Source organism: Cyprinus carpio, chromosome B21 (genome assembly GCF_018340385.1).
Source record: "Cyprinus carpio isolate SPL01 chromosome B21, ASM1834038v1, whole genome shotgun sequence".
Lineage (NCBI taxonomy): Eukaryota > Metazoa > Chordata > Actinopteri > Cypriniformes > Cyprinidae > Cyprinus > Cyprinus carpio.
The window spans coordinates 10,193,544-10,481,901 of NC_056617.1; the positions used below are offsets into that span (position 1 = coordinate 10,193,544).

Below are 288,358 nucleotides of genomic sequence, written 5' to 3' on the forward strand. Positions count from 1 at the left end.
ACCTGCAGAAAAAAATTATGGACCACTACAATAATATCTGGAATGCCAGATTTTTATATCATAATAGAATTTTAAAGCAAAAAAAAAAAAAAAAAAAAAAAAAAAAAAAAAAAAACAGTTTTCACAAATCATGTTTTTTCATTGTGCATTCCAATTAATCTCAATCAACTACAGTTGGGTTATTTTGGTTAGGTAAAAAATAACTTGAAAATGCAGCTAAGACTAAAAACATGATAACATAATAAAAACATTTAAAAAAAAAATATATATATAGATAAATATGTTTTTGCAAATTAACTAATTTGTTGGTTGGGATTAAATTGAGAGAATAAAGAACTAGAATATTTGGACTTGTCAGTGCATTTATGCAATAAAATTCACTTTAAGTGCAGTTTAAGTGTTCAAACAATTCTTTAGGCCACTGCTTGTTGGAAGAACAAGAGACATCCATATGAAGGAACTGCATTGTTAAACATAACGCACGGGAAAAACTAACCAGCAAAAAAACAACAATGATAAAAGCCATTTTCAATCTTCTCGGTGCTGCCAGAGATGGCTGCAGTACTGGTTCAATTTAATAGTGAAATGGAGCAACATTTGGTGTGTAGACTCTTTCGTCTCCTATATACTTTGCTTCTATCAGCTGCTTTACTATGGTCTGTCACGCTGTTACTAGAAGTCGAACAGTGAGAAGCTCCTTTTTGAACAGCAGATAAAAGTAGGCCAGAGACGACGGAAAAACATCCAAAATATATGGAGCATGCGCTGCAGTGCCTGTTCTCATAAAAAAACGATGTTCATGTCATGGACACTTATCTGGGCAAAAATGAAAGGCGCAACAACGTCCAGAGTCCCAAGATGATTGACAGTTCATAAACTGGCATTGATGGACATTTATGATGAGTCTCGAAAGGTTTATTGTAAAGTTATAGACCTGAGCCAAAAAGTTAGTGGGAAATGAAGTCTATGTCGTGTATTTTACATTACCATGTTCATATTTAGAACGCCTATAAATTTGTTTGCACGTCGGAGGTTTGGCCATCCGTCTTCATCTGTTGTGAGAGCAGTGCTGGCATTATACTGACAACTCTGTTGACATTTACAGCAACGCCAACATTGTTTACTAGTAGAAGGCAAGATTACAGCAAGATGCTCTTCTGAAAACTCAGCTAATGGGAGGTTGAAAGGTTTTGTTTTTTCCTCACCCTTTGTTTTATAAAATCTAAAGAGCTCGAGAAAGGAAAGAAAGAAGCATTTCATGCAGATAATAACCAGCCTGCGACATTAGCCGTATTAATAAACACTCCTGACAGACACCAGCTAATGTCATGATTTAATTTAGAGAGTTCTCGCGTAATTCCTCCGAGACGCGAGAACAGAGACCCAAATACCAAAATATCAGCTGAGATAAAAGGAAAAAAACAGACCCAATTCCAGAAGCATCCCTCTGAGGGTTAAGTGTGCAGGCTCTCAATTTGGATCTTAAAAAGATTTGTCCCGCCGGGAACGATATTACGCGTGCGTATATGATTTCCACTAATGAACTTGTATTGTTTCGGTCGCCACCTTGGATAAAGTTGTGCGCCTTTGGAAAATCATTCACAGCTCTTTGTTGTGTTGACATGTTCATCCTTTAATTTGTTTGCGTTCTAGTTATCATAATGAAAGATAAATTAACAGGACTTGTCGGGAAATATCAATAAGCTATGAAACATTCACTGGAAATACACGTCAAAAATGTACCCAAGTGGCAGGTCAAATGTTTGTGGAGATGAACGAGGCGGAGTCACGCTTCTTTGTCACATGTGATGAAGGTGGTGTTAATTGTCAGATCACTGTAGTTAAATGAATACAATCATTTAGCACGAAGGGTTGCATGGTAATGTCAAATTAACATGGAGTAAAGCCTCATCGCGCTGATCATTAATTAGTCTGGCCTGTCTCAGAGGGGAGGGAGCAGCACCATCCAGCACTGGGATCCTGCCTGTATAGTTTAGCACTAATGAGCCTTTAATGTGCAGGACTGAAGAAATGGACCATATCTCACATCCAGGGCTATCGTGTCTGCAATAACCTTTGAATTACATGGTGCTCAGACGGCGCAACAACACACTTCTCGTTAAAGCCTGTTGTTTACTGCAGTTCAGTGGGGTAAAATTACAGTCTGCTCTGAGAACATTTACTGTATTATATGCAGCAATGTTGAGTCGCAACATTGTACTTGCGCATTTACAGTATAGTTCAGCAGTTTTAAACACGTAACCTTTATTTGTAGACTTGGGTCATGTGCCTGTCAAGGAGAATGACCATCAAAATCTGCACGTTCCCTTTGAGGCAACTGGTGTTAGAATTCAGTGCCATCAACTGGTAAAAAGTGGAAAAGCAGGATGTGATGCTTTATTTAATATGCACATAGAAAACCCAGTGATGCAATGCATAAATTAAAAAATGGTTTTCACATTGTTTATGGTAATAGGCAGTGCTTTTCAGCTCACAAAACAGACTACAATTGAATAAAAAATTAAACTGAATGAATTACTGATGAAAAAAATTACTTAAAATGCAACATAAACAATGAATCATCGCATATAGGCAAAATATTTTTTGAGAGTATTGACTTGATAGTACCACGGACCGGCACTATGTATTCAAGTGAACACCAGACAGTCTTGAACACTGGATGAACCTCCTCATGTACAAGTATTCTTCTGTGGTCTTCAAAAGTATGTTTCCGTTTCATAAAATACAAGACAAGCAGGGAAGAGTGGAGAGAATTAATTAATACAATTTATACTATTAATTAGATTTTATTCTAATTAATACAGTCTTAAATAAGACATTTGAATGATCCAGTTGGACTGATTTTTTTTTTTGTTTTGTTTTTTTTTATGCACATCGGTGCCGACACACCTGACTAAGGAATTAGTTGCCACACATTATCTAAGTGAGAATGGTTTAGGAAATAAATTGTGTTAAGGGTAATTGAGTATTGATTAAATTCTGTATGATGGTTAGAAATAGTAAACTTATATAGATAGAGTGTTTGACTAATCAGTTTATTCACATAAAAACTGTCCTGTGGTGTTCACATTACCTGAGGACTGCACCCTCAAATTCATCCAATCCAATTAACTTTAACCTAATCATTACACTAATCAGAAGGACAGTCATTTGGGTAGGTTAGATATCTCTTGTTCTAGACGGTAGTCACTGTAAGGAGAAAAAGTAAGCATAGTGAACAAAAAAAGCAAAGCAAATCAAAGAAATGAAAAAAGAAAACAAAACCTTATAGCACACATACATAAGCAATTGGAGTGCATACCATCTATCATTCTAATACTGTAAACAACATATTATACAATATTGATAACACTACCTACAACAATACAATTTGCTCAACAGCTCAACAGAAGAGACATGGAGAGTCATTTATCTGCCTGTTTTCCCAGAAGTCTTCCACAGTATATACATGTTCATTCAAATTGTTGGTGGAAAAAGTTCCAAAATAGACATTTTTTTTGTCCATACTTTGAATTCACATGCTTTTACATATGGGAGTCAGTCTTTGGAAAAATACAGTAGACGCACTAACACGGACAGGAACAGAGATTTATAAAAATATGTAAAACCTTACAAAATGTATTCTCACTCATCATCATAGCCAGTCAATGTTCAATTTGTGGAAATGCTTGGGTTTCCAGCACGCAACTGATATGTTTAAATGTCAGCTCTTTGAGATATTCACTCACAAAAAGGTACCACCACCAACCAGGCTTCAGTGTGATAAAATAAGAAAGGAAAAACAAAAGACAAATATATATTTTTTTAATATAGAAATGGAAAATCCTCTTCTTTGAAAAAAGAAAATATAGACATCTCAATTGAAATATTTGTCATAATCCAATGTTCTCACATCTTCAGCGGTTTCACAACCATCTTTGTTTTCCTTCGTTCCTGATGATGAACCCTCATGACAGTTGCCATGGAAACAAGACCAGATGAATGGCTTGTCTTTTCATGGTGAGATGAGAGTTTATCTGAGTGCAGAAGAGTCAGGCCAACCCATCCACCCCCCCACTCCACCACCTCCTTACCTAGAAGGCATATGGGTGAGCTACGCTTTTGTCTGAAAAATACATAAATAACTACAAGCCCACTATGCAATGTTCTTAGTAGCATTTTCATTTAACCTTTCCATGTAATTTCGGAGCTCTTCGGAGTCCCCAAGCTCGATGTCTGGGCACACCCATTTGATGTCGTTCTGACCAATGAGAAGTGGGCTTATGGATGGGCAGCCATTGCTGGGCTTGCTATGGCTGAAAGTGGTGAACTTGACCCGTTTCCTTTTGGTAGTGGGTGAGTTTATGGACTCGGTCTTGTGATCTCTCCCAGCGCACCCTGAGTCAGAGGCCGACCTGTGGACTTGGCCTTGAACGCTCTTCTGAGACGAAAGGCCATTGAGGAGCTGGCTACCTTCCTCCAGGCCCAGCCCAGAGTCCATGGTGCCGCCCAGCTCCTCTTGATCCAGACACAAACCCGCCTGGCTTTCCAACAGCTCGGCGTCATGGCCTAACCAAACCCAGTCATGGGAGTGAGCCATGGTCTCCTGGCCCTCCAATGGTAGCTGCTTGTTGTGATATTTGAGGGCGTAGGAGACGCAATTGATTAGGAATACCAGGATGGCCAGGCAGAAGACACCTAGCAGGGCATACATGCCTATTTCCAGGTCTGTAAGCCCATGGCGAGATTGCAGCAGGTCGTCCTCTGCGTTACGGCCAGGTGGAAGGTCTGCTTGAACTGGGAATTCAGAGAAATCCACCGGAATATCACCAGCTGAAAGCCTGTTGCCGCTTGCTTTTCCTGGAATGGAGGTTTTGATGGTGGTAGCGCCTCGGTTCATGATTCCAGCCTCCATGTCTGAGATCGAACCACCGTAGTATGGGGCATTGGGCCTGTATCTCCTGTCGCTCGCGCTGTTTCCGGTATCTTCATCACGGCCAAACTTCACATGGACATTTGCGTTGCCTGCGGCCAGAACTGTGTGCCGTTTGGTTTTTTGGCATGATTCAGGTCCATACATCTCCAAATGGACCAACATGCCTTGACCTTCACCCTTAGCCACCACCACTGGCCACCTCCAGTTGGTGCTTTTCTTCACCGACACCACCTGGTCGTCCAGCGAGGTGGCCGTAAGGATGAAATGAGCAGGGTTATAGAGGTCAAGAGGGGTCATGGAGCCATCGCTGAACTGAAGCCATGCACTGACAAGGGACTCCTGGAAGAGAAACACAACATGAACAGATGCTTTCAGGTAATGCAAATTTTCTTGCATCAACTATGCATGATTCTAAAGCCCATTGTAGGACCGTTCAAAAGCTTTAAAAGTCCCCAAAACCACATTTTAAAGAGAACAGACGCACCAATCAGCGGGAGATTTAACCAATCTGCCCGTTTTATGTCTATCAACGTGGAGAAGAGAGAAAACCCCTGCCGATGCAAAGGATTAGTGAAATCAGACTAATCAGAAAGGGTTTTAAGTGTGAGATGACTCAGAATAAGTGGGCAGCCCTGAGCAGCAGGATCCTCTAACAAACTGCAACTCCTCATCAACATGCGGCCCATGTCAAATGACTTTGTCCATAATGACAGTGATTACATTGATTGCACCTGCTCATGGATACAAAAACCCTACATTTCGGAGAAATGGACACGGAAGTACTGTATGCAAAACTGTGACCTGGGAACCAAAACACAATTCGCAATTTAACGGCATGTGGCTAAAATTTGCAATGAGATTTCACAGTAGCTAACCTGTACGCCACTCTACAAAAAAAATACGGAGATGAAAAAATATGATTAATAATATTAATTAAACAATAATAGAATACTAATGAAATTAATAATAGTAATAAACAAATAACAATTCTGAAAAATATATTATTTTAAATAATAATTATAATAAATAACTGAAAATAATAATAATAATTAAAAACAACAACAAACATTATTAATATAACATATATATTTTTATTCACTGTAAAGTGTTTAATTAGTAGAGCTGTAGTCAAGTCCAGTTTTGTCGAGTCCAAGACAAGTCCAAGACCAGGACTAGTCGAGACCGAGTCAAGACCAAGTCCAAAGAGGTTAGAGTCGAAGTCAAGTCCAAGTCCAAAGAGGTTAGAGTCGAAGTCAAGTCCAAGTCCAAAAGTTTCGAGTCCAAGTCAAGACCGAGTCCAAATGAGAGAAAAAAAAGGATCATCTTCAAAGCCACATACTTAACTATTGATAATGTATGTGATGCGAGAGACAGCATATCTCCTATTTTAAGAAAATCATTTTCCATTATTATGTGTAATGATCAAAAAGCATGTGCAAAGTAAAAACTTTGTAGGACAGGGGTCTTCAAACTAGATCCTGGAGGGCCAATGCCCTGCAGAGTTTAGCTCCAACTGGCCTTAACTGGAAGTTTCTAGTGTGTCTATTAAGAGCTTGATTAGCTGGTTCAAGTGTGTTTAATTAGGGTTGGAGCTAAACTCTGCAGGACACCTTGGAACTGAAGGATCAAATTGTTTTTTTTTTATGTACTTTATTTACATTTTATTTACTTTATAATGCTGCTTTTTGCTGACATCATGTCTGTGGTCAAAAATTTAAATGATTGAAATGATTGTGTGCGCAGCGCACACACGCAAAGGGATAGAAGGGATACATTTGGCGCTACTGGGCATGCACACATAAATACAGCATAATTTTTGTCACACTGTACAACATTATTAGTATTTCATTATTGTAAAGGGTAAGTTTAAGGCTGGGGTAGGTGTAGACATTAATAAAACAGAATCTAACAGGTGGAAAATTTAATTAGAAACATCTAAACTTTTCAGAACGCAGCAAGTGCACCGCTGGTCATGTGACAAGAATCAGCGAATCAGCTTCATCCTTTCCCGTAAGAAAAAAAGAAAGCTAAGCCAGGATGGAGAAACAGCTGATCATAGCTGTACAAGGATAGCCATTTTTTAAATGAATTTAGTAGCTGAGCTACTGCAAGGGATTTTTAGTGCTGGAAATCCATTTATCCTTTGCTGAAACTTCTGCATCTTCATGGAGAGCAGGTCATGGTTGCTTAGCAACGGCAGACGCCACGGGAGTGCAAGCATAGAGCGCAGGCTACAGAGTGCTTTGGAAGAAAGCGGCGCACCATGCGTTTTCATGCACGTCATGCAAATGTGGTTTTGTTTTAAAGGAGAAAAAAACATATTGCTGGACTTGGTCGAGACCGATTAAAACATTTGGCGAGTCCAATGACCAAGTCCGAGACAAGTCAGAGTGCAAACACCAACGAGTCCGAGAAAAGTCCGAGACGATAGAAAAATGTCTCAAGTCCGGACTCGAGTACTACAGCCCTATTAAATACCTGATTAACACTGTGCATGGTCTCCTGTGTGGTAGCCGTGGCCACAATGGCCCTGTTGCTTCCTGGGCTGAGTTGAAGGTTCAAGGAAAGGCCAGAAACCAGCTGCACGCCCAGCTCCGTAATACTGACTTTATCATCCAGAACTCGGATCATCCTCTCAGCCAGAACAGAGTCTGACAATGGGGACATCACCTGGATAAAAAACGCAGACAGATATGCTTCTGTTACATAACACTGTAAAACAACTGAAAATTCTCTCCTAGTTTCTCACACAAACTTAGTGACAAGAAAAAATGAGTAGGCTACAAGCAATTTCAAGAATCTAAATGACAGCTGTCCGCCCTCAGCCATATGGCGATATCTGACACACAGGCAAGGAAATGACTTCGATACGAAATGTGATGAGAAGACTTCCTATCTGGATCAATTAATATCCTCTGTATTTCAACATTCATTATGTTATAATGAAATGTCAGAAGCCATTTACTTCCTATCTGTAAGTGGAACTTCGGCCCGCACTTGCTTCTAACCATCATTTGCACACTGTCTGTAAGTCCACAGGCAACAGTTTTCCACTCTAAAATGCAGCCATGTTAAGGTAAAGAAACAATTTGTGTTCTGTTTTTATATTCCACTCTTATTCCGAGAGCATCCTAATTTGCCATTTGAATTGAGAGATTTATTAATTAGACATAAAATAAGAATAAGCAAGGGGAGCCTCGGGCATTACCCAATATTGCGTAAGATGCTGCCCCAGTGCTCCACTTTTTATAAATAGATCTATAAAATAGAAGTTAGTGCTTGTTACACTACTTCAACAAATCTTTTCTTCCAAAAAGTCTACTTTGAAACCAATTCTTGCTCTGATTTTAAAGCAACACAAATTTTCCCTCTTCTAATTGCAAGTAATTAGTCATTCAATTTAGTTTTAATGAACTGCAAAAACAGGTGGGCCCCTTTTGAAATTTAATTGTGAGTTTGGTCTAATAGCAATGTGGACGATTGGTAATTTGGTCGTGGTTAAGTGGTGGGTTTTTGATTTCAGAGATCTCGATCTATAAAGCAGCACTGGTTTGCAGATTCCACATATTCCATCCCACCATTACTGGGCTTTTTATCTGATTTTAATTTTCAGCAAATGGATCAAATCAAAGCGCTGTCCACCTGTGGCTCTGGCTTATACTTTTGCTGTCAGATAGTACTCTAATGGCACTTTAGCTTGTCGAGCAGGTGTATTATGTGTGAATGTATAGGTGACATCTATAAGAAAAAATGTGATTTTCACAGACTGACCCTTCATTAGTAGGTCTTAATAAAGGAGATTATCATTTGTTATAAGAGCTGTGAGATGTGCAGACTGACAGCACACAAGCTGTGACAGAGCGGAGTGAGAGATGGTGTGCTGTCTAGCTTTCGTCTGACAGTGTACACGTGTCACATCACAACTCGGACTGATTCACCTCTCATCCGCACAGAGAAATAGACAAATGACAGCCAGGATTTTCCAAAGAAAACAAGGATGTCCTCACATTTTATTCATGCAGTATGAACACAAGGGAACTGCGGCTTAGTCAGCTGTAACTGTCAGTTTTGTTCCTGACAAAATGGGCAGCTCTGGTTTGGTGTGTTGAGGAAATTGCATAATATGCTAGAACAAATGAATCATGGAAAAAGTTTTAACAATGCCGAAAATCCATAGATTTAGTAGATTATTGTAGTAATGCAGCCGTGGTCTGCATTTTCTGTAAAGATATTAATTTTTTTAATAGTACATTATGTCACTTTTAAACATAATCACACATACAGTACATTCTTCCTGTTTCTCACCTGAACCTTGGTGATGCCTGTGTTCAGACCGATGAGGACCTGTTCTTCTGACAGCTTGGCTACGCGTTCATCCACCACCCTTAAAGAGTCTCTCACCAACTCTGTCACGTCCACTTGCCAGTCACTGCCCAAGAGGAATTCTGGCTGGCCCTGCCATTCCTCTGGCTCTGCCTCAAAGTGTGTGAGAACACGGACGGTGGTGCTCTGGTACTGTGGACCACAGCTCCGATCCTTCTTGACTCCTTCATCCCCGTCATCCTCTCTAGACCTGCAGTAAAAAGAGCAATCAATAGCACGTTACATCCCATCCTGCTGTGCCCGGTTAAGCATTCTTTTCCAATCAGGACTATTCTATTGTATTCTAAAATCAAAAAATTAAATAGTTAAAATATATAGTTAAATAGTTAAAAATATATAATAAAAATAAACAGAAAAAAATTAGTTCTAAAAAATATTTTTAGATAAAATCTAATTTATTTTCACACTTTATTTTCAAAGATTGAATTTTTAGAATCTTAATTTTATATTTTATATATGTGTGTGTGTGTGTGTGTGTGTGTGTGTGTACATATTCAACAAAATCAATGTGAAATTAGATGGCTGATACTTTTTATAGTTATAATATACTTTAATCCACATTAAAATTATTATCTGATGAATATTCTGGTTGACGCTCAAATCAAGTAGAAAAGACAAGAAGCGAGACAAATTAAATGGTTGAAAAACATTTTCTGTTCTATTCTATTCTATTTTAGGACAATAAAACATTAAAAAATTTAAAAATGTTTATACATAAAAGATAAAGAATAAACAGAACAAAATTAGTGTGAATAAATAATATTTTTAGGTAAAATCTAATTTTATTTTCAAATTTTTATTTTTGAAGATTAAAATTTTTATTTTTGAAGATTCAAATTAATATTTTGAATCTTTATTTTTCATTTAAAAATCATATATGTATGTATGCATACTCGACAAAATCAACGTGAAATTAGATGGATATTCTGATGAATATTCTGGTTGACAAGTAGAAAAAACAAAAGAACTTTGAAAAATTAAATGGCTGAAAACATTTTCTATTATATTTTATTCTATTCTATTTAAAGTGTCTAAGTGCTTGCTGGGCGTCTGAATTTTTTTTTTTTTTTTTGATTAAGCAATTATTAATAGATAAAATACATTCAGCAACTATGAAATGATTTTCTGAGGAAGAATTTGGTTGACAAATTCAAGTAGAAATTACAGAATTATGAAAAAATGTAATGGTTGAAAAAAATATATATTCTGTTCTCAACCTACTATATTCTAAAATTGCTGCCTTGCTGCCTTGCTTTACGTAACTTAAAAGTGTAAAAACAAAAACTTTCATTTACTTTCTAAGAAAAAAAGCATTAATGAAAAAACAGACATGACAAAAATATAGAGCAGCGGCAGTTTTCAGCCTCTTATAATGGGCGAGTCGCTTCAACAGGCTGCGACTCAACTGAACCCTTTTCAACTGAACCCTTTTCACATTACAGTGATGCATTTCCTCTCCTCACAACAAACAGCCCAGCACCAGGTGAAAGGGGAAGGGGGGGCAGCTCTGACGGTTCCATTATTTTTAATGAGTCGAAGTCATCCGAAATAAAAAAACAACAGCAGTGGCAGATTAACATGGTGGCTTTGACCAGAGGGGAGGCCACGCTCCTCTAGACTTTTACGCAACGACGCCTGTCCGACGGTAGAAACAGCATGACATTTACATTACACAGGTGTATAAACAGGGCAGGCGGCACTCAGCTGAGGAATGTCAGGTCACAGGAGGTCTCAGGAATAATGAGACACAGTCTTACAACACAACCGCATGTTTCCCGCTTTCAAAACGCTACTCGAGACAGATACAACCTCAGGACCAAGGGCACATATGATACAACAAGGGTGCAAATTTAAGACTCGTCAAGTGCCAAATGTGAGTAAACATGGGTTTTTTATGAACGCAACTCACCAGCTGGCCACTATCTTAAAGGAACAGCTCACGCATAAAAAACAATTCAGTCAAAATGTATTCCCTCATGTTGTTCGAAACCTGTATGATGCACTTTCTTTTGTGGAAAACTGAAGATATTCTGAAGAAGTCCAAAATAACATTGGACCACGCTGATATTTTTCAAAATACCTTTGATGCTCAGAAGAACTTTCACATTGATACCATAGAAGAACAATGATGTCCCTTTTAATTTTTTTTTTACTGAAGGTCTTTCTTAGTATGAAGAACCTCTTAATAGTCAAAATAACTTTTCCACTACAAAAAGCCTTTGTCTAGACTCTAGAGTTTATTTCCTGCAGAACTCTAAGTGGCAACACATAATATGGAATATTCATCACCAAAAACCATCAAATTATTATTTCAGGAACAAAATAATAACATAATAGATAATAGAGACTCAAACAAGATGCTATGAGCCACAAAATGACTTGTTTGTCACTCAAACAAGATGCTATGAGCCACAAAATGACTTGTTTGTCACTAGTGTTTGTGCACCAGAATCTGGTTGTTTGTAATCTTCCTGATTAGAGTTGATTGGTGTTGTGATTGTGTGTTTATTGTGTGTATTGTTTGTGAAATTAGTTGAATGGGGGTGTTATGAAGCTGGCCGCCACATGAACCTGCATATATATATATATATATATATATTTAATTCGAAATAATGTAAAATACCATTTCATGGTAAGTAAGAAATATTTATGACTGCTGAAATTTTTCTCAGGTTTTTTTTTTTTTTTATTTAATTCGCTCAGAGATCCTTAAATTCACAAGTGGACTAGTGCAAGAGAAGGTCTGGTCATAGAATCTTCATACTGAGATAATGGGCGAGCGATCATTGTGCAATCCACACATTTGCTTGCTGACAACCACACAACTTATAGTATAACAACAATTATTCCTCAGACTCATTAATGCCTCGCAATTTCTCCACCGCTCATTCCATCTGTCATCCGTCATCCTGTTCTCACTTATCATGCATGAGTCAATCCGGCAGGATTGTTTCTGGTGGAAGAGTAATTAAAAATTATCTTGTGGATATCTGCAGCATACAGCAGCATTAACCTGCGTGTTGTCTGGTGCTGGCACGTCAGAGGCAGGTGTGCCTGAAGACCACCCAGCGGTAATTAAAAAGTCACCCACCGCATCCTCCCCTCACCTCCATCATGCTTTCCAGAGAGAGCTCCGCTACACGTCTGCTGTTACCCAAGAATGACAGAGCATGAAAATGGCTGAGGAGAGGCTGGATAAAGACAGGGCAGACTGACACCGGCGAGCTGGAGCGTCATTGGTGCTGTGCAGTACTGAGAGACTTATTACAGTAATGTATGAAATCTTTGCGCTTACAAATTACCAGCAGAAACATATTGCATAACATGTGTGGGCTGTGCAGGATATTTTCTGCTCAGCTAAAGATTATAAAACTTGACAGAACATAGTTTCCAGGCTCTTTTATCTCAATTATAATTTATAGAAGTTATATAATTATAACTCTCAAAAATAAAGATTGTTTTTTGGCCTGTATACTTCTATGAGTAACCTTTAGCAACCATAAAACCCATCAAATAAGAAAAAGGTCATTTGCAGTGGTAAAGGCTTTTATTTAGACTATACACTTAAAGTGTATTTAGGTAACAATAATAATAACAATTTGCAGCACCATAATTTGGTTATTTTTTATTTTTAAAAATGTAAAGCGGTCATATAATATTCTACACAACTTCCATTTCTTTTTTCTCTTTTAAGAATTTTTTTTTGTCATTTTTGCCTTTGTGATATAGGACAGATCAGACATGACAGTAAGTGAAGTGGGAAAGAGAGAAGGGGATTGGTTTGGGAAAGGTCCTTAAGTCAGGATTCTAACACGGAACGCCCAAAGCGCAGCGGCGCTGTATGTCGGCATGCTGCCCACAAGGCTATTGGCGCCAACCAACTTCCCAATGTGATTCCTTGAAACAAAAACATCGCTAACCTCTGATTGGCAGCATCTACAGGAACTCTCCAGCTCCTGATCTGGCTAAGCTCTGGATCAGACATCTCGATCTGCAGGGGGAGTTGTGGCATCCATACGCTCATCTCCAGCTGAGCGCTGAGGTAACTGTAGGTGAAGTTCACCATCATCCTCACCCTCCCACGCGTCTCCTTGCCGTTGACGTACACATAATCGCACCTTTCGGACACCTGAGAGGCAGGAATACAAATCAGACAGCAGACAAAGCGTTCAAGCAACACTGTATTCAAAGCAGCACTAAATTAAAGGAAATTGCAGCCCTGGCCAAGGTATCAGCCTACTTTTCGCTCCAATTTCCTGGCGACAATTTCAAATTTTGAAAGCGCAAAAAAATGAGGCCTCTTTTTGTGCTAATCAGCGCAATATGTGAAAAACAGCCTGGCCTTTGTGGGTTTTTTGTGCCGCTGTTATTCGCTTTTATTCTGAGCTTTAATGAGGAAGATGAGAAATTGGATGGGCTTTGACTGGTCTGTCCAAGTATTTATTTCTGACTACAGTCGGTGGGGGAGTAGTTCCTGTTGATAATGAGTGTGTTTGGATGTCTATATTTCTCAGGCTTTGGGGTTGAAAGAAGCCAAGCAGATGGAGGGATAGAAGAAGACAGAAAAAAGCTAAGTGGTCAAGTTCTTCTGTTGCAGCAAAGTAATTCATGTGCAGAGCATCTATACTGCTCTTAGCTAACTCTTATAATACCTGGCGGAGAAAACCACATCTCATCCAATCAACTTGAGGGCTTCTTTAAAAACAACAGATGTGGATATGGACCAATGGCATGGCTTGATTTTTGAGCAGCTGCCCATCAGCTTAAAATCTAAGATGATAAGAGTGTCGGTTGTTTGTGAGATTTCCCTAATGCTGTGCCATTTTCCAGAGCATCATGCTTGTTACATCTCAATACCAGATTGCTATTTAGTAGCTGCAGTCAGTAGCCAAGCTTTCACCAAGTTCTCATTTGCTGATTGCTCAGAGTATACCAGGAATCAATTCCAGCTTTTTTCACATTAACGGTTTTAAAAGACAAACAGAAACCACTGAATTCCAAAGAAATGTCACAAAGGGTTTTACACTGCTTTTCTATTTGTGACATTGGGGGAAGTCAATGGTGGATTTATATGAGCTGTGATTAACTTTAAGTTTTCCGTATCCATTATACAGTGCACACTGAACCCTGTGAAAGGAGCAATAAGTTGAATTGTGATAATGGCTACAACATAATTATACATGTACAAAATCAAATAAAATCTAACAAATTACATCACAACATACATTGAAACAGAAAACAGTTGTTTAAAATTGTAATATTTCACAATGTTAACATTTTTACTGATTTTTTTTTTTTAAATAATTGTAGCCTTTGTAAGAGCATAAGAGACTTCTTTCAAAAACAAAAGTGGTAGTGTATATTACAGATAATTAGGTTGTGCACACATGATTTAAAATGATCTTTTATTGTTTTAAAAAATAAAGTCTGTGTAATACATTGCATCTGCAGTAAAGAATCATATTTAAAGTAAATGTACATAGTGATTTGAATAGGCAACTGTTCTTGCTGAACAACTGAAGTGCTCAAATGCATTATTTAATTTGTAAACTTAATTCTTATATCTGCCACACATTTGGAGTTTTGGAGGTCAGTGGAAAAACACATGGATCGGCAATTAAAAACTGATATATGAATTGTTGGTCCAGTTAACAACACCTATCATCTTTAAATATATATCCCTGCTGTGAGCTATATCATAAAAATGTGGGGACAAAATCGGCACTGGAAAAAGTGACTGAAAGTAAATGACGCCTAGGCTTGTAATAATGAACAACTGCAGTGAACTTAAATAGTATTATAATTCCCCACAGCAATTATATCTGTTAAACACCTGTAAAAACTGTTAAATTGTCTGGATCTGCCCATATAAATGACATAATAGACCAATTTGCAGTTTCACATCGACAATTGTATTCTTTACTTCCTCGTTTACAGATTGTAAATCTCCCACAAGAGCCAGAGATACTCAGAGGTGCTCTGGCAACCCATGAAGGGTATTGGTTTGGTTGTACAGGCTGTGTGGAGAACATTGGTCAATCTAACTTTACTGCAACATGCCCTTCCCATGAGCATCTATATACACCATAACCAGCCTGGCAGAGCATTAATCAGAAACATTAAGACTGCTGAAGAGAGGGACACTTACAGAGGACATCAAGACCCCCGCGGGGAACTGGGTTGGGTACTTAATGACCCATTCAACAGGCACACGGAGAGACTTTGCTGCCTGACGCAAATGCTGTCCCTCTCTGCCTGTCCATCTCTGACTGAGGTAATTAGCAGAGTGCATCTTGAGCATCACTACGCGCTCACCTCAAGGTGAACCCGATGTTGGGAGAAACTAGCAAAGAGCAGAGATGCTACAAACTAAAAACTGCAAGTTTAATGGCACGAAACAGAGTAGCTTTTCCAGTTGCAAGAAAATGTTACATGGCTGTATACTGCTCACAGGATTGCTTTTCAGAGTATATGAGATTCAGCAAACTGAGATAATAATCAAATGCATTCAAATAAAATGATACACATATGTATATGTGTGTGTGTGTGTGTGTGTGTATGTGTGTGTGTGTGTGTGTGTGTGTGTGTGTGACCCTGGACCACAAAGCCAGTCAAAAGTACCATGGATATATTTGTAGCAATAGCCAACAATACACTGTAAGGGTCAAAATGATTGATTTTTCTTTATGCCAAAAATCATTAGGATATTAAGCAAAGATCATGTTCCATGAAGATATTTTGTAAATTTACCACCGTAAATATATAAAAACTTTTATCAGATTTTTTAAATTAGTAATATGCATGGCTAAGAACTTTATTGGGACAATTTTAAAGGCGATTTTCTCAATATTTTTATTTTTTTGCACCCTCAGATTCCAGATTTTTAAACAGTTGTATCTCAGCCAAATATTGTCATATCCTAAAACCATATATCAGTGGAAAGCTTATTTATTTAGCTTTCAGATGATGTATAAATCTCAAAAATGTACTATTATGACTTGTTTTGTGGTCCAGGGTCATATCATATAAAATACTATAAAAATAAAACTATAACATTTATTGAAAAAATTGTAAAAATATTTTTACATTTTAAATGGTGCTGTGTATCACTATTTTTAGCTTAAAAAAAAAAAAAGTGACGTGACATACAGCCAAGTATGGTGACCCATACTCAGAATTCGTTCTCTGCATTTAACCCATCCAAAGTGCACACACACAGCAGTGAACACACACACACACCGTGAACATACACCCGAAGCAGTGGGGAGCCATTTATGCTGCGGTGCCCGGGGAGCAGTTGAGAGTTCGGTGCCTTGCTCAAGGGCACCTCAGTCATGGTATTGCCGGCCCGAGACTCGAACCCACAACCTTAAGGTTAGGATTCAAACTCTCTATTAGGCCATGACTTCCCCCTAAACGGCAAGCAAAGATAATTTAGTGCATTAAAATGAACTCTGATTCAATTTATTTTTAATTTGAGGAAATAATATTTAATGGTTTCAAATATTTAAACTATTTTTACATATAAATTCACAAAACATATTCAAATGCTGCCATGTATCACCATCATCAAGTGTAGTTTGCTCATTTCTCAAAAGGATTGCCTGACTATTCTGTACTTCTCTATGATGGCAAACTTCAATTTTGATGAAAAGTGTAGTTAATGTATATCGCCTTTGTAGTGCAGTTAAACTACTGTAACTTTAATTTTTTTTAATGGATAGTCTATTTATTGGTTGTGAACACAAACAATCCTCCTGCAGTGTGGTGATACTGTGTCATCTAAAAGACACAGTACAATTGCTCCAGCTCTACAACTCACTGTATGTACCATTTCCATACCTCTCCTGACTTCTGTCTCTATCCTTTCCTGTTTTTCCCTCTCTCATTACTCTCTCAGTCTGTCCATCTCCTGTATCTGCCTGTGCAGAAGATCTTCTCATTTGCCGGATGGTCTAGACAGCTTGAAATCCAAACACATCACAAAGAAATACTGCACATCCAACACAATAACAGCTACGTGTCTTTCCACTGGGTTTCATAATCTCATCTGACACACATAATATCAACAGCTGCTAATTGAAATGCCCTTAAGAAATTTTTTTTTTTACATTAAATTTGGCTGGGAACTGTAGCAGGAAAATAGTCAAAGATAAAGCTTTTCACACTTGAAATTGCTAACCAGATCCTAAACATAACTCTTGGATATCTTGTTCGTATTTAACACTATAGTTAGTAATCACTATGTTTAGTTTATGATTAGCTATTTGTTGCTAAACAACTCACTGTAATATACTGGCACTGCATTGTTTCACACTGTATACCTTTGGTGTTTGGATCAGTGCTAAGTGATCCTACCCTTGCTATGGTGCAGGTTTTTAAAAGCTAAAGCTCTTTCAAAGCCACCATTTTACCCAGGGTTAGACAATAACTCAGGTTCAATGGCAGTGTGTAGAGAATTATATTAAGAAATATGACGGTAACATCAATTGGTACATGCACTGCCACGGATTATTAATATAGAAAATACAAAGGGAAGCCATGCAATGCATTATATTTGAATTAAATATACAAAATCTGCAGTGCTCAAAAGTCAATGTAGACAAAAATAATGGTATAGTGTATTCAGATGCTCTGAAACCAGGTCACAGTGCCTGTGTGTGTGTGTGCGTGTGTGTGTGTCAGCTTTGGTGGGGAGGAAAGGGGGATTCCTCTCCAGAGGTCAGTGTTTCAGTGTGTGGTGTTCATCAGATAATTAAACCCTAAGGGAGTTAATACACACACATTGTCATTTTCTCCCTCATAAAATGCTCTCATATTTTGTTCCCAAATGGCAGATGGAAGTGGAAGGCACAAGCTTGTTCTGAAAAGACTGCATTTAACATCCCTTTGATTTTTCGCCTCTGGCTTGACATCTGAAAATAGACATTACTTCAGAGCGGTTGAATGTATAGCGCTTTAAATCAAATCTAATATAGCAACCTTAATACACTCTATGTTCCCTCAACAGTTCTTTTGTTATCTTGGTTACAAAATTATTCTGAGCTTATGTGTTTCTGCAGGTTCTTTTAGCTTTTGTTTCCTTGCTTAGTTTTACAGTAAATCACACCACATCACAGTATCTCACAAATTACTAATAAAATTATTTTTTAAAATCATTTAGAATAATTTGGTCGGCATCTGTGCACATTTAGGGTATATAAAAATTCCATCAGCATACTAAATAAATACAGTACATATATGTCAATTTCCATCACCGTCATTTCCACCACAGAATGTTATTAAACATAATTAGAAATTTGTTGGAAATTTCACTGTGATAGAAATGGCAAAACTGGCTGTTATTTGGCTAATTAAACTAAACTACTGAGAGTGTGAATAGTTAATTTTTTTATTTTTTAAAGTCCGTAAGGTCAAAAGTACCCCAAAAAACAAATGTGTGGTTTGTTCATTTTAGTGACCCGTGCATGATTTGCCCACCTTAACCACTTCCTCATCCGTTGAGCGACATTCCACCGACTCTGTCACATCGGTCACAGTACCTTCGGTTCCAACAGTGACCACTTTCACTGGCATGGCAACAGTTTTCCCGGTGAGCACTGCGGCGTTAAGGATCTCTGTCTCCTGCACACAGAGGGCAGATCAATCAGACTGCGTTAACTCAGTATAATTCACTTGCAATTATTCACAATAATTCGTCATTCTGTCAGCTCCATCTCTTCAGCCCCAACATTGAGTCGCGCTATTAACCCAGTGAGTCATATCATTCAATTAGAGTCATCAGCTCTGGAGAGTCTCAGAGTGAGATGGAGAGGTCTGTTTAGAGCCAAACAACACATTCTGTTTTTATGAAACTGATTCACTCTCAGATAATCTATATTGACATGAAAAACACACACAGGAATAAGGTTCACTATCAAGTCACTACAAAAAGAAAAAAGATTTTCACACATCTTTGGAAGAAAATATGAACGCTTGCCCATTCAGAACTCTTCAGCATGACTCTAGGGTATTGTGGGTAATTTGCCAAGCCAATGCTATGTGTTTGCTAAGGTGTTCAGAGTAGTTTTAACATGTTGTTTGTAGTTGCTAGGATGTTTTGAGTGGTTGCTTACTGCCCTAGATCAAAGGAGCTTCAAGATGAGTTATCAGATGTGGAATCTTCAGAATTCGTTTGGGCTGTTTTATCATAAAACAGGCAAAAATAGCACTTCTGATTATTTTTTTTTTAAAATACCATATTATATTTAGATATTAACTAAAATAAAAATAGCCATTTTAAATTTAAATATAATAAATATATTTTTAAATCTAAAATTAAAAGATTAGAAAATGATATTAAATCATTTTTTATTTTACTTTTTAGATAAATAACAGATAAAAACATAAAACACCTAATATATCAAAAAATTCAAGAAAACTTAATCATATAATAAAACTTAAAATATGAATTATACACACACACACACACACACACACACACACACACACAAACATAATACTTATCCAGATTTCTAACCCTAAATATGGGCAAGACATAGTGATGCTTGACTGAGGAAGCAACAGTAATAAAGATAAAAATAATGTTTACAGCAAACATCAATACCACTGTGGGAATTTCCAGAAATATGCTTTACAAAGAGAACAATGTCTGGGAAAAACACTGTAGGCACATCTTATTTTCACAGAAATATCCTGTAATTATGGAGAAATGACAGCTAAGGTAACTGTTTCTGTGAATCCATTCTCTCTTTGCGTATAAACTTATCTGAAACATGTCCGTGTGTTCAGTTTACAGTTCAAACACACCAAAGGCTGGATAATTAGATCATTTAAGTCTGAAATGAGTTTTTCTTGCCGGCTGGGGCTATGGGTGAGGAGACGACACAAGACTGCCCTCATCATAAACCACGCAGCACTTTGAGATGGATAAACCTAAATAAAGAAGCCCTCTGCGATGGTTTTGTTCTTCATCATAGGGTCTTTTCTTCTCTTTATGTCACAGCTCTCGCCAATCTCCTTTAGAGAAAACAGATAACATTATTTAATCCTGAACTGTGGATAATGAAATTTCAAGCTTGTTAATAAGACTGAGGTCTTCTGTTCTTTTTTTTTCTCCAGGCTGATCCCACTTTAGGCTTCACTTGGCAGCTGATTCTTATTTCAATCATTTTCACTTTAATGCACCACAATCGTAAGGATAAACGAGCCTCTTCCTTTCTCTCCCTTTATGCGTTTAAGCCGATCATTATTTTCTATCTAACACAGGCTGTGCTGTCTACTTCTGAGGTAGAATTTGAATATGCCATTTCCCTTGATTTCAAAATTATGTAAATGTGCAATAGGAACGTAGTCTGAGCAGCGAGAGCTTGGTATTCAAACCTTCCGCTCAGACATTTTGACAGGGAGTTATCGCTTGTGTTTGATTTGCTGTCAAAACATTAATTTATCAAGACCAGGAAAATGACTCTGATAAATATTCCACAGGATGGGATGGGTGAAGTGTTTACAATTCGCTCTCCTCCTTTCACTCACTTCCCGCTCAGATGAATTCAAAGAACCCAGCGACACTGTTCGGCTTTCAAATGTCTTTCAATGTGTCCATTCACCAGCTGTTAAAACCGAACAATGTAATTTTCAGTCAAGCCTGAAGATTACGCAGTGAATTAAAAACAGAATTCAAGAGTAAAACAGGCAAAGTGGTGGAAAGCCTCTCATTGTGATGCCACAGACTCTAATGGGTGGCTTTACTTCATTGTAAAAAATAAATAAATAAATAAAGCTGAGGTAAGTTCAGTTCAGCGAGGGAGGACAGTTTTAAACCACACAGGTTAAATCCATTGACCCTTGAGAAAGGCATACGTGCCTCCACCCTCTGACTCATGGCAAAAGCACAAAAAAATGTAGTGGAACTTTCCTGCTCAGGATATATCAACAAAAATGTTTAATATTGGAAAATTATATCCAAAGATTCTAATGCATTTAGCAGACACTTATTCCCCTGGGAATCAAACCCACAACCTTTGCACTGCTAATGCAATGCTCTACCACTGAGCCACAGGAACGGGAGTAAAAGAGAAAAATAACTATTTATTCACCTTAAAAATTACAGGTATATGAATGTTTGCACAGTTATGAAAGGACTCCAAAGTAATATAAGACCAGGCTTTTCAAATTCAGAAATACACAGAGTAAGAAGCCAATCTTAATCCAGTTCAGTCACATAAAATCCCATAAATCTGTACCACATTTTTCTCAGTTTTGAGGCAGAAAATGTAATGTGTTAAAGGGATAGTACACCCAAAAATGAACATTCTGTCATTAATTAATGGAGGGGGGGGGGGGGGTCCGATAATCATTTGTGAGATTTTAATAATCTGTTAATAATACTGTATGTGTGTGTATTAAATATACACAGTACACACATATATTATGAAAACAAAAACTTATTTTGACTAATATATATATATATATATATATATATATATATATATATATATATATATATATATATATATATATATATATATATCATAATAAAATTATAGTTAAAGTATTAATATAACATACAAAAATCTAATTCCTTGAGACTGCAAGTCTACATTAACATGCAGCACAATACAGAGTACAGTCTCTTCACGCATCTGGCTTGGCTTGACTTGAAAATTAAGGAAGATTTACTCTGACAGCAGGACTGATGTGGGTGGCATGAGAACCAGCAGAACTAATATGCAACTAGTTTATGTCCACCTACACTCCTGCCCCCCCTCCCCCACCACCTCAATCATGATGCTCCGTTTGTTGAAACCCACCATTCTTCTCCTTCCCCCAACCCCATCTCTGGAGCTCCTATGAGCTGCGGTTCCAGAGGGAGGGTGTTGAATCCGAGCACAATGTGTTATTCATGCAGCCTCGTCATCCGCTTCTGCCCAGTGGTCGGTAAACATCGTCCCCTGGACTGCTGACTGATTAGTGTTAGCTATGCGTGGATGCTGGGTTTGAAGAACAGGCTGTACAGCCTCCCAGAGACCATCTCTGCGGGAGGGCAGTGCTTCTACAACACGCACTTACCTTTAAATGGTTCCACACTATCTTGAGAAAGAGTGAGAGAAAAGAGAAGGAGGTAAATCGATAAAAAGCCATTACACTTTTGGCTGTGTTGGAGGGATTAAAGGTGTATCGGAGGTCAGGGAATGTAGGGTTAATATCAGCACAAGTGATTGGTTCAGTTCGTGGTGAACCTACACCAGCTCACATGGGGTCTAATGCTCAAGGACAGGAAGCACTGAATGCATCGGCACCCCGTGTGGATCCTCGCTGCCGATGCCGCAGCCATGCTATTACAGAGCCATCGATCGTGGGCTGTATTTCTTTTCAAGTCCGCAGGTTCTCCCATGTCTTTAGCAGAGATGGCTGAAGCCTTTTTGCCTCTCAGAGTCTTGCTGACAGATCCTCTGATAAAATGGCACAACAGTGCAGATAAACAGGGAGCAAAGAAGAAGATGGCTATTGATTTCAGTAATAGCGCGGAGAGATGAAGCGAATGCTTAGCTGTCGTTGAACACAATACAGCCACTGGGTCAGCCAAGCGCCTCTCAGTGGCCGCTAGAATGAGGATAATCACAGTTTTGTGTTACTGTTTTCGCATCATCCCATAATCCAAGGCCTCTCCACCTCACTGCTTGGATAAATGAGCACTCTTTCCAGGAATTATGAGCCCTGTTATGAACAGTGGATGAACCGGACATGAGCATAAACCTGGATTTCTCTGCTACCGTTCCTTAAGTATTAAACTTTGATGCATTATTCATAACATTGCATTGACATGCTCATTTAGACAGTGTGATTTAGCAAAGTGGATACTGTACCTAGATCAAGATCTTTTGTTAGTCCTGGAACAACATTCTTATCAAGCAGTCATAGTTCAAACACAAGCTTAGATACCACTGAAACCTAGTAGAAATGATTCATAAGAATGCTGTTCAAGTCCTAACCCCAGCCCTAAGATCAGGATGACAGGAAGGTTGTTCGAGGAACATGTCCTCCTTGAATCACACCAAGCACATAGGGAGCAGTGGTGAACATACTGCAACTCAATTACAATACCTTTCCACTGTACCTACAAGACAATCTCTACTGCTTGGTATCTAGAGACCAACAGATTTTGTTTTTATGACCAGTAACTATTATTTTTATGTGTATGTTTAAATGTATGCAGAACTGATTCTTAATTGTTGTTTAATTTTTGTTTCTAAGTTACATGGCATAATAAAAATGTGTCTAAAACAATAACCTGAAGGATTACTTTATAAAAAATATAATAATTATTATTATTATTATTATAAATCACACAACTATGTTTTATTATTTATTATTAATATTAATATTATTATTAATATTATGTTTGTTTAAATGTATGCATAACTGTTTCTTAATTATTGTAAAAAAATGATTGTATTGTAAAATATTCTCTAGAACAATAACCTAGAGGGTTATAAATAAATAAATAAATAATAATCATCATCATCTAATTTTAATCATTTATAATATAAGAATACTTTTAATTATAGTTTTTTATAATTCATACTACTATTTTTATTTATTATTATTAATATTATATTGACGGATTCTTTATTATTTTTGTTTACCTTTAAGTATAAAGAGAACTGATTTTTAATTTTTAATTTTAGTTACATAATAATGGAATAATAATAACAATATTAATAGTATTATATTTTTATAATTCATACTACTACTACTAATTTATTATTATTATTATTAAAGTAAATAATAATAATAATAATAATAATTATAATGGCATTACATATGAAAATGTATTTTGCAATCTAGTCATGTCTAAGTGTAAAGGTTTAGTAATTTAGCAAAATAATACTAAATAATAAGTTAGTGACTTTATTATTGAAGGGAGGCCATTCAGTATTGCCAGACTTGATACAAAAGAACCAAAAAACAACCTGTTCAATCCAATTATCTGTCTATTGCAACCTGCAGCCATCAAGGGTTTTGGGGTTAATGTCAAACAGCACAGCCTTAGATGAACTCTTTCACCACTTTTTCAAATTAACACTTGCTAGAAATCTCCACCACCTTTTAATAACTGTAAAAAAAACAACACGGCTTAGATGCAATCGCCATCTAACATTGCCTCCCTCATTTCCTCCATCTCTGGGGCAGTGAAATGTGGAAGTACAGATTCCATATGCCCTGTGTAGTGTGCAGGCCTCCAGGTGAGGGATAATGAATACATAGGCTGTTTCAGATGATTGTGATAAGGCGGCAGCAGTCGTGCACACAGCCGCGGTGGAGAGAGAGAGAGATGCTGGTAGTAATGAGGGAGCGTGCGGTGAGGACCATCGATCCCCACGGCTCCGTGGCAGGGCACAGGTTTACCGAGGCCAGCCGCCGCACACAATAACACGCTTCTGTCTGCATCTTAATCTCTCAGCAGTCACAAATCAACTTGAATTTCTTTCAGACAACTGCACTCATTTTTCTCTCTCTCTCTCCCCTTTTCTTTTTCTCTTTCTATTCTTGCAAGTGTGCCACACGGTCTTGTGCTGCAAGGGGTTCTAAAGAAACATTTGCATCAAGAATTAATAAAGCAGTAAAACAAAAACAGCTCAAATACTGGAGTACAGTGAGCACTCTGTCAAACTGTGCAGCTTAAATGACTTCTCTCAAAGACATTCTCATAATAAACTGTCTAGATCACAGTGTAAAAGGATAAATTCCTTGTTTTTTTCTCAGAAATGTCAAAATACATTCTAAAGATCAGGCACGTGCACACATAGACATCAAAGGGGGCATTACGACATTATTTATTTTTTCACGAATGAATATATTTATATATGTGTGTGTGTGTTTCTGTTTGCGCACAGCTTTCCCTGTCAAACAAATAAAAATAAAAATAAAAATTCTCCCCTCCGTGTCTTTGCGCAGGCACACAGCACAGCAGTGTAGCACAATCGGCACATGCACATCACAGACAGGCAGAGTGTATAAAAAAAAGTGTATAAATATCATCTAATCATCATTATTGATAAAATCTCAGAAAATATTGAGATATTTTTTGCCAGTATCGCACATCCCTAATATATTTAATGTTTTGTTTAGAAAAAATAAATAAATAAATATGAGAAGTGTCCTTTTTTTCCACTTGAGCCACTATATCCTGAATCCAAGGAGTCTGACAACAACTAGTGCTCCACACAGAGATCTGATGTCATCATCATCCAGTCTGTATGTATCTATGTATGTATATATATATATATACACACACACACACATACATACATATATACTATATATATGTATGTAATATATATATATATATATATATATATATATATATATATATATAGATGTATATATATATATATATATATATATATATATATATATATATATATATATATTATATATATATATATATATATATGTATATTAAAATTTTCTCATTACAGTATATTATTACCAATTTTTTTTTTTATCAAAAGTTTTGTATATCTTTTTGGAATGAACTGATTGTAGGTCTCATTAATCTCAGCTTGTGTACCTTAGTTTTTGAGTGAAAAATTTCCAAAACAACCCACAAATAATGTTTTTGTAATGTGCATAAACTGACAAAAAGATGGAATCCATGATTTGCTAATAATACAGTATAAAAAGGAATTTACATGCAATTTTTAAAATGAGGCAAAGGGTTTTCAGGACAGCACAAGAGTTAAATTATTGGTGTTTTAAAGATTAACTTTCAGTGAGCATTAGATGACAGCAAATGTAATGTAAAAATACTGTAGAGGAAATGAGCATGCACAATTAAATGTTCAATATGGTACTGATATATCAAGGAAAGAATCACTAGCAGCTAGTTCCCCAATGTAAATTTGATGAGTAGTTAAAAAATGTTGCCCGATTTATGGCCTACGGCCTGTGGAAAACACAAAGGAAAAGGTATTACCTTGTCCTGTAGGCGGTTTACAGAGGACACTGTTCAAACAGACTTGAAGGAAGACAAACAGCAGGCCAGCATTCGCTCAGAGAACAGAGAAACCCATGAGCTCTGAAGCAAAGCCTGACACACACCGAAACTCAAGACTAAGGCCAAAAGGCTACAGAGAACCAAACAAAACAAATCCTGGAAGAAAAAAAAAATCAGAAGAGGGGTTTGAAGGGAGATGCCTCTGACTTGGCAATTTGTTTGATTTTGCTTTTCTCTGAACAAACTCTCTTAGCGCCACGAGAAGACAGGGTGGCAAACAAGAATGAGAGTGCTTTCAATAGTCAACAGAAAACAAGCTCAGCAGGGACTGAAATTTGCCTTCGAGAGGGCTGAACGGCCAATTACAAGGAGCTTAAGTAAACTTGATTCAAAAGTTGTGAGGTATAGAAACAGAGCGAGGAAGAAAGACAAACACACACATTATAGAGAGAGAGAGAGAGAGAGAGCGAACGCGCATGCTGGTGCATCCTAATGAGCCAGAACAGATTTCCTGCATTTTGAGGGGATCATGCACTGCCAAATCCTATTAGGGCATCTCCTCATTCAAAAAGTTGAAAGTGATGTGATTACATTGATCCCCTCCTGCTGTGTAACACAACAATCTGCTCTCCCAGCATTCCGAGAGCTCAAGACAAATGCGCTCAGTCAGAGGCCCAGACAACACAAGTGATTGGTGGCTGTTGTCTCTCTGTCTGCGGCCGTGATTGTTGTGCAAAATGCATCGGCAGGCCGGCCAGGCTCGAGCCGGGGGTGTCGAACTTAGGCTGTAAGGGCATCCGGGCTTATTTTCACACTGTTATTAAATCATTCTCCGTCCTCGTCGCTACTGTACAACTGGCTGTGTTTACCGTAATGGGCCGAGAAAGCACAGCTCTCAAACGTGATGGCTGAAGGTTCTTGTTTGGCCACTGAGTGGGGAATGGGGCCGAGGCGGCTGTCCTCTCTAATGAGGCCAAAGAGACAGCTGGCAGGCCGGAATTAGCCGTTGTCTGCGAGAGGGGAAAAAGCTAATTCTAATGGAGCAGAAGCCTCCGATGGGACAGATTGGAGTCTCTTGCCTTTGTTATCGTATGTCATACCAATCTGCGTAGTTCCTCTACATTAGACAGGTAGATAGAAAGCGGAGCGGATGGCTGCACTCAGGGTGATTAAAGCTGCCCGCTGATTCTGCTGCCGGCTTAACGAAGTCATGATTACGTTTAACAAGGTGTGGTGATGGCAATGTCATCGTTATGGACAAGGGGAAAAGCCGCCATAGGGTGTGTGAGAAAACGCTGCACTGTAAAACGCAATTAAGACAGGCTGCAAAAGAGAACCAAATCTACTGAGTGTGTGTGTGTGTGTTTGCACATGAAGGTTGTGAGAGGAAGGTGAAACGCTTTAGCTAACGAGAGGGAGCATTCAGATTTCAGTGGTTTGTGTGCTTACAGAAAATACACAAACCTTTTCACATCAAAATGAAATCATGTTCATCTTACCGCCCTATTGACAAAAAGCCAATGAAGAGCAGACGTGTAGCCCACCTCTAATCAAACACCATATTTCTCCTTGCCTCAGCCTCTCATTTTATTTAAAAGATGAAACCTGCACTCAAAACAAATTTTTCTCATTTTGTTGTATAGAGACTGCACTGGAATCACAGGCCCCCCTTATTTATTTATTTTTAAATACAGCAATGTGTAAATGATCTATACACTGTTGGTTCATTTCAGTAGTTTAGTGAAGGAAAGTGTACATAATACCACACAGCAGTATTATGCTGTTTGTGATCTACATGAATATGAATACTTTTAATCTACATGAATATGTGCATAGGATTTAAAGGATACAGTAGATGGGTATAAAAGTTCCACTGAAGTACAGCTATGTTTATATAAAAGACACCTGTGGCACTGGTTTTAATGGACTAAAGGCCAATATTCTTTGGATAAGAGACTAATTTTGTGTCCTGATCCGGTGCCGGGAGACTACAAACATCATGGATATTTTTCAATTAAAAACAAACAGTTAATTGAACTTTGCTGTAATGCTTTAATTCTTGAAATGTAGAGTGTTGTATATGGTATTTTGTAAATATTCAAATTTTGGGTGTTGGGAAGATTGGGGGTTGCTTTTGAAAGATCAAAAGTACAATAAAAACAGTAATATTGTGAAATATTATTATATTTTTTACTTTAGTATATTTTTAAAAATGTAATTTTAATTCTGGCCAAGCTGAATTTTTAGCAGTCATTACTCCAGTCTTCAGTATAACATGATCCTTCAGAAATTATTCTAATATGCTGATTTGATGCTCAAGAAACAATTATTATTATAAATGTAAAAAACAGTAGTGCTGCTTAATATTTTTTTGTGGAAAAAACCATGATACATTTTTCAGGATTCTTAGACAAATAGAAAGTTTAAAAAAAAGCTTTTATTTGAAACACTTCAGTAACATTATATAAACATCCATTGTCACTGTCGCTTTTTATGTAGTTATACAGTATACAGTACATAAAGGGCCAGATTTAATAACAGCTAACTAAACCCTTTTTTAGACGTTAAAATAGTACTTTAAGGATTTACAAAAAAAAGCGGAATGAAGTATAAGTGCTTAAAAAGCATGGTTATTTTTGCACCTGACCTTACTGAATATGCATTTGGAGGAGTTTTCCTTTCAGATGCAAAATTTAGAAGAGGACAGTATTAAAATGAATCACGCAACTTGCGCTCATCCAATTACTGGAACTCTTTTTTGTATCTAACACAAAAAAAGTGTGTCTTAAAGCAGGCAGTAATTTGCGCTGCTCTTGGTAGACTGTGCTTGTCATTATGGAAAGGATCTAGCTGCGTCTGTCTTCTTTAATGTGCGCACTATTAGTAAATCACCCGCAGAATTTTTCCCTTCCAGCAACGCTTTTATGGAATTGTGCTTTAACGCTAATTTGCCCTGTTTAGTAAATCTGTCCCAAGATCTTGTGTATATACTGTATATATATATATATATATATATATATATATATATATATATATATATATATATATATACACACACATACATCTAGGTGCATACTTTGCCACTGTTCAATAGCACTGTGCTTCCCCATTCAAGAATAGCACCAGCTGTGACTGCCCAGCCACCATTTAGATTAAAACAACCTTTATTATCTTCTGTTTACCTTATTTATTTGAGGCTCCTCACAGTCTCCACTCATTTTAAATTAATTACTTTTGGTCTTGACCCAATTGCCAGTTTTAAATCAAACTGAACGCTCAATTAACCAAATTACAGCTAATTAGTGTTAGTCATACTGTTGCTTCAAATGACACATCAGCATTTCCTGTGTGATACATCTTATATTATGCCTGAAAGCAGCCATAATTGATATTATATGCAAACAGTAACAATAAAAAGAAGACAAAAGAACAGCATTGCATGTTTGGACTTGTTGAGAACGAGTTGACGAGGAACTAAACTCACCATAGCCAATGGCACGATTCCCCCGAGGTCATGTGGTGCCAGACGGATGATCGTCTGGATCTCATCCGAAAGGGATCGGGAGATGGGGTACTCTATCTGCCATGTCGCTGAGCGACTTCCCAGAGGATCCAACAATCCGTTGACTTCCAGATCCACCTGAAGAACTTTCTGGAAACCGGCCTCCACCTACATAGGAAGAAGAGAAAGTCAAAGTAATATTTAAAATGTTTGAATGCAAACTAAAAGCATATGCATGTAAAACTCATGGGTGTCTTGTGTTTTTTTTGTTGTTATGTGGCTACTGGCCAGTGCGTGCTGCCAACGGATGAAGGGGCAGTCAAGCGGCCATTTATCGAGCCTTTTGTTTTTGTACACCTGGTGTGTGTATGTAGACTGCGATGTATGTGGGTGTGAGTGTGTAGCGGTTTACTCTCATTATTTCAGTTCAACAAAAACACATCCTAGCAGCAACCACAAAAAAAAGACAGCAAAAAAGCAATTTACTTTTGGTCCAGCGCCACAGCATTTTCAGAAAAGATTTCCAAAGCAGAGCATAACATTGTCTCCACTGATTGCGATGCAAACAATGCAGAAAAACAATGAATAAAACCAAAGCCATTTGATTTGCCCAGGACTGGGTTTGATCAGCCTGGCTGCTCCGGCCTCACAGTACTTAGTTAAAACAAAACAGCATATGAAAAATTCTTAATATCAAAGTACAAATCTGGAATATGGAACTGCAATTGAATTCGCACCTGGAACACAAAAGAAGACTATATTCTTTTCCCCCTCAGTTTCACTACAGTATGGTACAAGGTCCCTCTTAGAAGAACTCACACATCCATGACAAAAGTAAGGTCACCGCATTATTCTCATTTGTTCTTTGGTTGACATGTTTCTAACAAACACTTTGCTCAGGGATAACAAGATTCAGTTTTCCCCATGTGGAAATGTTTCCATGAGTTTTTTTGTCCTGCAGTTTGATGGTTAAAAATATCACACAAATTAGATTTAGATCCAAGGATTTCTGTCCAAACGAACAGCTAATCCTCTGTAACTCAAAACAGGTAAGATGGATACTATTTTTTATGGTTGACAGGCCAACTGTTATGATTAAAATATAGTAAATTTACTGTACGTCAGGTAACTGTGTATAATAGGCCTACATATGAAGTAACAGAAGAATGTTACTATACTACAATGTTATTAAACTTCAAAAGTTTATGACTGGAAGACTTCTATTCAGCAAGGTAGCGTTAAATGCGGTGTCCACGTAAATATTGAGCAGCATAACTGTTTTCAACATAATAAGAAGAAACGTTTCTTGAGCACTAAATCAGCATTTTAGAATGATTTCATGTGACACTGAAGACTGGAGTTATAGCTGCTGAATATTTAGCTTTGCCATCACAGGAATAAATTACATTTTAAAATACATCAAAATAGAACCTATTTTTTATATATATATATATTATAATAACAGTTCACAATATTACTGTTCTATTGTATTTTGATCAAATAAATACAGGCTTGGAAAGCATAAGAGACTTCTTTCAAATAAATAAAATATGTATAAAAATATATATACAGACCCTAAAATACTGACAGCAAGTATATGAATTTATATTCTCCAAGCAAACTTTTAAACATTAGTCGAAATCTATTGCTTTTTATTACTTTGTATATAATACAATATAAATTTCAATGTTTGTTTTGTTTACTTTGCAGTGGTTAATGCTTATTATATTACATAGTAGGCCTAGAACTTACAAATAACCTACAATTTCTAAAAAATACAATTTTGGGTTTTGATATTGGGCCGGTTTTATTACTCACTGTGCTGGTTCTGGGTTAGTTTGGATTGGTCTTTACAACTCTACAGTCTGAGAATATCTCAGGAGCAGAGAGATACTGTCATACTTTCTCTGTTAACAAAATAATTCCAGTAATACATTCTCCTTCAAATGAATCTCCAAGAAAAAAACAAAACATATTCCACCTGTCTGTGTCCTCTGATCACCAGCCGTTCTAATAATTTTCATTCCAAAAAGCCCTGGATTCTCTGATTTCAATGTCATGGAAACAGAGACGCCAGGGTATCTTTAATAAGCAAATCTGGGATGATCATATCAGTTTTCACACGTTCTAATCTGTGACTTTACATAATAAAAGCGACCACACACTGCCAGTCCCTGCCAGATTGCACATGTTGTAAGTTAATTTGATTTGTAGATTCCTTAAAGAGACATTATCTGTAAGGAGCAGAAAAGTGAATTCAAGGCAAGAAAAAGCTTGTTAAAAAATCCTTAAAAGAATCAATTTGCTCCAAACCTGTATGACTTTCTTCTTTCCGTAGACCACATAAGAAGCAGTTAGGCAGGATTTTTATGTTCTTTTGCACAATGACAGTGCAAATGACAAAAATGCATCACAAAAGTAGTTTAACAGTGGTTCACTCAACGTGTGCACTATATTCAAAGTCACCTGAAGTCAGGCATTAACTTTGTGTGAAGAATAGATCAAAGTGCACAAGCCATATAAACTACTTTTTTTTTTTGAGCATTAAAAAGTTGGTCACCATTCACTTGCATTATATGGAAAAGAGCAGCGTGAACATCCTGCTAAACTTCTGCTTTCATGTTCCATGAAGTGAGGAAGTACAAATTATTCCCATTTTTATTTTTGGGTGAACTATTCATTTAACAAACTAGATATATGTTCTATGATGTATGGATCCATAGGTATGACTTACCCTAGGAAATGCCATTTCAGCAACTACTGCAATAACAAAAGGTCTTGTAATGCCATGAATTCTCTTCACCAACAGACATTTTGTTGGGCCAAAGGCAAATGCGGGCCAAAAAAGCCTATTTAAAGTAAGTGCCATTTTGTAGTGCTAATGTGGTGCTGGTGAATGGAGATGGGCAGCTAAAAGGCTCTGGTGTTAGAGAGGTATTCTGGGAGAAACACAGCTGACAGCTTTGTTGCACTTAAAAATAAATGCATCCGCCTTGTAAACACTGGTTTTCCACGACCTCACTGAATGCTCTTAAGAGCCCTGTTAGCTCAAACACTCTAATGGCTCATTGTCAGAATTCTCATTCACAGCTAAGAAAACCAAACCAGCACAGAATTAACACTGCGTTATGGCTCAACTGTAGGGTTAAGATGTGTCCAGTAGAGGGCGAAGTGCAGTATCTCTTCACCAAGGTGGAGCCTTTCTGACTGAAAATCAACAGCTAATGCTGATTGATTAAAATCCTTTTGCTTGCAGATTTGGGAATCTCTCTGCATTTTTGCCTCTGATTTTGTGGGATTATCTGCAGAATGGATTTAAAAATGGTTAAACGTGTTAAATCAAGCATTCTGGGAGCAGATGTAGCCAAAATGTTCAAGAAACAAACATAAGGGAAGGGGAATTTAATGAATGATGGGCGTTCCAGGGGAAACTGCGAAACTTTTCAGTGTGCATTCTACCTGTTTATAGCCTATATTAAATTAATTTTCTGCTCTTCACAGCCTACTTTCTTATGCTGTGCAGCAGAGGTTATAAGGGCACCAAATACGAAAATCATCTCAGACAGAGAGCGAAAAAGTGAAGTCTGAATACACATTTTCAAACCACAAAAAGAGTTCTTTGTGAAAACAGGAATGTAAAGTGGAACGTGTCAGCGAGGATTTCTCTGTGAAGTCTTTGAGAGTCTCGACAGGTGCTCAAGTACTCATCGCTAGGATGAATGGATTGTTATGTCAAAACATATAAAAATGCAGAGAAAGCCAGAGAAGAGCAATTTGATGAGATATATCCTGCTTGAAAGATCACAATTAATCGTCAGAGGGAGTGAAATCCTGCCAAAATGTATAGGTCTGACGACAAAGGGTTCGACTGCAGGAGGTGGAGAATTAATATTTAAAGTGGAGTAGGTGAAATTTCAATCTTTCAAAAAGGTTCTTCGACTGAATTTCCCAAAACAGAGGCTCTTCAAAGAGACGGCACGCCTCCCTCATTTTACACAACCGTGTAAAAATGGCGTGAGAGAAAAGGAAAAAAAGGCAGAAAATGGAAATGGCTTTCATTGTGGAGACTCTAGGGTGGATATATTCATGCACAGTGGTGATCTGCTTAACACTGACAACAATGATACATCAAACGAATGGAATCAATTTGACTACAAAGCCGCTGTGGTTGGCAACTCACGGCTCGGGGAAATAAAAGTCAAAGCTGGGGAAGTAATGGCAGTTGGCGCATCAGCTTTGAGTAAAGCTGTGGTGGAATTTCATTTCACAGGTTGCAGAAGACGCTGAGTGAAAGAGCTGCACTGAAGGCAAGCCCTCGCCCTCCTGCTGGAGGATTTGCCAGCCGCCCCTTCCACTCGTTTTTTTCTCAAAGGCAGCACTGGGCACTCAAGACCCCCAACAGGCTAAGCATGAAACTCAATCACAGTGCTGGCATGGGGGCCCTGACCTGCATCATGCTCACTAAAGAAGTTTATGGTCTAAAGACGGAGTTCAGATGGTCAGAACAAAGGAGAGGAGGATGAGAGAGAAAGGAGAAAATCAGCAATGACTACAGATGAAAGGTAATATAGATATATAAACAGTGGTGCTTTTATAAAAGTATCAGGCTGCTACAATAAACAATTGTGATAAAGAACCAGTTGCCAAGGATTACAAGCTTTGTGGTATCAAGTCTTAAAGATATTCAAAAGTTTTATATATAATTGCTAGTAAACCAAGGAACCATTGACACCAGTGATTAACCTAGGATTGTACAGTATTTCAGCACTTTCTTAAAATCCATAGTTTATTAAGGTTGTAAATTATATTTCACCCCAGAAATAGCCAGTATTGCATGTGGTTGTCTACCGCTTGACTAAAGACCGCAGTCTGGATATTTCTGACACTGTTCAGAGTAACAGCCTTAGTCTATAGTACTTGAATGAGAGAGAGAAAATGACCCATAGCTCAATGTTTTTGTATAGGTGTATTGATGTGAAGGAATGTGTGCACATGGGTTTGTAAATAATAGATGACAAGTAGCAAAGCATTGTCTTTAGGACTTTAAGATGTCATACTTATATACTTCTGCTGTAATCCATCAAAGCAATTCTCAACAAACATCAGAGCAACGGAAAACTCTGCCAAGCAGATAAGCGCATAGTGCAGACAGTTCACAGACCTTTACTTTTTAAGTGTTATTCTGTAGGAAAGTTATCAGGAGGATTCACATAAAAACTATACTTTCACCTCAAAAAGTCTAAAAAAGTAGATGTGATTGGAACTTAAGTGTGTAAATTTCTAGAGACAGAAATCAAACACGAATATCATTTTGGTAAGTTAAATGTGCAGTGTCGACAAGACTTAGGAAAATCACCAGTCAGCAACCACTGAGGAGGCTGTTAAAATGTCTAACTGTGGCATGAACCTGAAACCTTACACAATAAAACACAAAGTGACTAATGGTGTGTGTGCACCAAAAGCGAAGATAATATTCATATTGCGTCAGATCTGGCTCGCGAGATCAATTTTCCTGCAGAGTTTAGCTCCAACCCTGATCAAACTCACCTACGTTTGATTTCCTAATGATCCTGAAGACATTGATTAGCATGCTCTGGTGTGTTTAATTAGGGTTAGAGCTAAACTCTGCAGTAAAGTAGATCTCGTGAGCCAGATTTGAGGATCCCTGCTCTAGATTACTCGCAGGTTGTTTTTCGTGTCAAACCGCACATATAAATCGTAATGCTCTCCACCATTGTCTGATATAACCGGACTTGTCAAACTGGATGTGTCAATAAGCTCTTCACTGATTGGCTTGAATAATTAAAGTCACTTTTGGTGTGTGAATTTAATTATATATGCAAGTAGATTACAAGTCATAATTTTTTTAATTTATTTGGATAAAATAGTAAATTAAGTTAATAAATAAAAAAATATATAAAACACTAAGTAAATCATCACAACAGTAAAAAAAGGATATTCAGGATTAGGTTTTCAAATTACTAATGTTTTAAAGATGAATTTAAGTGAGCATTAGACAGCGAAGATAATCTACAGAAAATGTAAAAATCACAGAAATGAGCATGCACAATTAAATACATATCAACCAATGAACTCTCCATAAACCACCAATAACTTTAGGATGTGTACGATCCTTGAAATTATGGACGACCAGCATCTAATGCAAAATACCACTGAAAAGTGACAGAAAAAAAACAGCCCACCTTGACTGTCTGCAACCTGCGATCTCATGAACCTTGAGGCATTGATGTAATATTCATTGCACTCTGTAAGTTGATTTGCTTGCTGTTGCTTCCACAGGAGCGCAAGAGGTTTAAGAAGAATGTGAAGCAGTTGGACCGGATGGAAGCTGAGGAAAATGGCTGCCCTTGGGTGAGACATCCAGCTGGGAACATCATTTAAATCCATTAGCTAGATATCATCAGACTTTCCCACTCACTTAGTAGCTATGTTATCACTGCTGCAGACGTGAAGCGGAATGGGGAGCGCAGAGTGAAATGGATGCTCAAGACGTCGGTTCTTCACACCGAATTATCTGAACCAAACATTGGTAGATGGGCGGATCACAAAGCCTTCTCACCAAGCAGTATCACATGTGTCCCAGGCTCAACTTTTAAGTACAAATAATCGTATGTGCAAGAGCTGGGTAAGAGAGTTCTGCTTATTAATAAAAACCTCACAGTAAAAAGGCAAGCAAGTGGTAAGGCACACAAAGGAACAATGTTGAAAATACCCAAGATTAATGAATGGTTGCTGAACCTCCTTAAAAAAAAAATAATAATAATTCTGGAGAACGGCGTCTGCTAGTGTTTATGTGCAGGTACATTTCCTTCCTGAAAGCCGTATTGATGAATACAAAACCTGAAGCCATTCAGCACACATCTGCTGCCTCATGGGCATAGTAGCCTATATGGCTGCAGAAAACACAATAACCGAAAACACGGCCATATGAGGAATAATTTTCATTATGCTACAGTAATGGATCAGAACAGTCATTATTGCCACTAATTCATGCGCTGCATAAACTGATATAATTAAGTATGCGAATATGCGATCACATGGGATCCTTGTAAGTGTTAAGCATACATGCACTAGGCATGCTAATGTCGGCATACTGGCGAGAGTCACACGCTAACACTTTCGTTCCTCTGCAGCACTTTTGTTTGATTTAACTTGATTAACTTCCTTGCCATATGTTTCCTATTATTTTTTCGCCATAAAGCTCCATCGCTCTCCTTCCAGTCATGAAACGTGATATCATTCGCTTCCTTCAGAATGTGGGATGAATCCAAATGATTTAAGTTCTGTTTTCTGACTGATGAACTTCCCATCCCTCATACGCAGCGAGAACAAGACGTCAATCCATAATTGGAAGATCTCAACCGTAACATACTCAGACTAATTAAAAGAACCCGAGCTAATGGCAAATCACGCCATATTGCGCTCTCCCCAAACAGGTTGTCCCTGATACAAGTCATTACAAGGGCTACACACACATACAGACACCCAGACCCCAAGGATCCTTTGCTCCATATGCAGACATTGATTTTATTACTTATGCTGGGTGTTTATGAACCTCTGGTCCTTGGGCGTGGCCAGGCCATTTTTAGGGTAGCTATAGCCCCCCTAAAATGACCACTCAGCCCCCCTAAAATTTTGAAATTACATAAACTGTACACAAATTTGTGATCACCCCGGTCCCCTTAAAATTTCATATGAAAACGGCGGCAGACTTTAATCAACTCCTCCCCGTCTTTCAGCGCGTTCTTCAATCCAGACCTCAACGACACAGAGCGAGAAACAGAGGACAAGGTGTGTGTTTATCGATAGATTGTTATAATATCATATGTGCAGTTCTTTGTCATAAATACAGTTTACAAAATATCATGGGGGAGCTATCGGTTCCACATGTATTTCACTGCGTTCACCCCTCATCACACCACAGCTGTTTCTCCCTGAGAAAATTAAGCACATATAAAACAATGTATAAAACGATGCTGCTATTTTCATTTGAATATATATATATACCCTCATTGGGGGCTGAGCCCCCCTAAAATGAAAAACCTGGAATCGCCCCTGCTCTTGTCTGATCACTGTTTGCAGTGTGTGTGTACACACACATATATTATCTACGATATACACACAAACCTGTTTTCAACAATGACAATAAATATTGTTACGTAAGCAGGAAATTAGCATATTAGAATGATTTCTGAAGGATCATGTGACCCTGAAGACTGGAGCAATGGATGCTGAAAATTCAGCTTAAATTACACTAGAATAAATGACCTTTTAAAATGCATTTAAATTGTAACAATGTTAAGCTATTATTGTTTCAACTGACTGTATTTTTGAAACATTTGAACAGTAATGTAAAATCGCATATATAAAAATTAGCAGAGGAAAAAAACTACTGTTTATGCAATACACTGAATATATAGTTGTTCAAACAGGACACGTTCTTACATTCTGCCTGTGTTATTTCAATGGTGTCTATGCATCAGAAAAATGTCTGTGGCTGTTCTGTCACGTCTTGCTGCGTTGCAGTATCTCACGGCATGAGTGCCACATTTTGAAGAGGCTGTGTCAAGTTAAAACTTATTAAACACGAGACTCTTGCATTCTGTTGCGTTCAGTTGTCCAGCTGTTTTTGAATACAAGAACGTGTCCTGTGTGAATACCTTCCTCACTCATTCTACACTACCTGCTCTTGGTAAATGTGGTTGGCATGTTGCCTGTCAGAAGGTGGTACTTCATGCTTGAATTACTCAGATGGAAAATAACTCATTATAGATTTTACGTACAGGTCAAGACGCATGTCTAATTGCATTAATCACCAAAAAAGTAAATGCACTATGTTAATGCATTAAAATGTAAGCCCAACAATATCTGCTGATTGGCTATGACTGTTACATTACATAGAACTTGCTAATTAGATTGCTACATTTTCTTATACATTTTTAATTTTGGAAAATTCATTTTTATTTTATTTATTTTTAATGTAATTTTATTTAATTTTTTTTCCCTACATGACAATTTGCCTTGCATTCTGAACACCTTGCATTCAAATGCCATATGAGACACTTCCACCATCACTTTGTCTCGTGAGGTGTGACCTTCGTGGAATCATCAGCTGTTGGGGAAGAAAATTGTGCATTCTGACCCACTACACCGAGCAGACCCGTGCACACCCTCTCACATTCAGAGCGGGACTATTTTCTATTCCCTGATTAATGTGCTCATGCAAAGTCAAATGTAATTTGAGAATGTGTCTTTTTACATATGCAGATTTCTGCAGCACAGCCACACTGCAACACCGTATTCATAGGATCATTAGGAATGTGTACGTAGAAGCAGCATGGTTTGTACAATTTAACCCAAATTGATGAATTGTTCTCCGGGTATGCTAATAGTGGCCAGAGGCATTGTTATGGAATGCAACACCCGTGCTTACGGGGCTGGAGGGTGTGTTCCTTTTTCCTCCCCTGAGAGGAAACAGACAGTCAACAGAGGATCCAGGGTGAGCAACAGCACCCCCAGCATAGAGAAAAAGACATTTTAATATATTACAGTGTGCATGTTTTATTACAGGAAATGAGCTCAGGCTGGCGATGAGGAGCACACAAGGCCATGTTTATTTTAAGAGCTGCGCAGAACATCGAAAAACCTTCCCATATTTCAGTGCAAACATCATTATTATAATAGCATACAACATCTTTTTCAAGCCACGCTTAAATCAGAATATTGCATGCGTGAAGATATTTGCATAAACGCGCACACCCACGACTTTGCCTTTGAGGCTTCGTGTCCTCCCCGTTTTAAGGGAAGAGCCTTTTAGAGCCTCATTTACACAAATCCACCAGCACTGACATTCAATCAATGACAGGGTTTATGGTACAAGGCCACAGGACAGTAAATTAGGCTTAAACCAAACAGCCCAAAGTGCAATTCAGGCCAAGCCACAACTTCATCCTGCAAATGAAGGAATTTTAATGACGATTTGGAGGAAACGTCAGTAAAAAATTTAACTGTCAGAGCAATATACTGAGAAGACATGTTTGATTGGAAAGCAGCCATAATCTGAGCAACCAAAAAAAAATAAAAAATAAAAAAAACATTTTCCATATGTGTGTGAGGAGGATAGTGACAAAATACAGCAGAAAAGTCACATGAGAAGAGGTGTTGCTGTGATTGGCTGATGCCTGCATTGGAAATCAATCTATAAATCTGCATTAAACAAGGGGGCCTATAATATGGAATGAACAGTGAACTAATTCAGACTTAACAACTCTGCAAATTGAGAATAATTGAGAATTTCAATTAAATTTAAATCCAATTCCTCAATTCCAAAATTTAAATTGAGAAAACTGAAGTTTAAAAACAATTTAGCAAAGAACTTAAAAAAAAAAAACTGTTTCTCATCTTTATCCCATATCCCATAGATTCCATATGGGGTTCAGGTCAAGTCTTGTTGGCTGGCCAATCAAGCACAGTAATATCATGGTCAGCAAACCTTTTGGAAGTGGTTTTGGCACTGTGGGCAGGTGCTAAAGTCCTGCTGGAAAAGGAAATCAGCATCTCCATAAAGCTTGTCAGCAGATGGAAGCATGAAGTGCTCCAAAATCTCCTGGTAGACGGCTGCATTGACTTTGGACTTGATAAGATACAAGGACCAACGCCAGCAGACGTCACAGCACCCCAAATCATCACTGACTTCGGAAACTTCACACTGGATTTCAAGCAGCTTGGATTCTGTGCCCCTCCAGTCTTCCTCCAGACTCCAGACCTTGATTTCCAAAAAAATGCTAAATTTACTTTTATCTGAAAAGAGGACTTTAGACCACTGAGCAACAGTCCAGTTCTTTTTCTCTTTAGCCCAGGTAAGATGCTTCTGACGTTGTTTCTGTTTCAGAAGTGGTAGCCTTTTTCCTAAAGATATCTGAGCGTGGTGACACCTGATGTACTGACTCCAGCTTCAGTCCACTCCTTGTGAAGTTCTCTCAAGTGTTAGAATCGGCTTTGTTTGACAGTATCCTCAAGCTTGCTGTCATCCCTGTTGCTTGTGCACCTTTTCCTTCCCAATTTCTTCCTTCCAGTCAACTTTGAATTTAATATGCTTTGATACAGCACTCTGTGAACAGCCACCCCTTTCAGTAATGACCTTCTGTGACTTACCCTCTTTGTGGAGGGTGTCAACAATCATCTTCTGGACTATTGCCAAGTAAGCAGTATTCCCCATTATTGTGGTTTCGAAGATCAAGAGATACTCGGAATTTATATTGTAGGGACTGTCATTTAATGAAACTCAAATGTAAATATTCTAATATTTTGAGATACTGGCTTTTTGACTCTTATGAGCTATAAGTTCTAATCATCAAAATTAAAACAAAAAAAAACTTTTGAAATGTTTTACTTTACATTTAATGAATATAGAATATTTTAAAAAGTTTCACTTTTTGAAATAAGTTACAAAAAATAACTTTTTCATGATATCCTAATTTTTGAGATGCACCTGTATTTATATTTTTGAAATAAGTTAAATATATATATATATATATATATATATATATATATATATATATATATATATATATACATATATATATATATATATTCACATACACACAAGTATATAAGTATATAAGTATAATAACTAGAAAAGCAAAGTTTGTCAAGAAATTTTTATGTTGGCTTAACAAAACCTTTGTTAAAAACATTGTGTGAAAGTTTAGATAAACATTTTATAAACAAAATATTACAGATATAAAACAGTAGATAGAATGATAGGTAGAGTGACAGATAGAATGTCAGACAGACATCGATAGAACAATACATAGAACAATAGAATAACAGGATGATAAAACAATAGATAGATAGACAGACAGACAGATAATGTTTAAAAACATTTTGACGTAACCAGGTTTTAATAAATTGCATGTATATATAACTTCTAATATAAATATTGTAGTATTTGCTGGTTGTTCATAGTCCCAAGTGTGAAAGAAATTTCATTTAATATGCCTTTAACTCTGAGAAACTCTGTGAAAGTATGTAAACACCAAATTAGAAGAACCTAAACCCAGAGAGAGAACATTGCCTAGTCATTTCAGAAGTTCAACACAAGTCACTGGGAAAGACCGCTCTTCTGAACATTCGTACATGCACACAACAAACTAATTACCAATATGTATTTACATATTAATTCTCTGTAATCTGGCTTCTGCCCTTGCCTTCTGCAACCATCCTTGTGTTATTTATATCCATACCTACACACACTAATGCTGAGATGACAAGCACTCATCCTCACTTAAAAAGGGGATTTGTAAAGCATGGCAACATGCACGCAATCATTGGATGGATTTAAAGCATCGATCATGCGTTATTTAATTTGAGTGAGTGGCATATGAATCTTAAATGCCTTGCATGGCCTTGAGCAGTTATGTAATCATAAACGAGCCGTAACGGTTGCCGGGCACGCGGCCTTGGAATAAATTAAAAACAGGGGAAAATGTATTTACAGGCTCTGTCATCATTAATGAAAAACAGAAAATGGCCCTCCCACCCCTTAACATAATGGAACGGTCTAAATCGCTTACCATGATTTATATTGGCTCCTCAACCAAGCCCCCACAAACCTTAATCGATATGGAGGATAACGGCTAATTTCTTCGCAATCCTCTCCCTCTTTCCACAGGGATGTTGGCCGAATCTGAAATCTCCTTCCCATCCTTATTTCTAAACCAGCTCTCTCACTCCAAAGCGTCTGCCCCTCTCTAGCTTTATCGGGCAAAGAAACACCGGGGTTGGTTGCTGCTCTGCCAGCGGAGAGCCTGGAGACAGTAAAGAGGGTTGTCAGTGAGGCCAGGCTGGCCTCATGTGATAAGACGTAGTGTACAAATCCAGGGTGGCAATTTAATCCGAACCATCCTGCAGCACTTCATATCACTAACACCAACTACTGTAGAAGTGCCTCGGTCTCTGTATTCTATCATAAACATAGATACACACAGAGGCCCCATTGGGAGAGAGAAATAAGACCCGTCTGTTCTTAAAGGGCATTCGACTTCAGACGCGCTTGGGGCACTTCGGGTTGCAGGAATTCAATGTCAACGGTGATGATCCTTCTTCTAATAAAGAACTTTTATATCAGAGTGAAACAATAACAACACACACTGGCAATTTGGAAAATAAAGAAGAAATGTACCTAAAGCATGTGTGTTTACCAATAAGCCATGGCTCCATTTAGGTTGACATGTTCATATGGAAGATGAATGTTTGAATCTTACCAGTGCCTTGCCAGTGCATTTTTCAGAAAGGACGCATTAAAGAGTTCAAAAGTGACAGTAAAGACTTTTATAATGTTATTAAAAAAATCTGTTTCAAATAAATGCTGTTTATTGAACTTTCTATTAAATATAAGAATTCTGAGAAAAAAAATTATTACAGTTTCTACAAAAATATTAAGAAAAAGTGATAATACTTATAAACATTTTTGAGCACAAATCAACATGTTAGATTGATTTCTTAAGGATTATGTGACATTGAAGACTGGAGTAATGGTTGCTATATTCAGCTTTACCATCATAGGAATAAATTAGATTTTAAAATATATAAAAATGTTATATTTAAAAATTGAAATTTTAAATTGTAATAAAGTATATAATATAATATAATATAATATAATATAATATAATATAATATAATATAATATAATATAATATAATATAATATAATATAATATAATATAATATAGAAATGGTGTAGCTGGAAAAGGGAGTTTTAAGTTCCAAAAATTACAGTGTTTTCATAGTAGCTCCATGACCTATTTAACTCATAGATCAATAAAACTATGATTCAATATGATATGACCTCTTTAGAACGCCTCGTATATTAGGTAACATGGATAAAATATGTACTGGGAAATGTTCCAAGTGCTAGAAGTTTCCCTGAAGACTAAAACTGTCAAGAATCCAGAAAAATATGTCTGTGTCACCAGGGATGCACAACAGAGACATGTTATAAACTAACAAAAATGCACTAAACATTTTTTATACTGTATCAAAGACAAGCATGACATTGTATGGGTGTCAGACCATAGTAGTGGAGATTTCGATTCATTCCGGTGTCTCAAATAATTTGATTCTGTCCACTGAGTCAGTAACATTACATCTAAACTAAACAGTCTTCTGACTAAATCCTTTAAATTGTTTTGCTCAAATAGCTTTCTGCAGGTGTTATAAACCTACTTGACTTCAAAAGTATGTGCACAAGAATGATTTGCTGACCTAAAAGATTCATTCTAAAGCACAGATACGTTTCCGACCAAAACGCAGCTATATCAGAAACAATTTATACTTGTCCTTGTTGCCCTTTATGTGACTGGGGTTTCTGACATCGCAATGAGAGAGTTTGTTACAAGCAGATACTAACAGAGCTCAATAGTGCACTGACCTGTGGAGTGATGCTTCTGACAAAGAGCCAGCAACATAAGAGACTGTGTGTGTGCACGCATGAGGAGAGAGGAACTTCACTAGTGTCCTTGGCACATTAATGAGGTAGAAAGACAGAGGGTGAGAGGCGAGGTCACATCAGGGTCAACTCTGGATCAGCACCGCATTAATGAAATCAGCCAGAGAAGAGGCCAGCAGCAACCAGAGGAGCTGCTTTTGAAATCACCGCACAGCCTTATATTTATTCAGAAACTGTTTAGTGTGATTGGCTTTGTATGAAGAAGCCTGATTCTTTCATTAAAATACCCTTGCCTTGTGAATGGCTGATGGGTACGTGTTTGTTCCTGCATACATCTTTCTTTCACTGTCCCTCATCACGAATTCAGCGAGTTCGAGATTTCTTATCTAAACAGAGGCAGGCGTCTGACAGATGGATGCTGACAAGCATGTTTCGAATTTAAATCCAACACCTCGGGGGAAAGGGTGTAGTTTGCATTCAAGCCAAACTATGTCTGATGTCTTTAAGGTGTTGAACATCTTCCCTGTGAGTGAAGTGCACAGGCAATCAATTGCATTTGGCGGCAGCATGGAGGGGAAGCAAGTTGTATAAACCTTAAAGAAGAAGAAAAAGGAGGAGAAGAAAAACAACAACATAACAATAACAAGGAGAAGAAGAAGAAAGGGACAGCAACTTTACTCAGAGAGTCAAGGTTTGGGTAGTTAGCATGGTTTAACTATAGCTTTTGCTGGCTGAAAAAAAAGCATCTTTTTCCACTGATGGCCACTAAATCTGATGGAATAAATCAATCAATCAAATATATCAATCATATACAGGTGCATCTCAATAAATTAGAATGTCGTGGAAAAGTTCATTTATTTCAGTAATTCAACTCAAATTGTGAAACTCGTTTATTAAATAAATTCAATGCACACAGACTGAAGTAGTTTAAATCTTTGGTTATTTTAATTGTGATGATTTTGGCTCACATTTAACAAAAACCCACCAATTCTCAACAAATAAGAATATGGTGACATGCCAATCAGCTAATCAACTCAAAACACGTGCAAAGGTTTCCTGAGCTTACAAAATGGCCCCTAGTTTGGTTCACTAGGCTACACAATCATGGGGAAGACGGCTGATCTGACAGTTGTCCAGAAGACAATCACTGACACCCTTCACAAGGATGGTAAGCCAGAACATTCATTGCCAAAGAAGCTGGCTGTTCACAGAGTGCTGTATCCAAGCATGTTAACAGAAAGTTGAGTGGAAGGAAAAAGTGTGGAAGAAAAAGATGCACAACCAACAGAGAGAAGAGCCTTATGAGGATTGTCAAGCAAAATCGATTCAAGAATTTGAGTGAACTTCACAAGGAATGGACTTAGGCTGGGGTCAAGGCATCAAGAGCCACCACACACAGACGTGTCAAGGAATTTGGCTACAGTTGTCGTATTTCTCTTGTTAAGCCACTCCTGAACCACAGAGAACATCAGAGGCATCTTACCTGGGCTAAGGAGAAGAACTGGACTGTTGCCTAGTGGTCCAAAGTCCTCTTTTCAGATGAGAGCAAGTTTTGTATTTCATTTGGAAACCAAGGTCATAGAGTCTGGAGGAAGGGTGGAGAAGCTCATAGCCCAAGTTTCTTGAAGTCCAGTGTTAAGTTTCCAGATTCTCTGTGATGATTTGGGGTGCAATGTCATCTGCTGGTGTTGGTCCATTGTGTTTTTTGAAAACCAAAGTCACTGCACCTGTTTACCAAGACATTTTGGAGCACTTCATGCTTCCTTCTGCTGACCAGCTTTTTCAAGATGCTGATTTCATTTTCCAGCAGGATTTGGACCCGCCCACACTGCCAAAAGCACCAAAAGTTGGTTAAATGGCCATGGTGTTGGTGTGCTTGACTGGCCAGCAAACTCACCAGACCTGAACCCCATAGAGAATCTATGGGGTATTGTCAAAAGGAAAATAAGAAACAAGAGACCAAAAAATGCAGATGATATCCATACCACCTCAGCAGTGCCACAAACTGATCACCTCACTGCCACGCTGAATTGAGACAGTAATTAATGCAAAAGGAGCCCCTACCAAGTATTGAGTACATGTACAGTAAATGAACATACTTTCCAGAAGGCCAACAACGTTTTTATTTTGTTTTGTTTTTTTATTGGTCTTATGAAGTATTCTAATTTTGGTTTTTGTTAAATTTGAGCCAAAATCATCACAAATAAAAGAACCAAAGACTTAAACTACTTCAGTCTGTGTGCATTGAATTTGAGTTGAATTACTGAAATAAATGAACTTTTCCACAACATTGTAATTTATTGAGATGCACCTGTATAATTATAGATGTTTTAATCATAGTTTTTGTTTTTTAATGAAAAAATTAATTTTTAAATTAGTTAAATATTGTCATATCAATTAATCTTAGTCAATTTTACTTTTACATTTAATGTAATTAATTAATTTAATGTAATTTTAGACAAAGAAATTAAATTTTAAATCATTAGAAAGTTTATATTTTGTCATTTTGCAGATGTTTTTATCCAAAGTGACTTACAATTGGGGAATAGAGAAAGCAATTCTTCTTAAAGAGGCAAACAGACACAGGAAGTGTTCATAATACCAAGTTTCAAGCATTGTTCAAATAAGTACAAGCTAGAAAGGGAAGGAATAAATAAAGAGAAAGACAGTTTTTTTTTTTTTAAATTTAGGATGAAGTCAGTTAGCGTCGAAAGAGATGAGTTTTCAGCTGTCACTTGAAAATTGTCAGGGATTCAGCATAGGGTGGGATGGGGTGGGAAGATCATTCCAACAGCCAGGAATGGAGAACAAGAATATTCTGGAAAGTGATTTTGAGCCTCTCTGTGATGGTACCACGAGGCGTCGCTCACTAGCGGATCTCAGACTTCTGGAGGGGTTGTAGATTCGTAATAGTGAGTGGAAGTAGGCGGGTGCTGAGCCTGAGGCTGTTCTATATGCAAGCATCAATGTCTTCAACTTGATCCAAGTCGCAACCGTTAGCCAGTGCAGAGAGATATAGAGAGGTGTAACATGGACTCTTTTGGGCTTGTTGAAGACCAGTCATGCCCCTGCATTCTGAATCATTTGTAAAGGTTTGACTGTGCATGATGGAAGTCCAGCCAGAAGAGCATTGCAGTAGTCCAGCCTAGAAATTACAAGGGCCTGGACAAGAAGTTGTGCAGCATGCTCCATTAGAAAGGGCCTGATCTTTCTAAAGTTCTGCAATGCAAACCCACAAGATCGAGCAATCTTTTCAATGTGGTCTTTGAAGGTCAGGTTGTCATCAAAGTTTACACCAAAAGATTTCTGACTGAAGTTGATGGGGTAATTGTAGAAGAACCTAGCTGGATGGTGAAATCATGCTGTAGAACTGGAGTGGCAGGAAAGACAAGAAATTTTTTTGTCAGGTTGAGCTGTAGGTGATGTTCTTTCATTCATGCCGAGATGTCTGCAAGGTAGCCTGGGATCTGTGCAGCTACTGTTGGTTCATCTGGTTGAAATAAGAGATAAAGCTGTGTGTCATCAGCATAGCAATGGTAGTAGAAGCCATGTGCCTATATGATGGGACCCATTGATGTAGTGTATATGGAGAAGAGGAGGGGTCCAAGAACTGATCCCTGAGGAACCCCAGTGACCAGTTGATGTGCTTTGGATACCTCCCCTCCTCAGGCCACCCTGAAAGACCTTACAGTGATATAGGATTCAAACCATCGAAGTGGAATCCTTGTTTTGCCCAGTGATGAGAGGATCTGATGATTGACAGTGTCAAAAGCAGCAGATGGATCCAGCAGAATAAGAACTGATGATTCGGAATCAGCTTTTGCAATCCGCATGGCTTCCATGAGGATTGCAAAAGAAAGTGCTAAATTATTAACTGTTATAAACTATAAACTGTTTTAAATATTAATTTAAAAGTAAACATTTAACATGAAATTCTTTATGCTTAAATTGTTCATTATCTGTGTTTTAATGTGCTGCCATGGAAAGATTATGACTTACACATTAATATATGGATACACATTTAATATATTGATCATACACACCTCCATAAGTATTTTTTAGATTAATTATTTTATTCATCAAGGATGTCTTAAATTGATCAAAAGTGACAATACAGATATTTGTAAATTTGCTAAATATTTCTATTTCAAATAAATGCTGTTCTCCTGAGCTTTCTATTCAAAGATTCCTGAAAAAAATAGCATGACAGTTTCCACAAAAATATTAAGCAGAACAGCTGATAATAATAAGAAAGCTTTGCCATCACAGAAATAAATTATGTTTTAAAATATATTCAAATAAAGAAGTTGTAAACTGTAATAACAATTCCAAATATTACTGTTTACCATTTATTATCAAATAAATGTAGCTTTGGTAAGAATAAGAGAGAAACATTTCATGAACATAAAAAAACTTACCGACCCCAAACCTCTGAACAATAGCACATATATGAATAATCTCATATTTATCTCAGCAGCAGCTGAACAACTGTCACTGAGATTAATGGGACTGCTAACGTATAGCTTTCTTCCACAGCCTTTATAAAAAAACAAAGGAGAAATCATTAAAAGTTGTGCAGGAACAGACATTAAAACAGGCCTGTCCTGTCAACCATGCTTTGATGAGCGCGTAGTGCATCCGACAAGGAAAGAAAGAGAAAGTTGAGAGCAGCGAGCTTCAGTCTGTTCACCTGAGACTCCACCTCTTCATCGATCCAGCGGCAGGCTGAGAGAAGAAAGGACAAACTCAAAACAAAAGACAAGATGGCTCAATCTAATCCCCGCTGTGCTGCTCCAATGAAAAGAATAAATAAGTTGATGAAAGAGTATCGTGTTCGTTTTTATGCTGGGAATCATCCCTGGCTCTCCGTGCCACTGATGGTATGGGGGATTATAGCCTGCCCCATTGAGCAGAGTCCCAACCCCAGGATTAGACGGCTTGCTGTGCCGCTTCAAGCACCTCAGTAAGTGGCGTTCCCACTGCTAAATCAATACCGGCACAAAACAGCGAGCAACGTGGCCAGACACGGCACTCAAGGCCCAATTACAGCCTTTTTACCCATGGAAACATGAGCCAGCAAACTGAAATTCTGCACCAAAACAGAGTACTTTGGCTTAAAAAATTTGACATGTTCTTCACTGGCAAAGAGAGCCTTTTATAAAGACATTTGGTTAAGTTTTGCCATATCGTTCTAGTAGGGTGAGTAGAGCTTGTTACTTTCTGAATAGGGCAGGGCTGCGGATTCTGCATGAGGAATTCATTGGAAGCACATCTGTTCCTTCCAGGAGTAACTGATCCTCTCATTTCACACACCGTTTGAGAGGAATATGAAAAGAAAAAAAATCATCCTCAGTCAAGCTGAGTGGAGAGACAGAAGATGGGCAAATAGAAAGAAACAGAACAAAAAAATATATATAAACTGGTTAAACGAGCTGCTTTACTGGACCTAGATGGTTAAACGAGCTGGTTTACTGGACCTAGCCTGGTCAAGATGATGTTAAACTAACCTAACTAAAATTCCTCTAAAACCTGCAAATCAGAGGTCAAGAGACCAGGAAACCGATTGAGGCTAGCTTATGCTTATTATTTATTTATTTATTTATTTTGTTTCAGTAATTTTAATAGGGGTTTCAGATCTATCTTATCTATAGGTTGCTTTCAAAATTACTGATACACACTGGGGTCTCTGGCACCCCAATCATAAAAAAGCATGCAAATCATCAGCAGAACATGAAGGTTAAAGAAAGCAAGAAGACAGCAAGTGCAGCCATAACAGCTCAGATCTGTAGGTTCTCTACTTTGATTTGACAATGTACACATTCAAACATTGCAGTGCTGCTTTGCCTGACAGAGACATCTTGAGGACTTGTAATATTCCCTGAAGAAACTGACATCATTTCTTTCTTCTTTCTTCTTAATCATTTTCAGCTTCAGACGACTATCAACTTCACATCTTTATCTGAGACATGCTCCAGTATAATTGCTCTCAACTGAGTCATCAGAGGCTTTGGTAGTTTGTCATGCCCGGCACTGCAAGCGTTCAATTGCAAAATGGCTAATTCTACCATTTGTCCTGTAGTGCTTTAATTAAGCAGCCCAAAATACTGGTTTACCACTGCTTCAATTATCACCTACACAGTGACTGATTGCAAATTCTTACAAATGGACTAAATCATAACAAGAACTTTATATTCTAATTAAATTGTAGAACAGTGGAGTCATTTTAAACTCCAGTACTAAAATAACTTATTTGGTGTCAAACCAAAACTAATATTGATGTTTCTCATTTGTAAATCGCTTTGAATAAAAGCGCCTACTAAACGAATAAATGTAAAACACTTTTAATATATTTAAAATTTGAATACATTTACATACTCTGTTCCAAACCATAGCAGTGAGCTGCCAAGACCACATTTTGCAGTCCCTACAAAATGACAGTGTCCTGTCCTTTGTTTATATATTTCAAACATATTAAACATCTCTTGAAATCATCCAAATTTGACTCAAATGGATTATAGTAGCCAATGTATAATAATAAGCAGGTTGCTGCTTTTAGCTGGTCTTCTAGCCTGGTCATAGCTGGTTTAGCAGGCTGGTTTTAAAGGGGTGTTGACCACAAAATTAGCTGAAGAGACTGACTGGCCTAAACCAGCTATGTCCAGCTTAAACTAGTTCAGACCAGCCAACCAGCAAAGGCTGGATTTAGCTGTTTTTTTCCAGCAGTTGTGCTATTAGTTTTCACAGTACTGTATAAGCTTAGCAAAATGCTAACATAAACCGTAATCATTTGAGAGTCATGTTTCTTGTGTGCTTCATGCGAACATTGACTGTGTTTTACTGAGTTCCTGGCTATGGAGAACATTTTAAATTAGTCACATATTAGGTTACATTTCATTTAAAAAGCTGACTTAAAAGGTAGCTGCCTATGTAGGTATAGACAACAAGGCAGCTAACTTGGTTTTGGAATGGAGCTACTTTCTAACTTTGCAAAGGAAACATTAGTTCAGGCACACATTATGTAGAAAAATTATAAAATCAACCTTTGTCAGAGTGAAAAAGTATAATGCATAAGGACTTATTAGTGATGTAGTGCAGAGCATGAGAAATCAAAGAGGTTGTATAATAACTCATTACCAATCTGCCCCTTGTGGACTGGAGCTAGCACCTTTCTCATTATCATCTCCTGACCTCTAAAGTAAAAGAACTGATGACAAACATAGGGAAAGCAACCTTACCTCTGTAGCAAATTTTAGCTGAAAGTGAGATGAACATAATTAATCATAATTGCTTATTATTAATTATATTAATCTTCAGGAATTACTTGTATTATAGCATTAATAGTACAATAAAATGATTTGTTCGTCCGCAGGATGGACAGTGTTAATCGTTTACTGACTCTAAGTAAAATTATTTCTCTGGCCACGAAAAAAATTATTTTACTATTAATACATTGCTCCCAGAGCATGTAACAAAACTGGAACGTTAAAGTGACCTCGTCCTGTGAGCAGCAAACACAGACAACCAAGTGTGAATACATATGGATGTTTATTAAACTACACTACAGGGGAACATGCAACATCTGACTAGACACAAACATACACACAATAAACATAGATGCCAACACAAGGAAGGCATGGATAGAAAGAGAGAGAGAGAGAGAGAGTGCACTGTAGAGAGAGAGAGCACGAGAGAGAGCACACTGTAGAGAGAGAGAGAGAGAGAGAGAGAAAGAGGGCGCACACTGTAGAGCGAGGTAGCACGCGCAAGAGAGTAATATTAGTATTTACTCATCAACTAATCACAACCTGTTAAGAACCATCAAAGAATCACATCACCTTAATTAAAAGGGGTCAGCCTAGAAGCACAACTAAGTAGTTAACAAGCGGTTACTTGCATTGGTTCTGTAGGTGCTGACTAAATTGTCCTGGTGCATGTATAATGCGTAGATTCCTGTTGAAATCCTGTTAGGAGTAAAAATGTTGTCGTTTCATCCATGGGTTGACTGCTCCGAAGTGAAGCAACAAAGTTGCTGAAACTGCCAGAAGATCGGACTCCCCCGGAAGGGGAGTCGCGGGGTTTCCCAAGGGTTTCCAAGGAACTGCACGTGAAGAGAAAGCCCACTTTTTGGGTGTGGGAGAGGTTTTATCTGGTTTCTCTCTAACTCCCATTTTGGTTAGATTGACCAGTAACAAGGCGTATAGTTTCAGCAGGAAAGTGTTTCTTTGTCCCAGTGACACCTCATTTGCATGCTTTGTGGAGGTTTTGTGTGGTTCGTGTAGTTTTACCCAAAATATGGTACAAATAGTATGATGCATTTCACGATCACATAGAGTACATCAAGGTTTGAGGAATAGAGAACAGATCATTTTGAAACATCTACAATATATTAAACCAGAGATACATTCATACACCTGAATATTAGCATTTAGAGCTTAACTAATCCAATAAACAGTGGTAACTAGAATAATGTAATAGGGAAACATACAGACAACACGTGCATATACCAGATGCATTTGTAATTGATTGATTATAGTCTAAAATAAAGAAAATGTATTTATGTGTGTGTGATGTGTTTTGAAATTGTTGAGACAGACCACTGGTCTAGTCAGGCCATTGGTGCCTGGCACAGGGGTCATTGGCTCCTCCTGGAATGTGTTTGAAGTTCGATGGAGAGTCCAGAGAGTTGATCTGTTCAGCATCTTCTGGATAATGGGGGTAAACATTGGCCATTTATAGCGCCCATATAACTGTAAACTATGGGGCCAGATTCTGTAATTTAGATGCAAATGTCAAAAGGCTAAAAATTAATTTCTAAGACATAAAGTCCAAACGATCGTACATGATCCTAAGCAGATGCTACACCTCCCATACTCTCAGTAAGCCAGTAAATTTTGTAAGGGTTTGAAACCCAGAAGCTCTTAAGTAAAGGTGCCAGTTTAAAGGAATATTTTGACTGTTTTTCTGTCGAGAAGTAAGTTTTATTTCAATTTTGGTGGATATATTTTAAGATTTCCAGAGGTCAAAGAGATTTTGGTAAGTGCTTTTGAAGCTGTTGTAAACTACAGCTCCCTTGTGCACGAATCATAAAACTTTAAAAGCCCCTGTAAACCCAAAATGTAATTTTTTCAGTTGCCCAGGATAAAAATTACAATTAGGTAAAGCATGTCAGAGTAACAAGAATATCTTCTTGAAAAACCCACACATTAGGTGGAATAGGAATTTCAATGAGCGACCATAATCAAATAACTGTACGTTATTGGAATATGATTTATATAAAACTCTACAGGCGAGGAAAGAAAATTCTGTTAATGTTCATCATTTTTCTCTTTAGGCTGAAAATGAGTGCATGAAAGCTCAGTACTCTGTCGATACCGCTTACCACCCCACATTGTGTGGCCATTATATGAACTGACACATCTGAAAGTAATGTATTTGCAGTCTGATAGGAAAAAAGTAAAGCGAGATGATTCAGACTTAAATAACATAGATGTTTTTTGTTTTTGTTTTTTTATCCCTGTCACATTTGGGCACTGAAAACGGAGTTTCTCTTTTTTTTTGATCAGGGGTTGGAATGGGGCGTGTTTGTGAGATTCATTTACATATGCAGATGGCACCAAAGAGAGGTGCTGAGAGAGCTGAGGGACCTATAAAGGCTGAGAGCACAGCTGTCAGTCAATGCCTTTCTAATCTCTTTGTGTGAGTGGAGGAATGCAGAGTGATTATAATATAATAATTTCCAGCCAGAAAATGTAATCTAACACCATTTTTGAAATGAGAGAAAAAAAAACAGGTTGAAACTCTGAACCAAGAATATGAATATAAACCATAGACTTTGCATAACAGAAAAAGCTAAAACAACCAAACAAACTAAATGATCTGGGTTTAATATCAGCACTTGGAAAGAATAAATATAAAACTATTCCATTATATATTATTTATTTTTGCATCTCTTTTTTCTATCTCAGTTAAACAGACAGCAAGGAACTAAACCTAAAGGGTCAGTTCACACAAAAATCACTGTCATTCATATATTTAATGAAACCTGAGACATTTGTGTCCATTACACTAAAACTTGCATAAAGTAAAACAAATCCATATGAATTGATGGGTTTAATTCAAATCTTGTGAAGAGATGTGATCACTTTATATGATGAACAGATTTAATTTAGGCTTTTATTCACAACATTAATAAACACTGATCAACATGCGTGCATGCAGTACATTAAATATGGTCAACGGAAGTGGAATTGTATTTGCTTGACGCACAAAAAAAACACCCCGTTGGTTTTTGTGCATCAAAGATGCACTTTTGAGCTTCAGTTTATAGTCTATTTGATGTGCTCTATGTGTGTTAATCAATATTAATCTGTTCATCACAATGCGTTGCTTACAAAGGTGAACAAAAATCCTGTGGGTTTGGAACAACATGAGGGTGAGTAATTGATGACAGAATTTTCAATTGTGGGTGAGCTATCTCTTTAAGCAGATACATTTACACTAAATACAACTGACGAAACACCCTAATTTACATAATAAAGTCAAAGGTGTAGTACGAACAGCATTTCAGTACCAATAAATGACTCAAATGAATCACATGAATACAAATGACAAAAAAAATAGCTTAAAGTATCTATAAAGTTAAGGTAGCTTGTTACAGGAAAAGTTGGATGTTTGAAACAATTTGAAGTACTGCAGTGCTTCTGAGAAATGTAGTGAAGTAACTTCCTAGCACTTCATAATATAATGCTGCACTCTGAAAAAAACATGCTGTCAGTACCAGAGGGCCTGTATATGAAACAAGCAGAAGAGTTTAGAAGAATAGTCATTAGGCAGAGATGCTTATATTTGAGGGCTAAAGGCCAAAGGGCTGTATGGTGCAGGTCACTGTATATGTGCATGCATTTGGATCTTCGTTAGTCGAAACTTTACAAAGAGAACAGAATTGTGAGCAAGTGAGGAAAAAACTTTTTGGTTTGCAGTGTTTTTGCCTTAAGCTTCAATCTTAAACTTTGAACTTCTTCGTCATTCAAGTAACCAGCAGCCTTCTGATGATAACGCCTTTGATACCAGTAGTCTCTAGATTCAGAATTCCCCTTTGTTAATAAATGTGTTAATAGAACGGACAGATTGAACAGTTACTGACCTTTTTCCGAAGTTGGCTTCCTTTCTGCGACAGTGCAGAGTGACCACTCTGTGTCCCTCGCTCCTGACGTCTTGACTAACTGTCCACTGAACAGGGTTGGTGGCCCTCGCTCCCAAAAACGCCACACCATCCTTCAACTTGACCCTGTTGGAAACAAATGACCATGCATTATGTAGTGTATTTTTTGTGCATTACATAGTTTAATTAAAGAAACATTAATGATCATCATAATACTTTTATTTAAAAAATAAACAACAGGTTTGCGTTGTCATTTTCCAAGACACTCCTCATGGATACTGAATGATTCACAAAAAGTGTTTCTTGTTCTTGAACAGATTGCAGTTGTTTGCCTCATGCATTATACATACAACGAGAGACTAACAGCTCATGTAATACATTGTAGGGTATGGACGTTCTTGTATAACCTCTAAATCAGTTTAAGAATTATTTTGAGGTCATTGTGTTCTGCTTTCTTCACATATAATCATAACTGTGCATGTTAGATCTCTGTTTGGAATATTTTTTAAAGTTTATTAAATTGATTAACACTGACACAATAACTAAACACAATAACACACACACACACACAAAAACTTATTCACTCTCATGGAACACAAAAGGTGAAATTTTGAGTAATTTACTTGTCGCCCGCAATTACAATGAATGGGGACTACAGATTTCACCATTCTAAAAGGACACAAAAGTATCATACATAAGTATTATAATGACAGTCCATACAAATTGGGAGCTATATTCAAAATCTTCTAAAGTAATTTGAAAGCTTTGTTTGACTACAGATTAAAATTTAATGTGATATTCACATATCAGCGATAACCAAGTCAACTCTTTGTGACTTGGACCACAGAAAAAAATCATGAACGAATCACTGTGAACCAAATCAACCGAATTACTGAAACTTACACACACTTACACACACTTACATGGTGCTGGTTTGTCATTTTGAAGCAACCCCGGTTATCATTTATTATGTTAAAGGTCAGGATATTTTTTAAATATCTTCTTTTTTGTTACATGAAAGAAAAAAGGGTCATACAGGATTGAAATGACATGAGAGTGAGTAAAAAACATATTTAGGTGAATACCCCTATTGTTTACAGTGGTAATAAAATGGCACAATGCATTCTTCCCTGTGCAGGTCCCACATTGTTCTAAACATCCAGTACCTGCATTCAGCCAATCAAAGACAGGATGCTGAAGATAGGCTGCAGTGCAATTCAAATGCAGAATATAATGGAATTGATGTTATCGCTAAGACCCAGACCAAATGCAATTAGAAACAGTCCTGACGATTGCTTTTTATTTTTATTTTTTCACATATTGTTTTGCTTTGGGTTTTTTTCCTGTGTAGCCAAACACAATTCAGGACCACATATCATGTGCTATAAAAGCTCCACTGGTGGCAACAAAATTGCCTGCATAGAAAAATGCTAAGAATGCACTTGGAGGATAGTTTGAATAAACAACATGAGGAAAAAAATAAATTTAAAAAGAAAAAAATAAACCACTGACTTTCTTGCTTTTCTCATTCCTTTTTAAGCACACTTTAAAGTAAGCTTGCAGTCATGTTGTTCTTTTTTATAAATGTTTTTTATCTACCAATCAAGGATATCACACATATTTTAAAATAATTAAAAAGAAAAAAACAAAAATCTGATGCCTTTAGCTTGATATTTAAAGGTCACTATGTGTCTCAACTGACAGCGACTACTTTTAGAAATACACCACTTCTGAAACATTTAGTTTGTAGTCTGCTTGTAGTGTTGAATACTGCACAGAATTGAATGCTACCTTGAGTACATTATGTACTAGTGCGAAAGTCTGAAGCACATGTACCTTCAATATTCTCAGTAGCTTTTCCACATATTGCAGCTACTAACATATTATTTGTAACAGAACATTTATAAATTCCCTGGTGACCCTGGATCATTCAGGTTGCTTATACCATGAAGCGGTTTTATCACTGTGGGTTTATTCTGAACATTATGTGGTGTTTGGGTCATATCTACTTGCTTACAGCTGCTACACACTCTTAAATACAGAAACACACATATGCATTTATAAAAGCAATGTTATTAATGGACTTTTTTTCAAATTCAAAAGAGATGTCTTGGGTCGAAGAATAAAAGGCTGCTTCTATGAACAGACTTGCTTCACTTTGGATGAATGCATTAAAATTCACAATGAATTACACATTACTGTTAAAACAGCTAATCAGATTTTTGATAGAAGAACTGATAGTAGTCCAGCCTTACAAATAAGAGAGCCAATAGACATTTAAATTGATGCTTCAGCAGATTTTCTACTGCCGAATGCACATTAACTGAACTAGTTTAAAAATACCTTTTATGCATGATTTGAGCAAAAGCAGCATATTTTATGATGCCTCTGTTGTGAGATTTTTTCCATTTCAAATAAATGCTGTTCTTTTGACATTTCACATTCAGTCCCATAAAAAAATTTAACAGCTGTTTTTAATATTCATAACAAGAAATGTTTCTTTAACACCAAATCAGCATTTTAAAACACATTAAAATAGAAAACAGATATTTTAAATTGTAATAATATTTCACAATATTATTGTTTTTACCATACTTTTAATCAAATAAATACAGGGTTGTTGAGCCTTTCTCCATTTAAATAGTTCTGTTCAAGTAGCTGTTCTATCATAACCGGAAGTGGACAAATTTGGCCAGCGAATGGCCCTTTTAAAAATATCCCCTTCCCTTCAAGAGTACAAAAATACCAATTGGAATTCATCCAATGACGTAATTCATATACATAAGCAGCAGTAAACCAAAGCAGACTGTGTCTGGTTAAACTGCATTGCGGGTGGTAAATAAATAAGATGCAGGTGTTTGCTCTGAAATTTTATGCAGAAGAGGCTGTTTAGACAATTCGCCAATTTGTGTCCTATCTGATCTGTTCATGTAATTCTTGGCATTTACATAATGAAGATGATTTTGTTCTCAGTTTAACTGTTTTCTGATTGATCAAAATAAAAATCCAATATACTCTACACAGAGACACAAATATCTAACAGTTCATCTAAAAATGTACAAAAAGTGCAGTTGCGAGCAGCATGAGAAGGCGTTGAGGGTTAATTAGGGAATGGAAGATTTAAATGAGATTGGTTTGGCTAATATGATTTCTGGAGAGCAATAAAGGCTGCAAAGCAATTTAAGGAGAGATGTTCTTTTCTCTCACATCAGCACATGGGTGCCAGCTCATTAATTCTAAAACAACCTGAGTATCAATTAAAGTAGTATTTACCAGTGTGATAGGAGTGTCAGCGCTCCCGAGATGGCTGAAGAGGCAGGAAATGGAGGACGGAGGGAGATGGATTGTAATATCAGATGGAGGAGATCTGTCGAAATCCTGACAGTCTGTCAACCCTGTGGCAGTTCTCCAAAATAACATGAGTAAATTCTCCCGATTCTCTGACATTATAAAAGTGAGGGATGCACACGCTCGGATGATTCCGGTATTCGTCACAAATCACATTCCGTGACAGTTGTTGGAGCGAACGCTGTGTACTGGCTGAAACAACTGGTCTGAACTCCCCCTGCAGATGCCCGTTATCTATATTGACCCGGCTGAATTAAATCAAAGAATTGTTAAAGCCTAATTGTTTTATCCTCCTTGTTGCCCACTGAGAATGGTGAAGGAACATCTGATGGAGAGAGAGGGGCAAGTACTATACAATCAGTGCATTAGTGCTTGCCATTTTTCAGTGACTCTTACTACAAGTTGCATTATTATGCCAGTAGGTGGCAACAAGTGACTATCATTATGAGTGAGTCATTGAACTTATTCAACTGATTCAAAATTCTGTAAGTGACCAACATTGAGTGAGTCATTGAAATCATTTATCAGTTTGTTCACAAATGCTGATGCATTTGGTAATCAATTACTGTAAGTGACCAACTGCATGACTAAGTCACTGAATCGTTCATTCAACTGATATTTGTAAAAAAATAAATAACGCAGATTCATTCAGGACATTCAAGTTCTGTCTTCATAAATAAGTCACTGAATAATTCACTCAAACAATCTGTTCAAAAACAATGAATCATTCAGCACGAGTGTGGCTCAAAGATGCACAACGGCCCTGATGTACAGTAGCTAAACATAACCATTTCCATTATAAGAGTAAAACCAAACAAAGGAACAGGATAGTGTTTAAAATGCAAATAACTTTTTATTGAACTATTGTGTAAACGCAATATAAAACAATCATTCTGCCTCCTTACTTAAATAACTACAAAGTAGGGCTGAACGATATATCATTATCGTATCTATATCTAGAAATGAACTTTTAAGATATTACTATCGAAAAAAGCAACGATATAGACGATATAGATTTCCCCTCTCCGCGCTCGCCCTGCATACAACTCTGGCAGTCACAACAAACATCAGTTTTACGAGTGCCCTTAAATGCACCGCTAAAGCCAGCGCGCGCACACTACCAGGGACGTGGGAACTATATTGTGAGAGGGGGGGCGGCGTTTCCATGGTGACGCGTCATTGCTTGTCACGTGACACACCGCAGCAGCAACAGCGCTGAATGAATGATGATCTGCTTTTATGTCATTTTTCCTTTTTTATTCAGAATATTCACAAATGTGTTAGCTATGGCATGAAATATCAGATATTCCGATTGTCAAATACATGCAAGTGGAAGTATATTGTTGTTTAAACACCTTTATAACGATCGCGTTGGTTGAGCTGTATGTGCGATGGGCGCCGCCGTGTTAGTTTGTGCCGCAGACGCAGTTCAGAGAATCGGATCTGTTGGATTTACAACCTCTATGTTTACAACACGTGAATTCATCCACTTCTCCCGAAATACTTAAAAGTAAGTGGCTGGTGAACTGGGAATAGAATAGAGTAAACATTGAAGTTACTTACACAATGTGTATCTGATATGAATAAAACGTGTCGAATTATAATGGAAAGGATTATTATTACCTCTTCCATAGACAGTGTGTATTTTACAAACTCTAAATGTATTGTTTTTTTAGTACTTTTGTGAATTTATATGTTTGAAACCTAAAATAAACAGTATGTGGTTGAAAACACTGAAAAGTTGTGATATATGACAGCTCTGAGCGCTCCTGTCTCTGGCTAAATTCAACATTTGAATTTAGCAGTTGATCATGTGATGCACTTGATCGTACGCTCCAGGGACCAGCCTAGACTGATTACACCTGTGTGATCGTATTGTATCGATATCGAGATATCTGGCATGAAAATCGAGATATGAAATTTTGTCCATATCGTACAGCCCTACTACAAAGTAGGGCTGCCCCCTAATAGTCGACTAACCATTGGTGGCTCGATGCGATCATTTGCATCTAACTTAAAATACTGTGTAATTTTTACTCGTACAGATAATAGTAATAAACCTTTTAAATCTTAGAAAGGTCTACTTTTATTTTTGTGCACTCACAATAACAACAAAATGTTGTGCTTTTGTAAAATAATGAAAGCAAAGAGGGTGCGCTTTCTGCCATCTAGGTCTCTATGAACTTGAGCATGTTAAAAAACAAAAATTAACCGTAACTCTGTGCTTGCCTCACAGACATGAAAAATATATCTATCAAAAAAGTCTACTTTTAAATTAACCAATTCAAATGGAAAACAAATATTTTTAGATTATGTAATCCGTATGAAATGTGCACGTTCACTGTGGAGATGACGAGACGGTGGCATAGACTTCGTAATTGCAGACAAAAAAACAGAAAACACTAGTTTATCAATTAATTATTATAATGTTAAGGCAGATTTCTTGCTGTTTTTTCCCTGAAGCATTCATGATCATTACTTCAGCCGGTGCGCTTTATAGGCAATTAAAGGCTCATTATTCTGAATTATATGGTTTATTAACATAAACATGCGATTAGTCGACTAATCACTTAAAATGAATGACTGCTAGTCGACCAGAAAAATCTTTAGTCGAGTTCAGCCCTACTACAAAGTAAACACCAAAGTCTTTTGGAACACCCTTTTTTACATATACATATTTTACATATACATACATATTTGTCAAATTAAGTGATGGTATATATATATGATTCTGATTGACCCATTATGGCATTATGTGGGCAGACATTAAATAAATATCACATTACACAGAATACCATGAATGGCCAATCAATAAGCAACCAGAAATGCAATATAATAATATGTGACGTGACATACAGCCAAGTATGGTGACCCATAGAATTCGTGCCCTGCATTTAACCCATCCAAAGTGCACACACACAGCAGTGAACACACACACACACCGTGAACACACACCCAGAGCAGTGGGCAGCCATTTATGCTGCGGCACCCGGGGAGCAGTTGAGGGTTCGGTGCCTTGCTCAAGGGCACCCCAGTCGTGGTATTGCCAGCCTGAGACACGAACCGACAATCTTAGGGTTAGGAGTCAAACTCTCTAACCACTAAGCCACAACTTCCCCCTTTTTTTTTTTTTTTAAAGAGTATAAAAAGAGTAATACGTATCTCAGTATACATTCTCAGTATATCAGGATTGATTCAGTCCTGCAGTAGGGGTTTCGCTGGACTGAGTCAATACAGAGCTTTTTGGCAAAATGCTCATCCCTAAAGCTGCACTATGAAAACTACACATGTATTACAGTAGGAAGACGGATGAAGAGAGATAGCATTGACTCAGATTCAACACCTGCATGAGTCTTTTCACCCCCTGAGCTGCACATAAACCCCCTGTGTGTGAGAGGAATCATTTATGATACATTATGCACACACAAACATACACACACACACATTTGTTCCAGGCCAGCACAGATAGCCTGGGGTGACAATTACTCCACCACCACCAAATCGGCATTTAATTGCTATAAAAGGCCATATTAGCAAACAGTGTGTTAAGTAGTTCACAAAAGACCTGGAGAGAGAGAGGGAAATAAATGGAGGTGAAGGGAGAGGAAGATGGGATAATTGATCAAATTAAACTCATAGAAATGCTTTAGTGTTATTTGGCAGAAAATTGTATATACTGTAATGGTGTACTGCTTTTTACTATTAAAAGACAGGCAATTGACCCTTTGCAAAAACCCACCATCCTTAGTTACTGTTGCTAGAGTACCATGCCACTCTCACGCCACACATCATGTTCTCACAGTGAAAAATACATCACTGAACAAAGAGGAAACTGACAATACGCTGACAGACATTTTTTTTTAAAGAAATTCGAACAATAAATACCATTTTGTGGCTCTTTAATGTGTCATGACAGATCACTCTATTGCCTCAGTTCAAGTGGCACATGAACCGATCATTATTTCATATTTACTTATAGCACGAAATAAACATGAATGAATATATAATATACATAAATATTATATATATATATATATATATATATATATATATATATATATATATATATATATATATATATATATATATATATATATATAAATGTTATTAAATTGTTTAATAGAAATTGTCAAAAAAAGTGTGTAAATAAGCAAATAGACAGTTACTTATAGTTACTTACATAGAGTAACTTACACTTACATAGTTACTTACATAGAGTAACTTTGTTGAAATTATTTGGATTGCAATTCACTAAGTTCGATGCCATTCCAATTCAAATTCCAACGTGTGAACTGAAAGCAAGTAAATTCTCAATTTTACCCAATCCTTGAATAGTTATCTGGTAGAAAGCTGACAAATTCTTCTAAAATCTAATCTTTAATGGGCGTGTTTTGCTACGATGTTAATGACAGGATGTTGAGGGCTGACATCACGCAAGAGCATATTAACATAACCTGCAACAGGGAAGGAAATTAAAAAGAAGCCTATATAAAGATCTCCAGCCTGATGGCAGACAGGGGGTAAATGGTCTGACTGAACAGAAAGGAGGGGAACGAGTGCTAATCTCAAGCTCCCATCTAAGACTGACAGACAGGCACTTGAGCGTTTGCCAATACCAATGGGGACTGGCTAGTCTCCCAGTGTGCCAGACCGGGCACAATGTACCAGGCTCTTCCCTGCAGCTGCATATGTGACATCTGTTTGATTTCAGAGATTCCTGCCATTCAAGCTATGAGCCATTACCTGCCAGTGAGCCGGGCATACTTTACAAGAAAGGCCAATACTCATTCCCAACAGGTGCTGGAGCCTTAGATCTTCCCGAGCTATGATGAGACATCCGCGCACGTCAAAGGAAGAATGATATCAGAAGAGTAAATGTCAAGCCTTGCATTTGAAAGTGGTTCAGAGTGGGTTTTCCACTTAAACTGGCTTTTTCCCTACACTGTGTCTGCTCACATGGTTGATATCAGTGTTTACAATCCAATAAACAGACAACAAGCTAAAGACAGTAAGCTTGCCCTAAAATGAGGCAGGAAATGTCAATATTTGGACAGGAAGTTACTTGTCATTCGCTGAAAGCACAAATGCAGATCAGTTTGTAACATTTTTCATATCTTTTGACAGGAACATTTGCTCTCACAATATCAAAGGGGGAGAAGAAATGTGAAAGAAAATATTTTTGGTGTGATTCAAGCTTTTTTTGTTCAACACCAGATTTTTTATTTTACATAGAAAAATAGCTGCTCAGGAGAATTACCAGTTAAACAGACATAAAAATGTACATTCATCCATTTGAAGCGACTTCTTTTAATCCTTTCTTTCTAAACAAAGACAACATTGGTGTTGCTAGCGCAAAAGAAACACTTTAGATTCATCAGCCTTTTATAAGACACCTAGATAAAGTGGTACAACTAATTTACAATGACAAAACCATGATATACTGTATGCATTACAGTAACATACAGAAGCAGTGAATAATTGAAATAACATTAATTGGGAGAGGGAAAATAGAGAGCGAAAAATGAAGTGAGAGACAGCAAAGGTAAAAAAAAAAAAACAGAATAAGCAATTTTTTAAAACCCTCACAGCTATCTGATTAAACGAGGGGTATCAGATCAGCTCCTGGACAAAGCTGACCTTTAAAAGAGGTATTTGAAAGAGAGACCATCTCACCAGCCTCACTATGACGGAAGCAAGATGCTCACAGAGTGCTGAACAATCCAGAAGACGAATCAAATTAGTTGCGCACATTACAGATCAACATAGATAAAATGGTTGATCTGTGTTGATTAGCAAATATGGTGTACGGTAAAGACTCGTGACTGCTGCATGCAAGCATGCATTCAGCAGTTGAAAAAAAATTATATCTTTTTTTTTATTATTTTAATTTTAATAATTGACTGATTAGCAGGTTAAAAATAATCAATAATTAACATATTTACATACAGTATATTTGAATTTCTAGAATTACTTTACATTTTACCACCAGCAGAAAGTATATATAGGCTATATACTGTATACAGTGCTGTGAAAACATTTTTGCCCCTTCCTGTTGTTTTTTTTTTTTTTGCATATTTTTCACACATGAATGATTCAGAGCAAACAAATTTTATTACACAAAGATAACGCGAGTAAATACAAAATGCAGTTTTGAAATAAAGATTTCATTTATTAAGGAAAAAAAAACTGTCAAAACCTGCCTGGCACTACATGAAAAAGTAATTGCCCCCTAAATCTAATAAGTGGTTGTACCACCCTTCGCAGCAACAATTGCAATCAAGCATTTGCAATAACTGGCAATAAGTCTTTCACATCGTTGTAGAGGAATTTTGACCCACTTTTCTTTGCAGAATTGTTTTAATTCAGCAATATTGGAGAGTTTTCGAGCATGATTGGACTGTTTAAGGTCATGCCACAGCATCTCAATGGGATTTAAGTCCAGGCATTGACTTGGCCACTACAAAACCTTAATTTTGTTTTTCTTGAGCCATTCAGAGATGGACTTGCTGGTGTGTTTGGGACCATTGTCCTGCTGCATAACCCAAGTGCGCATGAGCTTGAGGTCACAAACTGTCATGGTTCCATCAATTATGGCAAGTCATCCAGGTCCTGAAGCTGCACAGCAGCCCCAGACCATCACACTACAACCACCATGTTTGACTGTTGGTATGATGTTCTTTTTATGAAATGCTGTGTTGGTTTTACGCCAGATGTAACGGGACACACACCTTCCAAAAAGTTCAACTTATGTCTCATCAGATCACAGAATCTTTGCCCTATTGCCCTAAAGTCTTATTTTTTAGCAAATCTGAGACAAGCCTTTGTGTTCTTTTTGGTCAGCAAAGGCTTTTGCCTTGGAACTCTCCCATGGATACTGTTTTTGCCCAGTCTCTTTCTTATATTTGAATCATGAACACTGACCTTAATTGAGGCAAGTGAGGCCTGCAGTTCTTTCGATGTTGTTCTGGGTTATTTTATGACCTTCAAGATGAGTCATCTTTGCGTTCTTGAAGTAATTTTGGTCGGCCAGCCACTCCTGGGAAGGTTCACCACTGTTCCAAGTTTTGTCCATTTGTGGATAATGGCTCTGATCATGGTTCGCTGGAGTCACAGAGCCTTTAGAAATGGCTTTATAACCCTTTCCAGACTGATACATGTCAACTATTTTGTTTCTCATCTGTTCTTGAATCTCGCAGCATGATGTGCTGCTCTTTAAGCATGCTTCACTTTGTCAGACAGGTTCTATTTAAGTGATTTCTAGATTCAACAAGTCTGGCAGTAATCAGCTAGTGAAATTTAACTCCACTTTCTAAAATAATGTGGTTAATCACAGTTCATTCTTAATTAAACAGGAGGGGGCAATTAGTTTTTCACATAGGCCAGGTAGGTTTGGACAGCTTTTTTCCCTTAATCAATGAAATCATAATTTAAAAGCTGCATTTTGTATTTACTTGCATTATCTTTGCGTAATATTAAAATATGTTTGATGATCTGAATCTTTTAAGTGTGACAAATATGCAAAAACAGTAAAAAAAAAAAAAAAAAAAAACATGAAGGGGGCAAAATCCTTTTCATGGCACTGTATATAAATTACACACTATAATACACAATATAATTTTTTTCACAAATTTATATACACACACACACACACACACATGTAAAAACAAATATTTTGTAAAAATCCTTGCATTCATTCATGAACGAACAATATGAATGTCAGTAAAGTCTACAGGCCCAGGATGTGTGCATGAATATTACCAAAGTACAAACTACTCCTCCTGCACAGCTTTTCTACAACAGCAAGAAAAAGATCGGCTAGAATATGTACTGTGCATTTTAAAACACTGTATATGTTGAAAAAATACTTTAAAGGTTGCATTTAAACAGGTGAAAGGATTTGGGGGAATTACCCAAAAAAAAAAAGCTTCAAAAGGGTAAAATTTGCATCCATTCGTTTCTAATTTCCCTCCGGCTCAGGCTGCGAGGTCCATGTAAACTAAACATTCTGCTCCTGACTTAGTCCCGCCTGCCTGCAGGTGAACATTTTCCAGGCTGTTCCAAGCCTAAATGACCTCCCTGCACCCTATAGCAAAATAGAATTACACAATAAAGGAACTGAGCAAGGACAGGCAAATTGAAACAAAATGAACAATATCTGGCATTTGCTTGACTGAGATCCAGAAAGTTGGAGGCAATCAGAGCTGTGATAAGTGGACTTGGAGAGATGCACGGATTAGGAAGCTAATTTAATTAATGAGTCTAGTTCCCCTCTTTTCATTACCACCCTCGTTAAACGTATTGGGGCATGACAACATAGCAAATGGGAAATGAGATTAACGCTGTCAGATTCATAGCCCTCACCAGACTAAGCTAATCTCTATGTGGGCGTTTAGCGTTTCCTTGTCTTACACATGAACACAATCTTGAAAGAACACACACACACATGTAGTCTCTCACCCTTTTTTCTTGCTCTGTGCTAAAATAATGAGACGGTGATTAGCTGGGGTCTCTGCTGGGATGGAGGTGAGGCTAATATCTGGACCTGGAGCTCTGCTCCAACACCCCTGTAAAGCTCTGATAGGGAAACATGCTGGGCTCAAGCCAAGCACATCCACGTTATCAGCACACAGGCCTTCCCTGAAATACAACTAGAAATAATAATTAAAGCAGACTGACATTCCACATTAATAAAAGGGTCTAAAATAGGATAAAATGAAGAAACACAATGGGTTTCATTCACTAATAATTGCATACAAAAGTGCCTACATACACTACATCAGAGAGCACTGAGAATATATTGATTTCAATAGAGATGCTGAGTCAGAAGAACATAGACCTGCTGCATTCACACATTTATTCAAAAGGTTTAGACGCAAATTTCTGCAGACGTTCAAAACAGGTGTGTACACACATAAATTAGATCTAGCTGTCATTCAAATGTTGAATTCAAATTATCTGAAATGGCGGATATCATAGCTGCAGATAGTAATTAGCCCAAATCAAGGTGGGAAATTAATTTTGGCCCACTAACCACAGAGAATATGTTGTGTTTGGCTTCCTGTCCTACTTAATTTGAAAACACAAAAAAAGGTAATTCTGCAGTTTGTGAAAGAGTGAAGAGCTCTGTGAAAAGCTTGGAGAAATGTAGCAGAATATGAGAAGGAAGGCCTTAAAGTCCTGTGGAATCAAATTAAGTGTCAGTTGGCTTCACTTGGGCAGAGTGCATTAGAAAGCAGAGGAAAATGAAAGAGAGCCAGTGTTCAAGATTCCTAAAAGACCCTTTCAAGGTTGCAAGAGATTTGCTCAAAGATAAGAAGAGTAGTCCATTGGCAATGGAAAAAGAAGACCTTGAGGAGCATATAAAAAACAATTTACCAGCACAAGTAGTCAGCATCTCCTTGGGTCTCCCTGTCATGTCCCACAACCAGCTTTTCCAACCACTCCTTTTGAGGTAGTCCTACCCAGACTGAGCGAGGTAGTTGAGATAGTTAGAAATGCAAGATTGAGCTACGCCCCTGGGCCAAATGGCATCCTGTATAAGCTTTAAAAAAGGTGCCTTCAAGTCCTGAAACATCTATGGAAGCTTATGAGGGTAATCTGGAAGCAACAGCGGGTTCAGTCAGTTTAGGTACATTTTACTCTTGAACGTGGAAGGAAAGCTTTTTTTCTTCTCAGTGACTGCCAAGCATCCGACCAAGTTCCTCCCCTGTAACAATTACATTGATACAAGTTGTCAGAAGGCAGATGTCCCAGGTTTCTCAGGGTGTTCAGAGCATGCAACATTAATCTGGGACCAGATCCAGTCCAGAAAAAAGGACAAGAAAGATCTTCATGTTGTCTGGCTGGATTTGGAGAACTACGGCTCTGTCCCACATCAGTTGATTGATTTTGTCCTGGACTTCTTCTATGTGCCTACAGGTGTTATAAACATTATCCAAAGCTATTTTGCAAATTTGAAGATCTGCCATTCATTATGTGAGTCCACAACCAGCTGGCAAAAACTTGGCAGGTGAATAGCTATGGTGTGTTCAATATCCCCCATTCTATTCACGGCAGCCTTTGAGGTAATCTTGATCGGAGCAAGGTCCATGTCGAGGGGAGCACAAAATAGTGCTGGACTTTGGTTGCCTCCCCTTCGATGCTTCATGGAAGACATCACAATCCTGCTCCAGACAGCGGCTTGCACAGCGTGGCTCATCAAGAGGCTGGAGGAGCTGCTGAGCTGGGCTGGAATGAGAATCAAGACAGCCAAGTCTCAGTCTCTCAATCTGCAAGGGCAGGCGAGTGGATATAATTTCTTTCCCAGTGGTAGGGGAGAGGATTCCAGTGCTGTCTGAGCCACCAATAAGAAGTTTGGCCAGAGAGTACTCAGCTGAGCTCACAGACAAGCATATGGCAACTACAGTAATAACTCAGCTGAAAGATGGCCTTAAGAGAATTGATCAGAGATATCTTCCTGGCAAATACAAACTTTGGTGCTATCAGTTTACTCTTTACCAACGTGTGATGTGGCCGCTGAAGATGTGTGAAATAGCAGCAACAACAGTGGCAAAGCTGGATGCTATTTCCAATAGCTATATCCGTAAGTGGCTTGGTCTGCCACAATGTTTTACAGATTCAGCACTGTTCAGAAGAAATGCTCTTCAGCTTCCAATGAAGAGCATTTCACTTGGGTACAGGCTGGAGAAGACCAGGCTTGTACTTGAGCTTAGACAATCAAGTGACTATTTTGTAATGTTCAGACCGGTAGGAAGTGGAAGGCAGAGGAATGTGTCTACAATGCCATTAAGAGCTGTGACGGTTGCCGTGACAACCGCATCACTGAGTTGGTCGGTTGCCACCGCAGACAAACCTGGTTGGTCAGGTTTGGTGAGGCTTTCTCCAAACTGGCCAAATACAAACAAGACAGCGATAAATGAAAGATTTCAACAATAAATGTGGCAACAATTCCTATTTCAAAGAGAGTGCATGCAGATGAGGAGTCAATGCGCCTACTTAAAGCGGGATTTATAATTTCGCCTGGCTCCACTTTGTGAGCCTCCGCTGACTGCGCGCGCACCTTCACAAATGGACGAGGCTTTTTTTTTTTCAGTGAACCATGTCTACACCGGACATGACACTGCGTTGCAACGGGTTTGTCTAGTGTCTACACAGGGCATTTGAACTCTGTGTCAGTACCTCATAAACAGGACAAGGCAGTTTACTGTCAGGGATTTGTGATGTCGTGCCGCATCTAGTGTAACATCACTGATTGATTATAATGAGTTGTATGGTATTGTGTTGTGTCTCGCCTGCCGCGTCACTCGCATCCTGTAGACTGGGTGTATTTGACTCTCTTATTTAGGCTACTTTCTTGTTTAACTGTATTATTTCTTTGATATTTATTTTAGTGTTTTGCAGGCTGAGATTCGCTGACAAAAGTGCTAAAATAATCACGCACTTTTGTAAATAGATGATTTAGCAGCAGTTGGCAAGAACAGAGGTAAGATGTTTTTTGTAGTTGGTCACCATATTTGCACACACCTCAAAAGAGATTTTGGTCCACTCCTACAGATTCTCTCTAAATCCTTAACGTTTCTTTACTGTCCACAGATTTTCTATAGGATTAAGGTCTGAAGACTGGCTAGGCCACTCCATGATCTTATTGTGCTTCTTCTTGAGCCACTCCTTTGTTGCCTTGGCAGTATGGTTTGGGTCATTGTCATGCTGGGAGACCCATCCATGACCCATCTTCAGTATTCTGGCTGAGGGAAGGAGGTTCTTGTGCAAGATTTTACAGTAGATGGCCCCGTCCATTTGCCCCTCAATGCGGTGAAGTCGTCCTGCACCCTTAGAAGAAAAACAGCCCCAAAGCATAATGTTTCTACCTCAGTGCTTTGCTGTAGGGATGGTGGTCTTGGGGTCATAGTCAGCATTTCTCTCCCTCCAAACACGGCGAGTCAAATGAATGCAAAAGAGCTCAATTTTGGTCTAATCTGACCACACCACTTTCTCCCAAGCCTTCTCTGAATCATTTAGATGTTCTTTGGCAAACTTTAAACGGCCTGTACATGTGCCTTCTTGAGCAGGGTGACCTTGCGGGCACTTCAGGATTTCCCTTGCGGTGTAGTGTAGTGCAATGGTTTTCTTGGTGACTGTGGTCCCAAATGCCTTAAGATCATTAACAAGCTCCTCCCGTGTAGTTCTGGGCTGATCCCTCACCTTTCTCATGATCATCCTTACCCCATGAGGCAAGATCTTGCACAGAGCTCCAGACCGAGGACGATTGATGGTTGTTTTGTATTTCTTCCATTTCTGAATAAAAGCACCAACAGTTTTCTCCTTCTCACCGAGCTTCTTGCTAATGGTCTTGTAGCCCATTCAAGCCTTGTGCAGATCTACAATCTTGTCTCTGTCTTCCTTTGACAGCTCTTTGGTTTTTCCCATGGTGGTGAGAGAGGTTGGAATGGAAGATACAGATTGTGTGGAAAGATGTCTTATACACCTAACGAGCTGACATTAGGAGGAACTTCTTAAAGTAGTAGGACTAATCTGTGTTCCTCATGGGCACATAACCAGTCTGTGGGAGCCAGAATTCTTGCTGGTTGATAGGGAAACAAATACTTATTTCACACAATAAAAATGCAAATCTATTTCTAACCTTTATATAATGTGTTTTTTCTGGATTTTTTGGTTGGTATTCTGTTTCTATCCGCTAAAATAAACCTACCATAAAAATTACAGACCCTTCATTTCTTTGTAAGTGGGCAAACTTAGCAAAATCAGCAGGGAATCAAATAAATATTTTCCCCACTGTATGTGTGTGTGGGTGGGTAGGTGTGTGGGTGTTTAAAGGATACAGGTTGATACTGATTCTGATACAAAAAAATCTCACTGCAAATTTATTTATTTATATATTTTAGACAAACATATTTTTTAAATATTAAATGTTAAAAATATAGATATTATTTACTTTATTATACTATAAATAGTTACATATGTGTGGTTTCAACTGATTCTACTTTTTTATTTTTTATTTAAATTTAAAATGTTTAAATTTTAAAGTTAAATTATGGTTTAGCAGCAAAAACATTTGCACACGTTTTACACCCAAACGCACCTGTATGCATGGTTAGTGAATGAGACCGAACATGAGCCTCAGCATTAATCCTTAAGAATGAGGAACACAGTCCTGTTGAGTATTCAAAGGAGGCTCTTAATTACCAGGCTTAAGCATATCACTGGTATGGCGCCTTTGAAGCAGTAAGACGGACGAGCATACACCTGATCGTACTCGTGAAATTCAGTCCTTATCAGGCATCATCCCCTGCTATTTGCCCTGATGCTGTAATGAATGCGGTGTGATACAGCACCCTAATACACAGGAAATAAGATTTGACCTCATATCGAATCTGTCTCGGGTACTGGGCTACAAGAATATCAGTTTGATAGCACACATCGCTGGGATTGCCATATTACCCCGTTCACGTCGATACAGATCTCGGGAATTGTAGCAGCGGTTCATTTTTGCTGCGTCCTCTGGTCATCATTTGCTGGAAAAGTGGAGATGTCTATAGAACAGAGTGATTGAGCGATTCCCTGGTGTGACTGCTATTAGCAACTTCCCTGAGAGAGAAGCGCTGTCACCCGCCTCACCAAGCGCATCTGTGTTTACCATCAGACTAACGCCATGCCTGGGGAACCAAGCTAATGGAGCCCATTAATGAGCCTGATGCAGCAAAGTACGGCACTTCTTCTAATCAATGAGAGGAAAGTGCACTAGTTTCTCTCAGATTTGTCACAGAGACAGGGAGGATGAGAGGCTCTCTGAGCACCGCTGAAGACAGATGGCAGAGTGGGAGTCTCACAAGTGGATGTACTAGACTGGCATGAGTCGAGAATAAAGGCGAAGGTGCATAAAGTGCAAGACGCCACAAAAAAAACAGTAGTCTTATCTGCACAGGCTTACACTGGCAACAAGATAATTGTAATGTTGAGTGTTGACTTCTGTAGATATTTTTAAGGGGCAACTAATCATTAACATTCAAATTGATAATGGATATTTATACTGATAATTACAATTCATTATTTATATTTATTGATAATTAACATTTCTATGATTCAAAATGTAAATATTCAAATGAAATATTTGCTGTTAGTTTGAAAGGTTCTTAGGTTAAGAAGCCATATTTTAATATAATCATATATGCACACGTTTTAAAAACAATATGATTACTAACAGGGTTTTTAATTAACTAAACCTACAAACAAACAAACAAAAAAATACTTTAATGAACTTACACTTTAAATGAAATGTACACACACACACACACACACACACACACACATATATATATTTATATATATATATATATTTGGCCAGTTGCCAAGACCATTTTAGTTTAATTTGATGTACTAAAATAAATTTATCTAAAACTGAAATAGTAATAAAAAACAATATAGACATTTCAATAAAAAAACTAATTAAAATAGCAAAATCAACAACAACAAATTACCAAAAAAAATTACTAAAATTAAAATGAAAACAGAACCTATCCAAATTAATTCAAAACTACAACAGGACCACAACAATAATAAAATAACACTATACAGTAACAGTAACTGAATTCCAATAAATAGTGCCTTAAATTTCCAAGACAAATTTAGAGTAGAAATGTAGAAATAATATTTTCTTGTAAAATGTACTTCAATAATCTTTGCTTTATTTCCTACCTCAATTTTACAGTATGGTTTGATTTTATTTTATTATTATTAATAATTAAGTAATTTAACCCATCCTGCTGCTTTTAAACTGTTTTTATTTCAAAAGTTCCAGCACACATTCATGCATTTCTTTTTCATTTTCTAGTATTCATTCATGGTCAAGACTTTACCCAGATAATCAAAGAATAATTGACAGACATTTGCAGCCCTCGACATCTGAAGGGTTATGAAACATGTCAACTTGAAGAGACCTCCAAACATTCTCGTTCTGAGAAGAAGAAAAAAAATACATCATTGAAGGACAGCAAGCTGGAGCTTCCTTCCACACTAATTACAAATATCAAACGGAATAATAGAATTTTCACTTTAACCTCATATGAATTATTTCCCAACCACGTCTAATTTCCTCTTTAAGCGCTTATGTATTATTCCTCAGAATCCCTGCTCGGTGACTGTCCGATTGCTTCACACGGCAAAGCAAACGTGGCTGCAAGGACATGAGCATAACTTTGAACTTTGTGCTGATTAAAATCTTCTCTGACAATGACAGTTCAAGTGTGTTCGGCTCAGGCAGCTTAATGATTCTTCTCTGATCATAACCTTACCCGCACAGCCCTTATGGAGCAGAATCAGATTAACATAACTATATATAAAACCGCACTAGTCACCACTACTGGCTCTCCACAGCTGATAATAAGATACTATAAAATGCCCTGTAAATCCAGCACCTTGCGTTAAAGCCAGTTACTTAGAAGCATCCAAGATCCATCTTAGCCTGGATTTTGTGCCCTCTTGCTTATCAGAGATGGAATGAGTCAATTATATGAGCTGTCTTTACATGTCTGGTACAAGCTGAATTAAATTTGACCATCTTCATGCCAGTATTTAATGGGATAGTTGATGCAAAAATAAAACATTTTCTCATTTATTTCAAACCTATATGCTATATATGCTGTTTTCCTGAATTTTATGGGGGTTTTATATATATATATATATATATATATATATATATATATATATATATATATATATATATATTAGTTAACAAGCTTTTCAGTTATGTGATAAGACAATCTTTCTCTTTTCTTTTACTCCTCCCTTTTGAAGGAAGGATATTAAGAAGGTCTAGCAAACTCTCTGACAGTCTCAGCATTGACAAACAGAGCTCCAAGTTCAGGGGACAAGATTTCAAATGACATCCATCTAAATACTGAGATCACGGTGCGCTTGAAACCGACTGCCACTGACTGCAAGACCAGAGAGAAGTAGAGGCGATGCAGGTGGCCTTCACAGCTGACTCATTTCCCTCATCCTCTCTTTACAGTTCATTCTAAACCCAGCCAACGGTTTTACAGAGAGTGGCCTCGGAGATGAGTTTCGATTAACCTTTCAATACAAAAGTAATCTCAGCTACCTATTCAGCCTTTTCAATTGCAATTTTTGTGTCTGTAAAATAATCAACAGTTGAAAGGGGGGAGGGTGGCTGCAAGTACACAAAATCGTGCCTGGCAATATGATGCTGTTGTAGAGACGCTCGGGCTGAATGTAGAGTGGATGGATCAGGGAGCAGCCCGCGCTTAAGATGAGAACTACAATACGCTGTGTTGTCCGTCACTTATGGGTGCTTAGAGTTGTAAAACAAGACAGGGCTTTCTGCTGCTGGCATGAGGCATGATACACCACTAAATGTAAAAGTGTTTTCACTGTCTCTCAGAGGTACTAACAAAGCGGTAAAAAGCAGCCCTGCTGTAGGGGCTAAATGCACAGTTATCAACATGATAATTAATAGATGGCTGACTTTTCCTTTTGTTGACATGGCATGGTTTGATTCAGATGGTAAATATAATATATTTTGTTGGGTGTCCATATTAGAGATAATTACCATGTTTAGAATGAAAACATCATATTTAAAAACATGATATTAATCATATATAATAAAATATAATTTGTTGTTTCTACTGTAAGTCTATATTACATTATTAAGGGATCTCCTTCAATGCTTTCAGAATCTTTACTTTTTAAAATTATTTTGTTTCTGTATTTTAAAATATATTTTTTATATTAGCATTTTAATGAACAAAAATTTATTATTTATTTTTTCCAAATAAGCAGAAAATAGTACAAACTATTGCTAACATGATTGTTTTGAACAAGTATTAATCTAGACATTATTAAACAAAACATTATTTTAGCTGAAGTCTTTGTATCAATACTGTTTGTCTTTTATACCATGCTGGTGAGCTTATTAACCCGTGTGCGGGGTAAAAGGCCCACCTTGCCACCTCATGCATTTATAAGATTTTTAAACAAAATAAATGACTTGTATTATTTATTTTCACACAAAATCTTTTGCTCCATTAATGTTCAATACAAACGTATATATTTTTCTGCAATTATACATTTCAGGTGCAGTGAAAAGCACATTTTTTCTTAAGGTGTGCCTTTAGCCCCGTTGTACCCTATATAGATACACACACACACACATATATACACAGATTTCTGTTTCAAATAAATGCTGTTCTTTTGAGCTTTCTATATTTCTCAAAGAGAAAATTATCAGAGTTTCTACAAAAATATAAAAAAATAAATATTTCTTGAGAACCAAGTTAGCATATTAGAATGATTTCTAAAGTATCAGCTTTGCAGTCCCATAAATAAATTACATTTTAAAGTTCTTAAAATAGAAAATAATTATTTTAAATTGAAATAAAATTTTACAATATTCAGGCATGATCAGCTAGAGCCAAAAAAGCAGGAAAATCTGACCACGCCCCAAGTCACGCCTACAAACCACGTCCCATCACTTATTATTAAAAATATATATTTCAGCACATTAAAAGATATATCTTACATTGTAATAATACATACTATTGTCATGTAAAAAATAAAAAGTAGCATTTAATAATCATGATAACAATATAATATAGTATAATAAAGTACTAACAGAATTGTTATTATTATTAAAAGTACCTGCCAAAATTATTACAATTATTAATGATTTTGAAATAAATATCTTCTGCTCATCAAGGGAGGATTTATTTGATCAAAATAAAGTAAACAAAAATAAAATATTTATAATTATAAATATTTATATTTATAAATATAATTCCTGTGATGCAAAGCAGAATTTTCTTTATCATTACTCCAGTTTTCAGTGTCACATGATCTTTTAGAAATCATTACAATTTATTTGACTCTCAAGAAACATTTCTCATTATTATTATTATTAATGCTGAAAAAAAAATTTGCTACTTCATATTTTGTGTGGAAATGGCAATACACTTTATTTTTCAGGATTTTTTGATAAATAGAATGTTTAATGAACAGCATTTATTTGCATTTATCAAATATATTAATAACATTTCTTAATGCATTTATTAAATAGAAATCATTTAAAATTCTTCACTCTCTTCTTTTATCATTTTCATGCATGATGAATAAAATTATTAATTTCTATGTTTGAGTGGTATCATTGTTCCCACAAAAATATTAAGCAGCAAAACGTCTCGGTTACGTATGGTAACCCTCGTTTCCTGAAGGAGGGAACAGAGACGTCATGTCGGATGACTGACGAATTGGGATATCGCTTCGATACACAAATCTACTTTGAGTGTAACTAAACGAGCCAATGCACATTGGCATGCAATTATTGCATCCAGCTGAAGCTGATCACAGCGTAAGCATAAAAAGGCAGCAGGTGCAATGCATAGCAGGTTTTCACTGAGAAGCTGAGCCAGTGACCCGGCCGCTCAGCGGTGGTACAGCATCCGTGGCGATGGGATGTGACGTCTCTGTTCCCTCCTTCAGGGAACGAGGGTTACCATACGTAACCGAGACGTTCCCTTTCAGTCGGTCACTCTCAACATCACGTTAGATGACCGACAAACTGGGATTCCTACCAAAGCGCCATGGATGCTGCCCCTTCCAGTGTCCTGTGCGAGCCACCTGCGCCCCTTTTTGGTGTAGGTCGGGACATGCAACAAAAAGTTCCATTCACCACTGTTGAAGCACTACCAACTCAGTGAAATTGGATAACACTGGGAAAACGTACCCATTCCACTTGGAACAGGGACGCTGCAGAATCTCCATCCTTCCTGAAGGAGGTCTCGGGAGCAAATACACATATGAACATCCGTTTAGGTGCATATGGAAAATTGGAGGTGATTGTAACCTTCTTGGAAATGGCAGAAGTCTGCTGGGGAAACTCGGGCTCTGAGGCTATACCGTGGACTTTACACATATGGGATCCACTTACGTCTTACATATGGAACCCAGCCTTCAAGGGCTCAAATGGGCCCTGCTGTAGTGTTTTAAGCACTAGAGACAGGTCCCAAGAGGGTATGGAGGGGGGCCAGGAAGGATTTAACCGGATCCTGGATCCTGATGACCAGGTCATGCTTACCCACCGACTTCCCTTCTATGGGGTCCTGGTACGCAGCAATCGCAGCAACCTGGACTTTGAGGGTGGAGGGAGACAGCCTTCGCTCCAGACCTTGCTGCAAAAAGGAAAGCAAGGAAAGCTCCTGGGTCTTCTCGACGAGAAGAACACCACTTGACCAACAGGTTCCACTTCAAGGCGTAAGTATGTCTCCTAGACGGTGCTCCTGCCGAAGTGATGCTGTCCACTACCTCTTGGGGTAGGTCACCAAGAACCTCCGCGTCCCATCCAGGGACCAGACATGAAGTTTCCAGAGGTCTGGACATGGGTTCCATAGGGCCCCGTCTCTGAGTCAGAAGATCCTTCCTCAGAGGAATCCGTCAGGGAGGGGCTGTCGTGAGGAGCACTAGTTCAGGGAACTAGGTCCGAGTGGGCCATTACAGCGCCACAAGCAAGACCTGCTCCTCGTCCTCCCTGAACTTGCACAGCGTCTTTGCGAGAAGGCACACTGGGGGAAATGCCTACTTGCGCAGGCCCCGCAGATGGCTGTGTGCCAGTGCGTCCGTGCTGAGTAGAATAACTGGCAGAGAGAGGTTTCTGGTGAGGCAAACAGGTCTTCCTGAGCGGCTCCGAAACATCTCCAAATCAGCTCGCCGTACAGGGATGAAGTCGTCACTCTCCCGGGAGCATACCTTGAGACAGCTCGTTGGCAGTACGGTTAAGCAGGCCCAGAATGTGAATGGCATGAAGTGACCTCAGAACCTTCCGACTCCAAAGGAGGAGGTGGTGGGCGATTTGCGATATGCAATGGGAGCGCAGACCACCTTGTCGGTTGATGTACGCAACGGTCGCTGTGTTGTCTGTTCCGACCAGCACATGATTGCCTCGTAAGCGCCCTTTCAGACAGTTCAAGGCAATGCGCACTTCTAACAACTCTAGGCAATTGATATGCCAGTGCAAATGGGGGCCCGTCCATACCCCAGACACTGTGTGCCCATTGTACGTGGCCCCCCCAACTGGTGGTGGAGGCATCTGTGTAAACCACAGCATGCCTGGAGACCTGTTCCAGGGCCACTCCTGCCCGTATAAACGTAACATCTGACCACGGGGTGAAGGTTTGGCGACAGGCCAGTGTAACTTTGACCTGGTGAGTGCCGCGCTTCCACGCCCACCTCGGGACAAAGCCATGAAACCAGTGCTGAAGCGGTTTCATATGCAATAGCCCTAGTGGTGTAAGTGCACTGGCAATGCGTACTGCTAACAACTCTAGGCAATTGATATGCCAGTGCAGATGGGGGCCCGTCCATACCCCCGACACTGCGGCTGCAGCTGCTATAAGCCCCAAGACCCCTCTGAAATAGTTTCAGTAGGACTGCTGTCCTGCCCTTGAACGAATTCAAGCAGGTCAGCACTGACCGTGCACATTCCTCTGTGAGGTGTGCTGTCTGTTTGACCGAATCCAACTCCATACCAAGCAAAAGAGATCCTCTGCATCGGGGAGAGTTTGCTCTTTTCCCAGTTGACCCAAAGACCCAACAGGCTGAGGTGCCAGAGCACCAGGTTACTGTGCTCGCACAACTGATCCCGAGGCTGTGCTAGTATAAGCCAATTGTCGAGATAGTTGAGGATGCGAACACCCTGCTCTCTGAGGGGAACAAGAGCTGCCTCCGCGACTTTCGTGAAGAGACGAGGGGAGGGGGGCAGAGACAGCCTGAAGGGCAGGACCTTGAACTGATATGCCCATCCCTCGTACTCAAACCGCAGAAAAGGTCTGTGACGCAGAAGGATCGACACATTAAAGTACGCATCCTTCAGGTCAATCGCTGCAAACCAATCTTGGGGACGTACGCACCCGAAGATGCATTTCTGCATCAACATCTTGAACGATAACCAATGAAGGGCCTGGTTCAAGACTCGCAGGTCCAAGATTGGCCATAACCCACCACCTTTCTTGGGTACAATGAAGTAAGGGCTGTAAAACTCCGCCCTCATATCGGCTGTAGGGACCAGCATTCTTCATCAGTAGGACTGCCATCTCTGTAGTGAAGTGGATGCTGCTGAACTTGGGGGGATGACGGGTGAACTGAATCGCATAGCCGAGGCTGATGGTCCGCAGAAGCCAGCGAGATGGGCTGGGTAGCGCTAGCCAGGCACCCAGAAACCGTGCAAGTGGGACCAATGGAACCACCACCGTACCCTCAGTGGGGAAGCGAGGTGGAACGCGGGGACCCGACTCAGGCGGCTTGTGACCAGACCGGAGGGGTTTGACAGGTTTCACAGGTTTGCAAAGGGTGTGTGAGGAGGGCCACTCTCGACCAACTGAAAGGGAACTTTTTTTAACATTGATAATAATGAGAAATGTTTCTTGAGCAGCAAATCGGCATATTAGAATGATTTCTGAAAGATTATGTGACACTGAAAATTCTCTTTGTAAGAAACAATAGATTTATAAATGTTTCTAATGATGAAAGTTGTGTTCCTAAATGCAATTTAAAGCGGCTCAAATCAACCGAAACTAAAAACAGTACTGTAACAAATTCTCACAGCCATTCATATATAGTCTCCAGGTCGAGTAACACGTTTCAGTGCTGATTCTACTCGCATTTGGCTTTTGAATTATTTGAGCGTTCTCAGGACCATTCCGGCCAGTGTTGCCAAGTCCACAGTTTTCCGCGAATTGGGCTATTTTATCACTGTTTCTGCAGGTTGTTTTTCATGTCCACGTGTTAAAGCGACCGCGATAATGTGTTATTTTGCCCGTGGAGTGTGAATTTTACATGTGATTGTGAATGTGATTTTTAACGGGGAGCCCCCCTCGAAATGCGATTGGGTTATAGTTTTGGGCTAGTTTTGAGTAGCAATTGGGCAGGTTTTGTTGTGAAAACCTTGCAACCTGATTCCGTCCATGGTGTTTTGAAAAACAATCTTTTCACAGTTTAGTTACTTGCTTAAGGCGACTTGCGCGATTTCAATCACCATGCAGATACCCGAGGCGTGTCCTGAGAGTCACATAGAATATAGACTAACATGGCTGTCTTTTTGAACCAAAGAAATAAAAGCAAACTATCTGATTCTGTACCATATTGAATTGTATAGCATCATATTTTTTTCCATTGTATCATAATGCATTGAATCGCATTGTGTTGAATCGAATCAAAATCAGACACACTGCATCGTAATGGAAGTGAATCGCATTGCAACACACTGGTATATATATTTTGGTATATATATTGATAGTACATATAAAAAGTATAGTACACATAAAATTTATAGGGCTATATATATTTTAGACTATGTTGTTGCCTGTGTCGAGTGTTTTACAGTCATTAAGTATGCTGTCTTTGTATGTTGCCTATGTATGCAGTAGACAGCACAACTTCACTAGGTTTTGAAACGGAGCATGTACTATCACAAAAACATAAACCCAACAGCAGATACACAACGTAGGCGTCTGACATTTCAAAACCGTCTCTCTAAGTCTTGTATTGACCCATCTCAAGCTTTGCTGACAGATGCCAGCTGCTGTTCTGACAGTGTGTGGATAAGGGATTGAAAAATGAATTCCTACTGGCAAACACATGCACTGATGTTGTTTTTTATAGAGAAACTTTAGCTAAAATGATTACCAATTCCTTGTGATTTGAACAGTCTAGTGGTCTTTTTAACGGTGCATTAGAGCAGCCAGTGGAAAGGCAGAACTATCATCACACAGACGTTGACTGAGCAATGCTTTCTAAAGAGGTCAGAGATATTGTCATGACAACGTCTGTTCGGTCCAGGTCAAGCAACCTCCATTATAGTAACAGATGTGGACGGGCATCACATGTTGGCGCAGATTTCTGTGTGAAAGTTGCAATTAAGTATGACAAAACAAAGATTTGGAAGAGATATAACCCTGAAGTCATCGGCAAAATAGAAGCCAAAAAGAGCACGAACAAAGGCCAGGGCAGCATCTGCTCGGGTAAATATGAAATCATGCCATTACCAAAATGGCATGAGATGCGTGGAAAGGTAATAAAATGTCACCGTGGAAGGGAAAAAATATTATAATTTCAGTGCTTTTTATTTTTTTTATCAATAGATTTTTCCATTACCGTGCAAAATGAATCTATTACCGTGCAAAATGTAATTCTTGCTAAGAATTACATTTAGGACCTAGAAATGGCACTATGCCAACCTGCCTCATCTTTGTGTCATTTTTTAACCTTTTCCTCCTCTCCGAGGAATGAAATGACAGGAAATGTAAACAGTTTTAAAATAGAAGTTTTTTTCATGGTCATCCTGTAATTAAACTAGACCAGTGCAAAGAAAGTGGGAAGAAAGAGGAAAGGGGCCAAATTATGCATTGATAAAAGAAATAAACTAAAACAACAATGAAAATGAAGAAATAACTATTCAAAACCTTTCATGACACAAACTACTGAACCAGAGCACAGAGGACTCAATGCCAAAATAGTGTCAAAAGCCTGTCTAACCTACCTGTGAAACCCCAATGATGCAATAATTCAGATTCCCTGCAACTTACATACTGGAGAACATCAGATGGGAATAAAAACTCAAGGACGATAGAAAACATCAGCCTGTAGAGCAGCAGAAAAGTCCTCATTCAACCATTATTTTGTACAATATTAAGTATCACTGGATTCTAAAATGATGGAGAAAGCACATACTCAGCTCTAAAGTCTAAAGTCCTCACACCAAGAACGCTAACAATAACTCCTGTTTATTATAAGTGCACAATGCTGTTATGTGGTCTGCTGCTTTAAATGCTCAGGCTCTTTAAAGTGAGATAGATTTCGAATGACTGTCAATATTCTTTATCATTCATCAGCTGAAAAAAATCATTGTGAAAGTAGCTGTGTTTCCATTACCCTTCAAATTGCATAGACTGAAATAGCGAATTGAAAATACGCCCAATGGAAACCTGTCAATTATGCAAAATATTCCCATATATCACAAAAAAAGTTTTTGCTCTCTCACAAGGTGGTTTTTCAGGCAATTCGAAGAAGGAATATTTTACAAAGCTGCAATGGAAATGGCTTTTTCGCATTTACAAGTCACCTGGTGTGCATAAAAGTCACATGATCATTCTTTACTGTACTATAACCCTTAAAAAATGTGGCTGCTTACACAAACATTGACTACACAACGTTTGTAATGGGGGGCTTTCCTTGTCATTAAAGCTTGAAAACCCCTTATTTACACTGCACATGTCTGTGGCACATTATGGCTCCAAAACGACCTCCAGAGCTGATCACAGCCACTCCCAGAACCGGCTCTCCACACTGCTTTGCTAAAGATACATGTCTATGTCTTCTTTGATTAAAATGAATGGCTAGTGCGGTGGCTGCGATATATGGAAATCTACCAACATCCATCACCATGACTTATTTTTAGAGGAAATAATTATGTTTTATTCACATAACATTGGTTAATGGAAACGCTGCCATTTCGCAACTATTTGTATTGATATATATTGCAAAAGGTTTGCGCACATCTGTAATGGAAACCCAGCTAGTGATTCCAATGATATTGTTTCTTTATGCAATTAAGGTTGTACAAAGAAAGAACATCCATCGCCATGACTTGTTGAGAAAGAAAATAATTACGTTTTAGTTGCATAACATTGGTTAATGGAATGGCCATCATTTCGCAACTGTTTTTTGTCTACATATATTGCAAAAGGTTTGCGCAAATCTGTAATGGAATCACTAGCTGGGCAATGATATTGTTTCTTTGTGCAGTTAAGGTTGTGTAGGAGTCTGCTATTCTTTTAAATTTAGAACTATTTTTAAAACTGTATCTTTATCATTATAGTTATCATTCTTTGTGTGTTGTTAAAGTTCTAATATATGCTGATGGTCAAGGAAGACCATTTAAAATGTGCTAAATAGGCAGAAAAAAATACAAATAAATGAAATGTGTATTAGTTGGTCTTCTTTGTAGGACAAGCAAACTAATGTTTCCCTGCCAGGAGAAGAGCAAACATACAGCTTTGTCAGTCTCTTACAGGAGTTGTGGGACGGATGCCCAGTAAATCATTTCAGAATTGAGGTCACAAGCAGGCAGGAAGTGGTTTCAGTTCTACTCTAATCAGTGCCACTTCAGGCCAATCCTTCATATATCGGCCACCTTTGCAAATCTAAGTCTCTCCTGACCTGGGTTTGATGCCAAGCTGATCAAAAATTACAATTCATGTACGAGATGCTGGGTTAAGGTGGATCATCCTATAAAGATCCAATATTTAGATGGGTTTTGGAGAATTGAAAGAGATAATCACCAACAACTACAGGACAGATTACAGATTGACCAATGAGATGAACAAACCAGTTAAATAGCCTACAGAGGCTCTGTTTGTGTGCCAACGGATTACTCATTTTATGAAGAAAAGGTTATGACTGTTCCTAAGACGTAATTTTGTGACAGAGGATTAAACATGGTTTAGTTGTGGAGTGTTTCAGCTTTTCATAGTGCAAACATCAATGCATTGCAGGAGATTATGACAAATCTGATTACCATTATTTTACTTGTTCCGCTCATGCAAATTTTCATTTGGAAAAAGACTTTAACCTTGACTTCTCTCAGTACTTCAGAGAGGAAAGAAACGTAAAAGAAAAAAGAGAGCATTTCAAAGCGGAGACCAATTTACAGAGCATCAATGCTATGAAGATGCAAATGACAAATCAACAGACAGAGATATGCAAATGACGTTGATCTAAAGTCATTACCACCACAATTAGTCTCCGCAATCATTTAAAATATTTCAATAAGGATGGTTACAACTCATTGACTATTCATTATGTTCTCTAATTAGATCATAAATTTTAAAGATATACCAGCACAAGCATTTGACAGATAACTTCTGGTGAGAAGACAGTACAGAAGAATTCTTTGAGCATGTATTAATAAAAGTCAAAGAGCAAAAACTTTGGAAATAAATGTTGTTTGTTTGCACATGCGCTCAGAAACTTAATGCTCCTTAATCATTAATATACAGAAATCACATACAACCAAAGTAAACTATGAACCCGGTGACACCATGGCACACAACACAAAGCTAACCATAAGTGTGCCTTGAGAGAAAATATAGCAGCAATAACAACCATAATTCCATTGAAAATTCATAAAATGACATTAAAAAGTGTTTTCAGACAACCCAATTTAAGGCATTGCTGGTTTCTAATGATAAATTGCTTAGAACTCTAGGATCATTTTTTAACCACCTACGCAATCTGTCATTGGGTGTAGAGAGACACTGACAGACAGTTGTTTCAGTGTTAGGTGATTTTGTTACATATCCTGACAATAGAGTGATGCCAAAAACACTTTAGTATGCCCTCAAAATAAATGCCCCCTAAACTTAACTAAACTGCCTAGAGTGTATTTATTTTTTCTTACCTTTTACTTATGTGTTTAAATTACAAGTTTAATTTCCTTCTGCTGGTGGCTACAACTTTTTTCCTATCTTGGCATACCTGTGAAGCTTAATAAAACCCAAAGCAGACTCCATCTTTTAAGGCATGATTTGCTAATAATGTTCCTCAAGCTGTATAAAATAAGCATCATTTCATACTCGGAAAACAACAGCGAACAACTGGGTAAATGTTGCTAAATGGTACGGGGCCAAAATGTCTCTTCCCCTCGATGAAATAAACATAATGGTTGGTTGTGTATCCTGCTTATGGCAATGGGGAATGCTTTTTTGTAAATCCCCAGATACATATATTTGTTATATTCCATTTTATTATTTGTTAATGGCTCAGTGGTGCTGGGACTAAATCAATTTGAGCTGATCTTTAAAAGCCAGCGCATCAGTGAGCACATTAGCCTGATTTGCACTTCATTATGTGCACTGATGGGCAGTGCTGAACAATCACATCAGCAGGTGCAGAGTAGAGTGGAGGCAACCCAGGCAGGTACAGCAGCAAGAGTGTGTGCCTGTGTGAGCTGCAAGAGTAATTGCCTTTCTAGAAGAAGATGCAAAAGGTCCGCAGAGAGATTTCGTGGATGTTCCACTGTTCTTTTCACCAGTAAAAGAGTAAACTAGGACTGCTTGAAAACAGAAAAAAAGCATTTTAAATTTTTTTTACTTTTCTGAAATGTGTCATCCTCTCTGCGTGCTTGCAGTTCTTCGACTATTGCTTTGGGATTTGCTATCTGGAGTTGTTGTGCTGCTTTTAGGTTTCTTGATGATTTTCCAGGCAAACATTTACACAAGATAAAATTGCATCAAGTTTTATATTTTTACACCTCCATTGCTATAGAATTTCCTTGTTCCCTTTCTGAATGTGTCGTTGCATGATTTTGTTTATTATGTGTACAGCACCTTACAGGAATGAGGTTATCATTGAAAAAAAAGAAACCTATATTGGGAAAAAAATGAACATTTTGGTTTTAGGTATTTGGTATTAAGTGAATATAAAAATTAAAGCAATCAAATTTGTTCCATGAACCACAAATTATGACAAGGCAGAGCAAAAAAGATTAAATTGGGTTGATCTTAGATTCATTAGCAGCAGATAATTAGCATTGATAACTGGAAAGCATATCTTTGAGCTAAAAATGCAATTAATAAATAATGATACGAGTGTTTATCCGATTTATGTTTTTCATTTGGTTCAAATTCAAGTCATCTGACAAATCTTATCATTTGAATCTTGTGGGAAAGATTACATAAATGCACATTAAAAATTCATGCAAATCAGGGAGGTTATGTAAAATTTCTTAAATAATCTCTTAAATGAGCTGTTCACTTTGTAAAACCCTAAAAAGCATTAGCATTTTCATGCTAATGGATTTAAATACAGGTTTTCTATTTATGAGTATAAATGAGGACTTGAAGAGCATTTCTATTTTCTTCTACAAAATAGAAATAAATTACTTTCAATAAAAATAAAATATATTAAAAAATACTTTTAAAAACTGAGGGCCCTATTTTAATGCCCGGGTGCATGGTCTAAATGGGTTGTCCCTATTCTTTTAATGAGTAATGGGTGATTTTTGGGTGTAACGTGTAATAAACCAATCAGAGTCTATTATCCCATCCATGTAAAATCCAGTTTAGTTTGCGGCATGTTGGGTTCACTATTTACATGGTGGAATGTAATTTTTCATTTTAAAAATGTTTGTGTGCTTCTGCATGTCCCTGTGTGTGTAATAAGCAAAGTGTACGCACATATTACTAACGCACTCTTTAAATAACAAAGAAAAAATATTGTGCCAGACTTTAGACCAGGTTTAAGTTGGTCTATGGCGCAGTCTATTTTCAATTCCTCAAAATAGTGACAAGCCAACAATGGGCCTGAACACACCTCTTTTTTAGACCAGCGCGCATAAATGGGCGCAAATGCATTTGCTATTTAAACAATGCGGCCAGGGATGGGAAAATGAGAACTGCATCGTGCTGAAACTAGCAAAATCACTTGCGCTGCGCCTTGTGCCGCACTGCGCCAGGTGTATGATAGGGCCCTTAGTTTTTAAAGTACACAATGATTTAAAAACTCACATTTGGGGTATAAACGCAATAATTTTATATCGTAGAACAACATAAAAGTCTCTTTAAGTGATGTTAACCACAGACCTTATTTTACTCATAAATCGAAATTAGCCTTCCGGTTTGGCCTACAAACTGATGCCATTACTGAACATCTCTATACTGTAAACTGCTCTATTGTACAGAAACTGGTCCATTTACGTCAAACACACTAGCTACATTCAGGTGACTAATTCACATTTGGAGGCCACCATAGAAGCAAGCATAAATATTAGCACTGCTGCAATCTAAACAACCTCATTCCCACAGTGACCACCTATAAAGTCCTATTATCACATTAGACAAGTGCGAATGGGATGAGTCTGGGAGCAACTTTGCGAATGGTGTCTTTGTGGATCTACTTATGAGTGCCGGAGGACAACACATCACCTCTCTGGTGGGTCACAGTTGGCTGATCTCTCTCCCCAGGGGCCGACCTCTCCAATGAGAAAGGCATTAGATGAAGGGCAGTGGGCAGCTGTGGGTTTTAACAAGGTAGCTGGCTACATTTGAGCATGTGTTGCTTATTCGCAGCTGAAATGCTCTCAGCGCCAGCTTATGTTTGACATATTTCCCCCTCTACTGCATATTTACAGAGGCCATTGAAAACTCCTCAAGGGCATGACAGGCAATGTGGGAGAGCATATTTGTAGCCTTCAGCTTTTCTGTAATACTGAGGTCTCTGCCCAACTTCTCGCCCTTGGTTTCAAAAAACACATGGGTAAAACAGCTACTCCAATATATCAAAAAAATACTTCTGTATCACTTATAACAACCACACAGCATTAACGTTGTCCATGGATGTACGGCTTCTTTTAATATTTCTTTGGACTCGTTCTGAAGCGCCTTAATATTAAAGTGCTTTTTCATGAAACATCAAACCAGAACTCCTCTTAGTTTTTCATATGCTACTGATCGCTGTTGTCTGTGGGAATATTTCAGGGAAACCGCATCTGATGGTCCAAATCAGTTAGGAGTATGATGTATAGCTCATAGGTATGAGTTATATTGTAATCTGATCTCACTACAAACAAAAGCTACACAAACAAAGATGTTTAACGGGACCTGTGATTCAAACTTCAGAAGCAAATGGCATGAAAAGGCTGGAAAATATATGCAGTATATATACATATAGACACACACACGTGTATATCACCCAGACCACCTTGACAAATTTAATATATTTTGGAGGTTATGAAGGAAGCAAGCTTCACTATACCTGCATATGTGTAAAAAAGCTCTTCAAATAAATCATGAACACTTCTGTATTACTATTAAAATTGCCCATGGATGTATTACGGCTTCTTTTAATATTTTCGGGACTCACTCTGAAGTGCCTTAATATTAAAGTGCTTTTTCATGAAACATCAAACCAGAGCTCCTCTTATTTCTTCATACGCTACTGCTCGCTTTTGTCTGTGGGACTATTTTAGTGGAGTCCAATTGGACCACATCTAATGGTCCAAAACAGTCGAGTCTGATGTGTAGCCCGTAGGTAAAAAGGCATGATGAATCGCACCACACACGCAGGATTAATCTTTCTCATTAACTCCGAGCTGTGAACTGGAGCTTCACATGACCGCACAGGAGGTGTAGAGGCTCTTTAAACATGGACGGCACTTGTTAAGGATTACATCGGCCGCATCTCATTTTACGGCCAAGAAACCACCACCATACATCTAACACTCTATATCTAACATATTAATGAGGAAAATGGTGTACAAGTCAGTTCAAGGCTATTGGGATATGAGTATTTTTTTAGAACTTATTAAGAGTTCTAATTGGAAAAAGTTTGGCAAGGAGCCATTTTTTGCACCACTGTTCTAGCTGATATAGTTTCTCCTTTATTAAAATATTTGAAATATTATGATAAAGAAAACACTTAGGGTAAACAAAATGTACAATCAGAGCAGTGCAAACGATTAACAAAGGGCTGAAATCACTAAATGGCTGCACCACTTTATCATTTTACATGCAAAAAAGACGTTTGGGAATATTTTGAATAGATTTATTTGTCAAATCATGATGGAATGAGGGAGAAGATGGGCCAATATGTTTTTTGGCCACACTTTATTTTAAGGTCCAATTCTCGCTATTAACAAAACTAGTATGACTTTTGCCTCAAACTCCTAATTTGCTGCTTATTAATAGTTAGTAAAGTAGTTGTTAAGTTTAGGTATTGGGTAGGGTTAGGGATGTAGAATATGCTCATGCAGAATATGTGTTTTAAGTACTAATAAACAGCCTATATGTTATTAATAGGCATGCTAATAATCAATGACTTAAAAGTGAGAATTGGTCCCTATACTAAATTGTTACCATATTATATTTTATTTTATATTAAAAGTGATAAATTTTAACATTGTTACAAAAATGAACATGGTTCACACAAAAATATTATGCACCACAACTGTTTTCAACACTGATAATAATAAATGTTGCTTGTGCAACAAATCATCATATAAAAAATCTGCATATTACAATAATTTCTGAAGGATCATGTGACAGGTAAATAACAAAACAGAAAACTTATTTAAATGAGCAATATCACACAAGTAATCACAGCCATGCTGATGTTCAGCCATATTGCATTGCTATGTGATACTGTCTTTTTACAACAGTTCAACGGCACAAGTGTGGAAATACTTAAGAAACAACAACGGAGCCTCTTTTGTGCGGAACTAATTACTTCTGCCAAGGATTTAAATCTTAAGTTGACAGTTTAACAGTTGAGCCCAAACATCCGTTACTAATTCGATAACGTCACTTTAGAACTAGTAACGAAGGAACGTTTAGTTGCTTCATTAAAAGCTTATTGTATTACTGTATTAAAAATGCTCAATGTATTATGTAGAGTCAAATAGTATGAGAGAGAGATGGACTGAGCGAAAGTGATTACCTGCATCTGATACAGCATTCATTCTTCAGCTCAATCCCATATTCACAACAAAACATTAGTTTGAATATTCGCTGAGGAAAGTGATCCTTAATTTCCTAACTTTTCACATCTTCGAAAACACTGAAGCAATTTTCAAATAGATGTAATCTTTACTAACAAATCACATATTTAAAGTCTAAACAACTACATTCTCAACTAAAAAAAAAAAAAATATATATTAAAACTACATTCCATGACACAAAAACAGTATTATTCCTAAAATTATAGTGGATTTGGGTGTTCGCCATGACACTTGCTGTGAGAAATACCACAAGCGAAGTGATACAAACGGTGGAACAGTTGGAGTTATGTAAGAATATCACACACCTCAAAAGGGTCTCAGACAATCAGATTTGAGGACAGAAAGAACTGTTGTATAAAAATAACAATTTTTTAATCAAATACATGCAGCCTTGGTTAGAATAAGAGACCTCCTTCAATTCATTTTATCTTCATTTTTTATTCATGCATTTTAAAGAGTTAATTTAGATGTCTGGGTTGCATTGGTAGAGCAATGCTGTATAGTCTCAGAAAAACTTTGGAACTGTGTCATGCAAATCATATTCAGCACAAAGTTTCTGGCCATGTTTGTGCCGCTATCAGATTTGCATGATTCCTTGCAAACTGGGTGCTAAAACAATCCAAACAGCATGTCCAAATAAACAATGCTATCAGTGAATTCCCTTAAGAGAGTCTGTCCCAGGTTTATCAATGATCATTTTTCATTCTTAATCTGAAAACCGTAAAATCCTGACAGGTTCCTGTTAGCAGATAGAGCTGGCAGGGCAAAAATCCCATGAGACATTCGCAAAAAAAAAATAAAAAAAAAACCTGGGACACAGTGAGAAGCAAAAATATATGTTTTTGTGCATGAAACACCAGCTTGTTTTGTTCTTGGCTGTTCTTCAAAGAGAATTATAGTTCTGGTGGAGGTTGCAGAGATCAGCGGTCACAGACAATGTTGGGTTTCTTATTCTTCTATAAAAGTCTACAGATATTTTTTTAGTAGGTCTCACTGTATGCTGCTCTGGCTGTGTATGTAGACTTTATTAATAGTCCTTTTTAACACTCTTGCAACCACAGAGATAACACCATCATACAATCATCAATGTGTGTCCTGTTATCTGATGATTCTGGGATTACTGGACCTGACAAGAGATCCCCCACGAGCTGATGAAGGCTTAGCCACCCACTACATACTCTTCCAGAAGCTTCTGAGGGCTTTGCTCCAAATCACATGCTTAAAGCGAGAGATAAAGGCCAAACCTCCTAACCAGGCTCAGTAGTGCTGATGGCCAGAATGAGGTCATTCCCAAGCCTTGAAGCATACTTCACCAATCCCCATCTAGGGAAACATCTTTCACTATTAAAAACTACCAATTGTTCTCCCCATCCAGCAGTGATCAAAAAGATAAGTACAGGAGGCAGACAGGTGTTGTAACTAACTTTGTTTCAATGTCTGTAACTGAGTTGTTGCTCTTTTCACTTTGCACCCACATTTGAAACTTTGACATGATATTCCCAGATTTATCTGCTACAAATTAAAGTAGTTTAGAAATTGATAACTACACACACACACACACACACAAACCCCAACTGTAAATCAATGTGAAATGAGAATACAAAGAGTGTAAGAATACAAAGAAACAGTTGAAGCAAGTTAACAGCTATGCTATGCTTTTTTTCAATTTTACAAATATAACAAAGATTATTGGAGTGTTTTATAAGAAAATACTACTTCAGGCTATGTCAAAATTTCCCATTTAATTCAATGTGTAACTTCAAAATTATCATTATTTCTACATAATTATTATGTGAAATTTACTAGCAATTTCTGAGTGAAAGTTGTTTTATCAAATTATTTTTAGTCGAAATCTGAAACTGCAAAATTAATTAATGGAACTGGCTGAAAGGTGTTTAATTTAACATCCAACACAAGCCAATACATATTCAATATCAAACCATTCTAACTAATAAATGGCTATTATTACAAACATACCATTTAAATTTAAGGTCAATATTTTTTGTTGAGTATTTACTTTTGTTGAGTAATATTTGATCCATCAGGGTTTTATATATATATATATATATATATATATATATAAAGTACATATATACACATACTCGCACGTACACATACACTACTTTTATTCAGCAAAGACACTTAAAAAAATAGAATATATTTAAAATAGAAAAGTCTAAAAGTTAGAAAATAGTTACTGCTTTCATTGTGTTTTTATCAAATCGCTGCAGTCTTGATGAGCATAAGAAACAATTTTTAAATCTTACCAACCCCAAACTTTTAAACAGTGGTGTTAAAAAACATTCAAAACAAAGCAAAGTTCAAGTTTAAGCTAGCAAACTTCATATAACAGTATCATGGACAACAGTTTCTCTCTGGGAATAAGTCTGGTTCTTCAAGACCGAAAACAATTGGCTTTACTTGACAGTGGCGGCCTGCTGTGAACTGCAGGGAGGAAAAGTGAGAAACGTCTGAGTGCAGCACTGACCATCCACAACACTCAATGTTACTTATTCTGATCATGGTTTAGACTAACAAACTACCACACTTCAGAGAGAGGCGAAAGCACCCATTCCTCCCAGGTCCCCCTGGGCCTGTGCAAAACAGGAAGAGTGAATAATAATTTAGGAAAAAGAATCATCCGGTGCCTTCAGTCAAATAATGACAGCCACTGTGCTGAAAGGTTGAGAAATTCATGGGTGGGGATGCATTAAAAATCATTACCAAGAAATGTGCACACTAAGATTATTCGCTGCGGGCAGCCGCTGATTGCTTTGTGGAGGGAGTCTGTGCGGCAAGCAAATCAAACTAGAGGTTGAGAGTGAATAAGTTTCCCCTGTGCACAAATCACTAATTACTTATTAATGGCCAGATGAAGAGAGTCTGTGCCTTCAAAGTAAACACGTGCCAGCGACCCTGGAGGGGCTGAAGGAATCGCTCTGTAAACTGTGATGGCAACTAATCAAGTTCCATGGCTCTTGCAGCCTCCAATACATCGGTGAAAAGGCCAATTCATAGTCCTTTCTCTAAGGGGACACACAAAAAAAATGCACAGAACCATCTGTGTGTTAGAGAGAGGCAAACAGTGGATGAGAGAAACACCATTTCAGGAACATCAGGAAGAAACACGTTTTTCATCTGTACAGTGAAGGCGAATGGAGACCTAGGAGAGCCGCGGCCACCACTGACGTTCATTGCGCAGAAAAGAGCAGCTTGTAATAGCGATGCACAATAGATCGGGACCATATCAGTTAATGTATTGTTCAATATTAGACTTTTTTACAGTTAAATATCTAACACCCTTAGAGATAATTGCCTTTTAAAACAATGTTAAATCTAATCTTTGTGAAGGATTTCTCAAAATATAAATCCATTTTTCACTAAATGCATATTACTCGATTTTAAATTATGTTGTGCTTTATGCATTTGCCCACTGCCATATTCATGTCATTTCCACTGTGTGCTGTATGTACAGTAAAATAAGTGTTACCTTGGCTTTATTTGGAAAAAAAATATGATTCCCAAAGCATACAAACTACCAGAATACTGAGTGCCCTGTTGGTTAGTGTTTATTTCCTTTTTAATTATATTTTTTATTAAATATTTATTTATTTGTGAAAAATACTTTGTCATATAAAGTATAAGTATGTTTACTTTACACATTTTTTTTAATCCATTTTCAAATTATTTTAAATTTCTTTAATATTCATTAAAATAAATACAATTATATCGGCTTTATTTCGGCCACCCTGCTTTCCAAAATATCGGCATCTGCTGTCAAAAAACCAATATCGGTCAACCACTAGTCCTAGCATGGACAATTTATGTGGAAGAGCTTTTGGTGTCCACACAAAAAAAAGAAAGCCATACAAACAAATGATGACATTATATTCATATTTGGATAACTGTCTCTTTAAGAACGAATGTATTAAATCAGAACATGATTAATATATGCATAAATGTGTTCAACACCCACAGTAATCCATATTAAAGTGACTGAATTATTAACCAGAGGACAATGGATCTACAAAATTGCTGTACTTGAGTACAAGTGTGAAAAATGCATTATGGGTGGCCTTTAAATAAGCTATTTAAACATAAATCTTTTGCTTATTCAAAAAGGAATTCAATAAACAATGTGACCACAAGGCTATTAAAGTGAAATGCAATACTTATATTCACCATCATTCATTTAATTGACACACCTTCAAATTCAAGACAAGCAGATTCATGTTTATGGACCAGTCAAATGACAGAGCTAATCAACTTTTGGTCATTTGTACTCATCAGAATAGTGTATATGCAATTGGACTAAAATTGGATAAGGAAAAATATCTCTGCTATAGCAAAATAAGAAATGGTCCATAAGGAACGATTATTCATTTGCATGTATTAGCATATATTCCACTGGGACAAGCAGAAACGTGTAAGATTGTTTAGTCAAAATTACAATACAGCAGGGGCTATTTATCTTTTGAGAGGTTGTTAATTTGTTCGTAAGGGAAGCGTGTTTCCATTTGCATTATGAATCAGGTGTAAATCCCATCTCAACATGTTACTGCTCTCCAAACCACTAATGAGGCAAAAAGCAAGGAAGTGCAAGCACCAAATACACGACACTGGCCATGTGAATTAAAATTACAAATTTAAGAGCGTGTTCATCACAAATAAACATTATAATCTTACAGTCATGAGTTCTATTCTCAGAGAAAGATTAAAAATATTGGTCGGTGGGACTGGTTAAGAAAGGCTGTAAAATTTAATCTAAAAATATTGTTTAAAACTCTCATTTTTTTGCCAGAGCATCTGCGTGAATTCTCTCACAAGAGAATAGAAAGTGGAAAATGGAAAACACAAATGAAAAGCTTTACATGCATGGGTGAACAACTGCTGCAAAATATTTAATTTCTATTATAATAAATATAATTTGGAAAATTGGAACATTTATTTGAGTAATAATAATAATAATAATAATAATATAAAAAAAATAACTTTTATATTATCTTACATATTACTTAATCTATAAATAAATAAAAAGTAGATATATTTATCTTAATATAAAATTATATATATTTCAACATATTTATTAATTTATTTTTAGATTTTCATACAAAAAAAAAAATGCACTTTAAATCTCAGTCCTACAGTGTATGGTGTATTCATTGAACATTGTGCTGGAGGAAGTCTGGCAGTCAGATGCGATTCTAAGGAGCTATTCTGTTTTACCCTGATTGTGTTAGGCAGGGAAAAGCTGATCACCGAGCATTTTTATCCCTAGGCTGATGATAAGATGAGGAGATCTGGCTCCAAGAGCACCAGCGACACAAGCGGGTTGAACCATGTGCTGCCGCCCAACGTAACCTCCTTCCCTCCCCCTCAAGCACCTACACAACTACACAACACATCAACAGCCAGGGACCCTAGAGAAACAGCCCTATCAGCAGCGCTCAGCTGGTCACTATTAAAAAAACTGTTTGGTTGGAACTCGGAGCGCAGCCCAAGCCGAGAACAGAGCTGTGCCTATCTCCAGGGGTTGAGGGGACTTGGAGCCATCACAAAGACATTAAGGCATCAAGTAGAGGAAAGGCAAAAAAACTTATCACCAGTCTTTATGAACACAGTAGGAACTACAGAGATATCAACATCACTTAACAGTTTCCCACAGCACCACGTCACCAAAGACATCACAAATTTACTTGCTATTGAGAACTAAACTTTTTCTTTCCGCATTAATTAAAACTGGTCTGATAACTCTATTAGAAACTGCTGTTTCTAATGTTAGAGCACCCTTGGAGAACATTTCCGAAAACAACGCATCTGCCAGGAGCTTCTTTATTTCTGTCTACATCAAAGGCAATTAATTTCTGAGCTTTTTATTTCTGCATGCTAAGCTTCATTCATTGTTCTAGTAAACACCCACTATTCGCAAACAAATTGGAGAGGAGCAGAACTGGATCATATCGAGACCGGAACATTTAAAGTCCGTTAATCATGCATGTGATAGTGGCCGAGCTGTAATTCAGTGGTAACCAAGGTTGACAAATTTGCCAAGGCTGTTAGCGTATAACTCAAAACATGATTTAGATATCAGGCGTGAGAGAATACAAACAGGAATGAACATTAATTTCTCTCACGGTCATTTACTCACTTGCACAGAATATCTTTAGTCGCTTCATCAAATCCGCTTGTTCTAATTAGAGCTCAACACTCAATGAATCAATAAAAAAAATTCTCACTTTTGCACACTGGGTTGTTAGGAAAATTAATTTCAAACAGGTCATCTTGTGCAGTCTGCACATCACTTAATAATTCATTTGTATTTAGTTGCATTCTACTAATTAAGAGTTAAATCTACTAATTGAGAGTTAATTAGTAATTGTTTTGAAAGGGTAATCTCACAAATTGCCTTTGGGCTATGTAGATTTCACATAATGAGTTTCAAGATAAACCTGAACTAGAAATATGTTCCCCTAGAAGGTGCAGTGTCCAGTGGTTTTAAACAGGTGAGATTCAGGTCTGTTCTGTTAAAGGAATAGTTCACCCAAAAATGAAAATTCTGTTATTAATGACCCTCATGTCATTCCAAACCTGTTAAGACCTTTGTTAAACCATAATTTTATGAAACTATGAGAATATTGTTTGTGTGCAAAGAAAACAAACATAATGTAACTTCATAACATTATGATTGAAGCACTGATGTCACATGGACTATTTTAACGATGTCCCTACCTTTCTGGACCTTGACCGTGTTAGGACCCTTGCTGTCTATGGAGGGTCAGAATGTTCTAGGATTTGAATGAATGACTAGAATAAATGTAAGTGGTATAGAAATTCCTTGAATTTTCCATGACCTTTTCAGATTCTATTAATTTGTGAGACTTTTCGAGGCCTGGATATAACACTTTTGAAATTGCCAGATACCTCAGGACTGTGGGAATCACGCGGGATCACTTGCACCGATGATAAACGTGGTTTGCGCTGACAACAGTGAATTTGGAGAGCATGAAATCATCCAAATTCAAGGGCCATGCAGAAACTAAAATTGTCAATTTATCTATTCAGCCTACCTTAGAAACAGCATGCCTACTCAAACTGAGTGGGCATGTTCTTGAGCCAAGTGAATTTTGAATACAACTTCCAAAAACTAAAAAACTTCATTATTTAATTTTCATGGTATTTGCAGCTAAAGTATTAGCAGTGCTGCAAATATTTTTTGTGGGTTGGGAGGCAAATATGTCATCACAAATATGTCAATAAAAAATGGTTAAACTCTTTTTTCAAATTTACTTTTGATTAATTATCAAAATGTCAGATCTGCTCTTTTCCATAAAATTAATAAAATAAAGTATCCCTAAAAAGTACTACAAGAGTTGAAGTCACTCACCTTAAAGTGAAGATCTCTACTGATGAAAGGGTGGAGACTGCTAGGAAGGCTGACACCGTCTCCCTCTGCCTGATGGGTCTGGAGGGAACCATCACCACAAAGTTACTGTCCAAACGCAGCTCTGAGAGTGGCTGGAATAGGCGTACGCTGCCGATCCTGCGCATGGGTGTGGGCCCTGAGAAGTACCCGGCAGGGCCCAGCTGTCCAGTGCGGATGGAATTGGTCTTGCGGGAGTCTTCCGAGCTGCATTCCCCAGTGTCAGTGGATTGTAGCATGTAATACAGCTCCACAGGAGTGCCTTCAACCAGCTCGGGAGATCTCTGTCGACCAGGTATGACACTAGGGGGACTGAACCAGCTAGGCAGAGGCTCCAGTTCAGCCACACACAGTCCGAGTTCCCCTTTTAGACGACAGGTGCCTCGTACTTCTTGGGTTTCGTGGAAGGCAAACATCCTGACACACGGCAACTTGTCCACAGCACTGTAGTCATCCCAGTCCCGGCCCACAACGTAGAAGAGAACCTGAACCTTCGGCCAACTTGGATGGATTCGCTCACTGATAATAAAAGTCTGCACTTTCCAGTTAAAACTAAAGAGGGGAGAGGAAGTGGACGATGGCGACGTGGATGAGGGGTCATTGAAGAGTCCCGGGCCCAGAAGCTCCACAGGCACAGGTTGTTCTACATACAGTGGCCCGTAACTGGCATTGACTGACGGCGTCTTTCTGGCTTGTTGGATGAAGAAAAGTTCTGTACGAACCTGCAGGCTGGAGTTCCTCATAATGTCCTGGTTGGCCTCTTTCAGGAAGAAGGCAGACTCTGCGTTCAGCACCTGGTATCGGACCGGAAGATAAGTCGGGATGGCACCGAATCTCTGCAGTCCTTCCATCAGCATCCGACTGTCAATGACTGACAAATAACAGAGAAGACAAAAAAAGACATCACTCATCCATCTATCAGACATCTAAGCCTGACCTAGCTACTTGCATGCTCTTACATGCTGTAAAGTAAGAGTCATTTGTCTCCCGCCCCATTCTGCAATCCCATCTCCAGGCAACTGGACTCTTTTATTGAATGCCATCAACCAGCAGTTCACTGCAGATATTTGGGGTGATGGAAGGACCCAAGAGGCTCCATTGATTTTGCGTCACAGCGCTGGTCTGAGAGAAAGAGATGCTGGAGATTTGTGACAGCTGGTGGCAGACAAATGTTATTGGTGCTTAAGGCAGACACTACAGCACAGCAAGAGGATGCTTATATACCATTGTGTAACATGAAGTATTTTATGGTTTGTTTAAAGGTTTTGCCGGTGCAATATAGATTGAGTCTGGGGATATGTTCTACAGCATTTGTAAACAGTGAGTTAATTTTGTTTTATTATTCTTTTAATGTAAATCACCCATAATAAATCAAATCATCTCATGAATATTGAGTTAATATAGTGGAATCAGTTTGTTTTGTTTCAGGGGAGCCAGATATTGAAAAGAGTAATACAAAGTGTCAGTGAAGAATGGTGGGAGAAAAAGTTTACTCAAAGACTATTTTCCTGTGGGACTAAAACATTATTCTTTTTGGCAGCAATAAAAAAGGAGAGAGAAAAAAGTGAGAAAGATAAAGAGTAAAGAAATCAGAGAAATAAAGCACAAAGGATGCACTGAATGTGGTGCTACACCAAACTGATTAAGTTAAATTTTGATTTCTTTAAAAAAAAAACATTTCAATCATTGAATCGCAGACAATGTGTCTTTCGTTTGGAAACAAGAATAATATAACATGTCTAGTCATTTGGAAGAATCAGATGGGCATTTTTGCAGGAATATGGCAGTAAACTCTGTTCAGCCAAAATATAATGTGGACCATGTGTATCAAGAAAGAAGTGTAATCAAAAAAAGAAAGAAAGGAGACATAACAATGCTAAAATTTAGGCCAATTACGATGAGCAAGTTATGGCTGATAATCGATAAATAATATTATATATAGATAAATTTGACAAATTTACATGATACTTAAATATTTTGGCAACAGATAAAAACAAATCCTGATCATTAGGATACAGACTAATAAATATAGTATGATATCCTGACATAAAATTCAAGCATTTACAGCATATTAGCACATCAAATATTCAATATATTACAATATAACAATTATCTATAAATATAAGTTATAAAAATGTAATTATTTATATATATATATATATATATATATATATATATATATATATATATATATATATATATATATATATATATATATATATATGTATACATACACACACGCAAACACACATTTATATTTATTATATACAGTACATAATTAATATGAATATAAAAATTATATCTCTATTGGTTGACATTACTGATGACAGACATACATGTCCTTCTCAAAAAATTAGCATATTGTGAAAAAGTTCATTATTTTCCATAATGTAATGATAAAAATTAAACTTTCATATATTTAAGATTCATTGCACACCAACTGAAATATTTCAGGTCTTTTATTGTTTTAATACTGATGATTTTGGCATACAGCTCAAGAAAACCCAAAATTCTCAAAAAATTAGCATATCATGAAAAGGTTCTCTAAACGAGCTATAAACCTAATTATCTGAATCAACTAATTAACTCTAAACACCTGCAAAATATTCCTGAGGCTTTTAAAAACTCCCAGCCTGGTTCATTACTCAAAACCGCAATCATGGGTAAGACTGCCGACCTGACTGCTGTCCAGAAGGCCATCATTGACACCCTCAAGCGAAAGGGTAAGACACAGAAAGAAATTTCTGAACGAATAGGCTGTTCCCAGAGTGCTGTATCAAGGCACCTCAGTGGGAAGTCTGTGGGAAGGAAAAAGTGTGGCAAAAAACACTGCACAACGAGAAGAGGTGACCGGACCCTGAGGAAGATTGTGGAGAAGGACCGATTCCAGACCTTGGGGGACCTGCAGAAGCAGTGGACTGAGTCTGGAGTAGAAACATCCAGAGCAACCGTGCACAGGCGTGTGCTTTTGAACCAGAAACAGCGGCAGAAGCGCCTGACCTGGGCTACAGAGAAGCAGCACTGGACTGTTGCTCAGTGGTCCAAAGTACTTTTTTCGGATGAAAGCAAATTTTGCATGTCATTCGGAAATCAAGGTGCCAGAGTCTGGAGGAAGACTGGGGAGAAGGAAATGCCAAAATGCCTGAAGTCCAGTGTCAAGTACCCACAGTCAGTGATGGTCTGGGGTGCCATGTCAGCTGCTGGTGTTGGTCCACTGTGTTTTATCAAGGGCAGGGTCAATGCAGCTAGCTATCAGGAGATTTTGGAGCACTTCATGCTTCCATCTGCTGAAAAGCTTTATGGAGATGAAGATTTCGTTTTTCAGCACGACCTGGCACCTGCTCACAGTGCCAAAACCACTGGTAAATGGTTTACTGACCATGGTATTACTGTGCTCAATTGGCCTGCCAACTCTCCTGACCTGAACCCCATAGAGAATCTGTGGGATATTGTGAAGAGAAAGTTGAGAGACGCAAGACCCAACACTCTGGATGAGCTTAAGGCCGCTATCGAAGCATCCTGGGCCTCCATAACACCTCAGCAGTGCCACAGGCTGATTGCCTCCATGCCACGCCGCATTGAAGCAGTCATTTCTGCAAAAGGATTCCCGACCAAGTATTGAGTGCATAACTGAACATAATTATTTGAAGGTTGACTTTTTTTTGTATTAAAAAACACTTTTCTTTTTTTGGTCGGATGAAATATGCAAATTTTCTTGAGATAGGAATTTTGGGTTTTCATGAGCTGTATGCCAAAATCATCAGTATTAAAACAATAAAAGAACTGAAATATTTCAGTTGGTGTGCAATGAATCTAAAATATATGAAAGTTAATTTTTTATCATTACATTATGGAAAATAATGAACTTTTTCACAATATGCTAATTTTTTGAGAAGGACCTGTACATCATGGAAAGAAAGAAAGAAAGAAAGAAAGAAAGAAAGAAAGAAAGAAAGAAAGAAAGAAAGAAAGAAAGCTTCACAGGGCAGAAACTGAGAGCAAACAAGAAAGAAACACACAAGCGTTTCATAAGCAGTCAGTACCTGAACATACATGCTACTCTTGTCCTCAGAGCCAATTACAAGTGAGATGGCAAGCTTGTAGTTACTTATCTAATCACTGCACAGCAATGTTGCTCAAATCCACCTCAGCATACAAGAGCCAACCACACACACATTATGCAAGCACAGATTTTGTGTGAAGAAATTAAAATCTCTGTGCTCTAAGCAGAAAAAAAGAAAATAATTCGAAAATCCTTTCATGACTGAGTGATAAAAGAGGAAACGTGTTACACCGTTTCATCTCTGCTGGATCAGTTGAAGCTCTCCTCTTTTTCTCTAAAATTAGCATATGTTCATCCTAAACTGTATTCAAGGCTTAATTAGCAGGTGAGCCAAGATAATTTGCAGGGGTTAAAATGATATTGTGTGTGTACAATTTTGATACAGCTCAGAATATTTTAGTTAAAATCATCAGAGGAATGTCAAGACTGTTGCCTCAATGAAATACATCTATCTAACGGCCGCTATGACAATTGGTTGAGCAATCAGGTTCACAACAAAGTACCAGACTGTGATAGTTTGGCGATTTGTAGTGAATTCATGCATTAGAAAAAGGTGTTAAAAAACATTCAAGCTTGTGTTCTCATTCTTTAGTGAACAGTCAGCCTTACAAATGCTTAATTCCTACTCAAAGAACATTCTGAGTGATTGCATGACAGCTAATTTTATACTATAATAAAAAAAAACATGGTGTTTCGTTTAGTAATTCATTAGGATACAGACCAGAAAATAATATTCTAGCATGAAAAAGGTTTATAACTTCCTCTCTTTTTAATGATTAATGTGTGGGAAGAGATCATTCTTCATTTGAGTTGGTATCTAATTTTCTAAAAGGCCTAGGGTTTTCTTTTATGGTTACATTATTCTTCATAAGCAGACTCTGGTTAGCAGCAGATACAAGAATTAAAGACTGAACTCTTTCAAATACACAATGAATTTTTTTTTTTAGGTTGTTTGACGGCTATTTTTGAAAGTGACTCTACACCACTTCCTTGATTTTTCTGCATCAATTTAGTAAGAGTTTGATGGCTTAGACGAGAGTAACTGAAATACATGCTGACATGACATAAGTGCATGGTAAGTGGCGATTTGGGAGCTGTTAACTAATTTAAGATATGATCTACCATAGAAAACTGTCCCAACTTCAGATTCTGGCCTTCAGGGAAAGTTAACATAGTATGGTTTTGGTGCATCATAATTGGATTGCCCTTGGGCCATTATCTCAACTGCTATTATAAAAACGTGTATAATCTTACTGTAAGTGAAGTAGAAGTTGCATGGGATAGTGGCAACTGCTGAGCTGATAGATAACATTAATAATGGTAATAGTTCAGAGTGCCCAAGCTGCATACATTAAATGAGTAGGTAACGTTCAGTGTCTGAGGTTAACACCAGCACTTGAAGGCAAGTAGGACACATCTTGCAATAGTAGCCACTTAATAGAAAGACAATCAATAAGACAAAACATAACTCAGTTCTCTTGAAAAATTAGAGAAATTTAATTGTTTAGACTACGCAGACATGGATGTCCCAGACACATTACAGTCCACCACTGAGAAGAAGAAAAAATTAATACTTAATGTAATGAACTTTCAAGTTTTTTACAGATAAAGGCCCCCTAGAGTTAAAAAGGTTTGAAAACACAGAATGGTCTCATTCCTCATTTATGCAGAAACAACTTACAAACTTACAAAAAACAGGGGAAAATACGTGATTTAAAAATTATATAATATTTCATCAAAATTAATACAAAATTAAACCAAAAACACTAACATCTGCTGAAAATGATAGTAAATTACATATCGTATTGCCAGTTTCTTGCCAATACACAGCCGTAATCATTATCATTTATAAATGAATAATCCAAAACCAGCAGTGGCCGGTTGCATAAACTGTTTAGACTACTCTTAAAAAGTTAGTCAACTAAATTATTTTTTTCTTTAAGACTGGTCATAACTTTTTAAATTCAGTTATGAAAAGGTAGATTGGTCTAATTTGTATTGGAAAAGACTGATTACCCCTTGGCAACTGCTAGTTGGTCAAACTAGTTCTTAACTTAACATGGTGGCTAAGTTTATGCAACTGGCCCCACAGCTCTAGACTCATTATTCCCACTGGTCGCTCTTTTGCTACTAACTTTCTCAGTTGGTCGCGCAAGAACATAATTTGGTCCCAATATTGTTTTTTTTTGCTACAACATGGGATTAATCAATGCATGCTGATGAACTTTTATCAAAGTTTATAGTTATAATGAAAGTATTCAACATTCAAACCATTCTTTTACATCTGTATTATTTGTGATTTAAATTTTGTTAATGGGAGTTCCTCTTTTCCTGTGTTATAAGCCGAGTTTTGTGCACTTTCAATTTCACTTTTGAATTTGTGAATTTGCTTATATCTATACACCTTTCACTTTTTAAAGGGGTCATATGATGCGATTAAAATTTTTCCTGTCTCTTTGAAGTGTTACAAGCTCTTGGTGCATTAAGAAGATCTGTAAAGTTGCAAAGACTAAAGTCTCAAATCCAAAGAGATATTCTTTATAAATGTTAAACCACTAGTCAACCACTCCTACCTAAAACGGCTCATTCTAACACGCCCCCACATGTTTATGTCACAATGTCGGAAGATCTGCATAACACCGCCCAAATGTTCACGCAAAGAAAGGTGCAACTTTGATTCTCGCTGTAGAATTGTTGCTGCCACCGCCGTTGTGAAGATACTGTGTGTTTCATTGTGAAAGCGAAACTACTTTGTTTGGCCTTCCAAAAGAGAACGATATCGGCTTCATCATGCCTAGAGCTGATCCGTACTGGTCGCTGAAGAAATACATCAACCTCGCACTGTGAATCGCTGGATCGGCTTTCATTGTGGGCAAAGCGGAGTCCAGCCCAGGGTCGTCACATGTGGTTGCCCGCCGGCCGCTCCTTCGACGAATCCACCGGATTTGTTTTTTATATTTAAAGAATTTGTCACTGATGATTCAAACGAGAGTTTTGAGCAATGTAGAGTAGCGCTTGTTGTTTCTCCAGACATGGTTTTATGTTTTTACGCAGCGCGATACTTAACGCATCGCATAAAAAGACAGTATAAGTCATTATAATCAGTAATTATGTCCCCACTGGATGCAACAATTGCTTTTTTTAAAAGGGGTATTATTGTTATTGTCTTGTCGCACCCAGGACACAGGGCATCAAAGTATGTTAAGGGGTGTAACATTTCCGTCACATGCTTGAGGTATTCAGCCAATCACAATGCACTGGATAGTTGGCCAATCAGCGTACACCTCGCTTTTCAGACCGATGAGCTTTGTAAAAATCGACGCGTTTTAAGAAAGGCAGGGCATAGGGGAGCAACAATGATGTACATTGTGGAAAATAATGTGTTTTTAAACCTTAAACAGCATAAACACATTGCATTACACCAAATACACAACATAATGTTCTTTTTAGCAACGTCATATGACAGGATGGATTCATTGTTATTCTTAATTAAAAAGCACAACAACAATAAAACAGTAGGCTATAATAAACTAGATTACATAATGTTTATTAACAAAAACAAATAAGACGAGGCATGGCATACACCACATGCTGTATTATATACCAACTAATAAATTACAGAATGTTAAACAAACACTGAGGAATCAAATAAATAAAATGTAAAAAATTAAAGAAAGCCTCCATAGCATAGCATCAAAAGAAAAGTAAAACTAAACAGGCTGTCGGTGACAGGACTTGCATTATTATTTTCCACAAGAATACCAACATGTTCACCTTCTCTGGTTTGTGAAGCGGCCTTTTATTTTACTTTAGTGTGAAAACCAAATCCTCTGTCTGCCATAATTTTCTGCCAATATTCACACCATTTTTGCCGTGCGCTGCGCACACCTTCATGCTCGTGCTGACACGGCGAGTATAAACCAGGCTCTACACCTGTAGCTCTCTTCACGTGATCAGTGAAATCTGACTCCTGCAACAATGTGCCGCGGCTCTGCAACGTTCACTGTATGGAGCAGACGCTTTGAAGCAGCGCGGAGCATGCACTCACACAAATGCGATCACATAAAATTTTAACTCCCACATTCTCAAAAAACTGTCGCAGTCTAGAGCCTTGAGAACATTTCATTCTTATTATATGAAAAACCCTTACCCATTGTAAATCCACAGTAATGCATTGCCACTTGTGGATTATAGCCTTAATCTTAAAATTTAGCTTTAGATTGTGTTGGTGATCACAATTTTAGCCATGCAATTTGTAGTCCGTACCGGATTACATTTCAAAAGTAACTACACACTACAACTCCTCACATAATTACATGCTGAGAACAAGACAGAGACAGGGAGGAAGACAGAAAAGGCACCAGCTATCTGGGCATCGAGCACACGCACTGATTGCATCAGTATTGTGGAGCAGGAATCTCAGCATGTAAGCCTCGTCGGAGAGAAGTCTGTCGAGCGAAGGGAGAAAATAAAGCTGATTTTAAATGTTAGAAGATGTGAAGCAAGCAGGGGGGGAAATGAAAGATTCTGAGCCTATGGTACAGGATGCCACTGACAGACATATTGAAAAAACATAGTTTCTGTCACGTTTAAATAGGGAGTCTTTCCTCGCCATCATTTAGGCTAAAAAAAAAGAAATTTTGTTGATTTTAGAACTAGGCCAAATTGCACCAACCACTTCAGAGCTACTTGACATGGCTTGTAGATACAGAGTAAATTAACCTCAATTGCTAGTGTTGACATCAGCACGGTTGCTAGTTGCGATCAGGCTGCGATCGGCCTCGATTGAGCTCCAAAAATAATAGCTGTTTAGTCATGATGTCGGTTTGTAGGCCAACCCAGAGGGCTGATTCACCGTGGGTCCAACTGGGAATTTCAATTAGGTTTTTAGAATAGCGGATTTCAATTTAAGAATAAAATAAGGTCTAACATTACTTGAAGAGACTTTCACTTTGTACAAAATAAATTACAGAGTCATACCTCAACTATTACTATTGTAACCATTTTGTAGTTTTTAACAAGTTTGCCACATAAGGTTTTCTTGTTAAGCACACATGGTTTCAGAATTCACAGCTGAGAGGACTCTTTAATTCATACCACCATTTAAAAGCATTCTTATATGCTTATTTGGTGCTTAAGAAACATTTTATATTTTTAGTTTTGCTGCTTAATATTTTTGTGAAAACCGTAATACTTTTTTTCCAGGGTTCTTTGATTAAAATAGATCTTTTGTAACAATGTACGTCTTTACTGTCACTTTTGTTCAATTTTATGCATCTTTCCTGAATTAAGAGTATTAATAAAAAAATTTTAAAAACTACTATTTAAAGATCTCAGAACATAGCATATGTGGTAGAAGAAAAGGTTTAAACCTCCTAAAGATCTTATTTTACTAAATCAAAATACTTAGACTCTAAAAATGTATTCAGAATCCCAAGTTTTCGATCTAAAAACTGAACAGCCTTATTGCTTTCTGGGAGATTCTATAAATCCATCTTCCCTCTTTTCCCCATTCAAAAATGATGCATGAAACATTACCATTTTCCATAATGATAATGAAGAAATTTTCAGAGACCCACTAATAGCAGGAAACTCTTGATCTGCATTCGTCATGCCTGGCTGCAGAAATATCTTCCACAATCTGCCCAAAGTCACTTCATCAAAACATAAGCAATTGTGCACTAAGGCTTGCAGGAAACTTCTGCCCCCAAATGAGACATCTAAACAAACCTAAGAGGTCAAAAACATAAGCACAGATGATTTTTGAGTCCAGAGTTGGCTTTTTATGATTACATTATTGCTATCTATTGCTCATTGAGCTTGAGTGTACTGCTGTGAGGGCTGGAAAAAGTAAATTGACTCTGGAAGTCTGATGGCTCACTAGATTTGCCGAGGCATGAGGGAAGGAGGAAAATCCACTGATTTGAGCACCTCAGAGTACCTGTTATACTAACCACATCTCCTGCTGTTGCACTCTGGGAGAGCTGGACTTTTTTATTTCAAGGTAACAGGCTTTGAGGATTGGCTTGTCTGGTGAGATTTTTAGCCATTCCAACTCTCGCCCAATCACCAGCGTTTGCAATCTCAACTCGATTCTGTAGCCCTTGACTAACAAATTCAGTCTGATGCTGAGCCCAGCATCGATGAATTATGGGAGAGTGTGCTTAAAAGGGAAGCAGGCACCCTGTCATACAGGACGACTTGGAGAATGATGTAATGATATGCAGGTACGTTCTCATTTAGAGTCATACCTCCGGGGATCACATCTCCTCGACAAATGAAAAATAAGCGAGAACAGAGGCTGGTGGGACGAAGTCAAATGAAAATATGAGTGATGGCTCGGATTATTAAAATCAAAAAATGACAACCACAAACCAGCATGAAAATATATAAGCTTCTTTTAAATTTGCATATTTGTTTATCTTTCCCCCATGGTGCTTTTGTTTTTGCTTTTTAGGCAAATAGTTGTCAGGGAAACAATCCATTGACTATGACCAATTTGGCCAGTGGCAGCTGATGGTGTTTCAGGGCTTTATTTTGTTTGGCTATTGGCGGTGAGTCTGGGCAGGCTTGAGTTAAGAGCAAACATAATGAACACAGAGGAGAGCTGCTAAATATGATTATTTGACTTAAATAGAATGGATAAACAGAGTGTGGATGTGCTAAAAACTCATATATAAATATAGCTCCCAACAACATACAATTTAGCCTTAGTTTTAAAGCAGCATCTTTACTAGAGAAAATATTAATATTTGTACCAATTGGGAACTGCTCGGCAGACCCTTGAAACGGTTTGACGACTGCAATTTTATTTCCTGACAAATTTCTTATTGAAACAGAGGGCGGAATGTATTACAGAGTCTGTTCTTTCTGTAAATAGTCAATTGTCTTTAGTTTACATCTGTGTAAAACTGTGATTTGCAACTTGCTATTGCTAGTCAGTATAGCAGGTAGAAAGGAGATCTAAAATACCTGGAGAAAGCACTCTTTTAGTATTCCCATTCATCTCAAAGACAGCTGTCATGCAGGATTCAGTCCCCCGCAGATTTCTGTCACCTATGGACTTCTTATAGAGTTATTCTTATAGAGTGCGACAGTCAGTTTCTTTAAGTAAAAATCACATTCATTTTAACTTAACTAAAAAACTTATGGGGACAAAACCTTATGGTTACAAGGCTGCTAATCCATGGTATATGCTTTTGTTGTACTGAAGCTGTCAATCTGCATAATTTCTTATTTTTTTTCAATAATTGTGTTACACCATGGAATCCAAAAATTACCCAAATCTCCACCAATCAGAGAATCGAAACCGCAAATTGTGCCAGAAGAACTCTTTAGCACACACTTGCTCCTATTAAGCACTTTGAATTACGTAATATAATCAATTTCCCTATGCTCTGAAAATAATATCCTATCTCGTTCGCAATGCTTCATGGGATTCTAGTTATTTTCCTTATTAAACCTGCTAAGTACACAATTTTGTACCTATGTCTTTTTGTTCAATTTTCAAATAAGCTTTTTTTTTTTTGCTTCAAATCAAAGTTTGTGATGCTGAGATTGAAATTATAGCTGGTTGGTTTAGTTCATGGTTTATAACTCTTGAACAAAATCTCCTAAAACATGGGAAAATTAATGGAACTAAATATGTCCGGAACCATGGCTGGTGAAAAAGTGTGCAGCACTGTTGGACTCTATAGGCTGAAAGAACTTTAAAAAGGTACTTTATTCAGTACTTTATGACAAAACCACATGTTTCGTTAACTTTGTAAATATGCCAATTGATGTATTTTTAATTGTCAAATATATTATAACGAAAGATAACAATGATGGTGAAATTATGCTACCTTTGCAAAATATCCAGTGTTTGCAAAATATCCAGTGTAGTTAAATCTTAAACTTAGACACTGTTTTTGTTAACTAAAATAAATCTGAAATAAAGCTTAAAAATTAAGTACTAAAAGTAGTGACTTTAAAAAAAAGAATAATTATAATAAAATATTAAAATAACAAGTATTAAAAATAATACATAATTAAATAATAGCCTACTAAAATAACAGTGTTAATACTGCTAACTGATTACACAGCTATATTACCACTGCTACAAAAAATGATAACCGGAAATGCTCCCAGCAGGCACACAACGTCATAAGATGTTGATATTTGGTTAAATTTCAGTTGCGACATCGGGTGACCAAAATTCAATATCAACTGTATTGATATTGATACTGTATTCTAATGTCAATGTTAATTTGATGTCCAATACAGACGTCCGCTGACGCTGATATTTGTTGTTTTTAGGTTGTGTAACCACAATCCAACATCAAGTCAACGTCAAATTGGCGTCAAATACTGACGTCAACCCAATTTTCATTCTCAACCAAAATGAATAACATCTGTCCGACGTCACATCCAACGTCGACATTGCGTTATATTGGACGTGCTGTGCCTGCTGGGCTATGTTACCAAGAAAATTGTTTCGATAATGTGATATACTTTTTTGAACATGTATTCTGTAAGGAGGAAGAAAGATAATTTTATTTGACAAAAAAAAAAAATCTACATGTTAATGCGTACAGTACATTAACATATAGATGGCCTCAAAGCTAACACATACTGACTAATAGCTACAGAACCCCAATTTAGATTTCATAAGGTTCTAAAGTTAAAAGCCATTACACATAAATATGGCTACTAATTAATCAGACATGGTGTTCCATTCAAAATATATAAATAAATAAAAACACTTGTATAATGAAATCTCGCCACTGTGTTGGCCAGACTCCAGTTCGTGGGCATGAGCATGTGGCAGAGAGACTGTATCTCTGAAATGACACTGTTGCTGTTTTAACTGATGACAGGGCTTTGAATGCATTCAGAATGCACTGTGGATGTTTAGTGCCAATAAAACCACAACTCTGATTTATGCATGGAAAGATGGCATTTAATTGCACTGAACATTTTTTGATCTTGATGAAGAAACCACATGGGTTTTAGAGTGTTCAACTGAAAATGCTTTAATCATGATCAGCATGACAGCCAAGTTCAATCCAAATTCTATCCATATGAAATTAATCCAGGGCTGGCAGTAACTAGTACATGTAGCGATGACACAAACTTAACTACACTTCTCAGTAGTGTGACAAAAGCACAGCTGGTTTCATAACAGTGCCGCTTTTCCAATATCCAACATGTACCAGTATAATGTGACAAAATAAGACAATCATCAAATGTGCTGTTCTAAATTGTTGTAGAACTGAGCTCCAGGCTTTAGGGCTTCTGGTATATAAAAGTGTTTGCCACTGCTCAAAGTTCACAAACCCGAGTCACCCAAGAAGCAACCAAACAATACTGCAAATTGTTTGTATACAAAAGCATGACACATCCTCTTTAACTTGAAGCAAACTTGTTAATCCAGATGTCAAATATATAAAAAAGGATGGAGAGGAACTTGTTCGCTAAGGAGGGGTCGGATTGCAGTGAATTGCATGGCTGTTCAATTGGAAATGTGTATGAATACTGTATGCAGTGCTGTAGTTGGCTACTTCTCCAGCTCTAATGCCCACAAGTGGAGCACTGCAGTGTTTAGTCAGACAAATGACAGACAAAGACTGTAAAAAATGAGTTTGACTAGAGCAAACAGAGTTTATTGATGACTCTGAGAGTCTCAGGGCAATAACCAACACAAATATTCTCAACAGTAGTCAATAATTATGGGTTTTTAATGATGATTCTTTAACATTCACATTTATACCCATGTAAGAGGGTATGTTTGCACTGAAAAGAATGACAATGACTTTGTTTGAATATGGTTATTATAGCAGAGTGCCTGGTTAAAGTGAATTACATGACATGCCAGAACTATATATATTAAACTATAACTATTTATATGTAGAACCAATTAATAAAATGAAGCAACAAATTATATTTTGTGGCCACAATAAAAAAATTTTTATCTGCATATGATGTGAGGGGCTCTGTGAATTACATAAATACTGCAAAATTTAAAGAGACAGTTCACCTAAAAAGTGTGTTATAATTTACTCACCCTCATGTCATTTCAAGCCTGAATGACCACCTTCTGTTGATCAAAAAATATATTTTGAACAATGTTTCAACTAGTCTTGTCCAAAATAACACTGGACCCCACTGACTTTCATTGTATGGACAAAAGTAGACGTTTAAAAAAAATAATCTTACAGTTACTTGTCAGACTGCTTGATGCAATTTGTATTTTTATATAAAATCTAAAAAATACAAATGATTTGAAATAAAACAAAATATACAAATTATATTTAAAAATATTATGCATATATCTAGTGCTGCATAATATATTGTAATTTAATCATGACCACAATTGCTACTTCTCTCAATTTAAGTATAATCATCTACACTAACTACCCAGTTATTTATCCTGAAATTGTTACATTTTAATTTGCCATGTGTGTCAACATCTATTTTTAATAAGCTTCCACAAATGTTCATAGTTGCGGTTGCCAGATGTCAAGAGGTTAAATTGCCCAATCAGTACTTTTCCCTTAAATCAATAAATTTTCTGCCCATATGTTTATTTAATCTTCCTAACCTGGCAACCAATGTTAAGAGCTCATGTTCTGTACATTACAGAAAAAACTCTGATGAGCTGAAAACACCGGCAAGCATGTAATTTGGAGTTTAGTGACCTCTATTGAGATATTCTGCTCAAATAAAAGTGTAATACAGCAAGTCTCTTGATTCGTGCTTTTGTAAAAGTACAATAATTCTGATAATTATGAAATGTAATAAATTAAAATGACAGCTATTGTGATCATTAACCATTTTTGAGCAAAATAATTGATTACCCATCCAGTTTAAACATTATCATGCAGCCCTACATATATGCATGTTTCAAAAGAAAAAGCTGTATAAACTAAAGGCTAAGTGCATCTGCTCAAATCTTGTCAAGAACATCTGAAAACACCACCACCAACCACAAAAACAACAACAACACAGCATTCCTCTTTAACAGGCGTGAGATAAAATGCCTCCCATGCTAAATCACATCAAGAGCACTGTGACTACTGTGATTTACAACTTCCCCCCAACATTAAAGAGCTGATCATCAGAAACACATATATGAGATTTATGCATCTGACTGAGAAGAGACGAACAGATCCGAACAATCAGCCAGAGCACCAGTACATCCTCAGGAGCCCAGCAAACACTCTAAGAAGAAAAAGGACAGGGAGAGAGGAGAACACGTGGCCGAAATGAGATGAACTCCACGTCTCCAGTGTGCATTGCTCCAAGTTCAGACAAATGCTATCTTTTCAGGCACTGCCACAGTGAAATGAGGCTCCCTTTGTTCCAGAGTAAAATGTCCCCCACCATTTTGATTCAACACGGAGTATAGCGATATCTATCAGCTCTCCCGGCCCCCTAAGACATTGTAAGTAACAGCAAAAAAGTTCAGCCAGATAATTACCTCCCTCTGCCTCCGGTTTTTACTGAGAAAAAGCTTTTCGTCGAGTTTCTCTTTTCTTTATTGCCAGTCATAAAGTACGGGGCAGCCTCATAAAATGTCTCTATATCACTGTGGCATTTTTCAAAAACCTGTTTTTCATGGAACATCAGTCCTTGAAATACCGGGGTACTGTACCGAAGGTCAATGGGCTGATCAGTGGCTGATAAATTTGCCCTAGAGATTAACCAAGATGGCTCCCCTCCAGGTATGTGTCGTCCATGAATGGCTCATGGAATTGAGAAAAAAAAAACACATTTTAACTGACCAAAACACAGCCTATAGTGGGGTCCAAATGGATGAGGAGTGTTTGTGGTCACTGGTGTATAGAATTGTCAGAATGTGTTGATGCGCACTGCAATTGCAACGGATTATGAGAGGATTTATCTGTTTGGTACAAGGAAGTTTACCTCAGGGAAAGATTAGAAAAACATCACGGCGCACTAACAGTGAGTTTTATTTGTCATACCCAGAGCCTGATGGGCTATTGGAACCTACAAGAATTTAAAAACGCTTTTTCTATTTTAATAAGATGCTTTCATAAAACGTATAGAGTCAAATAAATATCTGTTTAATGAAAGCGGCGGCTTATGAAAGCATCAAATCCAACCCTTAAAATCCACACAAAAAAGCTTAGGGGTAAAATTTGTTTATTTGACTTAAACCCTTAAATGTTCATTAAAAAAAATCTCTTGGCAAATACAGTTGTTTATCATTAACTCAAAGAGATCCAACAAAGAAGAGTCATATGTCAGCAACCCTGCAGGATATTTCAGCAAAAAAAAAGCTCCACCGCTGTTTTATGCATAAGAAATCTCATTTCACCAAAGCTTTAGCTGCAGGAGTTGCCAACACCCCACACACTCAAATAAAAGTCAGCCAGGAACCTGGGGGATGTGTTTGAAAACAACTTCATTGTCCACATCTCTACAATACCCGGTCATGCAGAGTTGTGTTCAACAACATCAGAAAACCAGACTCTACATCTTTGAATGGGCTGCCCAGTTTTTGTCATCTTTAGACTGGGCTTCTGCAATGCTCATTTCGCCAGCCATAAAACTAGCACCTACAAGCCTTGCTTCACTCGGGACCTGTATCTGTCTTTGACTAGAGATTTCAAACAATTCTTGTACTTAAATGAAAAAAAAAATACCCACGCTTTTGAAGGCTCTGTGAATTTAATGTACGCAACCTTAAAAGACACTGAATCGAATCAGACCATGTGCATATTAAATAGAAAACCTTAAGAATTATTCTATTAGTGTAATAAAATGTGTAGTTATATAACTTACTTACATAATATAATTTTAATGCCTTAACTAATAATAGTGGATTAATTGCTTGTGAAATAGGTGTTTAAAAATGTTCAAATATTTATTGCCTAAGTAAATACTTCTTCATGTGTTTTTTTATTTTATTATTGAAGTAAACAGTAATTTTTAATCCTTAAATGCTTTAGAAATTGTAAAATATTTGAATGGCTGAGAACAGCTATTCCACAAGCAATTAACATACACTGTATAGTCTCTCCTCTTACTTGCACTTCTTCTATTCTAGCTTTTGTACTACACTGGTTTTATCTTGAAATACATTACTGCAGTATTACTAATGTTGTTGGCTTTCGTATGATAAACAGTTTTTGCTTGTCCTTATTTGTAAGTCGCTTTGGACTGTTCGATGATTAAATGTAAAAGTTCATGCGCTTGTTCAATCAAAATTTCCAATCTCTAAACCTAATTTCTTAGTTCCGAGATAATAGCGATTCTTCAGAGTCAGCTTTTCAGCTCTAATCGACGGTGATGGAATACTTTTCTTAATCAGTTATATAAGGAGTTGTCTTCTAGCAGGAGAGCAGGAAAGGATAGCATGCGACAGGAAAACCGAGGGAGGGCTGAGTGGGTACGCAAGTGGTACTACAATGGCACTACAAAGAGCGGCAAATGACTTCAAAATGGTTTTAAAATGACAGCCTGTTATCAGGTAATAGCTCAACCCACAATAGGCTGCCTTTATTCCATTTCTGTCAAGAGCAGAGAGAAGGAAGGCTACATACGAACTAAAACCCTCCACCTCCTACACAGAACTCAAGAGGAGAGCCGTGAACATAAATATAGGAGGAGAGGAGCACAGTTAAGACAACCAGTCAAGAGTCAAACACACAACTGTCAATTATGGTCAAATGGGCTTAATGTTACAAAGTGTTCTACCTTGCATGTGTTTTTCCTGGAAAATATTATCCTACCAGTGTGACTCAAACTACACAGCAGCCGGCCTTGGGTTTGTTATTAGATCATAGTATGAGGTTAACTGGGTCAATGACATTGTGCTTTAACTATGAATTTATTTAAAAACACAATTGATGCAAAAATGCAATTCATATATACAATGTTTAAATACACCTCTTCTATAATGAGTATGCTTTCAATTTCTGAAAATAAATTTAATTTAGGAGGCATTGAGGTAAATAATTCATGATATTTGTTCATACATGAACATCATGATAATTGTTATATAGTTCATCATGATTTTTATATATATATATATATATATATATATGGTAAATAATTCATGATATTTTTATATATATATATATATATATATATAATTTAGAGACATCAGTAGTATTGGTATCAGTGATACTGGCCTTCAGTCATAAAGATGTCATTAAACAAATATAAAAAAATATACTATCTTTATGTTGTTTTTACATTCACTTCAATATTGAATGTGAAATTATTGCAATATAAAACTATATATAAAAACTTTAAATGTTAGGTAGGATTAATTGTGATTAATCTTGGAAAAAAAATGTGATTAATTTGTTAATTTTATTAAATCGATTGACAGCATATTTCGATAAATACACAGGCCATAAAAACATGAAAGCAACATACAGAGAGTATGTTTTAAATAAGATTTTTCAAAGATTTTTCTTTATTGTGAACACTCTTTTTATCGACTCACCTAGATCAATGAATCCTGGATTCTCAAATGAATCAGCCAGCAGTATTTTAAATGTGCTTGACAGATTTTACAGCTCATGCTTGCAGACCAGGAAGGAAGTTACTGCCATAATATAAGATGGTTGGAGTAGGGGGTCAAAGAATATCGGAATATGTTCTAGAGAATGAAGTAGTGACAACAATGTGACTGCTGAAAATTATCTGGGACAACTCCTAATCTTTTTACAGAGAGGAAGGTAACGGCTGTTTGACCTTCACGTGAAATGGAGAGAGATTAACTGTGGAGGTCTTGGAAAGGGGGAAGGAGGAATTCAGTCTTGTCGAGGTTGAGGTGATGAGTAGCTATCAAGTTGAAATGTCAAGTGACAAGTTGAGACCATTGCAGTGAGAACAAAGCAGGAGACAGAAAGTGGATACGAGATATAGACCGGAGGGTTGATGGCATGACAGTAATGAGATTGACATGGAAAGTTGCAGAAAACATTTTAATCAGCCTCCAAAAGATTTTAAGACCAAAAAAAAAAGAAAATGAAAATCAGAGCAAAAACATCAGACGTGTGTCAAAAATCAAATCTAATTAGACATTCTGTATATTAATCAAATAATAATATTAATATTTTTAATTAATAATAGGGCTATCACTAACAATTTGGTAATCGAGTAATAGGTCGATTATTCTGAGGATTAATCGAGCAATCGAATTAGTACAATTAATTTTTTGTAGTAATAAAAATAGACCTAAGCATGTTTCGTTCCCAGATAAACGTTATAATAAACCTGCAGAGATAGAGTTTGAGATGCTCCACACATGTAAATGACAACAGTTCATTTAAATAATTATATTACATATATTATTATATTACATTATTCATATATTAAGTCCTCATCGCACCTTGGAAACCAGTCTAATAATGCATTTCATGAATTATTTTCGTGGAATGCACGACACCGGCAAAATGCAATCGAGGATTTTTTTAAATCGAGCATTAGAAGTGAATCGAGGAATCGTGACAGCCGTAATTTAATAATATCAATAACATTTAGGGATGTCAACGATTGATCGATGATCGATTAATTGTCAATAAGAGATACAATCGATTACAGCTATCGATGGTCGATTAAGCAGTTTTATTTTGGGGTGCTTTGTACATCACTTGTGTCATAATACTCACATAAAAATGTTTCATGTGAGCAGCAGTGTTTTGTTGCAGCACCGCCGGTGGAAGTGGTTCCCTGAACGCGCGGCATAGAAACACGCAGAGTTACATTTGAGATCATTTTATTTTAGATGACAATAATGTCAATTGCAAACATTGCGATTGTGTTTTAAAATACAACAACGAGCACCATGAAACCCTTTAAAGAGGGGCGTTCAGCGGTCTCTGTGACGGGATATGAAACAGTCAACAAAGTAAAATGATCCTAAACGTAACTGTGGCGCGCTCTTTTCATTTTATCAAATGGTCATAATCACATCCATTCATTTTACAGTCCTGCTACTAGCCTTTTATTTAGACTAAAACCCTTTAAGTGAGGAAGCCTGCGTTTTGAGTGGCTTTTGCACATCCTGTCATAATTTAAAATTTAAATCCCTAATAACATTATAAACAAAATATTAAATATAAAGAAAACTCTCCCTTATTTATCTATTTATTTTTTCAGTGAATTATTTAATTAATAGTTGAAAAAGCAATGTTGAAGTGAAAAATATTTGAAAGGCTGCAAAAATCTGGGTTGGACTATAAGATAGCAGTTTAAACTCAGCAAAGGAGGATCCACTGAACACTAAGTTGGCTACAGCATAAGTTTATATAAGTGCAGGTTGCTTTGGATAAAACCGTATGTTGAATGACAGCAGTGGTACGTCACTAAACAGCAAAAACAATAAAGTATCAGGCCATTTTGATTTGTTGTCTCCCTCTTTTTAGTGGCTATCAACGGACAGTCTGCGTTTCTCCCCTGGCTCCAAATCATGGGACTTGGGCTCAACTCATCCTTTAGAGGTCTGAAGAATTGGATCAATACCTAAGCCTCTTATCATCTCAAACCAAACACAACACGCAATTAATCTCTCTACTCAGATGTAATGAGCGGTTCTAAATAACACCTTGCAAAAAGCTCTTTGTGTTTATGCTAACATTGATTTGACAAAAAGAGGTTTGGCTGCAACAAATCCATTTGAAAGTGTCAAGTACTTTATAAACTAGATAATCGTTTTTATAGCTTCCTGAACTCCAGAGACATCATTTGATTAGGTTTTTAAAAGGGTAGGTTAACAAACTTTGACATTTAGCTCATTTTGCTTTGTCAATACACTATCTACATGCCAAAACTTTCTGGTACTTTCATGGTGGTTACATCCCAAACCCAGCAAGACTCCACCAAAGCCAGTAACACTACCTTGCTTCTAGTTTCGCTTTCTCCTTTGTTCTCTGCTTGGTGGCCACTCGTGCCATTCCAGAATAGGCTCCATCAACACATCTCAGCCAGCTGCTGGGTCCTCTCTTTCCATCTTCCAACAACCGGCTCTGCTCTTTCCAGCCACCCAACAGCTCCAGGAGGGATGTAATGGGTTTGAAGGACAGTGCTGAAGTGGGGGTTTGTTGTCACAAACGCAGTGTGAACAGCATGTAAATCTGCATGTGAATCCTCCTCTACTAGTATGAGCTGCAGGGCCTGTACAACAGAGGATTCGGAGGCGATGCCTCTGCATCAGCCTCCCCGGGAAAAGGATGACAGCTCTGACTGATCCCAGGACAAATGCTAAGGACATGTTGGGGATGCTCTCCCTCAATATAACACAACCACAGACACGTGTATGCAGTCAGACTACAGTGTTGGGAAGTTACTAACAATGCAACTAACATTTTTCAATATTTTTCCTCGTCTCCTCAAAACATTGCAGCTTTTTCAGTTACAAGCTAATTTTTCAAAGAACAAAATGGTGCATTGTTGTATTATATCATATTTTGTTGCAAATGCAGCTTTGAGCTAAGGAGTGAGCCAAGGTAATCTGCAGTGTTAGGAAGCCTAATTCTTTAACTGATTACCAAAGTGATTCATATTTTTTTAAAGCTAAATTTGTAGTTAAATGCTGCTTTTCATTACTCCTTTTTAAACTAAATTATCTAGGAATTAATGTTTTTAGGCTTGCAAGATTTTTTTAAGTTTAGATCATGTAATTGATTGTTTAATTTAAAGGGATAGTTCACCCAAAAATGAAAATTACCCTATGACTTTCTTCTTTCAGACGAATACAGTCTGAGTTATATTAAAAGATGTTCTGGCTATTCCAAACTTTATGATGACAGTGAATGGGGTTTAAGATAAAGTTGGATGGATGAAGTCCAATAAAGTGCATAAATCCATCATAAAAAGCACTCCACACGAGGGGTTAATAAAGGCCTTCTGAAGTGAATTGATGCATGTTTGTTAGAAAAATATCCATATTTAAAACTTTATATACAATCTCATATAAACAAAGTCACTCTCTTCTGAAGTGAATTGATGCATGTTTGTTAGAAAAATATCCATATTTAAAACTTTATATACAATGGAATCTTTCTTAGAAGAATGCTTCAATTTGTTTCAGAAGACCTTTATTAACCCCCCAGAGCCATGTAGAGTACTTTTAATGCTTTCTATATTTCTATAATGGATGGATGCACTTTTTTGAGCTTCAAAATCTCAATATAGAGCTTGGAAAAGCCAGGATTAAACAAAGTCACTCTAACTCTGACTGTATTCATCTAAAAGAAGAAAGTCATATACACCTAGGATGGCTTGAGTGTGAGTAAATCATGGGCTAATTTTCATATTTGGGTGACCTATACCTTTAAATTAAGTGTAGCTTTACAGTTTAAAAGTAACTTCTTCAACACTACAATAAAATCTACTGGGGTGAGTAAGATTTTTTTTAAAGAAATTAATATTTTATTAAATAAGGATGCATTAAATTGTTCAGACAGTATAAGATTTGAACCCCCCCCCCCCCCACACACACACACACACACAAAAAAATCTAATAAATTCTGATATTTTAAATTTGCATTTATCAAAGAATCCTTAAAAAAATGTATCACTGTTTCCACAATTTTTTTAAATTTAATTTAAATAAAATTTTAGTTTTAATTTTTAAACGGCTCAAGTGTTTTCCACTTATAAGTATAATAGAATGATTTCTAAAGGATCATGTGACTCTGCAGACTGAAGCAATGGCTGCTGAAAATTAATCTTTGCCATCACAGACATAGATTACATTTTGAAATGCATTAAGACAGAAAACAGCAATCCTAGTTTCCACAGATGGAGTGACATAAACATACAAACATGACCTCCCACTCTGTATCTGTGTGGGTAGCTGCATGTCACATGCTTCCTTCTTAAATAAGTACAGAAAGGCAGTGAAGACCATAGCACCACTGCAGTGATCCACAGCTCCATCAAACTGTGTGCTGCTGCAGCAGAGCTCCGCTGCCACACATCAACCACAAACAGCTCATATACACTGCACTACCTTTAGTGCCTCCTTATGAAAACACTTACCTATAGTCTCACTACACTATGTGCTACATATATACAGACAGAAAAAAAACAGATGTAAGCTCAGCAATAAAATTAAATGGAGCTCAAATTGAGGTTTCAGCCTCTCGGATTTTAGAAAAATAGTTTCAAAACAATACTAAAATGTCTCAGAGTGTGATTAGTTTTTTTATGTCAGTTTGTGACAAATTTATGCTTTGAACAGAATAGTTCAACCCTCACAAACATGCATGAACCTATCCAGCTAAATCAACAGCCACCATCACAGTTCCCCAGTCACCTCCAGTCATTATTTATGGGATGCCAGTGGAGTGAGCCAGAAGCCAAAGTCAACCATTTGCAAGTACCGTCTGCTTGGCTAATTGCATACATCGTCTTTCATTTAGGGGTGATTGAAGTACTGGAATGGATCCAGCCGGCCCGATGGAGCTTCATCACTGAAGTTACTCTACCAGCATGGAGAGGCTCACAAGCCTCCAGAGCCAGCATCTTTTGATTCGTAAGATGTTCTGAAGTTCTCTTTCCTCGTGTGCTCGTTGGCTGATCTGAGACCATTAAAAATGAAAGGAGCCTTTTGCTGTCCCGGGGGGGTTTGAGATTTTGGCCGGCATTGAGGAGTAGTTGAGCTAAATGATTCCTGTGTCAGAGAAAACCTCAAAAGTATCATTCACTCCTAACTCAGACGCTGACTAACACACAGGTTCAGGCAAGAGGACATTGTGGAGTGGTCTGATGAAGGCTCTTCAGTGAAAAGACAGGACCCTTAAAGACTGCGTGGGAGGTTTTGCACAGGTCACCGCTATCACTAACTCATCAGGTCTCCCTAAGTGTGTGTGTATTTGCATAAATGCGCAAACATAAATGCCTAAAACCTGTGTTCAAATGTTTTCACATGTTTATAAATTTAAAAAGGTTGAATGGTGATGTTTGTGAATCAGCCTTAAGAGGGATTAACCTTGCATCCTAAAAGTATTTCCACTGCCTCTCAGACACACAAACACAAAACTAAAAAACGACACGCAGTACACACTTGTTGAATTGTTTTGTATGTCAGTGTCAGAGCTATGTGGCAGATGTCGACTGGTCATATGGTCACTTATCTGCATAAACAAACAAATTATGACATAATTAACTAATGCATCAAATAGATTAAGTAAAAACAACATGAGCAACTGTAGCATACGAATGATCCCACCAGTTCCATTCTAACAGTACAGATCTAACAGTGATTAAAAAGTAATTATAAGGATAGCATGTATAAGCAACCATAGAGAGCACAATCATTATAGAAACATGATTATTATAATTGACCTTCATTATCAAGAAAATAATCCTGGGTACTTGGGAGTAAACCTAGGCGGAGGGAAATATAATTCCAAAGGTAATAAAATTAAATTATTCTTACACTGTATTGTTCCTCATGCCTGATTTTGTCCTACTGGTAAGCCTGGTTAGTTAAGAAAATAGTACACAAACTTACTTTCAAATGCATTTGCCAATACTTATTAATAATAATGATAATAAGTAATTGCACAACAAAAGTAAAAAAAAAAAAAGGTTTTACCCTAAATGTTTTTTTGAGGGAATAATTTTTGACCAAAACAAGTGATAATTAGCACTTTTCCAGTAACACATTTGGACTGTGCCAGTGAGCTAAAGGTAAATATTTGAGCAGTGTGGACACCCTTCACTGTGACAAAAAAAATAAATAAATTATATGTTATACTAGCAATATGTGAGATACAATATGTTCTGCTGAAATAGTGAGAGGTGGCTTGTTGCCAAGAACTTTAATACGACTATTTAAATATATCACCTCACTGTTCAAAACTGTTTAAAAAATACATTTTATCAATTCAACAAAGTTTTCCCGAAGATTTTGAGTTCTACAATGTGGGATGAGAAAATAAATATTTGGGTTATTCTATCTTTTCAAATCTTTCTGACTTCTGTAACATCTGCAGTGGCTCATTCCATGAACTTAGAAATATTCTAAGTTTGAAAAACAAACTCATGTTCACTTGTGCAGGTTGGATTTGCCCGTATCTCGAGCAAAATGCAGTGCGATGTGTTCTGGCTGAAAGGAATTTGGCTGTACAGCCTTTCCTGAAAGGTACACGATGCAGTAAAGGAAAACATCCCTGTGGTTTCCATCACTTTGGCTGACAGGAGAAGATAATATATTTTAGATAGAGCTTATACACTGGACCGTGCTGCTGTCCATCAGTCGATCACTGCCTCGAGTCGATATCCCAGAGATCCTGAGACATGTTTATTAAAGAGGTGGTGGGGGAGTAGAATTTGCTGTATGCAGGGGGCTGAAATTGGCACGCTTGGAGACCTGGATGGATTCTACACAGTTAATTAAGATAAAACGATTCAATTCAGCAAAGATTGAGTTGCGAATGAGCCCAAGCTGCTCATGGTGGTTGCTCTGATTAGGAGCCAGAAAATGCATTTGCTGAGATTTTGATGCGAGACAATATTCCCGTTTTCAATTACACACACGAACAACCCCCTAACTACCAAAACTGACTCATTTGCATGATTGAAATATAATTACAGCAAGATGAAAAAATGTCTGTGTTTTGTTTGGTGCTACAATTGTGTTTAATTGTTTCTGCTGTTTGTTTTTGCTTTGTCTGCTTGCTTGTTTTTTCATCCAAATATCAGCGAACGCACTCGTACCGATCGATCTCGAGCTAAAAAAAATCTGTTTTACGATGTTCTCATTGTAGTGACACAAAAAATGACTTTGAACTATCAACCCTTAACTATCATATACTATTCCGCAGATAAGGCTGTTCACGGTATACAGAAAACCTTTTATCATTCCTGCAGAGGAAAATTGTAAACCTGATGCAGAATCCTGTGGGAAAAATCGATGGCATGAATAACACACACAAGCTGCGCAACAATAAGGAAACTAGATGTTCTCTGTCACCATGTCAGAAACCTCTAATGGCGTCTCACAGCTGTTCTTTCTCTTGTGTTGACAGCCGCTGCTCGGCACCATTAACAACTCACTGACGGGCCTCGCTACTCGCCAACCCGGTGATGATTTCACAAACGCGTGAAAACTGTAATCAATGATCATAATGCTCAATCATTTACTAAAGCCTTATTAACACCAGTCCCACACTATGTGACTCTATTATATTGAATTGCATTTAGATTTATGCTCCATGCGTCTGTAATTCACTGCCCATTTCTTGACAGCACTCACTCATAATGCTTTCGCTCCCACTTTGATTCACAGTTTGCTGAGCTGCGTCCTTCCTGTCTTTCTCTCAACATAGGGGCCACTGCATCGGGCCCTTGTCCCTCAGGGACTACCTTTCAGCTTCTCTTCCCTCCTCATCCTCCTATCTCGGGCTGTCTGATCCATTTCAGTGACTTCGGTGGCCTTTTCACTGCTTACAGAGTCAGTGTAGATGTCTTCACAAAACAAAACAGACACACGTTCAATGCCTGCGCTGATTCTAAATGTCAATTGCATGTCAGCTATCACCATTTATCATCTAGAGGACGTTGCATGGTTTACTCAATGTTTAGCTCCTATCCATAGTTGTCAATTCTTCTGTAGTGTATCAGACAATCAACAACTGAAGATAATTGATTGTCAATCTAAAGAAATGTTCTGCAAAAAACAACGGCAGTATTATAAATGCATGTCAGGCATGCTCAGTTTAATATAGTATAAGGAAACTGCAAGAAGTATGGGTATAAAAATAGAAAGCATTTTAAATCTACCTGAACATGAATGCTGGGAAGGTATGCAAAGCCCATTCTATGGTAGGCTATTCATAAATAGGCATAGCAATAAACTTAACCAAAATTAGGTACCGCTTACCATATGTAAAGTCTGCACAAAAACAAGTACAAATACGTTCAAAAAACAATAAATAAATAAAAGCACACCTTCTAAAAAACTATGTACATTGTATAGGGCCTTCGTTATACATATCAGAGGTCATCAAAAACCAAAATACAAATACGTTCAAAAAACAAAAATGCATGATTAAAAAAAGAAATAAAAGAGAACTCTTTATGTTACACATATCAGAGGCATCTCTAAATCCCCTGTCAAAAAGTAGCTATTGTACCTATTGGTACAATGATTGTATGAACCACGGTGCTACGATGTATATTAACATATTCATTTACATGGTACTCCAAACAACATAACAATAAAATATGGTAATGCATTAGTACATTTAGTGTAATGCTAATGTTTATATCACAAGATTTCTTTACCTGCTGCGATTAAGTTAGGTGCACGTGCAGGTGTTGAAAATATATAAATATTACGATCTTCATCGCTGGCGATAGCTTTTGCAGGTTATTCCAAATAATTTTAGGTAAATATCCACATAATCCAGCGCTCTTTTTTTCTCTGTTGAAAAGTATCGCGTTACTGTTTTACAGAGAAAGAATCCACACTGAACCAAAGTGCGCGAGCAACTTTTCCAAACGATTCAAACTCACGCCATTATGCTATCACGCTTGACCGAATCATGGAAAAGAACTGATTCAAAAGAGTGATTCATTCTCCGAATCAGATAAACAGATGCAAGGAAACTTTTCAGTACAAAAAAAATTAACATGGTGCTGCAAGAGACTTAATGAAATAATTAATTGGCTTGAGAATGGCGGCACCTAATAGCTGCTACTCTGAACGATTTTGAACTTCTGACCCACCTGTTGCAGGACAGCATTACCATCTGTTCTAAGATATTATTCTGAACAAAATGTGAACAGAAATAGCTCACTCTCACAAAGTAAATGACAAGGGTAGGCTACTCATAAGAACGCTGTAGTCTAGACTGTATACCAAGGTTTCCATACCCTACCATAAAAAATGGCATTGGTGGATTTAAAATGTTTTTCACAAAAGTCCCTTTTATGTTCAAAGGTTTATTGTATTATTGGTGAATAAAAGAATTTAATTCTTCCTATCACAAGGTTTGAAGGGCAGTTTATGACAGATCTGAGGAACAAACTGAAATTTAAAATGTGGTATTCCTCTAGGGGGCACATGACAGCTCAGAAAGCCAAATACATTGATCCACAAATCAAATCTCATAATAGAGATTAATCATTGCTAGATTTTAAGCTCTAGTTGCTAAGATTTTTACCCTAGGAATGGAATTCAGTTCCATAAATTTGTAATGATTCTTAAATATCCTTATCCCTTAACCGCAAACAGTCTGGAAGGATAGTTATTTACACCTGAACAATGACACAAATTTAATAGCCATTGAATTGAAAACACCCAATTATGTGTTGAAGAATATGTTTTATTTAGAATTATTATACCTTTATAATCCTTGAGGACCAATTATGTTTGTGTGCAGTTTTTTCTCCTTGTATGCCCTGAACTTTGTTATGCTGATTTTATGCTGGGCTTTTTAACTTAACAGCTCCCTCTATATCATTAAATTGTTTCATTATGTAGATTTTTGTTATTATAGTGTGTAATTAAACTTGTTTTGATATAAATAGTAGTTTAACACCTTGAGCCCAGAGGTGCGAAATAATGTTCACTTTTTAGTAGTAGAACTGTTAGATGCCGCTGACAGCTGGTCATGTGATCGTATAATGGCGCACCCATGACCAGAAGATACCGCTTTTTTCTAACCCACTCATATGCCTGGAATTTAGATTTCCCGTTAGTGTTCATCATTTTAAATATATTTGTCAGAAATATTATTTATTTTGTTGTCTGTAAAACATTTTTAATAAGTGAAAAAATTGCTAAACAGAACCTGAGGTTAGCTTTATATCACTCCAGAAAATTATAGCTGGTAGTCAAATATCTAATCTATTTTTCCAACTTGAAATTACAGAAACAAATGCCAGTAGAGAATACCAAGAAGTAAAGGATAACTGCAACTTGATTAACTTGAATACCAAAACCATAATTTATAAGCTTATTAGATGTTGCCATCACATTCATCTCTGTACATTAAGAGGCTCATAACATGGATGGTCAATCTGCACTAGATGAAAATTTCACTTGGCAAACTTAAATTGAAGCATATTAATCAGATGAGACTGTAAAGGTTGTTGAGAAATCAATGATAATAGAACGAGAAGAAAGACGTGCTGAATGTCTCAATTCAATACAAAAAAGAAGATTATACAAGTGTGTTATTTGTATACTTCTTTTAAACTAAAAATAGGAAAGTATGCTTTTAGTTTACTTTTTATGTACTTCTCAAAAATGGGCTTTATGTACTCTCAGAAATATACTTAAAATGACATTTAAGTATACTTGACTTACACTTACAAAAGGTCTAAATATATTTGAGCTATACTTCTGCTCCTAGAATCAGTGTTTTCATTGTTATATGGTAGAGGGCGCTAGTACACATCTTCTGTACAGAATTTCCAAAAAAATCACAAGTAAAGAAGAAGAAGAAACAACAGATACTAACACACGTAACATGATCATCTAACATGAAACAGCATCAAAACTGTAACGTTATGGAATAAAATGTCGACCGCTGAAGAGGTAATAATTACAGTCAAGCTTTGGGGTGTTAATCGACTCCATCTACGTTTTGATTATCATTCTGAATCCAATTCATAATCTTTTTTCAGCTTTTTGTTCAAAATGTTATTTCTTTATTTTTTATGAAACTTACCTACATTAAAGTGTTTAAAAAAAAGAATACATGAAGCTAGAATAAAATATTTTTGTTTACAATCAGATACCCTGTTCTCTCTTTGGATGTTTTGTATGTTTAAATATATACAAATTAAAACCTAAATAGGGACATAGTATTATACTTAAAGTATGATGTAAAGTTCACTTAAAGAAAACTTATGAGTATACTTGCAGTATAAAACTACTAAACTAGTTTACTGAGAGTATACCTCAAAGTGAACAAAGTATTTAATTAGAGGTACAGAGGTAAACTAGTTGTGTACTCAAAGTTTGCTACTGTAATACTTAAAGTATACTTAAAAGTATACTTTTATATACTAGAAAGTGGGCCAATTTAGTCCAAAGAAGTATTGAAACATTACACTTACAAGTATACTACTAGAACACTGATATTTGTATACTTGCTACATAAAGCATACTTAAAAATATACTTGAACTTTACTTGAGTATACTGGAATGGCATTTACTCTACTTTACTACTTTCTCACTTGCAAAGGTAGTAAGATCATTGGAAGCTTAGATACAGTTCAGCCTTTTTTCTGTAGTATGCTGAATGCTCTTCTTGTCAATGCTGAAACGTGTTTTCCTGTTGTTTTGAACAAGCACAGCTGTTTTGAGACCCTTAAACAGAATATATCTCATCATTCTTTCAATTGCGATTTTCAATAAGGTAGAAGTCACAGTAGATGAGTGAAAGGAATTGCACAGGAGTCTGAGTATTCAAGGAATGTTGTAGTTTCTCTTTTTCTTTCAGGGCTAAATCATTTGACTTCAATGCAGGAAGAAACAAGCTAACGGTATAGCAATTAAGCCAAAAATCCACTTCATACCACACAATCAAGGACAAGAGGCAATCACACAAGGAAGGCTGTCCTCCACATTAGTTAGAATGCAGAGAGACACGGCACCTTCTCTCCTTCAGCAACAACAAAACGTCCCGCCTTCCTCCTGAGAAGCCAAAGCACTGTGTTTATGGAGATTACATACAGTGGTAGAGAGAGCCCAATTACCCACAGCAAATGTACTGTGTGGAGCCAAAACCCACGGCAGCCCACAGCGAAACAAAGTGATTTTACAGCTCAATTTTAATCTACAGGCTTTGGCCTGGTCTCTGGTTCCCCATGTGGGCCTTTTAAAATCTGATTTATCTTTACGCTTTAAAGCAGACCAGTGGCGGCACCAGCCCCAATGCTCCAGTGATAGTGTAGGGTTTAATGAGGTGGTCTGAATACAGAGATGTTGCACAATGGAAATACCGCGGTGGAAATTTTCACAAGGTGGATGAAAAGTTTGATGGATCAAACCTTAAAAGGCTCACGTGAGCCAGACTTGAAACCTTCCCTTCATAGTGATGCGAGAACTGGGGAAACAATGAATAAATCAGTGTTTGTGAGTAGCTAACTAAAGGGAGCAAGGCTACTAAACTTGCTTACTCACTTAGTGTGACAGTAACTTTTACTCTGAAACTGCTACTAAATGTTACAAACCAAATAATTAAGAAGAAAGAGCAAGTAGTTGAATTAAACCTAGAAAAACTGATATAGTATTTTCTCATAAAAAGTTAATTTGGACAATTTTAAATCTGATTTTCTCATATTGATTTTTTTTCCTTTTTTTTTTTTTTTTGCACCCACAGATTTCAGATTTTCAAATATTGTCCTATCCTAACAAAACACACATCAATGGAAAGCTTATTTATTCAGATTTCAGATGCTGTATAAATCTTCATTTTTAAAAATTGACCCTTATGACTGGTTTTGTGGTCCAAGGTCAAATATATGTTTTCAAGTGTAATGATTCCATCCAAATCCGAGTTTAATTTAAAACAGAAAAAAATATGTTTTAAGACAAAAAATACTGCTCTGATTAAAATGACAGATTACAGTATATCATCTCATAGCTGTACATTTTAAATAACTTTAGCAACTGGTTTGGATTCCTTTACTTTACTTTGTGTAGTATGACTATAGTTTAACTATGAGAAGCTTGACAAGCTTAAGTTTCAAAGTAGATTTCCCAACACTGAAACAGATTCCTGGTCATATTGGAGTCTGAGGGCTATTTCGGAGTAAGGATTGACTTTAAAAAAGGAACCATGGTACACTAACCAGGAGGAACCAGAGGGGAGCAGCTGGGAAAGGTAATTGCCTAGTTGGTGCCATGTGAGATGAGTATGGAGGGCGTTGCTTTATCTGTGGGCTGTAATATAAGAGGAGAAGGTGGAGGAAGCACAGAAGTAGAGAAGCAATTCACTTCCATTTAAATTTAGGCTGCCTGAACCCAAGTGAACCCTGCTTACTGCTGTTAATTAAATCTGAGAGAGAGGTAAAGGGCAAAAAGGAAGGTCAGAGCAGGACGGTAGATGAGAGGAGGGGAAACTAGTATGATCTTATCGAGTAGCAAAGACTGTTCTTTGGCAACGAATAATGTAAATGAAGCAGAGGTCAGCAAGTTTTCCCAATGAGTGCAGCCCTCCTGCTGGCATGAGTGTTAACTTTACTATGGAAGCAGCGGGAGAGAGATGAAAATGGTGTAAAGATAATTGCTGGACTGTACTTATCCATGTCAAATCATAAATTCAGAGCTTGAGCTGCAGTTTCAAAACAAATTAAACTTTAAAAATGCAGAGTTTGTTAAACACACACACACACTTTGAATAAAATTCACTATAATGTTGAGTGAAATGTATTTATTCCATATAGTGATCCTAATTAAAGTACATTTGAATAATATAACAAGCAAAATAAAATGTAAGACTGCCTAAAGTGGAATTGCCTAAAGCCTATATATTTTCATGCAGAGCTTTGGTTTTATTCTCTGATTAACTCTGAGCCTGCAGGATTCAATGTGATATATAATTATTTGGTATTATATTTCGCAGGTGTTGAAAAGAGTACTGAGATGATACATGATCTCAAATTAAAGGTGGGCTGTATAAAAAAAACCTGAATCAAATAGCTCTGTACATCGAGCGTTTTATGAAATTTGAATGGATATAGAAATTGCATGAGAATTCAGCTGAAAGTGTCCAATATGCTTTGAAAAACTCCCGTTGCTATTACCATATGAAATGGACTGCAAAATTATCACCGTCGACAGCAACTGATGTCTCTAAAACATTTTGTTCCTGAATTCAGTTTGCAGAAGATTATCCATTTTGGGGGTGAATGACTTCTAAAATATATCTGTGAGATTGTAGAGAAGAAAAACTCAATTCTACAGCTGAAATTGGAGAAGCTTTAGGCACAATTCATTTCCCCAAGGCAGCGTTGCTGAAAATTGGCAAATGGCTTGACAGAACTTAGATGGTTTGAATTTTTAAGATTTTTTAAACATGTTAGTTTTACTATTATCTTTGCACTAGTCAGATTCAATATTTTTGACATCTGAGGCCAGACATATAATTGCTGCAGTAGTTTAAAAGCAGTATCTTCTTTTGAAATGTATCGTCTGATTGGAGAGATTTTTTGATAAGCCTCTTACTGAGGATGAAAACTGCCTTTAAAAATATCTTTGCTTAATTCCCAAAAGAAAACTATATGCGTTTGCATCTTCACTAGTAAAACATTTCAAGCTATAATCCATTACAGGTGGATATGTATGTTGTCGTTTCACTCTGCTCTTCTCTGAGTTCTTTATCTGTCTGTCTATCTATCTATCCATCTCCATGCATGACAAAAACCTTCAAACTTTAAGGCTTTGTCAAGCTAACATTAAAAATCCCCCCAAAATTTTTCAGAAAATCACTACATTTTAAATCTACTTCTGTATATTCTGCATAGTGAAAATAATCAGTATTTGTTAATATAAAGGTAAATGATACGCAATATCCAGTTGAATGGTTTGTTACATGCTGTGACTCAAAGATATTTAAGTGACTCATCGATATATTCTATTTATTAAATTAAGAAATTGTTTTTGTGCATTGATGAACAATCATTAAAAGTTCAGCATTGCCTGCATGACTCAAAAAGCGCTCACTTGATTGATTTACTCTCATGCTAAATTCTTTTCGATCATTATTATTTTTAAAGATGCATAATTTGGGTGCACAATTCACTCCCTTCCTAATGCTTTTGCTTGGGGCTGTCTGTCTGAGAAATTATGCACCCTTTGATTGAAGCTGCTGAGATGTTTGTCATCGCATCACAGCATGACAATCGCCAGGACCCTCACAGTGAAAGCAACAAGATACTTGGAAAAAGAAGCGAGAATCATGCGAAAAGAGAAAAAGAATGGAGCTGTCAGGGGGAGAAAGAGGTGTGATCTGATCCCTCACTCCTTCTGGCTGAGTTTGGAAAGAGGGCGAGATAGCGGGCGAGTTGTTTGACTAATGCTCTGTTAGCTAATGTGTCCAGACCACCCACTGAGCAGCACCTGTCTGTCTGGCTCTGATGTTGTCTTGTAGTAGTGATGTGTGCTCAGTTGCATGAGCCCAGCACCCTCAGCCCCTATTCTGGGGAGGTGCGTACGATACTCCCACTGCTAACAGCAAGCTGGTGGGAGTCTGCTCAGGCTTTCATGATAATGTATGCATTTTTCTGCTGCTTTACACAGCCAGATGCAAGCCATTGTTTTTTTTCATTCGTGTGAGAGTTTGGGGGGGAAAGCAGATATTTTTTGCAAGGTTGTTCTTCACAAATTGGAAATTAGGTTCACAGATAAGCTCTGATGTAATATGATGCAAACTGTAAATTGTGTTCACAAATGGCTGTTGTTGTATCTCCAGAGATTAGAATAGTAATGTCTTGTTTAATGACAGTGCCACAAGAAAACCAACTGGCAACATGAAAGTGAAATGGTTCACAATCAAACATTAAGGTGCACAGTTCTCTTCTGCAACCCCTGCTGAAACCTTGCTGCCTACTACCTAGGTGGCTTCCTTCTAATGCAGCATTCTAACTAAAATAGAACCTGATAAAATTCCAACAAATAACTCTCCTACTTTTGAAATTTCATCAAAATTTCAAAGACAAAAAAAGGTCTACTGTCAATACAGCGATGCATGCAGCATGCACTGCTCACACAGAAGTCACTGTCTAAGCATGCAGCTTTCTGTTGACCAATTTGAACACAAGCAAAATCTGTGTGGGAAAATTGTTCACCCTTAGATGAAACTCCCTACGCAGATTCCTATTGACATAATTGGATTTCACACAGGAAATTTCACCAAGCAACAGTAAATGTGACAGCACCTTTATATACCTTTATACATAATCAACATTTCTTTCATTTTGTTTCAGTTGGAATTTTGTACTGTTTTTGGGTAGATTTTTTCACATAGCTTACAGTGCATTGTGGGATTCCCTTCTTCGTGAAAAATACATATATGTACACATATGCTATACATAGTTCCTCATATGATGCATCATATATATTCTTTACTGAGATGGCGATTCTATGGCGCCCCGGGCATGACATACGGTAAAAAAAAAAAAAAAATGTATATGGCCACAATTCATTCCCACAACTTACTAATTCTTCACTTAATTTTAAGTACATCGTGAGCATAATTTATTAATTTGAAACCTCATTTTAAGTAAATTGTGAGCACAATTGGGTTTATGAAATTGCGAGCAGGAGTTCACAGGAGTAAAACTTACTCACGATTTCACTAAAATGAGGTAACAAATGATTTCATCGTGCTGACATATTAGTAAGTCATGGAAACAAATTGTTAACTTGTGGCCACGATAAAAATATTTTTTCCCGCATTCCATGTCTGGGGCTCTGTACACTTCCATAATGCATTACGACAAGTTTAGAAAAAAAACATCATCCAAGATGGCGGACAAAGCGAGAGAAATATCTATTGTAAATATACTTCGTAATAGTATAGTACGAGTAATATGGTGTTCCAGATGCATGGTACCTTAAACTGCTCACCAGTTACCATCTTACTTTGCTTGCAACACACAAACAGAAGAACGAAATGAGAAGTTGTCAAGACTGTCAAGATTTTTCTCCAACAATATATCAACACAGACGTTCATGGCAATGATTATAATACTTTAGTTCAGCTCAATTTTTTAGGTCTAAATCGCCATCCTTGAGATGAGGTTGTCAGATTGACGCTTATTTATTTGGACCGTGTTCAACAAAACACCGTCCCTGCGTTTATTTTTATTGATGTCAAGCAGGAAACGGCATACGGTTGCTGGCAACCACCCTGAATTATGAGGGAGGTGATTACAGCCCCTCTCTCGCTCTCTTCATAGCCAAAGATCAGTGAGACAGAGAAAGACAGCTCTTGTAATCACTCTTAATAGTCTTGTTGTTTGTGTGAGTGTGCGTGGTAATGATGCTGGCACTTCAGCATGGGCTCACAGGGGACCCACTATTGTTTCATCGTCTCACTGCCTTTCAAATGGCACCACAACAGGTGCCTCTGTGAGGTTCCTAGTCAGTTAATGCATTAAATTAAGGCTATGGTCTTTTTTAGCTTTCTGTATCATTGCTTAATCACACCTACGGATCTAATGATGTGAATTGATCTAAAGTGGACCAATCACTATAATGTACTACAGCTTTCTCGGGATTCCATGTTTACGGCCTTGTCTCCGTGTTATGATCCTCATAAAGTTTCTCATGATGGCTCAAAGTGCTGTTTGCTAAATTAATGATGTGAACCCTCTTGTTCTTTAGGCATCAATGTCTTGTTGTTTTATATACTTCTTCATTTCATTGTGTGACCTGAACAAGACTGAGTGTCTAACCTAAAGCGCATCTGAGTGATGTTAGCATAGTGCTGCGTTGATGTTAAGCCAGTTCAGCATGCCAAACAAATCAAACCTAAAACGCAGAGGGTATATGACACGCGAAATTCATACTCAATAGAATTAGAGTGATTCATTCTCCTAGAAAAATGATTCACCTTTTTATTTTTGGAGCGACGCAATGATGATGTCCAAGGAAAGTCATGTTTCCTATCACTGAATGCAATAAACTATTTTTATATGTGATTATATGTGACATTTTTCTGCCCTTTTGACCACAATCATCTCTTCTAGAAGAGTAATGGAGTTCTAAAAGGTTCAGGAGGCACGAGTTCATCTAATTCTGTCAATCATGATGTAAGTGTATATGAACAGCTGCTTACCTCAATAGCATGGTGATTCGTCTGGCATCTCAACTACACTGATTTCCATTTATTTCTAACTATCTTCCTTTAATAAGTAGTCCAGAAGAACATGTCAAGTCTGTCTCCCTACATTATATTCAAAGATTATATGAACAGGTTAACGTGAAACAGTTTGAGGAGGAATCACTGGTTGACAGAACTTCTTTAAAGAGATAGTTAACACAATTCAAATTGCTATCATTTATACACACTCATGTCATTTCAAACCTGTATGAGATTCTTTCCTGTGTAAAAAATATTTTGAAGAAAATTAACTTTCACTGTATGACAAAAATCGGAATATCTTCTGTGTTTTAAGAAAAAAAAAGTCATACATGTTTCGGAACAACATGAGGTGCTTAACTGCTTAAATTGAAAGAATACTTAATGACACATTGTATTGTGAAATAAATGGATAGGTGCCAGATTACAAAGCATTTGTCTAGTGTTTTAGTGCAGCATATTCTTAATTTCTAAGCAGTATCATTAGTTTCCATCACTCTTCTAGTTTAAAATCCATATGTTATTTGTATATTCAGCACATTTAACCATGGCCATTCAGAACCCACCTTCAATTGCTTTACAACCGGTCATCAATTACATGTCAAAAGCACCTCTGGCGATCTGTAATCATATTGATTCAAACACCATGAAGTAGCACCTTAATAACCACGGTGTGATGAAGAACCAAGCTGGTGCATTTATTACCATATACATACGAATTTAGCATGGAAAGTGAAAGATCTAGCATGCAGGTCTTCACCTGTAACTGATGCGATCTGACAGACTCACCTCTGCAAAGCATGAACAATATGAGCCCAGCTGGGCTGAGACGCAGCATCTTCAGTTCCTCTGAAGTTGGTCGGGGATGGAGAAGGGAACGGGAAGGTGTTTTCCCACCGACAAGTCTTCCTTAAGGTCTACAGGACGATAGACGCAGCCTTCATCTCTTCATAAGCAAGAAACAGGGTAACGTTAGCGGTTAGATGTTTTCCCCTCCAAGCATCTCAAAATGAGTCTCTCCCTCGACGCAGTTACTAAACGTTGTCATCTTGACAGTCACGGTCTGTTTCATGGGTTTTATATGTCTTCTGAAGTGTCTGACAAGCACCTCAAACATTAAAAATATAGAAGTGCCATCCCATAAAAAGTCACAGATTTGTAGTTCCGCGCCACAAGTGTTTGTTGTTAAAAGCAGTCTGGTGGTCGTGGATGTGTGATCCGTCTAAATAAGCCTCAGTTCGCACAGCGGTGTGGAGAATCTCGGAGGAAAGTTGAACATCGCTTGTGAGGCTCGGCGACGCTTCAATATGATGTCAAATCCACTGTAATTCCAGAAGGCGCGAGGGGTTACAAATAAAGTGACTTTTAATAGACAATGACTGTGATTAAGAAACAATTAAGAGCGCTTATGTAAATAAGTCCTCACTTAGAAGAAAAAAAAAAGACGATTAAAACGGCATTATATACCCCGGGCTTCCACAGTTATTAATACACTTTAAGAAATGAAACTGTAACGTTAGTCCAGCCGTCGGTGTGTATCACCCGTCACAGTTTTGACGCCGAAAAACAAGCCATAAACTTCAACAATGTGAGAAAAGAAGCAACAAAAATCATTTGTACTATGAAAATGCTCCTTTCTCTAATCTATGAAGTCCACAGTGAATATCCCTCGTGCTTTCGTCTGCTCTTTGGGTTCCGCAGCGACAAGCACAGTGAGTCATGATACTCTCTCTCTCTCTCTCGCTCTCTCTCTCTTTCTGCCAAATGCTGCTAAACTGGGAGGGCGGTGTAAGAATTTCAATTTCAACTTCAAAGTACTTTATTTGCATGATTGTTTTACATGCAATATTGCTAAAGCATCACTAGGCCTTTACACAAGTGGCAGAAAAATCTAAAAAGCAAAAATTATAGCAACGATATAGCTAGTCTACAATAAAATGAGATGCAATAACCTACTCCATTTGAATGTATATGAATATTTTGTAAAACATGTTCACCTTTTGTAAATGTGTTTATTGGCCATCGGCTGTATAGATTCATCGATCAATAGCTATGTCTAAAACCTGCGGAACGAAGGTGCACTGATGATGCTGAAGATGGAAGGTATTATAAGTTTATGTTATAAATGGTTCTATCCCATTGTAGTGAGTTATTATGGTTATGTTATAATAAGAGTGATGATGCAGGTTTTAATGTAGTTATTGAGTGATTGGCCCTTGTACTGCATTTACCTCAACAAGCGCGACAGTGCCCTCTAGTGGTATAAATCATGTCCTTGAGATTTTCCCATGCCATTGATGGCATACTGGTAATCAAGAGTGCTGCAAACGGCACAAGATTAAGCCTAGTGTAGAATACGTGGTAATAGGGTTGTAAATGGCGTATTTGCAAGGTCGGTGAACACCGGGAAATCATCCATTACATAGTCTATAGATACTCAACATACAGATTCACACCCACATTACCTCAATCATTACTATACTTCCCACATGAAAAAAATACTATAGTAATTTATAGTAAATACTATAGTGTTTTGAACCATACTATAGTAAAGTGTATTATACTGTATATATTATAGTATTTACAACACTTTGTTAATGAATGCTACAGCATATTGTAGTATTAACGATAGTGAACTGATAAACTGTAATTAATCAAAACTGTAGTAGCCTATACTTTAGTTTTTTACTACAGTAAACTGTGTAGCTATTGTAGTAAAATATATCCTGTAGTTGTAGAAAAGGTAGTACAGTATTGGGTAAAGTCATCTGTTTATATTAGGCTACCATAGTTGTATAGAATATATAGAAACTATAGAATTACCACAACAAATTAAATCAAGTGCTTTACTATAGTACGGTTCAAAACCACTGTAGAATTTACTATAAATTACTATAGTATTTTTTCATGTGGGTTGTTTTGTAGGTGTCAATAGTGGCACCACTGAAAACGCTGCATAAATCCGCTGTGGTTTTGCATATAGGCTGTAACAAAATTGATAGTATTGTCTTCGTCACTTAACTCGTTTGTCGTCGCTGTTTGAGATTTTGAATAATGTTTCCCCCAGGGAAAGACTGAGAGGATGGAAACAAAACAGCTCGCAGATTTCTGTGTCTGTACAAAGCTCATGATTATTTAATGAGGTAAACAATGGGCATATTGTGATTGGTTGGTTGTCCTTTGCTAAAGAACTCACTTTGCCTACTACAAAATGCGTTAAAGGGATACTCCATCCCTAAATAAAAATTTTGTCATTAATTACCTTCTCCCATGTCATTCCAAACCTGTAAAAGCTTCGTTCGTCTTCGGAACAAAGGGTTAGTTCACCAAAAAAATTATGTCATTAATGACTCACCGTCATGTCGTTCCAAACCCGTAAGACCTCCATTCATCTTCAGAACACAGTTGAAGATATTTTACATTTAGTCTGAGAGCTTTGTGTCCCTCCATTGAAAACGTATGTACGGTATACTGTCCATGTCCAGAAAGGTAATAAAAACATCATCAAAGTAGTCCATAGCCGCGTTTCCACTGTCGGGCCAAAAGCGGGCGTGCTAGTGCGTGCCAGGGCTAGTCACGTTTCCACTGTCACTTCCAGGGCTTGATTGTGCCACGTCGGGGCTTTCTTCGGGGCCAACGGCCAGGGTTTTTTGGCCCGACGAAAAAGTATTCTCCTCGCTTGATAATGTTACGGTTGAATCACTGATGGCAGATGGACTATTCTGACGATGCTTTTCATACTTTCCTGGACCTTGACACTGTTATTTACTTGGCAGTCTATGGGACAGTCTCAAGCCTCCCTGATTTAATCCAAAATATCTTAAATTGTGTTCCGAAGACGAACGAAGCTTTTACAGATTTGGAACGACATGGGGGTAAGTGATTAATAACAAAATTTTCATTTTGCGGTGGAGTAACCCTTTAAGATGGAACTGAAAAGAGTTTTAAAAATATTGTTTGTAAAGCTGTATCTACAGTAAATAGGCTATTCCAACGTGAAACTTCCAAGAAATGCCATTGACTTTCTTATACATTTCTGGAACCTGTTCCTATTCTAAAATTCACTGTTTTGATAAAATACAAATCAATTAGAGGATGGAAACCAAACAGTATAAAAGTTTCTCCATTTGTACAAAGCTCATGAATGTTAAATGAGGTAAACATTGAAGCAGTTTGTGATCAGTTGTTTTGATAAAGAACTTGCTGTAACATTCCCTAGCACTAAACGTGTTAAAATGTCATTAAACTTTTTTTTTTAAATAGTTGTTTGCAAAGAAGGTATCCAAATATTACATACATAAAATTGCCATGGATTTTCTTATACATTTCTGGCACCCTGCAGTTCCTATCCTAAAATTCAATTTTGATGAAAATTCAAACCAGTTACAGATAAAATGTGTTGAAATCATTCTCATCTTGGAACCGAGCAGTCCATCAAACACAGTTTTCTTCCTACAGGTTGGAGGTTTAATGCGGCCCACTGTGGGGGTCTGGCTTTAACCTTGTACTTACTCACTCCATGCTGAATAGAGATATTGACAGCGAGAGCAGCTGATGACTCCCCTACTGCTCAAGTCAGCAATTACTGTCAGTTCACAGAGGGAAGATGAGTGTTGATTTGGGAAGAAAGAGGCATTTAAGAAGACCCACATGCACAGGCATCCAATTAGCAAACACATTAATTGCTTTGCCAAATTCTGGGCAGGGTATTGAAAGTCTTCCAACCACACTCACAAAGAGGCTTTTGTAATTAGCTGCAGAGAGACACCTGTAATACACAGTGAAGTAGATAACACACCAAACCACTACCACTAACAGAATGTTTTGATAGAGCACTATTGCAAGAAATTAAGTGAATATTGACCCCGCTCACACTCTCTCCATTTGCACTCAGTGCCCTATCTTCCCTGTCATTTCAGTGTATTCACCAGGTTGATTGCCGTGACCTGTCTCTTGCTGCTAATGTCAGGTGATTAACATTTATCAGTCTCTGGGCAAGACCTTTCTCCTGAGGAGACATTTCAACGTCCTGCTCTTTTCCAGCATCTTCTGACAACGTTTCTCTCATTACCGGTTTCAGCATATGGGCAAAGTACATGTCAGTGATGGTTTAGCCTGTGATGCCTGCTGTAATTTATTATTCAAATAGACAGCTGAATGTTTCCTTTCTGCTCTAATAAGAGCTTCACACAGCTCATGCAGTTTAATGGGAGCATTTTCTTAGATGCTATGAAAACACTTTTGGTGCTGTTTAAGTTATTCATACATGTTCCTGTTTTTTTGTGAGTGATATGTTGTACATGGTATTTAAAAGTCAGTTCTTAATGTATAAATTCAGCTCACATCCTACTTTTTCTTTATTCTTTTTTCAAGTTGAATATTGTTAAATTTTAAAGTTAAACTTAAATTTACTTCTGCTCTCATCTTCTTCCCCTTAATTCCCCTAAAAATCTACCCTCCTAACTGAGGTTAGGTAGGAGCCTCCTGGCTTGCATTGCAGTCTCTTATTCTAGACCGATGATGTTTTGGCTAGTTTCTATGTCTCAGAGAATGATGGTCCGGATCCCAGTGCTCTTCGGACTTCGCCTCTGGCCTGTATCCATGAGCCTGAGTTATGCGTGGGAGCCATGGATGGTGAGTACGATTCATTTCATCTACTCTACTGCTAGTTTTTGTGTATTTACTACTAGCCTTTCTTTGAAGCGTTACTCGGACCTGTTCTGATTTCTGACTTCGCTAAGCCAGAGCCTCCTGCTGTTGACCGATTATAGTGATGGTTTTACTCATCGGTACTGGATCCAGGCTGGTGATAGCCCTCATCTTTGGCTTGGACACGCAGCCTGGGCTTCTGCTGAAGCCTCCCAGCATCAGGTCCCCAATATAACACTGCAACCTCAGGACCAGCGGGTCCTTCACGCGGGCTGAGTACTCTTTAGAGTACATGCTTCATGACGTCCTCCCTATCCCCTGACCAGGGTGTGCTACTCATCTCTCACCCTGAGGGGTCTCCTGAGATTTGAGCCTTTCCTTTAACCATCATGCACGTTCTCTGAGCTAGAGCTGCTCTCTGAGGCATTAAGTGGCTCAACACTCCTTTATTCCACTCTGTAGTTCGACTGATGGTCAGGCCCACGGGTCCTCCCTGTCACATTGCCCTTATGGTCAAACCAGTAATCCCTCCACAGAGTGGGCTTGAGCACACTGCGTTCACTGAGGTACAAGTGAGTTGTGTTTCTGCAGAAACCCCTCCTGTATGCTTCAACTCTGAGGAGCAGTACCTCTGTATGCATGAATGGTTATTGGGTCCCGGTGTTTCTTCAGATTCTATTGGGTCTGGTTATATGGGACCCACACTCTCTATAGAGATAGAAAGCATGAGACTGTGTCCCGCTGCACCAGTCGACTGTCTCTTATTGGGCCTTGCTGGGTTACCCCTTCTAATCTAGCGCCGCCTTCTGGTCGAGCTGAGAAGTGCTCCCCTCACTGTGAGTGTTAGCTATGAGTCGCTCCCAGTATGTGCTGTAAGGGCCCGCCTCAGCTTGAGAGCCGAGATCACTGCTCCCGAAAACTCCATTTGCAACAAAACTTAGTTGTTAGGCCCCTCTCTGTTGCCTCCTTGGACAGTTGCCTCTATCTTAGGACCCTGTTGTTCGCTGCGGAAATGTGTGATCCCCTTCTAGCAGGATCCAATTTCTGATGTTCCATTTGTGATCTATTTACTCCCTAGATATATCTGTGCTCCCCTCACTGCGGAAGGGTCCTTTTGAGCTTGCCGGTCCTGGGCAGACTGTGAGTCCTCCTCTCTACTTGAGAGGTAGTCCTCTGACCCTGGGCTATTGATCGCTTCAGTCAAGCTGGGTTCCTCTCTCTCCTCGCTAGGGGTTGAACCCTCCACTCTTTGAGCTCTGTGGCAGTGACTTCAGGTAGTTGGGCCACTTACTGCCTCACTGATAAGCTGCATCTATTTGGGTCAAGCCTGGCAGTGTTCCCCTCACCTTGGAAGGTTCTCTTTGAGCGTCTGAGGACTTCTCTGACCGAGTCCTCCGCTCATTCGAGCTCCACTGAGTAGCAGCCTCAGGTTGTTAGGCCTCTCTCCATCTCCCTGTTAAGCTGCTCTCCTTGTTGGTCGAGGTTAGCAGTGATCCCCTCATCCTAAGGGGTTTCATATGACCACGCCGCTCTCAGATTGAGTGTCTGATTCCCCCTTTTTTTTTAAGTTGGGCCTCCGCTCTTTTGAGCTCCGGACAGCAGTCATGCCAGGCTGCTGGGCCATCTTCTGCCTCCCTGGCGGGTTGCTTGCTAAGTGAGCTAGCTGTGCTCCCCTCACCATGAACTGTTTCTTGCGAGCACGCCGGTCCCTTCTGGGCATCTGTGAGCAGATGCTCTGGAGTCTATTCTATGACTGCTATGGTTTAGTTGACGATAATCCCTTCACATGCGGGGTTGTTTTCTGTGAGATACGCCTTCAATCCACATGTGCTCTGAGCATGCAGTCTCCCGCTGAATTAATTGTGGCTCCCTGAGCATGCCACAGTCACGTAAGGTTCCTAGGCTGGTCTAATGACAGCTTTGGTTACCTCTTGAGCAACAGTGTTTAAAATCCATGCTATGGTGAGTGCACACGCTGAGCTTCTGTCGAGCCAGTTCTTTGAACAAGCTCATTTAGGTCTGGCAGTAGCCCCCCTGGGTCTGGTGGGTTTTTAGACACATGGCCGTGTCCTCTTGAAGGAATCTCTTTCCTCTGATTCCAAGACAGGAGCTCTGCCCTAGGCTCTGGCTTCCAGCCCAGCCTTCAACAGGTAAGTTGTTCAGGGTATAAAGCTCAGGCTCTTGGCCGAAGGGGATAATGTCACTGACAACCGTCAAGGCATCCAAGGGGTAATTCCCATGGCTATGGTAGATTTGGTACGTTGCTCACTGTGGTTTCTGGCATACACTCCCCTCAGCATGGCGGCATGGGTATACTATTCCCCATAGTGACCTCTAGAGGATGCAGTTCGAAGTTCCCTCGGAAGGGAATGTCTCGGGTTACGTATGTAACCATGGCTCCATGAGAAGGGAATGGGACACTGTGTGTCCCTGACATAAGCTTCAGATGAAGAAGCAGATGACATGTTCTCCCAGTGGTCACGCCAGGAAATGATGTCACAGGCTGTTGCCGGCCAATGTTATTGTCGTGTTTAGATGTATGCTTCAGACACTGGTCATGCTGAAGGCATTCCCCATAGTGACCTCTAGAGGACGCAGTGTCTCGTTCCCTTCTCAGGGGACCATGGTTACATACATAACCCGAGACATTTCTTATTTTAACCAAGGTTACATTTATTAGGTCAAAAATACAGTTAAACCAGAAATATTGTGGAAATATTATCGCAATTTAAAATAACTCATTTGTATTTTAATTTATTTCAATAAGTCATTTATTCCAGTGATGGAATTTTGAGCATCCATTACTCCAGGCTTTTTTTTCAGGGTTCTTTGATATATGAAACATATTTTTTCAGTTTTAACAAATTTAATGCATATTTGCTGAATAAAAGCATTATTTAAACAAACATTTACATATATATATATATATATATATATATATATATATATATATATATATATATATACACTGTGTACACAATTATTAGGCAAGTGATTATTTTGACCATATCACCATTTTATCCATAATTTCCAAGTCCAAGCTATATAAACTTGAAAGCTTATTGGATTTAATGCATATCAGGTGATGAGTATTTGTGTAATGAGGGAGGGTGTGGCCTAAGGAGATCAACACCCTATATCAAGGTGTGCATAATTATTAGGCAGATTCTTCTCCTCGGGAAAAATGGACCAAAAAAGAGATTTAACTGACTCTGAAAAGTCAAAAATTATAAAAAGTCTTTCACAGGGATGCAGCACTCTTGAAATATCGAAGATATTGGGGCGTGATCACAGAACCATCAAACGTTTTGTAGCAAATAGTCAACAGGGTCGCAAGAAATGTGTCGAGAAGAAAAGACGCAAATTAACCGCCAAAGATTTGAGAAGAATCAAACATGAAGCTACCAGGAACCCATTATCCTCCAGTGCTGCCATATTCCACAACTGCAACCTATCTGGAGTGTCAAGAAGTAGGAGGTGTTCAGTTCTCAGAGACATGGCCAAGGTAAGAAAGGCTGAAACCCGACCACCTCTGAACAAGACACATAAGTTGAAATGTCAAGAATGGGTCAAGAAATATCTGAAGACAGGTTTTGTGGACTGATGAGATGAGAGTGACTCTTGACGGACCAGGTGGATGGGCCCGTGGTTGGATCAGTAATGGACACAGAGCTCCACTTCGACTCAAGCACCAGCAAGGTGGAGGTGGGGTACTGGTATGGGCAAGTATTATTAAAGATGAGCTAGTTGGACCTTTTCGGGTTGAAAATCGACTCAAAATCAACTCTCAGACCTACTGCCAATTTTTAGAAGACACTTTCTTCAAGCAGTGGTACAGGAAAAAGTCTGCATCTTTTAAGAAGACTTTGATTTTTATGCAAGACAACGCTCCATCACATGCATCAAAGTACTTCACTGCGTGGCTGGCCAGTAAAGGCCTTAAAGATGAAAAACTAATGACATGGCCCCCTTCTTCACCTGACTTAAACCCTACAGAGAACTTTTGGGCCCTTCTTAAGCAGGGAATTTACAGGGAAGGTAAACAGTACACCTCTCTGAACAGTGTCTGGGAGGCTGTGGTTGCGGCTGCACAAAAAAGTTGATTCTGAACAGATCAAGAAACTGACTGACTCCGTGAATGGAAGGCTTGTGACTGTTATCGAAAAGAAGGGTGGCTATATTGGTCACTGAGGTTTTCTTTTTGAAATTTCAGACATGTTTATTTGTAAATTGAGTTTGTTTATTATTCTCACTTTAACAGGTGAAAATAAACAAGTGAGATGGGAAAATATTTGTTTTTCATTTAGTTGCATAATAATTCTGCACACTAATAGTTGCCTAATAATGGTGTACATGTAGATATTCTCTTAAGAATGCCAAAACTTCACTTTTACTACTTAAATGTTCAGGTTTGAGGGTTTGTTAACATTTTGGATTGACCAAGAGCACTGTAGTTGTACAATAACAAAATCAATCCTCAAAAATACAACTTGCCTAATAATTGTGTACACAGTGTGTGTGTGTGTGTGTATGTATATATATATATATATACATACATACAAATATTGACCAAACCTTTCACACTGACATGCTATGAACATGTTTATACAACAATAATGTGATATTTTTTTATTATTTTATTTGTTATTTTGATTAACTTTTTGAATACCTGTGAGGTCAAAGAACAATGGACTAATTTCTAACAAAATCGCACGCTTTACTGAAGAAAAAGAAAGAAGTTAAAGAATGAAGCAAGGAATTTATGTAGTGCAACACTATTTTAGTGTATTGTCTGAGTTTGCTTCTGCTTGTCATTTGCATTTTGTCTTTTAATAATTTTATAAACATGTATATCTGTTTTAAGAACATGCCCTACACTGTTTATGCTGTGTAAACAATATTTTCTGTGACCCAGACAAGCTTTTATTATTGAATGCAGTGACCATTAATCCTGTGATAATAGAAATCACCACCCATGTGATATCATAAATATAACAGTTGTTTTTGTCATCAGTTTTAAGCAGCTACAGTCATCGGTCAAATTTCCCTTGGGTGTCTGTTAATTTTGATGGAACGAAGCTTGAAGATTTAAATGAGATTTCTGTGTTGGCTAGGATTTAAATCTGTTTATTTTATTAGTGTCATGTAAAAATAGATAACCTTGATGACAGAAGCTAATTAGTGTGGTCATTTATTCAAGATTTAATACACAGATGACCACCTAAAGACCTGTTTTTGTCTCTGAAGTTGTACAAGCCAATTAATGTGATGCCTCTGGGAACAGTTTAAGACTCGAATTACAACACACCACAATAATTAATAGTTCAGGGCAGTTTATGTTCTCTGTTCATTACTTTGTATGTCAACAACACTGACATCTACACTGTGAAAACATGCGCATTACTTAAAATACGAAAACAAGTTTTTAAAAAATAAGATTAAACAAAAATGGGGCAAATGTTTTTGGTCACAAACAAGCATCTCAATTATATTGTTTGCCTCTACTACACTCTTAAAAATAAATATTTTCAAAACATATATCATAGAATGCCACAGAAGAACCATTCTGGGTTCCCCATAGAACCTATCAGTGAACAGTTCTGAAAATAATCTATTTTTACTTACTGTGGAGAACATTCTAATAAACTAAAGAACCTTTTATTTCTTTCATTATAAAGAGCCTTTTGTTCCATGGAAAGGTTCCATGGATGTTGAAGGTTCTTAATGGAAAAATAGATGCCAATAAATAATCTTTATTTTTAAGAGTGTAGGAATTCTGAACACTGACCATTTTTTAATTTTATAACCTGGATGTAAAGTTAGTGATTTAATGATATTTTAATTGAGCCATTTGCCAAATCACACTCAAAGGAAAGTTTGCAATGCATTTGACAGAATGAATATGGTCTCCCTTTCTATTCAACTGTTGAGTTAGCACCAGTGCTTACTCTTTTATTGCGGTGTTAAAAGGTATGAGAGTGGATTACGGCTCTCCTATCTGAACTACTTGCACTGGGAGCCACAAAAGCTTTTCACCCGCGAAGTATACAGTCCTTCTCAAAAGTAACCAAGATGGACACAAATAGATTGCATTGTGCCCTGTGTAGCCCTGGCCCACATTTTAAATCTCTCCTCTCTAACCTAATCAGTGACACTTAGGGTAGACAGCCGACATCGGCGAAACTATATTAGTTCATGTCAGTCAGGTGCTTAAAAGGGTGGAATTGGAAAACCAAATGAAAAAAAAAGGAACCTGTTGCATGATCTGAGTACATTTTTTGTGTAATTTTGCCAACAGGAAGCACTTCTACTTTACACCCGAAAGTAATATTCTGTCATCTTTTCTTCACTTTCATTTTGTTATGAACTTACATGACTGTAAAAACACAAAAGTTCATTTTTGGGTGAACTTACCCAAAGTAGAGCTAAAGCTAGTTAGAAACCAAATAATAAATATAGGCTACTGTATGCAGCAGACTTTATTTTGCTTATGTTATTGTTTCAACAGTTTATTAGGATGTTGTTTTTCATTTAGATTTTTTATTTTTATTCAAAGCTTGATATCTCATTATTTTTTTCTCCAAGGTTAGCATGCTCTTTTGTTGCCTTCTTTCCAAATATGAATGCATCCTAAAAAAAAAAAAAAAAAACTTCATTTGAACTATGTATTCTAAATAGGTAGCTTAGCGTAGATGAAGTGTTTACCCATTGGTCCTGGCCACTGTCAATGTGAAATATGAAAGTGCTTAACCCCTGTGTGCTCAGGGAACTGCAGGGAACCCAACGGGTGTTGAATTGCAGGGTTTGCATGTTTATAATGAGCAGAGAAAACTGCTGTGGAGCATAAAGAAGGAAGTCTATTGCACATTAAGCGGCTGAATGTTTTACAGAGGGTAATAAACTCCTGCCTGGCTAATCAAATTCACAGAGAAAATACCATCCTTCAAGTCTTCAAGGGACCAAGTTTTTTTACTCTTTTTCTTCAACAGCGTTTATTGAGAGTCATTGCAGCAACACAATTTACCTGATTACAGAATGCATCTTCTTGCTCATTTTCAAAACAATTTAGCAAAGTTTAATAGATTACTCAAATTGCCCCGGTGTGCCTTTCTGTTGAATTAGTTGATATGGGGATCCAGAAGCTTTATGTTCACATGCCCCCTCAAATTTTTTAGCTAAGTGGATTTTTAATAAATAAAAAAAAAAAAATAATAATAATAATAATAAAAATGAAAAGATATGATTTTATATTTTATGTATATTACAAATTCATTCTGTTTTGTAGTTTATGTGGCTCAATGTGTAGAGCATAGCATTAACAGAGTAAAATGTCATGGGTTCAATTCCCAGGAAACACATATACTGGTAAAAAAAAAAAAGAATAATTCTGTCATTATTTACTCATCCTCATGTCATTCATAACTCATCTGTGCTGTTTTTAAGAATATTCTGAATGCTTATTTGTATATACTGAAAGTGAATGGTGACTGGGGCTATCAAGCTCTAAAATCACTAAAAAAAAGGACCATAAAACTATGGTAAAAGTGGTCTGCATGACTTCTGCAGTATATTCCAAGTCTTCTGGAGCTATACAACAGATTTGTGTGAGCAACATACTGAGATCTAAGTCACTACCTGCTGCACATCTAGGACATCTGAGAGCTCCAGCATAGGGGGAATATTTTCAGACTTTTTGTCTTTTTTAAATACAAAACTTGTCTTCATAAAACCTGGGATAGAAGATATATCATATAGACATATATTTCTATGATACTTTAATGGCTTGTCTCAGTTCCTATTCACATTCATTCTTTAATTTATAGTAAAAAAAAAAAAACAATAAATAATAATAATAATAATAATATATATATATATATATATATATATATATATATATATATATATATATATATATATAATATAATATATAATATATATATATATAATATGTTTGTTTTATTTTGTATTTCTTTCTGCTCATGACTGTATGAACATACTCTTTTATACAAGAGATTCAGATTCATCATGTCGCAAGAGATGTGAGCATCAGCAATCATATCTGGCACCATGTTTACATGCACTAATAATGGCCTTATTGCTATAAAAATGGTGAGGTAATCATGCCCATTGTTCAAATGTCCACAGATGTCCACTCAATGCATGATTTAGTGTATCTTATTATTAATTTGCTTCATAAGCTTGCATGTAATTAAGGTTCTAATTCATTGCAGGGAACATCCCTTCCTCTAAAAGATAAGTGAAAGCCTTAGAGAAAATGATAATGCACACTTCAGAATGGAGATTGCATGCAAATAAAATCTGTTTCAATAACGCTTCCATTTTATACTGGCCTGCTCTTTCAAGCATTTTACTCAGAAGTCTGGAGTCTGCATTAGTGCCAGACCAAGTTCACCTAGCCTATATTGAAGTACGCAGTTATGGCCCTTCAGAACACACATTTGCAATCCACATTGCTGTATTTCAGTTGTTTTTCTAAGTAACCATGCACTAGTAACCATGTTCTAACAATGATGCAAAGCAAAGCTTTGCTTCAGGCTATTGGAATCACAATTAGAAAATAGTTTTTTAATGAATTTGTGGACAGTACAATTAATGCAAACAATCAAAGGATACATATGGGATTTAAACTCAACTGTTCACTAGCCGTATCTTCACATAATCATCTCTTGTAAAATCCTGTTAGGCCCATATCCAGACCTATCAAACTACTGAGTTAATATGAATTAATCCATGCCTGTGGCTCCGCTGCGAATTGGCAGTTTCAGCTCATAATTGTTAAATAGACAGGCACCTTCTTTATATATCCTCTTCATCTCACACTCGATTAAGACAAACAAAGAAGTCAGTTAATGTTATCAGGATAAGAGAAATGCTTTGATTGCAGAAATATAAATGTAACCATCATTAACATATTCAGAAGTAAAACCATTTGCCTCTGGAAAAAATGTAATTGCTCAATATTCCACTAGCTGAGCTGACATGTTCAGATAACTTCTTGCTTCTTATGTACAACTCTGACTACAATGTAGAAATTCAAAGGATCTTTATTACTTTAGCATTGAGCGTCACTGTCTTTGTTTTACTGTTTTCAGTAATAGGCCTTTTCATGGACCTGAACTAAACTGAATTTGCTATTTTTCATCAATATGTTTTCATGATCATGACGAACTGACGAATTGAAGAAAGAATAAATATGAAATATTAAAACACAAAAGGAAGTTGGAAAAGGGGAAATCTAGCATTTTATGCAAGCTCATGCCCAGTTATTTTAGGTATGATGTATTAAGATATTAAGCTAGCATCAGACTTCACTGCTGTTTTCATTAAGATGTACATTTGTCTTCTGTTGCCTCATAAATCATGTCAGTACGCTTTGCTCAGTCTGATCATCTGGCAGGAATTTAAGCTGACATTTAGAGACAGAGTGAGCAAGCCAGTTATTTTAGAGGCAGCTCTCCACAATGAATTGCTGACATGATGTAAGATAATTTAACAGCATCCCATCATGCCATAATTCTGCCTGTGCCTTTTATAAATGCAGTAGAACCTTCTCTTAAAGACACAGTGAGCAGAAATTGGAGCCATTTTAGTTAAAAAAAAAAAATGCAATTTTAAACATTTTTTAGCATCAGCCTCTAATTGCAGTCTTCTATTGCTGTTTGAAAAGAGTACCCTGGGTTTTCAGGGTGTTTATCTTCTTTTGTGTTCTGCAAACAAAGAAACTCATACTGGTTTGGAACAACAAGAAGGATGCAGAATTTTGACTTTTGGGTGAACTATGCCTTTAAGGGGTGTCTCGTTAAGAGGAGGGGAAGAAGAATAGAGATGGAAAAAGATGAAGGGAATACATATATTTATAGTGTCTTTTGTGTGTGTGTGTGTGTGTGTGTGTGTGTGTGTGCTCTGTAAAACAGAAAAGTGACCGATTGAAAATTAAAATGAGCTCAGAGTGCTGCAAATTCATTTTGCAACAGTTACCCATTCTCTCTGTGGTCTCTTGTGCTTGCTTTTTCCCTCTTTCTTTGCTCGGCGCCGGCAGTGAGAGTGGGCTGGAGCCATGAAATCCATCATTCCACTTCATCTGCAGCACTCTCCCTTTCTGATCAATGATAGCGCTAATAATAACTGCCACATAGTCACCTCCAGCTCGCTCTCAGTCCGCCACAGCTCCGGGCCTCCCTCTCCAGATTGCCCAGTCCGATTAAGAGCCCATTACAGGGACTGTTTACTCATAATGTCCCTGAGGCCTGGCCCTGCTTTGTTTGCCTATCTAGAGATCCAAAGGTGATGAGATGACCTTCTGTAACTGCAAAAGTTCATTCCCACTCAGTCACTTTCAATTGTTTTGTTTGTATTATTATGACTTGTGGGGGACTCTGTCAAATGTAAAAAAAAGATGATTTTGTTAACGTCTTCTAAATATATGTTTAAATAAATAGAACAATTTCATAAAATACTCTAAATGATTATCAAAAAACTTCTCTAAACTCTAAAAAAAATATATATGGTTCTTCAAAGGTTATTTAGATATAGTGTTTCTATTTCCATAGCATCCAGAAGAACCCTGTTATGCTGAAATGGTTCTTTGTGTTAGAGTTTTGGGTTATTTTTTCACACCTTTTTGATTTTCAAATCTGTAACTTTCTAAACATCTCCTTACTAAATCTACATCCCCACCCCACCCCTAAAAAAAAGAACATATACTCACCCTCAGGCCTTTCAAGATGTAGATGAGTTTGTGTTGTTCATGTTTGTAAGAAACATTAAGACTTTTTACTTCAAACAGTTGCTAAAATATGAGTCCTCTATCCATGATATTGCTTTCTACATTGAAAGTTTGTCTCATCTGAATCAGGAGAGAAATATGCAGAGGTCAAGCACTGTTTACAAGCAAACAAGAGTTCTAAACATATAAATCTAATTAATATTTTAGAGGAATTTGGTGTGAGAGGACAACAAGGGATGCACTTTTCACTGAATTAAGCGTTATTATGAATTATGGATGGTTGCCTTAATAATGCATTTGTTTCTTAAAAACATGCAACTTTTTACTTCACAAGACAATAATGGATGAACAAGAGGATTATAACTTGTGGATTATTGTGATGTTTTTATCAGCTTTTTGAAATCCCTTTCTGATGGCATCCATTCACTGCAGAGGATAGATGAGCATGTATTATAATGCTAAATTTCTTAAAATCTGTTCCAGTGAAGAAACAAACTCTTGGACGATATCTTGAATGAACTCTTGGTTTATATCTTGGATGGCCTTATAGGTAAGTAAATTTTAAGCAAACTTTATTATTTGGGTAAATTTTTCCTTTAAATACGAAGTTCTGTCATGAAACTCTAGATGGCATAGTCCAATACGTTCCAACTCAATCTGATATAATCACATCATTATTCAAATGTCGCAGCTGATTGTTTTCTTTTCACATCAGCAGCCAATGAGCTTGCTGTAGCAGTTGCAGTGCATCAGAAACCCTCTACTTCCCCCAGCTCCACCTGTATCGATCTGCTACAGGGTGATTTCATGTATACTATATATGGCGGTTATTTCATGTATGTTATATGTGCAGAAGCAGTATTTCTTACATGCTCACAACAGCATGTTTGTGGATGTATTAGTACTAGCAAGTCATACTTTTTCTGCCACAGCAGCAGTGTAGAAGCTCTATTCTGCCAAGACCAAACACATTAACACTATCATGTATATTACCATGCTAAACTCTCAGAGAGTTGTCATGACAGAAATTATTTTATTTGCATATTAAGACATAATACATAATAATAATAAATAAATAATAATTAATTTCACCTTAGGTGGTGATCCTGTCACCACAATCATTTGTGGACATTCAGCTAAAGTTGGTTTTCATTGAACGTACAGTCCTGCCATCAACCAGCCAAGGGCCAGCGACTCTAAATCAGACACACTGCGACATCCGACCCCATTACGGCATTCAGCTAAAGTAATCATTAGAAAGAGAAGATGGACTGCCTGCTCTGTCCCAGACCTCTTCTGTCCCATTAGATCCACATTACCAGTCTCCCACCTCTTCAAATGGGAAGCTCATTTCTCTCTTAATGTTAACTGATACATTAATTCAGCTATGGATCTATATATTATTACACTTTGGAAATGAAATATATGCTGTGCTTTTGTTTCATTTGACTTGATTTGATTTGTATGTTGTTGGTGTAAAAACCTTTCCCTACCTTCTCATAACTATTTGAATATTGTACGCCTACAGTTATCTCAGCTAGACGTTGTAAAACATGCATTTCATTGACTCACTGTCATGACTGTTGAGAACAGATTGTTGTGTCATCACATTTTGATGCGATTATTGCAGTGAACCATGATTGGGTAGATAAATACGGCTGACTGCTCTTTCATCAAATTAAGCATTTCATGCATTATTGATATTTTCAGATGTGCAAGAGTATTCAAAAGGCTAGGCAAGATAAATAAAGTTTAAAGGTATCAGTACACTAAACAAATCACAACTAAACTGAAAGAAAAAAAAACTGTTCAAAAACAGAAAAGGTAGCTAATGTTCTGCCAGGACATTTTCCACTAAGTTTATTGACATTAATCTTAAACACAACACATTGCATAATTAAAAAAAAAAAATCAATATTAAAAAATTCATGTTTACATATTAATTCATATTTTTACTACAGAATATCTTTAAATTTATTACATAAGGCATCATGTATGGTTTATTTTGTGATACTGACTGGCAAAATGTATAAAAATAAATCCGTTGGCATGAAATATCGATTTGAAAGATTATAATCCTACCTGTATATCATCTTAAATATTATGCAAAGAAAAATAAACAGTCAATAGCGCAAAACAATCAGCAACAAAACGAACTATGGAACAACAACTTTAATATGAAAACTGATTGTAATTTTCACCATCAATAATGAGGATACAAGATGCAGCCAGTGGAATTTGGAAAAAACAAGAGTGAATGTCTGCAAAGTGATTAGTGAAAATTAGTGAACAGCATCCGTTTCAAGGCAACAATCTGAGCATTAATTCCAATCAGATGACCAATCAGAAACATGTTTTTCTAAGTGTAGTGTAAAAAACCTATTTACCAGCACATGAGATTATAACTTTTGCAGTTGTTGACAGAAACCCAAAATCATTGCTTCGCTTTTTGCCTTTTTGTCATTTTTTCAAATACAATGGGAGAACCCAGGGCCATTTTTCAAGCTCTCTCCAGATTATTTTAACAGCAGCCCACAAGCTCTGATAAGAGAATGAGAAAAATTGATATATTTCGGTCTACGCTCTAATTTAAGAGCACTCTTTCCGAGTCACACTGTTAACTCTCTGCGGGCATTTACTGCCAGTCAAAATCTGGCTCATACATTTTTTGCCAGCTGCAATTGGACCGAATAGAGAAAAGGTCTTCTTCCTTTCCTGAGGGACTGATAACACCACACAGTGAGTGGAGGAAATGCCTCCAGCTTCACAGAATTGCCTTTTCATATTTATTTTGTGATTTTGGAGCTTTTCTTCCTCCATGCCATAAACAGGCCACCGCTTTATTTGCAAATAACTTACAATAATGATGTGTGTTGCTGTACAGACATCCAGTTTTGTATTATAATACATTTCTTTTCACGAAACTGAGAGAATTACTGAGAGTAGTAAATAAGTTGAGGTGGACTGCTTTTGCAAGCCACTTGGTTTTTGTTTCACTTCATTTTTTTTTCGATCAAGTAGGCCTCAAGTATGAGGCCTGACTAGCTGTTTATCTTATGCAGACTGAATTTTCTGATTATACCTCTTGAGTACCTACTTGTTGAGCTCTTGGAAGAATATTGAGAAAGAATTCATACATACAGAAAATGGTTATTTTCTCCCCATGCAAATACTGACCTTGGATGTTCATTTTGATGAATGTGTTTTCAACACCATGATTTCAGGGTGTTATTTATCATGACATGATCAATGGCATTTCATCAATCCTGATCAAAAATCAATTTTTATGGTGAAGATAATTTCCCCGTTGCGTAATTTGTATACCTTTATATATGATGGTGTCAAATGTCCATCAGAAGAGAAAATCAAGTTTAAAATCAACAATTAAACTTAGACCAGTTTAATTAAAACAGTAGCCTTCACTTTCCCAGTCTGATTTGAACAGGCTTTTTCCTGCTCTCCGTTCTGAATGACTTTCTTTATCTATTTGCATTGACCTGCAGAAGATGAAGTTGAAAGAGATAGAGAATAAAGCTGATTACCAGATCCTGATGTGACTCCACACCAGGTGAACTGGTCATCCAAGGGTCAAGGGGGGTCATATCCATCAGCCAAGCAACGAAAAAGGTCCTCGTGCCAGGTTTCTTCCTCTTTTTCCAGCTGGAGAGTGATGACGGCCTTGTTCCAGATAAGGGACTGATCCGTCGGCCTGATTTGTGGCCAGCAGAGCAATTTCAATACCCGTCTTTGCACTGATAGATGAGGCCTGCCTTTGATAAAGGGCCAATTTACCTTAGGGGCAATGAGGATGAAACTGCGGCAGTTGCCTTTATTTGTCTCCACCGCAATTCAAAGTGAAGAAAAAAATGGTAAAAGAGAGGAAAAATAATGCAAAATAGTCAAAATGAAAGAAAATTTGCACTGTTTTGACTGGTATCTGACAAAGTTTTCAAGTGTCTTACTGCCCAGCAGTGGTTCACACACAATGCTTTGGTTGGAAGGAACACACGGTTTAAGGGATCATTTTCAGAGGGACACATTCTTGTTTTCAAAAATGGAATGAAACAGTGGTGAACTCAAAAAACGTATTTTCAAAATTGTGCTTATTTTATTTTATTTTATTTTATTTTATTTTATTTTATTTTATTTTATTTTATTTTATTTTATTATTTTATTTTATTTTATTTTATTTTATTTAATACAAAGATTTCCATCTAAACATGTATTTTAAAAATGAATATACTTTTTATTACAGTTTAATTTAATTAATTTATTTTATTATTTTTTATTCAACGATATCCATCTTGCATATGTTTGCAATAAAACAATGTCCCAGGTTCAATATATATATATATATATATATATACATATACACATATATATATATATCTATATATATATATATATATATATATATATATATATATATATATATATATATATATATACATTTTATTTAATGTTTAATTTTCTTTTATTTTACGCACTGTGATGATTCTGAATGATGCCTGCAGAAAGTATCATTTTTGGAGTGAAGAAACAAAGACTAAAGTCATTCCTCTCTAATGGACCCTTAAGGACTCATCATTACATTCAGAGTTTTGGTGGAATTTATCAAATGAAGATGGAAATGACAACTGAGACTTTTCCATGTTGCACTTGATATTTCCTCTGTAATGTTAGAAGATTGAGCATGATGAGAAATTATAAGACTTACTTCTTATAAGAATGGTGTAAGAGAGAAGAAAAATCAGTAACTGTCTCTGTCTTATGTGTCTCTTATCTTTTAATACACATTTTGTTTAATTTCTTTAGTAAGTAAGAAATCTATCTTTAATTGAATGTTATTTTTAAATGATTAAATAATTCATCTCAAGACTCAAACAATAAAAATTGAAAACCGAATGAGATACTACTCACACTTTCTCCACATTAGTATCATAGTTTCAATACAGACCTCATTATTTTGCTGTATTTCAAATGCAAGATGAGCCTAATATAAAAGCAATTACTAAACACATTCACTTGGCACAGACATGGCTGATTTCTGAATTAGAGATGAGAAGTTCAAGGCTCTTTGTTATTTCTGAGTTTTGCTGGTGCGAGATTAACATTTATTTCAAAAACTAAGCAAATTTGAGAGCTCATATGAAGCAATTTTTACAGATTAAAAAAATGACTGATTATTATTTTCCTAGTATTACTGTTACTTATCCAGACTGTAACTTTGAAGTGTCTGCTGAGAGGCAAAATTCTTACCCAAACTGAAAAAATCTATATGATAGACTGAGAGGGGCAGAAATATACACAACCCTTAAGGCTGTTGTGACACACTCTTATCACATTAGGCTGCTGTTTTGTTTGTGCTATCGGTGCTACTCTGCCTCAGGTTCTTTTTGAAGTCTATCCAGTTTGACAAATGTTTTCCATAGACTTGCCTTTATTACTCTTTGAATTTCATATCATCACATAGATTAGATATTAATTTGCATCCAAATTTGGGGGTTTTATGACTAATATAGTCTGATGTTCCTCTGAATCCTCCCACAATTGGGCCTGTGGTTCATCCAGCACATTTTACTCAGATAAACCTAATAAAAGATTTAGGATTTTACAAATTCATAGTTTATGGGATTTATAATTCACATGACAAACTTTGGGAGCTGAAGAACGGTATTTTCAAGAGGTATCTTCACTAGAATATTTACAACACAGGGTCAAAGCTGACGTGTTATATTGGGCTGGAACAATCTGACGTCATTCTCCGCCCTCGCTGTAAGCGGACATGACGTCATAACCAACGCATTTGACTCGTCTTGGATCTAAGCGCGGTCTATTGGAATTTACTAGAAACATTGTTTTTTTCTCTCTTGCGTGTGAGGTAATATACTTAGAAATTACTTTGGCGTGTTTAATATCTGTTTTAAGTGAACATGAATCCGACTGAGCGTTTAGTAGTTTAAAAAAGGACAAAATAATGTCCAGGCTACTCAGTTAGCTGATAGTGGGGCTAGCTGGCTAACCTCTAAGCGGTAATATTACAGAAAAATATATTTAGGTAAATTAAAATGATATGTTTAGGATAGACTGAGAGTGGTTAGTTAAGCAAGCATGAAATACGCTGATTTTTGGCACTGGAGTGCGAGAAGTAACTTACCTCACTAGTGATGCTGAATGTTTTGAAATGTGACTGAATCATTATATTGCTGACATTAATTTCAGGTTTGGTGTTGATCGGTGGTCTGAGTTTTCATGGCTGCACCTGCACTGCAACAGCCCAGTTATCTTCTGGTTAGTGCTAGATTCAGCTGTTTTTATATTATATTATATTTCTCTGTCTAACCTTTGTGTCTTGCTGCCTGCAGGCCAATTTAAAGGCAGACTGGACCAATAAACCTCTTCATCAAAGATGTCACGAGTTGAGCAAAATCATAGACGATTACCCTGCAAAGGTACAGTTATCTGATTTCTATTACATGCACACATGCATTTACAGTGTTTTCATACACTTTATAACCATTGCGAGTTCTTATTTTTGAACCCAACACAGGCAGCCTTTTTTTGTTAGATCATCAGAACAATCTGTTGAGGCAAATGCGCCGTTGCCCATGTATTAGAGTTAAAACAGAGATTCGTCTTCTTGGCACATTGCTCTGGACCAGCTGCTGTCCTGCTGGCGCCGCTTCCCCTCACCCTGACTCGACTCAGTGCTGTCTGAATGAATGATGTTTGTTTAGTGTTGAACTCTGTGACTTCCTTTCTCAGATTCATTTGACAGTTGCCTGTTTCTTGCTTCATTTGTTGGCTAAGTCCCTTGTGACTGTGAGGCCTTGGATTGCTTCAAGGATGGCATGCATGCGCCTCTGCTCTTTGTATTAAGTAAGCCATGAAAGTCTTATTTGTGTTTATATGACATGTATTTGATTAGGAGCTGCATGCAATCTTTCCCTGGTTGGTGGAGAGTGTGTTCGGGAGCCTGGATGGAATCCTTAGTGGCTGGAACCTGAGGTTTCTGCAGGCTCGCTCGGCAGAGTACAACATTGCCATGGACTTCCTGGACCCAAGGTTATTTTTATTTTGTTTGTTTTGTATTATTTTGTGTTATTCAGTATTGTGACTAGAATTACCACTGTTTTTCAGACTACAAATCATACTATCATTCAAAATTATAATTTTATTTATTTATTTTTTGTAAAGAAATAAATGCTTTTATTAAGTGATGATGCATTAAATTGATCAAAGTGACATTAAAGACATTTGTAATGTTATTAAATTTCTATTTCAAATAAATGCTGTTCTTTTGAACTTTCTGTTCATCTAACAATCCTGAAAAAAGGAAGACTATTAGACTGAAGACTATTAATGGCAGCTTTGCCATCATAGGAATCAATTACAAATTGAAATATAATTTAAAAAAAATATATTAAAATAGTTACTTCCTTTCTAATAATATTTTACAAAATTTCCATTTTTACTGTTAAAATAGATGCAGCCTTAGTGGGCACAAGTGCTTTTTGAAAATATTAAATACTCTTACCGATCGAAACTTTTGAATGGCAGTATAGATATTGAACTGTTGCTCTGTTGTATTTGAATTTTAAATATTTATTCCACAGTGGTGCTATGATGAAATGTGTGTACAAACTACAAGCTGAGGAGTACAAGTATGAGTTTCCAGTCAGTTATCTGCCGGTAAGTATATTCATTTAGGTTTTTGTGCATCACCCCTCGCGTTATTATCCGTGTCTGCATTAATTTGTATTTTGCTTGCACAGGGTCCTATAAAGTCATCCATTCATGCTGGGGTTCTGCCAGACTGCCCTCTGTTTCACAATAAAATCCAGTTCCCCACGTCAGGCCTTCTATTGCTCAGTACGTCTTGGCTTTTTACAACCGAACTTTTGTATTATGCTATAAATTTTATTATATAACTTATTATAACTATTACAAAGCTGTTTCATCACTGTCTTTCTCTCACATAACATATCTGGTTTTAATCTTTCGCAGATCCTTTTGAATATTATATGTTCAGCTTTGCCTCCAGTCTCATTGCACCAAAGGTAAAAGCTCTTCCGCTGTCATTTTGCAAGAACAAATGTACTGTTTACTTGATTTTCACACCCTGATGGATTACAGGATTTTATTGGCTCGTTATAAGTTCATTTAAATGTTGTTTAATAACCTTTTCAGAACTACCCTCCAGGGCAGCATGGGAGTTGCTCAGATAGCGCATACTTTGTGCTTGTCGACACCTACCTCAAGTACTTTCTCCCTACAGAGGGCAATGTGCCTCCATCACCTTTCTCGGACCCCAGGGGAACTGTGGCCTCTCCTGCTCCAAGGTATCACGATGTCATTTAAAAGACTCTTTTCTCAGCAAATAAGCTCCAGTTTTATATGGTTTTATATACTTCCTGTCCTAGGTCTCCCAGTGTTCCTTATGTTGGATATGGTGGTCACAGCACTAGTTTGTTGAAGCGTCATATTACCCATCAGCCCTCAGTCAACGCTGACCCTGCTGCTCAAGAGATCTGGAGATCAGAGACACTATTGCAGGTAACACATGTTAACTTATGTCATTTGTGATGAGTGTTCTTCATGTTTTGGCATGAACTTCATGGTTGTGTGTGTTTCTAAAGGTGTTTGTGGAAATGTGGCTCCATCACTATTCTCTGGAGATGTACCAGAAGCTGCAATCTCCTCAGGTGAAGGTAAGAATGTGTTACAGGCCCTCAGACCTACACACTCCCGTTCTCCTCTGCGCACGGCTGGCTGGCTCCATCCCTTCACCCTGCACTGCATAGGGGCTGCTGCACAACACCCACCCTGACTCTTGCACTTCCTCTCCCTCTGTGAATGACACACATGTGCTCTGTTTACAAATAAACCCCTTGTCTTTCATAGCTACAGTGTCAATATTTGCATTTTTGGAAGCTTTGGGTAATTGAAAATATGGGAATTTTATTTTAGGTCTATTCTGTTATAGATGGCCTCAATGTATGGCTAACAGATATTGTCTAAAAACCCCAAAGTTTTGCCCTTTAAAGCTGGGACTGAATCTGACCTAGTCCTCCACGTTTCCACAAATTTGTTATTGCCAGTGCTGTTAAACTGCTGTTATTTATTTGATAAAATTAATAGGAATTTTTAAATCACATTTTAAGTGAATGCTGCTTAAATTAACAAGAAATAACCATTTCTGAGATATTAGTAGTGGTTATAAAATTAATTAAATAAAAAAGAAAATATTTTATATAAACCAGTCAATCATTGCAGTTAACCCAGCTTTTTTCATTCATTTTCTTTCTAAAAGAAATCAAGTTTTTTTTTTTTTTTTTTCTTGTGAATATATTTTTGGGAGTTTTCTAATTAATCCAGTTATCAGCTTCATTTCAGATTTGCGCAAGCTCTTGATTTTAAATGCTAACTGAACATTAATGTCTTTTGTAGCTGGTTGTGGGTACTTCATCCTCTCAATCCAATGCATTTTAACCATATTGCTGATGTATTTCATGTGATTTTGGTCATGTTGAAGCTTACTGAGGCCCCCTAGTGGTTTCTGACCCTTCAGTTGAGAACTGTTTGTGTAGAACATGAATTTCCCATTGAATTATATTTCCTCTGTGCTCAAGGACTTAGTTAAAATCAAACCAACGTTATATGGCTGCTAAACATAGAATGGGATAAAAGAGAGCTTTTTAATTCATGTTTACTTTGTTCTCTGTTGTTTGATGATTTGGGCAGAACAAGCATTGTACACACTGGGCATGTGATTGAAGTGGTCGAGTTATTGCTTCATGTTTGATTCTGCATGATGCAGCCCGCTGGCTCCTTGATACGTCTTCTGTCTTTGTTCTTTGGCTGTGGGGTGTATGCAAGCTTTCGCTGTCTCTGGCTTCCGAGTCTATTTCCCTGTCCGTGTGTTATTTACAGTCAGTATATCAGTGCAAGTCTCCCTCCAGTCAGCCCAGAGCATATTAAGTCTGGCATCATTTATTTAACATCTTTGTGCTGAAGATTATGAACTGGAAGTCACCGGTTTACTGAGGATTAGAGAAATGGTTCACCCAAAACATAAACATTATTTAATCACCCTCATGTTCTGAACCTTTATGCTGTTATTTTTCCTATGCAAAAAAAGAAAAAAAATAATTAATATACCACACTGTTCAAAAGTTCAGGGTTGGTAAGATTTTATTTTCATTAAGGCTGTATTTATTTGATGAAGAAAAATACAATGAAACATTTAATATTGTGAAATTACCATGAAGTTATATTTTATATGAACTATATATGTAAAATTTCCATACTATGAACACTATGTATAATAGTTTAATGATTTGGAATGAAATGAGGATGAGTAAATAACAACATCATTTTTGGGGGGTTAACTGTTTAACTCTAATATAATTATAAATATAATTATAAATATGTAATTCCATTTGCATGGACTGAATTTATTTAGCAAAAATCAATAATTTGTCTGAAAAAGAGTAAATCAGTGACTCCTATCAGTGTTTCATGGTGAAAACTTTAAAGATGCAGTGTCTCCTTTTCTGCTTTCATGAGCTCCATTTGGTTTTATTTGAAATGATAGCGATTTGACAAAACGGCAAAGCCAAAGGTAATATGACATACAAACATCATCAAACTGACACTCACCTGAGAATCAAGGCACAGATTACAATAATGTTCCTTGGTTGCCTTGACTACATTTTCCAGGCTTCCTGAGGCAAACAATTTGACAGTTTTCTCTGTAGTTTATACTCTAGTTAGCGTCATTCCTAAATTTGTTTTGCTTTAGAAAATGTCAGTACCAGAAAAGCAATTTTCTCTGTAATTTTCATAAGAATATATCCTTTGGCATATTTTCATCATACATGCAGTTAGAAAATCAAAGCATGCCACTTAACATTACACTAGAGGTTCACAAGTGATGAGAAAAGGACAACTGCATCATCTTCATGTTCATTGCATTTCTCTTTTGTGGTCAATATCGATTTGTCTCTTTCTTTCCTTTTGTACACCCCCATTTCGGTTCTGACTATGTCCAACTATTTTTCTTGGATTGCACTCTGTCCTTTTTTCCTTTCTATTCTCATGTTCACTGCCCTGCTCCTCTTCCCTTTTCTTCCTTTCCTCCCCCCACTGTGTTCCTCTCTTCCGTCTCCCCTCCCCTCCACCCGTTTGTGATGGGTCCTTTAGCTGGCGTTGTTGCAGTACCGCCTCAGTATGTCCAGCATGCTGTGCCAACCCCCCGCCCCACCAGGCTCTGGGACCCTCCACACATACCAAGTACTTTTACCTTTTCATTCAGTTCCACGGGCTTCCTGGAGGTAACCTAAGATTAGATAGGAGTTAGACTAGGGGTTGGTTTTAACACTAAAGATTTAGGCAAGTCTTAAGTTGGGAGATTTGGTCTGATTATAATGTGTGATTGAATTAATGTGACTAATAATTAGTCTTGTGATTTACTAAATTATTAGGATATTGTGAGAGCTTGTAAATGTGAGAAATGTGTCTCTCTCTCTTTTTTTTAAAAGCATGTCTATTTTTATGTAGATTTTAACCCATTTTATGTGATTGAGTCTTTTTATTTATCTTGATCTTTTTGGGGTGTTTGTTCTTGTGCTTTCAACTATGCAAACACTACTGCACTGCACTACACAGAATATGCAGGGTGTTCCGTTTTTGCAGTTTTGTTACCACATTTATCTTCTAAATTAACATTAAATTTTAACAAAAGCTACATCTGTATCTTAGCCTTTTATTAATTATATATATGAACTGTAGCAAAACCAGTGTGAGAGGGGAAAAAAACATTTTATCAATATTTATGTGTGGTTTTATTTGAAGAAGTTGTATGAAATTTATAAGAACATTGATGCATAGCAGTACTACTCTATTGAAATCAGTGGATTAAATCAATGAACTTCTCTGTCACTGCATTAAATGTCAGAGAAACCGAATAATACCAGGTAAAAATGGGGTCTCAGATGTTATTAATACTCTTAAAAATCTGACTTGTGTTTGGACAATTTCTTAGGAGCCCTTTACGCCTTCAGAGGAGCACGTCCTTGTTGTGCGTCTCCTGGTCAAGCATCTGCATGCCTTCTCCAGCAGCCTGAAGCAGGAGTCAATCTCCTCCTCACCCTCTGCCCACTCCCACAGCAGTCCAATGGAAGAGCTCAAGCGGTGGGTTTTTATAGCCTGCAAGCCTCTGTCACCTCACCTAAAGAATCAGGCAATAGAACTAAAACATCTGTAAATCTAAGCTGGCATGTCGTAAAGAGGAGCTATTCAACCGATCAGGCACCGGGGACTTGATTGAGCTGTCTTCTGTTTTACTGCACTGTCAATAACCCTCCACTCTCTGTCTCCCTTAGTGTGGTGGTACAGAGGTTTGTCCAGCAAAAGCTGTATGTCTTCCTACAACACTGCTTTGGTCACTGGCCTTTGGACGCCTCATTCAGAGCGGTAAATGTCCTTGAGTGCACCCCGATGTTTGGAGCCTACTTTTATATGTTGGCAATAAACATTATGCGCTGTTCAAAACATAGTGAGGGCTAAATGGATGTGTTAAATTTAATGCGATGTGTTTTTGTTGTTTAGGTACTAGAGACATGGCTTAGTTACATTCAGCCCTGGAGATACACTGGAGAAAAAAACATGCAAGCAGACATCCAGAACCGAACCGTTCCCGACAAATGGTATTTTTTTATATTAGGTGCTTGTTAAAAGATTACATGCACTACTATTCAATAGTTAATACTTTTATTCTTCAGGAATGCATTAAATTGATCAAAAGTGACAGTAAAAACAATTATATATATATTCAACGTGATTCAGATCAGTGTTTACCAACAGGGTCTTTGTCATTCACAGGGCCTCATTTGTGCAGGAGAATCTGCTTATGTACACTAAGCTTTTCCAGGGCTTCTTGAATCGAGCCATGCGCACAGACTTGGTTAATGCCAAAAACGCCCTGATGGTCTTTAGGGTCTCCAAAGTCTTTGTTCAACCAAACCTGTCAGAGATGATCCAGAAGGGTAAGTGAGAAAGATTTTATTGTGATATGATAATAATGCTTTATTATGAGAATTTGAATCTCTAGCCGAGCAGTTATTCTTGGAGCCAGAGCATGCCATCCTGCAACGACAGAACCGTGTCTTCCTGACACCTTCACATGGTGGCAGCTTCCTCTCTTCTCGTCAGCCAGTGGGGACAGACAGCGTCTTCAAAGTCAAAAGTCATGTTTATAGCCTGGAAGGGCAAGACTGCCAGTACAACCTGATGTTTGGTCCTGATCTACGGAAGAATGTAAGCTGACAGTTAATTCTAGATTTAATTAGTGCTAAAATCAGAGTTGAGCAGTCATGTTATCATGAAAGGTGTTAAAACAGAAAAGGATATTATAGACCATGATATCTTCTGTCAATTCCAGGTGTTAAAGCTCATGCAGATTATCGCCCAAGCCCGACAGACAGCTAAACGGATATCAGATCATTCCACTGAAATGGCTGCAAACAACTCTTTTCTCTCATGGTTTGGCGTTGGCTCTTCAGATCATAACAACACCTTTACCGGAGGAGAGATGGACGATATGGGAGAGGGTATGAGGAAAACTCATGAGTTCCTGGACAAAGCCCTGGACTACCTGTGTCAGATATTCCGGGTTAGTCTATAACTGCTTTTATTTAGGATGTATGTCTGTGTGGGTTTACGCCAGGTGCTTCGGTTTCCTTCCACAGCCCAAAGACATGCAGGTTAGGTTAATTGAACATTCTAAAATTGTCCCTGGATGTGTGTGTAAAGACCAGATTTGTGTATGGATCGACTTGTGTATGGATTAACTGGTTCTCGCCATGAATATAGCCATAGATGCTGGATTGGCATTAAGAAAGAAATAAACAAACAAACATTTAGGATATATGTCATAAGTTACCATTCAAAAGTTTGGAAATGGTTACATTTTTTAAAATGTATTTGAAAGTCCCACCAAAGCTTCAATTATGTGATCAAAAATACAATAAAAACAATAATAATGTAATTTATTCCTGTGAAGGCAAAGCTGAATTTTTAGCAGACATTACTTCAGACTTTAGTGTCACATGATCCTTCAGAATTGTAGTGATGCTCATTGTAATAGTGGAAAATGGGATTCTTTGATTAATTGAATGAACCGCATTCATTTTGAAATATAAACATTATAAATGTCATTACCATCACTTATGATCAATTTAATGTCTGTGCTTATTTTAAGTGTCAGTTCACCCACAACTGAAAACTGTCTTTGATTACTCTCCCTCATGTAAATCCTAACCCATAATACTTTTTCATTGGTACACAAATTAAGATATTTTTGATAAAATCTGAGAGCTTTCTAAACCCTGCATAGAAAGCTACGCAACTACCACGTTCAAGGCCAAGAAACGTAGTTAGGACATCGTTAAAATAGTCCATATGACATCAGTAGTTCAACTGTAATTTTATGAAGCTACAAGAATACTTTTTGTGCGTAAAGAAAACAGAAATAATGACTTTATTCAATAATTTCTTCTCTTCAGTGTCAGTCTTCACTGTGCAACAGTACCACAACTGATGTCACACATACTATTTTAACAATGTGTTACTGTTTACTATATTTCTGGGCCTTGGATGTGTCCTTGCGTTGCGGTCTATGCAGGGTCAGAAAGCTCTCGGATTTCAGCAGAAATATCTTAATTTGTGTTCTGAAAAGGAATGAAGGTCTTACAGGTTTGAAACAACATGACAATGAGTATTTAATGACAGAATTTTAATTTTTGAGGGTCCTATCACTTTAAGTATTAATTTCTTTCAAAAAAATAAATCTTTCTTTCAGACCTCAATCTTTTGAACAGTAATGCATATTTTTATTTAAATGGTTAATTCTTTTCTTTACATACAGTTGAATGCAGGGCAGCTGTCTCAGCTGATGGACAATGTGGCATCTGTAGATGATGAAGGGGCATCTAAACAACTGCCAGACTGCATCCCAAGTGAAAATGGCCTTGTTTTAACAGACCTGGGCAGGTTGCAGGTGAGTTTTAGTGGGCCGATCTTCTTCAACATATTCATTTTGCCAGTCATAACAGTAATATTCTACAAATTCGATTTCATATTTTTTCAGATCATCAATGGTCTTCGCAGATTTGAAATTGAATATCATGGAGATCCAGAGCTTCAGCCTATCAGGAGTTATGAAAATGCTTTTTTGGTTCGACTGATGTTTCAGATCTCATCCTTTATTAATGCAAGAGTAAGAATATCACTTAGCCTACAGTTTCATCCGAAAATGAACTTCATTATGGTCATTAATGTATTCTTTTCATGTGTTTCACTTTAATCAAATGTGACCATATTGGTTGTGTCCTATAGTTTGGAGACCACATGGAGGCGCTGTGTTCTCGACAGGACCTCCTGGGCAGTATAGGACGACACTACCTGAGCAGTTCCTCAAAAGTGGCAGAGCAACGGTGGAAGAGTCCGGTGACGCGGCGGATGAGGGATCATCCTCAGCGAGCCCGTCTCAGCTTGCGGGTGCTGGCGGCCTGTTGTAGCACTCTTCTTATTCTTCTTGTTCTATGTGTTGTTTTTGCTATTGTGTTTTTGTGCTCTCTCCAGCACTGGACTTGTTCTCATCGTCAGCTTTCTATATGAGCTCCTGTTGAATTTCTTTCATAAAAAACTAAAGACTCAGTAAAGGAAGATTCATGATGCCTTTTTTTATATTTTATTTTTTTAATGTCAATACTAAACTGCTAAGCGACCTGTTCTCATGAAGGTTTTTATCTACAGTATTTGCACTGCAAGTGTATTGGTACATTTAATGGCAAAAATTGAACGGGGAAAGTCGTATCTAAAGCACAGTGTGTGTGTGTGTGTGTTTTTAAATCAATGTGAGGTAGTTAATCCAGCTTTTCATTCATTAAGTTCATTTATAATAGTGTGTTTTTGCCAATGTGACTGTCTGAACAATCTAAAGTTTGCACTTAACTGACTGCATTTCATTAAAAGGACATAATGAATGTTTAATTTGTGTACTAATGATGGAATGAAGTATTGAATTGACTTTGTTAAATCTGTTATATCCCAGCAGTATTAGAGGAAGTAGTACTGTTACTATAGCAGCCACTACAATATTAAAAGTTCCAGTGGGAGAGAAAGGAGTGTACAGTTTTTTTAAAAAACAAATCAGCTCTTTCTATGACAACGTGTAAAGGCACGTTTAGGATTTTGGGTGTAACACGAGTTATGACGCAACGTAGTGGTGATACGTCATCCTCGTGAGTAGACGTATGTGACGTAGTGCCGCACCGAGGGACCACAAGAAATGGATACACGCGTAGCTTCGCTGCAAAGGAATATTGACTTCTTACAAAAGCAGCATAAAGAAACTCTGGAGAAATTACACGGTGAAATAGATATTTTAAAACGGGAAAATAAAGGTAAATTCATGTTGCATTCCCTTACATGTTACAAAAATAATGTTTGGGCCTTTTGCTGAACGATACATTCAGGAGACAACTAAGTGTGCTTGTATTATATGTAAACTAGTGTGCAACAATTATATATACGTGTCTTGAACTTCATAGATAGTATTTGTCCGTGTACTTTAAACAAACTTTATTCATCTTATTTGACGTAATTCACAGAAAATGTGACTAGATTATTTAATAATGTTGCCTTTTTTGCTGTTGTAATCTCTCTACTTGCCTAATTTTATCAGTTTAAGTCATAGTTCACCCAATTCTGTCATTTACTCACACTTATGTTGTTAAGACCTGTAGAAATTTCTTTTGAAATACAAATGAAATGTTAGGCGGAATGAAAGGGTCAGTCTCCATTCACTTTCACTGTAAATAAAGTTGTCGAGAAAGTGAATGGAGACTCGGGCTGTAATCTCTTTTTCAGTGATTAAAAGACTTGCAGGTTTGAAGCAACACGAGAGGGAGTAAATGAAGACAGAATGTGCATTTTGATGTTTAGTGAGGATGGGGTGTATGTATCAGAGCTGATACTCTAGTACAGGTTGCCTGGTGACGTCGAGTTGAATGAGGAAGATGAAATAATGGCGTTTGTCACTTCTGTGGGTGGCGAAGTATCAGTTTACTCAGACAAACGTTTCGGTTTGACGTCTGTCAAAAGGAGATTTGTTTAATCAAATGTAAAGGTATTTTGCTTACAACGTGAAATAAATAACAGTTTTAAGTTTCAAGATTGTTTTACATAATTACTGTTAATATTTTAAAAAGCAATTAAATATACCATAAGGTATTTTATGTACTGATATGCTTTTGTAAATGTAATAATTTTAGAATATAAATCAGTATCTTTAAACGTATTCCCACTGTAACAACTTATCCCATATAATGGACATTGTCACAAAAAGTGACTGTCCTGTACATAAGTGGAAATAGTTCATTAGGTTTCTGGTTGTCTGTGCTTCAAGATATGACATTAATGACTTCCAAAAAAAATCTATAAAGTAAAAAGCGTGACATCTAGCCCTGGTATTTTAATGTGACATACATTAAATTTGATATATCATATGATGCAGTGAGATTCAGGCAGAAAAAGTCTTTCAATAAATTTGTAGTTTATTCAAATATAAAATTATAAATGATGACCATAACAGAAAATAAACTGAGTTTAATCTGTAAAATCATAACACTCCAAAATATCTTAGAGATCACCAAGTTGTCTAAATAATTTGAGGATCTAAGTATCTGAGTATAATAAGCTTCAAAAGACAAAGACCTTTGCAGCATGAGCTCAAAAGAAGAAAGAAGCTATATACAGGTACACGCAGCTATATAATGTTGTGTATAAGTTTATTTTGGTGTTTAAAATTTAATTTTGGTAATTGTGTTTTAATTGTGTTAATTGCTCATTGACTGAAGTAGTTTAAGTCTTTGGTTCTTTTAATTGTGATGATTTTGGCTCACATTTAACAAAAACTCACCAATAAAATAGAAAGATTATACAATTATATTTGTTTTCCATTTGAATATATTTTAAAATGTAATATAGTCCTTTGATTTCAAAGCTGAATTTTTAGCATCATTACTCCAGTCACACATTGCTGCTCAAAAACGTTTATTATTTTTATGTTGAAAAAAGCTGAGTAGAAGTATTTCAGGTTTCTTTGATGAATGGAAAGTTCAGAAGAACAGTATTTATCTGAAATAGAAATCTTTTGTAATAAATGTCTTTATCATCGCGTTTGATCAATTTAAAGCTTCCTTGCTAAATAAAAGTATTAATTTCTATCATTTAAACTGACTGCAGTTATACTGACTCCAAGCTTTTGAATGGTAGTGTACAGTGTTAAAAAAGCTTTTTATTTCTGGATCTTTCTATTCATCAGATAATCCTGAAAAAAAATACTCAACTGTTTTAAATACTGATAATAAAAATAATACAAATAAATGTTTCTTAAACAGCAAATCAGCATATTAGAATGATTTCTGAAGGATCATGTGACACTGAAGACTAGAGTAATGATGCTGAAAATTTAGTTTTGATCCCAATAATAAATTACATTTTAAAATATATTCAAATAGAAAGCTGTTCATTTAAATCATAAAAATATTTTACAATATTACTGCTTCTACTGTATTTTGGATCAAAATACAGTGAGCAGAAGAGAATAATTTAAAAACAAAATGTAAAAAATCTTACTGGTAGTGTTTAAGTAACATTAGAGTAATATAAATATGAAGAGTAACAATAAAAATAATTTAAAAAGAGTTTATAATGTGTAATAATGAATATGAAAATTAAAAAGTTAAGAAAAATATAACAATATTGAAAATTTGCATACACCATCATAAACTAAACATCATTCTCCATTGTGTATTTTTATGTAATTATGTGGTTACAGAGCTGCAGTATAAGCTGATAATGGAGCTTCCAAAGTCGAGCAGTAAAGGTTGAGTGACACTTGTGTCCTCTCTCACATCTTCTCAAACAATACCATTGGACAGATGTATGATTGGTACACGTCTAACTTGCACCAAAATTCCACGACAGGATCCAGCCGGAGAATCTGTAAGCACACAGACAGCAACGAGATCCAGAGAGACAGAAAGAACTATGTGGAACAGACTTTGGAGGAAACCTGCTCACCACACGCCACAGAGATCAGGTGCTTACAAAACTGCATATCAAATTTAATGTAATTTAACCTAATATTATTTTTTGTATTTTTTAAAATAAAATTATTATTCAGTTACATTATTATGAAGAATGGGATACATAAATTAGTGACATTCTTCTTATACCTACAGCAGTCATTTACAATGTAGAGAAACCAGATCAAATTTCCTCACCACCGACAGAACAGACAATCCTTCAGAAGCCAAAGCAGGGTTCATCACTTCTCTACAGCCTCTGATGATCCAGTGTCGTCCATCTCAGGCCCCTCGACCTCCCTCCCTACAGGAATGTGAGCTCCTCATTCGTCAGCTGTACAACGCTAACACCCTGCAGTCCCAGGAGGTGAGATCATACATTTCTTAATGCCTTTCAATATATTACATAATCCATTTTAATTTGTCTTCTCTCAGATCCAACGTGTGAAAGCCGCTCTCAAAGACATTGTATTCAACAAGAAAATAACTGCAGAGAATTACATTTTGACCAAGGCATATCTTCATGGTAAAAGGTAATTTCAAAATCAAAAACCCCAAAATCAAAGGAAAATAAGAAAACTGCAAGAATATATATATATATATATATATATATATATATATATATATATATATATATATATATATATATATATATATACACACCAGTATATATTTTCCAGTGATTGATTTTAAGTTTTATTGTAAACATGAATAAATGTACAATTATTTACTTTAAATTACAAAAAAAAGTTATACTTTAAAATGTATCTATATACATTATGGTAAAAAGATAAGAGTGACTTCACATAAAGTTAAAGCAAATATAATATCATTTTCCGATATATATTCAGATGGCCTTTTAACCCTTTACCTTCTTTTGGCAGAGCTGACGAATCAGACACATTTCCTCAGATTTCTCTCCAAACACTGCCTAAAGGACTGTAAGTCATTGCTTGTAAATATCTGTATATAGCATGCATCAACCTGACTGACATAAACAGTTCAGTTTTGGAGATATGAACCTTTGCTCTGTTACTATTTGAACAGACCTGTGTCTCAGGCTAGTAAAGCAGAGAAAGTGATCCTCCCTGCCCTCAAACAGCCCCTCAATAACATAGCAGACAGACACAGGAGGGCTCGGGCTGTGCAGAGACGTCGTCTACAGAGGACTATGTGCTGAAGGACCAGTCATGTGGTTACATGACTTCATGCCACAGACTGAAACAGCATTTTAATGTCTTTATTAATGAAGCAATGCACAAACAGTTTAGGCCTTAGTGTACAGGACTAAACAAAACAGATTATAATTCAGGTAAATAAAAAAAAGACAAAGAAAGTATTAATATATTGCCATCATTCCATAGAGGTGCAAGGATTATACTGGGCTGATAGTGCTGATGGGAATACATTCTAAGCAGCTGAAAGGCAAGCCTGTCTCACGCTTTGGGCCCAAGTGTTCAGCAGCGCCGTCACCGAGTGCTTGTCAGGAAGCTGAAGGAGTTTAGAGGTCATGTTCTTATGCACACTCTGCAAGAAGGGGTTGGCCTCTGAGGAACAGAGAGAGGAAGGTAAGGAAGTGATGAGTTAATGCATTTCACAGCCTATGGATTTTCATTTAAATTGGGAGCTTAAGAGTGTTTGCATTTCAAAAGGCAGCCTAAGATAGCATGCTGACATTTAATGCACAAATCAGGCTTAGACTCACCATACTGCTGACCGTCATCTTCCCAGTGCGGGCTCTGATCGGGGTAGTCCGCTGGAATGCTCAGCTGAAGAGGGGGAACACTGGGAAGATTTTTATCATCTAGACAAAGACAATGACAGGATTGAATAGACCCTTTTTTTTTCTTTTTTTTTTTTAAATCTAAAGAGTGCATATAGTGGGCACGGGGCCTAAACTGACCTAGTTTACATACGAGATGCACCGTTCCATTGTTGCTGCAAAAGAACGGGTCCAGATCGACCAGGAATTTGGAATGAAGACGAGCCACCTCCCCTTGAAGTATGTTAGGGATGGTCTGGTGCTCGTCATCCTCCAGCTTCCGTTTACGGGAAGGAATTGAGGGACCCCTGGAATTAAAGATTATGCATTCTAACGTATAAATTTAGGAGTTAAGGCTGGGTGGTGTATATATATATATATATATATATATATATATATATATATATATATATATATATATATATATATATATATATATTACATTTTTTATTCATTTTAACATACATACACACACACACACACACACACATACACACACACACACACACACACACACACACCATACATTGGTTTTCATTTTTAAACTCAAAATTATATATTTTGAAAAGCTTAATGAAGCTTTTATTATTAATAAAGCATTTAATATAAATTACTACTATTGTGATACAATGTTTTTAATATTATATAATTATATATTAGAATCATTTTTGAAGGATCATGTGACACTGAAGACTACAGTAATGTCATGTGAAAATTCAGCTTTGTCAAAGAAATTACATTTTAAAATATAGCAAACTAGAAGTTATTTTAAATTGTAATTATATTTCACAATATTACTGTATTTTTGATCAAATAAAAGAAACATTCAAAAAAATCTGAAAGGCAGTGTTTATTATGTACCACAAAAGCAATGCACTGATGATTTAAAATGTAGGCCTGTTATTTGTACAAGATTACTTTTTGTGCATAAAGAAAGAAAAAAAATACTACTTTATTCAACAATTCATTTACGCTTTATTTTTAATTAAAACAACGTATTCGTGTGGTGCAGTTGACAGAACAGCATACGTTTACGTTCCGTGGCGCTAGGGTCGAGACGAATTGTTGAAAAAAGTTGTTTTTTTTTTTTTTTTTTTGCACACAGAAAGTATTCTTATAACTTCGTAAAGGTACAGCTGAACCCCTGATGTCACATGGATTTTTTTACCGATGTCCTTGCTACGTGTCTAGACCTTGATCGTGATAATTACATTGCTGTCTATGGGAAGGTCAGAGAGGTCTCAGAATTCATCAAAAATATCTTAATTTTATTTCCGAAGATGAACGGAGTTACATGTTTGGAATGACATGAAGGTGAGTAATTAATGACAGAATTTTCATTTTTGGGTGAACTGTCCCTATAAGGAAGAAACCGACTTAAATGAGAGAAAATATAGATTTTTTCAGCTGTTGATCTTACGTGATTGGGGGTCCATGAATTGCTGTCATAGCAGGATCAAACGTGCTGTAAAGTGAATGATTGAAAACTGGGGAACGGATGTTGGCTAAGACAGCATCCAGCAGCGGCTGGCACAGGTACTGCTTTTTGGTAGAGGGCACTGGAGGAGGGGGAGGAGTCGGCTGCAAACCAAAGTCAGATGTTATTGTAGAAATTGGTTAAACAATACAACTTAACTTTGAGTCCCTATTTTGAAACTAAAGTTACTTACCACTGCCATGTCATTCTTTAGTTTCTCCAATGCTATTTCACACTTCTGTAGTGTTTTAAGTGGACATCTAGTGGAGGACAGCAATAACACAACCTTAATCACAAGAAAAAGATCCGACACTGGAGACAATATTCAGCATGTCTGGTTTCTTACCTTGTGTTGGGGTCAGTCAAAATGTTGAGCAAACTTTTCATTTTGCTCAAATCCTTCTTCCTATCTGTGAAGGCCAAACATAAACCATGATCTTTAAGATCCAACTGGGAAAAAATCTGCATCAAAAAAGAAATCTCCAGTACCTTCATTTTTGTCTATTTTGTTAATCATTCTGCGCAGTGGCTCGATATATTTTGACAGCTGCTTCAGTTTGTCCATGTAAAGCTGGTCCTCAGATGGTGAGGCCCCTGCTGGGCTCATTACAGAGCTTGGATTGCCTGTAATCCAAAAAATAAATAAATTATGGTTGTAAGAAAATTACAACTCTGGCCAACAGTGGTAAGTAAATAATTATTTTTATGTCTGATGTCTAATTAAATATAAAATGAAATATTTTTTTTGTCTAATGTCTAATTAAATACAAAATTATATAATAAATAAAAAATACAAAAAAACTATATAAAAAGATTTGCTAAAGATTACATTCAACAGTGTTATTGAATTGATCAGTTTTTAAAGATTAAGTGAGAAACAGATGAAGGAAATATAAAGTCTAAAGGTCTGAAGTCCGAAATTCTAATCCAAAATTTATACTCGTTAAAAAATAAATACGACCTCACATTGTGTCACGTTTACACACTGCCTCTGAAACTTTCGTCCGTCATAAAAAAATTCAGACCAGGTTCGATTTTCTGCATTTTCGCATCCGTAGCAAGCATTTTGATAAGAAAGGATGATGAATATGAAAAAAAAGAAAAAACGCATACAAAAATTTCGAACTCAGTGTGCAAAGACCTTCAGTATAAAAAACAGTTAATGTAAAAAAAAAACAAGTATGCAAAATTAAATATTCAATAATAAAGGTGCTGTATGTAAGATTTTGAATCTACTAAAGCATTCAAATACCATAATATGTTTGCAGATATTTAAGAAACATGCAAAGTTAATATACTTGTTAATCTGAAAAACAATGCTACATTATTCTCCGTTGAAAATGTGCATTCTGGGCCAGTATGTCGGTGTTTGTTTTGGTTTGTGAAACCCGCCCACTGCCAGTGTACCCAATTGCATTTCAGGACCCTGGGTTGCCAGTTGGCGGAAAACACAGCGTATATTATTTTGTTCACCATCAAGTGTGCTCGTTCCTGTTTGTGTCATCAATCTGGCAACCTAAGTGTGCATCAAGTCTGAAGAGGAGGAGCCAGGTGAAAAAAAACCCTCTCTAATATTTTGAATTTGGACTGCAATACTTAGTTCAACTACTCTGTGTCAATCCTACATATGACACCTTTAACTAATATATACATAGCTTAAAAAAACAATTCTATGAGTCTAACAAGAAAGCTGTTCTGTACCTGGTGTATTGAGAGGTCCTGGTGAAGGTACCTGGAGGGGGTAACTCTGGGGGGTGCGTGAAGATGCAGGACTCTGGGACGGCTGAGGAGAGGGGCTGGGTTGGAAACCTCCAGGAGAATGGATTGGACCAGAGCTAGAGCGAAAAAGGTTTAATTAACCTTTTGTAGTTATATCAATACATAGTAGAAAAACTAAACTATTTCACTATACCTGACAGAGTTGGGCTGAGAGGAAGGAGGCTGGGGGGATTGCATCAGCTGAGGGGGAAGTGGCATCGGCTGGGGTGTCTGCACCTGAACTGAGGAGGGTGATGACATCATTTGTTGACCCTTTGAAGAAGTTAGGAGAGAGAAAAAATGAAAAGGCATTCAAAGTAACCACATGACTGGAGGTGGTGATGCCAGTTACCAAGAGATAACGGACATACGATCAAGATCAGCTTGCTCTGACTGTACAGCACCATTAGATGGTGCTATATAACCAGTAGATGACTGCTTCCAATTAGCTTCCTAGCACTTTAAGAGAATAACAAAATCCAGTCCACTTACCTGTGCCACACACTTTCCATTAAAATTTTAAGCTGCCCTAAGTGCTTCTGGGTCATTTCTGACTAAATGTTTCTGATTGTGAAACTAGTTGGGGGTGGGAGTCGGGGGGTAAAGAGAGGCAGATGAGTGTGGATTATGGACAGCCTTCGCTCTAGTTTAAATCCACAGACGTACGCACCCACTGGGTTGCAGCGCTGAGACCCAGCACTCATCCCTGTGGTAAATACCTGTGGCATTTGCTGTCCTCCAGTGGCAACGGGGTTTTGAGGAATGGCAGAGTTCGGGGGGGCACGGGGGAACCGGGGTGGAATTTGCATCCCAGGACGGGGCATCATCTTTGAGGAGGACAGAGGGGACAACAGACATGTCACAAGCAAAACAATAAAAGCAGTGCATCAGCGGACATGAGGAAGCACATGCAAGAATGCAAACAGAAAGGGATTCGACAGGTCTGCAAGCACAGATGTACATATAGTCACATTCAACTACGCAACACGAGGCTCTCCAAAAATAAAAAGATTTGGCAGTATAATGTGCTCCTCTCATTCTTCTAGAGCACGTAAAAGAATATCCTAGGTTCAATACACTTTCAGCTCAACTGACAGCACTTGTGACATGATGATTACTACTTACAAAAATTCTATTTTGACTTTTCCTTCTCATCTTAAAAAAAAAAAAAAAAGAAGAAGAAGAAAGAAAGAAAATCTGGGGTGCATTTACAACAGAAGTGAACTGGGCCTATCCATTTCAATACTAAAGCCAGATGCAAAATATGAATTATTTCACACAGGTGTTAAAAAAAAAAAAAATTCACTTATCTTTTCTGATTAAAGTTACACCTAAACATTACACCTAAAATGATAAGAATAACTTTACAGCTCAAATAACAGACCGAATAAATTAAAGAGTGATTGTACAAAATTATAGGTTTTACATTTTTGCTTTTAAATCCTCCAGAAAATGGCCTCATTTACATCTGCAATGTAACTGGTTGTGGTAACCAAAAATGTTGCCAATTAAGCTTAAACTGTATTGAACCTAAAATATTTCTTTAACAACACTGGTTGTCAAGACAAGGCAAGCCACAGGCCAATGGATTTCATGCCGTCTTTTCATGTGCCACAACCATGCAAGGCAAGAAAAGATGCAATGGGTGCTTCTGCATCTCCAACAAGCCTTTAACTGTAAATAAAAGCTGTGGTTGAGCTTGCCATCTACTAATGGCTTTCAGAGGGGACAAACAATGTGTGTATGTTATGCAACAATCAATATATCCTTCAAATACATTCAAGGAATCATTTAAAGGCCCAAAGGACAATATTAGAGTATGTTAGCAATCACTGTAAACTGTCATTTACACAGCGTTTTTTTTAAAAGGAATGCATTTCTTGTCAGGTGCATGCAGAGAGTGTTTGTGGGTTTAAAATAGCAAGCATGCAATCAGGCTGTTAGCTGCACATACACGCATAATGCAAATGAGATTAAAAACTAACGCTACTCAAATTTAAACTGACTGCTCTGCTGGATTTCACAGCTCTGCAATAGAATAAAGATTACCATCTCTAGATTTAGTATAATTATGACCACACATATGGGACAAGGTGCATGAAAGCAACATGAAGCAAAATTTAATCTTCTGCCGAATGTTCACAGATGGGAGGGTCACCCTTGCGGGAGAGATCTGACTAAATGTATTTGAGAAAGTAAGACAGGCAGCTAGTTTAGCTTATTTATGGGTAAAAACTCGATGTATTTTATATATACCAGCTAATGGCAAGTGCTAACAAATATAGCAGAAATAGCCTCCAGAATGCATTTGTAGCAGGAAATGTTGGGCATTTATTTAATGAGATTACTTGTAGAACTAAATACGCTTTCAGCAGTGAGATTTTTTTGTATCAGAATCAGTATCAACCTATATCCTTTAAACACCCACCCACACATATACACACATACACATATACAGTGGGGAAAATATTTATTTGATCCCCTGCTGATTTTGTACGTTTGCCCACTTCAAAGAAAAATGAAGAGTCTGTAATATTTATGGTAGATTTATTTTAACGTATAGAGACAGAATACCAACCAAAAAATCCAGAAAAAAACACATTATATAAAGGTTCGAAATCGATTTGCATTTCAGTCAGTGAAATAAGTATTTGATCCCCAAGCAAAACATGACTTGGTACTTGGTCCAGCAAGCACAGAGGTAAGATATTTTTTGTAGTTGGACACCAGGTTTCCACACATCTCAGGAGGGATTTTGGTCCACTCCTCTTTACAGATTCTCTCTAAATCCTTAAGGTTTCTTGGCTGTTGTTGTTTCAGCTCCCTCCACAGATTTTCTATAGGATTGAGGTCTGGAGACTGGCTAGGCCACTCCATGAGTTGACCTTAATGTGCTTCTTCTTGAGCCACTCCTTTGTTGCCTTGGCAGTACGTTTCAGGTCACTTTCACCCTGGAAGACCCATCCATGACCCATCTTCAGTATTCTGGCTGAGGAAAGGAGGTTCTCATTGGGGCGTGCTGGTATGAGTATCAGTACTGTCAGCAGATGTCACTGTTTTACTGTCATAAATGTCTTTTTATTGTTGTAAGCATAACGGTTGCAAATAAACATACATTTTATATTTTAAAAAGTTTTTGAAATATATATATACTTTTTAAAATATAAAATGTATTTTGTATTTTGTTGTATGTCAGTGTTCATCATCGAATGTGCTGATGGACACGTGCTGCGTTGTCACAGGAACATCCCAGCTGAAGATAATGAGGAAATTATGTTGCTCCTTTTGCCAAGTGCATTCCTAACGACCACATAATGGCATGCACGTGACCTGCTCACTCCAAAGTCCCCATTTTTAGGGGATAGGGATGACACTTCCATTTGGAATTTTCCCATTAACCACTCTTTACTGATACTCGTACCGACACACCTCTAGGTTCTCGTCCAAGATTTTACAGTAGATGGCCCCATCCATTTGCCCCTCAATGCGGTGAAGATGTCCTGTACCCTTAGCAGAAAAACAGCCCCAAAACATAATCTTTCCACCTCCGTGCTTGACTGTAGGAATGGTGTTCTTGGGGTCATAGTCAGCATTTCTCTCCCTCCAAACACGGCGAGTCGAGTTAATGCCAAAGAGCTCAATTTTGGTCTCATCTGACCACAGCACTTTCTCCCAAGCCTTCTCTGAATCATTTAGATGTTCTTTGGCAAAACCTTAAACGGGCCTGTACATGTGCTTTCTTGAGCAGGGGACCTTGCGGGCACTGCAGGTCGGATATCGGCAAAAATCGTGCATCCTACCAATGGTTTGCTTGGTGACTGTGGTCTCAACTGCCTTAAGATCATTAACAAGCTCCTCCCATGTAGTTCTGGGCCGATCCCTCACCTTTCTCATGATCATCCTTACCCCATGAGGCGAGATCTTGCACAGAGCTCCAGACCGAGGCTGATTGATGGTTGTTTTGTATTTCTTCCATTTCTGAATAATCGCACCAACATTTATCTCTTTCTCACCGAGCTTCTTGCTGATGGTCTTGTAGCCCAAGCCTTGTGCAGATCTACAATCTTGTCTCTGACTTCCTTTGACAGCTCTTTGGTTTTGCCCATGGTGGTGAGAGAGGTTGGAATGGAAGATAAAGATTGTGTGGATAGGTGTCTTATACACCTAACGAGCTGACATTAGGAGTAACTTCTTAAAGTAGCAGGACTAATCTGTGTTCCACATGGGCACATAACCAGTCTGTGGGAGCCAGAATTATGCTGGTTGGTAGGGGATCAAATACTTATTTCAATCACTGTGATTTCATATACACAAAGAAATCATATTAAACGAATAAAAAAAAGGACTTTATTTCAAGTGTTTAAAACCTTCTTGAAAAAAAAAAACCTGGGGTTAAAACTAGTGGTTTGAAGGGTAGTGGCAAAAAATGGTAAAGATTTAAAATTACAATTCATTAGCTTTTGAGGGCTCCACTGTAATCCTTAAATAGAGAATTTTGATGTCATCTAAAGATTCTTTTTCCAAATAAACAGGATTTTTTTTTTGGTATATGAACTATTGTTACATTTAAGTGGGTGTCATATAACTCGTAGTAAAAATGTACAAGTCATTATTTTTTGCTCAGAAAAAAAAAATAATAATAATAATATTGAACACTAGACATTCTAATGTACAGAGAAAAAATAATAATTTAAAGCTGAGTTCAATGTATAGTTTTGATGCCTGAACTATATTTTATATATACTGACCAGAGAACGAGGCTCACTGCTGTGGCCAACAATTGAACCTCTGTTGACAAAAATAATATTGATGTATAATCCTTGTGTTGTTATTAGGACATGTTCAGTACACTACGGCCCACCACCAGGCAAGGAATAGAGTTTTGACATTCAAAAGAAATTCAAGTGTTGTAGCATGCAATCACCTCACGCTTAGTCTCTTATCTCAGTCCTCACCACGGCTTGCACTGGGCTTACCTGGCCAGGGACTGCAGAGAGCTGGCCTGCCTGCTGGAGCTGTTGAGCCTGCTGCTGCTGCTGTTGTTGTTGTTGTTGTTGTTGTTGTTGTTGTTGCTGCTGCTGTTGCTGCTGCAATACTCTCGCCTGCTTGTATAAACACAAGCAAACAGGAAGGTATATAAGACACTGAAACTGCCAGGTGCTATATGCATTTCATCTGACTATTTACAATCACATCAACCAAGACGAATGTCAATTATAGGTGTAAAAAGTGTTATTATGCATTTTGCATTATTTGCAGTTTGTAGAGCTTTACCTGCATTGCCTGCTGGAGCTTCAGATGTTGCTGCTGTTGTTGGCTGAGTGAGCTGATGGGTTGATGCTGTCCGGGAGCCATTTGTGCTAATGACTGGGGCATCATGACTTGTTGCTGCTGTGAACGAGGGGGCATCTGACCTACCACTCCTTGAGCCTGCACCTGGGCTTGACCTTGAGCTTGGACCTGGGCTTGGACCTGAGCCTGGACCTGGGCTTGAAGCTGCTGTTGCTGCTGCTGTATTTGGGCCTGGGCTTGGGCTTGGACCTGAGCCTGGACCTGGGCTTGAAGCTGCTGCTGTTGCAGTTGCTGCATTTGTGCTAACTGCTGCTGCTGCATTCTTGTTTGGTGCAACTGGAGGCAGAGCCATTAAAACAATAAATACTCAATGAGAAATGAAACAGATTTTTTTTGGGAGGGGAATCTGTGATGTTTTTTTTTAAGGATTTATTGATGAATGAAAACTTGTGAACAGTGTTTATTCAAAACAGAAATCTTTTCTAACAATATAAGTCTATTACTTTTTATTAATTTAACATCCTTGTTGAATAAAAGTATTAATTTATTTCAAAAAAAGAGAAAAGATACTGACCCCAAACTTTTCAATGGTAGCGTATTGTTAAAAAAGGATTTCTATTTTACACAAACGCTATTCTTTTTTTTTTTAAATCTTCATTCATCAAAGAATCCTGAGAAAAGAATCACAGGTAATAATTAAAAAAAAAATATTAAAAGGCACAAATGTTTCCAAAATTGATTATAAATAAGCATATATGATTTCTGAAGAACCATGTGACACTGAAGACTGGAGTAATGATGTTCAAAATTCAGCTCTTCATCACGGAAAAACATTATATTTTAAAGTATATTAAAACAGAAAACCATTATTTTAAACTGTAATACCAGTAATACTGCACAATATAACTTTTTTGTTAGCTAGGTTATACCTCAGAAATGATCAATGAAATAGTGCTAACTCGCTTAGATTGTTCGTATCTTGATTTTACTGGCTAGCTAGCTACTGTATAAACACTTTTTGGTATTTACTAGTTAAATTTGAATACCAAAGATCAAATATATTTAGTATATCAAAACTTAGATGTAGTCTTTGGCCTCAAATGCAGCAAGTGTGGCTTCAGAGAAATTGGAGGGGAATCCCTCTCTTAGGTGACTAGAGGGTAGTGTGTGTGGGGGAGGGGCATTTTTAGACTTCTGTTTTATTATTATCTCCCCTAAATGTTTGTTCCAGTCTATGGTTTGTTCAGTCAGTGTATTTGTTTTTACAGTGGTAAAGCCTAATTTAGTTGCACAGTATATTACACATAACACAAGGAAGTTTTAAACAATTTTTTGTGATATTCATGTAATCTACATAAATACTTACAAAGATGGACATTTTGATATTTTGTGTGCAGGGTTTAAGAAATGATCTGTGCATGTTATGGAGGAAAACACAGAGCAGGAAGCAGTGTGCTCTGTGCATGTGATTGAGCAATGTGTAGGGTAGAAATGAAACTGAATTTGCATTAAATCAGGTTGTTTTAACCAAGATTATGCTGCAAGATTTTTTCTCAACTACATTTAAGTCCCCAGTTCAGCAAATTTCCAGTTTATTCCCATTAATTCCCATGGAAAGTTTCCAGTCTTGAAAATTCCCAGAATTTTGCAACCCTAATCATTAGACTAGGTCTTAAATGTTTTTCTCCAAAAGAGGGACTCCTTCTCCATACTCCTGACTCCTAACCCTAAGGTTGTAGGTTCGAATCTCGGGCCGGCAATACCGCGACTGAGGTACCCTTGAGCAAGGCACCGAATCCCCAACTGCTCCCCGGGTGCCGCAGCATAAATGGCTGCCCACTGCTCCGGGTGTGTGTTCATGGTGTGTGTCTGTGTGCACTTTGGATGGGTTAAATGCAGAGCAAGAATTCTGAGTATGGCTCACCATACTTGGTTGTATGTCACTTTCACTAAAATTCAAAAGACATTCATGCAGTATTCAATGGATCATCACCACCACCATTTAAGTGGAGCAAACATTAATATTTCCGTGCTCCATTACCTGGTTCTGTTGTTGCTGCTGAGTCTGTGTCTGCTGCTGTTGTTGATTCTGATACTGCTGCCTTATCTGTTGGAACTGCATGGCATTCAGCTGCATAGGTGCTGGCTGCTGAGGCTGCATGGCTGCCTGTTGCTGCGACGGATACTGCTGAAATTGAATGGACTGCTGCTGTTGTTGTTGCTGTTGCATCATCGGCATCTGCCCGGCAGCACCTGCTGAGATAGATACTGCATCACAGGCAATGTATGGGAATTAAAAATAAGATATTAAACTACAATATCTCTAATCAGCTGACAGCTATAGAACTTACCAGCCTGCTGACCTCCCTGCATGCCACGTTGACCCATCTGCATTTGCATTGACCCCATACCACCCATTTGTGCACCAGGGGGCCGTGGTCCAATGCCAATAACTCCAGGACCACCTCCACCCACTCCTGGTATACTTTGCAGGGCATTCATAGGGTCTAAAAATAAACAGTAATACCTTGAGATGTGGCAGAAAATGAACACTTAGAGTTTAATAGAGTACATAAGAAGATCTAAAATAGCTCTTTAAATTTACCAGGCCTACCTTGTGACTTTTTATCTGCAATGAAAAACAAACTGATCAGTACACAGTACACATACAAACATCACAGCTAAAAGAAAAAAAATATTAACAATGAAAACACAGTATACTGGCTACTTACGGATGTCTCTAAAATGAATTATCAGTCTTGCAACTAAAGCCAAATAGTCCTCCTGTTGAAAAAAAGGATAGTATACTTATTTTTTTTTTAACAATCACATACGAACAAATCTTTTCTGTTAGAATGTAGCATGCACATTTAAAAGAAACACTTACTCTGGTTTTTGCCTTCATAAAAACATTGTTCTCCATATCAGTACTGGACTTTGTGTGAGCAGTTCCTGCTTTTCTCATGGCTTCATCTCTGCAATATAATAAAGCAGAAGTCTGAATTTTTTATCACAATTGATGCATGACAAATGTTACCAATTGCTAACTGACTATAAATCATTTAAGAAATATCAAGAACATGAGCACTATTAGAAGAGCTGTTTTTTATTTACTGTAACACCGTAACATTTACTAGCAAAAAAGATAAAATATTCTAAGACAGATTTCAATTCATGAATTTCTGAAATTATTGTTATCACAGAAGTATTGCTCCATAGAATAGTCTTACAAGCTTTGACATTATTCAGATAATTCAAATATATCAACATCTTTAGTTGTGTTAATGAATGTAACATGTTGCAATAAAATAATTATAACCTTATAGGTATAGCTCAGCCAAAAGAAAAAAACCTGTCATCATTTACTTACCCTCAGGTTGTTGCAAACCTGTATGAATTCCTTTCAGCTGCTGAACACAAAAGAAGATATTTTGAAGAATGTTGGTAAACTAACATTTAATAGTAGCCACTAGCCATTGACTTCCATAGTATGGAATAAATGGATTTTATAAATGTAATACTATGGAAGTCAACGCCACAGTCAACTGTTTGGCTACCAACATTTTTCAAAATATCTTCTTTAGTGTTTGGCAGCTGAAAGAAAAATCATACAGGTTTGAATCACGTGGAGAGTGGTAAATGATGACAGAGCTGTAGGGGATTTTTTTTCTTTTTCTTTTTGGTATTCAGTATTTTTGGATGAACTATCCCTTTGATATGAAAAGTCTCTGTTTTTAAAGTCACCAAAAACACAATTTTGGTGCAATCTTAAATTCCTCTCAAAAATATTAGAAAAGTCAATTCAAAACTCTTTCCAATAAACACAACTCCAAAATAAGTGGCTAATTTTTTCTTCAAAGTGATGACAAAAGGAGCATTTGAGTGACTATTTTATGAGTCTTAAGTAATAAATCACAAGACAAATTAATTATCTTAAAGGTTGTTTTCTTTTGCCCACGACATGTTAAATAATATTTAAATCTGCAGACTGTTTCGCTTGTACTTATTTGGACTAATATTTAATGAGGCTAACTTTATATTAGCTAGCAGAATAGCTAAACAAGCTCAAAACAACATCAAAAATGTCATCTTAATTAAAGAACAAAATACCATGATTAGATTGATACCATATATAAATACACATACAGTTTATCATTGCAGATTTCGACTGTGCTTAACAGATGAGCTGATAACGCGTCAGTCGTCCGAGGATCCGCTAGTTAGCTAACGTTAGCTAGCTGAACTCTGTTATTTCCAAAATGCGCTAATATAAAACATATAAAAAATATTTGTATACTCACATTTGGGCCACTAATTTCTGTCGAAAGGCTGGACTCCTCCAATCACTATCAGAACCATTGACCTCCATAACTGATAATGCTGAACAACGCTGAACAAGCTGTTTCCAGATTGAGTAAGCATCTAGCGATGTCCGAATCGTGAACGTATCACTCTACTGAGTCGAATCTTTTCAGTGAATCAGTTGATGCCGCTCACAAAACGAGATATCGTCTGAACGATTCGCTCGAGAATCGTACTGTAACTGAACGATCGCTTCTTGAGTCAATTCACGAATATGAGAAATATTATAAATAAAATATTAAAACTCTATTTTATTAAACGCTTCTTAAGGTAGAGATATGCTACAAATGAATTAACGTTAGTTTTTGTTACGTAAAAGCAAATCCTGTAGGTAAATATTGATCTGAGCTGGCTGCAACAATGTGAACTAGTACACAATAAATGTCAATAAACACTCTTTAAAGAAAACTTAATCAAAAACAGCAATATTTGATTGTCTTGAAGTGACATAACTGGGTCTGGCTATTGGGGGGTCTGGCTTCCTTAATTTTGGCGCTCTAGCGGTTAATAAACAGAACTGCACACATCCCGCGGAAGAACATTCTAACCGGATCTACTTCTCCAAGTTTATGTCTATGGCGATTCACGCAGGTATGTGTTACTCCGCAGCGGTGACGACCCGAACAGGCTACAATAGTCCAAAAAATAATCACTTATTATAAATGTACCGTAGTGATTTGGGATAAGACAAAAAAGGCGGTTTGGTAGATGAATTTATTATGTACTCGCTCATTACACAATCATGGGGAAGACTGCTGATCTGACAGTTGTCCAGAAGACAATCATTGACACCCTTCACAAGGAGGGTAAGCCACAAACATTCATTGCCAAAGAAGCTGGCTGTTCACAGAGTGCTGTATCCAAGCATGTTAGCAGAAGGTTGAGTGGAAGGAAAAAGTGTGGAAGAAAAAGATGCACAACCAACCGAGAGAACCGCAGCTTCACAAGGAATGGACTGAGGCTGGGGTCAAGGCATCAAGAGCCACCACACACAGAAGTGTCAAGGAATTTGGCTACAGTTGTTGTATTATTCTTGTTAAGCCACTCCTAAGCCACAGACTATGTCAGAGGCGTCTTACCTGGGTTAAGGAGAAAAAGAACTGGACTGTTGCCCAGTGGTCCAAAGTCCTCTTTTCAGATAAGAGCAAGTTTTGTATTTCATTTGGAAACCAAGGTCCTAGAGTCTGGAGGACAGGTGGAGAAGCTCATAGCCCAAGTTGCTTGAAGTCCAGTGTTAAGTTTCCACAGTCTGTGATGATTTGGGGTGCAATGTCATCTGCTGGTGTTGGTCCATTGTGTTTTTTGAAAACCAAAGTCACTGCACCCGTTAACCAAGAAATTTTGGAGCACTTCCTTCTGCTGACCAGCTTTTTGAAGATGCTGATTTCTTTTTCCAGCAGGATTTGGCACCTGCCCACACTGCCAAAAGCACCAAAAGTTGGTTAAATGACCATGGTGTTGGTGTGCTTGACTGGCCAGCAAACTCACCAGACCTGAACCCCATAGAGAATTTATGGGGTATTGTCAAGAGGAAAATGAGAAACAAGAGACCAAAAAATGCAGATCACCTCCATGCCACGCCGAATTGAGGCAGTAATTGAAGCAAAGGGAGCCCCTACCAAGTATTGAGTACATGTACAGTAAATTAACATACGTTCCAGAAGGCCAACAATTCACTAAAAATGTTTTTTTTTTTAATTGGTCTTATGAAGTATTCTAATTTGCTGAGATAGTGAATTGGTGGGTTTTTGTTAAATATAAGCCAAAATAATCACAATTAAAAGAACTACAAGAACCAAAGACTTAAACTACTTCAGTCTGTGTGCATTGAGTTTATTTAATACACAAGTTTCACAATTTGAGTTGAATTACTGAAATAAATGAACTTTTCCATGACATTCTAATTTATTGAGATCCACTTGTACACACAAACACACACACACACACACACACACACACACACACACACACACACACATACTTTTTTTTCAGGTCATTTTTGTATTAGCGCACAGTGAATTCTTTTGATTCACTTCACTGCACCGTTGTATGTGACTAATAAAACTTTACATAGATGGTTTATATTACATTATTTGTACCCCCTATATTAAAGCTTGTTCTCACCATAACCAGTGGCATTTGTCAGATTATATATCCCTATTTTAAGTCATTGTTGAAGATTATTTTGATTTCTTCATTAATGAATCTTTTTTGATTTAGTATCACAGAGACGATAGTTTTGTTAATATTTTAATTTAGTTTTCATCTTTGTTTATTCTGTTTTTATTTTAATTTTAGTGACAATTTTACAAACTTTATTGTGTTTTTTCCATTTTATTTTATTTTTTAATGTAGTTTTCATTATTTTTCATTATATTTTATATTCAAGTAACAAATATTTGGTACAACTGCACAATTTTGAACAATTTGGTAACAAAATAGTTAATCACTGAATTACTGACTTTTATTTTCGTTTTCAAGTGTTAGCACTGGGGTGTGGTTATTAGGCAAACAAGTCATGGCTGACATGTCAAATGAAAAACAATTTCCTTCCGCATTTTTCACACATTGGTTGAAAGTTGGCTTCTTGCCCAAAGTTCACTGTGTTTTTACTTACTGTAGTATTATTCTTTTGTCGTTTGGTGGCCATGATCAGTAATACTGAATGTTTTATGCTGAATGTTTACTGAATATTGCATCAGGGCCCTGTAACATTTGTTGACAATGTTTACTTTAGGGCTCAAAAACAAGTTGTGTGACATAGACTACTTTTTACCATTCTTGACAAAGCGCTGCAACTTTAAGTGAGCAGAATTTGCCTAGGATACTGATGGTATATGATATCAATCTTTTTTTTTTTTTTGCATTGATGTTTGTTCTTGCCTGAACAATGAGCACATCTTTGTAAAGGATGTGATGTAATAACAGTGTTAGAGTGTGACTACTGATTATTCAGTATCCTCTGGTTCTGAAAGGAATTTAGATGCAGTAAGATTCAGTGTGTGTGTGTGTAATATTCAGAAATCTGTGTGTTAATTCATTCAAAAGCTAGTCTACAGTTTTTATAGGGCATTAACCTGCAGTTTCACTAGTTTTAAGGCATTTTTGGCTTTGTTTGATCTTAGACACTTCAGGCAAGCAACATAAAAGCTTTGTGCCTTCTGACCTACTTTTTGTACACTTGGTGTGCGTGTATGTGTGTGTGTACTTGAGCAAAAGACTCTCTGTGTCCACAGATTAATTCCCACCTTGCAGAAGTGTTAGAAGGTTTCTCTTTTGATAATGTCAAACCAATTTGTTGCACCACTGATCCAAGGAAAGATTTTGAGACCTGGAAATGCAAGACATTATGAAATAAATCTGAATCTATTAACATTCTAGACTTGAGATGACAATGTTGCAAGGCATTGCGCAAGTTGGAGTTTCATCTGGCACTGCAACTAAAAGAGCTCTTCTTTATTAAAGGAAGAAAAGGAAATAATCCTTGAATTTGGCAATCTTGAAACAGAATAATTGCCGTTTCTTTTTTGTATTTAGGTTCTGGATGATAAAGTCTTAATATAACCTTGTCCTCTTTTATGCTGACTTTGACGTTCTACCTAATCATGCAGACTGGGATTAACAATTTAGGAAATACAACATAATACATTTTTTCATATGTAAAGTAGAAAGGAAAGGAAAGAATGTGACGTGTGGCCAAGCATGGCGTCCCATACTTGGAATTTATGCTCTGCATTTAACCCATCCAAGTGCACACAAATTTTGTGTATTTGGTGTAATGCAATGTGTTTATGGGGTTTAAGGTTCAAAAAACACCAATAACGATAACTTTATTACCGTCTGCACAATTGTCTGCCACTCTAAATGCTCAAACTCTTTAAAGGAGGGCGAATTCTAATTGGTAGGCCTACACTCTTAAAAACAAAGGTTCCAAAAGGGTGTTTTTGCAGTGATGTCTTAGAAGAACCATTTTTGATTCCCAAAATAACCTTTCAGTGAACAGTTCCTAAAAGAACCATTTTGAAGAAAATGTAAAAAAAAAAAACCAAAAAAAAAAAAAAAACTAAAGAACCATTTTCAACTATAAATAACATTTTCTGCATTTGAAAGGTTCTTCATAGAACCATTGATGCCAATAAAGAACCTTTATTTTTAAGAGTGATGTGAAAAAGTATTTTCAACAACAGGTCTCCACACGAGATGTGGGCCATCCTAAATTTGACCACAACTATAGCACATATTTGACATTATTATTCACACTAGGCTATACAGTCTCCTAGACAGTGGCTTATATTCCTCATTATCTGCGGTTCAGAGCATTTGAAATGCCGCGCCTCTGCACGCCTCGCATTTTATTCTTCCTTTTTAACAGCCGCCCCAGGCGTTCGTGACGGGTGATCAGACAGACCGGGAGCGCGCGCAGATCCGCCCTCCAGACGCCATTTCTCGGACGGTGTGGGGAGCTGAAGCAGCTTTTACACCAATCCTGGGAAGGAACAGAAAACACAACAAACAGACATTTTAAAAAAGTCCTCTAGGTCGTCTAGTGGCGTGGCAGCGTCGTGCATCATATAGGGGAGCGCCGCTAAAGGAGGGAAACTTTCTGTTGCGAGATTATTCACAATTAGTTTTGTGTGAAGACGTGTTGCGGGCCGCCATTTTTGTTACAGCCTTCGAAGTCTGTTGGGAGTCTAAATAAGAGACAAAACTCTTCCGTACTTTGGGTTAGTACACGAAGAAGGACTCGTTGTTGGACACGACCGACATATGTCGCCTTGAATCGTCATGCAGAGCGATTTATTAACGTATTATGGCGTTGTTTGTCTCATCTTGAGCGGACGGTGATTGAGGACGGCTAGCTGGCTAACGCGTTATATTGTCTCATAAGCTGCAGCTACTTTAACGGAAGAGAGAGCGGAAAGGGGAACTTTAAATTTAAATACGCGTTTTTGGGTTCGTTGAGAACTTTTGGGTTTGTTTAAACCTGTATTATGCCCGTCGTGATTCCTGTGTTGGTGGAAATTTAGCGATGCATCAAAGTTGGTTGACGCCAGTCGCAGCCTGTCTGGTCAAACGTCAGGTTGCGGTTTAGTAGGACTCTCGGATCAAAAAGTGTTTGGTCACTTGTAAGAATAGGCGTTTGTTGTTTTAATTAATTGCTTATTTCTGTTTTCTTTTTCGAATTCATTCGCCACAGTTGTATTTTGAGCAAACATGTCGTCTGCACGGTTCGACTCCTCGGACCGAGCCAGCTGGTATTTCGGGCCGGTTTCGAGACAGGAGACGCAGAATAGGCTACAGGGACAGAGACACGGGATGTTTTTGGTGCGAGATTCCTCCACCTGTCCTGGTGATTATGTACTGTCAGTGTCCGAAAACTCCAAAGTTTCTCACTATATCATCAACTCTTTGCCAAACAAGAGATTCAAGATAGGCGACCAAGAGTTTGATAATCTACCAGGCCTTTTGGAGTTCTATAAAATACATTATCTGGATACGACCACCCTGATAGAGCCAGCGCCAAGGTAAGAGCCTCTTTTCGTTTTGACATCGTCACATCATACACCCCTCTTCTCACTAAAGTACATTTCCCTCCCCTTATTATGGCAAGCCGTTTAAACATTCATTCATTGAAACTGTTTTATGGTACTCATTCTCTTTTTTTTCGTCTCAATTTTACTAGTGACTATTTTTTTTTTATATTTGTACTGATTCATAATACTTATTACTATTGGCCGACTGATATTGTTTTTTTTGACAGCCGATGCAGATATCTTGGAAAGCAGGGTGCCAATATAAAGTCAATAGAATTTTAATTTTATTTTAATTAATATTTAAGAAATTTGAAATCATTTGACAATGGATTAAAAAATAAATGTAAAATAAACATACTTATACTTTAGGTGACATTTTAATAAAAATATAATTTAAAAGGAAGTAGACACTGCCCAACAGGGCACTCGGTATTCTGGGAAGTTTGTGTGCATTGGGAATCATATTTTTCTAATAAAGCCAGGGAAACACTAATTTTACATACAGCACACAGAGAAAATGACATGAATATGACAGTGGGGCAAATGCATAAAGCACAGCATAATTTGAAATCACGAGTTTAAAGCACAGACCAACCATCATACAGAGAACACGTGATCATGCTGGATAAAAATGCACACTTCACAAGATCTCACAGCTGGATTCAACTAAGTTTGCAAGGTTTGTGAAATGAAATGTTCATTAGCCATTCAAAGATTTGTTTAAATTATATAAATGCGTATTTACTTTATGCTGACGGCAAAAGAGAAAGTATTATAATGTTTGCCTTTCTATTAATAATATAAAAGCAATCGTTATAATACTTATTGTAAACATTAATTCCTTTGTTTAACTGTTCTATCTGATTGTTAGACAGACTTCTATCCATATTAGACGGAACTGTTAACGATGACAGTGAACAAGAGAGAGAATGTGAGCTTTCAGGGCTTGAAATTAACTTTTTTTACTTGGTAGGACTGGTGCTCCCAACTTCAAGAAAAAATTAGGAGCACCCACTGAATACACGGCTCCAGACTGCGACCATTTTTTTTCTGACAGTATGACTGAATTTTGTGTGCAATGGCACTGGCTCGACCACCACATTTTTCAACTCATAAACTCTGCCATTTCTGGTGCATATTATAAAATATCAAACGACAAACGAAACTGAAAGCATAACAAATCGCGCTAATCATTTGAGCTGCGCAGTGCTTTTAGAGCCTGGTTTATACTCGCCGCGTCCGCACGATTGCGAATCAAAAATTATGTGAATATTGAGGATTTATTTTCTTATTTGGAAGTTTTATTTTTGTTTTCATTTTGAAAAGCTTGTTATCTTTGCTGTTTACCTCAAGTTATGCTATGGAAGCTCTCTTATCTATTTTTTTTTTATTTGATTCCTGTGTTTGCTAAACGTACTGTTATTTATTAGTCTGTATATAATACAGGATGTGGTGTATGCCATGCCTCATCTTATTTGTTTTTGTCAATAAATGCTTTGTAAGCTAGTTTGACATTGTACCTTAAGGTTTTATCGTTGTTGTAATTTTTAATTAAGAATAACAAAGAATCCATCTTTTGTTTTAGTCTTAAAAAGTGAAATATGTATAGATGTCTGTATGCCAATCAGACAGTTATCTTTTCTTGTAAAACGTGACAACAAGATAAGTGGCAAAAAGAGTGATTGGTGGGGAGAATGAGTCTAGAGCCCTGGAATATTAAGGATCATCACAACTGCCAGTTGCTTGAAAGGGCTGGAATTTTGTAGCCATTCAATATTAGAGACAACCCCAGCATTTTAATCATGACCCAAACAAAGATCCTGCATACATGAGCCATTTCAGATGTCAATTATAGTGAATAATTTCAAAATCTGAAGCAATAACAGAATGGACTGACTTTAGCTTTGTGAATTTATGCTACATAAAACATCTGCACCAAACAAAAACAGCGAGCTGGCTGAATGTAATTACAGATTCACTCTCTGACAGCAGGTGGCACTTATGGAATGGGCAATATAGCATTTCCTTGGTTACAGCTGTAAACAAAGCAGCGCTGCAGTGCTTTTTTTTTTTCCTTTTTTTTTTATACATGCATTAGACATAGGCAACAAGAGAAGATGTCATTTAAACTTTTCCCAAGACAGTCATATAAATCCCCACTTCCAATTCAATATTTAGGATTTCCTTTCTATATTTTGCACATAGTGAACAATGAGTTTGTTCTGCTTGCTACAGTATTCTCTTCTCTTTGCAAAAGGGAGTGATTGGCGGCTAATATATAACCAGTCTAATTATTAAAACACACATTAGATAGATTGGTGGACCGGTCATTGCAGGGCTCGCAAAATTTCAAAATCCCTGGTAGCCCTTCGGGCAGGTACTCAAAAATTTATTTAACTAGCCCAAATAAAAAAAAGGCCTTAAAAAAAAAACATATATATATATATATATGTCAGATGTTCAAAGAGTTCAAATGTCAATCAAAAATATTAAGACACAAATATCAACAAATATGAAGGAAGGAATTTTATTTCACTATTTACAGGGTATCTGCAGAATTTAAAAAAAGACATGTAAGGCAATTTATGACCCATTTTAAGAGCTGCACGAGTAAAATGAACACAGTATGAGTGGGGTTGGACAATTTTTATGGTAACATACAGTATTGAGCCATAAAATTACATGATTTACAGTTCAGATACAGGTTTTCACAAAAAAAGGAATTTATGAAAAGGGTTAAATCTGGCATATAAATTGTCAATTTAAAACGTATAAATATTATTGTCTTAATTGTTTGGATGTTTAGAAGGCACATTAACGTCTTTCTAATTTACAACTCTGTGTTGGCTGCGTAAAAACATGGTAACGGCTGTACATAAAGCAGCTCCGCTCTAAATGCTGCTTTATCAGGAATTGTAGGTAAAATGAAATAAAAATGCCAACGACACGTTTCTGAGGACAGTCGGTTCCCTTCAGATACATTCAAATTAAGACATCCGTGCTGCGTTTTGACTTGAAACGTGCAGTGCTTATTTATTTCAGGACATCATTGCCTTTTGAAGTTTAATACTACTCAAACTTAACATCGGGCTAGCGATTTTGCGAGCCCTGCATTGTATCAGCTTACAGCAGGCATGTGCAGTAATTGGCGAACGTTTAGCAGAGAAATTAAGAAGTCGCACCACAACAATTATTTGCGCTCACACAAATGCTCTCAAATATATTTTGCACAGATTACATTTCGGGACCATATGCAACAAAAATGGTCGCAATTTCGAGCCCTGGCTGTGTGCGCTCAGGCGCTGCCTTTCTCAGTGCCATCAAAATAAAAGTCTGGCATGCCGTCAAAATGAAAATCTGCTGACGGACACCATGCTGCGTTGTTACGGGAACATGCCAGCTGCTCCCCGGCCCTTGACGAATGTGATTCGCGGATTAATTGCACAGCTTAACCATCATAGAGTGAAAATTTATCATTTGCATGTGTTTTTAAGTCCTGTCAGTTTAACAGGGCGCATATGAGCGAGCGAGAGAGAGAGGGCTCGCGCTCACCTTCACCGTCTTCAAACAACACAATCGCTGTCTTGCTCTCTCTCCGTCGCGCATATTAATCAAAATCAATTGACACGATGGTGTCGAAAAAAACAAAAACAAAAAATAAAAAACTATCCAGTGATGAAATGTTTTCTGTGTTGTCAAATCTTGTGCGATATCCTAAACTGCCGAGATAATTACACAACGCATGCCGTACACGTCAGATTCGCGAACTAATGATTCCTTTGAACCGATTCAATTTAATGAATGGTTTAAACAACTGACCTGTCCAACACTGAATTCACGAGACGTCTGAAAAATCTGTAACACTTTACAATAATGTTCTATTTATTAAACTATTTAACTACATTATTTAACATTTACTATTAGTAAACTGCACTTCTACAACATTGTTAATTTCAACATTTAGGCTATAGCCTTCATTGTTGAAATCAAGAGTTGTACAGTATTTGTTAACATAGTTAATGCACTGTGAAGTAACATTACCAAACAATGAACAGCTGTGTTTTTATAAACTAAGATAAACAAAGATGAATAAATATAGTAACAAAAGTATTGCTCATGGTAAGTTCATGTTAGTTAATATGTTAACAATTCAAACCATATCCTAAAGTTGCAAACAAATAATTTACTCTAATTTAAATAATACTCTGATGTTTAAATCATTTAAAATGAGAATGTAAGTGTGCTCACCCCATTTTTGTTTGTAAGAAAAAATTAGATTAGATTTCATATCGCAATATATATCGCAGAAAAATAAAATATCACAATGTCATTTTTTCCCAATATCGTGCAGCCCTACTTCTCACTCCAAAGTCCCCACTCCAAGGGGATAGGGATGACCACTTCCATTTGAAATTTGCCCCGTGAACCGTGTCTTGATCTGGTAGCCTATCTTGTGCATGATGTTTTTTAGATTTTGACCAAATGTGTTAAACAAAAGAAAATACAATCAGCGCATTAAAGATATTAAAGTAGGCCTATTTTTTCAAGATATTTAAAAAAGTTTGCAGCATGGATAAAAAACACTTTACTCCTATAAGCGTAGGAGTAACTCCTAAATTAGAAGGCTGTACGTCACATTTTATTATTAACATTATTTTATTATCATTCAGAAACAATATAGGCTAAAACACTGGTAAATAAAGCAAAATATTAACACTACAAACACAATTAGGCTATTTTAGCGAAACTGAAGTCTAACGCTCTCATTCTGCATGAATCCAAATGTTTTCATATTTACAATGTATCTGGATCTAAAATATTATTTATGTAAACTAAGGCTGGGTTTTGAGACAAATTTCACGATTCGACTCTCATTCACAAGCTTTCAATTCGATTACCGATTCGATTCAATATCGATTATTTTGGATATTTATCAGGTACAGTACATCCCAAATTTTCTCAAGGAAAAAAATCTCTTAACTAATGCTGTAAAATATAGCCTACATGAGTCAGTTGTTACTACATTACAATAATACTGAAGCTTAAAATGGACTGATTTGTTGAAATTTCACTTAAAATTTTCATAATAGTTACAATTACACTATTTCTACTTCAATTCATTTTTTTTAAAATATAAACATAATGGTGGCTGTCATAAAACTTGATGGATTTATTCAAGCATAAATTAAACATTGAAGAACAGTAAAAATGTATAATGAATATGTTATGGTGCATATATTTAGCAAAACGCCCCTCTCTACAGTTTATTTTTCTATGGGACTAATAAGATTATGATAGATCATAGATAATGAGATTAAACACTGAATATGTTTGTTTCTGAGGTAAATGTGATGTTAGATGACATTGTTTACAAGCCTTTGTATTGACATCTTTGCACAGCTGAAACGCTGAATGAGCTTGTAAAGTTGTACCCTTTCTGTGAACATACCTTTGGATTTTTAGTCATGACTCATGTTTATTTTGTGCTGAAACTAGTATTAATGTCATAATGTGGCATTAATACTATGCGCTGCTGCGTCTGTTGAACTGAGGTGCTACAGCGATCTGTCAGTCCAGATTAAACAGCACCAAAATGGCATTTATTGATTGCATACTGCAATAAAATGGACAGAATTTGAAATGAGACTTTGTTTCATATTAAAAGTACCAAAGCAAAATGCTTATTGCAATATATTTAATGGGAAGTGCCCTTCAACATTCTGAAAACAGGCTAGACTAATCGATTCTTGGGATTTAAAGGGATAGTTCACCCAAAAATCAAAATTATGTCATTAATGACTCACCCTCATGTCGTTCCAAACCCGTGAGACCTCCGTTCATCTTCGGAACACAGTATAAGATATTTTAGATTTAGTCTGAGAGCTTTCTGTCCCTCCATTGAGAATGTATGTACGGTATACTGTCCACGTCCAGAAAGGTAATAAAAACATCCGTTAGAATTTTTTGAAGCATCGAAAATACATTTTGGTCCAAAAATATCAAAAACTACGTCTTTATTCAGCATTGACTTCTCTCCCGGGTCTGTTATGAGCGCGTTCACAGCACATCCGGTTCGCGAACGAATCACTCGATGTAACCGGATCTTCTTGAACCAGTTCACCAAATCGAACTGAATCGTTTGAAACGGTTCGCGTCAACAATAAGCATTAATCCACAAATGACTTAAGCTGTTAACTTTTTTAACATGGCTGACACTCCCTCTGAGTTCAAATAAACCAATATCCCGGAGTAATTCATTTACTCAAACAGTACACTGACTGAACCGAGCCAGATAACGAACGAAACATTGACTCGCTCTCGAGTCAAGAACCGGTTGCATCGGTTTTCGGATCACCGGTAGTGATGGGAAGTTCTGTTCTTCTCCGCGAACCGGTTCTTTCGGACAGTTTGATTCAATAAACCGGTTGCCGAAAACGGTTCAACAGTTCTTTTGCGCTCGACGTAATGACTTCATTGCCGATGATTGCCCTTGATTCAAGCCTTCGGTTTACCCGCGCTCATAACATTAGCACAGAATCGGTTCAGAATCAATCACCAAAAGAACCAGTTCGGTTAAGACGCGCTGTGTGTCAGTCTGAATCACGCATGCGCAGTATCATCAGCTCCTCGGTTCTCGAACCGGACGCGTCCGACAGAAACGGTTCTTGACTCGAGAACGAGTCAATGTTTCGTTCGTTATCTGGCTCGGTTCAGTCAGTGTACTGTTTGAGTAAATGAATTACTCCGGGATATTGGTTTATTTGAACTCAGAGGGAGTGTCAGCCATGTTAAAAAAGTTAACAGCTTAAGTCATTTGTGGATTAATGCTTATTGTTGACGCGAACCGTTTCAAATGATTCCGTTCGATTTGGTGAACTGGTTCAAGAAGATCCGGTTACATCGAGTGATTCGTTCGCGAACCGGATGTGCTGTGAACGCGCTCATGACAGACCCGGGAGAGAAGTCAATGCTGAATAAAGTCGTAGTTTTTGATATTTTTGGACCAAAATGTATTTTCGATGCTTCAAAAAAATCTAACGGACACTCTGATGTCACATGGACTACTTTGAAGATGTTTTTATTACCTTTCTGGACGTGGACAGTATACCGTACATACATTCTCAATGGAGGGACAGAAAGCTCTCGGACTAAATCTAAAATATCTTATACTGTGTTCCGAAGATGAACGGAGGTCTCACGGGTTTGGAACGACATGAGGGTGAGTCATTAATGACATAATTTTGATTTTTGGGTGAACTATCCCTTTAAGAATCAATATCATTCCATAAGAATTTTTTTTTTTTTTTTTTTACCCAGCCCTTATGTAAACTATGGGCTTTGTTGTTCATTTGCATTTTCAACATAAAACATCCTTAGGCTATAAACAGCACAGTGAGGCGGTGGTTACGCTGAATGGCAAAGACTGTACTACGGACTATTTAAATTGAGCAGTGAAATTTTTTATGTATCTTTAACTGTATTTTATTTTGACAGGCTGCAATGTCAGGTTAGCAAAAATATGTTGTATGTGCTTATGAGTCCCTGACACGATTAAAAACTGTAAAGCTTTTGCAAAATAAAGAAAATGGCTTTCCTTTCCGTGAATTTTGGAGCACTTTACAATGATCCAAACTCAGCACACTTTTGTCTTACGATTTGTTAATCTGTTAATAATTTAAGTGAAATAAATAACTTATAACTTAAATAACTGTGAATCCGTTTTCCTGCCATTCTTGCTGGTTTCAAACACGCAAAAAGCTGCATTTTACCTGCCATTCATTTTCACTTAAATGTAGGCCTAATGCTTAATTGGCAGCGCTGCTTCAAGTCGAACAAACACACCTAACGTGCGCATATTTGCATCGCTTTAATTGTTCTCTGTAGATCCCAACTTCTCACACACCACAACTGTCAATTATGTACAATTCCTGCATGTTATTGGTCAAACTACTTTGGATGTTTTAGGCAATATAAAAATCTTAGCCAGGACGTGTCCCGTATAAATGGCCTATATGACCACCCTAAATTAAGAAAATGTCCATAGTGGCAATAATATAAGTTTGTTGATACAAGTCACATGGTTGGTTAAAGCTGTGTATTCAGTTAAACAAAATAGATTTTATTGATTACAGTATGAGGATAATATTTGGCAGTTTTGCATCACCATCCAAAATTGGTATCATCGGAAATCTTAGCCAGCTAATATGCTGATAGTAAATTGAGAAAAGTACTGATCACTGTTGGCTTGCATATGAGTTATTATAAAATACTAATAACATAAAATAGGTGTTACTGGTTTTAATGAATAACCGTTAAAACAGCTTGCCATATCTTTGCTGATTTTTCTTCACATTTATTCTTATCCTCAGATTATTATTGTCAAGATGATCAGTTGAACATATCTGTAATTCCCCTGAATTTCCTTCCTGTATGTTTTAAAATGTTCTCATTGAGCTGTGCAATAAAAAGATATTCAGTCATTCCTAATCACGATACCAGGAAGTTAACTGTACATGTGAAAGTGCACATTCAGTAGTGGATTGGGTATTACAAAAGACGAACCGCTTAGCAAGAAGTGGATTTAAGCATTTCCTCTTTGTTGTGCTGTTTAAAATCCACCTTTTGTTGTTGATTATTCAATCCTAAAAATTCTTTCATCATTGTAATACAGGTACCCCAGTACCTCTCTGCCCAGTGGTCCTATTCAGCCGTCCGGGGGAATTGGAGATGAGAACCAGGAGTATGTGCGGACTCTTTATGACTTCACTGGTAGCGATGCTGAAGACCTTCCTTTCAAGAAGGGTGAAATCCTAATTATTCTAGACAAGCCTGAGGAGCAGTGGTGGAGTGCCAAGAACAAAGAAGGCCGAGTAGGCATGATTCCCGTTCCCTATGTAGAAAAGTTGGTGAGGCCTTCGCCTCAGCCCGGCCTTGGTTCACGTAATTCCAATAGCTATGGCATCCCTGAGCCAGCACACGCCTATGCTCAACCTCAGACTCCATCGCCCATTCCTCCCATCACACCCGGCGCTGTCATCAACCCACTGCCTTCCATGCAGAATGGGCCAGTAATGGCGAAGGCAATCCAGAAACGAGTGCCTTGTGCATATGACAAGACTGCCTTAGCACTGGAGGTAGGAAGCTAAATTATGGATTTCTGTAAACCAAAATTTGCATTTGGCACCAGGAGAGGTGAATCTGCAAGTTTCCATTGTTTTATGGATGAGGGATAATACGAGCAGCCTTATGCCCACCGAAACCCATACAGTCATCTATTTCTTTCAGTTTACTAATTACCAAATATTATTCAGTAAGCATAGATTTTTGCTGGCTAATCTATTGGTTGATTTATAGTAATACAAGATGCAGTACTGGCTGCCATAGACACCTAATGAAGTTATTTCTCTATCATTTATTAGATTTAACTGGTGCAGTGATCACACATTTAAAGGGACTATTTACCCTTCATTACTTTAGCTCAGATGGTGCTGATAGCATGGAAATGTGAAATGACCAATATTTTCTTTTGATGACACACTTGTCAGCTCAGTTCTATGTTTTTGAGGGACTTTCCTTAAGACCTATAAACTTGTTTGTGAAAAATGCTTTAGGAGAAAATAAAGCTTGTGTTTGTAGGTGTTTGTTCCTGTACTCACTGACTTAAAATGGATTTTTAATATGTTAGACTATTTTCATTTGCTTCTACTTTTCATAGTTTGCCATTTGCACGTGTCTCTAAGAACTGTTGCACAAAGACTCTCTCCACAGTTACTAATCATTTTTGAGTGGGTAGGCTCTATTTTGTGTTTAATTCAGTATAGAATTTATTGTTGGTTTGTTCAGTGTCTAGAATGAAATTCCATACTTAGTCATCGCACCTAGCAAGTTCCAGTACTCCTCTATCCGTTTATACTTGCAAGGCCTTGTCCATATGTAGAAACCATTATATAAGCTATGTCTTAGTCAGCCTGAGAATGTGTCAGTTGATTCTGGCAGGTGCAGGGAAAAAGTGGGGAAGCTCATGGATACAGATTTACTTTGTCATTTGGCCCCATTATTTATATATATATATATATATATATATATATATATATATATATATATATATATATATATATATATATATATTTAGTTATATATATATATATATATACACACACACACTTATTTTTGTTTTTGTCTTTTTGTAAATAATTTTTCTGTTTGTCTGCTGTATTTTACATATGAGTGGAGCTTATATATGGAAGCAAGGATTATGACAGTTTGTTATGGCCTAAAGCAAAATGGTCTGATTAAGAAAAGCTATTTAAAGCATTTTGGGAAAATGAAACATGTTGGTTAATATGCAGAGTCCTGTGTAATTGGTGTCAACATGATAATAACTGTAACTCTGTACTGCTTTATGCACTCCATATCTTCGAAAAATATGTTGTTCCTTGGATCTGATTTCTGGTGGGCAGGACATAATCTTTTCCACAGGCTTTTCCTGAGTTTTATAGATTAGGGTTTGATAATGTCAGAGCTTTCCCAGTTTAAGAAGCCAGTTATATTTTTCTCATTTTTTTTCTCTATTCGAAATGCTTTAAAAGACCTGTACGTTATTATTTTTTTTTTTAGTTCATCTTGTTTTTGTTTTCTTATAGGTGGGCGACATTGTGAAAGTGACTAGAATGAACATCAGCGGTCAGTGGGAAGGGGAGGTAAATGGCCGGAGAGGTTTATTCCCTTTCACCCATGTGAAAATATTGGACCCCCAAAATCCAGATGAGAACGAATGATCTGGGCCATGCGATGTCAGCACCCTGTCAGCTCGCCGGCCTCCTCATCAAGTCACCACCGGTATTACGCTTGCCTGCCTTGGGGCTCAGCCGTGGCGCATTTCTCAAGCAAATCATTTGCGTGGCTTCTGACTGTTTACAGCTCCGAAATCAAACGGTTCTTAATCCCCCTCACTTGGTTACAGGTGAATCAGTATTTTTTTGTGTGTCTGCCCTTAATATTCAGTTGTTTCCACACATTGGCCATCTGTACCTCTGACAAGGGGAAATGGGGCCTCCAACGTGACCTGAGCCTTCTTGCCACTCTCCTGCAGTTTTCTGTCTTCAGCTTTATCTTTTGCCAGCTAAACTATGTTAAGAAAGGGAAATGAGGATGATTATACCCTCTGGTTTGATTACCAACTGTTCACCCAAATTTGATCTTTTATTTTGTCTTTTGTTACATTTAAACAGAATCCTAGTGATACTGATCTGACCTTTGGTAACAGCCATGACTTGAAGATGAAGGTAGGGTATTGCAGTGGCAGGTTCTTAAAGTAGCAACAATTGCACCACTCCTTCTGATTGACCGTAGAAACAGACTCACCAGTTTAAGTCTTTTTATATTTTTCCCTCAGCTAGTATGTGGGACTAGTCTGCTGTAGCCTTTTTATTTGTGCCATAATAACTTATCTGTAAATTGCAGTAGTAGTGTAGCTAGATGGTTGTGGCTAGACTCTTCAGGGGATCTTTTGAATGGTGAAGGGCTTGCCTGTGGAGCTTTTTGCACCCGGTTGTGATGCCTTAGGTGCAAGATTGGGTCTGGGGAGTAAAAACGCACCTCATCGATTCCATTGGACAAGCTGGAAATGTCACCTGTGCAATCATGAGCTCATCTCTAGAGGACTGGATTCAGTGTCTGATTCTCCTACTCTGTAAAGGTGGCAGTAACGTTTGGATCTTGCTCCATTTCATGACTGTTACTGCACATCACAAGGCTATAACTTTGATTGTTTCTGCCCAATTTTGATTCAGTAACCTGACATAAACATGACTTTTAGGTTTTGTCCATCTGTAATCAGTTTCTTTTATTAGCCAGGTGTTAATGTGTGTTGAAATAAACTGGCGTTTTTTAAAAAGGGATTTAAAAAGCCTGCTGGTGGCCTCTGTGCATGACCTTCTGGCCAAGAGGGATTTCCCTCTTAGGTTAAATGCTGCTTCATGTCATGTCTTCTGTTTCTGTCTGTTGATTTTTCTTTATTTTTCCTTTTTGAAATTAATTCATCTTTGTTTGGTTTACATCCCTAGCATAAAGTTAAGGCTAAATATTCATATTAAGCAATAGACCAACCCGTATCTTTTAGAAGTGCTCAAATAATTTAAGGTTTCAGATACATAAGTTTTTCTTTTTTTTCTAAGGCTTTAACAGTATTACTGTTTGTTTCACATTACAAAATATCCATGTGGTCTCATTTGTTGAAAATGAAAATTTGTGCCTTTTATTTTCTTACATCATTTACATGTGTTAATATTTCCCATGGTTAACACCCGTGCTGGTATTACCCATTATGTACAGAACGAGTAAATAAAATTTATGTCTACTTCTCTGTGAGTGTTTGACCAACTTTCTGTGAATATGGACTTGCCGTGGTTATGAAGAACCTGAAAATATTAGGAAATATCATAGAATTTAATATAATTCTAAAATGCTTTGGACATTTACATAGTGAATACTGTTTTTCACTAGTTATGTTTTATTGTTTACATCTGAATTTTAAATATTGGTACCACACACACAAATGAAAATCCATCACAGCAGTTTCTGCTACATCGAATCCTAAAAATAAAACTTGTAATCACAAATGGCTGCTTATGAAAAAGTCTTTAATTAATTAAAGGTATAGTTCATCCAGCAATGAAAAATATGTAATTTACTCGTCCTCAAGTTTAAAATCTGTATGAATTTCTTTCATATGTTGAACACAAAAGATAATACTTAAAAAAAAAAAAAAAAAAAAAAAAATGTTGGTAACCAAACAGTCGACGGTAGCCATTGACTTCTATAGCATGGAAAAAGAACTATGGAAGTCAGTGGCTACAATCATATATTTTGCCAACATACTTGAAAATATATTATTTTTGTCAGCATAAAAAAGAAACTCGTACAGGTTTGGAACAACTTCAGGGTGCGTAAATGACAGGATTTTCATTCTTGGGTGAACAATCTCTTTAAATAGAAACAGAAGTACAAATATCATTCTGGAGACTTCTGAGTCCTAAAGTGGGTCATTTCAAAGCTTCTGTTTCTACAGACATTTTGTTCAACCAAACAGTGACGTAACAGCCTGTTTAGAGACAGTGTTCAGTATCTGGAACAAGAGGTTGGTTACTCCATCTCACTTGAATTTTTTTATTAGCACCAGTTGTGATTGTGACTGTGCCCTGGAGACAAGACATAATTAAAGAATTTTAATGAAGTGTCCAAAAAAAGAAACCCTGTGCTATGATGACCTAGAGAAAGTTATGAAGGTCAAGCTTTGCTTTTTTTCCAAGTAAATCAGGAGCCCTTCTTTTTAAATATTTGTATCTGTGACCTTTATGTAATGAATGCATCAACATCATCACAACTTGTGGCTCAGGTTCTTTTCACAAGTATTTCCTTGTCTGTCGCCATGGATTCATCATGGCAGTCTGCCTTATCGATTTGAGAGCACTGTGTAGTAACTGGTGACAAAGGAATATTCAGGGAAAGTTTGTACAAAACAACCTGGAGGCTATGTAAAGGTAAAGTGTGTAATTTCTCCGCCCCTATATAACCGCAACAAATGGGACTCCAGTCTGTTTGAGCAGTTCAATCATTTTCCTAAGGCTATAGTGTGATGAGTAACAATTACAGCTAAATAGATTGCAAATCTTGTATTTCTCATACAAAATGGGTGGTAACTAGCCAGAATAAGCTGCAAACTGGACCAGACTGGTTTAAGTTAATAGTCAATAGAGTGACTAAGCAGACGTAACAACCTTTGTTGAGTCAACGTAAATGATGAAGGATGGGAGGAATGAAATTATGTTATGGTGGTGTAGAAATTACTCACTTCACCTTAAAAATGGTCTCTAGGTTTCAACTATCTAATTCTAAATCTAATTTAAAATTATGTAACCTACTTCTAGAAAACTTTCCAAATTCAAACATATCAAACACCATTTTGTTATTGAGATATAGTCACTCTTTAAAGCCAGCTAAATGTTATTTGCAAGGCGTCTGCTCATGGCTTTTAGATGATAGTGTTGGTTTAAAGATTCTTACAAACAGGTGCAGATAAGTTTGACAGCATCAAACCATTACCCAGGACTGTGTATCCGATTTGGAAGCCTGGCAGACACTGCAATGGAGGAGCTAAAAATAAAGCAAATTGCGCAATTGTTGCTGGGCTTTGATATTTATTGACTGATATTTATTTTAGGAAGCTTGTAGAGGGAGAAGTGGACTTTGTCAGTTGAATCGGATGCACAAAAGTAAAAGTAATTTGATTTATGTCAAGATAAAATTAGTATTGCATAAATTTCAGTGATGACATTTTTTTTTTGTTGTTGTTGTATGAGCAAAACTCCAGATTTATTACATATAAAAGTTACTTGTTTTAAATCTTTTAAAAGTTAATCAGAAGTGAAAATTGTTCAGAGTTGAATCAAAACAGATTTGGAGCATTACATCACTTGCTCAGGTCCTCTGCAGTGCATGGGTGCCGTCAGAATAAGAGATCAAACAGATGATAAAAACATCACAATAACGCACAAGTAATCCAAATGATGCCAGTGAAGTGAAAATGTGCATGTAATAAATCCGTTTTTAACCTCAAACTGTTTCTTACAGCTAAAATATGAGTCCTCTATTCATAAAGTTGTGTAGTCTGAATATCAAGAGAAATATGCACAAATCAAGCACATTTAAACAGTCCAAAAATGTTCTAAAATATGTTAGTGGATGTAAGAGGACTTGACGAAATGTTATTATGGATTATGCACTTGTATTTTTGCCAGAATTATTACTTTAAAGGCTGAATCATGATTGAGTATACTTGGAAAACACTGGTTGTGGATTTGACACTGTTCACTTATGTAATGCATGACATGGAATGGAAACATCAAATGAATAAAATCAACAGTTCAACATATGTCCCGTAAAAACTGCAAGTCTGTCCGAATTTAAATCTATTTCACCTGAGCATGTGATGTTGTTGACTTGCTGCACAGTGAAATTTTGTTTTTAGAAACCGTGCATGGTTATTTTAACTTAACATACGAACACTCTCATATTTGCTGTGTGTAGAAAGCCTATTTTAAAAGCATAATACAAGACCATAACTCTCACATGAGGTTAACTGTGAGTCCTCTTCTCTTCATCGAGTTAAATTTGCATAATTAAATGTGATATCACCCATCAAGATTGATGGAAATTGATTATTTTTGAGAATCATCACTTGGCTACTGAAACAGGTCGATGAAGGCCCATTTCAGCCCATTACCAGCTTGTCCCAAGGATAATTCTGCTGCTATAGATTGAATTTTACCATAATGAGTGGTGTGCTCTTAAAGTGACAGTCTCAATTTCAGCATAAAATGACATTTCAGATATGTAGATGTAAAAGATTAAACATAAAGATGTCTTCTGTAATCACTTTGCAACACAGTTTCTCTTTACTGTTAAGGTGCTGCAAGGTAAACCTTGGTCGCCGTGATTTTGCCAAGTAAGACATGATCCTGGATCAACATAACTGTCCAAAAATATCGACTTAACCCAGTATCTACCCCTAAACCTAACCCTATTCCTATAATTTATTCCTAAAATCAGTGTGAGATGATAGCTGTTTAACAAGGGAGTAGAAACACCTAACCCTGATCGTAAGCCTAAAACAGATATTTTCTAAAAAGTTATCCCTCAATTCTGATTGGTTGATAGGAATGTTGATCCAGGAACATGTTGCACTTGGTGAAATCACATTCACTGTAAACCTCATCTCACAGAAAATCTGTGCAAAAACAATGTGCACACAGAACAGGAGAAGTGCAGATGTCCTATATTCAGTCTTTGATTAGTCTCGGTCAGCTGAACCTTCACCACATCTGTGAAGGTAATTATTAAGAATGTTTTAATTGGAACAACGAAGAAAGCACGTTTCCTAGTATCATCTTATTTTAACTACTAAAAATGACAGTAAAATATGCATTTATTGTAATTTTAATCAATTTGGTTATCATTTTGCTGTTAAAATACTTATAAAATATCAAATTAATGGTAAATATTTGCAATTCTGTTGATGTTAAACCAGCATAATTAGCTTCTTTAGCTACTCTGACACATGAGAAACATTTGAACAGTAGGCTATATTATTTAATCATCACCCCTGCTTCTGTTGCAGAGTAAATGTTAGCAGAATGTTGTCTTTGTGTTGTCTAAATCAATCCTGATCCCTTCCAGAATCTTCACGGCTCATTTGGGAGTACTGACGATTAAACATTTACAGGACATACGCCGCTGCCTTCAGCTGAGGAAATGAGGCCATGTTGAGTTATCATGACTCCCCACTGGCTCTCTGTGGGATCTGGGTCAGATATAGAGTCAGAACCGGGGCTCAATTCATGCCCCAGAGATCTTGCTCATCTCTGCTTCTCTTTCTATACCCTGAGCCCTCACCTAATGAGAAACTAAAATGAGGATAATGTTTTACAATCAGCAGGTTTAAAGCACTATTATAATACTTAATCTGCAGCCTGGTATTACAATTTAGGACATTATATAGATAGCCAGTAACCCCAGTGAACAGTGAGCACTCATTGTTATACAATGTAGAATATTCCAATGTGAGAAATAACATGACTGAAAAGTCAATAAGAATAAACTGGCATCATAAGCTGTAGTACAATAACTGACATACCTAGACTTGTAGATAACTCTATATCCTATGAAAAAGTCTTAATGCAAGCATAGCATTTAGCCTGGGCTATTAAATATCACAAGAGGTGGAGATAATAATGAGTTTAATGTATGTGCCTTTTTCCATAAATCAAGAACACTTTACATTGCACTAAAGTCTTATTTTTGTACTCAAATATTTAAACAAATAGTTTCTCAAAATGAGTTTTGAGACTTGTTTTTATAGAGACATTGAGGTTCCAAGCAGAATATTTTTCAGAAAACATTGCCTTTTTTCCAGCTCACGTGTAAAATAGACAAGTGCCTAATCTGCAAGCGAAAAGTCTCGTTCCGTGATTCTCGCGAGATTGCTACTACATGACTAATCTTTTAGAAATATCGCCATCTACTGGTGAAAGAAAATGTTCCAGGCAGGACTACTACACATCAAAACAGCTACTTACTTGCACAACATCTGTTATGTAGGTAAGTTTCTCTTAATACAATTTGATTAGACGTATAACTTACGTTATATGATAGCATGGGAAACTTTATTTTCAATTCTTCTCTCTTCTCTCCTGCACCCCCAGACACAAATAATCATCCACAGCGCGCCCAGTGAGCCACAGGCGAGATCAATCAATCAATAAATCAGTCATTACACGGCTATGGCCATCTGTTTTTGGCTGCAAATAGAATTTCTCTTTAAATGAGTAAGGTCTCTGAAACTGAAGATAAATGTTGGGCTACATCCAGTTAGATATGATTTTATTCGAGCTATCACGCTTAGAGATTTGTTTATTTACTGTGTTTTCATATTTATCTGTCCTCTTCATTCTACTCTTCTCTGTTATCAGATAAGTAATACTGGTTATTTGATTTCTTCAAAAGATTTGTTTCCCCAGCATTCAATTCAATTAAGTTTATTCAAGTTTATTTGTATAGCGCTTTTCACGATACAGAAAATTAAGTTTCTACAATATATATAATAGTAGTAGCTGTGACTGTCAGTTTATGTACATTTGGCAGAAATGTATGGAAAAATCAATTAAAGACGTAATCAAAACAGACGATGAACACTATTAACAGCAATTAGTATATGTTGTAATCGAACTTATAGCAAAATTTGGTAGTTTTGTATATGTTGTTTCAGGGTTGGCATCATCTGAGGTCCTCTGAGGGGTTGGCATCATCTCTTCTCAGGTGTTCTGGATCCGGACTGAAGCTTGTGTAAAGCAAAAACAGAGAAACAGATAGAGACATGATTAGCGTAGCTGCTGTTCCAACCAAGCAAATCTGATTAGTTTAAAGAATAATAATATGCATTTGATCAGATATAACTGCAGTACAAGATTATGAGATGCATTATTTGAATGCTTGGCCTAAGAGATGTGTCTTTAGTCTAGATTTAAACAGAGAGAGTGTGTCTGAACCCTGAACATTATCAGGAAGGATATTCCAGAGTTTGGGAGCCAAATGCGAAAAAGCTCTACCTCCTTTAGTGGACTTTGCTATCCTAGGTACTACCAAAAGTCCAGAGTTTTGCGACCTTAGGGAGCGTGATGGATTGTAGCGTGATAGAAGACTAGTTAGGTTCACATGAGCTCACCCATTAAAGACCTTATAGGTAAGTAATAATATTTTTTAACTGATAGGAACTTAATGGTCTCCCCAGCATGATGCTTAACCTTTGAATTATCAAATGATTGCAAGAAAGTTCTCTCTCTCTCTCTCTCTCTCTCTCTCTCTCTCTCTCTCTCTCTCTCTCTCTCTCTCTCTATATCTATATATATATATATATATATATATATATATATATATGCTATTTTAATTTATATTAAAGTGAATTATAAGCTCTCCAGCAGTACAGTATTAGAACAGGATACAGTTTATTTGTTTTTCAGATGGTGGTCTTGTTTTAATAATTTGTTATATTTTATATCATTTATATCTGACTTTCCCACAGGACTGAAATCTGATGAATCTGAGAAAAGGGAGAGACATCACAGCAAGTGATTTCCAAGAATCAGCTCACTAGAGCGACATGTAGAAACATCTCACCACTCCTGAAGTAAACCTAACCCAGAGAGCTGGAATTCACTCTGTGCCTGAGGAGAGAATTCTAGTCTTCAACAAGAATGACTCCACCTATCAAGAATGGTAAGACATTTTGGCCAGAACTGACTGTGGAAGTAAGAATTTAAGAGGAAGAACTCTTGTGAACTGAAAACATCCTCACTGTGCTGGACTTTACTGTATGAATTAACAGTGGCTAATTAGCTAACTTTACAAACCAAAAACATTTTTGGCCAAACAAATCTAGTTTTATAAGACTCAATTCTATAAACAGGGATAAGAAGTTAATTTTAAAAGATGGTTAAGTAGACATTTACTGTAATTGGGTAAATGCCACTTCTTGTTGCTTGCCAGTTAACTGTCATTTGCCAGTATTTGTTTTGGCTCTCTAGTTCATGAGTGCCCACTCCATAAACCAAGATTTCACAAACAGATTTGGAATAAAACTTAAAATAAAATGTAGAATTAACTCACTGCCAGTACTTTGTACTGTTTCCGTGGCTGAGCAGAATGTTATGTAATACTTTAGGTTAAACACTAGATGGCAGTATTGAGTTGATTTACTAAAGCTGTTTTGGAAACATACCCATACTTGTATGCAAATTGTGCCATTGCACCATATCAGTGTTTAACAGTATATTGCCATGATTTACTCTTCATACTTTGCCCTTTGTAGAATTGCATTTAAAAGTGCTGCATTTTCATATAAAATGTGATCGTTCACTAATAGCTTATTTGTGTCTTAACTCATATCCTAAACTGTGTTTAGGACTCTGATATCATGGCAGGCCTTCCAGCACTAAATCAGCATAAACTACACACACACACACACAAACACACACACACACACACACACACACACACATATATATACAGGCTTCTAATCCATTTTTTTTTAAATATCACTTTTGTGTTTTTTTTTTTTTGTAGAATTACTAATATAGTAATATAACTAATATAATTAGTAATATAAGTATTTATTTTTGGATTGATGCTTAAACATTTATGCTAGACCAGCACCAAACCAGAATAATCTGTTTCAAAGGCAGATAAAATAAACACAAATTAATATCCAATAATTTATTCTAATTATATATATATTTAAATTAGATGTGTAATGTAATCCATTACATTACACATTTTAGGTAATTTAATCAGGCTACTTTTAGGTTACTTTCAGATTACTTTTGACTATTTTTTTCATATTGATTTAAATACTTTAATCTTGTACCACATTAATATAAAAATTCAAAGAGTCGGTAATTTTGTTATTTTTGTTTTGATCTTGTACATTATTTGTATTAAACATTATATTACCTTAAAGTTTCCCCCCAATTTTAACTTTAAATTTAATTACAAGTACTTAATTTTTGGAATCTGATTATGGAATTCAGATGTAATCAGTGTACTTTATATTTGAATTTGTATACATATATAATAATATGTGAATATATATATACGAGCTACTAATCCTGCTGTGTAGTTCTTTTTTTAGTAATATAAATCACAGTGACACATTATTTTTGGATCAATGCTTAAATAATAGATTAAATTATATGTTACTCTATGCTGTCAATACTGAAGGCCCAACCTTAAATTAGTCTTCCTACATAATGAATTAGTCCCTGAGCAATTTTGGAGGTACTATGACTGTCTAGTTCCCACTTTGTCCTTTTCCAATCACAGACCATCACACATGCACATCCACACACACCCCTGTCCTTTTGTCTCCAGAAAACCTGAGCTGCTGCTAATTGTGGTGCTGGCAGGATGCTGTAGCCATTATGGGCCGTCTGTGCAGCGGGCTCTCGTAGATAACTATGGCTAGATGAGCCGCCACTGCACCACAGTGTGGGACAGCTGCCAAAATGAACTCAGCAACCTCTTTGGTGTGCCCTTTGGGTCAGCTTACACAGCAGCGCACCTTTCTGCTGAAATCCCTGAATTAATGCAGAGAGAGAAGAAGGTGGGGGAGGAATGACTCAAGCAAAAAAGGAGGTTCACAAAATGGTGCTCACTTTTATTTGCGGTGTCAGTGTGGGGCAGTCCAACACAAGGGGGTTTACAAACGGTGATGAAATGTGAGAATGTTTAGGGGGGAGGGGTGACGGTTGTGTCCATGTCATTTGTTCACTTTCATTCATTTGATGATCTTCAAACAGACTTGGATCCAATAGTGTGATCTATTTTCTTTTAGGGTTGTGGGTATTTCAGTCTCTGGGTTTCTGTCAGCTCTTCACTTTTTGACCTTGCCCTGGGCGGCCACAGCCTCCATGGCTTTGCGCACCGTTTCCTCGTCTCCCAGGAACTGCATGGGTTTAATGGGCTTCAGGTCCTTGTCCAGCTCATAGACGATGGGAATGCCTGTGGGCAGGTTTAGCTCCATGATGGCTGCATCTGACATGCCTGTAGACACAGGTGAACATCATGTCACATACATTGAGTTTTCAAAGCTTCAACCTTTCCTTGACCCCTGTAACCTTTACTTCCTTCAGTGCATCGCTCTCGAAGGAGAATGCAGAACCTTTCTGCTGAAAGGTTGTGCCTGTAACAGGAACCTCCTCGTCTCTTCTATGTATGAATGAGGCTATAAATAGTCTGTGTCATCTGGTATCATTGAGGTGGTCAGACACATTCTGTGTTTTTGAATGCTGTATGTACTTGTTCCTCGACATGCTGAGCTAACTTGAAGTTCTGTTATATAATGCATCACTTGCCTGATTGATTTCCTGAATAGTCTTTTAACTAAATGCTTGGTGGGATGATACTCACTCTCTAAGTGCTTGACAATTCCACGGAGGCTGTTGCCATGAGCTGCGATTATGACGTTTTTGCCGGCCTTGATCTCAGGTACAATAACCTCATTCCAGAATGGCAGGGCACGAGCGATGGTATCCTTCAAGCTCTCACAGATGGGTAGCTCACCCTCTTTCAGACCCTTGTATCGTCTTGACTTGTGAAAGATAGGAATGGAACACGATCAAACGTGCAGCCAAGCCATCATCAGTGTTTACATGAGTGACGTAAAAGCAAAGTGTTACATGCTTCAATGAATTATGCCAGAATTATATGTATGAATAATTTTATAAATGAATAGTTTGACTAATATATAAATTCATATGTATATATATATATATATATATATATATATATATATATATATATATATATATATACATATATATATATACATATATATATATATATAAGCTATTTGTTTGTAAATAGCTTATATATATATATATTAAACAAATAGCTTATATATATATATATATATATATATATATATATATATATATATATATATATATAAGCTATTTGTTTAAACATTTATATATATATATATAAATAACATAAAATGTATATTATATTAATTATAAATTCAATTAAATTATAATTAAAATTAATAATAATAATAATTTTAAATTATTTAATTTAATTTTAAATTTAATTTTTTTAATTTAATTTAATTTAATATTAATTATAAAATATATTGTTATGTAATATTTATTTGTACATTTATTTAATATTTATCATCATATATCATATATAAAATAAAATATATTATGATTATATATTATCATATATATGATATATATTTAAATAATTTGTATTATGAAAAAATATTTTAATAATTATATAATATATATATATATATATATATATATATATATATATATATATATATATATATATATATATATATATAGATATATGAAATATATTTAATGTTTATCTTTAACATCTGATCTCTTTCTCTTACCTCGCTGATGATCTTGTGATATGGATGGTCCTTATCCATAGGAGGAGGGGGAATATCAAATGATCTGCGCCAGACCTTGACCTGCTCCTCTCCGTGCTTGGCTGCCGTCTCTGCCTTGTTCAGACCAGTCAGACCACCGTAGTGACGTTCATTCAGACGCCAGGTGCGCACTACAGGCAGCCACATCTGGTCTGTGACCTCCATGATGGTCCACAGAGTCTTGATAGCGCGCTTCAAAACGGAAGTGTAGCACACATCAAACTTCATGCCTGCATCTTTGATGGCTTGAGCACCTCGCTTTGCTTCCTCCAGACCTTTTTCACTGAGGTCTGCATCAAACCAGCCACAGAAACGGTTCTCTTGGTTCCAGGAGCTCTCGCCGTGGCGTACAATCACTAAACGATGAGCAGCAGCCATTTTGAACGAATTTGGGTTTTACTACAGTATTTTCCAGACGAAACCCACCAAACACAGCCCTCCTTGCTTGTGTGCACACTCTGTGACAGACAGTAAGCCCTGCTTGCCTGTGCTATGCTCTTTTTATAGCATTCTGGTATGTGGCCCATCATATATGTCAGATCTATTCTGCTTTGAGCCAATCAGAATGTTTCACTTTCAGAATGACAGCTGAACTAACCAGTTGACTCTCATGTGTAAAGGGGCGGACTACTGCTCGAAGGGCAGAGGTCATGAACAGATTAAAAATAGCAACATGACTTTTAAACTGAGAAGTGTGGAATAAAAGTGCAAAGATCAGAGTAAGCCTTAGATCTCAGAGGCCATTAGTAAACACTGTAGCTCAAATGTAGACGGAATATAGAGGCCTCATAATGTATAGTACAGCAAGAGTTTCCAGGCTTTTTAGGTCACTGTGGATTTAAGTATCCTGTTATTCTTTTAATAGCTAGATATAATGCACTTCTTAATGTCATTAAGTATTACGTATATAACAATTTAATTAAAGAAATTAATGTATGTTTATGCCACATTTATATTTGAGTTTGTCAGCTTACAATAAAAACATAGCATGGTCTCATTAAAAAACTCATTTAGTTTATTATGAAGTTCATTATTGCAGGTTATTAAAGTGCTAACTCTATTTAAATACTATTTAGGTCTGAATAAGGAGAAACATTCACTTTTTTTGTTCATATCATTTTATATGTACTACCTTTCATATCCAGCAGAGGCGATGGTGTGTTTCCACAGGTAAAGCACTGAAAATAGAGCTGTAACCATTCCTCACTTCTTTTCCACCCCCCTCCTCTCTCTCTCTCTTCCTCCGGCTTTCATCTCTTTATCTGCAGTGGAAACTGTGTGTGGTATGTATATATTTTAGCCATTTACATACCATAACTAGGTTCATAATTAAATTACATATTAAATCGAGGCACAGTGCAAAGCACAATTTGCTTAATTTTAGCTTCTTATGCAAATAATGACCTTGGTGGCATTTGCAGTGCGTATACTTAAACGTGTATAAATTATGATACTTTCAGAGATACTTTCAATAATCTCATAATTTCTTATCAGAATTATATTATACTCCTTGCTTTGCACATACAACTGCACGTAGCTTTCACTGTCTCTCTCTGTCCCTCTCTCTCTCTCGCGCTCTGCTATTGATACTGCATCGTCAGAGTTTAGAAAATCACTTGCGTCAGAGCTCCTTTCTGGCTATATAAGCTGCACTGACTGCGGTAGGAGCAGCAGATCAGTGTTTGAGGGCTGATCGAGCTGACTGTGGTACTGAGGCACAGAGCAGCTTCTCCTTGGAGCCATGAGTGCCATCGGGTTTGACCCCTACTTCTCGTCCTCGTACAAGCGCTGGTATGTGGAGAGCAGCCCCCGGGTTTCTCAGCGTGGTCGTTCTCGCACCACTTTTTCCGCCCATCCCCCTTCTCTCTCCTCAAGCCGCCTCCACTATGCCTCCCCCGGCAGGACCTCCGCCGGACTGCTGCTGAGCAGCTCTGGCCGCTCTGTGGACATGGACATCAGCCATGCCACCCAGGTAAGCTCCGAATTCCGGGCAGTGCGAACTCAAGAGAAGGCCCAGCTACAAGAGCTCAACGACCGCTTCGCCGGTTACATCGAGCGTGTCCATGAACTAGAGCAGCAGAACCGTGCCCTGGAGGCTGAGCTGCTAATGCTGAGACAGAGGCATGTGGAGCCTTCCCGCCTGAGGGGCCTGTACGAGCAAGAGGTCCGCACTCTGAGAGCCGCTGTCGAGGAGGCCCGCATGGAAAGGCAGGCTGCGCTGAGCCACCGTGAGAGTATGGAAAATGCATTGCGGAGCCTGCAGGCCAGCTACGAGGAAGAAGTGGTCGCCCGCGAGGACACCGAAGGCAGGCTTCTGGAGGCCCGCAAGGAGGCCGACGACGGCACTCTGGCTCAGGTGGAGCTGGAGAAGAAGGTTGATACGTTGCTAAATGAGCTGGCGTTCCTGAAGAAGGTCCACGAGGGTGAGATCTCAGAGCTGCAGGCCCAGATTCAATTTGGAGCCCAGTTCGCCACTGAGGCGGAGACCGCCAAGCCCGATCTGTCCAGTGCCCTGCGTGACATCAGAGCCCAGTACGAGAAGCTGGCAGCCAAGAACATCCAGTCAGCTGAAGAATGGTTCCGTGGGAAGATGGGCTACCTGACAGAGAGTGTGGTGCACCACACTGACGCAGTGAGGAACTCCAAGGATGAAGCGGGAGAGTATCGCCGCCAACTTCAGGCATGTGTCCTTGAGATCGATGCCTACAAAGGTCTGAATGATTCTCTGGAGAAGCAGCTCAGGGAGGTGGAGGACAAGCAGAGTGCAGAGATTGCAGCCATGCAGGTTAGTTCTAAGCACTATTTTGAATCATTTAAGTTCTCAAACCATTATTTTGACACCCATCCTTCCCTGCAGGGTACAATCAGTGACCTTGAGGATGAGCTTCGAGCTACTAAGGGCGAAATGGCGAGATACCTTAAAGAATACCAGGATCTTCTCAATGTCAAGATGGCACTTGATATTGAGATAGCTGCTTACAGGTTGAACCACAAATATAAAGTCAGATTTTTAGATTTGTGTCAATGCTTCTGATTCGTCACATGATCTTTTCTGTTTTTGCAGGAAGTTGCTTGAGGGGGAGGAGTCTCGCTTCAGTGTGGGTGTGGGAGGATTGGTCGGTGCTTACTCTGTTGGTCCGGTTTACTCCCGACCCATGTTCTCACTGTCCACCCTGAGCTCTGGTGCCCCCTACCTGTTTGGATCTCGCCAGGTTAGTGCATCCCTCTCAGCCGATGAGGCCATCACATCCAGTCAAGCTCAAGAAGCTGCTGCCAGTCCTACCAAGGAAGAAGAAGAGGAGAAAGAGGAAGAAGAGGAAGTAAAGGAAGAGGAAGCGGAAGAGAAGGAGGAAGAAGGTAAGATTCAGATGCTGTTGTAGTAACTAAGAATTCTAAATACTGACAAGATGTGCATTAATAAATTACTGTGATAAACAGTTGCTGAACAGGAAGAGGAAGCTGGAGCAGAGGAAGAGGAAGCTGGAGCAGAGGAAGAGGAAGCTGCAGCAAAGGAAGAGGAAGCTGGAGCAGAGGAAGAGGAAGCTGGAGCAAAAGAAGAGGAAGTTGCAGCAGAGGAAGAGGAAGCTGCAGCAGTGGAAGAGACTGAAGAAAAGGAAGATGTTAAAGGGGAAGAAGAGGAAGGAGATGAAAAAGAGGGAGGTGGGAAAGAGGGAGAGGAGGAAGAGGGAGAGAAAGGTGAGGAGGAGGAAGTGGCTGCAGAGGAGGATACTAAGACAGAGAAAAGTGAGGAGAAAGCTGACACAAGTGCTGATAAGGCCAAAGAGGATACAGAGGCAGACAAGGAAGACACTAAAATAGAAAAAGACAAGGTAGAGAAGGAAACTGAGAGGGAAAAAGTTGAGCCTAAGGTTGAAAAAGCCAAAGAGGAAGTTGAACCTGAACCAGCCAAAGAGAAAGCCAAGGTGAAAACCGAACCTGTACCTGAACCAGAGTCAAAGGATAAAGGCAAGGAAGAGCCAGAGAAACCCAAAGCTAAGGAAAAGGCAGAGCCAGAAAAGCCGAAGGGAAAAGATGAAGGTGAGAAAGGCAAGAGTGAGAAAAAGGAAAGCGTAAAGCAGGAAAAGGGAAAGGAGGAGGCCGAGAAACCCAAGGGGAAGAAGTAATGAGTCAGATCTGTAACAGCACAAATACCAGTAGCTTGACCTGCTTCTCTAGTTCTCCTTCAGTCTGTAACTATCAATATGCCTTGATCAATGGTGCTCAGGGCATTTGAAATCACATTCATCTGATGTCACTGAGATGATCTACGTATCTGAGTGAATGTATGCTTGTGAAGTAGATTATATTTTCGAATGAGGCATAAGTCTTGCAATAGATTGTAAAAAGTGAATCTTTGCTGCCAGTGCAATAAAAACATGCTTCTTGAAGATCAAAAAGATTTGCCGACTTTTTTCTTGACATTATTTGTGGGTGTAATCATATTTATATAGTTTCCTTACTCAGAAGTTCTCTAATATCTGCTTAGTTTAATGGATGCCTTTTAGATATTTAAAACAAATCTGAAACTTTTAATATGAAAGGTATGAATCTGCAACACTTTTAAGAGTTATAAAAAAAGGTTGTGGATTTAATTTAAAAAAATTATGCAGAATGCCTAAAGTGAGAAAACTCCAGTGAGACATTTATTAAGAGATTTACTCATCATGTGATCTTTAATAAAATAATGTTCTTTTAAACGTTTTCAAAGGTACCTCTAAAAAAGTAAAACGTACTTTATATAGAACTATTTAAAACAGTGCTTTACAGAAAACGCATATGTACATAAACATGCACATACATCAGGAGATAAAATTGACAGTATAAGAATAAAATAAGAGTACATATAATTGTCAGATGGAAATCTGGGTCATGTTACTAAAGACACCAAGTTCAATGTAAAATAGACAGTCGTTAATGTTACTGTTAGGGTAGGCTATATCCTTTGAGAAGACTTTTCAGAATTTATTTATTAGTAGCCTACACTAATAAATACAATTCTGAGAATTATTCTTATTTATTTATTTTATTAAAACTTAAATACAATTCTGGAAGCTTTTTATTTTATGTTATCTGTAACACCGCAATAAGGTTGTGAATACATTAACATCACACAATTTTACACTATAAACCCGAACAGTACTAACTTATAAAGAATAAGAGCACTGCAATTAAAGTATGTTAAATCGTTGTTAAATCGCAACTTATAACAATTACATTTTCTGAACGAGGAATTTAGTTTTATTTGTGTGAAGCTCAACAGTTTTGAGTAAACTCTTCCAGTTAAATTATTATGTTTAAGTTTACTGAGTGACGTAAAGTGACGTCACGTCGTTGCTGTAGCCGACGTTCAGAGAAAAATCCATTCAACATTGCGGAGACTTAATGGAACAACTTGTAAGTAAATCAAAACAACTGTGAAAAATTCTTATTTGGTTTTTGGAATGTTTTAACGTTGTTTTTATACGGCGTGTCCCTAGTGCCTTTGAATGCGCATGTTGAATGCTATTTTAGCGTCACTGGTTATAGTATAATGTTAACGTCAAAGAAGGGCACTAATGTTAACGTTGGACGGTATTTTTCATTAAATGTTGTGCTTGGTTTAAGTTTTGTTTGTTGTTGCTTTTAGATGCTATTTTTTTTGTGGGGGGGGGGGGGGGGATTCCCTGGTAAATGTGATTTTTATTTGGTCTGTTTTTAAACAACTAGCAGCTAGGAGTATTAATCCTAAATTGGGTTAAAGCTAATACACCGACATGAATTTTGAAATATATTAATTTTACAAAAGCAGTCTACAAACTTGTAGTAAACCTTAACAAACTTTCTTTGATTGCAGGCTGAGCTGGATGCTGAATACAAAAGAGTGAGTTACACTTAAGGTAACTTCTGTCGAGTTGAAGAGCAAGTTGTGTGATGTGTCCTCACAGAACAGGACACAGATTTGGCTTTCTCTTTTCTACATCCATTGCTGGTTATACACTTAGTTTGTGATTTTCACTATATCCGAGAAAGTGGCACACACCAGCAAGTTTTTACAGATGTTACATGACATTCTAAATGTTTGTTCTTCAGGTGAGTGCAAATTCACAAACACGAACTACCTCCATCACTGTCTTCATTGTATATAAAATAAAGTTGGCCTGATTGTTTAACATAAATATTTTTTTTATTTACATGATGTCAACATGAAAGGAGCCCTTCATGCTCTCCCAGTGTACGTGTGTGAGGAGAACTGTTCTTCAGGACATGAAATGTAAATATTAAGTGCATTAATAGATCTGAAATAGAGTTGTGGAACTATGACGTCAGAACCAGGAAGTGTAATTCGCTGTGGGTTCCTTTGAGATTTCCTATGGGGTTTTTTTTTAATGGGGTTTTTCAATTTATGAATAAAATAAAGCCTGTGGTAAACAACTTGATACTTCTATGGGTTTTTTTTTTCTACAGTGTAAACTGCACACACTCACAGCCTAAACCTTCTTATCTAACTACTAATTAAAAACATATGTTTTTAAAAATCAACATAACTGCTCCAAAATTTGTATTTTAGGGGTATGGATGTGAGTAATTTACGTTGTACAACAAAACGTAAAAGCATCGTCAAGTTCTGTTTACCACAGGGTTCTGTTTACCACACTGCACTTAAACATTAACCGAAAACAAATTTTTATTGTTATTGATAATGAATGTTAACTTAAAAAAATTGAGTTGGCTTTCTCATCATATACCTGTATTCATGGTGATATTTACCCCAATCTACTACAGTTGGATCTGTCAGGCTGCTGTGAATGACAAAACAGTCATAAGATCCTTTGTGATTTCTGTCAAGCTCCACACTGGTTCTCATCATATGGTCTAATTACAGATGGTACATGGATCTCAATGTTAATTCTGTCCGATCTGATGGTCATCTTAATATCTCTTGGGTAGAAACCAGTGACCAGACAGCTCAGAACCAGCTTAAAAATAATAATGAAATCAACAAATAAACCAATAATTCTCTCACTGTACGGTAAAAAAAAGTCATTAATTATTAATCGAATAATTTAGTTAGCTGGCATGAGATCCATTGTGGCAGTCTTAACTTCTAATGGCACTTAGTCAGATTTCCTTACATCCACACATATCTAATATAATTGTAGTGAAAACTTTTGCATATGTGATCAGACACTTTAATGTATTTTTAGAATTTAACCCAGAAGTGAAAACCATGTTCAAATGAGAATATTTCAATGCATCAAATAAGAATGACATCTACACCTAAATTAATAGTATGTATTGCTGTGGTCTAATTTCACAACTTGTGCTGCACAAATAGTTCACAAAACATGAGGTGTATATTTGGAGTCATTTGCAGCAGTATCGGGGAATTATGCCCAGGGCTGAATATATAAATAATTCTGAAAATGTTTTTGAATAGACAGAAAAGGCAAAAAATACTTTGATTACTTTTCTCACTTTTATTTTTTAAATTATGTATCATATTTAATGTAATGATGGGCAATTAACAACACTGATCCCCTGAACAGTCCATTATGAATGTTGCAGTGTTGTATATCTCTGATGGTGCACTCTCGGCCTGCAATGCAGCAACATATTCTTTTAAATCGTCACATAGTACGGGCAATTACTGTCATTTGAAAGCTGATCAAACATAACATTCAATAAAAATAACTTATGAATCGATGTAAATCATTTTAGGCGGATCTTTTAAGTTGCTGACCTTGTAAAGAACTAAAATGTGATGAATCTCAGTAATGAGACTTTTAAAAAATATATTTAAACAACCTATATTACCTGTTTTAATGAAAAGTCAGCAATACTGTCACATTTTAGTCACCTGACCTGTCCAACCTTGTGAGGTTGCTGTTTTTTCTTCTACCAAGTGGACTGATATTACTTTAAAATGTATTTTACAAAAAATAATTTCCAGAAACTAAAAATTAGGCATATATACAACACTTTCATCCATTTTTTAACATTATTTTTTAAAAGATTTATTAAATTTTTAAGATATTTAGAATTCCTTAATGATCTTCTTCACTTTTGAACTTAATAACTGTAATTTTTAGCATAAACCTAGACTTTTTTTTTCCATATAGGAAATCACTCGACTTATATATAAACCACACTCAAAAAATAACATACATAAAAATCCATGCATACCAATAAACACCAAACACCTGAGGAAAAAGACAAGACAAAGTAGATAGTGTATTTTAATATGGTGTTTATTGAGCAAATGCTGCTGAGAAATTCATTCAGATGAACAAAGACATGGGACTGCAAACGGTAGCACCTCATTAACGGTAAGTAGTTGAATTCAAGTCAATCCTATGCATACAAGAATGTATGTGCGCATTGATGGGTTTATTTTCAAATGCACTCATCAGGTAAACATAACTGACAACGGTAAAAAGCATGTTTAAGGCTAAGAGTTTCTTAGTTGCTTTATGTACTGAGTGTATATGACCATGGGATATTTTCACCATCGTCTTCGTACTTTTTTTTTTTTTTACATTTTTGGCTCAGTTGGTGTCCTCGCGATAATATTTATAAGGCTATTTTTGTCAGAACACGTCTCTACATCCCTCGTTGCTCTAATTCAAAGTAAATGTCATTCCCCACCGCTCTGTGCGTATTTTATAATACTGTCATACATAGGGTGGTTATTTTTCTATCTCAAAAAAATGAGGAGCGCACTCCCCCTTTGAGCTGGCATGCAGATGCCACATTCAAGTGACCGCCCCCCTCCCACAAGTATTGCAATTTGAACGAAAGTGAAAGTGAGTCCCCAGCGTCCCAGACCGCATATGCAGCAGAACCCATTTAAAGCTGTCACTCAACATGCATTTTTTAGCTTGCCGCGTCTTATGGCTTCTGTCTATGCTTGTTTTTGTTTCAGTGTGGTTAATGTAATAATACATCTGTTGTGATTTATGATTTCTTCGTTAGGTTAGTTTTGTGTTGATTGCTTGATATGCTTCCTCCCCTGTTCCTCTTCGGTCGGTTATAGCTGGACGCTAGGGTCTAATCTGCTTCGGTGGCCTTCACTACCTGCTTCTCCACGGTTTTGGCGACCACCTTCTCCTGGATGGTTTCCTCCACCTCCTCTCCTTTCTCAGTGACGGTAACAGTTTTTGTGACTTGTTTGACTCCACCTTCACCTGTGGTGATGGTCTCCACTGTCTTGGTGATCACAACCCTCTGGCTCGATTCATCTTTGGTTGGGCTCTCGTCCACTCCGTTGGAGATCGCCTCTTTCTTATCAGCCTCTTTCTTCTCGTCTTTCTTGCCCATGTCACCGTTCACGGTGGCTTCCTTCTTTTTGTCTTCAGGCTCCTTTTCTGGTTCACTCTTTATAGTGGCTTTCTCATCTGCTGGCTTTGGGGAATCTTCTTTAGTTTCTGCTTTTGGTGGCTCTGACTTTGGGGCCTCTTTCTTGGGTGGTTCTGCCTTAGGTTCTTCTTTCTTAGGACTCTCAGTCTTGGGGGCTTCCGTTTTTGGAGCCTCTGTCTTAGGTGTCTCCTTCGGGCTTTCGCTCTTTGGAGATTCTGGTTTAGGGGTCTCTGTCTTGGTTTCTGTCACAGTTGCTTTTTCCTTCTCAGGTTTGGGCTCCTCCTTCTCCTCTTTTCCTTTCTTGTCTTCCTTTGTCGCTTCTTCTTCTACTTTCTTAGGCTGCTCCTTTGCTTCTGGTTCTTTTTCACCAGGTGATCCTTTATCACTACCTGCATCTGCCTCATCTTTCTCACCACCCTCTTCTTCTGCTTCTTCTTCTCCTCCGCTGGTCTGTTTCTCCTCTGCTTTCTCAGTCTCGGGAGAGGCCTTTGCCTCGGGTGATTTAGTTTCCTCTGCTTCCTCCTCTGCATCGTCGTCTTTCTTTTCCTCCTCACCCTCCTCTTCCTCTTCTCCCTTCTCTTCTTCTTCATCTCCCTTTCCTGCTTCTTCTTCTTCTTCTGCTTCTTCACCTACCTCTTTCTCTCCCTCCTCTTCATCCTCAGCAGGGGCTCCAGAGGCTACTTTGGCTTGGCTAGAGGCAACCACCTCCTCCCCTGCTTCTCCTTCCTCCTCACCTTCACCTTCCTCTCCTTTCTCACCTTCCTCCTCACCACCTTCTTCATCCTTACCCTCCTCCTCTCCCTCCTCCTCTCCTTCTTCTTTTCCCTTGGCAGCGGACAACTCTTCTGCCATCTCAGCCAAAGCCTCATCCATCTCAGACTTCTCATCCTCCACCCTGGTCTCCTCGATGATCTCCTCTACAAACTTGTGTTGCACTTTGAGCTTTGGAGGCTCACTTTTGACCTTGGGGCCTTTGGTGACAGACTGGCGATATGGGAAAGTGCTAAAGTGGCTCTCCTCTCCTTCAAGAAGTTTTCTACATAAAGAGACAAAGGCATCGAATTGCGATTTAGGCTATTATAAATTGTATGTAAAGATTGCATGTAGACATTTCTCTGAAATATGTATGGCTACATAATTTGCCAAAATACAGTTAAGTTAAGTGAATAAAAAACGCTGTATTTTTTTGCATAAAATAATATATATTCTCATTCTCATATTTACATGAATAAATATTTCAACAATAATGTGTTAAATGATGATTGTTAATAAATATGAAATATAATATTATATAATAATAAAATATAAAATATTAAGCAAAATATGAAATCTAATAATAAATATACATTTGCTTATTTTTAATAATAAATTATTATATTACTAACTAAAAATAAAAGGTATTTACACCATATTCCCAATCTTACCTGTATGCAGCAATCTCTATATCTAGTGCCATTTTGACATTCAGGAGGTCCTGGTATTCGCGAAGATGGCGTGCCATCTCCCATTTCGTGCTCTTGAGTTCATTCTCCAGCTGGTGGACGGTTTCCTAGTGCGTCAGAAACAATATTGTGAGAGTTTGGTCAAATAAATCTGTTGCTAAAGACAGAAAGAAACTGTCATATTCTCAAGATAATCATTTGTGTGTGTGTGTGTGTGTATGTTTGTATATATATGTATGTATGTATATATATGTATGTATGTATGTATATGTATATGTATGTATATATATATATATATATATATATATATATATATATATATATATATATATATATATATATATATATTCCTGGCATGCTTGAAGGAACTTTCTGTGTATATGATTCTATTGATGTCACAACACCAATTCATTTATAATTCACAGTATCACTGTATGGCTTCAAGGGCAATCACTAAGTGCATCCAGTCTATGTGTATGAGGTGATTCCAGGACATAGCCAATGAGCGAACCCTGCCTCTGCTCTGACTCAGCAAAGAGTGGGGAGAGACTGCATTGTGGGTGTCTGCCTCTCCTTAACCCTTTCTAACACTGCACCTATGATGTCATGAAGCATCATTTGCAAATCCTCTTGTGGATGACCAGTGGGTTTAGTGAGCTCAGAAGAAAAAAGAATTATTAAGCAGTGATGAATTCTTTGTTGTTTGTTTTTTTTATTGTTGATGGTAGCAGCAGATTTTTAAAAACCAGACTGATTTATGATACACTACAGTACATCTGCAGCAAGGCTGCAAACATTGTTCACCACAATATTCAGAGTAGTGGTCTAACAATATGAGTTTTCAGTAGCAGTTGAGGAACAATATTTAATCAAAACTATACAAAACCATACACATAATATTGTTTTTCAACTTTAAAGCACTTTTTAAAACGCATGATTAGTCTTGGAAACTCCCTTGTTGTTTAAATTGTAGCCTGTATACTTATTGTTTAGACTTAGAGCATGCGATTATGTACCTGAAGACTGGCAAGGTCATTGTTGTGTCGGTCCTCTATGTCGTTCAGCTGCCTCTCCAGAGACTCTTTGGTTCCTCGGACAGACTCCAACTCGATGGTTTTGGACTGTAACTGACGGCGATAGTCTGCGATCTCGTCCCGTGCGGATTTGACGGCGCTTTTATTTTGCTCGGCGGCCTCCGTGAGTTTGGCGTAGCGGCACATGAACCAGTCTTCCACCTGCTGGAGGTTTTGCGTCGAGTGGCCCTCCAGCTGCGAGCGAATCTCCCGTAGCGCCTCGGTGATATCCGCCTTCTGGTAGTCCCTCTTCTCCACGGTGATCTGTGACTCTTGCACCTGCGCCAACAGATCGCTGATCTCCTCTTGGTGGTTGTTGCGGATAAACGCGATCTCGTCCTGCAGGGACTGCACTTTCTTCTCCAGCTCGGCTTTGGCGAGTGCTGAGTCACCCATGTCCTTCTTCAGGGCACGGACTATCGCCTCCGTCTCTTCCCTGATGCGCGCTTCCTCGTCGAAGCGGTCCCTGAGGCGCTGGATGTCTTCGTCGATATGCTCGGTGTCAAGTTGGATCTGCGCCTTCTCGTGATGGATCTGCTCCAGCATGGAGCGCAACTCCTGCAGCTCTTGGTCGTAAAGTTCGCTCAGCTGAGACTGCGACACCTGCTTCTGCCGCAGTGCCTGGATCTCCGCCTCGATCTGCTTGTTCTGCTGCTCCAGAAAGTGCACCTTGTCGATGTAGCCGGCAAAGCGGTCGTTGAGTCCCTGGAGTTGCTCCTTCTCGTTGGAGCGCTTGTAGTCTCCATTGAGGATGGAGGTCTGGGTGTAATCGAGGCTGTCGGTGGAGCTCAGGACTGTTGAGCCGTAAGCTCGCGCCACCGGGACGTTGAAGGTCCTCTTGTAGGAAGAAGGGCTGGGGCTTGCCCGAGACCACGTCTGGGAGCGATACCCGCTGGAGGGGCTCGAGTAGCTCGTCCTGGTGTCCATCACCCTCCGGTAGGGGCTTCCTATAGTGTCTATCGGATAACTCATCCGGACGGACGGGGCGTGGACGCGCTGATGAAAAGAAGAGTGAGGTAAAGTAGTGTATAGGTGCAGGGTGTGTGGCTCTCTCAGCGCTGGATAGCAGCTTTGCCTGCCTTTATATAATCGAGGCGCTGTTGCGAAAAAGCTCAGGCTTGCTTTGACTGGACCATTGATCCGACGATGTGGGAGGGTCCTGCTTGCTACACTTATCTTTATCCAGTGTATCAGCTTCCTGGTCACACATAACTAGTGCTTGGGAGGCTAATCCAGTGTGCGATATATTATAAAAATATCTTTCAAAAACGTTTTCTGTTCTAAAATATAATTTTAAAGACTTTTTAGACTGGACACTAAAAAGTTTGTGATGTATTTGTGCTGTTTAATCTAAGTGATACATAATCAGTAGGCCTAATTATGTTTTATCAGCCATCAAATGTTTAAAAACTCAGTCAAAATGTACATCTACACTTTGATGTAAAACGAATACGAACAACCTTTTCTGTTGATAAGCCCTAAAGCTCCATTATTTGCGCCATGGGTGGATGTGAAACGCTTAAAAGTACAATTTCTTACAAAATATGTTAATAGATATGTTGGTTTGGATAGAATTGCATTATGGTTATATGGCTACAGTTACAATCGACGTGACATCATTGGTACTCTGGACAGAGTCTGAGCACGCAGCCCAATCACTGACTGAGCTACTACAGTCAGCACCAAGGACAGCGGCCCGTTTCAGACACATTCAAGGGCGTTTAGCTAGACTGTAGTGTGCTACTTCTTCTGTGCAATGACGCTATTTTCTTTTCAAAATTTGTCATTGCTAAATATATGAAATTAAAAGATATTTAAAGTTTATTTTATTTCTTACAAGAAATAACTAAGCAGGCGTTTGTTTTTCAATGTGCCTTCACTGTAAATACATAGATGTCTGTAGAACTTATTTAAATAAATGTCTTGACTCTATTTAAAATGTTAAGATGCCATGCTATTCCTGAAAGCAGTGCTAAAAATGAGTTAGTAAGTAGTATAGTAAGTTAACAGACTACAAAATCAAACAGGAAAAAGCAATAATAAATTAAATATATTAAGTTATTTATCTTTTTTTAACAGTGTTATATTTATTTAAAATATTTTCAAATGGACAATATCATGCAATTATAATTATGTATTGCCAACATTATGTCTATATAAAAATAATGTTTTTTTTTTTTTTTTTTTTTTTTTTTTACATTATACTTTTATATGATCTTTAAAGTATAGGAATTCCAAGTACATTCTGTAGAACTGCTCTGGCCTGCTGCACAACATTATTTTGCTGTACAGTATATGATAACCTAAAGGACAAATCTGCTTATATGATCTCCCTTTTTCTAATGAAACCTGAGCAAAATGAGTAGGATTTCTGTAAACAGGCTCAAAATATTCAAAAAATATCAAGAATGCACAATTCTTTTCAAAAACATTTTAAAGTTTTATTATTTTTGCTTTCTGTCTGAGTATACATTTTTAAGATGCTCATGAGTAAAAGTGTTGAGATGTCAATTGATTGATCCAGAACTGCAGCTGGTGTAGATAATTCAACCATTTGGAACTGTGCAATGAAAGTCATTTTGACCTTATACAGACATCTGCATTAGCAACTGCTAATTTCCAGCATTTCCCGTCGCTCAGCACAGAGTTTAATCATATCACCAAAAATTCAAAATGATTCATCGCAATGTTCCAAGCCAGTCCTATCGAACCATAAGAGGACGATAAATTTGTCCCTCTGAGAGGAATAAAATGAGATATTTTCAATTAATTATAGGCCTTTTTCTATTTGCTTTGTCATTGCGTTTGTGTCCGAGCATTAATGTGAAGCCAGATTTAGCCTGCGTGCAATCATTCAGAGCAGCAGCAAAAGAGCTCCTGAACTCAGTGACCTTATCTCTCTACTGTCCAGCCCCAAGTAAAGACCATCCCTTCAAAATGTGCAAATCATCCCTGAGGAGCCAGGCGCCTGTCGCTCAAGGTGCTTTTGTGGCCATGCAGAGCAGTGCAGTTTAAAATTCAATGCAGGCCACCAGTAATGCTGCAGAGCACGCCCTTACAGTACCAGCCTACTGTGATGCATTATTGGAGATCCAGCTATAATGTGACTACATTACGGGCAGTGAACTCCGAATCAGTATGACAGCGATGAGGCACGTACACAGGGAGAGAAGCCTGTGATTTATTAATGAACAATGCTTGAGGGAGGTATGCGGTGCATTAGTGGAGTGAGATGAACAGAAATGTTAACGTAAGGGATCAAATGGGATCTTGTCGTGTGAATATGTTTGGGTTACAAGATAAGCTCTGGTGCAAATGCAGAGTAGCAGTGCATGAAATAGAGTGGATGCTGATTTAAATCTCTTGAGGATACTGTTGTTAAATCAGCCCTGAAGGGATTCTTTTGCTCGGTTGCTTCTCCCTGATGAGACCGGATGACTCAGCAGTAATCTGTAGACAATGTGAAAAGGGCTTTATATCTGAAAGCATTTGGAAATACATTGATCTGTATAATTCATGACTCATTCAAGGTCCCACCTAACATCAGCCCAACATTTTCCATTCCTTGCCCTCTCAATGTGTTTTTCTGCCTGCCATATTTTATTCATGAGAGTTAGAGAAAGGGTTAATGTGTGTGTGTTAGCACTGAAAGTGTGTGTAAGCAATAGAGAGACCCCTGCTGGTGTCTTTTTATCTGTGATTTATGGCCGTATTCTCATCAGCCCCCTGAGGTGGTTAGCAGAACGAAGACGTTGGGAGTCAGCATATCGATGTGGTAGCAGAGAGAAGCATCATATGAGCAGAGAGCCTTAATGATCTGTGTCATGGACAAAATACACTCCTCATTAGACACCTTTAACATCATGTGTATATACTCATGCAGTCGATGCACTTGAGAGTTGGTGAAACAAAAAAGTGCTTATTTTTTAAATATACTCAGACAGAAAACATTTACGTTAAATTGTAACAATATTTTCACAATATTACTGTTACAGCCTTGGTGGGTGTAAGAGAATTTTATTGACCCAAACTGTTGAACAGCAGTGTAGGCCTGCAGGGTCATGTCTTATAGGCCAAGATGTGTTTTTGTTAAGAGTATAGGACTGATGCCAGAGATTTAAAGACACAGTTCAACAATAGGCAAATTGTTGATATATTGTTTTTCTTTTCATCATATTGCATCATTATGATCAATTCTGCATAATATTTATCTTTTGAAGCCATATGATAGCTTTGTATGATGCCACATAAGTTTCTCTGCCTTGGTCTCCCTAATCCAACCTGATTTAAAAGGGATAGTTCACACAAAAGTGAAACTTCTGTCATTAATCACTCACCCTCATTTCGTTCCAAACCCATAAAACCTTTGTTCATCTTTGGAAGACAAATCAAGATATTTTAGATAAAATCCGAGAGCTTTCTGAGCCTGCGTAGACAGCAACGGACCTACCACATTCAAGGGCCAGTAAGGACATTGTTAAAACCATCCATGTGACATCAGTGGTTCAACCTTAAGTTCACGAAGCTGCGACAATACTTCTTGTTCACAAAGAAAACAAAAATAATGACTTTATTCAACAATTCTTCTCTTACAGGTCAGTCTCTGCCACCATTCACAAGAGTACCACAACGCATGCAGAGAATGATACAGAAGAGAAGAATTGTTGAATAAAGTTGTTATTTTTGTTTTCTTTGCACACAAAAATATTCTCTTTGCTTCATAATATTAGGGTTGAATCACTGATGCCACATATGTGACCCTGGACCACAAAACCAGTCATCTGAAAATTTAATAAATAAGCTTTCCATTGATGTATGGTTTGTTATGATAGGACAATATTTGGCTGAGATTCTGTACAACTATTTGAAAATCTGTCATCTGAGGGTGCAAAAAAATCTAAATATTGAGAAAATCACCTTTAAAGCTGTCCAAATGAAGTGGTAAGTGGTCTATGAAGGGTCAGAAAGCTCTCAGATTTCATCAAAAATATCTTAATTTGTGTTCCGAAGATGAACAAAGTTCTTACAGCTTTGGATGAGGGTGAGTAATTAATGACATAATTGTCATTTTTTGGTGAACTATCCCTTTAACTCATCAGCTAAGCAGCAGAAACTCATCTGTGTGATAAAGAAGACATCCAAATAATGACAAAAATAAGGAGTTACATTTCAGTCTGCTCTTTACATAAAACTATCATATAGCTTAAGAAGACTTGTAGGATAAAGCTGAATTCCACTTCAGAAGACCAAGTCCAGGATACTTTTATAGTACTTTTTTGTCATTGTATGGAGGGAGAGAAAAAAAAAAACGGTTTAGAGATCCTTTAAGATTCTCCTTTTGTGTTCTACTTTTGTGGAACCAGTGCATTTTTTCAGGGTTCTTTGATGAATATAAACTAAAAATAGCATACAGGTTTGAAACAACATGAGGGTGAGCAAATGAAGAAAGAGTTTTCATTGATAGGTGAACTATGGCTTTAAACAGAGCAGACAATGTGTCAAGATTCTGACAGCCATTATTATCACCCCATCCTGGACATCAGCTCAATTTTCTCTCTCTCACTCATTCACTCACTCACTCGCTCTCTCTTGCACTTGGGTGTCACAAAGCCAAACAGATTTGTTAGATCTGAATGCTTGCTCAAACTTCCCAGGAGAGGGCTTTTTATTGGACTAAAATGATGACAGGAGAAACTGTGAGTTCATTTAGCCCACCCCCAGGAGCTTGGATGACTAGTTGCAGTTTTCCTCACAGCTATTGAACACACTCCCTGACCCCATGCCTGCAATGGATGAGAAGCACAAATTATATTTGAAAGCAAATATCAAGGCAGAGAAGTAGAGGTTAGGTTGTGTCTTTATTTTAGGGTTGCCAGATCTCACATAGTCTGTAGGCTAAGTCACATCTCCCTCACGGGCATCATCAGGTTGGAGGATGTGATGTGATGATGTCATATGGAGAGAGGGAGGGTGTGTGTGTGGGGGGGTTTGGGGGGTTCACATGGATAGAAAAGGGAGGGGTTGCCCAGTATACGCAGTTTATCTGCAATGCATCAGCAGCTTCCTCTTGCCTTTTCCTTCTTCCCTTCCTCTCTTTCTGGATATCATACTTCAGCTATTGCTAATGCAACACATGCCTGTATCACAATTAATATTTTATATAATGGCCATATTTCTATTACATCTGCAGATCAGAAAGAGTTGAGCATTTTATTTGTGTCCCAAAGTTAACTTGCTCTGTGGGTGGACCCCTCCGTCATGTGACCTAACTAACCAATCCAAACTTGAGTCCTTCATCAGGTGAGAGCGTTCGAGGAGTGTCATCGCATCACTGATGTCTGTGTCGACAAATTGTCCCTCTCAGGGGACAGGAAAGGAGACCGCTTACCCTTCATAGATTAGATTATCCAACAAAAGATGGCTTTCAGCAGAAAAGGACCGGGATGCATGCATGTGTGCACACAAATGCACTTGCATGGACTCTTGCTGTCTTGTTCCTGATATATGCAACTGTCTAAATGATGCTGTAACTAAGTTGTCTTTGATTGCAACTCTCTAAATAGTTGTCTCCACATGACTGCAGTTTCAGTGGCTAAACACGTGCACTGATCAGTCATCGTGTCATAAGACTCTGGAAGGCTTGCTTTACTTTTTGATGAAATGACTTTATCCAGCAGACTAAAACAAATGATAGCAATAAAGCATTGATAAATGGGAAAGAGAAAGTCTGCGACATAAAAAGGTCTCTGTGCTCTGAGACGTCTAGCCTTATAATCACATTCTGTCACACATGCTGCATTTGGGCCCATTGTGTGTGTTGTGTAGTTATTCCTACTTGGATTCCTACTGTGAGCCAATTCTTTTGGGTATTTTATTATGCAGAACAGTCCTTGGTTCTCTGTACTATAAATATAGATCTCAAAGATAGATTTGTTGCATCATTTGCTTTGTAGTTTTGCTGGAAAGTCTCTCCTTTCTGTCTCGCAAATTCATTTTAATATTATTACTATTTTCAAATCAACATTTAATTTATTTATTTATTGATTTATTTGGAAAGATGTCTCTTCAAGGCTTCATTTATTTGATCAAAAATAGAAAAATAGTTATATTGTGAAATCTTTTACAATATTAATCTTATTAAATTCAAAACACTGTTTTATAATGTCATTTGTTCCTAGCAAAGCTGAATTTGCAGCAGTCATTACTACAGTCTTCTGTGTCACATATTCCTTCAGAAATTATTCTAATATGCTGATTTGCTGCTGAAGAAACATTTTAAATTATTATCAGTGTTAAAAACAGTTGCCGCTTTTTTTGTGGAACCAGTGCATTTTTTCAGGGTTCTTTGATAAATAAAAAGTAAACAAAAAAAACAGCATTTATTTAAAATAGAAATTTTTCTAACAATGTAAATGTCTTTCAATAAATTTAATATTGCTGAATAAAATATTGCATTCCTTCAAAAACAATAACTTACTGATCCCAAACTTTTGATAGTGTGTCCATTAGTGTCCATTTTAGTAATTAAAAATCAGTTGAGCCATAAAATAAGCAAAACATTTACACTGCATTGGAGGCAGAAGCTGCATCTGGCATAGATGCCACAAAAAAGGTAAGTTAACACCAAGGTATCAAGATTTAAATCGCATCTTTTCTATAAAATTCAGAAAAAGAGCTGAATATGTTCATTTCTGATGTTTCAGTGTAGGCCTACAATTCACAAACTGTAATATGAGACCATGTTTTTATTTATTTTGCATCAAATAACCCATGCAACTAGAGAAGGTCCTGTCCTAGAAATGCCTAGAAACTCAACTCGCCCACACCCACAGGCACCTCTTACAAACCAAATTGCCTGTACAACTAATAAGATTAATAATTTATTACACCAAGAAGATGGATAAACTATTGATTATATAATATAATTAATTTGTTAAACTCTTTAAGAAACCACAAAGGAAGGCATAATAAAATAAGAAGGGTAGGGATCATAAATTGTTCACTGGTCCAATGACTCCACATACTGTAAGCAGATTTAAATATATATGTGAATCTAAAGCAGACAATCATCTATGCAATAAAACATTAGATAATCAATTCCTTACAGCAAATGCATATAAATTATTCCTTATACCACAATTATTTACGATGTTAGTAGTTATGGTGGGTGCTCCATACTTAATATATTGATAAAAGACTCCTTATACTTCTTCTGTGCAATCTTGGACTTTGGCCTAAGATAATTGTTATTGAATTCAGTTATAAAATAATTATTGCTGTCAAATTATTAATTGCGATTAATTGCATCCAAAATAATAGTTTTGGTTTACATAATATATGTGTTTGTGTGTGTGTACTGTGTATATTTATTATGTATATATAAAGACACACACATACAGCATATATTTTAAAACAAACAGTTGTTAAAATAACATAAAATAACAGTGTTAATATTGCCAAATTAATCAATTAGTAAATAAAGCAGCTCTACAGAAAGTAATAGTGTCGGTTTAGTTAATTCGGTTCATTTTAGATTTAAACAGTGTGAGACTGTGAACAAATATTGACTCTTTTGGTGTATAAAAAAAAAAAAGATGTGAGCCACTACTAGGCCGTATCAGAATGTGTTGTAGTTTGGAAATCAAGCTGTCCTGTGGAGTTGTTTTAGTCCTTTGTAGTTGATTCTCACTTAACAGCGTCTCTGAAGCACACTCTCAGAAAAAGAGACAAAAGAACTGTGGAATGTGGAAGAGATGTATGTGCAAGAAATCAATTTTGCTCAACTGTATAAGCAGGGTTATATTATATTAAGGCATAATATTTAGTTATCTAATTCAGTGGCATTCATATATTTTAAATATCTAACCTGACCACTGTTTGCTAGTTTATTGTATTGCATTTATTGTTCACCCCATGTGCTGTGCAGTTTTATGATGTCCTGGATTGTATTGAGCTGTGCTGCACTTTCTGTATGTATTATATTTTGCTGTGCTGTACCATCCTGTGCTTAACTCTGCTGTGCTGGCCTGTCTTGTGATTTTTAAAGATGTGGCCTCATTGTCTCATACAAAAAAAAAAAGTACAGAATCTGTCACTGGGACAGCACCCTTTCAAAAGGCACAGCTTTGTGTCTTATTCATTCTTAATAGATGCATATTAGCTTAAAGGTACCCAAATGGTACATATTAGTACCTTTTACATCTCCTGTATGTCTGTATATTTTTAGGCTCGTGTACAGGCACCCTGCCTGCCAGCAGCTTCTAACAGCACGTAACAGAACAGACAGATCCCCCACTTTCATCTGAGTAATTTGTTTTTGTCTTAGCCAGAGCCAATTAGATAATGAATGTTTACACAGACAAGCTCAACATGCCAGGAGTTTCTGAAATGCACTTGGACTGTATTCCTCAACTGCCTCTGCAGGATTTCAACTTTTTTTGTCTGCCTCTATTACACAAAAATGATGTCAGAATTCAAAACATGCTTATATCCGTGCACAAAATATAATTTTGCAGTATTTCCTGAGGAGAAGGAGGGGTACACTTGTGAATTAGATCACTGCAGATACAGCTGAAGGTGGAGACACTGAATTTTCCATAGGGTGATGCCACTGGACAGGTACTGTATATTTACATTCTCTGTCTCCTTCCTGCAGGCGCAGTATCTGATATTTAATCAAAAGCTGTAATGCAATGCTGTCTTACCTCGTGGGGTGAGGGAGATATATGGATGTGATTAGTTTTATGGCAGCGAGGGGCAGCCAGCCTGTCTCACTGCAGCCCTGAGTCACACCCAGAACTATTGGCCAAGGCCCACAGTAACATGCAGCTTAAAGAACAAATAGAATCAGAGAAACATAATATGATTTAATGTAATGTGAATCACGCTTTAACAAGGAACCACAGATCAGCTTGACAAAACTACTGATATAGTTATAAATTTAGGGGGTTCAAATATGATATAAAATTGTGGCTCTGACATTTTATTACTTCATCAGTCATTTTTCACAAAATGTAGAGTAGCCTTTTATATATAGTGAATATATTAAATTATGCTTTATATTATATGTGTTATATTTTTTATAATTTTATGGTATAATATTTGGTTAGCATTACTCTTAGACAAAAGAGAATTTAATTAGGGACTGGCATGCAGTGAATCAGCTCTGTCAACACAGTAATTCGACACATGCATGCGTAAAGAAAATACGTTTCAGAGACTATTTCACGTTTCCGCAGATAAAAACACAAACTTCTGTCAAAATGCACCGTTTTTGGCAAGTGATCTCATAAACACAGTCTTAAAAAAGTTAAAAAGTCCTAAATCACGGTAAAGAGTTGGGAGAAAATCAGATATGTGTCAGATCCACGTCATGTCCATCAGATTTAAAGAGACAGCTCTGCTTTTAAAGTGAAACCTGCTGCAGTCTGTGTCAATGATGTAGCCTGAATCAAAGAACAAAAGTCACTCACTGCTCTGCTTGCTCACTCAATTTTGTTGAATAAAGATTAATCTATATTCAAATTATAGTTTATACTAGTGCTGGGCAATGATTAATTGATTAATCGCATCCAAAATTGCATCCAGTTTTTGTGTACATAATATATATATATATATATATATATATATATATATATATATATATATATATATATATATATATATATATATATATATATATATATATATATATATATATATATATATATATATATATATGTATATATATATATATATATATATATATATATATATATATATATATATATATATATGTGTGTGTGTGTGTGTGTACTTATATATATATATATATATATATATATATATATATATATATATATATTTATATAATATATATATAAATATATTGATATAAATATAATATAAATATAAATTGAATATAAATTAGATGAATATAAATTTATACATGTTAATACATGTAAATATTTTAGAAATATATACTGTATGTGTGTGTACATAATAAATATTCACAGTGCACACACATATATTATGTACACAAAAACTGTATGTGATTTTGAATGCCATTAATCATGATTAATCGTTCCCCAGCACTATTTTATTCAATTTATAGTTTACGAGAAGATTGTTTTAAATTCATTTTAATTAAAAGTTGCCATATTTTTTAAAGCCTATTAAATGTTAAAAATAATGGCTTTTAATTATACTCTAATGTTGAATGGCTAAAATTGAGGGGAAAATGCATATACGTATCCATAGAAGTACTGGTACCAATGATGGCCTTCTTTAATAATAGAAGCACATATTTAATATATACCATCTTTATCTTGTTTCTACATTCATTTGGAGATTTAACATAAATTTATTACAATATAAGTACATATGCGATTAATCACGATTAATTACAGAAAACAGTTTTAATGGGTTGACAGCACTAATATGTAAATTCTTTTTATTATTGTTAAGTTTTGTATCGGTTTCAAAAATAATTTTTTTTAAGTGTAATGAATCCCCTGCATAGGGGCCCTGTGAATTTCTGCTGCTGTTGGCTCCGGACAGGGCCAGTCTGGGCTGGGGGAAATGTGCTGCATCTGCAGGCCTGCTAGCTGATATCCGATGTGAGATGAAGGTGTAATTGATAATGGTGCAGCCTCTTTTCTGCACTGCAGAGCTGCTTTACTTCCTGTGTGTTCATCTGAGCGTGTGTTTGTGTGTGTGAGATTTTGTTTTGGTGGTGTTCTGTTACATTCAGCTACATATAATGCTGCCCTCTGTTGGGCAGCGAGAACACAGGGGCACTATAGTGCTGACTTGCAGACTTGAAAAATTCTGCTGAGACAGCTGCATAAGTAGAGAGCATACTGGCTTTATCTCCGAAATTGTTTCTCAATACATAGCTGCATATTTCTCATAAGAGCCATAGCTATAGAGCTGTCCGTGGGCTATGAGATAATTTGAGGTGACCTTGGGAAAATGCATGATGTGTAAGAATGGACAGAGGGAGGAATATTACTTAGTGGAAAACATGTGAGAAACTTAGAGGATGGAGACGGGAGAGAGGGAGAAAAAGTAAAAGAGAGAAGTTATTGATGAACTGATTATTAAGCGTTGTTGTGTTGTTCCATCGGCTTTCTTTGATACTCAGTATAGAGGTACAGCCTTTCTTCTTCTTCTTCTTCTTTTTTTAAGAAATGACCTGTATAAATCCCTCATTCAATAACAACAACAACATGTCATAACTGTAATAATTTAGTTTTTTCAATAATAGTAATAATAACAATAATTGCAATAATAACAAATTACCTTGTTTTTATTTCTGACTGCATAAAATTATTTGTATTTAAATATATTTATATTATTTAGTTATCCTCCAATGCTATGCTAATTGATGTTTATTTCTGCAGCCCTCTATAATAAATAAAATATAAAAATGTAAAATATTTTCTGACATCATAGTGTTGATCTGAGACATAATAATAATAATAATAATAATAATAATAATAATAATAATAACAAATTATCTTGTTCTTTTTTCTGACTGCATAAAAATATTTTTATTTAAATATATTTATATAGTTTAGTTTTCCTCCAATGCTATGCTAATTGTTGTTTATTTATGCAGTTCTCAATAATAATGAATAAAAAAAAATTATAAAAGTTTTCTGACATCATAGTGTTCACCTGAGATATAATAATAATAATAATAATAATAATAATAATAATAATAATAATAATAATAATAATAATAATAACACAATTTAAAAAATAAAAATAAAAATGTTATTTAGTAATTTAGGCTTATCATTCCAACGATCATCATGACAAAAAATATTTTATGAAGGCACAGATTGAACAGACTGAACAGAAGAACATCTTGAGTTTCACTGTAAGAACATCTTAAATTTACTTAGTTTACTGACCTACCTGTAGACATATTAGTGCACAGTATTTAATATTTCTTATGTCTTTTACACAGTAATGTTCAATTGTTTTGTAAAAATCATAAAGCTTTCCGATTATTCCCAGGTTTGAATTAGATACAAAATCCCAGATTTTCAATGTTCTCTCAGAATTTTGGACCCCGCAGTCTGATTGCTTTGACCAGCCTTTATGAAATGCATTAGAGTTCTGAAACATAACGATATAAATAGGAGGAGCTTTTGCAAATGCGAAAACTTTTTTGCTTTCATCCCACATAGTTTGCCTGCTGTTTAATTCACCCTGCATTGCTTTGAGATCAAAGACACAGCAATATCACAGGCCATAGAGCACTTCTCTCTCCTCTCTGGGGAGATGAGCTTTGTGCTCCTCGTCTGAAAGCTGTGGTATCAAGAACTGTGTGTGCCTCTGTCAGTCATGGCGCATTTGGCTGAACCTCATGAGATCGGCCCAAGTCCTTGATGAAAAGCCCTTTGCGAATGTCCCCAAGCAGCTCCTGCGGTATGATGAATGCAGGCATCTTGTCTGTTTTCTGCAGATTCCTCTCATTAAATATTTAAAACTCTAAACGCAGCTATTAGTAATCGAGATACACAAAGCTTCCTGTTTCCTTACCAAACTCCTTTGCTGGTAAAATCCCAGCAGTTGCAGAAACTTTCAAAATTTCATGCCACATAGAAACATTATTACAGAGTTTGAACACATAGTTAAATCAAAAATCACATTTCCATTGGGAGTTATGTTTGAATCATATTTAATCGTGCTAGGTGGAACTGCTCCTTGAGATTTGACTCTGGCTACATTCTTTGATGATGCAATATCTTCATGTTGAGTAGCAACACAAAATAACCTTTCTTAATTTTTTTAATATGAAAGAAACTTTAATCTCTTTAAACTTTATTTTTTTATATATTGTATGTAAAATTATTCATTTACAGTTTGTCTTTTTTGTGTCTTCCACTTTTTCTTGTTAAATTTAAGTCTCTAATTTCATCCCTCAGACCTATAAACAGCAAAAAGTACATTTTCAATGCTTCATGAAATCTTAAATATAAAATATATAATCTTAAATATATAATTTAACCTTAATATTGTGTTTTTGCATACAGTGTATGTAAATCCATATGTCTATGGTTTTTGTTATTGTAAATGTTTCTTGTTAGAGATCCGACTATGAATTCCCTGATCATGGGTGTATTTGTGCTCTGCAAAACAAAACAAAACAAAACAAAATCTGTATAGTCTTTATTTCTAGGTAAAATATCGAATAATAATAATAATAATAATAATTTAGCCTAAGACCTAATTTTTCATTCTGGTTGAGTGTAAACTGTTTATTTATTTAAATATATTTATATTATTTGTTAATATATTATCTTCCAGTGCCATGCTACTTGTTTTTAATTCATGCAATGTTCAATAAATAATCAGTCAATCAGTAATTTTCAATAAATAAAAAACAAACTTATATTTGCTGTCATCATAGTGTTCATCTGAGACAGCTCCTCATTGCATTAAATGTCTCATAAAACTTTATACAAGCTTTTTCATATAATTTTGTAATTGATTCTTCAGTGCCATGTTAATTTTGGTTTATGCAATTTGCTATAATTAATGTTTCTTTTTATAAGAAATCATATTGTTCTTCCAAAACAGTTCCATATTATACACTTTTTTTTCTGATTAATTATAAACTACATTAATTTACTTTTTTTTCAATAATTTGTCATTTATTTTTTTTCTCCATGCCATGCTAATTCTAATTATTCATAAATGCAATCATTTTGCTATTGCTTTACTTTTTTTATATGTTTCGCTTTTATTTCATTTATTACATGCATCTGTCCCGTATTGCACTTTATGTAAATGGTTAATTGATACCACAAAGGTGAAAGAGGTCACTGAAAAATCATCAATAAGCAATTAAATGCTCATTAACTGTTGACTTAAAGATGTCAGTTGCAGTCTTTTCACAGCAGTACTGAAGTGTTAATACAACCTCTTCTCTCTCTCTCTCTCTCTCTCGCTCTCTCTCTCTCTTACTCCCCCTAGCATTTAATCCTTCCCGTTTTATCTCCTCTTTTACATTCAGTCGTTCCACTGGGCCTCATTGTTCACCATCTAGCATTACTCCCTCTCCTCAAATTCACAGAAGCCAACGCCCAGCTTCTGCAGTACTGCAGTCTCTCCTTTTCCAAAAGTCTCACCCCTCCTCTTGATCACTCTCTAGTTATCTGCAGTGAGGAGGAGGGAGAGGAGGAGAGATGCCGTGAGGAAGAACACACCTCACGACTCACGCTGCTGCTGCTGCAACACACCCAAGGATCACACTTACAGTCTAGCAGTTCATCCCAATTCATTCCACCGATATTTACTTGTACATTTACTCATAACTCATGCTCACTCTCTCTCTCTCTCTCTTGCTTGCATGACTGTCCTCCCTCAGGCCTCTCATTAATCAGAGATCTCTAACCCACTGCACTCTCACAGGAGAAACAGCATCAAGACCTTGGTTCTTCAAGATAGGATGGGATATATATATAAAAGAAAAACACTTGGGAGGTCCTCTGTAAGCTGGCCCATCGCATTGCAACAGTTTTGCCTGATCTAATCCTTACTAACTTGCATAAAATATTAAACAAGGCTAAACTGCCTTTTGCTGCATAGAAAATATTATTTCAATAATTTCTGTCCTGTATGGCTCAAAAAGAATGCCTTGATTTCTTTGATTTATTAAGCATAAACTTATGAAACTTTAAATGAGACTGAATTGCATCTTGCTGCAAATTATTTATAATATATATTATTTATTTATATAATATAAAAAGATATAATCTAATCTAGATAAGAAAAAGATAAGATATAATCTAATCTAAATTTTTATATTATATTATATTATATTATATTATATTATATTATATTATATTATATTAATATTATATTATATTATATTATATTACAAAATAATTAATTTTTTCACATTTAGAACCCATTGCTTTAGTATCAATAATACACTATTATAGTATTTATTCAAAATTTTAATTCATTTTCATTTTTATATTTTCAGTTTTCATTTTAATGTTTAGTTTAGGTACTTTTGTATTATTATAATTATTATTATTATTATTATTAATTTAATTAACTTTTTAACATTTCTTTTTATTTTTTGTTAGCTTTTTCAGCTTGGTTTTAGTCATTTAAATGTAATTTTAGTAATTAAACAAAGTTATTTCATGTATTATTCTACATATAGATAATACTTTTAGTGAACAATAACAGCATTTCCTTTTAAACACATATCTAAATATGTGACTGTATTTTGGAAATAAGAGGAAACAGTAACCGAATCCTGCTGAGCGATTGCAGGTCAGTCACTAAACTCAGTATAGGACTTATTTGATTCCATTTATTTTGTGAATTTACTGACTTTATTAACTTGACATCTGTCTTTTTTTCATATCGCAGATTGACAGGTTGACAAGGAGTTCTAGAAAACGCCATATGATCAGTCCAACCTGGGATGCCCTGAACTGGAGAGTAACAGAGGACCTCTTTCAGAATGGGCTTGAATTCAATCAGCACAATAAAGAGCCATCAATGCAACGGAAAATCGCTCAAGATATTTCTGGAGATGTTATTAGAATAGATTGTGCTTAGATTGATAATTCTTAGAAACTCCTATACCTGACAAATACAAATGTATTAGATTAAGGTTTCTCTGGAAATATACTGAGGTTTTCTGTTTAAGAACAGGAGCATGTCTGAAAAATGCTTGAGCGAGTAGGACAAGGCACCATGAGGATATGACCGAGCAGAAACTAATGCAGTGTCAACAATATTCAGATGTCCAATAAGTAGCAAAATACTATATTTATAGTAGAGAAAAATCTGATGTTCGATGAGCTCAGCTTATTAAAGGCTTGATAACAGAGGTCTACAGGTTTATTGGATCAATATATTGTTGTCGCACTGAACAAGGCTGTGCAAGGCTAACAAATCTGCTGTAATGTAATGCTGGGCACACGTCGACCAGTCGCAGCACTAACATCATCCTGAAGTTGCTCTCAAGGGATGCATGTGAGGTTCAGCAGATTTCCGAGCAGGATACAAGAGAATCGGTTCGATACTGCGGAGTGGGAGGCTCCAAAACTCTCTGGATATGTTACCTCTGTGCAGGTAAGAGTCAGCGAAACACAAGCATCTTAATGGGAACAACATGAAATTCTACAATGTGTTCCTGTGACAGTTCACATACACCGTCTCTCACTCCAAGAACAAAAGCACTGCATTAAGGAGAAACAAAGGAAGTAAAGATGGATGTCTGACTGATGCAGCAGCAGGATTCATTTCAGCAGCTTTTTACACACTGAGGGAAAAAGTGAGCTGGCATTATTCCTCTTGACAGGAAATATGGGTGCAATATTGAGTTTTTGACTCTGGATACAAGTCTCATAAAGGTTTTCTGAGTTCTTGCCTAGTGTTCTGTGCCAAATGAATGCTTTTACTGATGCCATGGGGTTACTGCCGCATAGTCTCATTGTCCAAGCTATAACTTAGTTATGACAATAGGCAGTTTCATCATGATATAAATCTTAACACATTTCTGTCCTTGTACACTTGTACACTTACAGTCTGCAGCTGTAGGCATGTATATTACTTAGAAGAGTTTTATTTCTCATATGGATTGCTGAATTCATTACCAATACAATAAATATTAGCTATGATGCTCTAATGATCTTAGATGTACTAAAATTTTAACTATTATAACTAATTACTTACATGTTATATTTCCTTGAAATGGTCACTGATTTTATTTTTATACAGTACAATAAAACACACTTTATTGTCAATCAACCATGGTTGGAATTAATTTTTAACCACACCAGCAATTCCAGACACAAGCACATAATATACAACATGAAAGCAAAAGCCACCATAAAACAATCAAAATTCGGAGAATCAGAAAATCTCAGTGTCATGTTAAAACAATATAAACTGAGATTGAGTTGTACAGTCCATTCGGGTTCCACTATTAATAATTTGATCCTGTGCTGCCCTCTAGCGCTGAAAATATTATTTTACTCTGAAAGATTATGCATTGTTGAGTAAATAAAAGTTTGATTTAAATAATCATTTATATTTCATAGGTTTTTATAGTAAGCTACACACACACAAACACACACACACACGCACGCACACACACACACACACACACATATACATATATTCATTTATAAAGACCCATTTTATACTGTAAAAAATTAATATTATAAATATGCATAAAAATAATAATATGACTAGTAATGTATTGTTAGATGTATTATTATTATTTCATTTATTTTATTATGAATTATATTGGAAAGGAAAGGAAAGGAAAGGACAGGACAGGACAGGACAGGACAGAAAATGACATGTGGCAAGTATGGTGTCCCATACTCGGAATTTGTGCACTGCATTTCACCCACCCAAGTACACACACACACACACACACACACACCGTGAACATACCTGGAGCAGTGGGATACTTTTATTTATTTATTGAAATTTTTTAATTATATAATTTAATAAAATAGAAATTATTAAAATTATTATTTATTAGCTAGTTTAATCATATTTGTATTATTTATTTATTTTCCCATAGATCCCCTTATTGTTATCATTAGGCAAGGCAAGGCAAGTTTATTTATATAGCACATTTCGTAAACAATGGAAATTCAAAGTGCTTTACATAAAAGAAAGTAAAATAATCATGAAGAACAATAATAACAAAATTAAAACAAGCTATTTTAAAACTTTGGAAATGATTTAAAAATTGACTTATTTAAAATGAGTTTAAAACAGTTAAAAATAGAAAATGATTTTACATAAAATACATTGAATACGTAAAATACAGTGCAATCAGTTCGGACATCGCACAGTGCTCTTTCAATAAATGCACAGCTAAACAGATGAGTTTTGAGTCTAGATTTAAATGTGACTAATGTTTTAGCACATCTGATCTCTTCTGAAAGCTGATTCCAACTGTGGGCAGCATAGTAACTAAAAGCGGACTCCCCTTGTTTTGTGTGAACCCTTGGTATTTCTAACTGACTCAATCCTAATGATCTGAGTGGTCTGTTAGGTTTATATTCAGTCAACATATCTGCAATATATTTTGGTCCTAGGTCATTGAGTGATTTATAAATGAGTAAAAGTACTTTAAAATCAATCCTAAATGTAACTGGAAGCCAGTGTTAGGACCTGAGGACTGGTGTGATATGCTCAGATTTTCTGGTTCTAGTCAAAATTCTGGCAGCAGTGTTCTGGATGAGCTGCAGCTGTCTAATGGTCTTTTTGGGAAGGCCGGTGAGAAGACCATTACAATAGTCCACCCTGCTGGTGATAAAGGCATGAACAAGTTTCTCTAAGTCTTGACTGGAAACAAAACATCTAATTCTTGCAATGTTTTTAGATGATAGTATGCTGATGTAGTTACTGCTTTGACATGACTACTGAAGCTAATGTCTGTCTCCAGAATCACACCAAGATTCCTGACTTGATTTTTAGTTCTTTGTCCCCTAGAGTCAAGGTATGCATTCACCTCGAAAACTTAATCTTTGTTTCCAAATGCAATAACTTCAGTTTTTTCCTTGTTTAACTGAAGAAAGTTCTGGCACATCCAACTGTTAATTTCATCAATACATTTGCAGATGGAGTCAGTGGGGCTGTAGTCATTTGGCGATAAGGCTAGGTAAATCTGTGTATCATCAGCATAGCTGTGATAGGCAATTTAGTTCTTTCTCATTATTTGACTTAGTGGGAGCATATACAGGCTAAACAAGAGCGGTGCAAGAATTGAGCCTTGTGGGACTCCGCATGTCATGGACGTCCACTTAGACTTATGCTCTCCTAGACTCACATAATAGCCTCTCCCTTCTAAGTATGACCTGAACCATTTGAGTACCATCCCAGAAAACCAGACTCAGTTTTCCAGTCTTTCTAGTAGTATGTTATGATCAACAGTGTCAAACGCAGCACTGAGATCTAGCAATACCAGCACTGATATTTTGCCAGAGTCAGAATTTAAGTGAATATCATTTATTATCTTAATGAGTGCTGTCTCTGTGCTGTGATGCAGTCGGAAACCAGATTGAAAATCACTTAAACTTTTTTTATATATCATAAATATATTATAGTACTCCATAGCTGGGCACGTTTAAATGTTTTCTTTTCATTTAAACTGTATTAACTGAAGAGCTTTATTACTGGCATTTTTATAACGTTTGTGTGTTTTGTTACGCAATCTCTTCAGCCTGCCTTCAAATAACCGAGCACTGATCCACTGGGAGGCGCTACTAATGCACGTTTCTACACATGACATTCAACGAAGAAGCTAGAACGGATTTGATCTCCCAGAATGCCTTTCACTTCCTCTTCTCTTCCGCGGCCTGAGAACGTAAGTGGCATTAAGAATCCCACTGCAGCGGTGTTCAAAATAATCCCTTTTGTATCACCATCATCACAAGGTTTTATGTCAAAATAATACATCGACATGTTTACTGTGTTTATATGTAACGGTTTTTAGAAAATATGGGTCGTAAAAGTTAAATTCCTAATATTATTTTACTAGATACATGGTCGCCTGTGCTCTGCCATTTTCTAGTGTCTTCACTGCACAGCGACTCGTGTCTAGATGAATGTAGTTACATGTGCGTGAGATAACTAATGAAAAACACAACTCCGGATTCTGAAGACATTAGAAACAGACAGATCTGGCTACGATGTATGTTTTATGCGGTGCGCGTAGTGTCAGAATTGTTTATTTTTCTGAACAGGTGTTATTTTTTATTTTGGTTTGGTGTCTAGCGCTATTTCAAATCATCCAATGTCATTCATTCTCTCTAGATCTCTGAAAATGGTCCGCTACTCACTCGACCCAGAGAACCCGACCAAATGTGAGTTGGCAGCTACTTTGAACTAACTTTATATGGCTTGCTCGGTGTTGGGCCTGTGTAAGTTAGTAATTGTGTTGTGTTCTGCAGCATGCAAGTCGAGGGGCTCCAACCTTCGTGTTCACTTCAAGGTAGGAATGAAGCCGTGCATGCTACAGTCTGAGTGCTTGTCAACACGCTGACGGTCACTGATGCGTCTGGAACACAGAATGCAACTTTGTTTGTAAAAGCATATTCTGAATTAATTTTCTCTATCTATAGGAATTCAAAAGTTCTCACTCGTAATTTATGATCCAAATAACTGATTAATCACATTAGAAGCTTTGTTTTGAAGCATAGATGTTTTATTTTTGGGTTTTGGGCGAACTATGCACCAAAAACAAACAAGTTATTACATGGATATTTGTTTACTAAAATAAGCGTTTAAATGTATAGCAAAAGTGTCATATTTAAATGTTTTATTGAGCTCGACTTGATTGGCATTCTTTGGCATAATACTGTTATTGGTAAATTCTAGAAGATGCTTTGATTTTTGGAAGTGTAATTCTCTTGCATTTTATTTTTGGTAATCATTAAACATCAGGGCTTGTATTCACAAAACATTGTAAGGCTAAAAGTAGCTCATAACTCGCCAATTTAGGAGAAAATCTTAAAAAGAATGGGCGTGTCAGTCCTAAATTTAGTATTATAAATTTTTTGTTTTGGGGATGATGTTAAAAGTGGTGGGTTTGTCATATGTTGTCATCAACGGGCAACCAGGTGAGAGAAAGTTTGCTCAAAGTTGCCCTGGGATTTTTATTTTTTATTACTTGATGGTTGCACTCTATATCTGAATATAATTAGTTATAGGTTTAGCAGATGGTTTACAAATGTACAATGTGGCTGCAATCTTGACTAACTTTGGACACCTTTGAAGTATTCATGAAGAGAATTAGGCATGTTTCTAGTTTGTAAGCTGATGTAGGCTGGTTTGTCTCTGTCTGGTCCTCAGAACACCCGTGAGACCGCCCAGGCCATCAAAGGCATGCACATCCGCAAGGCTAACAAGTACCTGAAGGATGTTATGGTGAAGCACCAGTGTGTACCCTTCCGTCGTTACAATGGTGGTGTTGGCCGCTGTGCTCAGGTGAGGTTTGTCTCGTTTTAAAGCTGCCTCTTAAAACCATTTCGTCCATGTTGCTGTGATGACCATCTTAGGACACCTTTGGAATTGACCATGAAAACACCTATTAGTCTGAGCAACATGAACTTCAAGTTCAAACGTTTGGGTTTAGTTAAGTCTCATGCTTGCAAAGAGTTTGATCGGGAATGCAGTATTACAGCAATATTGAGATTGTTAGAATTTAAAACTGTTTTATTTGAATATATTTTAATGTAGCTTATTCCTGTGACAAAGCTGAATTTTCAGCAGTCGTTACTTTAGTCTTAAGTGTCACATGATGCTCATTTAAATCATTTTAATATGCTGATTGGTGCTTCAGCATTTCTTAGTGTTGTGAAACCCTGATTTTTTTTTTTCTCTTCGTGATGAATAGATCATTTTAGAACAATATTTTCTTTAGTTTTCTTTTTCTGTTGAAAATAACTAGGTTTCTTAACTTATTGACCCCAAATTAGAATGATAGTAAAGCTCAACATGTTACTCAAATTAAGATAACTCCATTTTTAGGCCAAGCAGCATGACTGGACTCAGGGACGTTGGCCTAAGAAGAGTGCTGAGTTCCTGCTCCACATGCTGAAGAACGCAGAAAGCAACGCTGAGCTCAAGGTAAGACCGTATGAACCATTACATTCTGGACAAGTGGTTTTAGAATTGGACTGTATCTTTGATTCAGTGTATGATTTCAAATCTAGCTTGCATGAATGCAGCTTTCACTGCCATATGGGCTTTTTATCAACCCACTTTGTGATCTTGTAGGGTTTGGATGTGGACTCTCTGGTGATTGAGCACATCCAGGTGAACAAGGCCCCAAAGATGCGCAGGCGTACTTACCGTGCGCACGGACGCATCAACCCCTACATGAGCTCCCCATGCCACATCGAAATGATCCTCACTGAGAAGGAGCAGATTGTTCCCAAACCAGAGGAGGAGGTTTCTCAGAAGAAAAAGGTATATTCATTAATGTTCTTCTGAATTAAAAAAAAAAAGCTGAACACGTGGCTGTAGTGATGACCACTTAGGACACCTTTGGATTTATGATGAAAGGAATCATATTCTGAGCAGCTGTTGTGCATTAAATGTGTGGAGGACTGGATATCTAATAACTGCTGTTGGTGAACGCTCCTTAACCAGTTATTTTTTTCCACAGATTTCTCAGAAGAAACTGAAGAAGCAGAAACTTATGGCTCGGGAGTAAATGTAAATAAAGTCCAACATTCGTACTACAAAATGACTCTGTTCCTTTTTTGTGATTTTTATTTATTGACTTGGACATAAAGATGACACAAAGGCTTGAAGATGACACAAGTAAGCTTGTGATATGATTACTGTCATTTTAAAGAGGAAAAATTGGAATCTGATCTATTTACTATTTGGTGTAAAGAGCAGTGCAGTACTTGAAACCTTGTTGTGGTTGCTTTATTTGGTTAAAAACAGACTCTTTACAGTGTTTGAACCTCTATCATCGAAGTCTTTTGAGTGTGCTCTGATAAATCTTGTGGTGTTTGGATTGGTGGTTAAAGATCAGAGTTTATGATGTTAAAGTATTGAGTTTAGATGAGGGTCCTAAAGGGAGTCTAATTTATGAATTAAGTAGCTTTTACTTCATTTAGTCAATCCTTTATTGTCCAATTAAATATGTTGACACAATGCCAACAGCAAAGTCAATCAGATATACATTATAAGTACGGTAAAATCTCTCTCTCTATATATATATACACATACCTACATAAACTGTATGTATAGGAAATATATGCATACACAATTTTTTTAGGAGCTTGGGTGAAATTAAACTTTGGCTCATAAACTGATTTGGTCTCATTTGCACCTCCAAGCATTTTAGTTCCAGAGGATAAAATTTCAATTTCTATAGCATGTGTACAATAGCCACAAGGCTGACCAAAGTGCTATACAGCAATTCAAAAACAGTAAAAGAACATAATCAGTACAACTAAACAATTAAAACAGGGTCTTGCCCCAATAATAAAATAAGTAAATATGTTAATTTAAATAGAAAAAGAGTATAAGTATTTAGAATTCGAAGACTAAGCAAAGACCATAATAGAAATTTGTTTATAAGCCAAAGAAAACATGGTTTAGGAGAGATTTAAAAGTGGACAGAGCAGGGGCAAGTCTAATCTCTAAAGTGAGGTTATTCCAGAACAGCGTCTCAACCACTGAGAAAGCTCGGTCCCCTAAATCAGGGGTGTCAAACTCAATTCCTGGAGGGCCGGAGCCCTGCAGAGTTTTGTTCCAACCCCTGCTCTAACACGCATACCATGTAGTTTTCAAATAAGCCTGAAGGACTTGATTAGTTGGATCAGGTGTGTTTAATTAGGGTTGAATCTAAACTCTGCAGGGCTCAGGTCCTCCAGGAATTGCGTTTCACACCCCTGCCCAAAATCGACTAAAAGAGCTAAAAAGATTCTGATCACAGGATAAAGTGCTATATTCACCAGTAGAGGGCAATATAGCACTGTGAATCTGCTCATCTTGCATATTTTTTTGCTGTTTCTGGGTTTATTTATACTCCTAAAGGAATTTAGTAATCTAATTTCTAATATTAATATATAGTCTAAATGTTTTTAACTAATAGTATTTGTTACTATTAATCACATTTGTATGGATAAAACGTATGTGTGTGTGTGTGTGTGTGTGTGTGTGTGTGTGTGTGTGTATATATATATGGTGAGCGTGATTTGACCAAGTACAACATGCTCCCGGATCAAAATTCTTGTTAATCAGCAATCATTTCCCTCTGATTTTAGAAATTCATTATGGGTAAGGTTAGGTTAAGGGGTAGGGATTGGGTTAAGTCTGTTTTTTTGGACAGTAATGTTGATCCAGGATCAACAAAAGATGTTGATCCAGGAACATGTCTTACTTGGCCAAATCACAGCGTCCATGTATATATATATATATATATATATATATATATATATATATATAATATATATATATATATATATATATATATATATTCATAACTGTTAACATGAATTAGGGAATTTTTAATGCAACAGGAGGCATAGGTGGCACATCCTATTATATGCTATTTCACTTTTTGACCACTAGGTGCTGCAACACGTTGCACTTTGCATTTGGCTTTTGGCATTATGTTTTTATTATAGGAAGAAAAAAACGATACGCTATGACAAAAAAAAGTTCGCATTTGATTGTGTTGCAAAATATTAAAAAACTCCAAATCAGCCTCTTTTTTTAATGAACTAAAGTAATGATTGTGTTTTGTAAATTAGGTAGTCCACATTTCTTGATACACTCTAGATAGGCAATAGCCTTCTGTGGCTGGCATATATACAGAGGTAGTAACCCAGAAGCTTTAAGACTGCAGCTGTGAGTTTCTAATGTTTCACATGTATTCAACTGGCATTTAGTTTATTCAGATGAAACCAAATAGCCTAATACAAGAACCAATACATTTGAGAAAAGTGGCAGAAAAGGTTTTTTATGAGGAGGTAGAAAACATTTACCTTACAGCTCAAAGCTGAAGTAAAATGATAGTGTTTATTCATCATTCTGTGATTGTATTGCGATTCATCTGTGGAGTGTTTAAGCCCTGTCCACAGAGACTTTTAAGCTCATAAGAGATATCCCACTGCCTCACATGACCGGCACGCATGCAGATGTCCCGAAATAGATCTCAAATTGACTAGATTGATTTTGTCCCCTTTTTGTATTTAATAGCGGGTCGGATGGCAGCTCTTTTAATGTGCAAATGAGAACCAATGAGGACAGACTCCTAAATTCAGTTCAGACACTCAGCTGACACGGGCCACGTCACTGCCGGCCTTAGCCAATCACTTCCCACCGAGCCCCTCTACTTTCCCAGGAACGCTCTCAAAGTTTTGACTTTTTGCAGCAAAAGACAGCAGGTTGATGAAAATGTTTTATTATCTTCCAGATCTTCATGTGAACTACCCAGAAAGACTCTCTTTTTATTTATAGATTTCAGAAACGCTCTCATTGAAAGGACGCAGCTGTGTTGTATCATGCAATATTTGCAAGAACTTAAAGAAGGGAATGGATTTTGCCAGAGGACATGGGTATGAAGCTTCGGTGCAACTGACTGGGATTTTTTAGAGAAAATATTATATTTTCTAAAGGTTTGAGTATTTTTTTTTTTATTTTTTTTTTTTTTTTTCATTTTTTTTTTTAATTTTGTTTTTTACGTTTCTACGGTCTTGCTTATTGCGCAATATTTAGTTAAAGTTATAGTTTCTTGGTAATGTTAGCGGTGGGGCAAATGGACGGGTCTCGCCAGAGCGCTTTCCTATTCAATACCCCACCTTTGGCTGCTTTACACAGCATGACCGAAATGAAGACACCACTTTACCCAGCTTACCCGTTATCTTCCACTGGACCAGCATCCTCCACTTCACCGACAGCTACCTCTCCGAATCCAGGCGGTATCCCGGTCTCGTCCCCGGGGATCAAAACATCCACCGGACTTTCGACTCTCGGATCACTCCAGCAGTACTCGGTCGCCACACCTCACGGAATAAACGACATCCTCAGTCGACCCGCGGTGGTCAGCGCAGCGGCGGCGGCGGCATCTTCTCCCGCTGGAATCTTGTCTGGACTGCCCCGCTTTAGCAGCCTGAGTCCTCCTCCGCCTCCAGGGCTGTATTTCAGCCCCAGCGCCGCGGCCGTGGCGGTGGCTCGTTATCCGAAACCTCTGACAGACCTTCCAGGCAGAACCCCGATATTCTGGCCTGGAGTTATGCAAAGCCCACACTGGAGAGACGCCAGATTTGCATGTTCCCCACGTAAGTGCACGATTAACTTTCTTGAAGGCTGTTAGTGATCCGAAATATTAGGCTAGAATAAGCCCAAATTTAACTAACTAATAATACCAGGATGTAATAATAATATTAGATTAATTTTCTATCTCGCTCCTGACAGATCAAAACTCAGTGCTCCTGGACAAAGATGGGAAAAGGAAACACACGCGACCAACGTTTTCCGGGCAGCAAATTTTTGCCCTGGAAAAAACATTTGAGCAAACGAAATATTTAGCTGGACCTGAAAGAGCGAGGTTGGCCTACTCTTTAGGAATGACAGAGAGCCAAGTAAAGGTAAGACAGTCCTAATAGTTTATGTTTGACAAGGAAAACTTGACTGACTCGATTGTTTATCATTAATCCATGGAACGTAAAAAGAGAATTAGCCTAGATGTGGGATCGGCTTAATAGCTAGCCTAAATGTGTTTATTCAGACCTTCCTATATAGGCCTGTCTCTTTAGTTTAGCCTACAAAATTTATATTTATAGGCTAGCCTGCATCTATTTATTTCTCTACAGCAAATTATTTACATTTAATGCAACGACCTAGTGGAGTACAAAAGGCTACAAAAATTTATTATTTTCATTCATATCAAATTTATTTGCGCATTAAAAAAAAAAATCGCAGTAGCCTATGCACCACTACAACTGTAATTATTGCAAGAAAATTGAATTGCATTTTAAAAGCCACTGAAACGTGTTCTATTTTTATTTGTTAACATATTTTAAACATGTTTCAGTATTTTATTATTCTCACATAGCTACTATATTACAGAAATTTGAAAAGCTATCTCTTCGAGTTTAAAAAAAATTATATCAGTTCTTTCAAGTTAGACAGGAAAAAAAGTTTGATTTGCTTGACATTGTTAAATGTTTCTGAGAGAAATTTTTATTATAATTCCCATTTGGTATACCTACTTTTCGAGAGAAATCACTATTTCTGTGTGTATTAAAATACGTTTTATCTCATTTTTATTGTAAAGGTGTGGTTTCAAAACCGAAGAACAAAATGGAGAAAACGGCACGCGGCTGAAATGGCCTCGGCGAAGAAAAAACAAGATTCAGAGACCGAGAGGCTGAAAGGGGCTTCGGAAAATGAAGACGACGACGACGACTACAACAAACCTTTAGACCCAAACTCGGACGATGAAAAAATAACGCAGTTACTGAAAAAACACAAACCAAACTCAGCTCTTATCATTCACACGTCGGAAAACGAGAGCTCGTAAAATGGAAACAGGAAAGGGGTTGTCAAATTCTTCAAGTGTCAAAATATAATGTAGGCCACTGTTTTTCACCAAGTTTGAGCTCTGGTTTGAGAGGAAGGATGCAAATCAGAGGAATATGCACTATTGGTGGAGCTGAACGTGCATCAGTGTCTGCAATAGACACGTTTCAACGTAAAGACAACGGTACTTGTTTTGTAAATTAACGGCGTGAGTTGTATCGCATAGGAATTATATTACTGTGAATATTTATGTGTAAAATATTTTGAATAGTAAAATGTCAGAATTCGTTAATTTCGCTTCAGTTTAATTTTTGGTTTAAGCTTTGTGATATGCATTTTCATATCATTAATTTGTATAGGCCTAGGTGCTGATCACCCTGAGTTTTTTAATTTTTTTCCTCTATGGGTGTAAGTTGCCTCAGCCCTTTGATTCTTAAAAATAATCAACAATGGAAATATAGAATAATTTTCTGAATTTACCACTAATGGTAAAAGACATCTGAGCGACAGCCTAAATTGAGGCTTAGTCAAATAATTGATCTGGCCATAACACGTGTAAATAGTAAACAAAAAAACAAACACCTAACCATATATTTGTAATATAATGCATAGTGTTCGTCTCCCGATGTTAGGATGTTTCTTAATTTTTTTTTTTTGTCATGATTAATTTATGATATTTTAAGTTTGTAACAGTGTTTGAATCCTGCAAAATGCGCCTTGCAGGTTCGTGTGTATTGCACTTTTATTTAATAAAATGTTAAACATTTGGGATATTTTTCTTTTTTGTTATTATTAAATCGAATATTAATATTTTGTTAATAAATTGTAACAACGTTTTCAAGCATTGATAAATAAGCTTGCTGATGATTGATCAGTTAGTTTCGAAACTGTCTTTCGCTTCGGGAAGAAGAGTTGTCTTATTAAAGAGTTATCAAAATGGCAACGCTTATTCAAAGACATTTTCATATTTTGTGTTATTGTTATTATTATTATTATTATTATTATTATTATTATTATTATTATTCGTTTTTAACAGCCCTAACACATTTATATATATATATATATATATATATATATATATATATATATATATATATATATATATATATATATATATTCATATTCATTTAATTAAATTAATAATCATGCTGTCCCTTACTGCTCTGTGTGAACACATATTTTACCTAGGCTAATTGTTTTATTATAAAGACGCCATTACTAATAATAATTAAGAAATGTCTGGCAGGATATTGAAAATAGAAAGCGGTTTTTTGCGGTCTTCAACTGATCGCGTCACAGCTTCTATACATCAGCTGATTGGCGCGATTAGATCACCATGTTCTTTGGAAATTGGAAATCACTCAACCGATTTGTTCTCAACAAACCAACAGAAAAATGTAATTTATAAGGTGAAATGATGCACCATGCACAGTTGTACTATCAGAAAATATTTTGAGCTGGTATTTTTGATTTTTGAAGGACAACAGGTCCAGTGCCTCTCCACAGGTTACTCAACTCAAATGAGTCACATTCTGGAAGCGATGTAGCATTATCTAGCTATAGGGTACATTTATCATTGCCCGCAGACCTCCAGATAACCTTACAAAATATTTGAAACATTCTAAATATAATTTGCACGCACTTTGTTCAGCGTTTTACACGTTACCGAACTGACAAAAGTGAACTTAATCTGCCTCATGCACTTGGATGTGTGCTCACTGTAAATCGTGTTTGAAATACAGTATTTTGGACTGAATTAATAACTGGAAAATTAATGTTACTGATCAAAGAAAAGATACGTTATTTAAATAATCTCAAAAAGGTGATGATTTAGCAAGTGCACCACAAAATGAAAACTGTCACTGTTCTGTGATAAAAATGGCATTTTTAACAGTTTTTCGAATTCGATTTTCTTGTTGTTTTTCGCAAATTAAACCTTAAAAGAAAATAATAATTTCCATTCCCTAAATAATTTTTTAATTTACATGCGTAACGTGTAAATTATCACACTTGAGGACAAACTTGTTTCAACTATTATCTTCAAGTCAGCTTGTCTAATCGGGAATAGACAAAAACATTTAAGCGTGCCAGCGTTTGACCAATTTACAACTATTGAACGTTTGATTGGCTGTATCAATAAAATAAAACAGTCTTTGTAAGCACATACCCCATCCCCCCACCCATTTCTACAATACAATTTCTATTTTATTCATTGATGGCGTCTATCAAATGGCGTTTACCCAGCTGGACTTTGACTTTCCAATTTAATAAACAGAAATGTAAGAAATTTTTCAATACGAAGACTTCACTATATATATTCCTATTTTCTATATCCATTCATTGGTTCGTTTAGTTTTGCAAAACGATCAATATTGTTTTCATTGCATTACACATTATTATCTTAGGCTCAAGGACTGAAGATTTGCAGCATGTCAAACTCTAATGAATCTATCTTTATTTGGCTACGTGTAGGCCAATGACCTGATGTCAATAAGGTATCAAATTACTTTTGCGTGAGAGCTTAATGAACTCTCATCTGCAATAATTAATCTCTGATTGCTTCACATTAAAATACATTCATGAATATGCTCATTAACTCTCTTACTGTACAAAGCCATTTCCAATGAGGACATCATGAAGCTAATATAAAAGAACTAACAATGCTGAATGGCGACTGAAAATTAGTGAAAGTAAATGATTTTGAACAATATTTATTTACAACACTAAATTAAAAATAATAAATCAAATAATAAAGGTTTTGTATATTTTAATATTAAGTATGATTGGGCCTAAACTGACACAGTTAAACCAATTCCTAATTAAACAATAACCATTCCATTTGTACTCCATTGAAGATTTTATTATAGACAAATTTTCACCTCAAACACTTGCATATAACATCCTTAAATCCTTTACAGTGTATTTGAGCAAGTTGAGGAGGCATAGCATGTGGACCAGTCATAGGAAGGACAGACCTGGTTCTGCTGGCTTGCTCATTCTTCTGATCTGGGTAGAATTATGATCCATCAGCATGGTCCAGGTGTGGTGAACATGGCGTGGGTTCCTCAGGGGAGATATCTTAGCATCTGCTGAGTGCCTGCTGATGTAGTGCTGTGACTGCACTGCTCCAGGAACAGTGCTGGGCTGCAGCTGGCCACATGATCCCGGGTCACTGCTGCTCTCCCATCAGACACTTGTTGGAAGTGAGGTTAATTAGTTGAGAAATAGCAGTTGCTTTCCACAGCTTTTGCCTGAGAAGACATGCATATCTGGATTGGGCAGTTTATCACCAGTTTTCAGTACACAAATCAGAAATGCTTGTACTTTTGAATTCCTGAATTTAAATTGAGCTGCAAACAGGATAAAGAACTGTAATTTGAATATAAGGAAGTAAAATTAAAATTAACTGACATTTAAATAAATTCATAGGTGCTGTAAATAGGATGCTGAATTGTAATTTGAATGTTAGGATGTTTAATAAGAAAAAAAAACATTGAAATACAAATAAATTCACAGACCTGCAAATTTCATTGAGCTGCAAACAGGGAGCAGAATTGTTATTTGAATGTAAGGATATAGAATTAAATTAAGTTACAATTAAAATAAATTCATATAGCAGGAAATGAGCTGCAAACAAGAGGCAGAATTGTCATTTGAATTTGAATACAAGGAAGCAGAATTAAAATGAATTGAAATTCATATAATTCACTGCAAATTTTATTGAGCTGCAAACAGGAAGCAGAATTGTAGTTTGAATTTGAATGTAAGGAAGTAGAATTAAAATGAATTGAAATGTAAAGAAATTCATATCACTGCAAATTTTATTGAGCTGCAAACAGGAAGCAGAATTGTAGTTAGAATTTGAATGTAAGGAGGTAGAATTAATATGAATTGAAATTCATATAATTCACTGCAAATTTTATTGAGCTGCAAACAGGAAGCAGAATTGTAGTTTGAATTTGAATGTAAGGAAGTAGAATTAAAATGAATTTAAATGTAAAGAAATTCATATCACTGCAAATTTTATTGAGCTGCAAACAGGAAGCAGAATTGTAGTTTGAATTTGAATGTAAGGAGGTAGAATTAAAATGAATTGAAATTTAAAGAAATTCATATCACTGCAAATTTTATTGAGCTGCAAACAGGAAGCAGAATTGTAGTTTGAATTTGAATGTAAGGAAGTAGAATTAAAATGAATTGAAATGTAAAGAAATTCATATCACTGCAAATTTTATTGAGCTGCAAACAGGGTGCAGATTTGTAGTTTGAATTTGAATGTAAGGAAGTAGAATTCAAATTAATTGAATTACTATAACTACAAATTTTTTATTTTAACTAATATTGCCTTGATTGAAAGTTCTGAAACTTAAACGAAAAAAAAAGGAATCTTAAAAACTATCAAAAAAGATAGATAAAATTACACCTAGATATTTGTGTTCAGTTTATATCATATATAATGGATCAACTTTTGTGGACTAGGGTGGAAATTCATTTCCCAGAATGCATGACCTGTGCTGAATTTCTTTAAATTGCAATGCAGTAAATTCCTCCTCCTGTTTTTGCAGTTCAACTTCTTGTGGAGTGTGGCCTTTTAAATTAAATTCAAATCCTGGCTCATTAACTGAAAGTAAGTCACTTTATATTTTTCAGTTCTGAATGTTGCTCAACTCTGTTTTTTTTTTACTCCTGCAAACATCTCATAAAAAGACACATTGGATCTCATCTGTACTGCAGTTTCCATGCGCTTTTCTCTGCACGTCTTCATCTGTGGCACTGTGGTAAGATGTCTTTTGACACTTAGTGATGTGACTAATTTGCTGATAACTCTGTGTTTTTGATAAAGAACCCCATTGGTGTGCTTTCAGTTGAACGTGTACTACAAGAGATTACATACAAGACTGTGTCACAAGAGGCTGCAGGCGTAGAGAATGAACGCTGGCTTACATTTGCCTCAGGCCTTATCTTTTTCCCAACCATTTGGAGAGTCCTGATAAAGAGCACCTTGGGATCCCCTATTATGAATACCCCGGGTGCTTGTCACAGGGCAATGAGCTTCCTGTGATATTTTCAATGCATGAAAGGTTTTCCCTTATTTTGCCTTTTAATTCATGATTACACAGTGTCCATAATAATCGGTTTAGTCTTCTCTTGTGTTATATTAAAGCTGTATTTACAAATGAACTGTCTGGTTAATCATTGCTCTTGTACTCGTAGAGGTGCAGGTGATCATGGAGGTTTGGGTTTGAGGTAGGTGTGTGGTCTCTTGAGTATATTTGTATTGTTCTCCAGGAGCTGAGGTTTCGGAGGGCATCCTGGGTGGTATGAACACTCTCTAGTGTTTATAATCTCCTGTAATCTTGTCTAATGATGTTCTCATAATCTGTCAAAGCCTCTAGTTGCAGTGGCTTACAAACAAATCTGGATTCACAATCAGATGGTGGTAAACAACCTAAGATAAGCACATTTGAACTAATCTGACGGAAGACTCCTACACTGTGGAATAAAGGGCGGGTTTTGTTTCATGCAACTTCATTTCTATGTACATTATTCTACATCTCATATATAAATGCGTTTGGGGTTATTAAGAATTTTAATGCTTTTGAGTCTCACAAAGGCTGATCAAAAAGTCAAAACAGTTATATTATTACAATTTAAAATAGCTTTTTTCTAATGTATTTTAAAATGTATTTTATTCCTGAGATGCAGAGCTGAATTTTCAGAATTAATTACTCTAGCCTTCAGTGTCACATGATCCATTAGAAATAATTTTCACGTGCTGATTTGTAACATTGCTAATTATTTAAAACAGTTGTGCTCCCTAATATTTCTGTGGAAACAGTGATATACATAATAGTCTTATTCAAAAACCATAAAGCAAGCTGTTGGCATTTTCTTCCATGCTTGTGGTGGTAGGGGTCTGGGGGGGGGGGGGTGGATAATATGGCAAAATGAGCACCTTCACTCAGGCCATGAATAAACTGCCCTCATCGGCCAAGTCCTGAGTCCTGCATTTTATTAGCACTAGCCATGCTAATATAACCTGCTAACACGTAGCATAGTGCAACAATAATAACCTCCTCAATCATATTTTAAAAGTCACGTCAAGCCAGGCCTGTATAATTCATCTCTATGCAAATACATCAATGTCAGCCCATTAGTGTATTGCTAAAGAGATTTTTTATTAAAATGCATTCTTGCCTTGTCCTTTTTTTTTTGTCTTCTTTTTTTTTAACTCACTCCCAATAAAACATGAGCCCTATTGGCCAAGAATTATAGCAACTATTAGAGTAACATATGGACAGCATGCACTCTGAAAATAAAAACCAACAGATAAAGTAGCAGGGTCATGGTAGGGTACAAACACTTAGGAAAATGGCAGTGGAGTAATAGATTTCTCCCTGGCTGGCTGAGGAGACCCAGCATGCCACTGAAATCAAAGCCTTATTATACATGCATTTAGGGCTGTATTGTGTGGCAAGATGCGTAGCCCTCGCTCGCCGGGAGAAAAGTTATGGCCGACACAAAGAGGACCAGTGCGATGAATTAAAAAGACAATAAAAAGGTGATAAAGTGCACCCTGAATGTATTATATCTTTTAATGAAATTAAAGTAGTGGAGAAGCTCTGTCACGTCTCGTATCATTCAGCAATAGTGACATTGAACAAGAGAGAGAGAGAGAGGATTATGGGTAGAGCAGGAATCAGCTGATAGTGTACTTCCTGCTATTGGAGGACACAGAGATGAAGCCAAGCAAGTGTCATCCAGCTCCAAATGTTTGATCAAAAGTGAGTACAGAAAGAAAAAGTATATGTGTATGTATATGTATATAGATAGATAGATAGATAGATAGACAAATAGACAGATAGATAGATAGATTACAATTACTGTATAAACAAAGTATTTTTTTGTTTGTCTGTTATAGATAAATGGAGTAATAGAAAAAGATATATAATATTTATATTAATATTATAATTGTAATATTAATATTTGTATTATATATGGATAATATATAAATATATGATTGATATATAGATATATACAGAGATATACAATACATCTATCATATAATATACAATTTGATGTACATTTAAAGCATATTTACATATTTATTTTTTAATTTTAGATATAAATTATAAATAGGCTATAATAAAAACATTAACTGCACTTACTAAACTTACAACTACTAAACATTTTCTACATATTTTACTGTATATATTTGGATAGACAGACAGACAGACAGACAGACAGATAGATAGATAGATAGATAGATAGATAGATAGATAGATAGATAGATAGATAGATAGATAGATAGATAGATAGATAGATGCTACATTCATTATATTATATATTGTATTTTATTCCAAATCAATCTATATAATTTTACTTTGCCTAATTTATATATTAAATTAATAATAAGTTTAAAAATTACATTTTAAAAATTGATTCCTTAATGTCACAATCTATCAGTTATATAGGTCGTGTATAAAGTATAAATTATTATTTATATTATTTTATTTATTTATTTATTTTGAAGCCTCCGGGGAAACCTGCACAAAACGCGATGAAGTTAGCAGCTAGAAAAATGTTTTATGAACCGCACATAGTATAGTGAGTACTGTACATTCCCCGTTTGCCGTGTTGTGTTTGGCTGGATGTTGTGTTTTCAGGGCCTGATTACCCCCTTATAAGTTTAATGCTTTAGCAAAGCCAGTGGATCCTGTCATGGCTGCGTGAACAGTGGATTTTTCTCCTTTATGGTGTCATTAATTTAACGCGGATCATTAGCTCTCATACAAACCCATGTTTTGACAAATGTAAGCAGTGAATTATGTACATAATGTACCGCGCCCGTCCGTGAATGAATCACATGATAAACAGGAACTGCCCTGGCATTTTACCCAAATGTGTTTCAGGGGGTGTCTCTCCCCAGACTCGTCACTCCATTACAGAGACAGCTCACTCAATAGCGGCTGTGTGTCTGACACATGCGGCCATTGACAAGCTTTTCATTGTGACCGCCGGTGCGTTCTGGCTAACAGCATTAAATATTGGGTCTGATGAAAAATGATGAAAAAGTGAACATGGAAATGATATTATCCCACAGCTCTGGGGTGGTATTCTTCTGCCCCGCGTGCTCGGTTCTTAAAATATGGAATTTTAAACCAACTCGCAGCGTGAATTTCATTGATGAGCTCGGGGGTATCTTTCTATCATTTGTCTCAAAATGTCTTTCATATTTTTTATCTAGTGGTTTAAAATGATATGATGCTGCGATGTGTTATCGTTGCAGAAACACTGATGTTGGCAACTTAAACATAGGCTGGTGGTCGACACTAAATATTGAACTGAAACAATAATGTTAATATAATTTTTATTAAAAACAGGTTAAGGTTTAAGGTTAATAATGAAAACAAAACCAGGCACAATATAAATGATGAAGGGTGGACCGATTTACAATTTAAAACTATTTAAAAATTTAAGACAAAATCTGCAAACTTCCATAAACTAAACCAATAACAACCATAACAACAAACAAATCAATAAACAATAAACAATGAAAAAGAAAGAAAGCAAATCCAAGCGCAGCAAAGCAAAATGACACCAATAAAGCAAATGGAAAAAGCTAAACAAAAGAAATGAAAATATTTTAACTCTAAAACTCAGTTGTTTAATCAAAAAAGCCAACATATCAAAGCAAAGATAAAAAAAACAAACACATGAAAATAGTTTAACTCAAAATGTCAGTTGTTAATAAAATTTTAAACAAAATCTAAGCCCCAAAAACAAAACAAAAACCCAAAAAACAAATCAAAATAGTTTAGTTTAAAAAGTCAATTACTAAAAAACATCAACAAAGCAAAGCAGAGAAAAAAAACTAAGCCCAAAAAACCCCCAAACAAACAAATCAAAAACTGAGTTAATCAAAAAACACAAACAACGCAAAGGAAAAAGAAGGACAAACAAACAAATAAAAAGAGTTCACCTCAAAAAAACAGTTGTTTAACTGTTAATCATTTGTCGGAGGAGACTATTATCTAGCCTTTTTCTTTCTCCTTCTGCCTATTGAATTTAGATGATTCATGTAGGCCTATATGTTTCTCAGTTTTATTGCTAGGGTGAGAGCTTAAGTGAGAGACCAGAGCATGAACTCTGAGCAGCCTCTTGCTGACCGGCGCTAATATCTAAAATGCTTCTTATGACCTACTTATGAAGTCAATCTTTGAGAATCTATTGATCTGAATGCCAAATCTAAGACTGTAGCCTCATGCAAACGGATGAAGGACCATGGGCAGAGAAAAACTTAAGTGCATTGCTCTGACCTCTTCCCTCTGATCCACCACATGACCAGAGCCCCAGACGATGCTCTCTGTCAAAAGTCGTAGGTCAAATGTTCCACATAAGGTCATTCGCCATCAGTATGGCCCAAGCTTAATTTAATATTTGGACAATGGAATAAATACATAAAAGAATGAAATGCTTTTAAAGAGGAAGATTTTAAGACAGGGGGCCGCTAATTGAATGGACTCATGATTTTACTGCCAAAGATGTTTTGGTGTGTATTTAATCAATGCTTAAGGCTCATAAAATCCCTAGGTCATCATCAGGCCTATTTCCATAATCAATAATGACGGGACCTCAAGTTCAGCAGGCTATGATCCTATTCGTGCCTCTTTATTTTTCATAGAGATATTTGTCACTATTGCTGTCACTGAATATTGGAAGCAGTATATAAATGCTCCTCTTGAAAACTAAAAAAGTAACATTAATAGGATGTTCGTTCAATGTTATCTGATCTTTTGTAATGTTCTCAAAACATTAACAAAAAAAATGTTATTTACACATTGTTCATGGAATGTTTTTTCTTAAATGTTATAATTGGATGTCCATCTAAGGTTTTTTTTTTTTTTATGTGTCAACTTTCAAAAGTAACGCTTCTATAATATTTTCAATAAAAAACATTTAAGAATATTTAAAAAACTGGACATTTTGAAAAGAACATTCAGAAATAATGTTTACTGAATGGTGACGAATAAAGTGTTGTGTACATCAAGTTTGTCTGCTGATAATGTGAAACAGAAAATACTGAAACAGCCTGTAAACCATTGAGATCTACATGAGACAAACATGATGCTTGAGCATGTAAAAGTGATAAAACTAAACAGGCCATTGCTACCATTTAATCACCCGAGGTTAATGGTTCTAATTTTTTACTTCCCATTAAGTTTGAGGTGTTTCTCATCTCATTTTATTTTACTTCATTTTGTTTGATTTTATAGGCGTCTCTTTAGCTCACATTGATGCCCCGAGCTGTTAAACTCTAAAGAGCTTCAATAAAACACCTCTGTCAGTGGCCTGCCAATAAAAAATGAAAACCTGTTTAACTCCAAGGAGGTACAACTCTGGTCTGCGGCCAGTCAATAAAACAAACACAAACCGTGGGCTCTTGCTGAAATAGACATTGCTGGTTTGCAATGGAGATTGCAAGGTCAAACAGACAATTCTAACAAGGCCAAAACAAAGACATTTCAGGGAAAACCATTGTTTAGTTTGAAGAGGTTCATGCACATGTGTTGCTTTTCGCGTATAAAATCAAAATAGATAAATACACATCTACATGGTTTTTGTCTTTTAAATGACTTGAAGTTAAATAAACAATCTGGGAAACATACTGAGAAATTATACATGCTTTATCAACACAATGTGTTTAGATATCCATCATCATGTCAATTAGTTATTTAATGCACCATTGACAAAATATTGGCTGGATGACTTCTATATTAAAATCAATATTAAGAAGTTCTCGTCGTGGAAGAGGGCAAAATGTCAAGTCCCTCTGGCTCTGGACATGATCGTCACACTAGCTGCAGTAATGAGGCCAGGATCTCCTTCCTCTAAGTGTGTGAGGAGAATCTGGATGAGGCATCAGAATCACTGTTTACACTTGGAATGATTCCATCTGAAATAAGCCCCATTACGTTCTCCTCAAACACCATCAGCTGTACCACAGTGGCCAGGGGTCAAAAGTTTAGATTCGAAAGGCTGTGTCAAGCTTCTGAGCCAACAAAAGGCATAGATTATATATGAACGTTCCTGTTCCTGTCACACCATAATTTAGAGCTCAAAAGTAGAGATCCACAGTAACTGAACTCAGTGGTTCATTTTGGACTTGGTTTATAAAAATGTTTTTTTTTTTACATGGCTCTCTGGTATACTTTTTTTTGTTTGTTTGTTTCTGATTGTCAGTTGCATCATCTGTAGCGGTATATGACAATTCTTAATATTCATCACCATCCATGGCAAGACTCCAATTTCACACCAACATACTCTTGTAATGGAAATTTTAACTATTTTTGGAAAACTGGTTGCCTATTTGTAATTTATTCAGACATTTTTACGATGTTTAGATTTTGGGTGGACCTTCATGTGAATTTTTTTCCCCTAGAAAATGTATATTTCCTTATAAATCAAAATCTTGACTTCCTAAATGTTTTCTGATGAGATTGAGATGATCAAACACTTGCATTCTCTTATAAGTTACGGTCTAAAAAATACACATAAAAAATTTCTAAGTTCTAAAGAAATCAAACATTGTTGGAATGTTTAACAATAAAATACTATTTCAGTCATTCTTCAGTCATTCTTCATACTTCATAATGTCATGCTTAATTCAATGTGTTACCTGACATATCTTTGTAACTGTGAAATTTACTAGTAATTTCTGATTGAAAATTGTTTCTATGCCAAACTTTTTTTCAGTTCATTTCATATAAACGCAACTGTTACACCTCAGTTATGGACTGTAGTGAAAATGACCTTTAGAGGTCTTAAGTATTAAACCAGAGGTTTGCCCAAAAATGAATTTTTTTCATCATTTAATTATCCTCATGTTGTTCCAAACCTGAATTTCTTTCTTCTGTTGAACACAAACATTTTTTGGTCCCCATTGACTTCTATAGTATTGTTTTTCCATATATAAGTAAATGGCCACCAGCAACTGTTTGGTTTCCAACATTTATTAAAATATCGTCGTTTGTGTTCAACAGAAGAAATAAACTCTTACAGGTCTGGAACAACTTGAGGGTGAGTAAATGATGACAGAATTGTAATTTTTGGGTGAGCTATCCCCCAATTTTACTGAAAGATTGTTGCGGTGGTTGTCTTGTTAATAGGCATATTGTTTTGAACTTTTGTAATTAAACTTTTGTCAGCATTTGTACTGGATTTTTTTTTTCTTTAGTGGAACCTCTGTAAAATATAATTAATTTATAATAAAAAAATAATAATTTAACTCAAAACAATATTTCATTTCTGTGTTTAATTATTCAATGTGTAGCCATGTAATCTGTACATTGATGATGTACAGTCAGTCTGTCATTATTGCAAAAGCAATAATAATAGGCTATGCATCCTGATGTGCCGGCCACTTACAAGGTGTAGAGAGCAGCTGCCACACAGAATATGTCAGATTCTTCCCCGTCACAGTTTAAAGAGCATTAGATTCCTGCGCTGTCGCTTTCTGACCTCACAGTAACACTGTCTTAATTTCCCCTCTCTGAAACAGTTAAGGATTGAGAGAGGAAACACTGAGGCACCTCTCCTGCTCCTCAACAGACAGGGGTGACATAACTAAAGAGGCATTAACACCCAATTGCGACATTGCTAAACAAACAACAGGGCCTTGGTGAGCATGGGAAAATAACATTATAGCCCGGGAGCAAATTGACAAGGAGAAAAAAAGAACAATTTGAGCCTTGTTTTGCTCACCCTATCTGCGTGGAACTGACAACTTTCTATCGTGTATACCAACTTTCCCAGGCAGGATTAGGTACATAAAAGACTGTTTTCTGGGGAGCATGGCCATAAATCAAGCTCTCCTGGGTCTTGCCTCTCTCTCACCTCTCACTTGTAGACAACACAAGTTGTGTCTGTTCTCAAGCAAGGCCAGGTCTTGAAGGCCTGTGGGACAACTGTGAGAGTAAATATTAACCTTCTCTGGACCAAAGCGCAAACATATTTGAAAAATCAGACCGGAGCTGGTTCATAAATCAGGATTTCGGTTGCATGGTAAGTTATTAGTTTACTTACTGTTTTAGAACTGGGGCTTAGCTGAGAAACCACATGAAAGTGCAACTGAAAATTTTTTAAACACTAAACTCTTTAAAAGCAATAAAATAATATATATATATTAAAGAAATTACATTATTTTTTATTGATTTAATTATTTCCGATTTTAAATTATTTTTACTTGGCATTGTGGCATTTAAAATAATAATAATAAAAAAGGATGTTGATAAAAAGAAACAAATTCTCCCAAACTTTGATGCACCTTCCTCCTTAAAGAGGATCAGTATCTTAAGAGTTTTCTTGAGATCTCATGCTGAAAAGACGCTGCCTGTCACTCAGATAATTCCCTCAGCTTCATTGTTCATTAAGCTTTGCTCTGGTTTCCTGCTGCTCTAGTGTGTGTGCTGTGGAGAGCGGCTCAATGGGGCCTCTTTGTAATCCTCTAAAATGGAAAATTCACAATTTGTAGCAATTTGTCTCACAGCAGCCCAGGCAGTTAAAAGAACCCTGATCCACTCCCCACCCAAGTAGCCAAGACTTTACATGCCTATTGGGAGTTAATATAATATAATATAATATAATATAATATAATATAATATAATATAATATAATATAATATAATATAATATAATATAATATAATAATATAATATAATATATTATATTATATTATATTATATTATATTATATTATATTATATTATATTAATTATTATATTATATTATATTATATTATATTATATTATATTATATTAATTACAAAATTTGAATTTATTTTTGTTTTATATTAAAATGAAAAATGAAAGTTTGTGTGTGCCAACTTGCACATCCCAAAATGAAAATAAAAGGCATTAAAAAATCACAAGTCAGCAGATCAGTCTTGTCAAGCATGTTCTGAAATGTGCATTTACTTTATTTTCTTGGCAAATCAGCTTTTATTTGTTTTACCTCTTTTATAGCAGTGGAGTTTATGGCTCTCAACCTAATTCCAGAGGCTGATATAACCAGAGTGAGGAGAGCAGTGCTGATATACTGGGTAGATTTGGAGATTGAAGCTCAGTAATGAGGTTTCCAGTAGCTAAAGAATTTTAAATTCTAAAAATGGGGGCAAATTAACTATTAAAATCCTGATTTTACAGATAATTTTATTAAAATCTTACCACATGCATGCACAATCTCAGGATACTTGCATACAAATCTGATTTGATGTTCAAAACTAGCATACAAATCTTTTTATTTTCATGTAACACTCAACAGTTCACTAAAACTGTGGATTATTTGATATATTGCAATATTAACAGCCCGCAGGTTCATGCACAATTGCTGAATCAGAAGGAGAAAACCCTTCCTATTGGTTTTTACATGACAGAATCCTTTCGGCAACCACTAAGAGACAGGGAACACATTTAAGAGCATGCAGAAATGTAAAACCACTGTGAAGAAGACAATCAATCTCACCTTGGCAGGCTCAATATATTTGACCCTGAAAGCGATAAAGTGTTTTAATAATTCAGTTTTCCTGAATTATCTGGCAGGGGTGTTTGTGCTGTACAGTTCCTCGCCCTCAACAATACAACAGGCAAGATGTCTTGTTATATATATGTTTCTCGAAGAGGTCACTCACTGGCACATTATAATAGCTCAGTAAAGTCGGGTGACCTCAAAGTCTCACCAATTTACAGCCAATGAGTTAAAGTGTGGCCAATCTAATTCTTAGGTATTTATGGAGTGGAAAGTGCAGCCCTGCTCTCAAAGTGAATTGAAGCCTTTCTTCTCTGTATGCTGCTCACCTGAATAAAATGATACTGAGATTCAGACTGATGACAGACGGATACAGAAAGGTAATATTATTAACATAATATTAATAATATAAAATATTAATGCTATATTAATCAATCAAATAATTAAAAACACAATTAAACTATGTGCATTTCATTATGTTTTTTTAATGATTAAAATGATAAACAATGTGTTTATCCATTTATAGGAAATAACACTAACTGAACCACAAAATGAAATGTATCGAAATCAAATGTGAGACTGGGAAACTCACACCTAAGTCCTAAAAAGCAACAATCCAGCTGTATAATTTGGAAAAACTATATATGAAATGTAAACAGTGCTGGTCAGCATGGGTTAAATAAATAACATGACGTAATTGCATAAGGAGGTCTTTTTTGTTGACCTAAATTTACACTTCACCTCATTAGCAACTGTGCTGAATGATGTGAGCAGGCCATTTCAGTAATGAAGCATTAAAAAAGACTTTCAATGATTTTTGGTCAAGCTGCCCAGCTAAAGGTACTGCTAAAGTATGTTATAGTGCTCACCAATGAAACCATCATGAAAAATCAATACGGACAATGGCTAAGGAAGTTCTTTCCGACATAAGCATCAGATATTTCTGATCCAAGATCTGTTCTTTCATTATAATATATAATATTGATAACCATAAATCATTTAAAGTGCATTGTAGTTGGTTTTAAGTTTAATTTTGCAGACTGCATTCAACATTTTAACTTTAATAAGCCGTTCATCTGTGGCTTTTATTGCATATTATTCCCCGTCTAATACATCTGTTAAGGTGTCTAATGTAATTGGATCCATTTTCAAGTTAAAACCCCAGTGCCACGTCAAGCCATTGGCAGACATTCACACAAAATAATTTGTTTCACCACCAGTAATTTTGTTTTGATTATTTTCTAGTTGGCTGTGATAATGTTTGGCATTTTGATATTTAAATGCGTATGTAATTGTTCCAGCCGTTGCATTTTGGGTCTGCCCTACCATCAAATCTCGCTTTTCTTTTTTTTTTTCTTTGTAAACCGGGCGAGCAAACAATCCAATCTCTTAACCGAACGAGAACCTTTTCCACGGTTTGATTGCAGCTACTCACACAAAAAGAAGAAAGAAACACTTCCATCTCAATTTATTTATTTATTCCCTCCTAAAGTGAGCCGTGTTGTTAAAAAATGGTTTTATATTAATTTCATGGATTATTTGCTCATTAGGCATTAATCATAGTGCCCCATCTGGATGGGACGGCCGTGACTACAGGAGAAACAGCTATTCTGATCTCAATTAGATTATGCCTCTCTTCTTAGGCTGCCCATAAATCATTCCCCCAAAGTGAAATTAACAGTTACTCGAGCGCATTAATAATCTGCGTCAGGCATAGGAGAAATTCAGCAACTGGAACCACCCGTCCCAGCCAATGGTGAAAACATCATTTTGTTTATGAAATATAAACATTCCACGGTGGGGTTCCTCCACAAATTCCTCCCCCTCCGTCCGTGACAGGGAAAAATGATGGTGTGCCGTGTGCCAGATGAGCAGTCACCCGGACACAGTGTGTATAGCCACACAGCTTGATCGTGCTCCAGATGGGCTTGTGGTGGTTTTCTACGCTGGCTTTACTGCAAACATATACTCTGCATATAATCTTAGATTGCTTTTTGATAGGATAGGAGGAAATGCATGAAGATGCGTGTTAAGGTTTAACGGGGTTGATTAATTTGAGACCTTTGTTTTTTTGTTTATGAACACATTATGGGCTTTTTCCTTTGGATATTAACACAATGCGTTTAAAACCTGAGTTTGCATTGCCAAATTATTGCAGTCAGAGTGCCATTATCATTAGGGTCAGTGAATAACATCTTATCTAGATATGGATCCATTAAAGCAATCCCAAATGAGCAGAATATTGACACAGCTAAATGGATGGGGTTCACTTACTTCTGTCCCCACGTGGCATGAAACATGTGTGGCGGGGGGACTGGATGATGTCCTACAAATTTCAGTCTCCTCTGAGGGTGTAAGCCATGGCCGGGCAGGACTCTTATTGCAGATATTGAGATATGGAGAGCAATCTTGATGATTACCTGAGTGAAAGCGCTGGGAATGAGTGATATATGAAGACCACTTAAAGCCTTTGTGTCTTGTACATTGCATCTTTGAGAGATTAGAAGTGTGACATTAAAATGGAAATCACTTCACTCAGGCATGACAAGGGACACTACGTGACCCCCGGCATCCCAGTGAGACTGGCGGCTGACCGAATGATCCTTCTGGGAGGGAGGCAGTCATGAAGCGTTCCTCAGGGAGAGGGGGAATAGGGCGGTGCGGAGGAGAAAGATTTTCTTCAGGGGGAGTAAACAAATCAGTCATCCTTCTGGGCCATTCTATGAATAGGGGGCCTTTTCTATTTTGAGTTATTTTGAATTTATTGTAATAAAGTAGCTTAATATACAGTTATGCTTCAGAAAAGTTACAAGGTCAAAGAGTTATATCTGAATTTTACATTTACATTCTATTTAATGTTTAAAGTTATAAATATGTACAGTATTTTATATATATATATAGTGATACATTACATTTATTACAGTTACTGTATTTTTGCTGATCTGTTATATATAAATAGAATATAGAAAAATATAGATAATAGAAAAAGATATACGGATAAGAGATATATATTGTATGTATATTGTTGGATGGATGGATGAATAATAATATATAAATATATTAATATATATGATAGCTTAATATACAATATATCTATCATTATATATACAGTTTGATGTATATTTAAAGTATGTTTATATATTTCTATTTTAAATTCATATCTACATTTTAAATATAATAAAAACTACACTTACTAATCTTACTGTACAACTAAAAAACAATAGTATATATTTTACTATATATTTTTAGATAGATAGATAGATAGATAGATAGATAGATAGATAGATAGATAGATAGATAGATAGATAGATAGATAGATGGATAAGTATTCCATTTTACTATTTTTATTTTATTATTTTTAAATGATTATAGTATTTGTCAGTTTGGTCATTTTTAATTAATATAATGGAATACTTTATAAAATGTAATACATCATTTTTTTTGTTGATGTTTCTAAAATTTGTAATGTGATCTACACTTTCTGTTCTTAAAGACATTAAGCAGACCCTATAGTGAAAAATAAATATACTAAAATGTATTTGAAATGCATTTAGTTCATGCTGAGTATACTACAAATACATTTACATATTTATGTGTTTAATAAAAATACCCTGCAATTGTTCCTTTGGTATACTAAACTTGTATACTTAAAGTCTGCTAAATTGGAACAACTAATTTTGCACTTAATGCACTTTAATTGTGTGAAAGTATAGTGCTGAAGTCCAACTAAAGATATACTGAAGTATATTTGATAATGCTAAAGTGGAACTTCTGCAAGAGTACTTCAGGTACAATGAAACACATTTTAGGATTAATATTAAAAATGTGCATTGTGCACAAGTAGTACTTCAAATAAAGTTTAAGTATAACTTTTATATTAATAAGTCTCAAGTTATATGTCAGTAAATATGTTAATAGATTTGATTTTGAATTATACTAAGTATGAAATAAATGTATTTTAAATATATGATTATAACACCATTTACTTTCAGGGTAAAAAAAAAACACCAGAGGAAAAAAAGCTATCTGAATAGCCTGCTCTACTCATGCTCATCTATAGCTTCATTTGAAAAACACTAATTTTTACCCAGCTGCAAATGAGAACACGTCCCTTTTGACACTCAGCCTGTTTCTCCATCCCACAGCCTCGTCTTGTTACACCGTTCAGGGAGCTAAACTGTGCCCTATACTAATCTCAGTTTGAAGAATGAATGAGGAGCGAGTGCATTGTCAGAAGTATATCAGTTGTAATGGCAGCCGTGAAAAGAGAGAGAGATGTAGAGCCTATATACAGGGCGGAGGTACGACAGATAAAGAAATAGATCTGGGGGCCGAGGAATTCCCCGAACTGCTCCGAAACCTCCTCTCACATCTGTCAGAACAAGCGGCACAAAGCGGCACGCCTGGTTCCTCTCACAAACGACCCAACACCACTATCTATAATTAATTACATCATTTACATTAGACTATTGACTAAATAAATACATAAATCACAGGGCCTCGAGTCAATAGATGCAGACATATTTAATCATGTTGTAAATAATGATCACTGTTCCCATAATGCAATAATTATTTTCAGCAGCTGACTGGAATTAATCTTGTGTCACTATGCCATCGGAGACATAGAGAGAGAGAGAGAAAGAGAGAGTGAGAGAAGATGATAAATACAACCTCATTTGGGAGGCTGCTGTGTGAATGACAGCAATAGAGAAAGTAGCATGTGAGAATCCCAGCTTGTCTCTTTATGTGGAGTGACAGGTGAAAAGCGGCTGTCTAGAAATGCACTGGATATTTGCTGTTTTGTTTATCAGCTGCTGGGCGGCGAATGAAAGAGGAGTAACATGTATTGCCTGTCCCTCCACCTTTTCATCTGCTGTTTAAATGGGCCAGGGGATTGGAGAGTGAAGTTTATTCCACCCATTCTCCCCGACAGTGGAACCATTTATAGCGGAGCATGAAGGAGACAGCCCTCTGTCACTGGAGACACTCCTTCAAATCAGGTCTGGAGATGGCTGCCTGTTTAGGTCACATTTAGCAATCTTGCTACTCCTCACAGGGCTCCACTGTTGCCTCTTTGTTTGAAAAGATTTTGTGTTGCCAAGCCTCATGGTTAAAGTGCAGTGGCTCTCCACTGGTTTTGCTACAGCACACAGATTAATATAGTACTGATCTTATATAGTACCAAAATGGCAATTGCACAACTAAAAAAAATTAAATGAGAATTAAAAAAAAACTTTTAGTAATGTTACAATGGACTGCATAAGCCAAATTAATACACTGTTGTTTAAAATCAATGTTTTTTTTGTTTTTTTTTTAAGTCTCTCACCAAGGCTACATTAAAATTAGAGTAAAAACAGTATGATTGTAATATATTATTACAATATAAATAACTGGGTAACAATTTACAATAGGTCACATTAGGTAATGTATAAAATAACATCAACTCTCAATGAGCAACACATTACAGTATTTGTTAATCTTTTTAACGTTCATTAACTGTTCACTTCTAGTTAATGTCAACTCACTTCCATTAAAAAATGTTAGCAGAGACACAACTTTTGATTTTAACAATCTATAAGTAAATGTAAAAAATTCACGTTAACTAAAATTAAGTTAAAATTAATAATAAAGTGTTTTCTATTTTAATATATTTTATTTATTTCTGTGATGGTAAAGCTGAAGCCATTATTCCAGTCTGCAGTGTCACGTGATCCTTCAGAAATCATTCTAATATGCTGATTTATTGCTCAAGAAATGTTTTTTTTATTAATATCCATGCTGAAAACAGTTTTGCTGCTTAATATTTTCTGGAAATTGTGATACTTTTTCCCTAGTATTTTCTGATGAATAATACAAAAAAATGTAAATAAATTTTGAAATGTCAAATTATAAATGTCTTTATATGTCTATCCTTGCAGACTATATGTATGTATATATGTGTATATATATATATATATATATATATATATATATATATATATATATATATAATAAAGGTAAAGTCTAGTAAATAAGAATAATTTTTACTTGACTCTACCGAAGTTCCTGGAATCCCTTTCCCAAACAATCAGATGGTCAGGTGGTCTTCCCCTGGCCTAAAATTCATAAAGTTCAAAGGTTAATGACTATGTGTTTACCATCTAACCTGTTATTTGATAAAGCGATCACAGGGTTTTTCCACCTTTATAAAGACATCCATTGTAGCAACAGGATGCTTGGAATGTGCTGTTGCACAAGGCTTTGTCAGACAGCAAGCACCCAAGTTGGATGGTGAGAACCACCAATATTTATTCATGATAAAGAGACAGCACTGGTGTGTTGGCACAGGCTACTTCATTTACATGCTGTTATAGACTGTTTGCCCCTGCCTGGGCACTCTGTCCATCACCAAATAGATGAACTTGTCTCTTTTTTTCCATTCCCCTGTCATCCTGCTTTTGTACAATGATGAAGCTTTAAAAATTATGTGGTACCTTTATTTAATTGCTATTATTTATTAAAGAAACTAATATCCTTGACCTTACTTACAATATTCATAGTGATAGTTTCAAGACCATACATTCCCTTTTTCTGTTCCTAGCTCCTCATGAGTTATGTGGGAACTGGCTATCACTCTCAACCTGGGTAATATATGTGTGACGTGTGTGTTTGTCTGTGTGTGTGTGCGAGTGAGTGAGAGTGTGATGTGTGTGTATATGTGGTGGCCTGAGGGTCTAATATCCAGCACTCAATCACCGGTGTTAAGAGGGAGGAGGGCAGAAGATAAGGCCAGCAGAGACTCATACCTCTGCACTCCCAAATGTATCGACCAGGAGATTCTTAAACGACAGCAAATGCAGTGCTTCTCACAGAAAGACGCTCGGTATCAGCTCCTTATCCACAATGCACAGCGCATAAAAAATCATCCGTTAGCAAACACTGCGTTAAAGCTAAACTAAAGCTGACTGAACACATTCAGACATCTTATTTCTTCCTCATGCTTTAGTTATCTCATTAGGCCCTTTCAATATTCATTAGTGCGATTTCCTTCTAATGGTTAAAAACAACATGAGATTTTACTGTAAAAAAATAAAAAATAAAAAAATTATATATATATATATATATATATATATATATATATATATATATATATATATATATATATATATATATATATATATATATATATATATATATATCATGTTGTAACATTGTAATTACCTGGTTTTATTTTGTTATTTTGAGTTAAATATTTTATGTAGCATAAGCGAATTAATCTGACTACATTTGATTATTTAGGTTAGGTGGAAAAGACAACTGTACTGTTTTCATTTTTATAATGTTTTTCACTTAACACTGAATAAATATTAATAGAGGTTAAACATAAGCCTACCCAATTTTGCAATTTGGCAATACTTTAATATGCGCATGGTTGATGAAGTGCATTTTACTTACACATCAAACACGTGGTTTGTGCTTTCTGCTTTCTGCTTAAATTTATTGCCATTTAAACATGACAAAAAGGCCGTGGAGGTGGTCATTACAATAATCCATCATGTCTGCAACTGCTGCTATCCAGCCTTGTGCTAAATTCAATCTAGGAAGGGTCAACACATCTTTTTTTTTTTCTTTTGCACATGGCCGAGTGCTGGCTTTTCTAAACCGTCATCATTTTACCTTTGTCAACAAAAGGGCATCGAAGGCAAATTAATACCAGAGAGTCAAGCCAACAACTTGGATTAAATATTAGCTGCTCTGAATAGATTTCAGACTTATTTACTATTTCAGTGACTTCCAAACTAAAAATCTGACATACATTCACAATCTGATTTAAAGCTGGAAATAGTTTTGTAAGTACATTTAATAAAATTAATTAAATAAAAACTTATATAAAATATTAATAAAAAAAAAACCTATATATAGCACCTACTGTGAATCTTAATTCCGCTTAATTTACAAACAGTACAAGCTGAATTGCTTCAGCTCACATGGTGATTTATGCACATGTGCCAGTCGAATCACATCCAAATCTATCCAGAGCTGATGTTGATGTGGATTACGCATTCTGCTGTAATGATTTCTGCTTGTTTCAAATGTCCCTAAAGCCTAATCAACCCACAGAAGGAGTAAATCAGTAGATCTCAACCCTTTGCCTCATTGATTACCCTCCTCGTGAAGCCCACCCAGTCCCCCGTTCTGCTGTCAATGTAGATCCACAAGGCATGAAAAAAGCCGGCCCATGAACAGGCTTTTATTTTGTATGTTTGTACTGAACAAGTATTGATCTTTGTGCAATGGCTTGACACAAGCAGGCTGTGCTTCAGAGTCGATTTCAAGCATAACCATGCTATATCAAATCCTGATATAGCCCCTCTGTATACAGACCCTCTCTCTCTTTCTCTCAAAATGACATGATTTTTCTTTGTTACCTCAGGTTTCGTTCAGGTTGAATTGACTTTTTGCTTTGTTCTGGTTTTGTCATGGTCGACTTGCCTGTGGAGATCTGTTTTGTGGGAAAAACAGACAAATGACTTTTCAGATTCTATGACTTTAACTGAGCTCAACGTTGAACTACATTACCTGAAATTATCCTCAGATGGTGTGGTGGTTTTATAGCAGTGGATCTCGGTTGGTTTTGTGTCATGATCTGGATTTTACATTGGACATCAAGTAGCAACCTAAGATAGTCAACAAAACAAAAAAATATGTGCATAATCAGCTATTTTTTAAATTACCACAAACCACACAGACCCAAGAAAATGCATAATTTTTCTATAGTAAGTTGGATTTTATCATGTGCATTCAGCATTATTTTCCTGTTGTCTATGACTGTTTAACTCAGTTTTGGGTCAGAACCATATGTTTTTATAGAACTAAACTTTAATTTGCAATTTTTATTATACTAGTTACATTTATAAATTCATATTTTATTTGCATGTATAAAAATCCATGTCATGTATTATGTATGTTGTCTGTGTACTTCTCCACAAGACACATCTTGTTTTGATTTATCAAATTCTTGAATTTATATATTAAGATGTGTCAAAAGAAAATGTTCAAACAAGACCGTACTTTCTCTGTTTGGTTCAGACAAAGATGTGTGGTTTGGAGGCTGTGGTTACACAGTGAAGAGGACAGACGCCATACCAGAGAGAAGACTCTGTTGACTCACAGCTGTTTAAATATGCCTGCTTCACTTCTAGAAGTGTTACATTATGCCTAAACTTCAGCCCAATACAATGCTGTTAAATGAAGAATGAAACAGTAACTCAATTAATGTCATCACAAAAATTTCTTACCAAAATCCTTTTTACAATCACTGCTCTGATCTGCATACTTACTTGTTCAGTCTTATTATATTCATGTCCAGGTATGACAAAAGTTAATCTTATTCTATAATATTATAGAGCTATTTTACTATATTATATCTTACAATGTATTTACATTACTTTTTTTCTGTCAATACTTTTTGTGTGTTGATGCTTAGAATCAAAATGTATTCATACAAAATGGTTGAAAATAAATTAGAATTGTTATTTGTTGCACTCTGATTTCTTACTTTTTAAATTGAAACAGATGTCTGAAAATATGCTGTTTTTGGTAAAAGTGCCTTATATTGAGATATATATACTGCTATATATCAATTGTATGGGCAGCAGTGGGATCATCCATATTGTCCTCTGGATGTCAGACGCTCTTCAACTAGATGCAAAGGTGCTGTGAGTAAACTCAATTTAATGTGCACTCCACTATTTGAAATACATAAATATGTCAAGTAAAGAGCCCTTAATAGACCTGTTTGGACCAGTGATTGCAGCAGTATTGTTTCCTACTGATTAGGACAAAAACATACCCCAAGGACCTCCCATCCCACTGCCATTTAATCAGCATTAGCTTCCTTTTACTTGCTGTTTAATCTGCTTTCAGTCCAGGTACTTTGAATAAATCAATAGGAATACATGATTGTCTAATGATTTTCGGAGGCCATCCCTTCGACCACTGCTGCATGATTTAGAATGACTAATTCCACTTTTTAACATTGATCCCGGCCCATGGAGGACATGCATCCTTGCTGAAGAGAGTCCTAGAGGGGGATGGGTCGGGGATGGCCAAGACGTATTAAAGGAATAATTGTATGGGTAATCAAAAAGCTTGAAAACCAAAGGTTTCATCCGATTACAGTTACAATCGCAAAGATATACCTTTACCTGCAGTGATTCAGTGCTTTCCACAAAGCAATTGAATCATCAATTGAAGACTTCACTTACGTGTGTCTAATTCCAAGCCTCTGCCTGTTGAAGCAAACAGCAGTGTGTCTCTTGTTGATGGACACCATAATCAGAGGGGAAGCTGATTAATTACAGAGTCGGCCACAGGGGCTTCGCTTCCTATAGGGGCCTCATTAGCTTTCTGCTGCCCTTTTAGACCAGCCAGGCTATAAAATCATTTTACTTAATGAACGTGATAAGATCTGCTCATTGCATTTTCAGAATAAATTTGTTTATTGTCTTGACAATGCTGATAATATGATAATAGAGAACCTACTTTGAAACTGTAAATCTAAATCTGAATCTACTTTTCAATGGGTATTTTTTAATTTAAAAAATAGGCTTCAGCTGTTTGATTATATATCTTATTTTATCACTTAATCAGAACTTATTTTTATATCTAAACTTAAAAACTGCATTATGTAAGTTAACTAGGCTATATCACTACTAAAGGTAAGACATATCCCACACTGGTGAATCATTTTTTGAATCAGTTCCTTTAAATGAACCGGATGAACGAACCGATTCACTAGAATTAAATTAGAGAGTGGACTGTTCAAGAGATTGTGTTTGATAATTACTTCCCTCTATAGTAGCACACTGTTAGTTACTGGAAAAAATTGTGTGCTTTGTAGTTAAGTTAGTAGCGACGCCTATTTAATTTCGCTCACGAGTTCGTATGTTTATATAATCCTTGAGGACGGTGCAGGTGAAGAGATTCGTTTTTTGGCGCGCGGGGGGAGGCACCGGAAGAACTATCACGGTAGTGAGGTAAGCGTCTGTTTATATACTGTTGCGTGGCGATTTCCAGTATTAGATGAACTAGCTCATCCCGAGATTCATGTTTGAGATACATGAACTGCATTTATAAGGTTTGTTCGGTATTTCAGCGTTGTCTGCAGGTGGTTTGACACCTGTGCTTATCCTCAGTTCGTGAGTATCCTATAGCGTGCGGATGTATCTAGTGTACTACTGACCTGCTGCCCGATAAATGAGCTTGTTTTGTTCATGAAGACCTCCCTCTGTGTGGTGACACTGGGAATATTAATGGGGATTCTCTGGCCATTTGTTGCTGTCTTTGTTAAAAACGATTCAGTTGGTTGTGGATTTGCCCTAAGAATAAGACAATGTAAATCTGTAAGGCCTGCATTAATAGACCTAAATCTAGTCTACGCATGTGCCTACTAACTAATATATACACATAAATTCATATGTATTTGTAAAATATAGGCCTACTAAAATAATACAACCTACTTAGCACATGGATGTGAAATGTTGAAAATTAAATAGCTTATTTTTTCTGTGTCTATCTATCTATCTATCTATCTTACAATTTTTATAAGGTAATTTTACATTAGCAAATATTAATAATTAAAAAAAATATCTATTTCAGTTAGCATGAATTAGATTTTTTTTATTCACTTTTTTATACATCACCACAGCTATTAATTCAACTTATTTTTCAATGCAAAAATATATTTTTTTCTCTGAATGTGCGAGACTTTCGATTCATTAGCCGATATAGATAAATATTAACTAGCAGAATAACAAAGGGGAGTAAATGGCAAAATTATTTGTGTTAAAAACAAGTGTTTATAATTGCAACAATGCATTACAATAATATAAGAAATACCAGTTTGCAATATCAAGAAGCCTTACAAGCTGTTTTGTACAGCTAAAAATAACTGGAAGCAAATGACACTGGAAGTCTTATACATTGAAGTTACAAAGGGCTGTGTCCACTCTTACATTAAAAATAAGGTGGATGATCACCATCACTTTTATTTTACAATAATGTATTCAGTCACTTGTCACAATCAACAGAATGCAGTCAAAACACAATATCATAAAACAAAAACATAAAACACAAAGTTGAAACAATGGTTAAACAGTCCTGCTCATTCACCCCATATTAATATGTAATATGTAATAATCATTCCATGTTTTTTTTGCATGGTTTTGAGTAGGTGCAGTATAGGCAAAGTGCATCTTCCACTGCCTAACAATGCAGCAGATCTCAGTGTAATCCCTCTCTTTGCATTTCCTAAGTGGCTAAAGACCAAACTAGTTAAAAGTCACTTCCTCTGACCCAGCCCCCTCAGCTCAAGCACGGCTTCTCTCTTTTCAACAGCACACCACAGCACTGCTGGTGTTTACCAAGAGAGTAAACAAAGCAAGTCACTGATGTCAGATTATGGAAAAGAATTGGGGTCGAATTAAAAGCAGCAGTCCTTATGCACAAAGCAGCCCAAAGTGGCCGGTTTCCAGAGTTTTTTTTTCCCTCCTCATTGACTCAGTGATAGTTTGTTTTCAGACGTGTTAGTGGGTTCGTGCCCCTGTTTATATATCTAAACCATGAACTTCAGGTTGGACGTAATGCTTTTGACAGGGATAGGCTGAGATCTCCCAAACAACTATGAATCTTAAGTTAGAGGAAAACATCTTTAGCTCTTTTCAGCCATTGGTTTTTAATCAAAATTACCTTGTAATTGGTGTGTTTGATGAAATTAGTTTGAATAAAATCAACCCCCATCCCCATCCTTAACAGGATTAAGTAGAATGAAAAGCAGCTTGGGAAAAGGGTTCATTCTAGAGTCCAGGCATGAGATATGGATGAAAATGCTATTTAAAAAAAGTAAATGAACAAAAAAAGTAGACTTGTTGGGAATGCAAATCACCCTCAATCCTATTTTATGCTAATAAAAGAATAGCAAAACATTTCAATGTATTCCTGTCTTGTTGTAGGCAGGCTAAGAGCTTCTAAATCCCTACCATTTACCAAATTAAACTAATTTAAAGTGCTTCCAAAAGGCACATCTGTAGGCTGACGTGGGTCCAAGCCTTTGAGAGTGGGCTTTCGCTAGGCATTCTACGTCCCATTGATCCTTGAATAGTCATGCCTGTCAGGCAGCCATATCAACCATTATCATTCTAATTTTACTGCCTTTCTTGGTCCCTAATCTAATTTGCAACGATGCCTGAGCATTTCGCGAGGCCACAGCACTTTCTTCAGAATTTCAACAAGGGCATTAAAGCCCCTCAATTTACATTAATGAAGTGCACATTTAATTAAGGGGGAAAAGAGGGGGAATGGAGGGTTCTTGAAGATCAGCAGTGACTTAAGGATGATCGGGTGTACAGGGTGGAAGATTCTCCCACAACCAGAAGGGTGTTCTGCTTTTGGGTCTGCTTGCTGAGCCACCTTTGAGTTTTTAGCAAATAACGATCATTGTCAAATCATCGGTGTTGCATTCTGAGAAATTCAGATGATTATTGTTTAATACTGTTGATAAGTGTTGGCTGTTTGTGGGGTTATATATAACATCTATTCGGTTACGTCTAGTATGGTTAATTATATGACTTTATGAAAGTAACCTGTTACTTTTTGGAGTTGCATCAGGGCCTAACAATATGGCTGTTTCTGCAGAGAAAAAAAATTATATACCCTATAGTTCAAAAGTTTGGGGTGTCTTTTATACTTTTATACCAAGACTGCATTTATTTGATTAAATATGCAGTAAAACAATTTAAGCATTTTTTTTATTTGAATATATTTTATAATCTAATTCATCATGCCAAAGTAGAATTTTCAGTCACATGATGATTTTGTGATCAAGAAACATTCTTATTATTATTATCAACATTAAAAACAGTTGTCCTGCTTAATATTTTCATGGAAACCATGATTTTTTTCATTCTTTGAGTAGAAAGTTCAGAAGAACAGCACTTATTTGAAAAATCTTCTGTAACTTATTAGTTTTAAGTGTCCTTTTATATCAGTTTAATGTGTCCTTGATGGAAAATGTACTAAGTACAAAAAAAAGATCCCAAAATTTTATACTACATCAGAAAAATATATTATTTACTACAAATCTTTTATTAGTTTTTTTTTAATTATAGCAACAACAACAATACAAATAATAAATTACACTGTCATTTTCAACAGAATTCATAGTGGCTTTTAAATAACATCACAAAAACCTCACAAATATTTAAATGTCCAAGACATTAAAATGCATGCATATTATGAATGAATGTAAATGTAGTTATATTTCAGTCATATGACTCAAAATTCTCTCACTTTGACCACAGATCACCATAGTTATTTCTGTGCCCTGTACATCATAATAGTAACGTTTTCAAATAATTTTTCTGTTTATGTAATTTTATTACTTGGATTTTTGATTGACACATACAGTACTATTGCAAACCTTTTTCTTCTAAATAGTCACATAGGTCTATACGATACACATTCAACACACAGAGTGATATTACTAAACAACATGACTTCCATTATAGTCTAAAGCTGTCTACGTTGCAAGTGGTGTCACATCTATGGGTGTAGTTATTGCATACAAACATGCCATTTTGTAGCAAATAATTTAGGGAATTGCTGAGGTAAGCATTCATCAACATTTCTCTATAATGCTTCTGTATGATGTCTCGCAAAAGATACAACATAATGCAATAATAACTTTTTGTTTATTATCAATGCACTAAGAAAAGCAGAAATTGAAAGTTTAGTCTTTCATTAATAAAAAAAGTGATTTCTCTGTCTCCTCAGTCGTTCTTCTCATTCTTCAGCACAGATATGCCTGAACCGGGTCTCTTCTCTTTTCACCGGCTCTGTGTTAGGAGGTTTTGCAGGAATAGGGGAGGTTGGCCAACAATGGTGACCCAGGCCTCTCAGAAAGGGGAAGGCCAGACTCAGTTTGGGTGGCACAGACAAAACATGTTTTCAGAGAGAGTCTCGGTCTCTGTGGAGGGACAGTGAGAGGGGGCGGAGTGGGTCCCAGTGAAACAATCTCGCTACTTTAATGTGAAAAGGCAAAGTTATAAATTCATCTATTTGCTCTCTCCTGACCCTGCCTTTCACTCAATCCCCTGCTGGGATGGCTGAGTCAGACACAATGCATTAGCCTGTCACAATATTGAGAAAAATTGAAACCAGGAAGAAAGACCACCAGATGCTTTATTGTCTTTGCAGTTTCCACATAATTAGCTGGGAAGAAAAGTCACTGGTCTGGTTGCAGTGCTCTGAATGAACTTGAGGACAGCTACACAACCCCCGGCTTCAGCAACAGAGTGGCTTTCCCTTCCCTTCTTTTTCCCTTCCTCTCCTCCTCCTGTTTCTTCAGGGCTCTCCCTCCCCTCAACACGGCAGCGCAAAGTTTAACTGTGCGTGACAGATGGCCGTGAAATTGGTTAACACACAGCACACCAGGCTGTCTTAAGACAATTCAGCTGCCCCACACTGACAAGCGGTGTAGCTGAACAGATTAGGAGAATCAATCCGTTAACACCTCGTGGCATTAAGTTGGGCTCGCTGCTCTAAAAACGCTCCTCAGGCAGTTTGTAAAAGTGCGTCATTTGTCATTATTTAAAATCCAATGTGGGCTACAATCAAAGAGGCATTAGACTGGCTTGATGATGCATAAGTGCCTTTTGATATGCCATAGAAAAGTCACTTCATTTTCGGTGCGTGCAGAATATAGTGAAACTCTGAAATGGAACGGGTTAATAGTTAATTATGCATCATTCAGTTAAATGATCAGTTATGGGTGACGTAGCTTAGTGTTAAAAAATCAGAGGTTTTCAGTTTAAATCTTGCATTTCTATGTGTATGAGACCAAAATAATTCATTTATGTAATTCTGATATTCACATTAATGTGCTGTTCGGCTGTGTGTGAAATATCAGAACAATGTTGGTGATTGGCCGATATTTCTTTGTCTGTACACAAATGGTAGTGTTCAATATTCAAGATATAATTATGCATGCTGTTACTCTTTAAAAACACTAATTTAATTGCATTGTTAAAAGTAATCTTTAGCAAATCTTAAAATGGATATCCATTTTTATACTGTACATTTATAATGTTGTGATGCCTAAACTGTTTTATTTTCATATGCAAAATAGTATACAGTGCAATTATCAGCTGTTTATTGGTTATGGGCCAGAACATTAAAATAGTGTTGTCAAAAGTACAGACTTCGGTACCAGTTGAAATTTAAATTTAAATTTAAAAATGTGTCGCTACCAGCATTTCCTGCTAGCATTTTGAGCACGTGAACACAATGGCCAATCAGAGGCGTTTAAGAATCTGCTCAACAGCTCTTAAAATGTTAGCAGGAAATTTTTCAAATTTAAGTTCCAACTGGTACTGAAGTTGGTACTTTTGACAAGACTCCATTAAAATATTTATCAGCTTATTCATATTGAATTTTACTATCTCAAATTTTTTGCTACAGCTTGAAATGCCAAAAACCCCCACAGACTGAACAAATTTGCTCACTCCTTTTTGATGTACATTTTCATAGTGTCCTTTCACTGGCCGCTTGAAATTTGTTTAAAAAGTAAAACTTGTTTCACTCATTTTTGCTCATCCCTGATTTTTTTTGCTACATTTTTTGAATGCAAAGGAGGAATGATAAATCAATATTTGCTCACTCAGTCTTTGATGTACATTTTCAGTGTGTCCTTACTCTGTTGGTCGCTTGCAATTCGTTTGAAATTACACTCTTGTTTCGCTTATAAGCTTCACCATCCCTTAGTCCCTCACAAAAGCACAGAGCTGGGAGGCAAAGGAAGTGAAGAGAAAAAGGCCACCTTCAGTCTATGTGTGCATGAATCGTAGAGATCCATTAAATCTATTTCACCAGCTTTCCTTGGTACTCCATGCATAAGCACCCAGCCTAAATTCCCCCCATAGTGACTCAGTGAAAGGGAGCAGGGATGAATAGCACACTTTATTGGAGCATGCCATGAGTGGTCAAACAGCAGTGGCGGCCCCATTCTTCGCCCCCTTCAGCCCATTATTAAAAAGGGCTTTACGGAGACTTGTAAAAGTGTTCTCTCCTCAGGGGGCCTGCATAATAAAAATCGAAGTCAAATTAAAGCCCCGTGGAGCAAAGAACTGTGGGTGGGCTTCCTCCAAGAAGCTGTGGTGATGTCCCATTCCCACCACTTGTGGCACGACCCCAGTCAGGCCACTTTTATGTGGCTGACAGCTTCATGAAGGACAAGAACACAGACTCGTACATGGCATGAAATCGGCCACAAAAGCCGAGTGAACGGATCAACAATTCCCAAGCAGGATGTGATCACAGAATAACTGGGCGGCAGCGGAAAAAAAAAGTCATCTCTACCTGGAAGGGATGCGTTTAGGACTCTCTTACGAGGCGGTGCAAAAGAGAGAGAGGCAGAGGGAGAATAGTAAATGAGTGGGTAGCCAGAGGAGGAGCAAATCTGTCCGATGGGTAGGGGGTGAAGTTTTTAAACAGGGTGCAAATGCCTGGTTTTGAGGCAAAGTCAATGAATAAATCAGGGCTTGGTAACAGTACTGGCATAATGGGTTGTGGAGGTTTTGAATATGTTAAAACGCCTTTTCACAGGGGAATGTAGGACTGGTCCTTTGCAGCTGTAACACTTTATGGACAATGACCACTCAACAGATGGGAGTCACGGGGAAAAAAGAGCTCAGTGTTCCTTAGCTAAGGAGAATTCCGCCCCCAAATCCCCTCAACCATCCCACTGATTTGGCTGTCTGCCCCCGCAGGTGTCCCGTGGCACAATAAAAATGGACTAAAATGTGCAAGTTGGTTTAGTCAAGTTGGTTTTGTTGCTAGCAAAGGCATTTTTTGAATTATAACAATAAAATTGGGCTGTATGATGTGTCTGTATACCATATCAGTTTTTTAAAGTTATCAGTGAAGGTTCATATTGAATTTTTAATTGCGCATGGCTATTTTTTTATTTATTTATTTTTTTTTTATATAATTTATTAAATGCAATTCAATACACTTTATTGTCCCCAATGGGGAAGTTTGTCTTGGACCCTGGAGCTGATCACTGATCAAGCATTACGTTACATAATAAGAAAACCCAAACAGACATAGACAAACCACAGTAACAACCATAACCAACAAAGTGTTACATGTAAAATTACATATTTAAAATTCTAATTGATGTCAGTACAAAAGATTTCTAAAAAGATTGTATCTGCACATGGGTAGCCTGTATCATCTACCAGAAGGAAGCAACTCATACTCAGAGTATAAGCTATTTGAGGGGTCAGAAAATATCTTAATAACTTAGTAACCGACTGCTCATAAGAGATTCCAGGTCCATATTCGCTTTTCCCTATAATTACCAGTGTCATCTTTACCAGACGTGCAAGTTTGGCTTTAGATTGGACTGTGATGTTACCAAAAAGTAATCAAGCTATTGTTTTATTGTATTATCATAATGTTGTTTTTATGATTTTTTAAAGCATAACTGACATTATCATTATCATTAAAAATGTAAATATCATATATATATATTCCTTAAAAAAAACATTAATGCTAATTTGATGGCAAAGGAATTTTTATTTCATTTATTTAAGTAATCAATTAAATGATTTAATTGTTTTGGGAAATTTAGCTTGTTAGTTAAAACTGCTGTAAATTGTGTTATTTGTCACATGATTTGGAACCTTTAAAATTGAACCTGTTCACTTCCTGCCTATTTAGATTCCTCAAGTGCTTTTCTGGCTTGTGAGACGGTAGGACTTTGTACAGACCATTCATTCAGAAATGACTTTTTTCATCTGTGTAATCTCTCACCATGGAATTATCCTTCAGATATGCATAAAACGTGTGAAATCTGTGGTGTTGATGCAGCGCAAAGGCTGATCTCAGGTGTTGAGACTTAGAGAGGCTTAGATTGCAGTAATTTAGTTATTGCTCTTTCTGGGCTAGATTTAATTTCTCACAAGTGTTCCCTTGCTCTCCTGAATCCATATTTGCTTTTAAATGCTATTTGCCTCCAGAATATTAATGTGAACTGGAATATTAATGTTTATTTTCAGCTTCCAAATCAAAAAGCCTTATGTTTTTCACTTTTATAACTGAGGACCTTATAATTTGCAGTCTAATAATCATAACTAATGGATTAAGAACTTGGTCCATCAAGTGCAATTTATGCATCCATCTTGAGGACATTCCTGCTCTCTTTCTAAATTGATGAACCCAATCTATCAAGGCGCCATTCCTCTGTAATTATAGACGCAGATATAGATCTGTAATTTCTTCATAAAAATGGTAAATAACATTTACCCCCAGTAAAACCTAGTCTGTCTCCCTCCGTTATGAAATGTGAGATCTTAAAAGCTGTCGTTAAACAATATTAATCTTTTTCATGCTCATCAAGGGCAGGAGAAATTTTTGTCTCTGTCTTACAGCTTAAATAAATGGTAATTTAACAGAGAAAAAGCTTTCGGGTAAACAAGTTAGCGTAATAAAACCACATTCCGCCAAGGCTCAACTATGTTTTTCATCCATGTCAAGGTTTATTTTAGGTTGCCATGTGTTTGAGACGTTGTACAGCTATACACTTTATTAGAAATATTTAGTGTTTAAAACAATGGTTTTGATATTCTTGTAAGTTCATTTTGTATTTCATTCATAGTTGTTTAATGTTTTTCTGCAAGTCTGTAAAAGTCTGTAGTTCCATTGTGACAACTTACCCCATCTAGTGTGAAAACATGTCCTTTTTCCAGGGAAGTAACAGTGGAAATGTTAAATAGTTTTTTATTTGTAACAAATACTTAATATTATAAATAATTAATGTAATAAGTAATTAATTAAATAACAGGTTACAGTGTGTAATTGTAGACACTGTATATGACTTTAGTTTAGAACTTCTGTCTCTACTGATATCTGCCAAATTTGCATTTAGAAGGCTGTGGAGGACGTTCAAGTTAATCACTTTGCATTTGACCAGGTGGCTTTCTGCCTTAGTCACACCGAAATAGGTAATGATATTTTCCTCCCCACTCAAATAAGGGTGCCGCTGCCCAAGGTTGAAATTAGGGTCCTTGTTCTTAGAGGACAAATCTAGTTTACTCTTTCTAGTGTGTGATTGTCTTTGGTCTGAATTATTTTTAACCAAATTAGTATGCATGTATACTTCGATGATATGAGAATTTTTTTTTTTGGGGAATCCTATTAAAAGCAACTTCATTACAGCAAAACTCTCTGTAATGATATGCAAAATGGTTGACAGTGTTACAGGTTTGGTTATTATATGCATTAAACGTGGCTTTTTGATTGCAGGGGTAAATTGGATTAAGTGATCTGGGGTCCTAAACAATGCATGAGAGTAAATGGCTTAAGCACATGCAACTCTAGCACATGGTTTGCATTCTTCTGGGCAAGGAGAATTGAAAGACAATTAAAACCCTATTATGTGAGGAGAAGACTTTAAGTGGAACACATATTATAATATTACAGATGGCATGATGTCTTATCATATTTAAAGCATATTGAGGTTCTTGTTGCATGTATCACGAAAGTAACTTTTTTTTTTTTCACTGAGGTTTGTAATATTAAATGGCTAGCAGTGTTGTTATGCACCTAATGGGGCACCAGTCACATTTCCAAAGAAAAACACAACTTTTAATGAATGAATGAATTAAAAAAAAAAAAAAAATTATTTAAGATATGCGATAGTCTAGAGAGAGTTTTTTGAAAGGACACTATAAAATCCTGAACTATCACAGACATGCACATATATATTTTTTTATTTAAAAACAAAAACACAAACAAAACAAATTATAAATGAACTTGACAGACCAGCATTAAACCAGCATGTTATATTGTATTTTTTATGGCTAAATTATGGTCAGACAATTTTGTTTTCAAAAGTTTGAAGCCTTTAGAATCCATGAATAGCTTTCTGTATACAGTTGTAAATTTAGTCATATTTGAACTACA

The 288,358-nt window shown here is 36.8% G+C and overlaps 10 protein-coding genes, 1 long non-coding RNA gene and 2 other non-coding genes across 20 annotated transcripts in view; 9 read left to right on the forward strand and 4 right to left on the reverse strand.

The window, feature by feature from the left end:
- Positions 1 to 310: 310 nt before the first annotated feature.
- On the reverse strand, positions 311 to 136,387 carry LOC109072285 (transmembrane protein 132C-like). The gene is made up of 9 exons (XM_042747705.1): positions 135,445 to 136,387; positions 97,759 to 98,665; positions 55,436 to 55,579; positions 29,806 to 29,992; positions 18,800 to 18,943; positions 13,240 to 13,448; positions 9,242 to 9,509; positions 7,415 to 7,606; positions 311 to 5,275 (listed from the first exon to the last, which is right to left on the reverse strand). The coding sequence occupies exons 1-9, from the start codon at positions 135,491 to 135,493 to the stop codon at positions 4,157 to 4,159; spliced, it is 3,219 nt and encodes a 1,072-aa protein (XP_042603639.1). The 5' UTR covers positions 135,494 to 136,387; the 3' UTR covers positions 311 to 4,156.
- A 20,395-nt stretch (positions 136,388 to 156,782) lies between these two features.
- On the forward strand, positions 156,783 to 167,107 carry LOC109060619 (sphingomyelin phosphodiesterase 4). The gene is given in 21 exon segments (XM_019077775.2): positions 156,783 to 156,932; positions 157,274 to 157,342; positions 157,417 to 157,503; positions 157,980 to 158,116; positions 158,668 to 158,743; positions 158,827 to 158,923; positions 159,059 to 159,111; positions 159,242 to 159,393; positions 159,475 to 159,607; positions 159,691 to 159,762; positions 162,257 to 162,346; positions 163,098 to 163,246; positions 163,438 to 163,528; positions 163,664 to 163,761; positions 163,937 to 164,100; positions 164,166 to 164,371; positions 164,496 to 164,726; positions 165,981 to 166,112; positions 166,203 to 166,331; positions 166,451 to 166,654; positions 166,656 to 167,107. Coding segments are annotated over 20 exon segments (2,460 nt in total). The 5' UTR covers positions 156,783 to 156,932; positions 157,274 to 157,303; the 3' UTR covers positions 166,776 to 167,107.
- A 137-nt stretch (positions 167,108 to 167,244) lies between these two features.
- Positions 167,245 to 171,397, forward strand: LOC109060621 (coiled-coil domain-containing protein 74B-like). Of its 3 annotated transcripts, none has more exons than XM_019077777.2 (7): positions 167,245 to 167,520; positions 169,959 to 170,006; positions 170,108 to 170,222; positions 170,365 to 170,575; positions 170,644 to 170,741; positions 171,093 to 171,149; positions 171,256 to 171,397. In XM_019077777.2, the coding sequence occupies exons 1-7, from the start codon at positions 167,406 to 167,408 to the stop codon at positions 171,386 to 171,388; spliced, it is 777 nt and encodes a 258-aa protein (XP_018933322.2). In that variant the 5' UTR covers positions 167,245 to 167,405; the 3' UTR covers positions 171,389 to 171,397. The 3 variants fall into 3 exon arrangements, with proteins under 3 accessions (XP_018933322.2, XP_018933323.2, XP_042604426.1); XM_019077778.2 differs by having other exon boundaries at positions 170,368 to 170,575; XM_042748492.1 differs by lacking the exon at positions 169,959 to 170,006.
- Positions 171,398 to 171,432: 35 nt separating this feature from the next.
- LOC109060614 (mediator of RNA polymerase II transcription subunit 15-like) lies at positions 171,433 to 184,974 on the reverse strand. Of its 5 annotated transcripts, none has more exons than XM_042748488.1 (18): positions 184,799 to 184,974; positions 183,385 to 183,472; positions 183,230 to 183,281; positions 183,112 to 183,126; positions 182,849 to 183,004; positions 182,539 to 182,765; positions 180,480 to 180,833; positions 180,182 to 180,307; positions 175,925 to 176,032; positions 175,360 to 175,478; positions 175,149 to 175,282; positions 173,937 to 174,071; positions 173,794 to 173,857; positions 173,641 to 173,707; positions 173,391 to 173,551; positions 172,112 to 172,278; positions 171,914 to 172,012; positions 171,433 to 171,755 (listed from the first exon to the last, which is right to left on the reverse strand). In XM_042748488.1, the coding sequence occupies exons 1-18, from the start codon at positions 184,864 to 184,866 to the stop codon at positions 171,619 to 171,621; spliced, it is 2,277 nt and encodes a 758-aa protein (XP_042604422.1). In that variant the 5' UTR covers positions 184,867 to 184,974; the 3' UTR covers positions 171,433 to 171,618. The 5 variants fall into 5 exon arrangements, with proteins under 5 accessions (XP_042604422.1, XP_042604424.1, XP_042604421.1 ...); XM_042748490.1 differs by having other exon boundaries at positions 180,182 to 180,310; positions 182,539 to 182,750; positions 184,799 to 184,973; XM_042748487.1 differs by having other exon boundaries at positions 180,182 to 180,310; positions 184,799 to 184,973.
- Positions 184,975 to 189,253: 4,279 nt separating this feature from the next.
- Positions 189,254 to 202,757, forward strand: LOC109069464 (crk-like protein). The gene is made up of 3 exons (XM_042748541.1): positions 189,254 to 190,384; positions 199,065 to 199,527; positions 201,037 to 202,757. Exons 1-3 carry the CDS (start codon positions 190,074 to 190,076, stop codon positions 201,169 to 201,171), a joined length of 909 nt encoding a protein of 302 aa, XP_042604475.1. The 5' UTR covers positions 189,254 to 190,073; the 3' UTR covers positions 201,172 to 202,757.
- Positions 202,758 to 211,139: 8,382 nt separating this feature from the next.
- On the reverse strand, positions 211,140 to 213,440 carry LOC109069455 (phosphoglycerate mutase 2). Its single transcript, XM_042747782.1, has 3 exons — positions 212,904 to 213,440; positions 211,913 to 212,093; positions 211,140 to 211,546 (listed from the first exon to the last, which is right to left on the reverse strand). The coding sequence occupies exons 1-3, from the start codon at positions 213,318 to 213,320 to the stop codon at positions 211,377 to 211,379; spliced, it is 768 nt and encodes a 255-aa protein (XP_042603716.1). The 5' UTR covers positions 213,321 to 213,440; the 3' UTR covers positions 211,140 to 211,376.
- Positions 213,441 to 213,962: 522 nt separating this feature from the next.
- Positions 213,963 to 217,339, forward strand: LOC109077379 (neurofilament light polypeptide-like). 2 transcript variants are annotated; one of them, XM_042747780.1, is made up of 5 exons: positions 213,963 to 214,225; positions 214,544 to 215,727; positions 215,800 to 215,924; positions 216,007 to 216,299; positions 216,381 to 217,339. In XM_042747780.1, exons 2-5 carry the CDS (start codon positions 214,684 to 214,686, stop codon positions 217,064 to 217,066), a joined length of 2,148 nt encoding a protein of 715 aa, XP_042603714.1. In that variant the 5' UTR covers positions 213,963 to 214,225; positions 214,544 to 214,683; the 3' UTR covers positions 217,067 to 217,339. The 2 variants fall into 2 exon arrangements, with proteins under 2 accessions (XP_042603714.1, XP_042603713.1); XM_042747779.1 differs by lacking the exon at positions 213,963 to 214,225 and having other exon boundaries at positions 214,284 to 215,727.
- A 3,810-nt stretch (positions 217,340 to 221,149) lies between these two features.
- LOC109077382 (neurofilament medium polypeptide-like) lies at positions 221,150 to 225,893 on the reverse strand. Its single transcript, XM_042747947.1, has 3 exons — positions 224,737 to 225,893; positions 223,703 to 223,827; positions 221,150 to 223,314 (listed from the first exon to the last, which is right to left on the reverse strand). Exons 1-3 carry the CDS (start codon positions 225,763 to 225,765, stop codon positions 221,970 to 221,972), a joined length of 2,499 nt encoding a protein of 832 aa, XP_042603881.1. The 5' UTR covers positions 225,766 to 225,893; the 3' UTR covers positions 221,150 to 221,969.
- A 19,188-nt stretch (positions 225,894 to 245,081) lies between these two features.
- LOC109068057 (60S ribosomal protein L17) lies at positions 245,082 to 248,032 on the forward strand. Its single transcript, XM_019084928.2, has 7 exons — positions 245,082 to 245,146; positions 245,596 to 245,645; positions 245,733 to 245,773; positions 246,634 to 246,768; positions 247,312 to 247,410; positions 247,561 to 247,752; positions 247,952 to 248,032. The coding sequence occupies exons 2-7, from the start codon at positions 245,606 to 245,608 to the stop codon at positions 247,997 to 247,999; spliced, it is 555 nt and encodes a 184-aa protein (XP_018940473.1). The 5' UTR covers positions 245,082 to 245,146; positions 245,596 to 245,605; the 3' UTR covers positions 248,000 to 248,032.
- On the forward strand, positions 246,819 to 246,885 carry LOC122141353. The gene has a single exon (XR_006157739.1). It is a non-coding gene; the product is annotated as a small nucleolar RNA SNORD58 (small nucleolar RNA).
- Positions 247,804 to 247,867, forward strand: LOC122141352. The gene has a single exon (XR_006157738.1). It is a non-coding gene; the product is annotated as a small nucleolar RNA SNORD58 (small nucleolar RNA).
- Positions 248,033 to 250,978: 2,946 nt separating the features above from the next.
- On the forward strand, positions 250,979 to 253,594 carry LOC109068056 (homeobox protein Nkx-6.1-like). Its single transcript, XM_042748355.1, has 3 exons — positions 250,979 to 251,588; positions 251,725 to 251,897; positions 252,587 to 253,594. Exons 1-3 carry the CDS (start codon positions 251,048 to 251,050, stop codon positions 252,830 to 252,832), a joined length of 960 nt encoding a protein of 319 aa, XP_042604289.1. The 5' UTR covers positions 250,979 to 251,047; the 3' UTR covers positions 252,833 to 253,594.
- A 24,688-nt stretch (positions 253,595 to 278,282) lies between these two features.
- LOC122141239 overlaps positions 278,283 to 288,358 on the forward strand; it is an 81,241-nt gene continuing 71,165 nt past the window's right edge. The window contains exon 1 of the long non-coding RNA XR_006157620.1: positions 278,283 to 278,373. This is a non-coding gene — a long non-coding RNA (uncharacterized LOC122141239). The remainder of the gene's footprint in view (positions 278,374 to 288,358) is intronic.

Bases quoted from the DNA above. Each gene is read 5' to 3' on its own strand.
- LOC109072285 (XM_042747705.1), bottom strand. From the start codon at position 135,493: ATGCTGCGTCTCAGCCCAGCTGGGCTCATATTGTTCATGCTTTGCAGA. The intron at 29,993-55,435 runs GTCAGTAACTGT...TCTTCCTATGTA, and splicing joins GAAGCCAACTTCGGAAAAAG to GGTGGAGGCCGGTTTCCAGA. The intron at 7,607-9,241 runs GTGAGAAACAGG...TTTTTTATCCAG, and splicing joins CAGGCATCACCAAGGTTCAG to GTGATGTCCCCATTGTCAGA.
- LOC109069455 (XM_042747782.1), bottom strand. From the start codon at position 213,320: ATGGCTGCTGCTCATCGTTTAGTGATTGTACGCCACGGCGAGAGCTCC. The intron at 212,094-212,903 runs GTAAGAGAAAGA...ATCTTTCACAAG, and splicing joins ATCACAAGATCATCAGCGAG to TCAAGACGATACAAGGGTCT. The intron at 211,547-211,912 runs GTGAGTATCATC...CTGTGTCTACAG, and splicing joins AATTGTCAAGCACTTAGAGA to GCATGTCAGATGCAGCCATC.
- LOC109060621 (XM_019077777.2), top strand. From the start codon at position 167,406: ATGGATACACGCGTAGCTTCGCTGCAAAGGAATATTGACTTCTTACAA. The intron at 170,007-170,107 runs GTTGAGTGACAC...ATTCCACGACAG, and splicing joins TCCAAAGTCGAGCAGTAAAG to GATCCAGCCGGAGAATCTGT. The intron at 170,742-171,092 runs GTAATTTCAAAA...TTCTTTTGGCAG, and splicing joins GCATATCTTCATGGTAAAAG to AGCTGACGAATCAGACACAT.
- LOC109069464 (XM_042748541.1), top strand. From the start codon at position 190,074: ATGTCGTCTGCACGGTTCGACTCCTCGGACCGAGCCAGCTGGTATTTC. The intron at 190,385-199,064 runs GTAAGAGCCTCT...ATTGTAATACAG, and splicing joins CTGATAGAGCCAGCGCCAAG to GTACCCCAGTACCTCTCTGC. The intron at 199,528-201,036 runs GTAGGAAGCTAA...GTTTTCTTATAG, and splicing joins AGACTGCCTTAGCACTGGAG to GTGGGCGACATTGTGAAAGT.
- LOC109068057 (XM_019084928.2), top strand. From the start codon at position 245,606: ATGGTCCGCTACTCACTCGACCCAGAGAACCCGACCAAAT. The intron at 245,646-245,732 runs GTGAGTTGGCAG...TGTGTTCTGCAG, and splicing joins CCCAGAGAACCCGACCAAAT to CATGCAAGTCGAGGGGCTCC. The intron at 247,753-247,951 runs GTATATTCATTA...TTTTTTCCACAG, and splicing joins AGGTTTCTCAGAAGAAAAAG to ATTTCTCAGAAGAAACTGAA.
- LOC109077379 (XM_042747780.1), top strand. From the start codon at position 214,684: ATGAGTGCCATCGGGTTTGACCCCTACTTCTCGTCCTCGTACAAGCGC. The intron at 215,728-215,799 runs GTTAGTTCTAAG...CCTTCCCTGCAG, and splicing joins CAGAGATTGCAGCCATGCAG to GGTACAATCAGTGACCTTGA. The intron at 216,300-216,380 runs GTAAGATTCAGA...TGTGATAAACAG, and splicing joins GGAAGAGAAGGAGGAAGAAG to TTGCTGAACAGGAAGAGGAA.
- LOC109060614 (XM_042748487.1), bottom strand. From the start codon at position 184,866: ATGGAGGTCAATGGTTCTGATAGTGATTGGAGGAGTCCAGCCTTTCGA. The intron at 175,283-175,359 runs GTATAGTGAAAT...TTTTCGCTCTAG, and splicing joins TCTCAGCCCAACTCTGTCAG to CTCTGGTCCAATCCATTCTC. The intron at 173,858-173,936 runs GTACTGGAGATT...TGGCCTTCACAG, and splicing joins CAAAATAGACAAAAATGAAG to ATAGGAAGAAGGATTTGAGC.
- LOC109068056 (XM_042748355.1), top strand. From the start codon at position 251,048: ATGTTAGCGGTGGGGCAAATGGACGGGTCTCGCCAGAGCGCTTTCCTA. The intron at 251,589-251,724 runs GTAAGTGCACGA...CGCTCCTGACAG, and splicing joins CAGATTTGCATGTTCCCCAC to ATCAAAACTCAGTGCTCCTG. The intron at 251,898-252,586 runs GTAAGACAGTCC...TTTATTGTAAAG, and splicing joins TGACAGAGAGCCAAGTAAAG to GTGTGGTTTCAAAACCGAAG.
- LOC109077382 (XM_042747947.1), bottom strand. From the start codon at position 225,765: ATGAGTTATCCGATAGACACTATAGGAAGCCCCTACCGGAGGGTGATG. The intron at 223,828-224,736 runs GTACATAATCGC...CTGACGCACTAG, and splicing joins ATGACCTTGCCAGTCTTCAG to GAAACCGTCCACCAGCTGGA. The intron at 223,315-223,702 runs GTAAGATTGGGA...CTCTTTATGTAG, and splicing joins ATAGAGATTGCTGCATACAG to AAAACTTCTTGAAGGAGAGG.